At 40.1% G+C, this 251,552-nt stretch overlaps 12 protein-coding genes and 1 long non-coding RNA gene across 35 annotated transcripts; 4 read left to right on the forward strand and 9 right to left on the reverse strand.

Annotated features, from left to right (window-relative positions):
* The first annotated feature begins 6,464 nt into the window (after nucleotides 1-6,464).
* Nucleotides 6,465-20,288, forward strand: LOC139630708 (fidgetin-like protein 2). The gene is made up of 2 exons (XM_071494375.1): nucleotides 6,465-6,600; nucleotides 16,214-20,288. Exons 1-2 carry the CDS (start codon nucleotides 6,576-6,578, stop codon nucleotides 17,377-17,379), a joined length of 1,191 nt encoding a protein of 396 aa, XP_071350476.1. The 5' UTR covers nucleotides 6,465-6,575; the 3' UTR covers nucleotides 17,380-20,288.
* Nucleotides 20,289-26,206: 5,918 nt separating this feature from the next.
* scn8ab (sodium channel, voltage gated, type VIII, alpha subunit b) lies at nucleotides 26,207-78,969 on the reverse strand. 5 transcript variants are annotated; one of them, XM_071495230.1, is made up of 28 exons: nucleotides 74,942-78,969; nucleotides 70,526-70,863; nucleotides 61,561-61,679; nucleotides 61,187-61,276; nucleotides 60,965-61,093; nucleotides 59,052-59,143; nucleotides 55,149-55,370; nucleotides 54,871-54,934; nucleotides 53,179-53,320; nucleotides 51,915-52,121; nucleotides 51,553-51,834; nucleotides 48,702-49,025; nucleotides 47,264-47,396; nucleotides 46,655-46,893; nucleotides 45,011-45,184; nucleotides 44,269-44,625; nucleotides 43,970-44,143; nucleotides 43,509-43,802; nucleotides 41,811-41,928; nucleotides 41,529-41,683; nucleotides 40,570-40,743; nucleotides 36,251-36,373; nucleotides 33,828-34,112; nucleotides 33,677-33,730; nucleotides 33,453-33,590; nucleotides 32,863-32,967; nucleotides 32,473-32,743; nucleotides 26,207-31,818 (listed from the first exon to the last, which is right to left on the reverse strand). In XM_071495230.1, exons 2-28 carry the CDS (start codon nucleotides 70,805-70,807, stop codon nucleotides 30,653-30,655), a joined length of 5,913 nt encoding a protein of 1,970 aa, XP_071351331.1. In that variant the 5' UTR covers nucleotides 70,808-70,863; nucleotides 74,942-78,969; the 3' UTR covers nucleotides 26,207-30,652. The 5 variants fall into 5 exon arrangements, with proteins under 5 accessions (XP_071351331.1, XP_071351329.1, XP_071351328.1 ...); XM_071495228.1 differs by having other exon boundaries at nucleotides 43,509-43,805; XM_071495227.1 differs by having other exon boundaries at nucleotides 48,669-49,025.
* Nucleotides 78,970-79,264: 295 nt separating this feature from the next.
* LOC139631217 (thiol S-methyltransferase TMT1A-like) lies at nucleotides 79,265-81,852 on the forward strand. Of its 2 annotated transcripts, XM_071495241.1 has the most exons (3): nucleotides 79,265-79,625; nucleotides 79,725-79,910; nucleotides 81,236-81,852. In XM_071495241.1, the coding sequence occupies exons 1-3, from the start codon at nucleotides 79,413-79,415 to the stop codon at nucleotides 81,467-81,469; spliced, it is 633 nt and encodes a 210-aa protein (XP_071351342.1). In that variant the 5' UTR covers nucleotides 79,265-79,412; the 3' UTR covers nucleotides 81,470-81,852. The 2 variants fall into 2 exon arrangements, with proteins under 2 accessions (XP_071351342.1, XP_071351341.1); XM_071495240.1 differs by having other exon boundaries at nucleotides 79,265-79,910.
* A 170-nt stretch (nucleotides 81,853-82,022) lies between these two features.
* On the forward strand, nucleotides 82,023-84,437 carry LOC139631216 (thiol S-methyltransferase TMT1A-like). Of its 2 annotated transcripts, none has more exons than XM_071495239.1 (2): nucleotides 82,023-82,520; nucleotides 83,778-84,437. In XM_071495239.1, exons 1-2 carry the CDS (start codon nucleotides 82,023-82,025, stop codon nucleotides 84,012-84,014), a joined length of 735 nt encoding a protein of 244 aa, XP_071351340.1. In that variant the 3' UTR covers nucleotides 84,015-84,437. The 2 variants fall into 2 exon arrangements, 1 of the variants encoding a protein (XP_071351340.1); XR_011693328.1 differs by having other exon boundaries at nucleotides 82,385-82,545; nucleotides 83,778-83,907.
* Nucleotides 84,438-84,593: 156 nt separating this feature from the next.
* Nucleotides 84,594-89,643, reverse strand: atf1 (activating transcription factor 1). Of its 4 annotated transcripts, none has more exons than XM_071495235.1 (8): nucleotides 89,351-89,643; nucleotides 88,423-88,526; nucleotides 87,202-87,324; nucleotides 86,997-87,094; nucleotides 86,752-86,885; nucleotides 86,222-86,404; nucleotides 85,630-85,783; nucleotides 84,594-85,156 (listed from the first exon to the last, which is right to left on the reverse strand). In XM_071495235.1, exons 2-8 carry the CDS (start codon nucleotides 88,519-88,521, stop codon nucleotides 85,012-85,014), a joined length of 936 nt encoding a protein of 311 aa, XP_071351336.1. In that variant the 5' UTR covers nucleotides 88,522-88,526; nucleotides 89,351-89,643; the 3' UTR covers nucleotides 84,594-85,011. The 4 variants fall into 4 exon arrangements, with proteins under 4 accessions (XP_071351336.1, XP_071351337.1, XP_071351338.1 ...); XM_071495236.1 differs by lacking the exon at nucleotides 89,351-89,643 and adding an exon at nucleotides 89,001-89,308; XM_071495237.1 differs by lacking the exon at nucleotides 89,351-89,643 and adding an exon at nucleotides 88,624-89,308.
* Nucleotides 89,644-90,244: 601 nt separating this feature from the next.
* Nucleotides 90,245-129,488, reverse strand: dip2bb (disco-interacting protein 2 homolog Bb). 2 transcript variants are annotated; one of them, XM_071495233.1, is made up of 39 exons: nucleotides 128,889-129,488; nucleotides 113,136-113,207; nucleotides 111,572-111,724; nucleotides 108,329-108,454; nucleotides 107,864-108,211; nucleotides 107,399-107,545; nucleotides 106,650-106,769; nucleotides 105,427-105,624; nucleotides 105,051-105,142; nucleotides 104,515-104,625; nucleotides 104,285-104,408; nucleotides 103,973-104,082; nucleotides 103,500-103,602; nucleotides 103,331-103,395; nucleotides 103,051-103,144; nucleotides 102,848-102,967; nucleotides 102,633-102,747; nucleotides 102,158-102,297; nucleotides 101,207-101,343; nucleotides 101,009-101,089; nucleotides 100,750-100,877; nucleotides 100,341-100,455; nucleotides 99,875-100,076; nucleotides 99,409-99,521; nucleotides 99,081-99,104; nucleotides 98,468-98,548; nucleotides 98,173-98,296; nucleotides 97,931-98,052; nucleotides 97,260-97,371; nucleotides 96,269-96,378; nucleotides 95,862-95,992; nucleotides 95,601-95,769; nucleotides 95,310-95,480; nucleotides 95,161-95,222; nucleotides 94,636-94,693; nucleotides 94,451-94,525; nucleotides 94,181-94,355; nucleotides 93,869-93,992; nucleotides 90,245-93,420 (listed from the first exon to the last, which is right to left on the reverse strand). In XM_071495233.1, exons 1-39 carry the CDS (start codon nucleotides 128,971-128,973, stop codon nucleotides 93,168-93,170), a joined length of 4,890 nt encoding a protein of 1,629 aa, XP_071351334.1. In that variant the 5' UTR covers nucleotides 128,974-129,488; the 3' UTR covers nucleotides 90,245-93,167. The 2 variants fall into 2 exon arrangements, with proteins under 2 accessions (XP_071351334.1, XP_071351335.1); XM_071495234.1 differs by lacking the exon at nucleotides 99,081-99,104 and having other exon boundaries at nucleotides 128,889-129,486.
* Nucleotides 129,489-130,152: 664 nt separating this feature from the next.
* atf7b (activating transcription factor 7b) lies at nucleotides 130,153-136,960 on the reverse strand. Of its 11 annotated transcripts, none has more exons than XR_011693226.1 (13): nucleotides 136,865-136,960; nucleotides 135,731-135,792; nucleotides 135,364-135,460; nucleotides 135,090-135,223; nucleotides 134,812-134,949; nucleotides 134,461-134,612; nucleotides 133,942-134,038; nucleotides 133,697-133,816; nucleotides 133,338-133,487; nucleotides 132,506-132,694; nucleotides 132,279-132,384; nucleotides 131,882-132,157; nucleotides 130,153-131,768 (listed from the first exon to the last, which is right to left on the reverse strand). XR_011693226.1 is itself a non-coding variant. In XM_071494547.1 (13 exons), exons 2-12 carry the CDS (start codon nucleotides 135,776-135,778, stop codon nucleotides 131,895-131,897), a joined length of 1,455 nt encoding a protein of 484 aa, XP_071350648.1. In that variant the 5' UTR covers nucleotides 135,779-135,792; nucleotides 136,865-136,960; the 3' UTR covers nucleotides 130,153-131,768; nucleotides 131,882-131,894. The 11 variants fall into 11 exon arrangements, 10 of the variants coding, with proteins under 10 accessions (XP_071350648.1, XP_071350647.1, XP_071350652.1 ...); XM_071494547.1 differs by having other exon boundaries at nucleotides 131,882-132,130; nucleotides 134,824-134,949; XM_071494545.1 differs by having other exon boundaries at nucleotides 131,632-131,768; nucleotides 131,882-132,130.
* Nucleotides 136,961-138,783: 1,823 nt separating this feature from the next.
* On the reverse strand, nucleotides 138,784-152,089 carry larp4ab (La ribonucleoprotein 4Ab). 2 transcript variants are annotated; one of them, XM_071493688.1, is made up of 15 exons: nucleotides 151,329-152,089; nucleotides 148,862-149,000; nucleotides 148,267-148,513; nucleotides 147,446-147,582; nucleotides 146,835-146,938; nucleotides 146,467-146,577; nucleotides 145,999-146,052; nucleotides 144,950-145,162; nucleotides 144,577-144,680; nucleotides 143,279-143,521; nucleotides 142,982-143,033; nucleotides 142,606-142,770; nucleotides 142,367-142,497; nucleotides 142,109-142,286; nucleotides 138,784-141,617 (listed from the first exon to the last, which is right to left on the reverse strand). In XM_071493688.1, the coding sequence occupies exons 1-15, from the start codon at nucleotides 151,329-151,331 to the stop codon at nucleotides 141,240-141,242; spliced, it is 2,259 nt and encodes a 752-aa protein (XP_071349789.1). In that variant the 5' UTR covers nucleotides 151,332-152,089; the 3' UTR covers nucleotides 138,784-141,239. The 2 variants fall into 2 exon arrangements, with proteins under 2 accessions (XP_071349789.1, XP_071349788.1); XM_071493687.1 differs by lacking the exon at nucleotides 151,329-152,089 and having other exon boundaries at nucleotides 148,862-149,006.
* A 1,418-nt stretch (nucleotides 152,090-153,507) lies between these two features.
* pfdn5 (prefoldin 5) lies at nucleotides 153,508-156,739 on the reverse strand. The gene is made up of 6 exons (XM_071493689.1): nucleotides 156,585-156,739; nucleotides 155,366-155,468; nucleotides 154,956-154,987; nucleotides 154,772-154,846; nucleotides 154,532-154,637; nucleotides 153,508-153,890 (listed from the first exon to the last, which is right to left on the reverse strand). The coding sequence occupies exons 1-6, from the start codon at nucleotides 156,648-156,650 to the stop codon at nucleotides 153,814-153,816; spliced, it is 459 nt and encodes a 152-aa protein (XP_071349790.1). The 5' UTR covers nucleotides 156,651-156,739; the 3' UTR covers nucleotides 153,508-153,813.
* Nucleotides 156,740-158,225: 1,486 nt separating this feature from the next.
* espl1 (extra spindle pole bodies like 1, separase) lies at nucleotides 158,226-177,075 on the reverse strand. 2 transcript variants are annotated; one of them, XM_071494763.1, is made up of 32 exons: nucleotides 176,739-177,075; nucleotides 172,194-172,282; nucleotides 171,680-171,982; nucleotides 170,801-171,553; nucleotides 170,612-170,713; nucleotides 170,350-170,461; nucleotides 170,077-170,204; nucleotides 169,672-169,865; nucleotides 169,275-169,517; nucleotides 168,668-168,812; nucleotides 168,141-168,300; nucleotides 167,806-167,945; nucleotides 167,378-167,512; nucleotides 167,098-167,214; nucleotides 166,800-166,971; nucleotides 166,543-166,671; nucleotides 166,270-166,426; nucleotides 165,572-165,681; nucleotides 164,081-165,222; nucleotides 163,571-163,976; nucleotides 163,120-163,251; nucleotides 162,386-162,599; nucleotides 161,999-162,204; nucleotides 161,631-161,758; nucleotides 160,803-160,925; nucleotides 160,435-160,584; nucleotides 160,130-160,297; nucleotides 159,857-159,961; nucleotides 159,631-159,746; nucleotides 159,449-159,532; nucleotides 159,143-159,307; nucleotides 158,226-158,704 (listed from the first exon to the last, which is right to left on the reverse strand). In XM_071494763.1, the coding sequence occupies exons 2-32, from the start codon at nucleotides 172,272-172,274 to the stop codon at nucleotides 158,503-158,505; spliced, it is 6,522 nt and encodes a 2,173-aa protein (XP_071350864.1). In that variant the 5' UTR covers nucleotides 172,275-172,282; nucleotides 176,739-177,075; the 3' UTR covers nucleotides 158,226-158,502. The 2 variants fall into 2 exon arrangements, with proteins under 2 accessions (XP_071350864.1, XP_071350863.1); XM_071494762.1 differs by lacking the exon at nucleotides 176,739-177,075 and adding an exon at nucleotides 172,439-172,900.
* Nucleotides 177,076-183,073: 5,998 nt separating this feature from the next.
* On the reverse strand, nucleotides 183,074-190,889 carry pfkmb (phosphofructokinase, muscle b). Its single transcript, XM_071494718.1, has 22 exons — nucleotides 190,693-190,889; nucleotides 188,987-189,060; nucleotides 188,456-188,533; nucleotides 187,993-188,182; nucleotides 187,662-187,827; nucleotides 187,535-187,579; nucleotides 186,736-186,844; nucleotides 186,535-186,630; nucleotides 186,352-186,444; nucleotides 186,100-186,225; nucleotides 185,903-185,967; nucleotides 185,745-185,808; nucleotides 185,497-185,643; nucleotides 185,292-185,362; nucleotides 185,066-185,153; nucleotides 184,787-184,939; nucleotides 184,500-184,664; nucleotides 184,339-184,400; nucleotides 184,144-184,255; nucleotides 183,948-184,047; nucleotides 183,746-183,851; nucleotides 183,074-183,456 (listed from the first exon to the last, which is right to left on the reverse strand). The coding sequence occupies exons 1-22, from the start codon at nucleotides 190,775-190,777 to the stop codon at nucleotides 183,315-183,317; spliced, it is 2,337 nt and encodes a 778-aa protein (XP_071350819.1). The 5' UTR covers nucleotides 190,778-190,889; the 3' UTR covers nucleotides 183,074-183,314.
* A 29,645-nt stretch (nucleotides 190,890-220,534) lies between these two features.
* Nucleotides 220,535-222,317, reverse strand: LOC139631325 (uncharacterized). The gene is made up of 3 exons (XR_011693352.1): nucleotides 222,101-222,317; nucleotides 221,116-221,222; nucleotides 220,535-220,916 (listed from the first exon to the last, which is right to left on the reverse strand). It is a non-coding gene; the product is annotated as an uncharacterized lncRNA (long non-coding RNA).
* A 5,911-nt stretch (nucleotides 222,318-228,228) lies between these two features.
* Nucleotides 228,229-245,506, forward strand: c1ql4b (complement component 1, q subcomponent-like 4b). Its single transcript, XM_071495149.1, has 2 exons — nucleotides 228,229-228,889; nucleotides 243,144-245,506. Exons 1-2 carry the CDS (start codon nucleotides 228,359-228,361, stop codon nucleotides 243,321-243,323), a joined length of 711 nt encoding a protein of 236 aa, XP_071351250.1. The 5' UTR covers nucleotides 228,229-228,358; the 3' UTR covers nucleotides 243,324-245,506.
* The last annotated feature ends 6,046 nt before the right edge of the window (nucleotides 245,507-251,552 follow it).

Consider the following 251,552-nt stretch of genomic DNA (forward strand, 5'->3'; position numbering starts at 1 on the left):
GGTTAAAGATGCACTGCACTCTCTGCATGTATACATCTATGTGTGCAAGTGTGCCTTGAGGGTGTCATGTGATCCTCACTCCAAAATACTCCTGATTACAAACAGCTGGCGGGCTGTGGAGTCAACCAATCAGGCAAGCTGTTGGCTGTGACATCAATTGGAAGGAGGGAGTTGGACAGGACATTTTAGGTGGTTTTTACCTCATGAATTGAATCAAAGATAAACACCAACAGACTGGTGCATTAAAGCAGCGCTGGATTTCCCACATAGCATTGCATGTTTCCGCTAGTCAAAATATAGACTATATTTACCCAGTTTATAATTTCAACTTTGTTTGTGTATGGTATTGATTGTTATCATGTGGGTCCAGTATCATTGTGGCTAATGGCCAACACAGGACCAATCAGCTGAAGAGGGACCCTGGCCCTAATGTCTCTGTGAAGCATTCAAAGAAGTCCTTTGTGCTCATGTGAAGGTCCTGTGGTTTTTGTGATGAACCAATGAAGAACCACCTGGAGCTGGAATACCCTTTTTTTTTTTTTTTGCCATTTTTTTCCATTAAAAAAATAGCTGTCATTGGGTGTATTAATGATTTGTTCAATAGTTTGGATTCACTGTCATTGTTTTACCATCTGAGCTGATTCCAGGATCACATGACATGAGTTAGTATGTGCAGTAGGAGATTTTCATGGCAGGAAAAGCAACGATATAACTAATAATATTAATGACATGCTCTGTGTCATGTTGGTTTGCCACTATGCCCTGGGAGTTAGCTTCATATGCACAACACCTGGAAGTGACACGCCTGAATGGAATGCAGTCATTACTAATGTTATTAGTTACAGCTGTGCTCAACAATGAAAATACCTGTATTTTCCCTATTTTTTGGGAATATGTTTATCTGCTTATCTGAGTCAGATGAGAAGATTGACACCACTCACATGTCAGTACAGAAAATATAAAGCCACCGCTAGCAGCTGGTTAGCTTAGCTTAGTACAAAAACTGAAAACAGCTGGAAACAGCAACCCTCCCCTCACTCTCTACAAAGCTGAGCAGATCTGCCTTCCAACACCTCTAACGTTCACAATTAAACACATTATATTTTGTTTTTTTTTTAAACCATTCAGAAACCAACCAACAGTTAATAGGAGAATTCAACATTTCTCAGGGAATTATGTCTACAACTATTTTTTGGGTATAACTCCAAGGCTAGGCTAGCTGTTTCCCCCTTTTTCTAGTCTTTGTGCTAAGCTAAGCTAACTGGCTGCTGACTTGCTCCTGCTTGTGGTTTCCATTTGGTCAGCATTGACTCAATATTATTTCAAACGGTTGACTAAATTGTAAACTAAATTGTAAACTAAACAAGCACAGGTATAAATATGAAATTTTAATGATGACTTAATTCCATTTAGCTGCTTCAGTTTCAGGTTCCTGGTGTTGATGATGCAGGCTCACTGTCATGGCTTATTGTGGCACTATAATCCAACTATAATGAGTCAAAATGTCTGCTGTGAAAAAAGCATATTCCTCATGGCACTCAAGGTAAGATTTTATCATTTATCTCTTATCTATCTCATCTATCTTTATTCTTAACATTATTAGTATCATTTTAGATATGTTAAAAATTACAGTTGTTTTATGTACAAAGTGTAAGTGGTATAAAATGATAAGAAAGATTCTTTGGAGGTAATCATTGTGGTTAGAACAGCAAAACAAGCTCAAAGACAAAATTGTTGGGCATGTGTAAGATCCAACCAAAACAATCCTGTTCGACTTTTTGTTTTGTTTTGTTTTGTTTTTTGTTTTTTTTTTTTGTTCCTTTTCTCTGTTTCTCTTTGACTCTCTGAGCTGTTGTCCTCTTTTCTCAGTGAACAGAGACGGCTCTCGGCTCGTCCCTCCCCTCCATCTATCTCTGTCATAAATCTGTCAAGCAGGGAGAAAGGGAACTGCTGAATACAGATTTGTCAGCAATTAATCTAACCTCTATTACTAGACTTGGATATTGTGTCCCCTATACCAGAGAACAAGAAGCCACTCTAACATGGAGCACTATATGCTGCATGTGTGTGTGTTGTGCAGTCATGTGTTTGTTAGGGGGAGAGGGCATGCGTGTGCAGAGAGCTTCCTTGTGTGGTGTCTCTATATAAAATAATGTCTTTTGTCCAGCTTTTCCTGATCAGAGTGACTGTGCTCGGTGTTATTCTTAATACTTTATTGTTAGACTTTTTGTATTTTCAACACGTAAAGCTTCTTCTGAACATTCGGTGTCTCTAGTGCTGTGATTGGAAATCACTGGGACAGAATTGTGCCATTTAACCTTGAAGACACATACTGTATTCTGAACGTGAGGCTGGCTAATTGACTTTCTGCACTTGATGAGATGAAAGGACACACAAGGAGTTAGTGTGTGGGCATACATACACATGTACTTCACCTTTTTATTGATTGTCTAAAGGAGGTAGATTAGAGTTAATGTCATGTTTCCCAGATAATATGACCATAAAAATGAACATTAAAAATATTAAAAGTATAATGAGTATATACCGTCCAGTTTCTGTGTTTAAAACAGCTGCTATATAGCACATGAATGCATTGTAACAACACTTGGAAAGACCAAAATCAACAATGCATGAGTCCGTCTCTGTCCTGCCCTGTCTATGACATTCAGCCACAAGCCTATTAGTCGTTAATGAAGAAGTAAATCTTTACATAGGGCCCAAAGATATGGTTTAGTTTTTTTTAAGGCTTCAGTAATTTCCTCAAACAGCTGGACACTATAGTTGTAAGCAAGTGCTCAGAAAACAAGATCAATACACATTTGGTGTCCTAGTCAGTATTTATAACAGCAGGATGGTGTTAATGGGATTGACTCAAAATAAACTACAGTAGCCATGTTAATTGTAATATTCATTGTATGGCTCATTTCTGTGTTTTTAGACAACAGTGAAGCTCTATGGCTCACATTATAAAAATAAACTATATCAGGCTTTGGATATACAGGAAGTGCTTGTTAGTTGGATCAATTTATTGTTATTTTATTTGTCTTTTCATGGGATTCCTTGACAGTAAGAAAAAATAGAGGACACCGCCAGCTTTATCCTTCAAATACAAACACAGTAGCACGCTAACACTGACATTGCCTGTGGGAGACAATACCCTCAATATACACATTTCCTGTGCTTTTTCCAAAGATTTCCTGTTCCTGTTTTGCTCCCTCTCTCTCGCTCTCTCTGTGTGTTGCTCTCTCTGTCTCATAATTCATCCCTCATCATTTGTAAACATGCTTAGGCTTGTGGGAATGAAATTTGTATTCCAAGTTTTTCACTCTGTGGCTGTAACAGCTGTCTGCTTTTTTTTTTTTTTAAAGATATGGACTTATTTTCATCATTAACCCCATTCCCTGCTCAGAAACACTTACACACACACACACGCATACACACACACACGCATACACACGCACACACACACACACACACACACACACACATACACATACACATTTACTGGGACAGTTCAGTGGAGCAGCGAGCCAGTGCTCAGCTGCTTGAGACAGAATTAGAGTGACAAACAGCTGAGCTTCTCTGGGGTGCTATCATGTGACCTATCCCACCCACAGGGCCAAAGGGACCCAGGGTTAGAGTTACCATGTCCAATTTCCAGTATAGCCATTATATGTGTGTAGGTGTGTGTAGAAATCTGCTACATCTTTTCCAGTAGTTGAGTTGCAAAGGAAATGTCTCTCTTCTTGTCTCTGCCTGTAAACTTGTTCTCCAACCTGCTTATACAGTAGCTGCAGCTTACAGTTAGACTGTCATTAACACACACCCTGCCCTTTGTCCCTCGGCTTGTCCCACTGACCTGCTTAGTGCCACACGGCTACATGCAGAGGTGCTTCGGACATAACGAGAAACCACATCTGGAGGCTTCAACTGAGCAGTGAGAACATATCAAACAGCCTAGTTTTTCAATGATGAAAAGAACAGCCCCCGCAGCACATTTGGGATTGTTTAGATGTATTGTTTCCTAGCCTGCAAAATAACAGCGCGGCCTTTTTTTCAGTGTCTGTCAGCAAAGCAGGTAAGGGAGAAAGAGCTGAGCATTGCAGTAGCCATTACTCCTCTGAGTCACCTGATAAAAGCTCTTGTACCAAGGCTTCACCTCCATCACCTCCACCACTATTATTGGCAACAATTTAGCTCATAGTCCTCTCAAATAATGGTCCACTGGTGGCTGTAAGGAGAGAGGTGATCATTTTTTGTTAAATAATAATAATCATATTCAATCAATCATGATTTATTTATGGTCTAATTATGTTAAATTACAGGGGAAAGTTAAGTTTGTCCAGTGAAAAGCCACTTTCTGAAACATGGCTCACACATGTCAAACATATGCTGTGTGTGTGTGTGGGGGGGGGGGGGGGGGGGACAAGGCCTGGTGTTGAGAGCAACCAAAGCAAAAGGAGTGTGTCCTGCAGAGCCTTGAGTGTTTACAGCAGAGTAACATGAGGAGTGGTCCGGCTTGTCCCGCCTACGCCATAACTCTAAATGCAGAACCACAGCTGTGTTTCTGTATGAGGGTTAGAGAGAAAATAGAAGCTTGAGGGGAGAAGTTAAATAAGCCCCACAAATTAAAATGAAATGAAAGCAGCATGGGGATATATTTTAATGATACTGATAAATTACAGGTGAAGAAATTAACCCACTACTTAGACAAAGGTTTGAGGCCAATGTGGAGGTCATTTGCTGCTGCTGCCCATGCATTTGTGCAGGCTGGTGTGTGTGTGTGTGTGTGTAGGGGGGGATGGGGTACCACAGGAATTAGGTAATATTGACATGGTTGTTTCAACCCCACCCTCCCAAAAATACTAAGATCAATGTACCAGATCAATAGAAGTCATTGACAATAACTGATCTTCTCATGTGATCAGTGAAGGAGAAAATTCACTGTTTTTCATAAGTGTGTGTCCCACATGCTCATTCATCAAACTGAGGATCCACAATTAAAAACATGCATACACTCATGCAAATAAGATCATACACAAATACACACAAGAACATGCATGCAAAAGTTCATGCACACATACATACACACACACACACACACACACACACACACACACACAGCAGGGGGAAACAGGCTCTTCTCTGACACTGCATGATAAGTCACTTTTTCCCTCTCTCTCTCTCTCTCTCCCTTCCTGCTGAAATAGTTTTAACAAAAGAGAGGGAGAAGGAGGGGGAGGGGTGGCGTGGTTGGGGGAGGGGATGTATGTGCTGCTCTGTTGTCACTAGGCGAGGGAGAGCGAGAGGGGGAGGGAGAAGGGAGCTGGAGGGTGAGCAAGTGAGCGAGTGAGGGAGAGTAGGAGAGAAGGATAGGGTCCCAGAAGAGAGTACAAGCCTCACACACGCACACACACTCACTCACTCAGTCACACACACATTTATGTCGGCTCCCTCTGTTTTACTTTGTGGAATAGTGGATTACTTTCTAAATTGAGCCACTCATCAAGGAGATCCAGGCATGACCAGGTCAGTAACCATTTACCCACTTAATGAAAAAGACTGTTTTCGTCTCCTTTCAACAGGAACGACAATGAATCTGCTGTTTCTTGTGCATTCCTGTCCTTTTCAGTGCTCTCTGTTCTCTCTTTCTTGTGTGATACGACCTCTTCCATGTATTTTCCTTTTGCTTACCCCATTGTACATGCTATACTTTCTTTTCTTTACACATGTGCAGGGCATTTTCATCAGTTTGTCCTCTACACGTCAACCCAGAATGCTGTTATAAACCCTCCTTCATTTTTTTCCCTCATGTGTTCCCCCATGTTAGACAGGACAGCTTCCTTGCTCCACAGAGAGTACAAAGTTCTCTCTGCTGTTGTGGTGTGTGGTGTTTGTGTTGAAACATGGGTGGCTTCAAAGAATTAGAAATTCGTCTCCGCTGGCCGTGCGGTTTTGTGGTCAGAGAGTAAAAGCCCCCTCTCTGTCAGGGCATTCAGCATTCAAACTCTCTTGATCAGTTGCCTGCACACATGCATGTGTATGTGCACACACATATACACATGCAAAGACTGAGACTGAGATCATTCAGAGTGCATGAGAAACTCATTATGAGTCAATATTGGTTGCTTTCTGCAAGTTTTCTCAAAGGTTTCTGTCACAATTGTCTTTTTGATCGGAATATTGAATTTAAAATGCATTTAAATGCGAAAAAAGTGAGCGCATCTTTCATTATTTGTACATTACACATTTCTCAATTTCTTGAAAATGTCCTAGAATCTGGCTTTTAGTGACATCAAACAAAATATACAACCTAGTCATACTCACGGTGTCTGTTGCCTATGCCACTGGCATGTGTGCGTTCTTCAGGTGGCAGTGTGTCGGAGCAGCGTCCAAGTGTGAGATGAACCATGGAGGGGTGCAGGAGGCCAGTCACTAGCCGAGCCAGCAGCCGCACAACCACCAGCAGCAGGAGAAGCAGTAGCCCAGGGAGGCCCCGGAGCATGCAGCTGGGCCCTCACTAGCACCAAGTGGACCCGGTCTTCTCCTCTTCACCTGGGGGCCAGGGCTGCAGAATGCTCAGTCCTGTCACCCCATACAGTAAGTCTGCACTGATTTAATTTTCACATGTGTGTACACTGCCTGTGCTTGGATGATTAGGATTATGTTTGGTCACATCCAATGCTGTGTGTGAATACTGTGTCCCAGTTTGTCTCGAGTTTGTTTTCCTGTACACGTTCTTCTTTTGGCTCCTCTTTTGTCCAGGTCTCATCTCCTGTGGTTGTGTAGAGGGAAGCGAGGGACTGGGGGGGGGGTCTCTGAGAAGTCATGTTGAGAAGGCAGATATGGTAATGGCTTTAACAGCTGAGTCTCTCGGCTTTGCATTGAGGAATTTCACAGAAAGTGTCCAGTGTCTGTTTTTCCAGCTCTTCCATGTGAATATTTTATAGTAACAGCTTGTTTGAACAGACAGCACCTAACGCACCACTGTCTCTCCTTTCAGAGCAATGTGGACATACTGAAGGAATACAGTGGAGCAGTCTGTGTATCTAGACTGTATTCAGAGCTTTTCTTTAAGAAGGGAGGATACATAACATGTTATATATTATTATAACAACAAATACACCATCATACCCTAGGATTCTAGGAATAGCTTTACTATGTAATTATGTAAGATGAAAAACAACTTGTGTTTCAGTATAAGAGTATGTATATATTTTATGATTCATAAAAAGTAAATAGTGTAGATGAACTGTCTGCGTCAGTATGAACCTAACAAATTTTTGTTGTCAATATGTAAAAACAGATTAAATCACATAAATCTCACTGACACATCACAGAATAGTCACAGTTAGTATATATGCTAATGATGAGAGGTCGCTAGCCAGGCTGATGAATATGCTTATATTGATTGAGCGGGCTATTGATTAGGCCAAGCTTTAACAGGATTACGACGCTAACCTGATTAGAATATTGCAACAGGGATTTACTTCTACGTAGCGTTTTGTATTTCAAAGAGCAACACAAAGGTAATGACACATATAACGAACATCAAAAAAAATTCCTGAGGTTTCAAGGGAGAACGAGGGACTTTTCTTAGCAGACAGAAGTTTTAGTAACGTGCGTGTGTCACATTCCGTCCTCAAAAAGACTCACAGCGTCATGTTAGGTTTCTTCCCACAGAAACTTGTGCACAATCCTATGCTGGCATTTTTTCACAGCTACAACTATTTTAATCAGACCTCACGGACTGACAAATTTCTTGCCACACACAAACACAAGTAAACATGCAATCACAGTCACCTCATAATGGTCTCTGTCCATAATGATGATAATGTGTGACGTGAAGACGGGGATGAGCTGTTGCTGCCATTTCTTAGTTGCCAGTTACCAGGGTGAAGCCATTCTGTGACTAAAAGCCAAATCCTTAGTGGTGTCAACAGCCTCTCATTAGTCCCATATAGAGGGACATATAAACATCGCCCTCTGCCTTCACACACACACACTAGACCTCCTCAGTAATCATGACAGCTCGTTAAGCAAAGCACACCTTAGATCCTCATTAGGTGTTATAATAAAGACATGTGCTGCTGGCGGTGAAATGACAGAGAAAGAGCAAAGTGAAGGGCAGATGGAGAGGACAGGACATGAGGAGGGACTGGTCAGCTGCAGCCTGATATATGAGTGGACACAATAAGCAAAGAGGGGCCAGGCCTGCCTTGGCCACATGTGTGTGTGTGTGTGTGTGTGTGTGTGTGTGTGTGTGTGAGTGAGCTAAAGGAGTGGGGGAGGGGGAAACTGACCACACAGGATCGGACACACAGTCTTGTCTTTACTACAGCACAGAGGGGGCATCAAAAGAGGAAGACTCTGGGGCAAAATAAGAGTGAAAGAAAAGTGAAAAATAAAATGAGAGGAAAGGGATTAGCAAAATTATATAAAGTAAACTTGTTTCTCAGTAACGCTTAAAAATAAATCTATGTGATTGGATTTCTGTGTTTGAGTGGAAAATCCATGTTCAGACTGTAATTGTCATGTGATTTGGAGCTGGGAATGATTTGTATGTTAGGGATGTGTAGAGGTTTATTCAGATATGGTACAGTAGTTGTTGGCTGACAGCATTGTGGCCTGGTGGACATGCAAGCCTGTGGAAAAGGGGGAAGGGGTAAGAGGAGGGAGAGGGAGGGTTTTCTCCTCAGCAGATCCTCCTTCATGCACAGCATTTTGGACTATGGTCACTGCTTACATAACAATGTAACCCTCATTTACTCTGTAAGCAAAGAGGACAGAGGCAGCTGGGTGATATGTGTGTGTCGTCCATTGACCATTGCAACAGGAATCCTGACACACTTAATGCATATTCATATCCCACTTTTTCCCTGCTGTGTTCTGTATTGATCTTCCAAGCAGTGATGTGAATCAACTCTAACTAATACAAATCACCTAATAATGTGCAAACAGCTGATAGGGTCATTTATCAGCACTGTAAGTAAGCATGTTCTCTCTGTCTCTCTCTACTTTCTCCCTCCCTCCCTCCAGCCTGGGAGTGGACAGTGTGTGTTGAGCGTATGGAGAAGATATGTGCTTTGTAAATAGATCTCAGGTTAGATTCCTGGCATTCCAGCAGCCTGACTCATCCGATAGATGACCAAGAGTCCCTCTGCCTGTTGGCCAGCTGAAGCTTAACACTGTTCCAAGACCACCATATAGGAGTGTGTGCATCTTGGTGTGTGTCTGTCCGTCCTCAGGAAATGCATGTCTTTGTTTATTGTTAGTGGAGTAAAAGCACTAACAGAGGGCCCTTCAGAAGGGTGATTTTTGTCTCCACTCCCTATCCAGCCAACCACTTCTGATGCTTCACAACCCCCAAATCCCATTCCAGGCAGCCCCTTCCCCCACATGTACTTTCATCTAATTAACCTCTAATTACTCATACTGACCATGCAGTGGACCACAAGTCAAACTGGTCTCCACAGGAAACATATATAACTTACATAATCGTGTTTTCCAGTTCCCAAACAGCAGAGTTTTCTGAATATACCATTGATGATATCACTCATTAAAAAGGAAAGGTCAGAGCACTGAAACTGGTTTTAGTGGAGGCTGTTGACGGCTGGACAGAGAGCGGGAGGGTCAAATTTAGTCCATCTCTTTATTGGATTGATCAGACTGCTGTTTACAAGCACTGCACTCCCTGCTTTACACAGTGATGTGCACACACACACACACACACACACACACACACACACACACACACACACACACACACACACACACACACACATACTGCATATTTGGCTGTTTGGTGAACCCTTAGGCCATGTAGCATCCATGTTTAGCTCTTGATGTGGACAGGAGGAGAAAAAGGGGAGTGTTCATCACAGTAATTTTACCTCACCTCCTGCTCTGGTCAGATTGCTGGAGATATGTTACACTCACATACAACACACAACGCTGATTTATACCTCTATATGTAAGTGTCACTGGAGCTACACTATAGGTGAATGTGGTGTTTCTTCCCAGAGAGGACTGTAGTTCACATGTGCCTCATCAAATATGTAACTACATGTATGTAACTGTATGTAACAGCAACATTTTATGGATTATCATAGGTGTGTCTGCAACATTGAACATATCCTTCCCCTCTTCTTGCCTCAACACTTGCTCTCACAGGCCATTTCCTCTTCTTATGTAATCTTGTTGTTTTGACCAATGCTACACAAATTAGCCTTTTCATCAAGTGCTCTCATTCTCTTGACCACAATTGTTATTGGTCTGCATAAAGAAATGACTGTAAAAGTACCATACATGAACATGACCTCAATGGCTGTCCAGAGCTGTAAATGTTACAATATCACAGTGACAACTAAACACAGGCTGCTCAGATGACCAATCACAACTGCTGCTGTGGACTAAAGTTCCTTATTTTAGTTTGTAAGTTTTGGGTATTGAACAAAGTTGAAAGAGAAAAAATCTGAACAGAGACTTGATTTATATTACTGATTTATAAGTGTCACCTTACCTACACTAAGCATCTGCAGTGTTTACATAGGCACAACTGCTTAGTCCATTTTCAGATCGACATTTGAACTGTATCAAAAATTCATGTCAATGTGAAAAAGATCCCACTGCAGAGAAATCATCATCCAAGTGCAATAGGGCTCACTCAAAATGCAATATGCAAGTGTAAACATATTTTAACCAGATAGTGGTTGTTTGGAACATGCTGAGCATAAGAGTGAATGGTACCTACTAATGACTCTTCTTTTCCTGTAACATTCACTACTGAAAATATTCATAACTGACAGGAGTTAAACCAAACCACAACCCAAGTTTCCCTCTCAATGAAAATACAAACTATTTCCAGCTGCCTAATAAAGCCTGCACGGGAAATTTTCATGCTCAAAAGATAGTTTTTAGGTGGATAATAACTTTAAGTCAAGCTTGTTAAGCAGCATAAAACTGTGTGATCTTTAGTGAGCAGTAGTTTGGAAAAGAAAGTAAATGTATATTCACAAGCAGGTGCTCTATCTAATATTATTTTTTATTATTACTCATTTTCACTTTGAATGAATTTTTTTAATGCAGAAATCATTCCTTTCTTTCACTATGGTATTTAAGTACAGAAATTCTTTATTAAGATACTAACAACTTATGAGAATAACTCTACAACCAGTCTCTGCAAAAGCAGTGTAAACTACCTGGGGTATGCATGAATTAAATAAACATGAACACATACTGGATTTACAAAATCCTAAGTGCCAGTGTAAAAGGAGGAAGATAACAGGGAGCAAAGCTGGACCCCAGAGAAACCTCTGGAAGGAAATGGGTATCCAAATGCAGAAATAATAATAAATTGAAGCTTGGTTGAAGTTTGAGTGGTGTATGTGAGAAATGTGAGTTTTAACTACTTTCATGCTGGTCTGGACTACAATGAAAGTTTGTTATATGAAGCTACTGCATGTTGCACTATATCACAGTCACATCTCTGTACACCATGAACAGTTAGAGCCTACACAGGATTATACATACCTCAGGCACACATGGGAACATGTGTAGCAACAGTACAGCGTATAACCAAAATGTGCACAGCTGCTGATATAAACTGACTGGTCTAAAAGATTTGGCCTCCTTTCATGTTCCTGCTCCTGTGGTTTTCTCTTTGCTTTGCATTCATCCAGTAGCCAAACTGCTGGAGGACAAACCTACAGGCAACACTGGTGCTGGTCGACAGTATGATAATCACAATGATTAAGGAAAGCTGTCATAGTACCAAGCCGGCTTAGTGCTCATCTTTGTCTCTTGATAAGCCAAGCATGGCCAAGAATGGAGGGGTGTTTCCAAGCCCCAAGCCAACATGAGATGCTAGATTAGGGTTTGGGGCTCCCTCACTCATCCCTCCTAATACCCAAACCCTGCTCCCGAATATCCTCACTTTAACACAGATGTCTGATGCTATAGCACTCAGGAACAGGAAGAGGTTTTAATCAATCCCAGAAATCCACATTTGCTGGAAAATGTCAAAATGTCAATCTTTTCATAAATTAAATGTCATAAACATGTCTTACTAAGAAGCAGTCTCAGTGAAAAAAGAACTAAGACTGTGTACAGATCATGAAAACATGACACAACTTCTGCTATAGGAAATGTAACATGAAGTACCTGAATGTAGAAATTTGATCTTGAAGAGAATAACGATGTCAGGAAACAAACTGTAGATTTTTGCTTTTAAGTTATCATTAATTTTATTATTTTGTGCTTTATCATGAGATGTATGAACATCATGAGGTGGATCTATGTACTTGTTTCTACTGGTGTCTACCTATATGTAAAAAATAGTTTTTTTCAATCAAAAAGAGAGAAATAGATGGAAGTTTGACACCAGAATGGTTACCAGCATTAGTGCACAAGTCACTATTGCCTTTAAACTGTCTAGCCATGTATTTGTAATGTATATTTATATTAAAGAAACATCATTACTTTGTGTTATTGCACAGTAATTATCAAGTAAGGTTACTGGAAGGATAAGGAGTAAGAAGCTCTAGTGATGCTTCTTTAATTCTTCTCCATGACTTTCAGATTGTCACCAAGCACTGACACTTCCATAAGCCTTGTGTGCTCTAATCCTTCATTAGTCTGGTTTCCTCAGTCTGGCCCTTAACCCATTCAGACCCTCCGGTTCACTCTTCCATCGTCTGATCTCCGAGTGATCCTGTTCAGTTTTCACATTCCTTTGCTGAATTTTGATGAGGATTCCAGACGCAGCAGATTACAGCACTCAAATATGTCTTGGATAGATTATAGACCATCTGGTGAAGACGGGGTGCGAGGAGGAGTAGATTAAAGGCAAAGCGGCAAACGATTGGCTCATGCCTGCAATCAGCATGACCAGTGAGTATCAGTCTGATGAGCCCGAATGTGCATCTGTGTGGCTGTATGCATGTACGATGCCCAGATTTGAATGAATATGTAAATACTGCCCCAGAATTTTAGACAAAGTTTTTGATTCTTCATACACTGCTGGACTTTGTTCACATGAATGTTCAAATATTTCAGTTTTGTTATTGCAACAAGCCAGATGGCGTCAGGGAAGTCTTATGTTTGTATGTTTGATAAAAAGGACAAAATGCATTTAGTAGTGAGTCGAAAACTTTGTAGAGCTGCAGAATGATCTCAGTGGGATTGACAGGAAAAAAACAACCCTTTCAAATTAAAGTCATTTGATTCCATATCAGAAACAGAAATTAAACAAGCTTTTATAATTAAGTCAAAGGAGGATTTACATTCTGATGTAGTTCTCTGTGAACACGGCTGTTTTCTATGGCTCATCTATCTTCTATCAATGTTATAGTGTAAACTTCAGAAAATATTTATAAATAATATTTATTTTTTTCACAATTTGAAATTTTTTTTAATGAACAAGTGTAACTCGAAACTGATAATCTAATTCAGTGCTTGGACTTGGAATGATACTCTCAGATACGCTAAGATGAAAGAGATGAAGCTTCCCATTCATTAACAGTGATTTACAGCCAGATTACCTAAAGCTGAATTTTGCATTTTTTAAAATGTAGATTGTGCACTCCTCTTCAGAATGAAACTGGAGATCTAATGAAGAAGAGCTAATGAAGGTGCAGTTCATCTGTGTTTCTCCAGTTAAATTAATAGTATGTAGTATAATGTGTTATCTTACAGGAAATTCAAGTGAAATTTACCCATATACCCCCAAATCACAGATGCAAACATGTAACATCCTCTATCTTTGGAGCAAAAATTGAGAGAAAAAAATGAATAGTTTTATTCACCAGGTGCTTTATCCAAAAACTAAAACATTATAAGTCCAATCAGCTAATATTTCTATGTCAAAAAAAATAAAGACAAATAAAGTATATATCTATCTATCTATCTATCTATCTATCTATCTATCTATCTATCTATCTATCTATCTATCTATCTATCTATCTATCTATCTATCTCAACAGAAAATGGCTTGAGTGATATCCATCAAGCTCTGATGGTCAATACTGCATTATTCTGTACTTTTGTGAGTATCCATAGCAACCAATTTACCAAAGAACCTTTTGTCACCTGCATACAGTAGGTAGGTATATAGTGTATATATAGGTGATGAAATATAACATCAGAATTTGTTTGTGAGTCCATAATTTCACATCTGCTGACACTGACATTGGGGCCCTGGGCACAGATGCCCTCATACATCATCTTATACGTTTTTGGAGGCTCTTATGTTGACATGAACCATTGAGCCTTTTACATCTGTAATGAGAAATGTTAATAATGGCCCCTTCACAGCAGACACTGTGGTTTAAGGCCCCTTTAACCCTTTGGGCCCCTGGGTCTATGCCCAGTAGATCCATAATCCAGCAGTGATCTGTAGACTTACTGTGAAGTACAATCAATCAACACCCTCTTGTCAGGGTTAAGTAAGATATAATTTTGATTCTAACCTTAGTGTAAAGGGACATGATGTGTGGAGTATGGTGGGAGTAAAAGCCATTTCTTCAGTCTGTGCTAGTAATGTTTTTTGGTTAGCATGATCTGTGAGAATTCCCTGGAGCTTAGGGATTTCTCAGATCCAGGTTGGAGCCTGTGCCAGTTAGGAGTGCTGCGATCCCTGGATTGGATGAGTGGGATTATTGGTCTGAGGGATCATTTCATTTAGGGATCAACATGTGGACCGTTTAGAGGCCCATCTGGTGGTCCTAGTGGACATGTGACACAACCTGACATAATCCACATGTAGACAGTTTCAGACTAGACATGTGAGCAAGTGTGTGTATGTGTGATAATGAATAAACCCCCAACACCTACCACTGCTATTTGTTTCTGCTTTGCTCCTGGCCAGATAAGTGTAAGTAAACTGTTATGATAACTGATTAATCATTTAAGAAGTCATTCTCTGGCTGCACCCCTGTGAGGATTTCCTGGTTTGCATTATTTTATATCACTGTAAATTCAGTGTCTTTAGGCTTTGAACTGTTGGTTGGATAAAACAAGACTTTTAAAGTCAACCTGGGCTCCAGGAAGATTTCTGTTCTTTTATTGAGGCAATTATTAATTAAACAAATACTGGCAGGTTAATCGATAATGAAAATAATTGTTGTAACATTTGTTAAATCATAGCTTAACCAACGAAGCCACCACAACCCATGATTGCAAGACAGACATCAATGATACGTTTTATTTAATCGAGTAATCATGATATAGGCCACTTTTAATTTTAAACAACTGAGATTAAACTTACCCACAAAATGTATTGAGAGAACATATTGTTATATTGGTGCAACTGTATGAGTGGCACGTCCTATAATAATCTGCCATAAGAATTATTTGTCCACCACTATTGGTGAAATCAAGGTCTTGGTTTCTTCCTCTGTCCAGTTTCTGTTGCAGGGAAGCCCCTCTGGCCCAGGCCTGGGGTCAGGACAGTTTAATAATACTCTGCAATGCCTGGAATGTCAGCCTAATGCCAGTTCAAAAAGACAAGCCCAGAACCACTAAACCAGCAGATTACTCTGTTTGTGTAAATGTGCATGTATAATCACACATGGCACATGAAAATCAGACTTTTTCTGACTGCTCAGTCAGTACACTCGTAATAGTGTTCCTCGATGTGTTTGCTGAATGTGTAGTATGCTGAAAACTACTCTGATCCCCCTCTACATAGTGACCCTGCCTTCTATACCCCGTGTCCAGCAGACCCCTGAGGTTTTGGCCGAATTAGATCACACGCTCTGTGGGGGTGGTTTTGTGGGCTAAGAGACTCACAGAGAGACAACAATGGCCCCAGTGTGAGAGAGGCAAAGGAAGAGGGCAGCATGCAGGCTGATAGAGGCTTATCGCCGTGGAGACCAGGCTGGGGGCTATGTTGGCAGCTTCACATAAAGATTAGAACAGTTGTCCCCCGTGTAGATGAGACTGTGCAGAGAGCATTGGCTCAGCATTGGCTAAGCACTGACATGATTCTGGACAAGGGTCAGCTTGCCAAGGTGATTACGAGGACAAATATTCATTAAGCTGGACTTTTAGCCTGCTTGTGAGTTTTGGAAGAAAACAGTGCAAATATATTTCATATCGGGTATAAAACCTTTATCTGGTCTAAACAAAAGGCTGCAAATATGTCATTTAAAACATGTGATACATCACGTCATGGTTGTGTGGACTAATTTAGTTTTGGTTTTGTTTCTTATAGGTCTGTTGAAGATGCACTGGTCTCCCGAGCACGCTGCCCCCTTAACTCAGTGGCCTGAGCAGCACCTAGATGTCACCTCTACCACCTCGCCCCCATCTGCCCACAAACATGACCCCTATGCTACAACTGCTCGCCGCAGCTATGCCCCTGCAGGTTATCCTTGGGCCAGTGATGACATATCGGCCCTTACTGCCTCTTCTCTTCTTAAACGCTATGCTGAGAAGTACTCCGGCCTGGAGCTGCCCTATGAACGCCCCGCTACAGGGGCCTACTCAGAGCCTGGAACTTTCCTGAAAACTGAATCTGAGCCCTGGGCTCTGGGTCAGGGCATGGAGTGTTACCCTGGACTAGAGGCATTAACTGGCACCAAGGTGGGTTCTGCCTCTGTGGGTATCCCAGCCACAGGAAGTGTAACAGTAGTGAGCAGTAACTTGGCCTCTGAGCCAAGTTACAGTGGTGCTGGCTCCTGCAGTGCCCCATCATCTCAGGAATACCCTCCTGCCTACAACAGCACCTACCTGTCCTCAGGATACTGCCCTCAGCCCAGTGCAGCACTTCCCCCTGCCACCCTACACTCTTTGCAGGCCACACCCACTCTAGTGCCCAGCTATAGCGCCAGCACTCCTGTCTACAACTACCCTCCTGGGTGCTACCCCCAAACCAGCCTGTCTTCTGGATACAGCCACCCCAGTGCCTCCTACCTGCCCTCTGGGATTAGTGCCCCAACTCCTCTGGCCCCTAGGCCCACCATGGTGGGGGGGGGCTACAGCTATGCATCTCACAGCCTTGGAGGGAGCACTGAAGCAGGGGTGCCACTGAAACGCAAGGCCTTTGAGATGGCAGAGGAAGGACAGGAGGGAGCGGAGGTGGAGGGTTCACGCTACAGAAAGTACAGCAACGGCCATGGAAACAGTCACAGCAAAGGCCACGGCAACGGCCACGGCAATGGCTACGATATGAGCGGCTCGGCCTCAGATCCACAGGCCTACAAACCTGGAAAGCCCCTGATGTCGCCACCATATGGCGGGGCAGGGGACTACAGCCCACCATCAGGCCTAGCAGGAGAGAGCGTATCAGGGGAGCACAACTTTCCTCAGCAGCAAAGAATGTCTCTGAAGATACCTGCATCGCACACACGATCTGAGGACCCCGCTGGAGGCCGCTGACAGCATTTGAGAGGATTCCCTCAGTCTGCAACCAACCAGATTTCTTAACGCAGACAGATTTGGAGGAATAATATTGGATTTGCCAATGAAACGTTTAATTTCACTAGAAAACATGAGAGGGCACAAGAGTGTCATGTATTTCTTGTGCATTTTTAACATTTTCTTTATTCATGTTTTTTCCAAAGACTCACAGGGGCCTTTTGCCCTGTAAGCTTGAGGTAAGTATTTTTAAGGGGTTATTTTGAGGCATCCTCTACATAGATAGCATTAAGACAGTCTAAATGTATGAGTGTCTGTTTCTCTCAGGATCCTATTTATTTCCTTTCTGCTACTATGGCAACAGCACTGCAATGTTGCTGATTTTGAAGTCGGTGTAATTATTTGTGGCCACTATGCTTGTAAAAGGCCTTTGACTGCAATTTGTTCTACCATGCCACAAAAATCATTACTGACCAAAAAAGTAAGGAGAGCAATAACTGAAATGGTGAGATTGCCATACTACTCCAGCACAATCACTGCTACTTTACACAGCTCACTCCAAGGCTTGGTGTGTCACTAAGCCTTGAGAAATGAATGTTTCCCTGCTTTCCATATTCCCTTATTCATATTCTTGACTTCTTTTCAGTTTCCTTAACCCTTTCCTTCCCACTCTCATTTGTTATCTAATCTCTGTCTTGGAGCTCTGCCTCCTGCTCTCAACCTTTTCAGTGCTGAACAACTTCTGTCTTTGTCCAGTTTATACAAACCAAGCTGCTTATCAAATGATCCCATGAAAGTATACAGCCCTTTTTAATGTTTTGGCGTAAAGAAAGAGTGGGGAAATAACTGAAGATTTTATGTTCATTTTAAAATATATTTAGCATTCACACAATGACCGTACACAGAGTATATGCAGATCATCTTCAAAGCGTGTTGTTTACATGCAGATTTCTGCTAATCCTAAAACAAACAGGTATATTTTCTAAAGAATCTGTGAATAATAATATCTGGTTCTGCTAATACCTTGCCTTTAATATCCAGTATCAATATTACAAGAAATGATGAGTATACAAGCCTAAAAAAAAGAAAGAAATAACCATGCTAAAGTCTGCATACTGCTTAAATTCACTCACAAAGCAAACTGCATAAACCTGTTTGGATGACAGAGAGGATACAGGTTTAAGTAGAGGCTATTTGCTTGTGAGTGAGTGCCTCTAACCATTTTTGCTCAGTATTACATTCTTTATGAAGATGTACCTGCTTGTCCTCTTGGATTTCTTTTCTTTTTTTTTTTTTTAATATATATGCATTCTCTTTATCTTTGCCTCTCAAAAGGATGATTTATAGTCGTGTTATTGAATACTCAGGAAGATTATTGTTACCTCAGAATGATAAAATAAGAATGTATGTTATTACCTTAGGGTGTTTGTAAGGAGTTTTATGGAGCATGATCAAAGCGGAGCCACGGCTTTGTCAAAGAGCAAAGATACTCTGAAGACTTCAGGGAAACAATGAACTTACAAGGCCTTTGATACTAGCAGTAGAAAATTACATATACACACACGCGTGCACACACACACACACACACACACACATACACACAAACACACACACACACACATAAACACACACACACACACACACACATACACAAACACACTGCTTCTTAGCTCTGGGGAAATTAAACTTGAGGTTTTTGTACCAAGGCCTGAAATGTTGAATGTAATTCAGATATTTTTTTTAAAAGGACAATACATGCCATAATGTACATGGATGATGTTTTTAGATATATGAAACATATTTTCTTCATGTATAGATGTAATTCTCTTATAGGTTTTGGTGGAGAAAAGAATGACATGTTAAGTGTTAGTGTAGTTAGCAGTGGGGAAATGGTTTTGTGGACAAAAAGTCAAAACAAAGCACTCCTGATAGACAAGATTTGACATATCAAGACATACACATTCTACAGCATATGCTCTATAATAGGCATGTTTATTAAATGTCTTAATAAAGTGTCCATTTTCCATTTCCCTTGTCAGCATTTTAAAACAGCTTGACAGTGTGTCACCAGTCAATCAGCTTGAATTTAGCTTTAACATGAACTGACACCATGAAGAAGGGAGAAGTTAATTGTGACGAGCATTGAACATTAACAAAGGGTGTGCACTGTCAAAAAATATGTACAGTCACAAACTTTTTTTTTACCAAGTTGTAGCTTTGCTGCTCCACTATTTCACCCCTTCATAAATTGTGCCATACAATTATTTAGTGGAAAATTAAGGGCGCTGTAACAAAACCAAACTCCTGCCTAAAGCATGCCCAGAGAGTGAATCCCCCTTAATAGTGAGATTTAGGCTGATATGCAACTTCAGATTTAGTCTGAGATTCAGTGTGAATGAAAAGCATTTTAATGCCTCTTTTGGAAATATAAGCACATTCATAAAATTAAACTTACTCATATGTGGTTGATTGTGAAAGAGATTTTACTTCAAATTGTGCTAAAGAAAAAAATACAGATTAACAAAAAGGTGTTAAGCATATGGCTATAATAATGTATTCTTACCCCCAGATTTTAAAAGTATTTAAGCGCTTAGCTACAACAATGCTCTTCAATACCACACAAAGAATGTGCTCTACATTAACCTTCACACTGCGACAGACAACAGTATTTGCTGGTGTTACTGTTATTCATTAATGTAAGTGGAGCTGAATTTGTCCAACTGATCAAAAATGGGATTTCAGTGTTATCTTTGTAATTCAGTTGTACTTTTGTTGTATCTTGTACATTCTCTGTAACCATTTCTACCTCATTTTGAAGACGTTGTACATGGAAATATTTATTTCATGTCATTTCACATGCCAGTTTAAAGAGCAATGTTTCTAATTCTTGACCTGTTATAGTCTACCTCAGTAAAGACTGTTGTGTCATGGAGATGAAGATATCATACCAAAAAAAGCAAAAAAATTGACTTTGTCGTTTTGTTTGTGATATTTGAGGTTTGAGGTTGAACGGCCTCATCTTTCACTGACATATATTATGATGAGACCCTTAGCATTCCTTGGCATTTTCACCTCACAAATAAGTCCAAACTCATTCTGCAACTTTACTACTGCTCTAGGAGAAATTATAGTGCTTCAACTCCAAGAAATTTACAGATCTTCCCTCCACTTCACCTAATATTGCAACAACAACAACACAATGCTGTTTCCCACAGTTCCTGTTAACAGAGACAATATTTTTGTGTCTGTACTATTTGTATTTATTCCAGTCCTCTCAATGAAATTCCTCTGGAAAAATTGAACTGCCTTTAAATTCAGCTAAGTGAACTTATTTAAATCCCCCTATACTTTATTCCATATTACATAGTTCTTTCCAGAAAACTTTTTTATAAATCATAAAGAAATAATGTACCTCCAAAATTACCACTTCATCATGTGAATAAACTTATTTTGTTAAGCTGATATTTTTGCTTGTAAAGCTGAGGAACCACAGGTCTATTTCTGTTATGTAAAGAGCCCATAAGCTCATGAGAGCACAGAATAAAAGGATGGCAAGAGTGGAGAAGATCCCAGCCCTCTTCCCCTGGACTTCCCCTATTCACAGCTTTATTGTCTGGAGGGCGGAGGGCATGCGCTGGCGTGTGACAGATGTCTGAAACTTTTGTGTTGTCAGTCACACTGACTATAACCCTGCAGCGACAACAAAACATTTCACAGCAAAATCCAGTTTCACGAGAACTGTTTAACATTAACCCTGTAATGCCTGACCCCAGAAATAATGGACAGAAAATTCTGATTTCTTGAATCTGGAACCTTTATTTGGCCCTTTCACAAAATTTGAAAAAAAAAATTACAAAAAATTATTTGCATATAGGTTTTTCCAAATTTTATACACGATTTTACTACATACTAAAATGCAAAAAAAAATGTAATTATAACTTGCTTCAACAGATTAAGTGTTCATGTTAGAAAATAACTAAAAATTTCAAAGAAAATGTCACTGGAAAATTGTAAAAATCGCAATTTTCTTTACCTTGATCCAGTGAGTTGGGAACTATCTGAAGGTGGCCAACTTGGATTGTCCCATGTACTGTGTTTGAATTGTTGCAGTGATAAAGGTATCCACCAGGGGTTGGAAGACAAGTATCAGATTGGATACAAGAGGGTTTTGAGTGAAGTTTTTACCATAAGGTGATGCAATAGGTCTCAGAAATGCTTGTATCAAATTTGATGCATTTGGCATTATAGGGTTAAACTATACCGGTATAGTCATCAACTCCCTGAACTGAACTTTATATTTTAAACACACCTCAAACCATATTCAAACCACAAATCAGCCATCCTCATTAAAAAGTTGTCTTTTGCTAAGGCTCTGTTCCCATCTACTGACCTCGCGTCAGCAGCCTCTCAGGCCCAAGTCTAGTCCTTAGCATTAAGGCCTAGATTAAACTCAACCTGGGCATTTAATTACCTTTAAATAACTGTTTTAACCTCTGAAATGCCCATGTCTCTGGCCGGTGTAACAATCAATTCTTCTCCAGCTCACACAAGCAGCATGAACTGCAGCAGCATCAGATACCAAATATAACAGTGACACCTAGAGGGTCATCATAAGAAGTACAAGGTCATATTCAATAACTGAGAATAATTGTGTTGGTGGTGAACAACTAATAAAAACCAATGCCACAAAGTAATTTGAAATGTGTAACAAAACATAAATAAATAAAAAAGTTAAAAAGAAACAATGACGAGAATACATGAGCATAAATCATGGACCTTCTGATGTCATATAAATGCATGTCTTTAAATGTAAACAGAGATGATTAAAACACATTAAAGTAACTGAACACATGGGCATAGGGAGACTTAAATATATCAGGCATAGAGGCTCAGTTTTTGTCTTTAATTTTTAGTTTTCTTCTTGTCAATTCTGAGCTGGGTTTAGGTCCTCTTTTAAAAAACTTAACTTGGTATCTTGTGAGTATTTCTGCTCATTACTATGGCGCCACCTTGGTTTTTCAGGTTCCTGCCCAGTGTTTCAACTGCTGCTAAATTGTCTGCAGGGCTCCTCCCTCAGGCTGAGCTGAGGAAAGCTGCACTGGAGTTGATGGGACTGCAAAGTCTGTAAAATGTCATTTTGTTTCCATGTGTTCTTGAGTCAGAGATGGACAAACTTTCTGCATGGTTCAGACTTTCCAGGGTTGAAAGGCAGTGGTGAAACAGGCACTGAGATGTTTTGATGAAGTAAAATTACTTAATGAAACTTAGGACTAGCACTCTTTAAAAATGATTATTCAGCTAATGATTATTTTCATTATTGATTAATCTGCTGCTTGTTTTTTTGCAATTACTCAATTTATCCCTTGATCTAAAATGTCAGAAAATAGCTGAAAATCACCATTGCAGTTTCTCACAGTCCAAATTAACAGCTACAAATGTCTCATTTTGCCAATGTCCTATACCTTAAAATATTCAATTTTCCATTGCAAAAGACAAAGACAAAAATAAATAAATAAATATCACAATTAAGAAGCTGGAAACATAAAATGTAATTTATTAATCTAATTCAATTTGATCTCGGCTACTTTAGAATATTTTGGGTAGTTCAACTTATAATAACTTATCATATAAAATCTGTGAAGTCACTAGTAGTGAAAATAGTTAAACTGTTAATGTAGTGGAGTAGGACAATGTACTTGGGTGAATACTCAAGTAAAGTACCTCAAAGCTGATATCAAGTACAAGTTTATGCAAAAGTACTTGAGTACATTCCTCTTTGTTTCACCTCTGGAGGGAGCAACATTGTCCCAGTCAATATCAGGAAAAAGATGACCAATGACCTCTTTCTTGTGTATTTGCCAATGCTTTTTAGATATGCTGCAACACATTCTGTGATTGGTTTTAGTGACGAACTACTGTTTAAAAATCTATTAGTCAAGTTTGTATTAGCTAAAATTTCCCTCTGGACTTGACTAACCGTACAGTTAAGCAGGCAAATGCCTCCCTGTATCTAAACAGTACTTCTTGTCCTTACCCTAAGCAAATCTCAACAGGCTACCAATTTTTAGGCCGCTAGTCGACAAAGAGCAGCCATCATCAGACTGACCTCAGAGAAGGAAGCTCTCCAAACGGCAACAGCCAAAGTTTTGGTGAAAAATTAGGTCTGATGTAACAAATAAATTATTAGCTCATCACAAATTTAAACTGCATGAAGTTTTTACCTGTTGACATGGTCGTTTCAAACCATTGGAGTCCAGTGTTGGGATCTGTTACACCGGGCACCTGAAGATTGGAACACGGCAGAGGATGAGTTGTCTGTGTAAAGTAATAAAACTTAGTCTGACTGTATTACTAAATATGTATTAATTAAATCTCTCTTCAGGAAGCTTATTGTGTTTTGGTCAGCATCACTTCTCTTGAATGTTTGACCTTGACATGATGTATGATGAGAGTTTGACACTGAAAAGCTGTTTTCACATTCATCTCCTAAATGTCTGGAGGGGATCTTTTGGTAGAGCTAAATGAAACATTGTGGGTTTCTTGAAGAAGACTTTCCTTTCCCAGGACTGATCAATCTTCTATCTGTGTCCATGATGAAGCACTTTGCTTGTAAAATAAGGTTTGCAGAGGAGAGATGTTGATTAATTTGGGTTCACTTTTGAGGAACCCTGCATCATGACAACCCAGTAAATTTCCACAGAAACACAGGGGTGGGGTCCCACTAGTTGACAAAATGTTGCACCCTTAAAAAAGATGATAAGAATAAAAACAATTATATGTCTGTGAAGCCATTTTGATAAATTTTGGTAAAATCTGCTGCTGTTCAGTTCTGTCTGATATGGCTGCTGGCTTGAGGGGATGACTACAACCACAGGATTAACAGACTGAGAGCTAATATCCATCCACACACCATGCCACCACCACACCCAAGCTACCCTATGTAAGAAATAACAATGCAGCTGTCCCTTTAACCTGTGGAAGTGGTTCAGTTTTCTCGAGTTATTTCCTTCAGGCCCACTAGAGGGTGTTAGATAGCTGTAAGAAGTCATTTGAGGCACTTCACTGAAGCCTGAGAGGTTACAGTAATGTAACTTCCCAGCTTTGATATCTGCAGACACTTTCATGGGCAGCAATGAAAAAAAAACCCCACCCCAACAGAGGAGACAGGGCTATGCTCTCTGAACGGCACAGAAGGCAAAACCCAGGATGAAAAGGGCACGAAATGTATGAATCTGTCACATCTTTTATCATACCCTCTTCAGCCAGGTGATGGAAACTATGTGAAAATAGGGAAAGGGTTGTTTCCTGAAACCTCTTGAACCCCAGACAGGCACGTCAGGCCCTTGCCCTCATGCTCCTCCTTTGAGCACAGTAATTGAACTGAATGAAACTGCACCGTCTGCCTTTCTATATGTTTTCTGCATGATGGAACAGACTTGACACAGAGATAGAAAAACCATGTGTGAACAAAGAAAACCACCTCCTCACCCAGATACTTGGTCACAACAATATTGCAGATTACATGTTATTGATTTCTTAAAGGCATACAATGTCCCACTATATCCCTCACACAGACACACACACAGACACAGACACACACACACACACACACACACACACACACACACACACACACTTCCTTCCCTCACTCTCTGTCTCTCCTTCACACAAACCTGCTCCCACCTCAAACAGCCCGGAAGATCACACCAACGTCCTACTTAATCCACGTCCCACCTCTGCAACTAAGTCCTGCTATTCAGATGGATGCAAGGAGGACAGAAATCAAAAAGGGGGAAAAACATACAAAGCACACCCACATTCTGATGGTATTTACATAGGAAAACATTTAGAGATACAGTATGGAAATGAACAAAATCTACACACATTGTCTTTGAAATAATCTAATCCTGTCATGTTTTTTCAGTAGCTCAACCTGAGTCTAGTGTTAGCTGCAGCCTCAGACTGTACACAGTAAGTGATGCACTCCAAACACATGCAGCACTGCAGGTAGGAGGCGAAGGATAAATCCATAGCAACAGACGAGCTTTTTACTGCATGCCTCTGTTTATTGTTCTCATTTACTTTTCATCTTCTGGCTGTAGCTCCTTCTCTCCCTCTGCTTGCTTGCTTGTTGTGGGTAAGGAGGTGCTATACAGTGCACTGTACAGTCTGAGCCTATTGGGAGCATGCTGCTGACTCAGCCCAGGCCACTGCATTCATCTATCTGCACTGCAGTGCTGTCTCTGCTAACACCCCCCCACCCCCTCCCCTCCCCTCCCCTCCCCCCTTTCCCTCTTTCAGTGCGCCACCATACACACACACTCAGAGGGGGGAAAGAAAGACACACATGCGTGCGCACACACACACACACACACACACACCTGCTTTTAAAGTCGTCTCAGTGCAGTTGCACCATGACACACCCAAACACATTAACTCAATCTTATTTGAGTGTTATTAAACCAATGCAATGCAAATATAATGAATATAAAACAATACAATTATGGTATTTTCTGAAGTATAGTGTGATGTTGTTTCCAAGCCTTGACAAACTGTATTTTTCTCCTGCTGCTCTGCCTCTTTCCCTCCCTGTCATGTGAGGCTTTCAAACATTTTCTCTGCTATGTTTGCAACCAAAACAAGCAATTTTGGTGATTATAAGCTTGAAGCACAAACTTAGTCACCATCTTTGGAACATCAAAGTGTGCTATATCAGTTAAACTTGTTAACATTTCAAATGCTTACATTTTGTCACAGCAAATGACAAACAACCCAACAAGCATATTCTGTAAGATAAAGTGGCAGTCATTCAGTTAATAATACCCAAAAACGACACCAGCCAGAGGTGTAACTGGAAGGCTGCTTTATTGTTTGGAAATAGATTCGTGCTCAAATGAAGACATTCTTTCACTGATTCTCATTTAATTGTCCCATGTGGTTGTGCAACACACGTCCTCTCTCTGACTGTATTAGTGGCAAGAGATAATGACAGTCAAAAGGTTGTTTTTTTTTTGTTTTTTTTTTTCAGTTAGCCTATTTTCAGCAAAGAAAAGAAATTTATCTCAGTCATGCTACAAAAGAATGGCCTCATATACCGATTGGTAAACCAACATTTGGAAATGAACACAAGTGTAAAACAGAAGGCAAGCTGTTCTCTTACTGGCCCAAGAAGCCAGTAAACAGAACACACAGAGAGAGCACTTGTACTACATGACTCTACAAGATGTTAGTCCAGACAGTCTAATCTAGGTGGTGAGTTTTCAGTTTACAAGTTAATTTTGAACTCAATACATCATTTCTATCGTGCTCCATTTTGATTCACTCCCATGGGTTTTGAGATCCTCATTGCTGATTTTATTGACAGACTAAATAGGAAGCTAAAAAGGCACGTGCCGTTAAGAGATATTGCACCATAAACAAATACACAGACAGTTAAGACAACTAACCCTTAAATCATTAGATATATCATATTGAAAGTGACAGCAAAATTAAAGATCAACTCCAAACTGCAGCAGTGTGTTAAGTGGAAACATGGATCAGGGACCGAGCTGAAACAAGCAAAAAGTTGTCACACAAAGTGAGCTGTGGCTCATACTGGGGCACGCTGGTTAACCAGCAGTTGCCTGCAAAATGCTATGAGCACGTGTGTGTTTGTGTGTGTATGTGTGTGTGTGTGTGCTTGTGTGTGTTTGTCTGTCTGCATCTTTATATCTTTGTGTGTACAATATAGGAAACTAGGGGCAAGACATCTTCACACATGTACAAAAGGGTTTGCTGGTAGTGCAATCCTCTCACCAAAGCAGGCTCCACAATTCTCAGAAGCAGCCAGTACAAGTACAACACCATGCATTGTACACTGGTACCTGGTATGCAGAAATCCTGGGCAGGCCAGAGTTTTGGTTATTCTCTGAACATACCACACAAAGAAAGAAGCATGATCAGTTACACTCTGTGGTTCTGGTTTCATCTCAATGCAAGGAGTGGACAGGAGAGTTGAGTGACAGACATTGTTCTAATATATATATATACTATATATATATATGAAAGAATATATATATAATATATATGTAATATAGCTCTGTATACGTACGTATTGATTTATACAGTTTTAAATACAATTTCTGCTTTTTAACATAGATTCTTTTAACTTACTCCCCTCTTTTTTGTGAAAAGTGACTCAAAAAATCTACTCCATCTAACAAATGTGTCACAGCCTAACAAGTGTGACAAGGGGTGTCAGCTGGAAGCCATTCTATTTATGGTTATTAATATTTAGTGTTAGATTAATAGCTGTAGTTTTTTAAGTAATCCTGTATTTACAAAAAAACTACACATGCCGTTAAAATAAAATAATATATTACATTATTTATAGTTTCTTAAAAAGTCCATTCTTAGCTTTTGCAGTTTGTGCCGTATAGAACATAGCCTGAACTGTATTTATTTTATTTTTTATTTTTCCCCGAATGGATGTATGTGTGTCTATTTTTTTAGGCTTCTTTCTGTAAATCTGTATATCCATGGTGATCTTGGAGAAAATGGACGGCAGTAGCTTTTATGCGTTATCATTCAGAGTTTTATTTGGTTCAAGTTAACACCCACACTGATTTTGGAGATCTCATGCAGCAACTGGACCGTAGAACTCGAGAATGGATGAGGGAGTTATTCATAAACAGGTAGTGACATCACTGCACAACAGGAAGTGCAAAAGCTCTGGTGTGGTGCTTAGGCTCACAGTACCATAAGAATGCATCCAGTGCTCTGTTCGTTATTTGGTATTTGTTATGCAATAGAGCAATATGAAGAAAAATGGCAAATGAGATGCTCAGAGCACTTGTTGTTAAATACTGAAATGTGGGGCCTATCCACTGGGCATGACACTTCTGCTTCAGAAAGAAGTGAAAAGTGTGCTGCTCAAACCAACATATCCCAATTCACTTTCATGACATCTCCTCACAGTGTTTCCTGTACCTGTGATTGCTATCGGGGTGAACATTATTATTATTTTGTTTTCTGACATTAATTGAGACCAGACTACAGTCCATAATGACTTAACCACAAATGTAATCCACTATCAATATAAACGCCACCATTACAAGCGAGCGAAATGTTGCTGTTTCACTGAGATGCTTCTAGCCCTATAATTCTAAGCGTCATAAGCAGGAAGCGCTAAACTGGCCCCTGACCGGGCGGCTGCCAAAACAAGGCAGCCAGCCGAGATCATTGTCCATCAACATGGCAAAGAACACAAAAGAGTCAAACATGATTTCATAAATACTCCCATCACATTCACTTGCATTTTGTTGCAGAGCTCATAATAGTACATCTATAATATCTCCTGAGAAAAAGGGATGAATTTTTCAAGCATTGCATACATTTCTAGGGTCTCTCTGTCTAATAATGACAGCGAAAAAACAGAATGGGCAGGGCATACTTCACCCAATCCCACTCCATGGACAAAGGGCAACAAGGGATAACAAGGCAGATCTCTTTGGCTTCTCCACACACAATGTTCTCATCACCCCTTCATCATTTTCTGCTTCTTGTTAAAATGGGATACAGCTAACAACCGACTAATATGTTCCAACACACGACCATTTCCCTCAGCATCATCTCAGATGTGACTTATAAATCTGTGTAAAATAAGACCCATCACCCACCAAAACATGAAAATTACATCAGGGGGAAAAAAGCAAATAAAGAAAGAAACACACACACATGTAAATGCACTGCATCAAATGATGTAAACTAAACAATAATCAAACTCTTCTCAGCCTTTTCAGAAAGGTCTAACCACCCATAGAGAAACATCAGAAATAGAAAGGAGTTTGCCATACCTGTGAAATCCCCAAAAACCACTCACAACCAACAGTAGGACTCCCAAAATGCCCGCTCACACAAAACTAAAGGCAGATGGTATGGAACATTACATAGATGCATACAAATTATAAATATAAGCTTTTCAGTTTCAAAGAGTTTGCGCCCTTGAAAACATTTCAGTCCAAATTAACAAACATTTCAATCCCATGATACATACAGACATCCATTTCTACATCTTACACACTCAAAATCTCCAGAGCAGCAATTAGTTGTTTGGATTTCACCCACTGATCCACTATGTTGGTATTATCTACCAACATGTTCCATTCTTCTGTCTATAGAGGCAACAATTTAAACATAGTCATTTGAAATGTGTTGAGTCATGAGATAAAAATTCGGATCCATTTTAGATTACCAACCCTCATATCACTTATCATTATTAAACAAATTACTCTGAACTCTCAACTCTCCAATTTTGACAATGTCTCGATCTTACAGTCGAGCCACTGGTGTGGTCTGAGTATTAGTGTCTTGTGGACTATGATAATTCATGCAAGATTTCTGATCAAAACATGCCATCATGCAAGTCATTTCTATGCATTGAACAAGCACAATTATTTATGTATTTGTTTGGAAATCTTTCTGAGTAAATGTAAGCCCTTGGCCCGAGTTGACCCCATAATAAACAGACCCTTAACCAATTGGTGTGAAAGCCCATGTAAAAAAAAGCATTTTTGATGTGGGTATAACAAAGATAAAATGAGTAGAAGAGTTAAGTGACATGGGCAAAATGTTGAATATTGTTCTTTTTTTATCTGTTTGCATTTTTGCTGCTCAAATTAACAATTTCTAGCTTTTAATAAAACAAAAAAGTACTTCCAACGCTCTCTGTCATTTGTGTCTTTCACTCACCAGTCATCCTTCTGTTTGTTCTGTTGTTTAGAGTGAGTGTGTCATTTTCTCCTCCACACATTTCAGTACTAAATGACACAGAACTAAGAGGACAGTCCTTCAGCATCAAGTGGCATCCTTGTTCTTCCATCACAACACTGTCTTCCATAGGAATCCATTACTTGCATCCAGGCGCCGGGTTCCTGTAGTGTTTTTTTTCATTCCACCTCTTGGTGTAGAGTTTCTTATCTATAGACCAGTGGCAAGTGAGCAACAGACATTTCCATGTCTGTTTTTCATTCCCTTTTGTTAAGATCAGTAGTCTAGATACAACAATGTCACACAGTATGCTGATTATGTTTGGTTTGACTGAAGTTCAAGAGTCTTCAAGCTGTAACAGACCAAGCGGCTTCCCTCTGCATCAATATAAGAATGAAGTCTGTAAACAAAATTACTGAATATTATTTTTTTCTGACTTGCAAATGAAATAATCTGTACATCTGTGTGGGTGAGTTTCCTCTCGCTTTGCTTGAAGTTACATTATTATAATTTTTATTGTTATTACTGTGATTATTAATCCAACGTTCTAACATTTAGATTCCCTGATGTCTTTTTGGTTTCTTCCTTTCTCTTTCCTCCCTCCCTTGCCCTCATTGTTGTCATCCTGTTTCTCCTTGTCAGGTTTGGTTACACTGTCATAAGAGGGCAGGGAGGCAGTTGAGGGAGTGCCCTCCTTTTTTTCTTGTTCCTGATTGTTCCCGCCATTCTCCACTTTGTTATTGGCTGGTTTGCGCTTACAGACAAAGCCCCGCCTAGCCAGGTAGGAGCGGTACGCCCTTTGAATGATTCTGGCTGACACATCCTCCTGCTTGCGCCTCAAAGTGGTGGTGATTGGCTCGTAAGAGACCTTGGAAGGATTGGCTGCCACAAAACGCTCCTCCATTTGTTGCCTCAACATGTCCAGCTCGCCACTGTCACCCAGCACACGCTTGGTGAAGGCAAACAGGATGTCCAGGCAGTGGATGCGGTCACCACTCACCATAGGCATGTCCATGGCGATCAGTTCAATGGTGTTGGGCTTGGGAACTCGGAGTGGGTGTTCAAGTGCATCAGCAAAGTCAGAAAGCTTGGCATAGGTGATGAACTGGGAGGCGTCAGGGTCAAACTTCTCCCAAATCTCATAAAAGGTTTCAAAGTCATCCTCACTGAGTGGGTCGGCACTCTCCTCTGTGGCCACACTGAAGTTCTCCAGGATGATGGCGATGTACATGTTGACCACAATTAGGAAAGAAATGATGATGTACATAACAAAGAAGAAGATGCCCACAGAGGGGTTGCCACAGTCTCCCGTTGCTGGGGTGCCAGCATTCTCCAACAAGGGGTCACAGTCTGGAGGGTAGTTCAGAATGGGCAGCAGCAGGCCGTCCCAGCCAGCTGACGTGGTGATCATAAACAGGATGATCATACTGTTACCGAAGGTCTCAAAATTGTACATGTCATCAATTCCAGCCCCGTGTTTCACATAACCAAAGTTGGACATGCCAAAGATGGAGAAAATGAACATAACCAGGAAAAGTAGCAGGCCAATGTTGAACAAGGCAGGAAGGGACATCATAAGGGCAAACAGCAGAGTTCTGATTCCTTTGGCGCCCTTGATGAGACGCAGGATTCTGCCAATACGAGCCAGACGAATCACCCTGAAGAGTGTCGGTGACACAAAGTACTTCTCAATCAGGTCAGCCAGGAACATTCCTGAAATTAAAAGAGAACAAAAGAGATACAACATATGTTTGGTTACGCTATAGGAGATGTTATTACTGAAACACTGCCCAATGCCTAGAAACCAGGAGGACCAAAGAACACAGTTACTGTTTTCATGGATAATTGTTTTTCTGTACAAAGTAGGTGCAATGAAAACTGTTCATGGTCTTACTCTGTAGATTATTCAGAGAAATAGAACACAAAAAAAGAGAAAAGCATTTATTTTTTTCCTTTACCTCCAATCATTGATAACAAAGTGTAAAATTCATTTATGTTACACTTCTATACAACTTTCACCAGCTCATTTTTTTTCTTGCTCTATTTTCTATTTTTTGGCCTTAGCACAAAGTTAAATGGTTGTCTTTTTTTATTGTATAGATATGTTCAGTTATATTTTTAACTGGTCCAGCCACCGATATTGAGTTGTACAAATGTAATTGTGCAATGCTGTGAGAAACACAGTTGAAATTACAGTCACCTACATTGTACAGGGGTAGCAGCGGAAATTCAGAGACAGATGTGTCAAAACCAAAGTAATTGTGTGGCTTCATACCCCTTGTTTAAATGGGCAGGATTTGAGCTATTTCCAGTCAAGCTTCTCCACATTTCCTTCCCCATGCATAAATAACCCTTTTGAATACTTGCCCACAATAGAGAGGATGACCACAACCACATCGAAGATGTTCCAGCCGTTGGTGAAGTAGTAGTGACGCAGTGCAAAGAGCTTCAGTAAAAACTCGCCAGTGAAGATCACAATGAAGATGAAGTTGACCCAATAAAGCACAACCTCCGTCTCCTCTGACTGATCATCTGTCTCCACCATCATGGTGACCATGTTGAGGCAGATGAGGATCATGATGGAGATGTCGAACACCTGCTGCGTCACAAAGTCAAACACCATGCCTTGGATGTTGTTCTGAGGAGAAAGGGGAGAAACGGAGCAGGGGGTACTTAGTTGTTTTATTTATTTCTTTTTTAGAAATTCATAATTAAAATCCTGCTTGGTGGTGGTGAAGAATGCAAAACAATGTGTACCTGAGGCCTGGGTATTGGTTTTTGTGGTTTCTTTGACCCTAGTTTCTTCATAGCATTGTAATATTTCTTCTGCTCTTCAGTCATGAAGATATCCTGACCTCCAAAGTAAAGGGACAAAAACAATTTGGTTACAATCTGCAAGGAGTTTGACCTTTCGTTTAAATCCTAATCCAAATACAGTTTAGCACAAGGGCTCATTTGACTGTGTTTTGACAGGGTCAACACAAACAATTTCTTGCTTTCTTGCTCTCTCATGTCTGTACGGTAAATATGAAGATACTCCTAGCAGCTAGGTAGCTTAGCTTAGCACAAACACTGGGAGGAAACAGCAAGCCTGATTCTGTGTAAAAATTACAAAATCCCCCTACCAGTTCCTCTAAAATTCATTAACACTTCCTTCCTTCCTTGCTACCAGTATGATACGCTAACAGGCTGTTGGCTATAGCTTCATATTTAATGGACAGAGATGAGAGTGGTATTAATCTTTTCATCTAACTAAAATCTAGGAAGCAAATAAGTACATTTCCCAAAATGTTAAATTATAAGGCAGGGTGTTCTAATAAGGTGAAAGTGAGAAAAATAAATCTTATCTTTTTCTTTTGTTGGTTGAAGTTATCAATGATGACACCAATGAAGAGATTTAGGGTGAAGAAGGAGCCGAAGATGATAAAGATGACAAAGTAGATGTACATGTATAAGTTGTCCTCGTAGAGAGGCTGGTCCTCCACCTGTGAAGTGTTAAAAGTGAAAATATGTACAAATGTCTACTACACATTGATCTGGAAGTCAGACTTAAAAACTGCGAAACCCTTACCTTTCTAGAATCTATTGCTGCGTACATAATGTCCATCCAGCCTTTGAATGTTGCCTGTTAAATGGACAGGCAGAGTGTGTGAGAAAACTGGTTAAGTACTCGACATCGGAAGAGAAAAACAAATTAAAGGCAACAGCAAAAAGTTTCTCACCACTTGCAGAAGTGCCAGGTATCCGGCACCCACGTTGTCAAAATTGATCTTGACGTTTCTCCATCTGACTTCACTGAAGTTTGCGTTAATGAGTGCAAAACACTCTGTTTTGTTGTTGACCTCATCAGGGAGGAAGTTCTCCTCGGACGTACTATTGTAACAGTAGTAATACTTTCCAGCAAACAGGTTGACCCCCATGATGCTGAAGATGAGCCAGAAGATCAGACACACCAGCAGCACATTCATGATGGAGGGGATTGCACCCACCAAGGCGTTCACCACAACCTGAAGAGAACAGCATGGAAACAGAACCAGTGTAACTTAGCAATCACACACCATGTGTGCTGCATGAAGATGTTCACACATAAAAACACATAAATATACAGAAATGCACATTCTTTTCCTCCATTAAAGTCCCTAGCTGTGCTGATTTCTTGGTACAAATTAAGCCCATAACAGTAAAATACTTGGGGGTGTAACAATACTGTCAATACTGGAGTGGACTGAAATTGTGATATTGTGTCCAACTGTGATTCACTTTCTTTTTTATTCTTAACAATAAGCCATTCTCAAAACATAGTTTTAATGATCTGTGTGCACAATGTGCTCTGGCAGATGTCTACGTAAATGACTGAACTTGGTTACAGTAACATTTTCCACCTTTGTTTGTAATACGCTGCAATTGAAACAGATTCATTTTGGAGGTCTGGTGTATGACAAGGACATATTTAAGGCAGTAAGCTTGTCACGGCTCTGACAGCATGAATGACATTTAATTGCGCCCTCTGGCATTCAGTTATAATTGATTACATCACAAACCATTTTCAGCTCCACATCCATATTGTCACATTTTTGTATTGTGCAATGATATATTGTTACACCCCAATAAAATGCAAATATTCTTTACCTAGAGATCCAGATATTGTACTTAGGACTGTATGGATGTATGAATTGCACACTATTACATATACTATGTGTTAATAGCTAACTGTAGCAGACATTCACTTTTTGTGTATTTACGATGAGTTAGGATAATATAACTACTTATTTAACGTAAAGAAAGCACATTTAGCTGAGCAAACCCAAACAGTGGCTGTGGTATAACTGCTACAGGATTACACTGTGCACTGTGTGAGTGTGACTGTATAGCTGCGCTGCACTGAAGTAGTGTGGGCATGTTGGAGGAGATAGAGGCATTAGCTTCAAGAGGACACCATATGAATGTGCATTTACAAACAAAGAGGTGCAATGATAACAGAAAGCCAAATAAACCAAAACTATATAGGCAAACATCAAATGTTAAAACTTTCTAGGCTTTTTTAAAAAATTGAACTTTCTGCCTTACATTATAATATAGAGACAACACATCCACATAAACTACTGCAAAATGGTGATCATGAAAATCATGGTGAGGAATTTCACTGAGGAATGGTGAGCAAGGATGGCTGGGGGAGGGGGGGTATGCAACCAGAAGTTTGTTGATCTTCCAGTGTGACAATGCCAAAGCCAAACTGTGATAAGATCAGATAACAGGACACTTGTGGCAGAGCGACAGAAGATGCTGAGCCTAGACACTGACAAGATTTTCTTTTTTTTTTTCTTTTTTTTTCTTTCTTTTTTTTTTTTTGCCCAGTAACAACCAGAGGCTGATCCAACCCATCACACATTAAAAATAGAAAATACAGCTCTCTCAACAAAACTCCACACAGAGCCGTCCAGGGTCACATGGTATCAAAACTACTGACATGGAAACTGTATATATAGCTAAGGACAGATTCAATTCAATTGCATAAACACTGTAAAACTATAAAATACATTACTATGCACCGTTTAATTGACCTTGTGCACTAATCACTTTATTTGCCTATCATACAAGGCAGCGCTGAAGCTCAGAAACACTTCGATGGGTGTTGGTTTTCTCTTTCAGACTGCATAACTTCAGTCTACATTAACCTCATCCTGTGGTTCAGTTTGAAGAGGTTTTGTGTGATGGTTCATACCAACCTTTTGTTGTTCTCTCGGCTGATACTGAATACTTCAGAGCTGAGTTATTATTATAATGTGTTGCATCATTCAGGTCAAAATCCTTGTTATGGTCTAGTCTTTCATAAGGATAGAGATAGATTTTTACGTTGTATTGTTGTTACTTTTAATGGATAACTCATTGAAAACTGTCTTAACATTGCACTAACTTTATAATATATGAAATGAAATATGATAAATCAAATCAGATGTATTAATGACCATCTGAGATGATCTGTATCCATGCAAAAAAGCTTTTCTTTGATAAAAGGGGTTACCTGAAAAATTTCCCCTTAGAGACATTTTAAAAAGATTTCTATATTGCCATCTCTAGCATGCGTTGATGTTATTATTTAACCAGCATGCAGAAAGGACCAGCTGCCTGGTATTTTAGGTCTTACCCTCATCCCTTCAAAACGTGACAGGGCCCTGAGGGGTCTCAAGGCCCTCAGTGTCCTGAGTGATTTAATCGGGCCTAGATCGGAGAAGCCCAACGCATTTGCTATAAGGCTGACTATAGACACCTACACAGATAGGGACAGAAGGAGAGGGAAAGACAGAGGCAAAGGAAGAGAGGACCCACATAGTTAGAGGGGATATAGAGAGAAAGATGGACCCTATATATACTGTAAGGATGGCTGGTTATATACAGATATATATAAGTACATATATAGGTTCTATATATGTAAATATATGTATCTATATAACATGAGGTTAAACAGGGGTTGTTACAATATGCAAAGGTCAATAAAGTGTACATGACCCAAGTTTTCTTTTTTTCTTTTTTATGTGTTTGTTTGCTTATGTTTGTGTTTGGTTTAGTTTGGCAAGCCAGTCTAGCGTGATAACCAGCTTTACAGCACAGTGAGCACACCTGGAAAGAAACTTGTGGTTGACACAGTGAGAGGGAGAGAAGATAAAGAGTCAAACAAAGGGAAAAAATTAGAGGAGAGATGTATTCACAAACACTAAATCAATGTGACACAATAATATACACACAGTACACAGTACAAAACAGTACAGCTTCCACACCAGAGAGCATCTTACTTAAAGAGGGGAGAGAAAACGCAGAAGGTTGAGGACAACTTTCAGGGTTAGAAGAGAGAGGATAACCTGTGAAAGTAGGAGTCCCAACACAGCACACAAACCTTACCCTGGACCCTTAAACACCGACCCCTCAGTCCCTCTCGACAGCTGCACAATGTCTCTCTTAGCTTAAAGAGAGACACAGTTATAGGCACCTGCTGTGAGAGAGAGGACAGGTCAATATTAGGGTAGATGTCCGGATGGAAACTTAGAATAAATTATCTTCACAACACATGGGCCACTTTAGAATATACTGAGATTTATCAGAGGTTTTCTACTGGAGAACAGGAGAGGGGTTTGACAAGCACTGGATACATACTACACATAACCTGGAGAATCTGACTCTTCTCTCCTCTATTGGAAGTTATATCCATAAATTATGCAATGAACCTGAGTCCATCCCTGCTCAATATCACTTAAATGTTCACTTAAATCGTGTCCATTTTAGCTTTATTTGTTTTTAGCCAATTAATTAGAAAAACAGAAATGTTTGTCTAAACTATAAAAAGGTTCATATTTAAGAACCAACTGCAGTAAAAGTCAGTACACCCTTTAACAGTGGGACTCCATAACATTCAGTGCCATCTACGAATGTCATCTCCCCTACACCTTTTGCCCTCATGCAGTCCCATATCAGCACAAGTCCACTTCCATGTTTCACTGTCAGCACTGCATCTTCTGTTATTGATACTATGGCTCTTCAATACTGCATTACACCCAACCCAGGCCAAAACTGAGCCTGTGGTGCTCACAGGTTATTTTATAACCTTGTTCTTGCAGTTAACCTTAAATAGAAATCACAGGTGTACTCACTCTGTTGGATTGGGGTTGGACTTAAGAGCCCATACTTTCAGTGCAGTCTATCTAACCTGTTTGTTTTTTGATTACACATACGATCCAATACCCTAAACTTCAACTTAAAAATAATAAAGTTATTTTGCAAATTTTGATCATTTAACATTTTGGTGATATTTCACAGAGCTGTACCCACATTTGTTGTATAATGTACAGTGGATGGAAAAATAATCAGAAGCACCATACAATATAATGCATTCCAACACAACAAAGGGAGTACAGAAAAGGAATTACCCTGGGTCGTCACTGCTATTGTGCAGTTTCAACAACTACACACTCACAGTAGTTCTGATTGTAGGGTTACTGCACTGTTGCATTATATTTGTCACCTGTTTGTTCTTCCCAGGCCATGTATATTTATATATACCCAGACACAGGCATGGTAAATGTCAAGAATCTCACTCATTATCGCAGTGACAAATAAAAACACTCGTATATACATTTTTGCCCTGCTAGTAGCAGTGTTCAAGGATAGCATTGGTCTCTTCCTTTGTCCATCCAATTCCTTCATCCACAGTGCCCTCTCGGGACTAATTCTCTTCATATTGTGTAATCAACATTTTAACCATTATGCACAACACGTGAGGGTTGATGCTTTTAGTCATACATGAGAATGCAGTCCACTGTTTGATACCAAATTAGCTGACTCAGTAAGCACAAACTGACTTAGCGTGAAGCACATTCACAATTCACACACTCACAGGTAGTAGAAGTCATGGACAAAAAGGAGATTATAGGTCTGCCTCAATACCCACACTTGCAGTCTGAGGCACACAAGTGTGTGCCATGTTTGAAAAATCACAATCTACTGAACAACACCAGCCAAAATAAAATAAAATCTTCAAAGCATCTGAGCTCAATTGTGCCATGTATTTGTGTGAGCCACAGTTTGTGTGGGTCTTCATTAATCAAGCATGTCCCTGTGAGCTCTGATAAGCTTCCACACACTTATGGTTTCAATAAACTCTTGGGGACTGTGGCAGTTGTGGAAATTCATGACACCAGTGGACACTTGACTACTCCCAAATACCACAGGTGTGGGTACTGGGACAAAACCAAAGACAAGTTTAAAAAACCCGCAGGAACACAACATATGTTAGTGCATCCTTATCATGTGACATCACGTGACATTGTCTCATGGTAAGAATGTTAATATTGAATCATGGACAGATTGGCACCTGACAGTCAAGGACAGTGGAGAACTGGTGGTTAAGGGACAAAGGATGACTTACCAACCAATACATGACTTAGCACAACATTAAACACATCATCAGATACATGTATGTGAAGAAGATAGTAGACAGTTAGGACAAAAAGAAAAAGTTCTTGAATTATTTTAATTTCAATATTCACAAACAAAAACTTCAGAATTCAAAGAAAAAAAAAGTCAGGAGCTTTGTCTAAAACTGTCCAGCCCGCATTTATTTACTGTACAGTTCTGTGTTAGACAATGTCCATTTTTGGACATTTTTAGGTCATGCATGATAGTAGATATTATTTAGTTGCAGACCATCACTCAGCATAATTTGAGTCCACTATATAGTGCAATAATTTTCACTTTGGAACTCAGACAACACTATAAAATGGGAGAAACACTAAATAGTGGACTATACCCTATTCTTCTTCATTGTATGACAATACCATAATATATTAAGACAACATAAAAAGAGGACTTTAAGTTCTCAGAAAAGTGTCACTTTTTGGAAAGTGGTGAATATTTCATGGTGACTTTGTCTTGTTCTAGTAGGCATGACATCAAACACCGCCATGTGCCTATGAAATAGAACTGTCTTTTCCGTCTTAACTGGCTTAGGTTAACAGTGATCTTACGCCGTTTTATGTCCCACCTCAACTCTCAACTTCCTAACACCTCACACTATCAGCTGCTTGTTCAAAGATCAATCATGATGTCGATTCAAATGCAGATCAGTCCTTGCTGATGTGAGTGTCACAGTTAAGTTTCACACATGACACAACTCAGTACAGAAGCTACGTCTGCAAAATAATAAGCTTTATTTAATGAATATGAGTGGTTAGCACATCATGATTTTCCACCCCTTCAAAGTCATTTATTTGAACTTTACTCTGCCACATGGCTGGCCTATTCCTCTCTGCCTTTTATCCCATTGTGCTTCTCACATGCAATTACAAAAACAAATGTGAGGCAGCAGCTTCGCCTAGCTTGCCATGTTCAGTCTGGTTGTATTTCAACTAAGGATCCCACTTCATAGGGGCCTTTAAGTATGTCATTTATATTTTACTTTTTCAAATACAGACGCAGGGAGAAATTCAAGTGAGAAACTCATCATGCACAAACGGCAGAAAAGGGCAAACCATATGTGAGTAATAGTAATTGTCGGGTTGGGAAGCAATGAATGACTCAGCAGTTCAGAGCTAGACTAGAGCAGCTTATAGATATTTACTATGTCAGGGCTGCTGCTCTGCTGCTGTCTCGGGGCCCAAAAGTGGCACCTTGGTAAAGGTAGACTATGACACTGACGCAGAGCGCTGTGAGGAATACATAGCCCTTTATCTGTAATATCACAATACATGTCCACTTTTGTAGATGGTCCACTATTTTCGAATTAAATCTTTTCTAATTAAACACAGAATCTGTGTTTGAACTAAAATGTTTTGCACAATCCTGCTAAATGGTTCAGTTGACTAATGAGGTAATCTCTCAAAGCCGTCATATCATCATGAGAAGCTGAACCAAATGAAATGATATTGTTGCACTATTAGGAAGGTATAAAACAAAATAGTACGCAAATGTACTTACATCCACAATGAAGAAGTCTAACCAACACCAGGCATTAGTGAAGTACTTGACAAAGCCATAGGCCACCCATTTCAGCAACATCTCCAGAATGAAGATATAGGTGAAAACCCGATCAGCGTACTCCAGAATGATGCGGACTGTCTTCCTCTGTTCAATGTACACATCCTCAAAGGCCTAAAGAGCAGCAAGCAAACATCACACAGACAGTGGCTTCAGTGATTTCTTTCAGCAGCATTAACCAGTGATACATTACACATGTATCTTACCTTGCAGATTTTTTGTTAAATGTTTGATTTCTATGAAGCTAATAAAAATGGCATAGATTTTTATCAACCAACAGTAGGTATTTTTAATGCACATAAAGAACAATGCACTTTTTGAACGTTCATTGTTCTAAATCATCTTGTGTCATATTTTTTTCACAGAATGAGTTGTTTACATAGTGAAGTGGTTGATAAAGGCAACCTTTCGTCGAGCCAAACTAGACTGATTATTCCTCAGCTTGTCGTTTCCCCGTTGCCTGTATCCGTTCCTTCAGCACATAAGTGTTTTGATTTGGCCACATGCCTCCCCCCTCCAGAAAGCTGCAAACCTAAGCTGGATTCTGTTGGTTGAAAGGTTGGTGCATTACAGCACTTTGCTGTCCATTAGCAACAATCATATCAAGAGCAGCTGCAGAAGAAAAGCAGGAGATGATCTTGCCTGCACAACCTTATAAGGAAATGAAACTTAGTTTCTCTAAATGAATATCTCACTGATGTTTTAATTATTCTCTTAATTTTTGCTCTCAATTGTTGTTGTGTCTTAAATTCATTGTTGTGGTGTACATCACTGTGTAACTTTATTTTAATATGTGCTTCATAATAACAATTAGGAGTACTAGTAGTCACATTATTATGATGTTTGAGAGAATAGATAAGTGAGAACACCCACACCTAAGTGTGTGCACGTGCACTTACCAGGGCTCCGCTGCTGAGCAGGATCATGAAGATGATGAGGGTTTCAAACCAGTTGTGTTCTACTATCAGGTAGCAGGTCTTCCTCAGGAACCACCAGTGTTTCCCCCAGCCAAAAGTGATGGGAACATCACAGCACTTGTATTTGGCCACACATTCTGTATGACAAATAAAAACACAACTGTTGATGTACACTGATGAATACTACCATGGACACAATGTATGATGCTGCCATTTATGTTAATAATAATTTGTGTCTGTTGGTTGATATTGTCTACCACCTACCATCTGTCCAGCAGGGGTCTGGGTCAAGGTACTCCTCCACTACCTCCACCACTGCCACCTCCTCCACATCAGGCTTGATGTCTATTGTGCTGCCCTCAGATGAACTGGTGTCATCCAGCTAGGACAAACAAGGGGAGCAAAGAAATCATTTCAACCTCTGAATTTTCTCAGAACATTATAGGCTCAGCAATGAGATGCTGAATCCATATAGATAGGGCAAAAAGCCAGTACAGCCATTACATTAATTCCCCTTTGGGTATATATGTATGGCATGATTTATTGCTAGAGGTATACATGTTGTATCCATGTAGTGTAGCTAATTCTCCCTCTGCCTCTGCCTATTCTGCACAGCTATTAATAGATTTAAAGGGAAGTCATGAAACTTGACCAGTGATTGATTGCATTGGTAATGCTGATCATTGTTATACATGTATGAATATAAAGATTCTTTATTCATTTGTGATGAAAGAATAAAACAAATGCTTCATGCTTGTACATACACATTCAAACAAAAGACTTATGCCAAGTATATTTTTGGATACCTATTATAATTTAACTAACACATTAGACTATGAATTGCTCTGAATACGAGGACTATTTCAGAGTTATGAGCTCCAGTAAAAAGGAATGTGAAAATCTCTCATTGTAAGACATTAAAACCACGCTTGTACCATTAATCATGTCAAATCTTAACAATAGATCAAGGTGAGGCAGGGCAAACTAGTGAAACACCAGCAAAACAGTAGCCTTATTGCAATAAAGTATATACACACTTGCGCACATGCAGACACTCAGCCAATTCAATTCACTAGAGAATGATACTGCACTTTATAATCTTAAGTCGTCAGCACAAGGCCGCATTCGCTCTCTCTTCCTCTCCCCCTCTTTTCTCTGTCTCTCGACCAAACAGCCAGATGGATCCCTGCTTTTCTGATTGGCTGCTAGCAGCTCTGTCTGTATCTACTCCCTGCAGTGAACCCTGTGGCTGGCTGTGGTGCAGGATGAAACTGTTGTGTGGTTGGTTGAGGGAGCCCAGTGGAATATGAACTTGGTGCAGGTACAGTAGTGAGGCTGCTGCGTTATCTCCTTTCTTCTTATTATAAACCAGGTCAAGGTGACCTATGCATTAGACTTTTCTACGAGCTTTTGGGTTTGGCTTACCCTTCTCCCACACTCATACTATACAGTAAACAGTATGTTCCTCTATCTGTTTTCTCATCAGGACTTCCTTTGTGTCTGTCTGTCTGTCTGCAGAGTCAGCACTCAGGCTCAGTGTTAGAGCTGGCACATCTAAATGGATGTTCTGAGATGTCAGGTAAACTAAATGTCTTCCATGTGGCAGCTCGGACAAGCTCTGCTTAATGGATCAAAGGATGTCACATAGGCACACACAAACACACATTTACACACATGCACTCTGACTTATTACATGATTTAACTCACCTTTTTGGTAAACATAACTGTATCCTGGTATTAGTTTTGTCCATGCCAAAATTTTTATGCTGATTTAGAAGCTACATTTGTGAACTTCTAAATGCTGTATCTCTGATCTCCAATAAACAACATCCAAAATAAAACCAACACATAATCTCCTTCCATCAAGCTAGAATTTACCCAAATTATAATCTAAAAATGCAAAGACATCATCGCTGCCATATCTCTTCCATTCTTACATGCTTACTAGACCTCCCTACTCACATCTTTGCTGTTCTCCACATCCGACTCACTGCTGAAGTCTTCCGTATTAAGGTTTTCAAAGTCCGACTCGCCAACAGCAATAGGAACACAGACAGTGAGGTTGGGGTTGTGGATGAAGGACATGTAGTCCTCATCAATCATATACTTTCCCACACTGCTCCCAATGCCGCTGGTGGTGCCATTGCCATTTTTAGCATAGTCCAGTTCACGGTTGATGTCCACAGTGTGGTTTGCAATGCAGTTGAGCTTCTTCTCGTACATTTCATCCAAAGGCTTCTGTTCATCCTCTACAGGCTGCTTGTCAGAGTGATAAAACAGTCGGAACAAAAAAATAGCTTTTAGAAAACACCGACGCCATCACAGAGAACTATGTGACCAAGGCAGACATTCATTTCACAACAATTACAGTTCAAGTTATTTAACAACCAAATCATTCATATAGATGTTTAATTATATAGTACCTTCTTGAGCACTGTGGCCACAAAGACCCGCATGTTGGCCTTGAACCAGGCAATCCCTCTCTTAATGCGGGCAACCGCAAGCTGGAGATTGTTGGGCTCCCCATCGTCATCTGTGGCAGCGAGGTTGTCTGCACTGAATGAGCTCAGCAGCAAGGCCAGGAACAGGTTCAAGACCTCAGAAAAAAAAACAAACACCACAAAAGCTGGAACACCCATGTACTCACAGTTAATGGATGGTTCTCTGTTGGGAAACTATCGTTCAGTGGCATCTACACTTTGTAATCTTTGTCTTTTCTTACCACCAGGTTTCCGATGACCATGACCATCATGAAGACGATGAGACACATGCTCTGTCCTGCCACCTCCATACAATCCCACATGGTCTCAATCCACTCCCCACACAACACTCTGAACACAATCAGGAAGGAGTGGAAGAAGTCATTCATGTGCCAGCGAGGTAGCTCACAGTCCTGCGCGATCTTACACACACAGTCCTTGTAGCTTTTGCCAAACAGCTGCATGCCCACCACGGCAAAGATGAAGACAATGATGGCCAGCACCAGGGTCAGATTACCCAGAGCTCCCACTGAGTTACCAATGATTTTGATCAGCATGTTGAGGGTGGGCCACGATTTGGCCAGTTTGAACACTCTTAACTACAAGAGAAACAGGAAACATGATTATTCCACAGTTATTCATATGAGAACAGTGATTTAATGGGTATGGCTTTGAACTGACTCAGACAGATACAGACGTCAAGAGGGTTTATAGTTTAGTCAAATAACCAACACACAATTCTATGATAGTTTACTAGTTATGGAAGCTCTTTGCAGCTTTCAAGCACTGAACTATGATATGATGATAATAATGATGATGATAATAAAGAGAAATCAGCATTTTGCAAAAAATAATAATAATAAGATGATGATTTTTTTTCTTTTAAGCCTGACACATTCATCTCTCATTAATAACATGACCTGTACATAATGGCGAGAAGGTAAACAGATGTTGACATCCCTGTTTCTATTCTTTTCCACTTACCAATCGGAAAGACCTGAGCACTGACAGGCCTTCCACATCAGCCAGTCCCAGCTCAACTAAACTAAGAGTCACGATGAAGCCATCAAAGCAGTTCCAGCCTTCCTGAAAGTAGTAGTAGGGATCCATGGCTATCAGCTTGGCAAACATCTCCCCAGCAAAGATTCCTGTGAAAACCTGTAGATCCACACAGAATATCACATAAAGTTTATTATATCTAAAATATAAATATACAATTTAATTAATTTATTTATTTATTATTTATTGATGCACATAACAATTAATCCACAAATTTGGAATTGCATTTACAGTGTTCCCACAAAATGAAATGTAATTAAACATCATAAAATTGTGTGAAATTGTGTGTGTGATGAATTTCATGGTGAAAAAGAATAAACAGAGGGGAGTTGTACACAGTGAGTGATGAATCTGAAGTGTAAAACAATGGGGTTTCAGTGGGATTTCTGATTGCTTTATTGGTTGGACTTTTTAGTTGCACCTACTAAAGCAGCATGAAATCATGATACACTGCTTTCCAGGAAGTAACAGTACCAGTAACAGGTGTCAGTTTCATGTCCACGGACTGTGACTTTAAATAAATCTGACAAAAAGCTGTAAATCCTTAGAATAATATTCTAAAAATGTCAATAATAATGGATTATTATTCTAGAAGTCTTCGGGAAATTTTGAGAATCAAAAAGGGGTTTGCCTGCATTGCATTTCATTTGATGTAGTGCTGATTAAAAATGTATTGGAATTTGCTTAGAGTGAGAGCTTTTCTGACAGGGCAAGGTCATAGAGCAATGGCACTGTGTTCCAGCAGAACTTGTGAAGAGCTGTAGTCCTTGGAGCCTTTCCCATATTGTCCACCCAACAGCTAATCATGTGCTCAATCAGTGCTGCAGAGAACATCCAATGATTCATACTGCACCATCCATTACGCCAAGCTGATTCCTCTGACTTCAGTTCCTGTTTCACTCCTGACTGAATGCCAAACCCTGTGACCTCACTTCCTGTCTTAGTACTGGCCCTGTGCCGATACTGCTGCCCGAAGACAGCTGTGCTACAGTGCTATGAGACAGCAAGGGCAGAGCACAATGTCTGCTGTACATCTGGTTAAGATATACTCTGCCAAAACAGTCCTGGACAGATCAGTGACAAGCCTTATTATCATGACTGCTATGTTGTGTGTGTGTGTGTGTGTGTGTGTGTGTGTGTGTGTGTGAGAGAGAGAGAGAGAGAGAGGGAGAGAGAGAGAGAGAGTTTGCTTAACAGGAGAGTGAGAGAGAGTGAGTTGGACAGAGTTCAATAGAGTTGAGGTAAGCTGGATGCAACGGAAGCAGGAGAGTGACCTGAGTGGGGGTGATGAGAGTTTGGGGAGCAGGCTGGCTGGCTGCATTAAAATGGAACTAAATCTTTAATGAGACCCCATCAGAGTCCTATATACACTCTCTGTGTGTGTATTCTTAAGTGCATATAGCAAATGATGCATTGATGTATTGGTTTGATGTTATGTAGGTGGGACATACTGAACCTGCAATGCTTCTGTAACTCCTGAGAGAGATAATGAGGTTCAAGGCATAAAAAGTTACAAAGACAAATGGCGGCAATACAGGAACGGACAAAAGAAGAGCTTCAGATTCTCACCAGGTTGCCAACAGAGAGAACTTCCTGAAAATGATCAGTCATAGGGTAGTGCTCCATGGCCATGAAGAGGGTGTTGAGGACAATACAGATGGTGATGGCCAGGTCAACAAACGGGTCCATGACAATCAAGTAGACTATGTGCTTGAGCTTCAGCCACATGGGACAGCACTCCCAGATAAGGAAGATGTTTGCAAACTTGTACCAACAGGGAGGACACTTCCTCTGAGACTCCTCCAACTCTGCAGGAAAAGATGAAGAAGTTTTTTGTGTGGACCATAAGTTTCCTGGCCAATAACAAATACTATCTGCATTTGGATGTCTTGTCTGCACAAGGAAAATGTCCATTTGATTCTCTAGACCTCAGCTGGATTGAATTCTGATCATAACTCAATCAGGTAAACAATAAAGGTAACTTGTATAAATTGCTCATTTTTATAAGACAGAATCTGCCCACAAGTTGCAGACAACAGCTGACAGCTTGACATCAAACGGCTGATGATTGAAACTGAATGTTTTAATCTGAATAATGTTGATCATATTTCAACCTTCAATAGCATGGGATTAAAGCACTTTGAAAAGGAAAAAGGAAAACATGAGAACCATCTGTACCCTCTAACAGTGTGTTGGTGACCACGCTCATCTGACTGTTAGCCCGGTCCTTTCCTTTGAAGGAAGAGTTGAGCTGATCCACAGATACCATAAGAGAGCCAGAGTGCTTCTTCTTAATCTCCACGTCTGTAGTCTGTACTCAGAGAAAGACATAATGTCAGTCAGAGATAGTACTCACATGATTGCATACTTGCCAAACACATTAAAACTCTAAATGATGCTCTGTGCCTGCTCAGACGATGAAAAATCTAATGTAATCAATGCAGCTCTACACATCAGATTATCAAATCAGTTCTACAATTCCCCCAAATTACCTGTTTTGTTCTGTTTAAAAATGCCATACATCATTCAAATTCACACTGCAAATTCTCAAACTTCTTATTTACCAAACTGAGGTCTGTACAGCTGGGTCTGTACTAATCCATTTAGCCTTTATTTCAAATTTCAAAAGGTTTTTTTTAATACTTGTTATATTTTTGTAAAAGGCCATTATTAAAATTCTGGCTGTTATTTGAGAATTTACTGTACATTTTTCAAACCCTCCCTTATGTACTGTGCACAACAGAGCTACAACCCCTAAGTGAGTAACATTAAATTGCATGCATATCATGCATGTCAAGAACAGAGGCAACTTCAAGACATCATTTGCTGCTACACCATGCTACATTTTATGAGAGGTAAAAAGATAAAAGCAGGTAGATTGAGAATAAAAGAAGGGTCTACCATGCTAGCTAGAATGAGGATAAATATTGTTAAAGGAAAAAAGTTTCAGATTTGTTGTTGCACCATCCAGTGGCTTAAGAGCAGAGGATAAATTAGGACATGAAGGAAAGAGAGGAGGGCAGAAAAGAGTGAAAGTGAAAGAACAAGACAGAAAGAAATTGAGGAGTAGTTAAAAGTAGAGAGACTAAGAATGGAAAAAGTAGAAGTATTTTTTTCCTGTACAATGTTGTGATAGTCTTTGTTTTTATCAATGACAGTATCTGTATAAGTGTATGCTTTGCAACAGAATTGTAAGGGTAACACAGGGAATGGAGGGGTGGGGGGGTATGGGGAGCTGATATCATATTGCATTATTGTTAGATATTAATCAATGAAATGAAAATCGTGATGCTAGTGAGGCAGTGAGTTTGTGGATACTGCTTCAGCTGGTTAGTGCCTTCTAAAGCTGTTATAAAAGGAGCAGCAGAAAAGGGGGATTAGATTCAGGGTGGAAGTGGAAGTGGCAGTGTAAGATGAAATAATAAGACAGAATCTAGATATTCAGGGGAGCAAAAGGGAGCTATTGAGTTTAGGGAAAAGAGGAACAAGAGCCAAGGGGAAGAGGTTGTGAAGGAGAAGCTGCAGAGACCGGGGCCACCACCATCATGCCTAAACTGTATTGGTGTCCCATGGACGTCCTTACACTGTCATCAGTGGCTGCCTTATCTATTTTCACCTCAGGCAGAAGCCGTCTGCCGGGCCCAGGGCCGATGAGAGACACCACGCCATTGCAGTCAACTGTGCTGTTCCTCTTCCCTCCAGAGTGGGGTGCCAGTGGGTGGATGCGTGATGAGCCTTGGCTGTAGCCACTGTAGCTATTGCGGCGGTAAGGGATAAACAGGGAGCCCCGACGGTCTTCACTCTCCTCAACTGTACTGTGCTCATCGTCTGCAAACTCGTTCTCTGAGCCCATGTCCTTGGAACGGCCTTTGAAGCTGAAGATGCTGCTGCGGCTGTTGTGACGTGACATGAAGGGCGAGCCTGGGATGCTGAGTAGTGACTGAAGAGGGACAGACACGTGCAGAGAGGGAGATTTGAGGAGTTATTAAAAACACAAGGAGTTAGTCAATGTGTAAATAAAAGGGGACAACAAGGTGAAAAGTGCAAGTGAAGCACTGAGTTACCAAGAATAAACCAGAGAATAGACAAAAAAGAAATGAGCAATCTCAAGAAAATGGGAAAGTATGAGCATAAAGGTAAAGAACATGACAATGTAGGTTTCATTCTTTCTGATAATTTATCATAAAATTTTTGTCTCCTCCTACTGTCACTCAATATATGAATCAGATACAGTATATTTTAATATATTGTAAAATGACAATGGAATTCTGCAGTTCTGTTGATTTCATTCATTTATTGTCTGTCTTATCATATATGCTATTTTCACCTTTTATCTGTAAAGATGATCACAAGAACCATAGGACAAGAGAAGATTATTTTCTCCTCTTTTAAGTTTAGTATTTTAGCATATTGGAGCATAAATGCAAGAACAGAAAACAGTCCAACCTTAAACAGAGGACAGGCAATGCATGCTTTGATGATATTTTGATCTGGATAGCCAGTTGTTTTGCTCTATCTTCTAAGTTCCAGTGCAGTTTAGTTTTGAGTAAAAAATTCTTCTTCGTCTTATTTGGATATGCAAAAATATAAATTGTCATATAATTAAATTAATTGTCTTTAAAGTTTATGACGTTTCTTTGAGTACCACTGTTTCCCAGTCTGAAAACACAGAACACATCATCTTGCTATAGCAAGTTTACTCTTGCAAAGTTCTAGGGGCTGGTCAGTGAGAGCAGTCAAGGCAGTTGAACAGCAAGGTGTCACAAGGTGCAACCCAATCCCTGGCCATAGGGTACAGTATACAGTGCATTGAGTGAGAGAGGAGTAGAAGAGTCATCCACAACACCACAGAAACAGAAAGCAGCAGAAACAGCCTCAAGATGGCTGTGGCTCAAGTAAAGTCAACCATGGGGATGCAATAGCAAACTTGCCATCTGGAATCAAACTGAGGCCTGAGCATCCACACCTTGGTCAAATGGAGGGAGCTGTATGTCGCTGAAAGACACCCAATGATTCCAGGAACATCAGCTCACACTGATAAACAACATGTTCCCAACAGAACCAAAGACCTCATTTCTGACTACAGCTTTAGGATAAGCATCTCCTCTGGAATTGTGACATGGTGGTGATGAACATGCTTGTAAAGTGAGGACTTTTATGGAAGACCTGACAGTCACCATGGATCCCGTACCAGGCTGTAGCTTGAGTCTGCAGGGCCTTGAGAAGCTGATAAGGTGATCCAAGATGAGCTTCAAATAGCCAAGTCCAAATCTCTGGTGCTGAAGAAAGTCAAGACTGATGATTTGATCAGGTGGGCTTCAGCAATGTAAGCACCATGATTAAAGCCATCACCAAGAAGCCAGTGGGTTCCACAACCCTAGGACCTCAACATCTATCCAATCATGTGGCAATTCCTGGCAGGCAGAGCCAGACTTGAATCCTTCCCAACTTTCAATGTCAACGACATGTCAAGCATCTCCAAGTCCAGAAAGGTGAAGGCAGCAGTGGAAAAGAGAGAACCTGGAGAGGGGTGTCAATTATACAACATGGATCTTTTCGAGATGGAAGTACATTCTGGAGAGAAATGATCTGGGATAAGCTGTGGAAGCCCAACCGAGTCAAATACCTTGTCCAGGCAATGTATGATGGGCCTCCAAATCCATTAAACCTTCCCACATGGGGCAAGGTGGAGTCACCAACATGTCCACTGTCAATAGAAAGTGGAACCCTGGAATACATCTTGAGTTGCTGCTCTAAAGTCCTGGCAGAGGGACGATACCGCTGGCACCTTGACCTCGTCATTGCCAAAGCTATCACCATAGGAATAGAGTGGAGCAAGAAGGCCTGCCCTTCCAAGAATAACATCATCTTCATCAGAGCTGGGGAAAGGCCAAAATCTGCTAAGAAAAACTGTTAGTAGACCTAGAGAGGTAGGTTAATGTCCCCCTGCACATTGTGACCACCACTTTGAGACCAGATATTATTCTCTGGTCTGATGCCATCAAACAAATCAGCTTGCTGGAGCTGACAGTCTCTTGGAAAGACCATTTTGAGAGGAAATTCTCAAGGAACTAGGCAGCAAGTGTAGGCATAGGGGTTGGGATTAAAGTGTCTGCCTGTTGAAGCACATTCTCTAGCTTTTACAACACGCTAATCATGGAGAGAGAGAAGAGGAGCCATTATTGGCACCACTGAAGCAGCAGAAAGACCCTCAAGAAGGCTGTGGCTCAAGAGAGGAGAGGAGGATGTAGCCAATTTGCCTTCTGAACGAGGCAATGACTGAACAAGCTACTCTACCTCAGCTGGATCACCTGGACAAGGTTTATCATGCTGACAGACAGGAAACACCTAATGATTCTAGGAACATTTCTATTCAAGTGTCAAGGAGCATCAATAGATGTATTTGCACATGCTAAGTCAAACTTCTTTCTGCATTTACTGTTTACTGTTTTTCTTGCTAACTTTACCTGGTTCATGATGGATGTCTTCCTCCCCAGGCGGCTTCCGGGGAAACGTATAGTGCTTTTTTTACTGCCATCATCTGACTCAGACTTAACAACCTTTTCACTGTCTCCCTTCTCTTTCTCCTGCTCTTTCTGACGCCATTTCTTCTTGCGATTGCGACGTTCCTTGGCACTCTTAGAACTCAGCTTGGAGACCTCAGAGGAACTGCGGGACAAGTGCCCCCCTCCTTCATCCTCTAACGCAGCCTCAGAGACTGTGCCTGCAGATGTTGCCATGGCAGCAGCCTAAGAAAAAAAAGGCACATGTTAACCATAAACTATGAAAAATGGGTAAATATTTATGTTTGAGATAGAATGAGGCCAACCTGTGTCTCCTCCTGCTGCTTCTTCAGCTGCTCCAACATGGCCTTGAACTCAGCCTCTTTCTGCTCTGCCTCCTCAATAGTAGCCTGGTTCTGCTCCTCATAAGCCATGGCAACCACAGCCAAGATGAGATTCACCAGGTAGAAGGAGCCCACGAAGATGACAAGTACAAAGAAGATCATGTAGGTCTTCCCTGCGGCTCGAAGAGTCTGACAGAAAACAAAGACAATGAGAAAGTACCAGAGATTTAGAGTGACTCAAAATAGTGGATTATGTTTTTAAACAGACATATTGTCCTTTTTTTCTACAGTTCTTTCTTATTTGGTCAGAGAGACTCTATGTAGGCTATATGTGTTGTGTCAGCATTGCTGGTGTTTCTTTATCTGGTTCATGGTTTTCTCCAGGAAAACCTACAGGCAGGAAAGAAGCCTTAGAGTGCAGGAATTCCTAGTTTTAACACACACACACACACACACACACACACACACACACACACACACTAAAACAGTGTCTGGCCTATTTGCCAAATGAAGTGAATCTATTATGGCTGTGGTGGTGCAGGTCTGTAGGAGGAGGAAAGAAATGCTAGTGCAGTGTCATGGTAGTGCAGTTTACAGATATCTGTGCACATGTTATATATTTTGTTAATACATTTGTGTCCCTGAGAGCAACACTAAGTGAGAGGACTAAAGAAAGCAGAGATACCATCATGGATCAGTGGTCTCTTAAAAATACATTTGGCAGAGAATATGACTTCTAAAGTTTATTTAAGATAAATTCACTTTTGTTAATTGCTTCAATACACACAACCACACCTTTCAAAATTCAAAAATTATTTTTCCTAAACATAAAAGAAGAACAAAACTCTAGTGTCTAGTGACACACTTCTAGCCACAGTGTTTCTGATCAGCTGTCCTTGCTTCGCTTTTATTCAGAGGGCAAATGAACTGAGGGGGAGAGCTGCTGGAAGGAACTTTTGCTGATTCATTCAGGTATTAAAATGACGATGTGTACATTTTTTATGATGAACTGAGGACAAAATCATTAGTACTGCTCAGGGAGTGTTTTACTTCCCTGGGTAGTTGCAGAGGACTGGAGATGTTTTAATATAGTTCTCTAAAACAGGTGTAACAAGGGTCAAAGACTTCATCCATAGGTCACCCTGGACAAAATATACAGCCCTGCTTTTTGCTTCCTCTGGATATTTATGTGTTAATTTGAGACTAAGGAGAAGAGACAGAAGAATTCCGGAAAACACTGTTTTACCAGCATATAAAGATTTTCCCAGAAGTCTTGGGTCATGAGGCGAAAGAGGGTGAGGAACGCCCATCCAAAGCTGTCAAAGCTGGTGTAACCATAGTTGGGGTTCCTTCCGGCTTTCATGCACATATAACCCTCTGGACATCGTCTGAAAGGAACAGACAGCAATGTGAAAACTGTAACTTAACAAATGACTGAAATGTATCATTGTAGCATTAACACAGTTGGACTTACAGATACAGTATATGCATTGCTAGAATACAACAGGAGCATGAAAATGAACTTGCAAAAATTGTGTGGTAAGTTTTTGTAGATATTTGCTTGGACATGCATGCTTCTGGATATTGGTATTGCTTACCTTATCATATTTATTATATTTCATAATCTTTAATCTCTATAATCTCTAAGAATCAGTATCACTAGATCATTAGATGCTAATTTAGTTTTTTTTTTGTTGTTGTTTATGTGGTTAAGTTTGCAAAAACCATCATTGGCCTGAAGATTGACCAGGCCAAAATGAGATGCTTGAGGAGGGCACGAGTGGTGGAACATATAGCATCATCACCCTGTGATATGCAGCAGGAACCAGACCCCGTGCCCAGAACCTCTACACACCACAAGCACCTATCCAAGGCAGATCTCAAGATCAATGAGTCAAGTGGCTGGCAGGTGTCAGTTTGATGAGGATGTGGAAAGGATCTTTGAAACCATAGCCAGGGGTGATGCAGATCAGAAGCACCAGCTAATGTCAACCATCAGTGTCAACATTACTGCTGAGAAGTTTGGTGTTACGAAGCAGTGGGTGACAAGAAACCCTGGGGGAAAAACTGGTGAAAGACAATCAGCCAGCTAAGATAGAGGCTGTAATCTCTGAGGAGGCAGCAGTAGGAAGAGAGGGAGGAGGATTTACCAGATCTTCGGAAACATTGAGAGGAAGAAGGTCATCACCCTGTGCAGAGTGGCATAAAAGGAGGGACAGAGAAAGAGCCAGAATTGAAGGAGTTGAAGAAGCTAAAACAAGCTTGGACCCAGGCCCAAGTGGAATGCCTTACAAGGTCCACAACAAGTGCCCCAGGCTCCTGCGATTACGGTGGAGGATCCTCAACGTGATCTGGAGGTGGGGAGGGCAGTTCAGATGTGGAGATTTGCAGGGCGTGTAAGGATTCCAAAAGAGAAGAAAGCAAGTGCCATCAAGCAATACAGGACCATCACACCCGCCAGCACTGACAGGAAGAGGGTCTCCTGTATCACTGCTTGATAATGAAAGAAGAAGAACTCATACATCGACAGCTCGGTTCAACAAAGAGCAGTCTCGATGGCCCAAAGGTGCACTGAGCACACAGGTCTGACAGGACTGATCACTCAGTTCATCAGAGGTTTGCAGGACGGTTGCAGAGACCTGGCTGAGACATTACTGAGGCTGAAGAAAAGGCATCAAGATGGCTGCAGATCAAGAGGGGAGATCCATTGCCCCTACATGCTACTTGGGCACAAGCTAGGTAACCCTGATCCACCCTAGCTGGGTCACGTGGGGCTGAAAGACCCGAAACACCCAATGACCCCGGTTACATCTCTAACAACATGTGTAAGTGCATTGCAAGACGTGTGAAGGAACAACAGAAAAACAAGGGACACCTGCAGAAAGCAGTAGAGCATAAAAATGGAGGCATGCATATAGTGAGAGATGCATTGACTTACCCTGAGTCAGAACTGTTTCCACATAGTAGAGCATCGAGCTGACCAGGGAGGAAGTAGAAATTAGCTGTGCAAAAAAAAGAAAGGAAAAAAACAGAAAACAGCCACTTGCATTAGCCACTGGGCACCTTCATTATTCAATGTTTCTATAAATTTTTTATATCAGCGAGGTAGAACAAAAACAAAACAAGACAAACAGAAAAGAATTACCAAGATGCACAAACATATCTTCTCCCATTTATGTGCAACTAGTTAAATCAAATGTAAAGGTCATCACTCACAATTATTCATGATGTATGAGCTCCATTCAAAGCCCTTGCTGCCATTTGCCATGTACTGATCAGTCATGTTGACTGGCCAGATTACACACTTATTGCGCAGGTTCCCCATGAAGAGCTGCAGTCCAATCAGAGCAAAGACGCTGAGACAGAAGACGGTGAGGATCATCACATCCGACAGCTTCTTCACAGACTGGATCAGAGCACCCACAATGGTCTTCAGGCCTGTCAATTAATATACAACACACACACACACACGCAAATGCGCACAAATGCAAATGTGCACAAATGCACATACACAAAAACATGCAAACTCATATACAGACGCACACCATTCAAATGTACAAAGACAGTCACACACACACACACACACACACACACACACACACACAGAGACACACACACACAGATAGACAAATAAAAAGACTTGCAACTTCTGGCACTGCAAGAGTGCACAAGCTGAGTTTGGTTTTACAGCTGCAATTCAGAGCTGACTCAAGTCACGTAGGAAAAAAGTTTGGTTAGGTAATGTATATCTAATCCTGTATTTAACCCTGTGTTGTGCAGGCAGTTACATAAATCTAAACTTGGCAAGCATCACAAGTATTTCACAAGCACCTACACCCAGCAATGCTAGAGCCTCAACACCAGAAATGGACCTTGTGTGTCTTGTGTATTTTCTTAGAGTATAAAAAACGTTGTTTCTATCATTCCTGCCTGGAGGGAAATCTGTAGTTCAGTCTGTAATCTCTTTTTAATTCATTATCAGAGAGTTGCCATGCTGTAGGTATTTGCTACTTCGTGTATGATTTAAGCATATGCACAGACTTCAATTTAACATCTTAAAGTCATGCACAAATCATCACTCCTGGAAAATGTCATAAAATGAGAGTGCGTTATAACAAATATCACATTTTCTGATATGAAAATAATAAAGAATTATAATAATCTTTTTCACTCAAGTAAAGATATCTGAGGAGTTTGTATAAATGTAATAAGTTTAGCATATTATCCTACAAATGTAAGAAGTTAATTGCTAAAGAATTAATGAATTGCTACAGAAAACACTACTGCACAGTAGCAACACAGTAGAGCCTACAGTAGAGAGAAAAAAGCTGGGAACCTACTTTGAGTGTGAAAGATATTTAGCGTAGAAATTGGAATTCTCTGATATCCAGACATAAATAATGTAAGCAGAGTGCAATAATGGCACAGGTATTCCCATACGGTAATAAAAAAATGAGGCCTGTGCGTACGTGCATGCATGTGTGTGTGTGTGTGTGTTGGCTGGGGGGCTTAATATCTCCAGTCATTGACTGCGGGCACAACTCTGCAGCTGAGAAGCAGAGGAACATGTTGTCCTGCATCTCCACATCTCCTGGGAGGAGAAACCCTGTCTCCTTTCCTTTGCTAGTTTTTTTTCTGTTGACTTCAATTGTTTCATTTCCTGCTCATTTTGATAGGATTTACACTAATATTACTTATTATGAGAACGACTTATTTCAAACAAAGAGAACAATCCGATATCATGAAATTGGATGTCTTCTGTCTTCAAGTTTTAATAATTGATCTAAGAAATGTGGGTGTATAGAAAGTCAAGAGTCTCTCTGTGGATAACAATAAAGTTTATAAATTATCATCAGTGGATTGAAAAGGATAAATTATTGGTAGCTTTTAGAAGCTACAAAATTGCACTCACGCTTTTACTCTTGTCCAACTTTGCTGGATCTTATATCACTTACTTCCTTTATAAGCACCACAAGGCTGTTTACAGTCAGTTGCTATGAATGATGGAGTCCTACATGAACACATATTTTTCTGCAAAGATTGTTTTGTTTATTTCATTTCAGAAATTTATATGTGTTTGGTTTTTTTTTCACTGGTTTGACGTGGGTGGGGCTCAGCTGGAAAAATGTGAATCTCATCTGAATCTAATGACAGCAGTGGGGTAGTTTGCTTATGTTTCCAGGCCACTGCCCGTCAAGTTTAAGTTTTTTTGGCTGTTAAACAGTAAATAATACCTAATGATGTTTTTTTTCATATCTTTAATTTTGATTATTGGTTGTTTAGCCATGACTCAAGAAAAATATTTTAAAGTTGCATTTTAAGCCAAGTTTTCAAGAGGTTTCAAGAGGACAGAATACTTAAGTCTATAACACTGATGACACTAAAACTCAACACAAAAAGTGATCCAATCTCAGCTCACGGCAAATTCAGGCAGCTTGTTTTCACCTGAGCAGATCCTCAAATTTAACCAATTTGTGGAACTGATCTATTGTGAAGCTTTCTATATATATGGTAATCAAAAACTTTTTTTGAAACATTCAGGAAAAGCGAATACATGACTATTTAGTATGTAATAACAGCAGACTATGATAGTGCATTCAAGTTAAACCACAGATAAAGAGGTCACATTCAGTTTTTTTTTTTCTCATAAAACACGTAACGCAACAACAAACACTGCAACTATTTGGGATGTTTCCATCAGAAAGACACATTTTTAAGTGCACATGTTACATTGACTACAAGACCGTTCTATAGAAATGTGGTTTTTTTCTGCTGAGAAAGAACAGACAGCACTACAGATGGATTTGGGATCCACCTGGTTAAGAGCTCATGGGATTATGATTTCCCTTTACTTCTTGTGTTCATCTATGGGAACATCCCTGATTAACTGCAGTTATGAATTATACCGCATCCATCGAATCAACTGAACACGGCAGCAGCACAAACAGCGAGCAGCCAGAACCAGGCTCAGTCAAGGAAGCAGGAAGTGGAGAAAGAGAGGACAGGCAAGGAAGAGTAGGTGGTTGGAAGAAGGAGGGGCAATGAGAGGTGGCATGCAGGTCATTTAAACGCCAAGGCTGAAGGAATTGACTCTGTGTCAGCATCATAAACCGTGATGGTGACCTTGCTTTAACTGAAGAACCGTTCCCATCCCAGGCACCCCTTTCTCCCACTCTTTTGGTGCTGGGCGAGCCCTCAGGCTGGTTTAGCCCAGAGCACAACGCAGCGCTACATGCCAGAGGGTGCTTTTATTGTACTGTACTGAGTGTGTTTGTGCGCAGTGACTTCATAGTGTCTGCATAATTGTTTTACGAGCATTTGAAGTGGCTCTATTGTAGAAGTAAATGTATAAACTTATGTTACCGTGTGTTATCAAATTTGACAAATATGCACAGAATTTTGCTTATGTGTGGCATGTATCTATGATATTTATCTATTATTTATGTTTCCCTTACACTCCCAGGATGGACAAAGATCTTCAAAAAAAGAAAAAAAGAAAAAAAAGAAAAGAAGAGATAAAAAAAAAAAAAATCTGAATAAAGTGACTCTTATAACTAAAAGAAAACAAAATCAGGAAGAAAAGCCCCTTAAAGCCAAACTTGTAAAAGCATGTGTCTCAAAGCTTCATGCAGCATCAGTGTGTTGTCAAATTAGGCTTGGCAGTCTTAGGGAATTAAAGTCTTAAGAAATAAGAAGGCAGTGTCATAGACTCTGAGAATTTGCATCAATGTATGATCATGTTTTTCCCTAAAAAAGTCTGTTCATTTAACCACTCTAGATACAGTCAACTCCTTGGAAATAATATCTAAACTCTTGCCCTGTGTTACGACATTGTTTTGGAAATTTAATTATATTTCATTTGGGGTAGAAATGTACAGAAAGATAGTTGTTGCATATCACACCTGCTGTCCATATGGGACATGTGAGCTCACAAGACTGCCAGTAGACTGCTAAGCCTATCAAAAATGTATTGCTACCATTTTTGATTGTCATAAAACAAAAGTTAAAAAAAATCTTAAACATCCTCTCCTTAAAAAGAAAAAAATACCAATGTACTGGAAATAAAGACAGCTAATATGTAAATTATGCTCAGCCTTAGTGTTTAAATGGGAATCTCACCTGGAATGACAGAAATAGTTTTCAATGCTCGGAGAACCCTGAACGTTCTCAGCGCCGAGACATTCCCAAGGTCCACAAACTCTGTTATATATCTGTAATAAGGTAGGATGACACACAGAACAGAACCCCATGACACACAACACACACAATAACAACACACACGCACACGCATGTACGCGCAAGAGCACGACACCAGCACCACCATCGAAGACCAGGAGGGGACACCACGGTGAGAGAGAGAGCGCCTGTCCGACCAGTGGGAAGAGAACGAAGGAGGAAGAGGAGAGGAGAGGGACTGAAACAAAACCACACCTAACATCAACCCCGTGACTCGCCCACCCGCAAACACAAACACCTGGACTGTCTTACCTGGGATAACTGAAATTGTTTTCAAAGCCCTCAGAACCCTGAACGTACGCAGAGCTGACACATTGCCTAGGTTTACAAACTCTGTTATATACCTGCAAGGTGGATCAGATACAGTTACTCAGCAGCCATTCCAAACAGAGGAAAGATAGAATAGATAGTTACATAATACTGTTTAATAAGCATTATCAAGGTGGTATTATGGACTGGTGTGGATTAAAGGTGCTGTAGACAATTTTTGTTTAGAATAGTAAAAAATCATTGTCTGATTGAGAGTTTTCAGCCACTCTAAAAATTCAAAAGTTGTTAATAACCATTTAGCACATGAACATCTCAGCCGAGTCTTTACACGGAGGAGAACAAATCGATATACATGCACAGAGAAGATGGCATGAAACACAACTGACACTCAAATGAATTTGGATAAGAAACTTGACAGTTTAGTTTAGTTATGTTTAGGGGTGATAACTTTATCAGTAACGACTAGATTGAGCTGACAAAGTTGTGACAAATGTAAAAAGTGTGAATTTAATAACAATTGCCTAATAGTTGTCCTCCACTGTTGAGTGTAGCCTGGACAGAGAGTTGCCACATACACACTTACAGTGTGTATCTGTTGGTGTAAATGACATTTACTGTATGTGTTGATAAAACCTAGATTTTCAGGTTGGCGGAGATTTTGCTCTCAGAGATTCTTTCTGATTTCTCCAAAGTTGCCCACAGCAGCTTTCAGATGAGGGAGTGCTGTGTTTGTCAGTGATGATGTTTCAGTTTTAAAACCACCCCAGCAGACAGCAAAAACAGCAGTGTGTTGTTAAAAGGTTCAATCAAAGACCAACGTTTGACGGATGTGTTCTGACACCCACATCACGATGGAATATATGGGTTTGTAATGAAACTATCACAACTGTTACTACAATGTTTATCTTAGCTTGGTTTCTAACATTTTTGTACTAAAATCTCAAATGACTCAGGCTGTGTCTGAAATCACTCTGCCCTTTTATTTGAGGGTTCAATTTGAGTGCCCTCAAAAATTCTCCAAAAGAAACAAAATAAGTAGAATCTAATGTATGTACGCTCATTTTCCCACAAGGCAACATAGCACCTTTTCACAGATGCAAAAATACTTCTCACTCTAAAGAATTTAGCGTTTATTGTTAAGGGCGAAGTGAATGAGCTAATCAGGGAGTGATTTTGGACACAGCTTCTCACAGCCGATATTTGAACCCCTCATAGAAGAAAAAGCACAGATGGCTCTGTTCCACTGTTATGTATCATGAGCCATTAGATGTTAGCACACTTGAGTGGAATTCATGTGTTATTACACCTGTATTTAGATAGACAGTGAGGAAGATCTGTCTATTTGTTCTTATGTAACTATGCTTATAAATAAGTCTAAATGAATTGATAAATATCGTACAATTTTTATGTGTCATGTTGAGATCTTTTTTGGTTGATTTCTTTGATTGCAGTGCTTTACACACATAACCATAGTCATTTGATGTAACTCTTAATCATTTACATATTGAATGAGTTTAAATACTTACGCCATTGAGATGACCATGAAATCCAGCCAGTTCCATGGGTCTCTGAGAAAGGTGAACCCATCTATACAGAAGCCTCGGGCAACAATTTTTGTGAGTGACTCAAACGTATAGATACCTGTGAAGGTATACCTTTGGGGAAAAAAAGAAAGGAGACAGTGAAAAGGTGACAGATGCATGAATCAGGGACATAATTGCTCAGGAGAAATATGGATGTATACTTACTCTACTTGTTTGGACCACTCTGGGGGGTCACTAAATGTCATGAATATACAGTTGGTCAAAATCGTACACATGATGATCATGCTGAATAACGTGAGGAGACAAGTTAAGGAAACTTTGAACAGACATTAAACGATAATGTAAAAACAGCAACAACTGAAATCAAATCTTAATACTGAAGTAAAGCTTAAGGATGAGGCCAGAGAGGAGAAACAGTGAAAAACAGTGATTTACAGTACAGTGCATTAGCTTCAATCACAGTTCACTGACCATTGTGATATAAGCAGAAAGATAAAAACACTAGCCATGTTTAAAATACTGCACCATCTGTTTTTATTCACAGCAAAGCATAGAAAAAGAATCACTTGAAAGGATATGAATGTATCAAAATCTTAATAGCTATTCGCCTAAGTAGATTAAAAGGGCTTAAGATGTACAAGGAGGGCGTGGCACTGAAGCGGAAGATTGTTTTCCCTTTGTTTAGGACTATAAATGTCTGTGGGGAGAGAGAGAGGGGGAGAGAGAGCAAGACAGTTAGATAAACTGCAGAATTAATTATATGGCACGTATGGTTCAGTACATGGTGTGCAAACCTTATTTAAACGAAAGGAAGAGATGACTGTAGCTTGACTGTTGATTAGCTGATGTGAGTCCTGAGCTAACCTCTGAGTCATAGGGCACTACTGCATTGGTTTCCACTATAGCCGCAGGGCTGGTTCTCACAATACAGGTGATACTGAAATCCATTTGAACGTGACTTTTTTTGATTTCAGTCCTCACATTGTTGTCACTTTACCCATTATGCAATTTCTAACCACTCCAGGATAGAGACAACAGTGAGTGAGGTACTTCATACTGTAACAACCTTACACTATACAAAGCACACAGGATGAAAACAGTGTGTTAAAAACATGAAGGCACTGTTTGAGACTGTTTTACTCGACTGATATTACTCCCTCTGTGGTCACCCGACAACCAAGAGAACAGTTAACACCTCTGTCCTGGTTGCATCAGACAGAGCCTCAGTCCTGGCGAGCTTTTCACCACAACGGTAGCTTTTTGAGCTGCCTTAGAAGCAGCAGACAGGCGCATAGGAAGCTCTCCCCTCTTCATGGCCAAATGACTCTCTTCTCCCCAAGTTTAAAGCTCTTACTGGAAGAGAACCGCAAATGCTGTCATCGATCAGGGGCAGATCTGCTGACTCCAGGCTCTCAACAACCATTCCCCACCCATAAACAGTACTGGGCCAAGTGGGGCTGGGCACTGGGGTGAGGCAGCAGTGTGTGTTTGTTTGTTTGAGCATACCTGTGTGTAGTTTGTCGATGTCTGTGTCCAATTTTGAACAAAAACAATATGGGGCAATGAGCATCATTTACAAACAAACATTCACAACTACTGCTGGTACCAGCGCTTCCAGTTTCATCTTATACCTATAGGCATTACAGTTTAGAGTTGGTTCACGGGCAATTTATAAATGTGTGGTTTGGATGAGAAACTGGGAGTGAGTTATGAATGTGTACACTGCAGAGTGTTTTTCCTCCTTCAGTGCATCCTCTCGTGTATTTATGACACAACTGACAATTCTGGCTGCTAGTATTTACAGAACACATATCATATATCCTGTATGTGACCAATATTGAACAAACAATGTTGAGATCAACTCGTATCAGAAGTTGTAATAATTTTAAACAAAAGTGACAAAGTTAAGTGATAAACAATTCTTGTATTGGGTTGATATGAATGCAACTTCTGTGAACTGGAAAAATATATATTGAATAATATACATGTAATAATATATATTTTACTCGTTCGGTCTCAATTTAAGTTATAATAATAATAATAATAACAATCGCTGCACTCACAAATGTTAACCTGCTGGTGAAGAGAACACACTTATAATAGAGGTAATTGGTCTTTAGTATGCATATGACTAGAAAAATACACACCACGGATTTGTGGTTCATACCACGGGAAACACTAGAAAGAATGGTGGAGGCGACCAGAAGTGTCCAGAGACGAGTGGTGTCCTGAAATCTAATTAAGGTAAAAATAGCGTCCACAACGTGGGGAGAGACAAAATGTATTCTCTCCATCAGAGGACTCCTCTCTCTCCTCCCTTTCACACCCCCTGTTCCTTTTTACATATAGAGAATCCACCTGAAATGTCCTCTCAGTATTTTTCCTGTCACACAGTGAGACAAATTATCTGTAGTCCATCGACACTATGAAGACAGGACAACACAGGATCTACAGTCATGTTCTCTCAGAGGTCAAGTGAAGTGTTTTGCTGACCAGGCACATACATAATGCAGAGAGAAGGAGAGATTGTAAAATGAGAAGTATATCACTAGCAGGTTACAGATGCCCAGCGTACATAACAACCTTCCATTTGTTAATCAATGTTAAGCACATTGCCACAGATAAAGCCCATGAATTTGTAGAGGTTTTTGAAAACCTCAGAGATGCAAACACTATCTTACAGAGAACACTCTTCTCTGTCCTTTCTGAGTCTGAGTTTCAATGTAGTTCATCCTCTACAGCAAATAGAAGTTCAGATTCACAATTCAACTACTAAGAGGACTCGGTTAGTCAATGAACTGTGTCCATTTGGAGACAGAAAATTTGTTGACACAAACTTGGCAACCTGGCAGAATTGCAACAAGGGATGCAAATGTCAGGCAATTTCCTTAATTGATTGTCTGCCACACTGATCGATTTCAATCAATGATTTAAGCTTATAAAATACTAATGCAGGATTTTTCTCAATAAAAGCTTCATTGTCACGTGCTATTTTCACAGCATACTATAAATCATAAACACAAATTAATTATTTTAATCAAAAACGTAATAATGCTAAAAATTCTAATGACTAACCAAAATAATTCTGTGCAACATAAAGCCTGTACCAGAGGACTAAACATGCAGACTAAACCATTCTTGTGTCACTTAAAAAAAGATTGTAGCCTGCTAATGCCTACATCAAGCAGAAAAATAATATGGGCTGCTCCTATCTTCTGACAACAGACTGAAGTCTCACTTATTTCAGTTTAAGAATATGAGCAAAACTGTGTGGTCAGAGATTAATCATATGAGCAGTCTGTTAACAAACACAATCATCTTGGTCTGTTCTAGAAGAAGCTACAGTGAGCTGGATAAATGTAGAGCTGCAGGCATTAAGTGCTTATTGCAATTTGGAAGAACTCCGAACTCCGTCAATGTAAGCAGCACCTCTGCCGCTGTAGAGAAAACCAGTCACTGATCACAGTCAGACGCAGTACACATGGCACTGAGCATAAATCCAACCACTGAAAACACCCACACGATGCAAACACAATACTGTTCTGAACAATGATTAATTGATTTATTAATCACTCATTTCCCCAGCTTAATTAAATTTCCAGACAAACTCTGGAAGTAGGTTGACAGGCAGTGAATCGGAGACCCATCATCTGTGAATTGAACGTTTTGCTTTTCGCAGCACATTTCAATGGGATCAACATACCATCCAGGAAGAGCACTGCTAGGTTTGAGAAGCTCACAATGAATTGGATAAACATACAGTCACACCACAAAACACTCTACATGTAACACATTGTAAGTGTGTTTAAGCCCTTCACACAGGGCATTGCATGAAGGTACATACACATATCAACATAACACTGATCTACCTGCCTACATACATAGTTAAATACATATATACTTATGTATACACTAATGCATAAATACACAACTCAGCAGAGTAAGCTTCACTGTGAGGAAGCCTTATTTGCTGCAAAGCTGGAGAAATGTTCCTAATTCTCCACAGAGCTTTAAAGAAAAAGGCCCATATGCAAGAATCTGGAGGCAGAATGCAGCTGCAAGGACTGTGTGTGTGTGTGTGTGTGTGTGTGAAGAGGAGGAACAGTGGAGCAGGGATATGGAGAGGGGCTTGCAGGGGTATGGGACAGCAGCAGAGAGAGCCGAAGAGAGAGAAAGAGAGCGAGATGAGGGGGTGGAGGGGGAGTGATGCAGAACAGAAAGCCAGAGAGCTGCAGAGGGGAGAGAGCCAAACCTGAGATGGATGGGTAGACGGAGGGAGGAGGAGGAGGAGGACTGGGTAGGCTTGCAGCACAGACAGAAACTGAGAATGAGATGATGAGTGAGATCTAAGCGGAGAAACAATAGACAGTAAATCATGGGGAGGGGGATGTTGTACTTCTCTTTATCGTCCCAGGACCCTGGCCTGACACAGACCGGTCTATTACCTCACAAAACTGACTCTAGATTTGTCTAATCTGTAGACCTATTAGAAGATTACAATAATGAATAGTAAAAATAATTGGTCGATTAATCAATAAGGCAACTACAACTATTTTGATTATTGATTAATGATAGATATTTATCAATACAAAAGGGCCAAACATCTGCTGCTTCCAGCTTCTTTGCGTAGATTTGCTTCTTCTCCATGTTTTTATATCATTGCAAATCAAACACCTTCGGATTTTGAAGTGTTGTTGGTTAAACAATGAATCAATTCATTGTAAAAAATAATTAAAACTGTTGTTCACTGGGAGCTTTAAATGACCTTCATAAACAGTAACATACTCAGAGTCAGAAGCAGTTTCAGTTTACAGAGAAGCAAAAATATCATAAATCGACTTCCACATTGTTGACTTTTAAACTTTGATGTTTTGTGACAAAATAACAAATATCTCAGTCGGAGCTTTGATTTAATATCTAATAAGTATTATAGCCTGAGAAATAACTCTTGTTCGCCTGTTTAAGCTCACTGCAGTGCAAACTTTGCCAGTAATGTCTCACCTAAATGACTGCAAACTAATTTCCCTGCAAATTATACCATACTATATGAAAAAGAAAATGCGTCATCCCATCTTTTTTTTTTTTTTTTTTTACCTGTATGTTGTGCTGCAAAACCCCATTTTCCCACCCTTACCCCACCCTCCTTCTTTATACCAACGTGGTTAGCAGTGAAAGCACACTCAGCCCCCCCCTCCCCACCCCATCGTTTCCTCACTCAGCCCAGTACAGGAGGATGCTGTGTCATCAGAGACTGAGGACTCAGACAGAGCACTAAAGCCTGGCCCTCGCTCTAATTTACTACACCCTGAAAAAAAGAACGCCGGAGAGGAGGGAGAGGGAAAAGCAGAGTAATGGACAGAGACACACACAGAGACAGAGATGGTGGGATAGGGACATAATGCAATGGTGTGTACAGTGCTACACGCTGAGATTCAGATTCGACTGCTGCTTTAGCCGTGAGCTCCCATGGTGCACTCACTAGTTGTTGCTGCTCTGCAGAAGCCTGAAAAGAAATGTCTGGTCCACTGCACACTCCTCTGTTATAAGATGGTCACCAAAATACCAGAGTCAGGAAGAGAAAGAAGCTTTTGCATCAACAAAACCTGAACGCTGTTCAAACTTTGCTTTGCCCACACTGTTGTACAGCAGCCTATTCAAGCTGAATCATCTTTACTATATTTCCATGTATATCAAAATCCCCCTTTCACAAGCAAACACAGACGTGTGCACGTTACCAGAGCCAGCTAAAACGCTAGTATGCCCTCCATCCATCCCATCCTGCTCTTCCTGTATGAGTACAGCAGCTTTAACATTGCCTAATCACATCAGACATTTGAAAAGCCCAGGCAGTCCTCTCCCCATCACAGGGGAAAACGAGAACTGCAACGCTGCATTTCTCTTCCTCACCACTGCCCCCTCTTCCTCTCTTTGATGCATGAGTGCTGTGATCAGGTTTCCTGCAGCTGACGGTAACACACACACACACACACACGCACACACACACACACACACACTTAGACACACTCACTGACATACAGTGGAATGGTGAGCGATAGGATGACTGTCGGTCGAGTAGAGGAGGCGAGCAGCCTGGAAAGGTGAGGACACAAACAGCAGAGGAGGAATGGATGCTAACCATGAAGGTACTTCCTCATGTGTGGTAAAGGGCAAAGGCATTAGTGGATTAAGAGAATGACTGATATGAATGATAGTATGATGGATACGGAAGATGAGGTCTTAGTCTGTGACTTGTAATGAACTGATAAAACACATGGGTGTTTATGATGAAGTTAGTGGATTTTGACTAAGCAGAATGAAGGGAAATCAGAACCAGTACAAGCAGAAATGTGCTGTATGTAATATGGTATGATAAGCAGTAGCCTAATAGTTAGATAAGCTATTTAGCTGGGAGTCTAAAAGCCCAGTATCCCATCCTGCCATTTTGAAATACCCTTAAAACGTGCTGTTGAGAAAGGCACCACAGCCACATCTACACCAGTGGAGCTGCTCAGAGGCCACAAAATAAAGGACTGTGGCTGTGGTGGGATTCTTCAGATTTGGTCTATGTGTACACTGCAACTAGCTTCCCAGGTCATGGATTTATCTCTTCAAGGTTAACAACAATTTGATAATATTTTGGTAAACTGTCAAATGCCAATGAAGCAATGAATTTATATTTCTAATGTATCTAACCCTAAAACTCATTATATAGGCAACATCTGAGTTTACCTGTAGCAATTATCAATTATAAAACAATTATTCCATTGGCAATTATTAGCAATTATTCTTTTGCACTTTAGTACCAGCTAATGGACTATTCACTAATCTATAAATGTGTGGCACACACACATATCATTCAGAAATAGTATATTTACACTGATATTCATACCGATAATGTTGCTGTTATCATTTTTCACAACTCTTGCCAATAACAATTAGAAAAAAGAATTGCTTTGTGTTATATATTCAATGTTCTAGATACCTATGTCATACAAATGTACATGTTTATATAAATTATATATTTGTTTCATCATTTGAATCTGAACTATCCAATTCAATTATTTTAGCAAACTGCAGACCAGTACCATTTTTGTAAAAAGGCTTCAAACATCTGTTAACATCTAATCCAAAAAAGGATTTTAAGCTCTTAGCATAACTCTAGGTCCATGCAGATAACCAGTGCATGAAAGAGTTAAAGAACAGAAATGGTGTTATTTAAAAGACAGTCATCAGTACAGTAAATGAGGAGGAGAGGCACATTCAGAAAGTCTGAGGGCTGAATATTTACTCAGTGTTCATGTCCGGTTTATGTTCATTGCATTGTTTCTTACATAAACTATAAAACACTGTTTGTGCACAAAGGTAAACTTTGCACTGTAACATACTGCACTGAAGTGTTGGAAAACTTGGCGACTTTATCATTGTTAAATGTGTCTCCTCATCTAGGTGAGCTTTCATCTAGGTTTGTACACAAAGCCTAATTTGCCATTATGTTATGCTCTATTCCCATTTTTCATATACAAAATGTATTGACTTTTGCATAATGTGTTTAAGAAGCTCCAGTGTGGTTATGTATGAAACGTCCTGTAGATACAGTTATTCTATGGTAACTGTAAGGAAATGGAGATATTGTCTGAGCTACATCATGTCTTCAGGAACTTCAGTAATAAAACTACTCCACACACCAAATTGCCTTTAGAGACAGAATCACAGGATTTTTTTTTGTTTTACTTCAAAACCCTTAGAGATCATGACAGGACTGGTCCACAACACTATGACTGTTCAGGTCTCATAGTCAGCAGGCCATTCAACTAGCAGATATGCACCAACTATCCAAAAACATTATTTCAAAATCATCCTGCTTTGTTATGTATCATTTTCAAAATGTAGTCTCTGTGCAAGAAGCTTATGCACACATACCATCACACAGACATTTAAACACATGGCTGAGACAAAAATGTCTGCAGCAACTTTCCTTCAGTCGCCAAAGAGTTTAAGAAGACGTAAAGAGGTATGCATTGGGCAGTAAGCAAATTATGGAAAGGTAATAAGACAAGAATGCAACCCTTCCTGTGGCCACCACTGAACTAGGGCTGTGGATCAATAGATCACAAAAGGCACATACACTTGATAGTTTCATCCACCCTATGGGGGAGTGCTGCTCTGAAACGACCAGTCCTGCTGACGGGGCTTCTTGCTCCTGTACTGACCGCAGATTCTCTTACACATCATCACTGCCACCGCACAGGAGACTGGCTCCTTCTACACCTATACACAGCCGGACGTACTACAGCATGCTGCCTTTTTCTCTCCACTTCCTGCCCTCTCCTGCCATCTTCTGCCCTCACCCCTCATTCCCCTTTGGTAGTGCAGAGCTACAGTAAGAATAAAGCCAGGCTAGAGTTGAAATGGTGTGGCACTGAAGCCTAAAATGCCTTGCAGTCTTGTCTCTAATAAATAAAGAAATGCATCATTATTTGTGTCATCTGCACCTTTATCACATTCATTCAGGAGGTGATTTTACTTAGATGCAGAAATTATGTGACTGTGTAGCATGTCTAAGGTTAAAAAAAAGAAAATCACATTATGACCTTAAATAACAGTACGATTGAAGTAACACAGATATGACCTTCAATTTTTTACATTAAAAAAAATAGAAAAGGAAAATGTTTGTTCTCTAATGAAAATACAAAAACTTTTTTAAAAAGTGAGGAGAAATAATACTGTCAGATCCCCATGTTACTAAACCTTTGTCACCACATGCATGCACACAAACCACAGCTTAAATTACTGCTCTACTACCCTGATGAAAATGCCATCCTCTCAGACAATTTGTTGGATGGAGCACTTGCAATCAGAAAGTGTGTTTTGTCACAAAATAATTCAATTAGCAAAAGCATTGAATAACTTCTAAACCTAAAGGCAAATTTATCTTCCCCTCCAGCTGTTGCATCACTTTAACCATACATTAACTCAGATGATTAATCAAAACTGCAGAAACTATATACGAGGCTAACCCCTACCCAACAACTGCGCTCCACAGCAGCCCTGCAGTGTTGCAGGAGCAGAACGGCTACGTGACTCTTCCTCAGCGGTGATTTGATTTTACAGGTGTAGCCTACTAAAAAAAAAAAAAAAAAACCTCACAGGCCTTGCATGATCTCCCCGTGCACCCGAATAAAGCAGTGACTGTCTTTACGGTAAAAACTACTGAAAAGCCCTTAAATGCTTCAAGGTCATCTTTGCTGTTATGAATACAATAACTTCCATTTTGACTGAATTCATATGAGACTGGAATCTGTTATGACAGTGAATTTTATATTACCTGTCTGCATTGTGTGGTTAGTTTGCAGTGCTGCCAGTTTCACGTGACAAATAGGTAAAGACTTGGCCCATTTGACAACAGCTGAATAATACATCTGTAAAGATTTGAAGGAATTTCAAGATTCTAACTACCTATAAATCTCTCACCGACATTTAGCAAATGCAAATGCAAAGTCGAAGGGAAACTGGGTGGTGCATTGGGCCTGTGGGACAACTCACTTTCTTGTTCAAATAATATGGGTCCAAATCCTCCAGTGGTGTGCCCCCCAGTCCATCAGGTATATCACCGTAGATGAAGGGTAGGCTCTTCCCAGCCTCCAGGTCACTGTTGGGCTTGGGTTCATTGTCGTCAGATGTGTCGCGGTGACTACTGTCCGATCTTGGCTTGGGTGGCTTCTTGTTCTTCTCTTCTTTGATGCGCTTCTCGATGTTAGCGAGCGTCTCTGGGGTGAATTTCTTGAAGCTGTCAGGTCCTGGGGGTGCAAGAAGGGGTGCGGCCATGTTTTCATCCTGCAGCTATTTCCTCTTTATTTGTTTTCCATCCCAGACATCCAGCTCTGAGAGGAAGAGAGGGACACAGAGTGAGAAAGGAAGAGTGAGCACAAGATACTGAGCAAGGACAAAGTGATAGATGAAACGAAATGAAAAAAGAAGAATAACAGAAGATTAACTTTTTTTTTTTTTTTTTTGGTTGTTGTTATTTTATCCAGTGTTGTTTTATTAATAACACTGACTGGACAACAAAGGGTTATGATTAAAATAGTTGACATATCCATATTGCAGTCCACTTGGTTTTGCATCTGTTTTCAGTTTCAGTGTTGCTGAAAGCCCCACAGACTGAATTTACTAGTTTTGCCAGAGAAAGCAAACAAAGCAAAATAAAGCTGAAAAAGCGCAAACATTTGGAACATGGGCCAGTCGGCACTAATTCTGCTCTCCATCAACCTGAATGACCAAAGTACTGAACCTGTATCCCCAGAAGCTAAACTTCAATACCCAGCACATAAGACAGCACTGAATTCCCTTTTTCTCTCACCTCTGTGATCCCAACATGGAGAAAGTGTCAAGTTGTCTCTTCTAGCATTTATGCTCATAAATGACTCTTTAACTCAACAGACACTCATCTGACTGACTTCTTCACAGGTATCTGACATGGCATTTTTGTCTCAGGGATATTTCTTTTGTATCTATGACACTTTATGATGTGAATGTGTTGGTGGCACCGCTGGTCTCAATGAGAAACAGATATTCATCCATAGAGCTGCAAAAAGTCTTATGCAGCTTTCAGCCCTTTGTTTTGGTTTGGAGGTCTCTAAGATTGATTCCAAACGTCTCTCACTGACTATAGAATAAGGGGAAAGCAGGTCACAGCACACGGGCTAACACAAGCATCTTTTATGCTATGGTGCAAAAATGACAAGGAGCCAAACAATCTTAAGCCAAGCAAAAGAGACCCAGATTTTAGAGCTTGATATGAAAGTAAATTTAGAAGAGTTTAGTGCTACATGTTCACTGTAAGAACTTACTTAAAAGTTAATATCGTATATCAAGGCACATTGTTGTAAATTCGTCTTGGACTTTACGTCTCCCATCCACCTTTCACATCCATTATCATATAAATTATCATATAAATTGAATATGAAGCAGAGAAATTAATGTGACTGGGGTTTGTGGTGGAGTGGATTGGGTGGGGCTTGCTGCATGACAATAATACAGATGTTGACAGTGCTGAGCTGGAATTGAAATACACTCACTGTAATCATAACGTGTTGTTTTCTGTTTTCTCAGCAGTTTCTTACAGTGTTTTGGTTTGACATAATTTAAAACCTTTACAAATGTCATCTGGCCGACATCCTAACTGTACTGACCAAAAACAATGACTCTACACAGAACAATGTATTAATGATTATTAGTGATGATAAACTAAACTATGGAAGTGAAGAAGAAATAATTGCTGAGCTTTTAAATGGAAGTTATTTAACCTCAGGGGCTCAGACTCATTGTTTAAACAGTAAGGTTATAACAACATCATCAACATCTCCCCAGCCTCCTACAACAGGTGAATTTCACTCCTCAGCTGGCTGATGGCCATGCTGTTTGACACAACGTATTTGACAGTCAAGTCACAGCTCAGGCAACCAAAAATTAGACAGTGTGAGCAACATTCAAGGAAACAATGTCCTAGGTTACAGACCTGGAAATGAATCAGAAAGAAGTCAGGAGAAATCCACAGGCAAAGAGAGATCCAACAACCCCGTATCTTCGAGAAAAAGCACAGCCAACCAGATTCGAGTAACCCAACCTCGGCACAACCTCCAAGTCTCCTTCCACCAATGCCACATCAATTGATCTACTGTGAAGGTGATTCAAACCAGGATGCAATACCATGGCCAGCAGTGCATGTACACTTCACACATAACGCTGGAACAACCCTAAAAACAGGCAGCAAAAGTAAGAGGCGAGCAGGGGAGACTGCCTGAAATTTTGCAGATGCTGCTTTATGTCCACTAACTTACTAGGTCATATGAGAAACACTGCATGAAACCTAACAACCTGACTTGCACATTTTCATTGAAAGAGACTGCTGAGATCACTCAGACAATTACACTGAGTCTTATTAGCACATGTAAGCCACAGGCCAAAACCGCTCTGGGTTCAGTTCAATCCGAGCCAAGTAAGTCCAGAGATATACATACATATATATATATATATATATATATATATATATATATATATATAAAAGAAAACTGAAGGATCTCAGAAGAACTAACAACTCCAACAGCTTCAATTGCCTCCCAGTGAAAAAAAAAAAAAAAAAAAAAAGATAAGCTTGTCACTGTCCGGTTCGGCAGCAGCGTTAAGCAAAACGCTCTGACGCTGCGTCCTCTGCGCGGAGCAAAGACATCCGAAAGCCTCCGTCCCGTCACCTGGAAAAATCCTCTGCTCTGCTCTGTGCACCCTGATGATGACCTGACATCTGACGGAGCGGACCGGACACCGCGGAAACGCGGTGGCTATGTGAGGAGGAGGTGTAGGGCACTTGCATCAGAGTCACATGGGCCGGCAAAGAACTTACACATCCTCCATTCCCTGCAGTGATATTCTGATGCTGCCTGTCGCTAAATATAAGATGTCAGCTCAGTCCACATCCACAGACCACTGAGAATAGGTGAGCCCTGCAGGCCCGAGTCCAGCATTACTGAGGGAATAACTTGGCTGCCAGATTTTTAAAGAGGCCTCACATAACCTCTCATGTCCTAAATGAGTGGATGCCACCGCTTCCTCCATGCCGGAGCCGAGCCGGTTCAGGTAAAGTTAAGTTATGACGACCTGACTGGAAATTTTGATGAGCTATGATAATTCAGATTTACCCGTTTTTTGTTTTTTTTTTTTTTGTTTGTTTTTAGTCAGGGAGCAAACAAGGAAAGAGGAATTAAGACATCAGACATTATGGAGCATATAGGACATTAGTCCACTGTAGAGATAAACACATATAAAGAACTTTCTCCCCGTGTGGGATGAAGACCACCCGCTCCCCTTCACATTATTGTATGTTGCATCATGTAAATGGCATTCATTGACTGAGAGTGATTTGTAGTTTGATACCGAGGCGCGCCGCTGTCCTATAGGGCCAAAGCCTAAAATACTGCAGTGTGGTTTATTGCTGCTATAGGCTCTAACTAACTAACTCATAGTAGGTCAGCATCATAGACAAGACGTGTCCTGACAGCTCGTCCCTCTGCCCGAACTCAAAGCAATCTACAGCACATCTGCACAACCCAGTTTCACCCCCCCCCCCAAAAAAAGTGAAAATATTACACCAAAAAAAAAAAAAAAAAAAAAAAAAGAGCAACTACAACGGCCTTAAGGCTACACCACACCCGTATAGATAATGTCTAGATCCAGAGACTCCATATGATCCAGCTTTTTACAGTGGCAACATAACGGGGGAATCTGTTTTTAAATGGGGGGGGGGGCACTGCATGAAAAGAGCAGAAAAGGGTGCCGCGGCCCCTTAGAGGACTGCCAAACTAAAGACGCACCTACCTCCTCACGCAATACAGTCTCCAAAGAGATTGCAAGAGGGAAGGGGGGGCAGAGGTGGGATGTGGGGGTGGGGGGTGGGGGGGTAAAACTATCATAGTCATAAAATAATGGTGGCGAGGAAAAAAAAAAAAAAAAACTGCTACGTAAAACGCTTTTGCAGGCGACGCATTACACATGTTCTTGGAGCAGACATGGTAGTTACAGTCGCCGCTCAGAGAAGTTTGGCGTGATCTCCCCGAAATATCCCATATGCGTATGTTTCACATCCTGACACAGTGAGATGTTATTCCATCCAGCGGCAGGCCAACACCCCAAATAACCAGCCGTCTCCCTCCTTTCTACCACGTCGCATTACAGGTCCGTGTTTCCCCCCTTGAAAAGCTCATCTTCCCCACCTCTAAATGATGCCTCGCATGTACATATCTGTCCATGTACTGGCCAGGAGCCCTCCACAGACGCGAGGAAAAGATGCTGAGAGAGAGGGACCGCTCTGCGGCACTGGGATGCAGTCAGTCGACAAAGTAGCACTGCGATCCATCCCGCGACAAACAAATATCACACAAAGCAGAAAACAGATTGTCTACTTACTTTTTCTCGCATTAACAGAAATCCAGACAGCTGCCACTGAATTGCAGATGTAGGAAAGAGTCGGGAGTAACTGCGGCTGTCGCCATATTGTTGCTGCTATCTTCCTTCCCAGTGCGTGCGGCTACCCTGCATAATTGATGACTCTCAGCAAATTGTTAGGGAGTGTCGGTAAATGCCTTTAGTTTCAATAACGGACAAGAGACCGCAGCATCGTAAGCAGAAAAAAAAAAAAAAAAAAAAAAAAAAAAACCCTGTTCACTCTCCATGCAATAACAGTAATTGATTGATATTTTGGTTTGGATTGTTATAAGCAACTTATTTTCATCTGGATCTGCTATGAAAATGAATAAGTGTGAAATTCCATATTATTTTTCGAACCTGGAAGTTGTAAGACACATTTCAGACAAGTCTGAGCTTATAATGAGTGTTTATATAACCTTTAAAACACTAGCTGATGGTAGGCAACCGAAACTATAATGGCTATGTTTTTACACAGATTTTCAAGTTTTAAATGTGTGTGTATATATTAATATATATAGTGTTGAAGAAAATTCACTGAAGTCCTTAGTTCATAGTTTTCTGTAGTGGTGTGAGTTTATTGTTATTGTGAGCCCTCTGACATAGAGCAGATCTGAGGCAATAGACTGATCCAGAGTGAAGGGTAGGGGACACTTATATACAGCTGAGCAAAAGGCCAGTGGTCAACTGTATGTAAATACAGTTGATCAATGGTTAGAAACATTGTGATCGGGCAGGATGCAATTGGGATCAAAAGAAACTAAGAACAAAGGTATTTGCATTTAGAGATGTTACAGTGTTAAACCTGGGGTCATCTTACAGAGGGCTGGAAGGGCTCCCAGACTTAATCAGTTAGCAAGGTAAGGAGATTGTAAGACTCAAAATGGGTATTTTCTTCTATTTTCTTTTCCGTCTTTTCCACAGCTTATATTTTGACTTGTCACAGTGGGAAAGCACAGGCACAGGTACAGCAGTGGTTCCCTTCTATTCAAGTGTCCCAGCAGGCCATGACAAGACCAGGACCCTGGAACCACTGTGGCACTAATAGGGCTCTTGAGTTTTTTGGTTATAACAGTTCTCAAGTCAAAGCCAAGGGAAAATCTACTTGCACATTTTAGTGCTGAGGATGTAAAAGCAGTACCTGACACTGGAACAAGTTCACGCTACACCATGCTGTCTTAAATAGACAAACAATAAAGAAGTGTACATGGGTCATTCAAGTGGCTGGGTTTGTAACTGTATGCAAATTATCACACTGTTTTTGCTGTACCATAAATGGCCTCTAATGTCTGTAGCAATGTCTGTTTGTTTGTTTGTGCAGATTTGAGAGTGCCAATACAAGCACACCACTGCTCCCAATGAGTCACTGAAATAAATCGCTTTTTATATATTATGGCCCCTCGTCTATAGCCTTCACCCTTCAAAATACATGGTTGGAGGATTTTATACAGGAAGTGTTTTGAATCTGACCCAACAATGTCTCTATCTGGTGGAGTTTTGAAGAATTGCACCTTAATGTCCACAGGAAATCAAATGCTTGGCATGCATTTTCATTCGTTAAGCCGCTTTTCAGTTCAGCAGTGCATTTCAATATTGTAAGAATGGGAAATACTTAAATTAAATCCTGTACCTACTCAGACTTGAGGTCAGACTTAGGTCACAAACTATACAGGAGGAGCTATACGGAGAGGGGCCTCTAGGTTATGTTGGATAGCACTGCAGCACAGGGATCTGTGCCCTGATAGGTGGCTGAAAATGGATGGTTAAAACAAAGTATTGTGTCAAAATATGTTTTACAACACTGAGGGACTTCAAGGATGTGGATTAACTGTTAAATTTGACAAATGCCTCTAAAATAATCTTCCCCATTCTCAGTAAAGAGCAGTTCACAGCCACTATATAAAACTCATGGCAACATCCAGGGTTGCTCCCAAAAAGGACCACACTGAGGTATAATTACCTCTTTGTCATGGGAAATTATAATCTATAATTTATTGTCAGATGAGCAAACTTTATCTACTGATGAGAACTGTGTGACATAGTCGAAAGCCTCAGAACAAGAGAGTAAGTGGACCTTGAGTTGAGATGGCTATGTCAAATGACTATGAGGTTTAAGTTTCACCTTTAAACTTCATTTAAAGGGGTTCTCAGTCTGGTCTCAAGCAAGTTAACATAAAACACAAGGATATGGTAGACAACCTAAACACTAATGACTTTGTTTTGACACTGATTTAAATGTATATAGACTTACTGGCCACTTTATTAGGTACACCTTGCTAGTATCGGGTTGGACCCCCTTTTGCCTTCAGAACTGCCTTAATTCTTCGTGGCATAGATTCAACAAGGTGCTGGAAACATTCCCCAGGGATTTTGGTCCATACTGACATGATAGCATCGCGCAGTTGTTGCAGGTTTGTCGGCTGCACATCCATGATGCAGATCTCTCGTTCCACCACATCCCAAAGGTGCTCTGTTAGATTGAGATCTGGTGACTGTGGAGGCCATTTGAGTACAGTGAACTCATTGTCATGTTCAAGAAACCAGTTTGAGATGATTTGAGCTTTGTGTCATGGTGTGTTATCCTGCTGGAAGCAGCCATCAGGAGATGGGTACACTGTGGTCATGAAGGGATGGACATGATTAGTAACTATACTCAGGTAAGCTGTGCCATTTAAACGATGCTCAATTGGTACCAAGGGGCCCAAAGTATGCCAAGACAAAATCCCCCACACCATCACACCACCACCACCATCCTGAACCACTGATACACAGCAGGATGGATCCATGCTTTCATGTTGTTGATGCAAAACTCTGACCTTACCATCCGAATGTCGCAGCAGAATTCACCAGACTCATCAGAACTCATCAGACCTGGCAACGTTTTTCCAATCTTCTATTGTCCAATTTTGGTGAGCCCGTGTGAATTGTAGCCTCAGTTTCCTGTTCTTAGCTGACAGGAGTGGCACCCAGTGTGGTCTTCTGCTGCCGTAGCCCATCTGCTTCAAGGTTTGATGTGCTAGTTACTGTTGCCTTCCTATCAGCTAAAAGCAGTGTTGCCTTTCTCCTCTGACCTCTGGCACCAACAAGGCATTTTCCCCCGGAGACCTGCCGCTCACTGGATATTTTCTCTTTTTCTGACCATTCTCTGTAAACCCAAGAGATGGTTGTGTGCGATAATCCCAGTAGATCAGCAGTTTCTGAAATACTCAGACCAGCCTGTCTGGCACCAACAACCATGCCACGTTCAAAGTCGCTTAAATCACCTTTCTTCCCCATTCTGACGCTCAGTTTGAACTTCAGCAGGTCTTCTTGACCATGTCTACATGCCTAAATGCATTGAGTTGTTGCCATGTGATTAGATTTGCATTAACAAGCAGTTGAACAGGTATACCTGCCAGTATATATCGTAGTCCTTGGTTAAAAGTTTGCTCCAGTGGTGTGGGTTGATCTGTATCCAATATACAACTGGAATCAAAAGAAACTTTTGGAACAACGATACTTTACACTGTAACACCTAGGGTCAACGTACCAGGGGGCAGGAAGGGCTCCTAGATTAAATCAGTTAGCAAGATAATGGTACTGTAGGACAGTGATGGAAATGACAAGATAAAGGAAGGGCACACTGTGAAGCAGCACTTTTGTCACTGTCCGGCTTGAGGCTGTTCCTTGTGCCACAAAAGAACATAACGGTAAACAAGACTAGTTGAAAACCTAGTATATGGCTGGACCGATGGTCAAATCCTGATTTTACAACCGCAAAGTTGTCTGACAACATCACCAATTACTTAAATTAAAGACATGGACTATGCTGTGATTTTAGCTATACTTCTTATGAAATGATCACTCAGAGAGAAAGATAGAAGCTACAGAATATCTCGATTTTGTCTCTCACACAGCACACAGCTTTGTGAAGGAGCCACAAGTTTAGCCCCTATTAACCTCAACCTCTGAACACAACAGACTTTTATTTGAGGCAGACTTGCACTATTACAGGCAGGTCTTTATTTCTAATTCCCTCTGACTGATATGTATGATTGATCATAGCAGCATTTTAGTACTCACCTCATTTTCTTCATTCGCTTCTCAGTGAGCAGAAACCCTGTTTATTTTCATTAAGGAGTATTTATTGTCTAACTATTGTAAGGTTATAAATAAAGTTAAAATAAAGTTTAAACCGAAAACATCAAAGGGTAAGTGCAGTCGGTTGATTTCTCCTTCTCATCTTTCTCCTGAAGTTTTTCATCGAGGTCAAAGGACAAGTGGTTAGGAAAGGAGATTGTTTTAACTTTTCGGCCGCAGCCCTAATTTGTCATAGGTCACGTGTTTTTCTGCAAAAGGATAAAAGCGCGTTTCCCCCCAGTCCGGCCCCTAATGCCCGGTGCACCCTTCAGAGTTGAGGCTACTTGTTTTGAGAGTCTGTTGTCGCTGCTGGTCGCCATCAAGGTCCTTGAAAATGGCTCTTGTAATGACATCTCTCACATTGCTTGTCAGTGTGTTGTGCCTTCCCCTCCATGTGATGCACGCCGTCGGCCTGCATGAAATATACAAACGCGTCTTCCCATTTTGCTGGTCCCGGATTTCCAAGACATACTACAACAAGAAAATGCACGACGAGAAGAAGGAGCTGTTTCGCAGCCTGCTGGAGTTCATCAGACCCGACGGACAGGTCACACTTTTGGAAATCGGCTGCGGCAGCGGCACAAATTTTCAGTATTACCCCCCCGGTTGCAAGGTGATCTGCACTGACCCGAATCCCCATTTTCAGAAATACCTGGAGAAAAGCATCAACGAGAACAACCACCTGGCATGTGAGAGGTTTGTGGTGGCGTCGGGAGAGGACATGCGGTCAGTCGGGGACGGATCTGTGGACGTTGTTGTCTGCACCTTGGTGCTCTGCTCCGTGCGCGACGCACCGCAAACTCTGCGAGAGGTCCACCGCATCCTGCGGCCCGTAAGTTCACCATGGTGGTGAAATGATGGTTAAGATTAAAATTATTCCCAAATAAAAAAAAAAAATGGTTGATTTGCAACTGGTTAGCTACTGTTAATGACTGCAGCGCAGCTTGTGGACAGAGGGGAGTGGTTAGAGACAAAGTGTCAGAGCCCAGTATAAGGCGGACTGTCCATGGTCAAACCCTGATTTTACAACCCTAACATCGTCTGACTACGTGAGCAAACACGTACATTAACGACCAAGACCATGCTGTGATTTCGGCTATATTTTCTTATGAAATTATAACTCGCAGAGAAAGTTAGAAGCTGCAGAATATCTTTCCTTTTTTATCTTTCACTCAGCACACAGCCTCCATGTGGGATCCACAATAGTTTAGCCTTTACTACCCTCAACTACAGAGCGAAACAGACTTTTATTAGAGGCAGGTCTTTGTTACTTATTCCCTCTGATATGTATAATTGGACATAGTAGTATTCTGAGCAGAAGCCTCTTTTCAGTCGCCTGCCTGTTAAAGTTACTGCATTATGTCTTAATACAAACTCAACACGTCCTGTAAGCGCTTCAAGTTTAAAGCCCTCTAACTTTGTGTTGGGCAGAAACCCTTTATTTCCTATCAGGGCTTTTATTGCTGTGCTGCAGTAAGTCTGTTGTCTCACTTCCATGGTGCTGGCGTTTCTGTTGAAGTATGAAAAGACAACTTGACTTCACTTTCACTAAGCTTTTTTTTTTTTTTTGTAAAACAAACTTTATTAATAACACACGGATGATGCCTTTGCCTATCCTAGCCCTAAGCCTCCGGTTGGCATCCATACACGGTCTAGACATATAGGGAAAAAAAGTCTCTATATTTAGCAACTATGCACTAAGTTGGAAACTCTAAACAGCCCTCTAATAGAACCTGTATTCGCCAGAGACTTCAACGCAGTGATGTGGCATTCGGTTGACAAATAGTGGAAATATGATCACTCACTCAGTCAGTCTGTCAGACAGGGACATTCAGATTATCGGGTTGGCCCTGCTGTTTTGGTCCAGCCAAAAAATATCAGCTGCCATATCAAAATCAGATTTCCCTCAAATATCAATATTGGCACTGACCTAAAAAACAAACAAACAAAAAAAAAACCACAAGTTTTTGGATATGAAGTTGGCTACAGGGTAGGCTAATCAGAAAACCTTACAAAACACTCATTATAAATTAAAATATAAGGAAAGTATGAAAACCCATTTCTGTCTGAAAGGAAAATAGTCAATCTGCATCAGGCGGACTTGATATATATTTTTTTTAATTTGCATGGTGTAAAAGACAAACTTTTGCTTTGCAGGGTGGAGCCTTCTTGTTCTTAGAGCACGTCATTGCAGACCCCTCAACTTGGACATACTTCTTCCAGCACGTTCTTCAGCCTGCATGGTACTACTTCGGTGATGGGTGCGAGGTCACCCGTGACACATGGAAACATCTGGAGGCAGCTGGATTCTCTGAACTGAAACTGAGACACATTGAAGCTCCACTCCTGTTCTTAATCAAACCGCACATCGTAGGCTATGCTGTAAAATAGATAGTCTAATGAGATTTGTAGTAAATCTCCCTCACAACTAATGTGTGAAAACGCCGATCACTTTATTTTTTCTGGACTGAAAGAAACTCTCTGTGTGTTTATAAAGACAAATGATGTTAATACATTGAATAAACACCTTCCATAGACAGCAGTTCTTGTTTTATATAAGGTTTTAGGTTAAAAAAAATAAATCTTGATGTTTGTTTGATCTTCTGTCTGCCATTACTCAGTATCCCCAATGATGCTGTCATTTTGTTGTGATTATGTTTTGTCAGAATGTAAATGACTGAATAGTTTAATCATTTTGATATTATTTTTTTTATTTATTTACTCAATGTTAAACATTGCGATAAAAATAAACTTGGACTTGTTACATTACCCCCATATGCAGACTACACTTGTCTTTTTGCGCCACCCTGTGGTGAAGGTGCAGCACACACATTGTTGGTCAGGCATTACTTACGGGTATTACAGTGTAATCTGTTGATCTTCTGAGGTCGCCTGTCTGAAAATGCTCTCAGGTAGACTCAGTTGAACATCACCACAGAGGAAAATGAAGACTTGCCTCATGAGATTCTGCAGACTACTTTGTTTTGCGTTGACTTTGCCTCTACATCTAATGGAGGTGACGGGGCTGTGCGGTGCGTACAAACGTTTGTTTCCCCTGCTTGCCTACAACATCACCTTTTCGTACAACGATAAAATGCACAAGATCAAGAGAGACCTTTTCCGAAACGTGGGCAAATTTGCAAACAGCAACGGGACGCTTCGCTTGCTGGAGATCGGCTGCGGCAGCGGCGCAAACTTCCCGTTCTACCCGCACGGCTGCACGGTGATCTGCACCGACCCCAACCCGCACTTCCACAGGTACCTGCGAAGGAGCATGGAGGCTAATAAGCATCTGACTTATGACAAGTTTATAGTTGCGTCTGGAGAGGACATGAAGGAAGTGCAAGACGAGTCGGTGGACGTCGTTGTCTGCACCTTGGTCCTCTGTTCCGTCCGCGATGTGCAGCAGGTGATCGCGGAGATCCGCCGCGTCCTCAGAGCAGTGAGTCTCTAAATGCTGCCTTCAGGTGCTGATTGAAATATCTTTTGTTTCGCTTCACATGAATGAGAAGGGACCCAGGGGCCTTTCATATGTTTACTGATGTTTTATTTTTATTTTTTTTCTGTTATAAAATCAACTCCCACAGTGTACGTTTGTGTAGTGTTGCCTTCAAGTGTCCATTAAGGACAGTGCACTATTACCACTGAAGGTTTATCTTTTTTTACATAGAGGCCCAGAAACAAAGCACTACTCCTACAGAATAATACCAAATGTGTATCACTGGAAAATTGATTGAGCATGTCTATTTGAAAATAGATACAATATAAATAGCACAGTATAAACTAACATAATAAAGGAATTAATACCAGATTTTAGTACACGGCCCCTCAACAAGTTAGGGATACAATATGAGCTAATAATACAGAGCCCACCATTGTTGACTTTGCACTGTAGCAGTAAAAAATCGTAACAAATTTTCGCTCAACCAATTTCCAAAAAGCACATGTTGCTTGGGCCCTTGGGGTCTCTGAGGCTCTGGCCTGGTAGCTGGGCTAGCTCTTATGAGTGCCTGTTCTACATAGGTAATTTGAATGATATATTAACATATTTGTTTCCTTGTCTTAGTTGTCACACATTGAACCACTTTGGCAAATGATTTAAAAGTGAAATAAGAGTGTTGTTGTCCCGTCACAGCAAAAATGTATGTGTTTCTGAGACGAGCTGGCTGGGTTGCTGTTGTTAGTGATGATTTAAAGCCAGAAAACACTGGCTGTCTGAAAAGGATGGGGTTGGGTTGTCCTCCTGACTGAAACATGACACTAGATCTGTCCCACTATAATTATAACATTGCAGAACTTGGTCCTTTTAAGGAGGCAGAAGGATGCAGTGTTTTTGTTCATCATTTGTGGTGGACTCTCTGAAGGTGATATTTCACATCAAGAGATTAAAATATGTATTTGACTGTTTACATTGATGGCATTTGGTCTTGGGTTTCTCTGCTTTATACTGCTTAAGGTATTTTCCAGTCACTTTTAATTATTGTAAGAAGATTTGAATCATTTGAATGAAATTTGATGACATTTACTTCAACATGTACCCACTCATGGCACTAATCCTCCTCTGCCACTTGTTATGCTTGAAAGATCTAACCAACAACAGCCAGGAAGTCAAGCTCAGCCACTGTACACAGTAACAAAGTAACAGAACCAGATTTGATTGGAAATTCAATAATCCGGTTTTGCTGGCTCTCTCTTACAGGGTGGAGCCTTCTACTTTTTGGAACACGTCGTCTCAGATCCGTCCTCGTGGATATACTTCTTTCAGCATGTGCTTGAGCCTCTGTGGTACTACATTGGGGATGGATGCATGATTACCAGGGCAACATGGAAAGATCTAGAGACCGCTGGTTTTTCTGAACTTCATCTAAAACAAATCAAGGCTCCAGACGTTACTTCAGTCATAAGACCACATATCATGGGATATTCCATTAAATGATGGCAAGGCAGAATGGACATGTTATTTTTCCCTGTGCACACCATTTAGTGGGTATATATTATTTTCACTCTAAACCCAGTCTCTAGTAAGAGAATATTTTACTTCCTGCTAAATTCAAAATTCAGTGTACAGGTTTCACGTTATCCATTGCATTCAATCAATGAAAGAAAAATCATATACAGTGGCCAAAGGTAAAAGAAAACATTGCACAGGACAATAGTGTGCACACCCCCATAGATGTGTTAGATCTGTTTTCATTGACAGTGAACAGAAATACTTCAGCCACGACATATTTTGAATGAAAATAAATTTATTTTCATACAGAATCAGCAACTTTTCATACACAGTTTGTTCTTCTTCCCCACCCCTCCCAAGATGTACATAATAAATATTACCTGGACACTGTGCTTTTTCCCTGATTGTCTAAGTAACTGCCAAGAAACAACCAAACAAACCACCCTCAATGTCATCTTTTCTGTTACCCTTTATATTCCATTGCACAAAAATAAGGAATGACAATTGTAATGGAGAATAGAGGGGAACTGCTGGTTCACAAAATAAACAGGAATTATGTCTGTGTAGTAAATATACAGTCAAAATTCTGTAGATGCTGTTAGAAAAAAAACAAAAAACATTCCAACAGCAACATTTTTAAAAACACAAGAGAAAAGGAAGGGATACATTTAGAAACTGAGACTCAAAGATAAAGCTCACAATTTCAAACCTCCCAGTATTAAAAATGTACACAACTATAAATGTTATAGCATTAGCAAATTTTAAAAAAACATCAGGTGGAAAAATGGCCATTTTTTTTTTTTTATTTGTTGAGTAAATCTCATTGCGATCATAAGTCACTTTTGTATCAAACAGAGTAAAAATAAAAAACTGGAGGATATCAGCCTAAAACAAAGTGTTCCCAGAAACCCCAACATGTCCAGGCAGCTGAGCTGCGCCGCTGCCACACTGTGTCTCAATCCTCGACCTGTATTCAAACAGGTTATCCTGTTTTAACACAATAAAGGTCCTTTAATGTTTTGAGTTCTTCAATCAGGGTCTTGTTTTGGTTCTCAAGAACAGCTACACGGTTTTCCAGGCATTTAACATATTCCTTTTTTTTCCGTCGACATTCACGGGCTGCCTCTCTGAAAGAGGGGAAAAAAGTGTGCAATTAGTCCAAGTGAGGGATAAAGCAATGCCTGTATTTTGAAACAATAAGTAACAAATATACTTCACATTATATTATTCACCATATTTTTCTAACCATGTCATGTCTGTTTCTGGTGTAATAGTCCCCCTTCTCCCTTCAGTCCTTTAACACTACAGAGAGGTCAGCAATCGGCCACTCTAACAACCCACTTAATGACCTCTCAATGAAAAATCAAAGGCAGCACCTAGCGTGCAGCACTGTTCTATATTTGGATTTACAAATATTTGAATCAGGAATTAAAAATGATAAATTTATTTGTTATTTCTCAAGTGAGAAGCAGAACATACATCACTCAATACTACAATGTTGAGATGAGATTATAATCAACACAGTACTCTCCTTTACTGCATCTATCTGACAATTCATGATTATTTAAAATTTTCCAAAACCCAAAAACTGTACACTTACCTGTTTTTTGCAAGCCTGATTTCTCTCTTAAGTGTTGGATCATCAGTCTTGCCCTGAGATAGTCCCACAGGAGAGGTCATAACTACAGTCTGAGGCAGGGAGCTGGATGTGGGCGCTGCACGGATCTGGTACGTTTGCACCTCACCACCTGCACCTGAGATAAACATAACAGTCAAGGGATGACAACAGGGGTCATATGAGTTCTGCCACACAGCATGCACCACTTGAGAGATCTTAGTTTAGACAGTAATTTAATTCATTCATTAGCCATACTGTTCATCAATCGTGATCCTTGCAAAGTAAACCATAGAATTAGCACAAAGCTGCACAGTACACAATAGCAGGTATTCTACCTGATACAATATCCACTTGCACAAATTTAATTAGCCATTGCATGCTGGTGTGTTGCAAGTGAAGCTAAACCAGGACAGACTGTATTTTTGATACAGTGCTGTTGTCTATCTGAAAACACATTTTTGGCATCTGCCCACCAGCCAAACTGACCTCCCCAAACAAATTGACTACATTAATAGGTAAAACTGACTTAGAAATTCAGGTAAAGTTTGTTAGACTATGCTAATGTTTTGCTCACCTTGTACAACAACCTGGTTGCTAGGCACCAGTATCTGCTGACCATCAGGTGTCTGGGCATACTGTAGGATGGTGGTGCCTTGCTGGGCTCCACCAGAGTTGGCCATGGTGACAGCCTGTAGACCCTGAAGGCCTTCAGAGCCTGGAGTTGCCAGCTGGATTGTGCCATTAGCGGCTATAGTAACTAGAAAAACCACACAGATGGCAATAGAATTGAACAAAGCACAAGTAAAACTCACATTCCAGCAGGCTAGGCTATCAATCTATTACTCTTTTCTAATAGTTTAAAAGGCCATACAGGCTTTCTGAGAATTTGGCCAATTAGTTACTTTGGCTAATGTCTCAGTAGACAGCTTTATATGGTGAGCATACTAAAACGAAAGCATACAGTAATAATACATAACAATCATAATCATTGCAGATTTCCCTTTAATAAAATCAAAAACTTGCCTTTTTTAGTATGTCTGTGGCCTATAGGTACATAACATTTAAAAACAAATTACAAAGCAAGTAGAAGGGAGAAGTTCATACTGTACTGGCCGCTGCTGGTCTGGTAGATTGGGGTGGTGGGTACTGTAACACCTGTCACTCCTGTGGATGCTGGGCTGTTATCCTTTCCCTCAATGTGTGTCACTTCTTCAGATGAAAGCTCATTTAGGATTTTTCTAGAAGGTGAGAAGAGGAAGGTTCCTTAAATTACTATTCAAACAAGACTGTTCCTGTGTAAATTTCTGTCTTTAGGGTTTTTTTTGTTTGTTTGTTTGTTTGTTTTTAACCTGTATGACGGCCGCCTTGCCAGTATTTCTCTGGTCTTTTGGGTTGTCACTTCACTGTCTGATGAGTCTTGTGAATCTTCACTATCTGTTCCCTGGGTCTTGAAAGGTGGATTGACAAGTGCATATGCATAATTGTATGAAATCGCATACTGATTGTTTATATAAAGAAATTAAGCAGATGAGTTAAGCAGATCCTAGCTTTTACCTGTGCACTTTGCACCTGAGGGGACTGAATGACTGACGACTGTGCAGACTGGATCACTCCTTGAACCTGAAACTGACCCCCTGGCAGTTGGACAACAGCCACAGACGAACCACCCAGTGACATCTACAAAAATCAAAAAACCATTTTAAGTACACAAAACACATTACACTTGTCATGGTAATTGTCTTCTGCATGAACAAAAAGTTAGTTCAGAAGCACATTGAAAATTCATTTGCATTTGAAAACATTGCTTAAAAGGCTCATTTCACCATAAACATTTAATTCTCCACCTTTACAGTGGGTTTATGGCTGCAATTTTCATATAAAGCCAAAACTATCTGTATGACTAGATATCACAAGGGATACATTTACATTTTTTATTTGGGTGAACTGATCATTGTAAATCTATTTTAAAAAACCTACTAATAACATCATTATATCTAAGTAAACGCATAATGGGTCTTGTCACAACATGATCAAGTATGTGCTCATTCAGAGTAGTCAACTATCATGTGTTTACAGTTTTACAGAGTGTACACTTTGAATCTATAAACGTTGAGAACTACTGTCAGACACAATGCACTGCAACAAGAACTTGAAGTCCTTCAGGTGCAGACTGTTTTCTGCTGCCAAGATAGAAATTAGAACAGCTTCTAGTACACCAACAAGGCTTAGGTAAAGACATGAACTCAGGAGTTTGACTCCATCAATCAAGCCATTCATACTTAACCCCAGATTCAGTAATCTCTCCAGATTACAAATTAGGCAGGAATGTATTTTATTTAAAACTTAATTTATACTGTATTGTGGGAAAAAGTAATATGTACTACTATTATTTCACTTGTCATTGTAAAAAATACTTTATATCATTTTTATGCAATACAAATTTGAAAGATATACGTTTTAGTTCAGGTTATTCTTCTCTTTGCAGATAAAGGCTAAACAAAATAAGAGCTATGTGGAAGCCTCTTAGTAGTCTTCTTGAAACCATCATAAATTTTGAGATATATGACATCAAGAGTTTAAGTAAACCTGCTACATATATCAATCTGAAAATAACCTGTTTTAATAAGACATTTTTAGACCTTAAATTGTGCTTTCACCATAAAATAAATGAACAAAGTGGACTAGAGCTATTAGCCAATTCAGTGCTACTGTGGCACTGTATGGTAGTGTTTGAGATAGTTTTTAATGGTGTTATGAAAGGGATCTATTAGTTACCTGTTGGGCTATCTGTGAGAACTGAGCGGATGTGATGGTAGTGGGAATGGTGGCAGTCTGTGACTCAGTGCCATTGCTGCCCTGTTGTACTTCTTCCATAGTAACTGGGAACAAATAAATCAATATTACTCTTTTACAATGGCTCTAATCTGACACAACAAATGTCCGCGGCGGGGCTGCCTGTATTCTGCTGTAACTTACTCCGCTGTGGCCTGTGCGCTTGTTCTGCCACATTTAAAATAATTATTCCCGACCAGTGTGGGGCAGATCGGTGGTTATATCAAATCACAGTTTCTTATTTTAGATAGCCAGTGTTTTTTAACGTTAAACATGTCAATCTAAGCTAAACAAAACTCGACTTCCTTTTTGGTTCAATCGTGTTAGCCAATGCAACTAACGTTAACATGGAGTTACGGAACATAGCTAGGCCCGACGGTCTGTTACTAACTCTTTTCGCCCAATATTTAACATTTGATACTAAATAATAAACAAGTGGCCGACTCCATCCGCGGACACCGTCTACAGCTGAAATGTAAAGTTATCTTGGGAGCCATAACTGCTAGAATGTTCGACCTTACCAACGTTACCGTTGCTAGTTAACGGCAGCTAACATTCTGTTAAACGGACGTTAACCAGTTTAAACCGTTAAAAACAACCGTTTTGGAACTGCGAGTGGCGTCAGTTTCGCCGCTCCGGAGCACAGGATGGATGAGCTTTTGTCTCAATGAGCAAATATGTGTAACTCTGTCACTGGCACGCAAGTTACCGCGTCAATAGACGTCAGCGATACGGGGAGCCATTAAGCTAACTACACCTTCCCTTTTCGTAAAACGGCGAGGAGTTGACGAAGCAACAGCCGCCATTACCGCCACAGCGCAGCAAACAGCCAGGCGAGCACGAAAGTGCTGCGGGACCAGCCCAAATTTACCTTTTCAACAGCCGCGTAACCGCTCTTGTTCACAGCGTGGACTTCGTCCAATTCGCGTGTATACTTTGACACAAGAAATACCTTAAAAAGTTACTTAGCAGCAACTGCTAACAGCTAAAAATACAAAGATGTCAGCTAAAAAAATAGCTGACCACTTTTTTCCCAAAGGAAATGGGCGGTGCTGTTAGCAAAGCCGCATTATGTAATAGTGTCTGCAGGCTTTGTGATTGGTGAAAGGAGTTTGAGCAACTGGTGGACACACACACTGAAGAGGCATGAGATCCATTTCTTACTTTCTATAAACTACTTTACTTGAGTTTTAATTATCTGCTGCTTTGTTCTTCTATTTTAAGACGTTTCATTGGGAAACATTGTGCTTTTTTACTCTTATTTGACAGCTGTAATTACACTCACAACATATGGTTACCCCATGAAATATAATGCTTAAGCACTGAAAATTAGCTTTGCATCAACCAGCTGCAACATTTCAATGGTGTGCACACATTAATCCATTGGTTATAATAATACATTCATATATCACACTAGTAGGGACCATGCTGCACAGTTAGTATTTTTACTTCTGATGCTTGAAGAACATTTTGTTATTAATACTTCTGCACTTCTACTTTTCAAATTGATATATTTCTATTTTCACTCAAGCAAAATATCTCAAAATGTTTTCCACCACCATGACTTCGAGTTCCAGATTGCCTTTAACTATCTGTTTATCGTAAGGGTCTTTCATTCCTCATTAATTTCTGTGTAAAATGAAAATTAATTTGCAGAGAATTGAAACATTTGAAGACTTGAGGTCTTCAAAGAGGCTATAGAAGACATTAAGGTCAGTCTCAATCCCTGTTAGGCAATTACTAAACTCATGAACATTCAGACACCTTAAACGATTAAATGTTTTTGTTTATTATGTATTACTTTTACATAAAGTATAAAACAAAGTACAACAAACCAAAATAGAAAATAAGTGACAAAAGTGGGAAGGGGTGTACCACCTTGATTTCTAAACTATACGAGTTAAAACACCTCTCTAGCGTTAAAGATTCATCAGTGGATCGCACCCTAATGGAGCATTTTAGAATTTACCAAATAATCAATATACAACATATCAAGAGTGCATACACAAAATATTGATAGAACAACTCAAGAGAGATGAATACAGTCTTAAGTACACTACTGGTTAAATTTCATCAGTCCTCTGCTCTTTGTTATTACAAAATGTATAAGCATGTATATTTAACCAGACTGTGCAAGCTATGAAATTAAATTGCACTGTCTTTGGGATTGCATAGTGTGTAAGAACTCTGACGGAGAAAAAGAGTGGAAACCAAAGGAAGCCCTTTTTGACTTCCCAGCGAAGCAGGTAGATGGTAGATGGACACTGGTTTCCAGTAACCCCTCTTTTTGCTCATTAGGTTTGCAAGATCCGCAATGATTACAAGGAAATTTGTTTTGACAAACATCTACATTTTATGGGTATTATTCACAGATTGCACCAAGGGACCACCTGGTCCATCCCTGTTTTATGAGTTTTGTTCCCTGAATGTACAGTTTCATACATATATATCTCCCCCACCTGTGCCTCCAGATGAGATGTGCCTCAAGCTGATTTCTTTGTGTGCTTGGCTGTGTCATGCAAACACTCGGCTGCGAACGTAGGGTGCAATGTTAAAGCTAAGATGAAGTGCTATTAGTCTTTTTTCTAGCTGGACTTAAAACTGGGTAAAATCAAATGTAAAGCATTACATTTCTAAAATTATTAGCACATCAATCACTCAAATCTGGAGTCCGCACAGTAGAAACCTACCATAAGTACCGCCAGTGCAAAGTGCAGTAATTCAATGGATCATACTCCTGTTTACCATGACATAATTAAACATCTTCCTAATATTGTGTTTGGCATGGTTGAATGTTAAAATGGGACAACTGCTAAATTCCAAAAATAACAAAAAACTATTTACATGTTGACATTAAGGGTTCATCACTGAAATACGGTACTATCCAGTACAAAGAACCTATAAATTATGGCAAGGAGCACAGGGAAAGCACAAGATTGCAGAAAACCAAACACATTTTTGCAAATACATCTTAATGCAAATATTTTTTTTTACCCTTTTCTTTTTTATACAATTACTTTACTTGCCAATCAAGAATGTTTCAGATGTGGCTCAGCTTTGCAACTGCATTCACAAGTGCTTATAAATCCAGTGACTGAACACAGAAAACAATCCAGATACATGATGACTTGCCTCTATTGACTACAGACTTACAGTACCAACAACAATCCTGTTAGAATTCAAAGTAATTCTTTACAGAGTTGCACAAACACAAAACACAGATCTAATGAACCTTGAGTGTAGAGAGGAAAAGGAAAAGGGCCAAACTCTCAAACACTTGCACTTCTACAATGCAGTACAAAACTGAGAGGGTGTGAATCTTCTGCAATACAAAGTACAATGGCAATGGATATTAGATGAACAGTTGGGGGCTTTTTTTCTTCACGTTGAGATAACCTGGTAGCCTGAAAACAGTCTTGATATTGGTTTTAGCTTTCTCCTCACACCATTTTTTTTTTTTTTTTTTGTTGTGGCCAACAGGAAAGGTTCCTGGTATTAACAGTGATAGCCCTCCTGGTAAACGCTCAAATCCCCTCAAGCAAGATTCCTCAGAATAATATACGCTCCTGTACCATTAGTTATAATGCCTCATTGTTATAATAAAATAGACATTTTTTTGAGAAAGTGCAATGTTATATCTATCCTGACTAACAATGATTTTAAGTTATTATTTTTACCCTCCATTATACAACTTATATTTCACTTCAAAAGTACTGTTCGATCTTATTTACAATCTTCCTGCTACTATTATCATCTCCCAGCTTAACCTTCCAGAAACCATCGACTGAGAGAGTCAGGCATTTATACATTTATACAACTAAAAATATCTATACAGTAGCATACAGTATCTAAAATACAAAGAGGCCTTAATAGATACAGTACAGAATATGGCCTCTTTCCTCTTTTACTTTAAACCCTTTGGGTATCTGTCAGGATTTCCACTACTAGTCAAACCAAAGGAGAATAAACAGGCATTGATAACGGATTCATTAAAAATTAAGATAGGAATGTATGGCTGAAGTTTTATAAGGCAGGAAATATATATAAGGGCAGGAAAATCTATTTGGCTTCATTATCATGGGACAAAATAAGCGTTCTAAATAATGTACACCAACTGAGATTAACTACCACTCTCAAGGTTTGCTTTCATCTGCGCTACTGAGTTCATACAAGTTAGTGAGAAATGACAAGGGCTCAGCACATGCAATTGTGTGCGTTAGTGTGAAAGCTGCATGTGGAAATATTTCAAGTTGTTGATTTAAGTTTAGTAGCTCTTGGAATCTGTGTAGACACATAAGGGAAAGCGTTTTAAAAGGTTTGTGGTAAGTACAGAATAAGAAGATGGATTTCCACAAAGACATTAATATATTTATATTAAAAGTGGTCCTGTTGTATGTGTCGTTTGCCCCTTTCCCCTAAAAAAGTGCAACAGGGACTTTTTTTTCTTTGCCATATGCAACACATGTCGCTTCAATCCCATTTGCAAAATACTATCTATAAAACACAGTGAACAACTCCAGTCATGGCAGATCCAATCACAGACATGCAGTGGCAAAGATATGCTGGTGTCACACAGGGCTGGGTAGCAGTAGATGTTCATGCTTTTCCATCATCTGCTAAGCTATAGTCAAATGTTTGGATGATGGTGCAGAAGCATCCCGACTGTGGATGATGGCTAAACAAGCCCATCACATGTTGTAAGCAACATAGATGGGATCCAGCTGGTCAGCAAGGAAAGAGTCGCGCAGGTGCATGCGTTGCTTCTCTCCCCTGGAGTTGATGGGTATAACGCCGGGGTCCACAATAACCACCACACCCACAATGAGGTGGTGCTCCTCCAAGACCACATTGGTTATCAGAGGCACCAGGTCCAGTGCATCCTGCTCCGAACCACACAGCTCCGACACCACCACCAGCAGGTTGGTCCATGTAAACACAGCACTGTGAGAAACAAGAACAGAGTGACTGAGGGTAGGGTTCTAACCCAAACGGGATGTTAATGGAGTAATTCAGCATTTTAGGAATTATTATGAAATACACTAAATATGAAGCTACTGGCAGGAGTAGATAGTTAGCTTAGCTTAGCACAAAGACTGAAAACAGGTAGAAAGAACATGGCAGGTTCTGTTGTAAGGCAAAAAGCGTCTCATAAAAGCCCATCTTTGTGTTCTTAAATATCCATTTTGAAAATAACATAAGTTCTGTGCATAATCCAACACTACACATAAAATGTATGTTTCACAATATGCTTTCTTTTGCTTTTGGACCAGTTTGCATTTTAGTGGCAGATTTCAACCGGTCAATATATAGTTTCCTAAAATATATTAACACGTGAAGTGTGCGTGTGTCAGATAATGTACATCATTATCATGTACATTAGCAGCCTCACCTCTCAGCAATACTGCGGTGAGCCCTGGACACTGAGGTTTCAATGTCAATGGGGTGGTAACGCAGCCCTCGTAGCTCCAAGGTCTCATCCAATGAGCCCACCACAAAGAGAGCATCATGCCGATCTGAGCACAGAGATACAGGCAACATAGTAAACCCAGACTCCAGTTTGATAGGTTTCATTCAATAAAAGGTCTTGAATAAGGTTGTGTTTATCATCTATGATCTATCTCATAATAAATTCATTAAGATTAAACTGATTCAATCTATTTTGTTTGGAATGTAGATTTTAGCTCCGTCAGGGACTATTTACCCCCACTGGCATCCAACAGCTCAGTCCTCTTCACAAAACCCAAGTATCCAGTTCTGGCCCATAAGGTCTGCGGGTCTCCGAAGCTGAGTTTGGTGTTGAAGTGGTCGGCCTGAAGACCCTCCTCCCCATAGATGGTGTAGTAGCCACTGGCATTGTGAGGGCTGTTCACCCAGATCTAAGAGAGAGAAACAGGTTTGAAGGGAAGAATATTTTTGGTTTTGCAGAGATGTCATTACAAAAGCAGAGTGTGTGTTCAGAACTCCCTCTCACCTCTCCTAGATGAGAATCACCAAGCGGGCCTCTGGTCTCAGGATTTACGATTATCACCCGCACACCTGGCAGTATCTGAAAATCAAAAGAAATGTAAAGGTGCTGTGGAATACACTGTCATCATTGCTTTAACTTCGCTTCACAAACTGTATCTGCACCACTTGAATGCATACGGAACATCTCACCTTGCCAGACTCCATTAGAGGAAGACTTTGAGGTGCTCCTCTCTCCACCAGCCTCACTCTGATATGGCCAACAACACATACGCACATAAGCAGACAAAGGCAGTTATTAAAACTAAAACTGTTCAATGTTCTTGCAAATATTCTTTTTTCCTAACAAGGTTCCAAACATCTTCTATATCCACGTTTGCTGTTCAAGGTTGCAGGGTTTAACAGCTTCATAATGTGAAACTTTTTGAATGATTGTTGTATAGACACAGGTTGTAATGCTGTTTAGAAAAAAATAAAGATGAATAGTATAAAAAAAAACAAAAAAACACCCAATCCCCCTGGTACAGTTTGCCACAAAGTGGACTTCAGACATAACAGACACATTAATTTTCAGAGCTCCTACAGTCCTAAAGTCCATATATACAGTGTGGGCCTGACTTCCAAAAACCACTCTCTGAATTTAAGTGTCAATTCAGGTCACTGAAGACTTGTTAAAGGTGTTACGGTAATCCCCTGACTGAATCCACATGATCTCACCTGTCATGGCGGAGGGACTTCATGTCCACATACACTGTACAGGGATCAGGACCGGTAGTGCCCTGTGACACACAGAGAATAGACACATAACATGTGAGACTAAAGGTTTATTTCAGTGTGTGTCTATGTAATGTAAGGTTATGCTGTACCTGCAGGCAGATGGCCAGGTTCACCCTGGAGCCAAAAGCAGTACTGACAGCTCTGGACGACAGCCCCACGTCCTTAAACAGCTTGGAGAAGGAGTGTGAGAGGGCCAGGCGGGGGCGTTCCTCCGCTATCACCACACAGCTCCGCACGCAGGACAGGTTCACACCACGAGCCTGAAACAAACACACACACACACACACACACACACACAGACACACAGTGATTATCAAATCAAATAAACATGACTCTTTATTTTGTCATGATTAATGCCTCTTTTTGTGAGCAGTTCTTACTTTGAGTAACTCAGTCTGAGTGCCCAGTCCTTTAATGCAGAGCTCCATGACAGAGTAGGAGCAGAAGGTGTCTCTGATGCGGTACTGACTGAGTGTGCTCAGCCACAGAGACGAGCAGCTCTCCAACTCAAAGGGAGGAATCAGAATGGACTGATGACCTGAGTAAACACTGTGAGACAGGAAATGCAGCAGTGAATAAAGGAGAAACACAGCAGAGAGAAAACATCAAGCATGGGCTTTGTGGGTGAAGGTTTACTGTACCTTGCGAGGCACCACAAGACAAAGCCCAGACCACAGTAAGGATCCAGGCAGATGGCTATTTGGCGAGAGGAGTACAGTTCACACTGCAGCTTTATAGAGCGACACAGTGCACTGACTGCTGCATGAGAGATCTGTTACAAACAGAAAGACAGGTTAGAAAATCAAAGGAAAACTTAACTCTGACCCTGACGCTGTTGTATTTCACACACGTGAAGTTTGATACTTTCTGGGAGCAATTTCATGATTTATTTTTTATTTTTTTTGTAATTTAATCTCCTGGGCCGCTAATTTTCCATCAACCTGACTTATCTACCATGTCCTTTTCTATGATGGATTTCCCACTTCTTGTTGTTGTTGCTAGTTTCATGCTCACAACTATATTTGACAGTGAATCTCATGTGTCTCACCTTGACCCCAGTGAGCATGCCTGTGGTGGACACACTGAAGTCCAGATAAGCTATCATCTCTGCTGTGGGCGGCTTATAGATCTGTGGAGGACGACGCCGAGGAAGGTCATCTGTGAACAGGAACAGTGAGCGTTTTACTGAGAGCAAAGTAAACGTGGAATTATTTTAATCAGTGATGACAACTGTAATCATTACCAGGTGTGTCTTATACCGTCAATTATTTACTGGTTGTACATCTCATTCAAATTCAATTTTTTTTCAAGAAAAGCTTCACGCAACACACACAAAACAATAAATACTGAGAGGAATAAAAAATAGAAACACAGTAGACATGTAGCCGTGGGCAGCAAGTAACCAAAAGTACACCGAGCACACCACAAAGCTACCCAGTTTCATAACAACACTACAGAAAGTGTTGCAGAGAAACGTCCCACTTCCTGTTTGGATTATTGCTGCTTGCTACTCACGACTGATGAGCCTCTCAAACTTTTAATAATGAGAAAATCAGTTACTGTAAAGAATACAGTCATGTTTTAATAGAAATATTTGTCATAAATAGTATAAACAAGAGAGACACATTAAAAACATTTACACCATTTCTTTTTTTTTCTAGCTATCATGAAACTTTCCACACCTAAAGAGGCATTGTTATTCACTTGCAACACTGGATAAACCCATGATAAGAGGCATCCTGTATCTTTATGCAGTATTCACATATGGTGAGTGCATGAGAATAGGCCTGTTTCCCTGAAGACATGTCGACATGTCACAGTAGGAAAAGTACAGGTGTAAATAATAAAATGAATGAAGGCTGAATTCCATTTAGCGGCCTCAGGTTCAGGGTCCCAGTATTGTGCATTCTTGCTCACTGTCATGTCTCACTGGGACACTTGAACAGAACAGAGCCATTGTTAATGTTATTAGCAACACCTTTCCATTTCCTAATATAATGAGTCAAAATGTCTGCTGTGCTGATGTTTTGGTATCTTACCCGTGTCGATGATTGTTGGCCATGTTTTAATGTTTACAGAGGCAGCAGCCTCTTTGGAGCGCAGAATCCTCATGAGGTTTTGAGTGGTAAGGATACACGCAGCTTTACTGACCTGGTAACAAAACATAAGCATGGTTCATTTGAAAAGGAGAAGCTGTCAAAAACTGTCAAAAATTAAGTGAGTGACAAACAGCCCTAAGCACATAAAAAAATGCACACTTTCCCACAACATGATTTATCTTCCTATAGCCTGACTGATGGTGATTTTTGAAAGGTTAAAAAATCCAGTCACAGCAATTCAGCTGAATAAATTAAAAGAAAAAAAAAAGAAAAAAAGATTTTAAAGATTCAATTCAATTTCAATTCTATTTTATTTGTATAGCGCCAAATCATAATATACATCATCTCGAGGCACTTTACAGGGTAAGGTCGAGACCTTACTTTGTTATAGAGAAAAACCCAACAGTTCCCACAAGGAGCAAGCGCTTGGCGACAGGGGGGAGGAAAAACTCCCTTTTAACAGGAAGAAACCTCCAACAGAACCGGGCTCAGGGTGGGCGGCCATCTGCCTCGACCGCTTGGGTTTAGGAGGATGAAAAACATTTTGGGGAAATTGTATGACCTTATGTGAGTGTGTTACGGCGTGTTCAAAAGTGCACACATACACTTACATCAATAATCATGCGAACAGTAGGCAACGTGGCTGCCAGGTTCTGAGGGTGAGGAGGTCTGACGTTTACAGGAACACATCCAGCGTAGAGACAGCCGTAGAAGGCAGCTATCAAATCAATGCCTGAGAGGAAGGTGGAGCACAAAGGTAAGGTAAAAAAAAGAGAGGGAAATTATCCATGAGTCACAATAATTAATCTCAGTGGGACTAACACTTGAACAGGGAGACGGAGGAAGAACCTACCAGGAGGGTAGAGCAGCACTACGTTCTCTCCAGTGTTGATGCTGCCTTTCTCGGTGAGCGCTGCAGCTATCTTCTCAGCTCGCTTATGAAGTTGGACGCAGGATGCGGTGCTCACTGTAACACCCTGCAGGACAGGAAGAAATAATGAGAGACAGAGATACAGGGTCAGAAACTCAAGGTGCCATTTGTGTAGCAGTATCTTTACATTATTCTTGAGCACTGAAGTTAAAGTAACTTAAAAACTGCATTGATGATATACTGTATTTCTCAGTGTGTGAGGAGATCAGCATGGTACCTTCGCATTAAGAAGAACATAGAGGACATGGTCTGGGTCTGTCTGCGCCCTCCAATGTAGAGCCTCTGTCAAATACTGATGCTGCAGTAAGAAGTAAGAAGAAAAGGTCATTAGATGTGTATACTGTCCACCGAGGGTGTGCTTGCATAAACTGTATACATTATATTATTATATTACAGCCATGAAGGGCTCATACAGAGATGGGTTTTATGCTGATGGAAGAACTTAATTCAACACACCTAAATAAAATAAAATAAAGTGGTGCTTGGAGACTGCATATCTCAGCGGACAGCTGTCTGGCATAAATTGTCTCTTGCCAACATGCAAACAATTTATAATCACATACTCTGAGCCAATCCAGCTTTTAACATAATGAACAATGATTTAGGATGTGAAAGGTACGTCTGCAGTAAAACAAGGGATAGTTACAGTGGGTGCATACCTTATAACACAAATACGAAATGAAAAAAAAAAAAAAAAAACATGCAAAATTTTGCTTGTGTCACATTTTAACACGAGCACACAAAATAAAACCACAATACACTATAGATTAGAGCATGATGAGAATAAACAAGGGTGTGGAAAGGATGCCAAAAGGGGCCGTAATTCTTACCATCACAGTGGGCCACATACAGAGCTACATCCAGAGGGAGACGAGAGCAGAAAAAGAGAAGAGTCCAGATTTTTTTTTTTTTTTTACATCTATAGAACTAAGCTCCGGCTGAGCTTGGGCCATTGTTACACTGACAGTGGAAAGTCTTCAGACCTCAATATTTTTTTATCATAAAACACTTTGAGCATTGATACTGATCATGGTCACGTTTCCTGCTGCTTCTGACGGACATGCACGTGGCTCTTTTGAAAATGGGAACGTGGTTAAAAAGTTGTCAGATTCAAGAGTTAGTGGTTGGTTTAAATTACAATGTTCATGGTCACACTACCTTCCGGACGAGATCCTGGTCTTCGATCATGCCGAGGTCCCTGCCTGCAGCCTGGGCAATCCTCTTCCCTGCCACCAGGTTGCCCACCATGACAGACGCAGGACCAACACCAACTACAAGAGAAAAGAGTGTGTGAGAGAGACAGAGAAAGGAAAGGGCAGAACATTTCCCAAATTTAGAAACTGTTTTGTGTGCGTTATGTAACACCACTGACCATGCTCTTATTTTACAAAACACTTTATAGCCCAACTGACTCTCAAATGTAGGACGGAGTCTGCAGTTTCTCTCATCTTTTTGGATACAGTCAGTAATTCAAGCATTAGGTTAAGAGGAAGGCTAATTCAGGCAGAAAGCTCAGCATAATAAGTTAAAACTCCTACATGCAGAATCTCCTCTTGACAACATATCCCACCAGAACTGTGCTTAATAATACACATTTTAAAACCATGTTTTATCACATATGTACCTGGCTGCTTCTGACGGGGCTTGGGCAGGTTAGTGACACATGTGTGGGGACACATGAGGATGTTACAGGGGTGCAGGTTGCCATCCAAGAAGAACTGCTTGGTGTCAGAGATGTGGATCCCACCCAGAGGTGTTTTAGGTAAGGTGTTGGCTGGTACCAGAGCCAGACAGTAGAGGCCCACCTGGTGGATGCTATCAATAGCCTACAGAGGAAACCAAACAGGAAGACGACAACTTAAGACCCTGCTTGTCAAAACAGTGAGTTTGTCACTATATCATAGACACACTGAAAAGAGATCTTCGGTTCAACATTGTAGTGTAGCAGCATTCAGGAAGGAGGAAACAAACTACCACTTGAATTAACTGAGTATTTGTATATTTTTACACAAAAGAATCATTTTACACTTTTGTGCAGAAACGCTGCTTCATAATAAAAGCATTTAAAAGAAGATGATGGGGTGATTTACCTGAAGCACTCGACTCATCCACTGGAAGCTGTCCTCCTCGCTGGCATCTGGCCTCTGCTCTGCCACAATCACTACCCTCTCATCATAGAACACTGTGACTGAAAACACAGCGATCCTGACACACACAAACACCGAAACACACACAAATGCATTGAAGGTTATTCAGAAGGTGTGGAAGTCAGGCATCTATACAAAAACAGTTTAAATGCAGCATAAATTGTCCTCTAAGATATAAAGAAATGTTGCAGTTTATAAATCAACAACACACCCAGTTGTGACTTGTTTGGGCCTGCTGTGCTCTCTTTGTACCACCAGATGTCAGCAGTGACAAAGTAGGATTTACTCTTGACCCACAGAGGAGCTCATCACCTCTGTGCACATATTTGTAGAAAGAAGAATTTCTCCTCACCTCCCACGGTACACAGTCTTCACTGGCTCCACAGCCAGAGCGGTGGCCACCAGGTCATCAGCGTTGTGTCTCCGCCCGCTCACCATCAGCAGACCCTCTATCTTCCCCACCACAAAGATCAGACTGCCCTGTACACAGTGGGGGACACACATTATACTGTAAGTATACAGACCCATTCAAGGACAGAGAGAGAAGGATGGTTTCCAGGAAGGTTTGAGTTCCCACAGATGTTGTACTCTAATGAAACAGTCCTACTCACTGGGCCAACAAACCCCAGGAGTCCCGAGCGCACAAATGGAATCTCTCCAATGGGAACTCCATTTGCGTTAACTGGTATCACCTGAACGCAACGACACACAAAAGACAGAAAGGAGGGCGGGATAACACAGAAAGAAATGAAACGCTTTTCTTATTTTATGAGCGCAGGCAGGTTTGTGTTGTAATTCTGCTCTCATACCTCAAAGGTGTTTTTTGTGACTCCAGGCAGGCCGTAGTACATGGTGCCTCCAGCACGAGAGTTGATTATTATCTCTCCTATCTCATCTGTTTTACACAGCTGAGGGGGCCCGTCAGGCCTAACAATGCACATCAGAGCTGGAGAAACACAAAGACAACATTTAGAAAACAAAGACTTCTCAACTCAGATGTAGGGTATTTACCTGTGGCTTTGTATGGTTCAGCACAGTTTTCAATGCACATCATCTTCCTCTTCACAGCAAATAAATTTACATAATGCAGCAATTATCTAGAGGGCAAAGATCTTAAGGTGCACATGTTGAAAAGCATTCTGGAAGAAAATAGATGCGCCAGCTCTGTGGATGATTTGACAATGCTGTGAAATATTCTGGGATACAGACAATCACAAAACAAGGGGAGGATAGACTATTTAATTAGTCATATTTCTCCAGCACATTTACACAGTTTTATCAGTAATCTACTTATTTTGTTGTAAACACAAACGCCTGGAAATCTAACCTCTTTGAAAATGTGTGCTCATCATTTCTGATCTGATTTATATTTATTTGTGGTGTCTTGTGAGCCCCTGCAGGCTGGGCATATGAGACAGCATTAAAACAGCACAGTAATACAGTTGTACAGTTCACAGTTGATTTTGAATTATTCACAAAGTATATCATTTTTTTTCCTGCTGGTTTACGTCCATGTCATTATGAACTGAAAATTAACTTGCGGAGATCTGAAATTTGTTTGAGATACTGTAGATATTCCATCGCAGGGAACATTTACCATGTTTTTTTAATCCCAAATTTATCTCATCATCTTGTATTAATGTTTAGGTGCTTGCAGAAAGCGCCAACGTCTTAGTTTAGGTTGCACTCCTTCCTGTGTAGGAAACAAAATTTTATTGGGCTTAAATTTCTGACTCATGTATCTTTCCTTCTCTCCTCACCTCCGGGCATGACATGCCCCACATCTTGTACAGTCAGGGCGGAGTTCTTGTCCTCTGTGTTGACCCTGATGACACCGTGGCTCAAGCCGCCCATTGAAAGAATGGCACGGGCGGGGAGGGGTGCACCCTGTACTCCTGGTCTACACAGTGGAGAGAGCTTAATTTAAACATCAACATTTCCATCCCTCCTGTTCTCACAGTTAGCCACAAAACAGCCTACAACTTCATCTGTCCTGCTGAGTCAGAAGCAATGAAAATCAACCAAAGAAAGAACATGTGTCATGTTATTTCTTTGTCATATTTTATTAATTATCAGCTAATTTCCTTTTATAAAACTTGGATTGAAATGGAGGATCTGAGCCTACGTGGGAAGATAGTAGGAGGCAGAAGGGAAAGGTTGCAATTGTTTTTTTTGTGTTTGACTTTTTCATCCTGTATAATTGAATAAAAAAGGAAATATGGGTCAGTGACATACCTGCGTATAGCTACTGTCATGGCCTCAGGGGAGGCGGCACAGGGACAGATGACCTCAGGCTTCAGCCCGTGAGACTGGAACACGTTCAAGAAGGCATCGCAGGAAGACACTGACCCTGAAGAGCAAGAGACAGGGGATTCAATGTGTTACACTGTATCTGTGCAGTTTGAAAAGGTCTTGTTTTACAAAACTGTAAGGTCATGTGATGTACTCACAGGGGTTAGCACCATCAGCAACAATGAGCATACGTAATGAGGCTAGGCTGGTGTCTCTCTGGTCACGATGAGCCATCATGGCCCAGTGTAGATCACGGCACTTCACCAAAGCTAAACGAGCTGCATGAAAGTGACAAGTTGACATGTTATACATCAAGTTCTTCACCTGCCAGTATTCAAGCTGAGAAATAAGTGTAATTTACCTTTGTGGATGTGGACCCTCTGTACCCAGGAGAGTGGACAGGCCTTCATGACTGCATAGGGAACACTGATAGTGTGTATCCTGTTCATCACAGCCTGGGAACAAACAAAACCAAATTAAGCAGCTAATACAGTATTTTCTCATCATGATGAAACCCCCCCATTATTACAGTCTACTAAATTACACTCTCAAATAAGTAAAATGACAGTTTATTGTCTTAATGGCTAAAAGTGTACTGTCTGGCAGGCAATACACCTATAAAAATGTCAACACAGGCTCACCGTGAGAACACCATGCCATAGGCCAATATCCTTCTTAAAGTCCAGGACATTCACAAGAGTTTCCCCTTCAAGTGAAGACAGATAGAACAGACTTTAGACTCATAACAACTTTGCTGATGGAGAAACCTTCAGATGATGGCTAATGACGACACTGCAGGTCTTAACTTACCCTCGCAGTAGTTGCAGGCCTGGGTCAGTGCTTGGCAGTGGGTCAACATGGCTACTTTAGACACAGCCACACCCACCACAGTGCCTTCTTTACTCGCCTTGTACTACACAGGAAGGAAACACAAGAGGACCATATTAATACCTGTGCAAACCACAACATGTTTGTCTTTTTACATGTCACACCAGGAGGCAGGAATGGTCAGGTTTTAATGCACCCATATCAAATTTAGCTTATATTGTGATTTATTTGTGAATTTATTTACACATAGAAATATATGAAAGAATTTAATGAATTCCTATTCACTAAAAGATAAAACAGACTTACTAACTGATTTAAATTTTACTAATGGCTAACTATAGTTGGAAACACAATAGGAAAAACAATCAGAAACATGACAAAAAGCATGTAGTTAAATTTAATTTGGTTCTACAATACAGTCTCCTTAAAACGGCAACAACAAACAGCTCTGTTACCTCTATGTATGCAGGGTCAGTGTTGGCGGTGGGGATGTGCGGCTGCCAGTCTTTGGAGGGCTTGGTCAGGTATTTTGAGTCTGTCACCACCCACTTTAGTCGAGGCCAGCCTATTAGAGAAATGCATATGTCAAAGTAAAGGAAACTGTTTCAAAATTTGAGTCTGAAATTCAACCTGTAACTTTAACACTAAGCCATTATACACATTCTTAACCTTCACACCTGCAGTATTTCATAAAAAGATACTTATACATCTCATTATTGAATGCATTGTGGTAATTCAGCAGGAACTTCCACATTTAGGTTGCTGACCTTTGAATTGCAGTATTTCCCCTGTGGGTGTCTTGGGTAGACCCTTCAAACAGATCTCACTGGTCAGAGCCAGACCAACACCACAGCTGCCCAGTAGAAACCCCACCTGGCTGATACCTGCATCCTAAAGACACCACACACAGAAAAACACAATTATATATTTAATAGTGTCAGATTGAAAGGAACAAAACTATATCAATACTCAGAAAATGTTCTGATGATGTTCTTACCTTGCGAGACAGTGGTACCTCAATAGGTACAGGAATGACCTCAGCCAGGAGGCAGCCATAGAAGGCCACCCAGAACATCCCAGGGTCACTGTTGGGGTACACCAGCGCCACCTACCAAGACATTAAACTTCACATTTAGCTTTGTTAAATTATAAAGAGGAAAATGTCTTTATGTGAGGTAAATGTTAGAAATTTAACAATCTTAGTATTCTTAAAAACACCTCTACAAGTCTACAGCTACACTACCAGGAGTGTGAATCTGTACTTAGGCAAGCAGTGCTTTGAGCTAAATGCTAACATCAGCATGCTAACATGCTCACAATGACAAGGTTAATATGCTAATGTTTAACCGGTGTAATGTTTACCATGCTCACTATATTAGTTTACCACATTAAAATGCTGAAATTCTGTTAATTTGTTTGTTCATCTTGTTGCCCACAAACAAAACTACACAATATATTCCTCTGTCTAAATGACTTTGCCAGGATGACACTATATTTGCTCGTTGTGTATGTGTGTGGATCTCCCTGTCTCACCCTGTCTCCAGGTTTGAGAATTTGCTCGTTCTTGGTGCCCAGTTTGTTCAGCAGGGTGTACGCCAGCTTCACACTGCGACTCCACAGCTTCCCTGACAGACAGAGGGTGGAGATCGAATCTAAACACTGCTGACACAAAAAATCTCATGGCAAAAAGCATAAACACATTCCTAATATCAAAAAGCATAAACAGCTTCCTAATGTTGAGATTATGAGAAATAACTCACAACATAGCAATATTAGTGCTCTTTTCAGTACAAAATGATTGACTCCCAGTAGATACAGTTAATGCACAGGCTGCATTTTGATTTAACACCGTAAACATCCTTCCATGGCTTCTGCATATTGCGTAGTACAGCCCAGTCGTGTGTCTCACCATAAGTCAGTGTATAGAGCGGTCTGCCTGTGATGTCAAGAGCAGTAAGGGCGGGGGTCTTCCCCTGAGTGGCCCCCCAACGGGCCAATGCTGCCTGCAGGGCGGGGGGCCAGTTACTGACCACTCCCAAAGGCTCTCCTTTCACTGGGATGATCTGACGGCCCTCGGGCTTGGGCGTGTTTGGGTCCGGCTGGGGCACTGTGAGAGAGGCGACAGAACACTTCTGAGTATGTTACAGATGAATGGGGTCCATGATGGATGCCAGCAGGATATGATGCAGTCCATACATCATTGTTGACCTATACTGTGCAACATGGTTTCACTGATTCTACCTTTCAACTGACTTTCCTTTTCCTGTTTCATCCCTACACCGTCTCTCTCTCTCTTGCTATTTTAACTGTCTAAATACGAAAAAAAAAAACAGAACATTTTAGAGAAAACAGACCACCCCGATCCTTTCAGAAATGTGCAAATAAAAACTCAAACACAAAGAATTTTATTTTATAGTGTTAGATCACGTGGTACCAAATATGTAACCAAAAACTGGGATTTCTTTCGAATAAGGCACCTTTTATGAGTTGTTGTTGAACTGCTTTATTGATTCATTAAGTCATATTTTACAGTTCAGTTAAGCCATTAATAAGAAGAAGTTTGCCAGGTTGTGAAAATCCACTCAAACTGGCTTGACTTTTTTTCTCCCAACAACTCACTAACATTTACAACTGCTAACTTCATAAAGTAATACCCTTTATCAAAGACTGATTGGCATTTATAACTTCAGACCTGATTGAGAAAGCCATACAAATAAGCATAAATATAAATATAAGTATTTATTAATGAGTTACCAATGCGTAGAACTGCACTGTTTCCAAATGGAAAGGGTAAACACTGATCAGAAACACTTTAGGGTGACTAATATAATACATGTGGTACCTAAGATGTATCTTTAAAATACAGAGCAATGTGTTTAGTCCGCACAAGTCAGTCAAAGTGTTTGTTTTTTTTCCCATTTGTTTTGTTTTGTTTGATTTATTGATGCCACCATGAACGATTACAAATGTTTCATTTGAGCGTTTCACCTCACGGAGCATATAAACTCAGAGTGTCATATTGTACTGAGTGGGACAGATGTGGAAAAAAAACCAAAACATTTGAAACAGCTTAAGTAAGTTAAGGGGAATATTGGTAACACAGCGGTCGAAGTGTTTCATGAAGCATCGTACCTTCTACAATCTCCTCCGAGTCGTCGGTGAAGAACTCGCTGAGCGGGGGCCTCTTCGGCCTCTTCAGGGTGTTGAGAAGCTGCTGGATTTTAGTGGACACTCTGCTGCTCACAGGAACCCCTACAAGCAGGGTGAAGGTGGTCAGTCACACACACCGTGGTTCATTCACACAGAGACAAAACACAAACTGCTGACACTTCTTCACATCTCACGGTCTGCTGCTCTTCATCCCGCAACACAAGAGGCCGGAATTATTTGTTGACATTAAATTGTTTGTCTTGAATTGATTGTAGTCACTTTCAGGAATGAAAAGCAGCACACGCACTGTAGGTGGCAACAACGGGAGGAAAACACGGTGAGAAGTGGGGTAGGTTTGTTTTTTTTTTTTTCTGATTTGGGGTCACACGTGAGGATTCATTTTGTGTGTGGATGTTGTGTTTGTGCCATCTATTTCTATAATCACTCATTACAAACAGGAGGGAGAGTGAGGGTCGAACAGCAAACACAGAAGGCTACGGACATTATACATGAAATGTTTCCTTACTCTGGATATTACCTCTTCCTATCAGCCAGTCAAATAAACATGTGACAGGGTGGAAAAAGATCAAGAAGAAAAGAAAGCAGTTAAGTCTGATTAAAGATATGTCAGGGTTGAAGGCCAACACTTATTTTGAAGAGAGAAGAGTCAGACACCGGCTCCAGCAAAGACACACAAACAAATCAAAAGTTTGGTGTAGTGCGGCTGTTACCGTCCGCAGTCTCCATCATGCTTGAGCGGCTCTGCCCGCGGCTCATACCCCGAACCACGGCGTTGGAGGGCAGGTCCACTCGTGGGCCTCTGGCTGGAGGTGCCCCAGCTGTAACATCTGGAGGGGGGGCGCTGTTCTGTGAGGGGGCTGCAGGGGAAGCAATGGAGGAGAGGCTGAACAAAGCCATCCTCCTTTCTGATCATAACACTATGCACTAGAATATTTAAAGGTGTTATAAAACTTGCACTAGGATTAATTTGCACATAAATATAAATAGTTTTTCATCTTTTTTTTAATCCTGCGTCATGCTTCAGTTTTAATTATTTTGTGTTGTGGACTATTTGTAGTTCATTGTTTTACTGTCTTTACTGTTAAAACATCAAGGAGGCAAAATTCTCTAATAAATGATTTTCTAATTTTGCACCGGAAACTGCTGAACTTATACAGCTAATAGTGACGTCTCACCAATGCGACTGTGAGCCAGCATGTCTGTCAAAGCTGCGGTGTGGGGCTGCTCATGTGGCTGGTGCTGAGGCTGGTGCTGAGGCTGGTGCTGAGGCTGGTAGTGAGGCTGATACAGAGGTTGGTACTGCGGTTTGTACTGCGGCTGAGGCTGAGCTTGGCTCTGAGGCTGCGGTTTGGCCTCTCCGTGGGACAGCGTGGAAGAGGCCGAGGAGGAGGTGGAGGAGCCCTGGACGGAGCGGTTGATCCAAGAGTCTGGGCTCTGCAGGTTGGGATTGACCACGGGCGGGGGAGCGACCACAGATGACTGCCTGCGCGCAGATGTCTCATCTTCAGAGCCTGATGAAGAGTCTAAATGAGAGAGAGCAAAGTATGAATTTCCACCCCTGTGTTCCCCTGGATAAAGGTCAAATCTGTCTGAAAAAGTGTCTTGACAGGACAAGAGGGTTGTCCTTCTTCCTGTCCTACCTGGTGGTGTGCGGGTTTCAATAGGAGACTGGACGTAAGTGGACCGTCGTTTGGTTGGCATGGGCAGTGCCATCTTCTCCTCCTTATGTTTAGCCAGGGCAGCTTGTACTGCCTCAGTGTGGATATCTGCATAGACAGAGAACAATACACACTCTGAGTTTGAGTCTGAGGGAAAGCTTTGCACTAGTGGCTTTGGATCTGATTTAAAAAAAAAAAAAAAAAAAAAAAGAAACACGAAACCAATGAAGGGCAAAAAAATGATATGAAAGATTTTTGCAAAGTGGTTTTTGTGATGTTGAATCAAAGCAGTTTTTTTTCTTCTTTGTATACTGTCCTTTGCAGAAATTTGATTTCCTAACTGCTGTATGAATATTGCTTTTATTTCTTTTGAATATTTCACTGAGCTGTGAGTCCTCTAGTTCAGTGGATCCCAACCTGAAGGACCCTGAGGAAGCCTATAATCTAAAACAGGAACCATGGCCTGGGAACTAAGTTTAGATCCTGGCTCCTCCGGTCAAAAGCCAGATGAAGAATCCAGCTTCCCTACAATAGTTCTGGGTTTCTGGAAAAGTTCCTCCATTCAAAAAAGGCAAAAGGTGCCAGGTATAATAATAATAATAGTTAATGCAGTGATGTGCAGAAGAATTTATCTTTACAATGATTTCTTTCTATTTATCCATTAGAAAAGATCAGACCAGTGACGATGTGTCGAAGGTTAACATTGCTTTATCTGAAGGTAAATGATTACAAGACCATTTTTTTTCAATAATTTTGGACAGCAGCATTTTAGTTTTGTGTCAGTAAGCTTTTATTTCAGAAGATGAAGCACATTCAATTGCAAAGGAAAATTGTAAGTGAATAAGTCAGAAGAAAATCCTGAGAAGATGACTGTGTTTTCCCACTGAAACAGGAAACCGCGACGGGAGCAGAAATCAAAGCTGTGTATTAGCCCACACACATGCCTACACACACAAATGCGCATAATAATAAATGCAGAAATACTTACCCACAGGCATATCTTAAAAAATGACCACACATTCAAGCTGCGTAACAAAACATGTGCAACAAAAGCCCACTCACTGACAAATCACATCTATTAACTCAGGGGGACATTATTTCCATTCAAACAACAACACATTTAAATAAATCATCAAGCACAGCTCATTACACAGCAGCAGTGGGGACCATAATTACATAACTGGCACTCTGCTGAACAGACTGCTCCGGGATAAATCATCCTCCCTCGTAATGTGGCGTTGTCCACCCTCAAACAGGAGAGACAGGAGAGGCTGACTCCTTACGCATGTCTGGGAGGACGACAGCTGACGAGGGAGGCGATAAGCAGAGTGGGGTGTGTTTTACATCAGTTCCAATTAACAGTGAGATTTGCTGGCAGCTGAAGGCCATAATCTAGTATTATCCTTCCTACATGCCTCTTTGGTTTGCTATTGTGAATTTGAATCAGTGGAATTGTTTCCAGAACGTACATGTGGAGGCGCAGAAACAGGAGCATCGTAAAAATCAGTCAACGCTGCATCTTAGCAAACACAGCGCTAACAGGTTGTTAAATAGGAGTAATAACCGGAGGAAGCTAGAGGGGATGAGAGGCAATTAAGGTTGTTCTCTATTTTCTCCACAGCCCATAAAATCATAAGCACTTTCATTTCTTCTGTTCCTTATTGCTGCAGTGTTTTGTCATCATCATGTTGTATCTCTTTTAAAACTCCACTTTTTTGCCATGTTAGCAATGTGATATCAGTCTTACAGTCGGTCTATCACTTTGGTGAACTGAAAACTGATGTATCTCCTCAACTTGTGGAAGAATGCCATTAAATTTTGTATAGATATTTATGATTCCCGGAGGATGAATACTCATGACTTTGGTGACATTTTTGGTTGTTTGTAAAACACCTTGTGTTTTATATATATATATATATATATATATATATGTATATGTATATGCAACATTAGCATTACTACACTTGATGTACCAAAAATGATTATTGTGTATGATCTCTTTATTTACTTCTCCTTACAGAGTAAACTTCTTATTGTGACATGTAGAAAATGGTGAATGAATGAACAAGGGATGGATTTCAAAAACTGGACTGATGATGACAAGCTTTCCAGTTCGTTTTGGAAATAGCCCGGTTGAAATGTGCTGTATCAGTGCAATTTCACTGTACTTGACCTGCACTACACAGTGAACAGAGTAAAATGGAGGGCACACTCTTTATATGGCAAACAGCTCATCCTCTCTCCTGCCCGTGCTCTATGCTCTTCTCCTCCAGGCCATTTCTTTCAACCCATCAGTCCTACAAAACTTTTATACTGCGCAGTGAAAGCCCAAAACAATGCTGCACTAAGATCCCTCACAACATTTCAGCACGGCCCTTCATTCCTCCTTTATTTCTTGATATATTGTGCCAATTTCAATTTTTGCGTCTACTCTATTTTCCCAGCGGTAATGCTCCCTGTGTTTCCTCCCATCAGATAAAAAATATTCCGGTGCTGGTAAGATTTTTAATACAACTGAAACATCTTCAGACAAACCTCTGCCAAGCTCCAGCTTAACAGACTAACTCTAGTCAGCCTGGTATTTAGCACGTTGTAGTGCGAGGGTGTTTCACACGAGAGGAAAGAATTGTTTAAAAAAGGAAAGCAGGAAGAGAGGATTAAGAAATGACACAGTGGGGTGTGGGCCGATCTGGAGGGAGGAGGCTTTTACAGTCTGCACCTTGGCTAACAGACACACCAGTATCCTCTTCACAGGCTCTGTGCTCTTTCACCTCTACTCCACTGCTGTGTTTTCCTTTAACTTCACCAGCGTCAGGTTTTCCCCACCGGATCAGTATCCCTCTGTTCTCCACACAGCCTCCTCACACATAGTCAGGCAGTGACATCACTCTGCTTTCACAGAGTGGGGGTCCTCGCTGAGGAGCTCCCCAGCTGCAGGGTTGCACTGCTGGCTGCCTTTCTCAGCCCTTCTTAAACACACACACACACACACACACACACACACACACACACACACACACACACACAGACTCTTTTTTGATTGATCGCTTTGAAACAGCCCAGTGTGTCTGAGCACAAAAACAGGCTGGCTCAACAAGTGGAGCTGATGTCAGATAATTTGAACACTGCAAATGTATCAGAGGAAACTATTTCCTCAGTGACTGACACGTCAGAGGCGTTTTATGACATCTGGGTTTTTTATTGGTTGTATGACTTCTTGCTGACCTGATCTGTAGCGGTCATCCCTGGTTCCTCCGCCGCGATGTGTTCTACGGGAGCGACGTTCCCGATATCGTGATGAGCTGGATGGGGGAGGGGCATGGCTGGAGGAGGAACTGGGAGCAGGAGGCTGCACGTCATTCTGAGGGGGCGGCTCAACTGTAAAAGAAATGCAACAATGATGTGTTAAAAAATAAATTAACGCACAGGAATCTTAGTATCTGTGCTTCTCCAGCAGCGTAATCTCAGTCGCACCAGCTGCCATTCCTTTCAACACAATCTCCATGTTTCCGGTAAAAAATATCTGTTAGACCTTAAGAAGCCAAAGATCTTCACTTAACTTTTGCCTTTTAGTGTGTCCATGGAAAAAAGCAGAAAGCTGAGTTGAATGACTTCTTGCTCTGCTTTAAAAACAACTAACTATGATTTCGCTTGTTTTCTTTCTACCATCATGATTTATTTTATTATTTAAAGTATCATTCTCTTTCTCTGTTTTATCACATATTTATTTCAAGGAGAAGGAAATGAAGAAACTGGAATATTGTAATGGCAGTTGGGACATTTTCGCCATTGTCTATACTTGTGCGTTGATTACCTTGTTCCTTCCGAAACTGACAATAAATATATGAAAATATATTAAATATAAACTACATATAACAATAAATAATAAAATAATGCATATTTAGATAAAGTTCTCTGAAACATTTATAGGCCTGCATTGACACTGCTATTACATCAGGTCATAGATACCTAGAAGGCCACAATGTCTTTGTATGTTATTATTATTATCATAATTATATGTAATTGCCACGTGGTAATAACTGAGAATCATGCAAACCAGTTCCCCTTTAAAAAAAGCACAGTAAAGCAAATTGCATTAAATTTCTCATAAGGACATTGGCTACATTCTCTTTACTGGACGTTAGTTCGATGTTAAAGCACCAGGGACCGTTGTCAAACCAACAGCCTCAGTGTTTAGTGGAGTCCACCTGCTCCTGGTTAAACAACAATCTGATTATACAAGTAGAGAAGGAGCCTCCAAAAATAAGCCAGAGATGGGAGATTAGCAGAGTGACTGTATCACCAGGAGGTAGCGGTGAGCACTATCAGGTCCTTAATGTGTATTACCGGTGTTATTTACAGAAACAGCCATTTACAGAACTACTGTAGTCTACATCTATTTCCCACAGTTATTCTACAATGCAGTTAGGTTAACATTTTTTTTTTTTGGTTTGTAAAATATTTAGTACAAAATACAGGATGTCAACATGCTGGATTACAGCAAAAAAGCGCATGCGTATTCCCTTGGCAGGTAACAGAAGACAGAAAACATTAAAAGTCATAATACACAAAAAATACATTAAGAGTGTGAGGCCCAGGCTGAGATAACACCTTCTTGTAGAAAGACACTGATGTGACAACAAAGTTATAGGGCAACTTAACTGACAGCAAGCAGACCACTGATTTTATGTGACTGAGTCATAGAAATAAGACACTGAAAATTAATTAGAGAAGATGAATCAGAGAAGATGGAGGAATCACAGAAAAAACAGGGATGATGGGTTTTTACCTGGAGTGTGGATGATGTAGGGAGCCAGGAGTTTGGTCCTTTTCTTTTCATAGCCCTTCTGTGTAATGTCACCTGTAAAACAAAGCCCACATATAATGTTTTTTTTTTATTTTATTTTGTTCAAGATGTTCATGGAAAGACAACAAATTCTATCTTAGATCTGTCAGGATTAGAATAAAAATCAGTATATTCACACTTTCAACAGCCCTGATCTAAAAGAAATGATTTTTACATACTACTTCCAAGAGCAAGATTTTTGGTGGCAGCATTACATGGCATTATTTTACATAGTTTTAAAATGTTTATTTTCTTGATAAAACACAGATCAACCCCAGTTTAATAGTGAAGTATTGTCTCCATAGTTTATTGATAGACTTAACACTTGTAGACTGATCTACTTTCTCTGACACGTCTGAATATAGTCAATCACCACTTGTTGAGGAGAGGGCAACAGAGAGGTAAAAAAACTAGTATCAGAGAAGATGGAAACACAGATGGATGCAGGCTGTGTTGCAGTAATCTCCAGAGATGGCTGAGGGCGTCAAAGATGTGGCTTGGTTCCAGCCTCATCTATGACATGAAGGGAAAAACAAAACAGGACTAAATTTGGAAACTTACGGAAGCGTGGGCTGGAGATGGGATGATTCAGAGACACCAAGAGAAAACAGAGAGGCATGAAAACGGAGTATGAGAAATGTGGGAGACACACAGAGATAAAATGGGAATGACAAGAGCACAGGGGAGGAAGAGACGAAGACGAGGAGAGGGAGAGATGACAGAGGTGAGTGAGAGTGGAGGAGGAATCCCGAGTCACAAGCGAGAGGTGGGCAAAATGTCCCTTCGACACCCCCCCTCCCGCTGATAGCCCATCTGCAACTTCCTCCTCCCCACCAGACCCAACACAGGCTGACTGAGCTCTCTGCTGGCTGCTAGCAATGCAGTGACTCTGCCAAACTCCTCTGTGAGCAAAGCTGTCAGATTTTCAGACATGTACTAAAAATCCATCTGGAGAGCCTGCGCTCACTTTTCTAGTAACTGTGTTGAACAGCAATGATTCATTCAGTATGTCTGCCAATGGCTGCTCTGGCCGCTCTCAAACCTCGTCTTCATCACGAAGACAGTCTCGGTCAGAGGGGAAAACCTTGACATTTCCATCCACAGACTTAATCAGTCTGCCTCTGTGTGTGTAATAACCCTGGGTTGTTTCCGCTCTGTGTAATATTGGCCGGTCTGACATTTGATCCTATTTTGTGAACAGCAGTGACTCTTCTGTAGTCGTATCATCTCCCAGAGCTCTGAGCTTTAATCCCCGATTAAAAATTAGGCTGCTGAGATGCACAACGATGAAGGGCTGAAGCTGTCAGCTACTGATGTTGTCTCTTCCCAGTTACACCGCAGAGGACAATAGAGATTAGATAAGGATTTCCTGGCACACTGACACAGGTGTACACCTGCCAGGCACACAGCTACATAGAGTACGGACGTAATGCCAGGTGATACAGTTGAATTCAGGCAAAATACTGAAGGAGAGGGCTCATTACAACTTAGTTTTTTCATTGCTTTAGCCGTTGTTTACAACCAATTATGATAACATTGTACTGTTATCATGATAAGTGATTCAAAGTAAATCACCATAAAGAAGTTCAACCAGGCAACAAACAACAAAAAACTAAAAAGAAACCACACATACAACAATTCAAAATATTATCCAGGCACTATATTGATTCATTACATGAACTGTAGAACAGTAAAGCAATAAAAACAGTAGAAACTTATAAAGCCTTAAATATTTTTTATTAGTATCTTTGTTTGTTTCACGGTACCTCTATGTATATAGTTTGGTTTTGTCCTTTTGAAAAACTTTGAATATTTTTGTTTTATTATCCTTGTTTATGTGCTCCTTCAATTCATTTTATTTTCACGTATTGTCCATATCACTCCACTATCTTATTTATATGATTGATTGTTTCCTCCATTTTCCATGTTTAATTTTCAATGAGATGAAATGGAAAATAAAACAAAAACAGACAATCAGACACAGTGTTGTCAGTTGTATGATAATCATCATATTTGTGCAATCATTTCACACTTTTCTATAATGACTCACTACACTTTTGAGGCACTTGACAAACTTTCCTGGGGAGTGGGCCAGGTCTTGCTTTGTAACCACATGCGTGCGCGCACACACACACACACACACACACACACACACACACACACACACACACACACACACACACACTTGTACTTCTATCTTTGTGAGGACACTCATTGACATAATGCATTCCCTAGCCCCTTACCCTAACCTTAACCATCACAACTGAGTGCCTAGCCTTAACCTAAACCTAATTCTAACCAGAACTCTAAAACCAAGTCTTAACCCTCAAAACGTGATTTGAAGGTGTCACAAAAAGTGAGGACCGGCCAAAATGTCCTCACTTTCCCAAAATGTCCTCACTCTGTTAGTAAAATACTTTTTTGGTCCTTACTATGTAGCAAGTACAAGTACACACACACACACACACACACACACACACACACACACACACTTTGGAAAAGTGTGTTTTTAGTTGGATAGGTGTTAGGAAGTTCAGTTAGACTGTGTGTTAGGATCCGTATATGTTGTAAACTCAGTGCAGATCTCAGATCAGACAAAAACCAAAAGTGAGTGCACACAAAATGTCAGTAATAATCTCTCATTGTAAAGTGGATGTATTTGGTTTCTCCTCCAAATAAGTTTGTCTAACTTTTGGATTTGTGAAAAACCTGTACTGTGACCTCTTGTGTTTCTGACCCTGTTGTAACTCTTTTCAGCACTGTTGTCTTTCCAGATCTCAGCAATTAACTTGGTGAGTGCAATTTTATTGTTACTAATACAAATGATAGCCAGATTACAAAATAATGCCCAAGCTGTAATGAACCTGAATCATCCTTTATCATGAATATGGATATACCCATATGGAAAATATATGGCATCAAAATAATCAAACCACATGAGACAAAACTCTTCACACATGTAACACAAAAAACGTGTTAATTATTAATACGCTTTGCTTGGAATCATTACTTCAGCCCAAAAAAAAAATTATAAACCAATAAGACAATATGATCATGTCACTTCGATGCAACTCCTCTGAAAGACAATACACACACCCAGTTGTACATTTAACCACTGATTAATTATCTAAACCTGAAATACATGAGTATCATAGTTCTTCAGCAGAGCAGACAACAAAGCAGTGTTTCAGACATCTACACATTTAAACCACCACAGAGAACCTGACAAAATGAAGGGCTCATGTTTGGAGGATATCGCCTGAGAGCCCACTCCAACACAATAACTGCTCTTTTTTTTCCTGAGGAAAAATGGAAGAAAAGCAAACACTTCCATAAGTAATGCATGAACGGTACAGTTGGCCTCGCTCAGTCACATGATTTATTTTTAGCTCATGTGAACAGGCAGTTTCTCTGCAGATAGACAGAGAGAGAGAGAGAGAGAGAGAGAGAGAGAGACAGAGAGAGAGAGGGATGGAGCTGAGAGTCAGAGATGGGGGAGGGGCTGACATGGCATTAAATGAATCTAAAAGTAATCACTCTTCCATCTGGATGATTTGAAATTTATCTGTTTTTATTTTGTGCTTGTATCATTAGATGGAGGCTCCAGCAGTGGGAGCTGAAGAGTTAAACTTCTTTAAAGGGCACATGAACTACAGGTGAAGTCCCTCTATCTAATATGTTTATTTTGCTTTTTTCACTTTGAGCAGCCAGAGCTTTAGCTTCTCCATGAAAAGTGCTGCACAAAAAAGACCTATTTATTTTCTGTGATTTATTTTAAATCTAAGACATGATTCTGTTCCTGTCTGTTCACAATTTACACTCTAACAAATGGTCAAGCAGATCTGCTTAAGAAGCAAAGCACAGCTCTGCCGAGGTGATGAGGGCCTCGCTTGTTAACCCACTTTCTCACAGTGACCCAGTCGTGTCTGTCCTAATGGTGGAGGTCACAATCAAACCATTTCAGTGAGGACTGCCTCGGCTCTCCTCTTCGTCTTGCAGTTGCACTGCTGAGATGCATTCACTTCCTCGGAGCATACGTTTTCTTTTTCCACTAGAAGGAGAAACATCAAAGCCGTGTCTCCTCCCCAGCCCCGTACACTCTCACACTTCCTCGCCTCTGATTATTTGAATTGCAGCGAGACTGCTCTCTCCTTCTACCCCACAGGCGCTCAGTCTGAATAGTAATTAGCCAACGACCTCTATTCTCTTTCCCTGCTTTTTCCCTCTCCCTCATCACATCTCACTCTGTTGCTTTCTTATGAAAACAATTTAGACACATGTCAACACCTGTTTAATGAAAATGATACAAACACATGTTAAAATATTACAGGGAGAAACCAGGACTTCCAGCTGTTATCTCAGAGAAAACAGGCAATTTCAACAAGGTTTGAAGATAAGACTCTGGAATGTAGCCCACTGCAACAACACAACATTTAGCTTCAAGTCAGATGCTCCTACACGTAAAATACCGAGTCAGTTAAAATCTAGACGTTGACTATAGGACAGACTGAAATACTAAGGTCCAAAATAAAGGATGACATATGGACCCCTTTGTTTGGGCTTGTGCCCGCTCTACATTTGTTGATATGAGCTCAACTGTGTTATTTCCAGGGGGAGGGGGGGGTGGGAGGGGGGATGTTTATCTGCCAAACCAACCTTCCTGAGGCCTAAAGAGTCGTCACATTTTTATCTGTAGAACAAACATCCTACTGAGACCTCCCAGCGGCCTCTTCTTACCAGCAGGCCATGCATCTCACCGAGCCAAGAGATCATCCCCTCACTGCATCCACGCACTCACACACGACAGCCACAGGTCACACACATCCTGGACATGTTAGCAACAGTTTGACTTGATTTATTGTTTAAAATAAAAATGAGGTAGACAGTATGCATAACGGATCTCTCTCTCTTCCACACACATACACGTTTCCTGTCGGGGAGGACGACGTTATGTTCTCCAGTATTCAATCTTAAGTCCCCTGAAAGGGTTTTCCCACAGATCTGGCAGACCATATCCAGCAATGTTTTTTTGTTAGGAAAATAGGAGAATGTCTACCACCATAAATTTTACCTGCAGTACAGTTTGTTGTTTAGCATACAGTCCATATGAAAAGTGGTTTGGCATTTAAATGTAGGAACATATCTGATCACAGCTACATATGTGGAATGACAGGTGTGTGTCTATGCATGTGTACACTTGTATATAACGAGCAAAAATCTCAGTGAAGGAGCCAACAGGTCTGAGTGCATGTCAATACGTGACTCGGGACTAGAAGTGTGTCGACAAGAACATTTAGGCTGATAGTGCCACTTTTGTACACCACAGTCAAAACTGAATTAACTTTTATTAAAGCCTTCATCTATGTTTTACATTTTTATTTTTCCGATTTAAGTATAGCTTTAAGGTTGGAAAAATCAATCATCTCATTCAAAACACTGTCTGGCAAAACTTTTTTGCATCTGGAATCAGGCTGTTCCAGAGTGAAGCATTCAAACCCGAACTCACTGCAGTTTTATGGTTACATCATTACATCAAATGGAAAAATTCAAGATGCGTTGAAAATCATTTTATAAACAATTTCCACACTTACGACTCGTCAGGAAGAAAGTGAGTTGTATATTATTCAAACACACATAATTCTTTACCATGCATCACAGTTTATGGGAAGAGGTTGTGAATATGAACTCAACGCAATAAAACTGGTCTTACAGGCCCTGGTGAGCAAAAGAAAAGAAGTGCTTTAAAAGAGCATAAAGCCCCAGCACACACACACACACACACACGCACACACACACACACACACACACACACACACATTTTCTCTGTGGGTCTCAGTTGATTCTCTTCTCTCTCTCTGAAATAGCAGGCAGGGTGTGGCCAACTCAGGTAATGGAGTGAATCATATTTCACTCCATTACAGCGACAACACACACACACACACACACACACACACACACACACACACACACACACACACACAGGCCCCTGAGGGCCAGCTGAAGTAATAACAGGGCTTACAAACTAGAGGAGCAAAGAAGTGCATAGAGTTAACCGAAAAGAAGGCGTGAGTCCCTTCTACCTCCTGTCATTGACTTTTCCTCTACTCTCTGACTGAAAGAAGAAGGAGTGGCTCACACACCTGACACACTACACTTCACACACTTCAACACTTAGCAGCAAAGCTATTTCAAAGTGCTACATAACTCCTAGAGTAGAGCATATCCTCCTGTGGGATTTACACAACAGTGTAAAGGGATTTACACAACAGTGTAAGACACTGACAGTGATATAAACCAAGTGACACGGATGTCTCTGAAGCAAGATCTTAACCCAGCAAAAAATTCTGTGGATATGTTTTGTTTCTTGCCATTACTATCAACAAAAAGTCTGCGGGGAGAAAAATAAATAAAAAATCCCACGGTATATATGAAAATTTTGAGAATCCTCCTACAGAGAAATATCACTTCAACAGGAGCTATGGGGGGCATTTATAATCTTGAATTACCAACTCATGGTTGTGTGCCTCCACTAACCAGTTGCAGTTTACATCCATGTCTGTCCAGGCATTACGAACAGATGGATGGACGGACCAACAATCCAAAAACATAATGCCTGAGGTAATGGTAATTTTTAACAGTTAGTAGAAAAACTAATACAAAACCTAGATTATAATCCAACAAAAGGTTACAGTAGGAATTAATATAATAGGTCCAGTAGTAATGCAGTAAACCCAATATTGGAAGTCGGATGAATGCAGCAGAAGTACTTAATATTAATATTAGGACTTGTTCCAGGTTCGAGGTGTCAGGTAGCGTGGCTTGGGGTTAAGGTCAGAGGATGACGTACCATCGTGGCTGATGAGGTCAAGACAGGCAGACTGGTGAGGCCCTACTGTCATAGAAAATAACTTAATTTTTTTATTGTTACAATCTATTTTTGAATTGAGAACATTTTACTGAACTTGTTTGCTGTGACCTGGGAATTCTATCCCAACGCTTGAAACCTAATTATTTAGGTTTAGATAGTTGGATTAAACTGGTTTGTTTTTTGTACAACCTGTGTGATCTTCTGACAGCATGTGTTGCTTAGCTAACTCTACACTAACCTTGTCTCTAGAAATCAGCTATTAATGTAATACGTAAAATGGTCCAATAATTGACAGAAATATTTGTCAAAACAATGAAAAAAGAAATACATTGATGACACTTGTAATTCAAAATAAAGAACATCCCTCATGTTCTGTCAGCAAAAATAGAGCCTGAGAAGCTTACTTTTTGTCAAACTCTCTTCCAATAACTTTTTTTCCACAGCACATTTACACCTTCCTTTAGTAGTAACCACTAATTGTAGGAGTAATTTCTATTAAATTCAAGAACTGAATCCTGACCTAGTAGACGCACTTTTTAAAAACTGAGGTGGGTCTGCCCTACTGCTCTACTCTTAAAGTCAGATATTTACAATGTTATCAAAGGGTGGTTTCTCTCAATTAGCTGACAAAAATATGTGAATACTACACTAAGAGACACGGCCAAGTTCCTCAAAACCCAACTCCATGGTAACACCTACAATGTCACACCTCATCATATTATGGACACCTGGCAAATACTGCAGCAGCTTTTGGAGGATATATACATCCAGATAACCGCTATTTATTTAAAAGCTGTGGAGTTTATGCTTGGCCTCGACTGTTTGTACCTTAAGTGCGTTTTATTATGACCAGTTCAAGTAGTGACCACCCCAGCGCTTGAATTATGGGATAGTAAGAGCTACACACACACTGGCTGTATCCTACAAATTCAGGCAAGAAAAGACTTTGTTCACAAGCTATGACTGGGTGGCAGAAACCTCATGTTTCCTTTTGTAATGGTTTTAACAGCTTAGCAGAACATTAAATTGTGTTACTCTATGTGTGGCTACAACATATGGCCTTTCTAATCTGGAAAGGGTTTATGGAAAATTCACAAAGTAAAAGTGTGTGTGTAAGCGGATGGGTGGGGGGCAGGGCATGGGAGCACCACATGGGCCATGTCCATAGCAACCAAGCCCATGTGGTGCTGCATGAGGGAACATGAGATGCAAAACCATGGTGATGATTCAGGCCAGGACCATTCGATGACAGCTGCTGCCGCTGACACATAAAACACCTTTGGAAACATTTGAGAAATGAAGAGTGAGGTGAAATGCAGTGCAAATTGTTGTGCATTTGTCCATTTTGGTGCTGAACTTTATCGGTCAACTCACAGAGAATTTATCATCAACAAATCAATAAGTCATTTATCAAGCAAATGTGAGGATTTAGTCATCTTGCGCTGTAGAAAGTATTATTTTTTTAATCGTTGATTCAGAAGAAGTCCAGAAAAAATGTGGGAAAAAATGATCCCTCACAGCATCCCAGAGCCAACAATGATGTCTTCAAATTTATTGTCTGACCAGCAGTCTAAAACCCAGAGATAGTCTGTTTCCAATAATATAAACATAGAAAAGCAGAAAAGCCTCATGTTGGAGAAGCTGGAAATGGACATTTTTTACAATTTTACATGTAAATTGACTTAAATGATTAATCAATCATGGATATAGTTGGTGATTAATTTGGTTTGGTTGGTTATTAATTTGAATTTTAATTCATTTTCATTTTCTATAAAAAACTTGGTTAGGGTAAATCACCAAAAGGTTGAGTGATCATTGTTCCACCATTGTTCAGCTAAATGCCACGTGACTGAGTTGGACGTTCTCCATTAGCCATTGCTCTTACATAATGATTTGCCACAAACAGTTTCTATTCGGGGTGCGTTTACAGCCTGCAGTGTTGCCAATTTAGTACATTTGGCGCTAAACCTATAGCCTTTTTTTCAAACAACTAGGTATAGCCCTAGTATATGGTTGCCATGTGTATGGGTGCCAACCGTGCGCTTAGGGTTATGCCTCTTGTTACGGGCAGTCACCTTGCCACCCTAGTTTCCTGGCTGCTTGGGAGCTGCATAGAAATAGAGTATCACTTTGAATTCACTGAACCTCACCTCTATTACAGCAAATAGACTACTTTCATTAAATGTACCATTATTAGTAAAGTAGGCAGAGGAATGACTAAAAATAAGACACATCAAGAAGAGAGAGCAGGAGAGTGGAAGGCAGAGGGAGAAGCCAGAAGCCAGAAGCCAAAGAAGCAAGCAGATCTGAATACAAAAACGCCAGCAGACGGAAATGAGACAATACCATTACTGCAGCACATCAGAAATAAAAGCCCTGTTAAGTAATAAAAGGTTTCTGTCCACTGAAATGCTAGAGGGCTTTTAATTTGAAACAGTTACAGGAGTTTGTATTAACATGTAATGCAGTAAATGGGAGCAACTGAAAACAAGGCTTCATACTAAAATCCGGTATGACCAATTATACATATCAAATACAGGGAATCAGAAATAATGACGTACAATAAAAGTCTGCCTTTAAGTAAAGACCCTGATCATTTATTGAGGAAATACTGTAGTTGAAAAGTATGGATCCCTGACAGAGTGCCATGTGAGAGACAAAATAAGAAACATATTCTGTCGCTTCTAACTTTCTCTCTGAGTGATCATTTTACAAGTAAATATAGCCAAAATCACAGCAGAGTTTTTGACATTAACTTATGTGTTTGGTGATTTGGTCAGACAACATCGTGGTGTAAAATCAGGATTTTAGCAGTGCAGAGCAGCAGCTTGGAAATGGCTTGGAAGTTGAGTGTAGTATAAATAAAATAAATTAATTCATTGGTTAACAATAGAAAGAAACTTGGATTAAATGGCACTTTGCAGAGACTGAGGCACGTGCTGCTGACTGCAGCTACTTCACTTGGCACTTTTTAATAATTCAGTGAGCAACACAGTGACCTGACCACTACTTACTCTTCTCCCACCACCACTGTCAGCCTCACTGTCATTTCTTTGCTTTGTTATGTTTAGTTATAACCTGCAGAAATGACAAAGCAAGCAGATCATGGAAGGTCGATTCTAATTATCAAAGGATTTGGAGACACACATCTTTAAAGAGGAGGTTTGAGAGCCCACCTGCAGTTCACTGTGGACTTAAAAGTGAGATGGTTCAGCTACCAGGCTGACAGTGTGTGTCTGTGTGGAGGTGTGCACTCGAGTCGCATCTAAATTATTCAGTCTTTTTTGTACACAGAGCTTCAATGCATTTTTAGTGTTTATGTGTGTGTGGGTGTGTGTGAATGGTGAAATTAGACACATAAGGTGTTATATAATAATCATGATTCATTTCCAAAAACATAAAAAAACCAAACATGAATCCTGCTGTTGCGTTCCTGTGACACGGGTGGCCGAAGAGTCCCTCTTTTCATGGTGTAAAACCAAGTCTGTGGCCGTGAGCTCGGGCCAGCAATCAGAGGACAGCTCCTCTGCAACAGTTAATGAGCTTTTAAATAGATATGCTAAATCAGCCTCCTTTCTGTCCGGGTACACACTCACACGAATGAAGGCCCATGTAAGCACATTGATACATGTGGCATAACACATAGCCAGTGTTACTCAACCCACCGGCTTTAAAGGATAAGACTGAAAATATTCTATTTCTCTTAATGTCACTGAATCCTGTGAAACAAACAAAACCAACGAGGAATTCATTTTATTGAAGTATGATCTGTGCAGCCAGGAGCTGAAGTATCTTATTCCTGTGTGCTATAGAGCTCCATATGTTATTCAAAATCTATTAAAAACATATAAATGATCCTCACCATTACACATGTTAACATGTTCCTTTACAGTCTGGAACAAATGCACGTTAACTTCTGTTTGAGTGACATCTGATAAACAGCTGTTTTAGGAAATCATTTAGCCTTTTATGAAATAAAACTATGTATTTGTGACCCACTTTTAAATATTTATGTTTTCGGCAGGAACCGGAGGGCTTTGGAATGAGTGCCACACACCTGGTAGGGAAGTTGGACAGTACGTAATAAGAAAGATGGAATAACATAATGTTGGTTTTGGTCTTTCCATGGGATTTTTAGAAAGTAAGAAAAACACAGAATAACACCAGCCTTGCCCTTTAAGAATGCATCTTATCTATCTTCAAGGGGAGGAAAACTAAAATAATACAGCAGTGGCGGAAACTGACAGAGAGAAGGCAGCGGTGATGTCAGGACGGGTGGGTGGGGGAGAGGAAGAGATCCCCAGCAGCAGTCCTGGCCCAATGTGACTCTCAGGCTAAATGAGCCAGGCGTGTTGCCCCCTGATGCTCTGTGACCTAAATTGAGAGACGCAGGCAGGACCGTAATCTCTCTCTCTCTCTCTCTCTCTCTCTCTCTCTCTCAGTATGGAACAGGCTGCTGAGATGAAATCCTGCCTCTCCTCCGCAGCATCGCAGACAGGCAGCTGGATGGACGGCAATCACTAAGAAATCCACACATCCACTTCTAAGGCTGGACATTTACAACAGGGACTGAGATGGTGTGTGGCTCTGTCGGCTTTACTGGGCATGTGATGCAGTTACAGCACCAGGCGCACAGGCACACGTATGCAGTGGCACAGATGGCATGCATCATAGTTTATGAGTAGGGCTGGGTCTTTTGAAATGTATCCATGCTAGCACTTACATGATATTTGAGTTTCAACACCAAAACATCCCTCAGGATGAATTATAATAACTTTGGTGATCATCTGACTTTCTCTGTAGCACCACCAATGGGTCAAAATTTTAATTTGTCCAACACTAAACAAAACTGAGGACATTTCATTTCTAAGATAGCGACTATGATAAACATTATACCTACTAAACATCAACATGTTATCACTGTTTTTTCAATTTTATAAAAGAAACCAAACTTTTTAATTGTTATGTAAACACAAGTAGCTATACTTAAGTCTAAAAACAGGATAATTTATCATTCTAATCAGTAAATAGCTTATTTAAGAATAACTAAAACAATAACTAAACCAGACAACGACTCTAACCAGGCGTCTGATGCCAACTTTTGGTAGTTTACAGTTTTCAATACTGTGTGCGACAGACACATTTCTGAGATCAATGCCATTCATTTCCTGTCCGCCTGTGTGAAGAGCATCTGTTCAAAGCAATTTGTTCTTGTCATTTTCACTCTCTGTCTCTGTCACTTTCACACACTCACATATAACCAAATACAGGAGCTGCAGCCACTACAATGCCCACACACACTGCCAAGCTGAGCAGCTTAAACAGTTGTGGTTCAGTGCTCCAAATTCCAGTCCGGCTCAATCACCAAGTCTTTGATCCCCTCAATGGCTTTCTTTGTGACCTTACAGTCGTGGAGGATATAGAAGGTGGAGTCGCTCTCTGTCTCTCTGTCTCTTCATCACACACCAAGTACACACACCACATCAAGTACACACACACACACACACACACACACACACACACACACTACTGCTCACTACTATTGCTGTGGAAAAAAACTGCTGATGCATATTTTCCTCTGTTTGTTGCTAAGGGAGACCCATCTATGGGGACAACAATGGGGTGATTGTTGCCATGTAAAAGATATCCATGAGAAAGTTCAGACTCGTTGGGCGGCCAGCTGCCGCTCGCCTTGTGCCATCAGCCTTGTACGGGCTGAGTGCCGCTGAGCAGACGGCGAATGCACTTCATCACACTATGAGATGTGGATACAGGAGCAGGGCATCTGGACAGTGCCGAGCCTTTTTATTAGCAAAAGAGCTGTCTCTGAGTTCAAGTTACAAATAACAGAGGCATGGTCCTTTGAGGCTAAGTCCTCAGCAGACGGACGGTCACGCTGCGGGTATCATCTTACTACTAACTCACACTTCACCTTTGAAATACTAAAACCATCACAGGTGACGCAAAGATTTCTGATTGTTCTGACAATAGATGAGCTACGACTCCTCTGGTAGGAGCATCTGACCAGCTGTTTCCAAACTGTGTCTTCAGCAGGTCTGGTCTTCTAGTCTGATCTTCAGCGAGTGGAATGCAGCTCAATCAGAGATCAGGTGATTAAACCCAGTCGGGGATATTCCACCACTTCACCCTGAAAAACTCTTTGTTGTTTTGGCTGCATCTTAAGGATCATTGACCTGCTGAGTGAGGAAATATTGTCCAGTGAGCTTTGATGCATTTGGCTGAATCTGAGCACAGAGAATGCAAACAAGTGCATTAGTTCACAAACAGTAAAGCTCATGTGGCTCAGAGTTGAGAGCTGTCATTAAGATTTAGGTGGAGCTGTCTGTCAATATAACGACTAAAGAGGTAGCCATGCAAGTGAAAAAAATAATAATAAGGCTCAAAGATAATTGGTTTGCCAAAATCAATAGATGGGTACACTCTGGGTATAGCAGCAGATGCTAACAGGAAAACTAGAAAATGGTGAACAACCCATATCGACCAAGGAGCATAAGTCTTTTGGATGAACAGAAAATCATTTGCATGGTGAAGAAAAACCCCTTTATGACTGTACAACAAGTCAAGAATGCTCTCAAGGATGTAGGCGGACATGTTTCCTGGTTAATTATCAAGAGAAGACTTCATGACCATAACCACAAAAGATTCAGCACAAGACACAAACCCCTGGTGAACCTCAAAAACAGAAAGGCCTGGTTGACGTTTGCAAAAACATACAAAAAGAAACGGGTATATTTCTGGAACAAATATGAACTGATGAAACGAAACAAACAACAAGGTGATGGATAGAGAAAAGTGTGGAGAAAAAAGGAACAGCTCATGACCTAAAGCCACCACCTCATCTGTCAAACATAGCGGTGGTGCTATTATGGCTCGGGCATGTATGTCTGCCAAAGGTACTGGTACAATGGCATTTATTGATGATTTCACTGCTGATGGAAGCAATAGAGTGAATGCAGAGGTACACAGGAGCGTTATGGGCACACATTCAGCCATAGGCATCAAAACCCATACAGTTAATACAGTTAAAACTGATATTAGTCTTTTCAAATTATATTCAGCTGACAAAGTACACTTGTTTTGTTCCAGTTAATGGCACAAATCTGTTTCTGACAAATATCTTTCTGACACGGCCTGTTGTTTCAATGTTTTACTCAAGGACTAACTTTAATTTGTATCTCAAGTCTGTGGCGTTTACAGTAAGCTGTGGAAGAGAGGAGACGTTTGCAATCATAACACAAACCTCAAACATCAATCCACACCATCCTAATTACAACACTAAACCTGCATCCATCCATTGTCATTTAACGAAGAGAAGCGTTGTCTTATATTATAACAATAATAATGGATAGCAATAATATTGTCATAAATGTGCAATTACTGTTTTCCATTCCATATTGCACACTTGATTACACAGTGATTTCCCGTCACCCACTGTCTCTCACCCATTAAGTGAGTTGAATATACAGTGAGTGTCCCCTCCTCCATTATCCACCCTCATTATCACATGGTTAATTGCAGTCTATTAATAACCAGAGCATATTCTCAACTCTACAGTAGCTCAGGTCGAAGTTGCTACAGCCACACTCTGTGACACTGTGGGAATTTAACTAATGAAGAAGATAGTGTGTAGTGTAAAGGTGAACTGATAGAAGCACTGCTACATGAAGCTGAGGAGGAAGACGGGAAGGTTTAAGGTTGTTTTTTTTTAATGAGTAAAAATAAACACAGTGAACATTAACACAGAAAAGGAGAGTTCAAAACAAGGCCCAAGCTTGGTTGTTTCATCAAGCTACTAAAGTCACCCGGAACAAATGAAAAGGGAAAAAATCGCTGAGATCTACATTTGGTTGTGTGGTAGAAACCGCCACCTGGTTTTTCTGTTAAAATCTTCTCCACCTCCTCTGGGATTTTTTGCCTTTTCATGAATGGAAGAGAAAACACGTTTCCATTCCTAAAAGAATGAAACTGGCTGAACATGTGCTCAGTGATGGTGGTTAAACTGTTTCCACTTAGGTTCTCTCTCAAGTTTCACCTGTCCTCCCACACAGGCAGTTGTAGGTATCTGTGTGCATCTGTCTGTGGTGCAAGAGCGACGGAGGCATCATCAGTGGCCCATACATTCCCCTGCTCGGCCCTCCACGTGAAACATAACATTACTCATCCACCCCCGGGCACCTGAGAACTGCACAGCACCAATCAAGCTGCTGCACTGTGATTCACAGTGTGAGGAAGAGACTTGCATAACAGCCAGCACCATATTCCCCTTTTCCTACAGCAGTTCTTATTAAACAAATAACCCTCCTATGTCTGCTGCTGTTTCAGGGTTCAGGCTCTGAGAGCAGCACAGCTGAGTGTCATTTAGTGTCCACTGGCTGAACACACACACAAGGCCTCTGGGATGACAAACGTGACCCATTTTCCTCTTCAGGAGTGTATACGGCCAAGAGCTCAGATGATAAGCAATGCATGACATACAGTATATGAAGGAAGATAATGTGGATCAAAACAAGAACATTGAGGGGGGAAATACTGAGACGTACCACATTACAAATATAAACTTACATCTGTTTAAAAATAATCAGCCCTATGTGGGATAAAAGCGGCAACAACACTTGATAAAGAAATGACAGCTTGAAAAGGAGGTCAGTGTGTTTTTTTTTTTTTTTTTTTATGATGTGTTGTAGTCGTGTCCGGATCCTCCGCAGCAGCTGACACGGGACGCGGCTGCTTTCACAGAAACATGCTCCACATCCACACTTAACTCAGCGTTTGCAGCCAACTCTTTCACCCCGCTGCAGGGACCTTACCTTCGGATAGCTCCAGATCCAACTCCGCCAGCTGGTCCCTGACCTCTTTAGGCAGAGCCGACACATCAACGCCACGGTCGGCCATCGTCGGGAGCACAGCAGCCTGCGGGATGTTTGCGATATCTCGGATGGCAGCAGGTAGAGTCCAGCATGAAGCAAAGGGTAATATAAAAAAAAAAAAAAAAAAAAAAAAAAAAAATCAAGATGCTGTAGCGGTGGTGTTTACTCCATCTCCACGACTCCCCGACACCGCCATGACTGTGGGAGATGAGAACAACTCGCCAGGGGAGTCTATCAGTCACATGACCAGGGCTGATGGTAATTGTTGTGGCAGGATGGTGGGATAGAGCAGACTCTCTGCTCCCTCTGCTGTTTGTTTTTACAGCTGGGAGGCAGAACAGCAGTCCTCCAGATCCAGCTCACCTGACCCCCTCCCCTCAGGTGGGCACTAGTGAAACACTGCTTACCTGTAGCGTCAACTATAAACTTAGTTCTTACTAAATTAATTAATCTTATCTACTTCCAAATGTTACTTAAGGAGCAGTATGTATTATATTTGTAGGCTACTGTCTCTGTACTGTAGTTACCATCACTTACCATTACCAGAATTATCGCAATTCTCTGAGGAAAAATAAGATAATGTACAAAATAAATCTTCACAAAAACAAATTTCATCTTATGCTAGTTTCACTTTATGCGTCTGTATATTACTAAAGTTTCTATAGGGTTCACTTTTCAACATTGTTTTATATGCAATTTGACCTAAGTATTACATCATGATGGTGAAAGACAAGGGAAGGGCCTATGGACCAGAATTATTATAATATCACAAATATCACTTTTGCAATAATATAATTAGAAAAAAATGATGTAACCTGGACTCAACTAAACCACATAAAATTGATTTAAAATTTAAGTTTTTGCTAAATTCAAAAATGAAATCATTCAGCAGATATGAATCAACATTCATTTGAAGTTCTGTTTCTAGTCATCTTATAAATATAAATTCATTATTTATCTATAGCTCTGTTTTTGGTCTCCGCCAGCTCCTGAGAGGAGCTGTTTAATGCTCAACTGTTTTCTAGGCTCGAACTTTCCCCGTTTGTTGTCTGGTGCTGAGTGTGGAAGTATACAGTAGGTTTTCAGACTGAAAACAACTCTCTGCTGAGGCTGAAAAGGATGCCATGAGAGAAAAACCAAAACACAGATGCTTAGCTCTGTGACTGAAATATGATGGTAACACAAGAGAAGCACAAACTGGGGCTTGGTGGAAACATGCTGATGACTGTTTCTTTTTCATTAATTTATTTTATTATTTGCCCGAGACAACTTATTCATTAGTTGAGACTATACACAAGTTATTTTCCCATCTTGAGGCCTGAGTATTTGACACCCTCCATACAGATATCTTCAAGACATATTTTTCATGTGGTTCAACCTCTGTTAAACACATAAAAGACATCTATGTTCTTAAACAAAATAAGGGAACATATTATCACATGAGGGAAAAAGCCTAACATGCCCACAGAGAAAAATAAACATCTTGAAACAATGACATGTTAAAAAAAACAACACAGAGTGATAAGGGGAAAAGCAATATGATACTCTTGGAAGTACAATGCGGTATAAAACAATCTGCATCTTAAAACTTTGAATTCAAAAGAAGCACCTTGCACAAGTATGAAGTCTACTTCATGATATAAGACGGCTTTTCAAATGTTGGAAAGCACCCAGGTCTAGGATATCTGTAGTTCCCTACAGATGTGCACTTTTCACCAATCTCATTCATTCAAGAATACTCAATCTTCACATTTTCTCCGCTCACCTCGTAACTTTAGCTTTCAACCGAAATAGACCAAACCCCTCTTGATAGCTGGGCTACACGCGTCAGCTAAATACAAGAACATTGATATTCGATAGAAAAATATATTGCACTACTCTTTCCTCAACTGAAATGCCAGGATAAATGATTTAAAATCTATCAGGTTTGATTATCATTTAAGGGCCTTCTAAAGCTAACCATTTCAAGGACTGAGGATGGAATTCTAACATAACAAGGACAGGATGCAAGGATTTTTGCATCGATTATTTGATGTGATAAAACAGAAATAAAGCAGATCAATAACCAGTGATAGCACAATAAAGCGCATACAAATAGTGGTATTCCTCATCCTTGAATAAACCATGCAGCCTGTAGGGTTTGATACATACATGATTTATGTAATGGCACCCATTCCAAATGGGTTAAAACTAATGCTACAAACGTCAGGCAGACATTCACAGGGTAAACATCTATAATTTGGTTTGTTATGCACTTGACTGACTAAACCGTTGTGTATTTAATGAGAATTAACTGAAAAGGAAAACAGGCTGTAAACTAACAAAGTGAAAAATAAACAAAAAAAGAGCAATAGAAACATTCTCCAGGCTGCCTTTTACTGCGATCAGCCAGCCAATCTCTCACCGTACTTTCACTGCATCAGCAAAACTTTATGTGAATGCCCAGTATCGGGCATAAAAATCCTTTCTTACAGGAACAATACAAGACATCTTACAGTAAAACTGTCAGCCTGGGAAGCAACCAACCTCATCACAGCCAGCGTGTAGGATAGAATTGGACTGAAGCTGCATTTTTAAGTGAAACGAAAATAAACAATGATTTTCACAGAGATATTTCATTCATACATTTTCATCCCAATCTTAAACCTTTTCAACCATCATAACTGAACAAGAAATTACCCAAAACCCTGCAGAGTGAGTGTCCAACATGTTATTCATATTTACATACAAAGAAAGACAAAGTTTCTCTGAACAGGGAGCCAGCTGGGGGTGGAGGGTTGACAGAGGCACTGTGCCGTGTCTTTGTGTGATTATCATTGGCTGTGAGGGGAGAAGAGAATCTTAGTCTGGGGTGAGAGAGGGGGGCAGATATCCTTTTCAAACATTTTGCATCAGTCCGGCCTCCAAATGCCACTCGAGTTCATTCTGGCTACCTGCATCAGCACATCATCTTGGAGCTGACTGTGACTGCGTTGCCATGACGACCCCTCCCGGCTGGCCCGATCCCATGCCAGCCAAGACTGACATAGCAACAGCCTCTGCAGCGCGGACGCTGAGCCCGTTGATGGTGGCCCCTGGGCTGGGGGCCGAGGCGGGCGGTGAAGGCCCGTGTTGGATAACTGCTGCTGGGGAGCCGATGGGTTCAGTAGAAGTGTCCCTGGAGGTTTCCTCTCCTCCTGCAGCTACAGACAGAGAAAGAAACATTCACCCTTAGAGAGGTGAGTGGGTAAAAAGAACACATTAGATGGATGAGATGATAGATGGATCCTGACAAAAGAAGTGATACAGTGGTGGAAGCTCATTGGCCAGTTTGTGACCTTAGGTGGTTACCTAAGAAAGCTGCCTTCTTCTGCATAACAGTGACTGGGCAGTCTTTGTGGGCCAAAAGGAGCTGCTTCAGCTGTGCCACCTCATTCCTTAGTAGGGTTACTTCATTCTGATTGCAACACAACACATACAGCACACAAATCATTCCCAACATGCCCCTTCTTGTCATATTATCACAGACGCTTATCTGTGAGCATTTGGTGTACACGCTGGAAACATCAAAGACTCACTGTCAGAGAGACATTCATGTTGGCAAGATCCTCTGCCTTCTTCTCCAGAGAGTTAACCCAAATCTTTCGTTTCTGCCTGCAGCGGGAGGCAGCCGCTCGGTTCCTCTCAAGAAAACGCTGCCTCCTCTCGTCAGGATCCATCTCTGAAGCTCGCCGCCGCCGGCCCCCTGTTGGCTGAGCGGGGGACACCTGTGGAATGAGGAGTGGGCGAAAGTAATGAAATCAATTCAAAATTCATGTCCTGAATTTGGGAAAGGGGTACGTTGAATTACAGAAACATTCTATGACAAGGAGGAAGATTTCCTTAAAGGCGCAAAAATGCTGTAACATGACAATTAAGTATGTAATTTAGTATGCAGTAAATATCAATATAGTTTTATCTATATATACAGTGTGACACAAGACATTTTGGAAGTAGTTCATTCGTGCTAAATGTCATTCCTGTGAAATGGCTACTTGCAGACACAAATGCGATGTAGAGGAACTAGGATGTAGTTTTGAACATGTTAAGGCCCTCATTTCATTATATGTCATGTGAAAAGTCCAAATGCATCACAATAGCACATTTGCTGCTTGATACCATTAAATCTCCTGTGCGTGAAAGCTAGACTTGTAACAGAGACTAATAAACAACCCAAGTGAATGAAGGGCTGGCTTTACCTGTGCAAATAATCATCAAATAAATCATTTGAGACAAATTTTGGTTGTAGTATTACAATATTATCCATGTCATTGTACACATCCACTTAAAAAGGTTTCCCATACACTGCAGGCATTTTGGTCTGTGGTCCTATGTTTGATTTAAATCAAGCTTATACAGCATGCATATTACCTGCGGCTGAGCAGGTGATGGTGCATCTGAGTTTTGAGTGGGCTGTTGGCTCTGTTCCTGCCGCTGTGGGACGGCAGGAATGGATCCTGCCCCCTCACCAGCCCCATCTTGTGCTCCTGGAGCCTGATGAGTTAGAGCTGCCTTCAGTCGCTACAAAAACACACAGGCAACACTCTATGTAGGTCAATTAATGTTAAGCTCACAAAAAGCTTTTAAAAAAAAAAAAAATAAGGTATCAATTTTTTTCACATGAAATATAACAACAGCATTTAAGTGTTAAAGCAATTTTACATGTGATACACATTGCTATTCAGAGCCTGAGGTTGACAAAATGATGCCAAAAAGACTGCTCATCTCACCATCTTGGTCTCAGAATGCAGACTATACCCAGAGGGGGAGGATGAACCACTACTTGCTCCACCAACTGGAGGCCCTGGTATCCCGGGGATGTTAGGCACTGTGTTCACTGTCCTCGCAAGCTCCACATTCCAACAAATGGCCATACAGAGAGAAAGAGAGAGAAACAGAAGCGATATGGTAAAGTGCAAAAAAAAAAAATCAAGTATCATTTGTTATCTTTTAAAGAGTTTTGAAATTTACTTACAGATATAACTGAGGTCATCTGCACAGGACTGGGCAGGAGAGGGACATTATGCCCATTAGGGAAGTGCCTCACCAATGGATAAGAACTTGTTGGGGAGCTGTGGACAAAACCAGATACTTGTAAACTGCAGCTCCTCCACTCTTCACACACTGACTAAATTCAGATTGAGGGCCAGGTAGACAAATATTTTCTAGTTCACACGGGAGGCTCTCTCAAACTGCTATATGTACCTAGTCTTGCAAGTCCCAGTGAAATGGTAGTTAGACCATCTCCAGCTTCTGTAATGTGACAAATGTCTGAATGACGCCAGTATGTGGGCGAAGTATAATTTCGAATGGACTGGATTTGAGCCTTCAGAAGTAGGTGTGACTCTGCGAACTTGAGTCTCTCAAGATCTGCAGTTTTACAAAGCTATAGAGAACCATCTGATGCTGCCCTTTGGTACATTTTCCAAGACATTATTCAGTTTTAAGGCATTCCACAAATACCAGATAACAACAAGAACACAATGCAGTTTACCTTAGCTGTCTGTTGGAGGGTGGAGCTTGCGTGATGACAGATGTTGGAGATGGTAGAGTTGGGTGCAGTGGGTCATTACTCAGGTGAAGTGGAAGAGAACCTGGACGCACAATGGTTGGAATAGGGGCAGAGCTGGGTTTTGTGAGAATCTCCTGTTGATACAAAAAAAAAATAACATTTATTTTCTGTTGACAGTCCAGAGGCAAATTATTTTGTCTTTGGGAACAGAGATATAATCATTAATCTTCAAGTTATTTTTTTCTTGTGCATACTATGATATGAATTTTTTTAAGTCAGTCTATAAACCATTGTGCTGGCCACATAAAAACTGTTTGTGGCAATGCCTTGTACCTTGCCTCTCACCCTTGAGTCTCTGCTGTTGTCTGACATGCTGGAGGAGGAATCTGGACTTTCAGGAGGGGAAGAATCAACTTGTAAAGGACCCTCATCCTCATCTTTTACTTCAGATGGTGGTTGTGAAGGTGCAGCCTTGGATGCAGAAAGCAGATAACGGAGGATCAATAAAGACTTTTAGATAATCTAAATATAATAAAACCATGATATCATTTTACCATATAACTTGAGGGAAAACGGTGTGCAATTCAATCAGTATGTAGATTCATTCTTACTCTCAACGGGTGTTTTGTCCTCTGCTCATCTTCCTGTGCTTTGCAAAATTCCTGTTCAAAGGAACTGGCCAGCTCATTGAACAGCCCAACCTCCTCGCAGTTCTTCAGGAAACGTGTGGGTGTGGGGGTCTGGTCTGCAAAAAAATAAAGGGAAAAAAAGAGCACATATTATGTTAGTCAAGAGGGTTAGCAGACAGAAATATCCCAACAGACAGCAGAGTAGCATATCGGTACAGCCAACAACAAACACTATTGTAAATGATAATGTCATTACCTGCAATGATAACAGAGTCTGTTCTGGCAGGACCAAATTTTAATGTCATTTCATGCTTGTGTTTGTGGACTGACAGGTGGTCTTCATTGGTGAATCTCTGCAAACAATAACACAGCAGATAAGAAAAATATAGTTGAGTCATATTAATATAAAGAATATAAGACATATCATCAGTGCGTCTACTGTGCCACTGACAAATCTGATTTGAGAGGAATAATAGCATCTGCTGTCATTGCAGAAGGTCCACAGTGATGTCAGGCACTGTAAAAAATGTCTAACTTGTGCCTGATCATAGCTCATTAATTTATCATTTGTACACTACTTTAACCTTAAAATTAGCTCTAATTAATATGTTCAGGAATCATACCTGCCCACATCCGGGGGCAGTGCATACAAAAGGTCGATCGTCCCCCATCTCAGATAAATGTTCTGCAAAAGAGAGCAAATGAGAGCAAAATGTTATGTACCTCATTCATTAATGTATGGAGGCTATCAAACGGCTGACGCCCTATTTATCAAAACGCAATATACTACCTGACAAGTTGAATGCAAATGAATGTTTCAATCGTGAAACTACAGGATTCGTCTATACCGGCATTAGAGCGTTGACAAAGTTTATCTAGAAGCAAGTGGCAGACCACAAAATACTTTCCTGTAACTGCATCTTGCTAATGTGTTAACCTGCAGCATCGGTCTACCTGACATGAATGACATGCACCTGTTCAGACCTACAATCTGTGTTTGCGCCATTAAATGCATGAGCTCAACGGACACCACCAACAAAAGCACACATATCGTAATGACAACTCATCAGGAGGTAAACAGGCCGACAATCTTCGGCCTGTTTGAGGCATCTGCTTTAGGCTCAATCGAGGATAATCGGGGACTAGCGTTCAACGATACAGCAGAGCCAGAGCAAGCTACAACACAATCTGCCCTCCACTGTCATCAAGTCAGTGGCGTTAGCTGGCGATCACTGTCGAGGTCGTTCGGCTATTTGGCTAGCTAGGTGTCTTAGGTTACGGACTAAAGGATAGGCTAACCTAAAGTGCCAATTCTTTGGCCAACTCTGACTTTATGAGAGATGGGCCTCAAGCTAGCATAACCTTATCGCTAGCCACGCCAAAACATTGTGTTTCCGTAATCCGACAGCGGTGTCATTATAACGGACGTGGAGGCTAACATGCTGCAAACTAATTACAGACAACGGTCGGTCGGATACGCCAGGAAAAGCGATTTTTTTGTTTATCTGCCAGTAACAACACAGGTAGCTAAGCTAATGCTAACTGCTAGTCGAAGCTTCGTTAGCTTACCTGGTGAGTTCACACTAACGGGTCCGCCAAGTTAGCAGCTCAACGTTAGCTCGCTAATGCTAAAGAAGCTGTGCTCGTAGACTTAGCTAAGGGTGTATTATAAATCACATGTCTCATGAATATTGCCTGTATATATTTCGCAAATATCAAATTTTACGTTAGGTGATCCCAAGAGCGTCCTAACTCACCCGACGTTAAAGCCGCCTCTACACTCCCCCCTCCCTGCTCCGGACAGCGCCGCTGTGCTGCTGCTGCCTACCCGTTGTTGACACTCTGACACTTCCATTAGTCAAATATCGCGATAACTGCAAGTTGGCAGAATATTACGTAACAAGAACGTTAGCATGATGCAGAGACTTGATGTTTTTTTTTTTCCTTAAATATTTTATTATTCAAAACATTTTCCATTTCATCTTGTTAAAAGTATAAACATTGAAAATGGAAGAAACAATCAACTAACACTTCTGAAATAAGATACATAGTACAGAGGATATGGGCAAGTATTTCGAAGTATTATACATAGTCCAGTTCATGGATGATCCAGATGTTGCATTGATGACGTATTTGTGTAGGACAACCCCGAGGTTAGCGTCACTCTGTTTCCCTTGACAAAAACCTCATGGGATTTTTCCATTGGCTTTTGAATTATTGCAGAAAATAAGCTTTGTGATAAACAAAAGTTTATGATACTTACACATTTTGCTCAGCAAGAGAATCTTGACAATATATACAGACACATATGTGACATTTAAGTCTTTTATTTTGCCAAAAATGCTTTCAAATAAATGAACTGTATATTTATGATTGGAATTTATTATCAACTTGAACTTCATGCTCAGCTGCTGTTGGTCTTTTACCTTCACTTTTGGCTACAGTTTATGGATTTTTGCTGCCTTTTATGAATTTGTAATTTTCCTTCTCTCGCAGCTGAAGTTTACAGATTTTGTTTTATTTAAATACAAACACAAAACCCATTATGGCCCTAGTGAACTAAAAATGCATGGATCTGTGTACAGTCCGCCATCAGTGAGTAAAATACTGGATCGCCTTTGGCAGTTGGGCTTTGTTGTGGCCATACTCGGTCCCTCACATGCCTGCACAAATTTCAAATAAAAAGTAAATGAAAATTGTATCGTGAATGGCTGCTTCAAATGTACGTGTTTGCCCTGCAGTGGAAAGTCATTTTGTCTGGTATAATTATACTTGTGTTTTCATAGGGATGCCAGAATCACCTCAGGCCAGTACCACATCTTATGGGACCCCACAACCAGCAAGAAATGGTAAGTCATGGGCATGACTGCACCCCGATAAATCAGCATGAGAAGTTTGTGCATGTGAAAAAATGTGATTGTGTTGAAGAGATTTGTATTAATTCAAATCTGGACAAATGGTATCAGTGGTGAGGCTATATAAAGACACTGTGAAAGAAGCTTTTGTTAATGTCTGTGTACAGATACAAAGTAGAAAAACTTGGCCCTCAAAATTAGCCAAAATTCATGTTTGGGGAACGTTTGCTAAAAGTTATTATTGTGGAACATTTTGGGGAATGTTCTGGGAAACATAGCGGAAAATGTAAAAATGCTTGGAGTATAAAACTGTAAAATAAAGATGGCTCTTTATGGGTAAATATTGTCATTATTGCTTCCTGTTGAGCTTGGTGGAATTAGAGGTCTGTAACAGTATATTACAGAAATGCTCCAAATCTGTCTCAGTCTGCTTTATTAGGTAGGATTGTTTTAACGCAATCCTACAATGTTTTTCTCAAGTTCAAAAGTATTTTATTATTCTACAATTTCTTGATTCATATTTCCTTCCAGACCAGTTTTTGTGTTCGGCGTTATGACGTTTTACGTCTCGGCAGATGTTATGTAAAACTTTGTTAAGTCCTTTCCATTGAATTGCAGGACACTGACACTGCTCATGTCTGTCACTGTCCCACTGTCCTGTCAGTTTTGCTAAATAGAGCAAATTCCGTGCTTGCATAGAAGAAAATCAACAGATCACACATCTGAAGTCTGTGCTGAACATATTATTGTACCAACGTATGTGAAACTACAGTTTCAATGTCATTATGCTGTGTAAACATACACACGAATATTAGACAGGACTGTTTAAAAATAAATCTTTATTTTCATAAATCAGGCTCAGTTATAAAATATTAACTTGATAAACCAGTGTGTACTTTATATGAATTGAAAATTGCAATCACGTTTGATTGTGAGAGTTATAAGCAGTATTTCTGATACAATAATGACATTGCATTGACAAGCTGGTATAATAAACTGTATCATACACACATAGCAATGGACAAACAAGCATGCACGTACACATTTAGCTCAACTCCAACCAGCTGCTGCTACAATAAACTGAGATTTACATTGGACAGGATCCAGTGTCTCCAAGTGTCATAAACTGACCATGTTGGATTTTGACAACCAACTAACCAGCCCTGATCAGTGTAACTGATGTGCTCAAAATTCTTGCACTTTTTATATCAAAATGAAACACTGTTAAGGCACTGGAGGTTTGGTTTGAGATAATAGTTCCATGTAGTCTGAAGCAGAAGCAATCTCTCTCTCACCCAAGTTTACACTGTCAGATACAGACAAATATATACACACAAGGAGACAGCTGAATTACTCATTACAAAAAAAAAAAGAACAAAATACTGTACACTGCAGTAAATTCCCTAGAAGCAGGCAACTAAAATCACTTATCTAAGGCAATTTTTAAAAGTTTCCCTAAACCTTGAAACCTTTAATACTTTACTGTCAATCATCTTTTGTTAATTTCCATTTGCAACACTGCAGACTATTCAGATGGAATGAAAACACATTGAAGTATCAGTTGAGCATTTCTGTGCAACATCTTTCCATTTGTTACTTCTGTAATGATTAAAAGCCTTGAGATCAAAGGATGGTGCATTTTTCCATTCACACCACTGCAGGTATGTTCTGCTCATTGTTGAGCCACGAGCCCTGACTCAACAATTCAACTCATCTGTAAATAACTACGTATATTTTCTCAGGTCAGTCTACACAACAATTTACAAATATTATAGAAACACAGAATAACATGAAAAGAAAAAGATTAAAATTAGATAGAAAATGAAAGTTGATGACAGCTTCTACAGCAGGGGAACAAATACATTAACAATCCAAAAATAACCAAGTATATATACACACACACTCAAGAAAGCTAATACATATAGTCATTTACAAAATCAAGCTCAAATATGGGTTTACATCAACAAACTACATTCACCTGAAGCCTTATGTGTCCAATCAAAACAGATGATGCAGGAAATGTAACTAAATCAAGGGGCGACACTGCCCAGAGCATCAACCATCAAAAGGCTACTTAAATCAAGAGGTGACAAACATTTATTAAGGGAAAAAGGTCCCACAGACCATCATCACAATGTTAGTCACCAATGTCACTCGAACATCTACTTTCCTTCTCTACAAAATTAACTGAAACTGCAAAATACACAACTATCCATATCTTATGTTACCATGATTAGCAGAGGATCCTCTGAACCTCACCTAGTCTGGACCAGATTTGTTGTGTACCATAAGTTACCATGGTTAACTACTTTACTGCACCAGTTTTAACTGGTCCCAGTTAAAAGTGTTTGGAAAAAGCAAGGGCTGAAATCAAAGTTGGCAGGCTAACACATTAATCTTGCTTTGTGAGAGACACCGCTGCCATCTGATGGAGACAAAACATGGAGACAGTCTTACTGTTCCTACTTACATGGAATATCCTTAAGCAATTTATACTAATTTACACAAGAGTTAAGTCACTGATTGAATCATGCAAAAACAAAATCTACTCCAGATATACCATATTGCTTATTCCAAATGTTAGCAGTAGTGATCTAATGTCTGCACCAATGACAACTACTGCATAAAACATTCAAGGACTACAATCAATACATGACACAATGTTTTGAATCAATTTCACCAGGATCATATATAGCATATTTTTCACAATCATCAGACTCTCTTCAAACACTGCTACTCATCAAAATTAAAACCCTCTGGAGTGAATCACACACCCTACTGTTTCTACTATTCTACCATTGACTCACATCTTCCATTTCATAAATACCCATATATTCAAAACAAATTTGATGAAAAGCTGAAGATAAATCACATGGAAACGATAACCACTCAAAGATAGATATAACATGTTGCCTTTCTGTCATTTTGCACGTCAACAAAACGTGGCAAATGTTAGAACACCATACATTTAAAAGATTAAAGATCACTCTTTCTCCTACACACACACGGTTTAGCCCGTTTATGGTGATATTACTTTAAGTATGTTTTATCACCCAAAGAGTCTGCATTCCTGTCAGCAGACTATATGCATTTTCCTAAAAGTAATATCTACTTAGAGTCTTTTTAAATAATTTCAGGTCTGCAACAATGCTAAGAGATTCTTTGACAGTCTTGTCAAATGAAATATATTCATCTCTCTATTTACATATATTATATATTTACATATATATTTGTTTTATTTCTGCTTTAGTACATGTTAAAAAAGGTTTTTCTTCAGTTAATTTGGTGACCTTGGGGGAATGTTCTGTTCCTTGCCACTGCGTCTGGCGCCCCGCTGTGGAGAAAACTGTTTGCCAGTATTAAGGCCTCTCTGATGCTCCCGAATCTTCAGCCCTGCACCCCCAACTCTGGCTTGGCTGTTTGCCCCTCTGAAGGAGCGTAATGGTTGACGAGGTGGCCGGCTGTCTCCAGCTTTCTCTGGTTTGTCTGTCGTGCGCCTGGAGTGGGGTGAAGGCTCTTCAACCCTGTTGACCTTGAGCTCTTGCAGGGGCTGGCTAGCTGAGGAGGCAGGAGGGGAGGGAGAGGGCGTCTGTGCTGGTGGCGGGTCCTTGGCCAGTTTCTGGCACACCTCTGCATAGCTGAGCTTTCTTGGCCCCTGGTTAGAGAAAAATGGATGTAAAATTTCACACTAAATCATAAACATTCAAGACAAATATGTTTGACAAACTCAAAAGGTAAAAGCCCACTTGTTACAAAATATTAAAATACCCTGTAAATACTCATCATTAACAAGCTGTGACCAGAGAGATCGATTGGTAAAGAAGTATATTAAGCTGCAATGGTAAATTAGCAAGGAAGTAGCACAGAAGTTTCTATAGGTCTGTCATTATCCATTATCCACAGAGGAACAAGCTACACACTTTTCAGTGTGTCACTGGTTTAACCCACAGGCATTGCACATATGATACCTTGATTCAATAGAATATTCTATCAATTTTATACAAGTTTCATGCTGATACTAAGGTAGTTGTAATTAGCGACAACACACAAAATGCAGTCTATAAGGGGGGTTCATAAATTCTCTTTTTTAAGCTGATGTTTCAGGGAGCTAATGCAGTATTACAGAGAAAGAAAGCAAGATCTTACCAGATCTGATGTTGGAGTTGGGGGAGATGGAGAAGGTGCTTCTGCAGAAACAGACTGGCTGCAGGTGGAGGGGGCATGTTCTGATGCTGCGAGAGAAACAGCCTGTCTGGGCAAGGAGCTTGTTCCTTCTGGAATGGTACGTTCAGCTTTATCCTCTTCCTTTACTGAAGAAGAAACACTGAATCGACAAAGTAAAAGATGTTATTTTTCACGTCTATGTTGTTGTTATTAATTTTATTAGTTCTGAGTAAACTGTACCTTGAGGTGGGTGCCACTGTTTGTGGTGTCACAGGAGTAGGTTTAGCAGCAGGGGCCACAGAAGCTGGTATGCTCACAGGATCTTCTGAGACAGCTGTGCTTTGGGTCTCATTAACTTCTTGGCTCACAGACTGAAATAATAAAGAATTCAAAATGTAACGTGTATTTATATAAATATAACTTAAATGCTGCTTTCAAGAGTTCCAAGAGTCGAACATATTAAAGAGGGCAAGACTTACCTTGTTGGTCACCTTAAGGCCACGTACAACATCAGAGAGGCGCATCTCTGGTGTGGTTTCTCCCCGCACATTGACCACAGATCCCGGTAAAGGAGGAAAATTGGAGGCTGCCAGATCAAACTTTGGTGGAGGTGATACCTTGGCCTCCATCAAAGGGATAGGACGCTGCAAATTTGTATTTTCATTTCAGTAGAAGTCAAACTTAAGATAAGAGAGGATCCTAAACACTATTTGAAGTTTGTCACAAAACATTAAACTGACAACTATTTGATAAAGAGATACCCCCAGGACCTCTGGCCTACAATAACATGTAGAAACAATTGTTTTGTGGGCAATTGCGTTTAATTGAAGAAAAATAGAAAGGAAATATGCTGACCGTGGTATGTTCATCTTCCCTTTTCCTCCTCAAGCCTCTGTGGCCACCTCTCCTATAATGAAGACAGATCATTTAGATTAGAATTTAGAAAGTTACACTTGCATGTAAAAAAAACCAACACAAAGAAAAGCAACTGAACTGACTCTGAAACAAAAAACAATATAGGTGAAAAAAATGTGACAGGACAAAAAAAATATTCATAGTGCCCACACACATGCTTCAATGTGCATAAGCCGGTCACATTTTAGTTGTAAAGCTTCATCTGTCGTGTTAATAAGCAGGATATTATTAACTCACCTGCCCCGTCCACCCACGCTCAGATCTCCACTGGATATGGTGGCCTGTAGAGAAGCTTCTTTCAGGTTGAAGGAGGGCAGAGAGACTAGCTCTGAAGTGGTGCCAATTGATGTCCCTGATATCTGGAGTGGGTGTGGACTCAAGGGACCAGACAGGCCATCCATCATGGCCCCCAGAGCCAAAGAAGAAGGAGGAGAATGAGGGGGCACATCAGCTGGCCTGTGGTGACCCTTCACGTGATTTCTAGACATTAAAAAAAAAAAAAATTAAATGTCAGTTCTACAATGATGGAGTACATTTTGATATTTTAGAATTGTGTAAGTTTCAATTACTCAAACAAAAAGAGAGGGTGAACACATTAAGATGGTGGGTGCTGACCAGGGTTTCCTCCCAAAAAGTTGTTATGCTTGGCTGCTGGACAGGCTTGGAATACACTGGTGGAAACCCTGGTTAAAGCATGCAAGGGTTTCTTCAGAACGTTGTTTTTTTATGCTTGTACTATAATTACCGCCTTGTGGTTGTATGCGTCCACCATTCAGACTAGCTTCAGGTTACATCATTGTTTATCAAGAGTCAAGGTTGGACGGTTTCATTGATTTGTAGCCTGAATCTCTTTGGTTGATTTGTAGCTCTGTTCTGATTGGTTGATATAAATTGCTACAAACCGACCAATCAGAACACACCTACAAATTAACCAGAATAGAAAATCAGAATAAGGCTACAAACAATCACTGTGATCTTAACCTTTGTTCTTTAACCACCAAAATCTAATCACTTTGTTTGTAGTGAATGTTTGTAGAAATTCCCTGAAGGTGTTACTAAGGTTTTGCCTTCACAAGGCTAAAACCGTGTTTGTGAGGTCACCGTGACCTTGACCTTTGACCACCAAAATTGAATTAGTTAATCCTTGAGTTCATGTGAATGTTTGTGCCAATAATTAATTCCCTCACAGCATTACTGAGATATTGCGTTCAACATAAATGGCTTGCATTTCTTTGCTTCTTTTTTGGATGGAAAATAATCTGTAGACACATTTCCACCAAATATGTGGCCCAACACCTCAAAAGGTAATACTGATACAAATTTTCAGAGAATTTTAACTTTACCGACTTTTTATGTGCTAAATATTATGGCAAGAGTATTTGTGGTTTAAATTACGTGACAGCCTTTCATACAAGTACATTAAGGTAGACACTTTGAGAGAGAATGAGGCAAATGAATATCCGATGTGGACACATGTGATATAAATTTCATCACAGAAAAAGTTAAGAAAGAGTTATGTCATGACTTGCACTTACCGGTTCCCTCTCATGGGTCGATGGGTGTTGATGGAGCTTGAGTTTGCTTTGTAGTTCCCAGGACTGTTGTAACCATTCATGAATCCACCATTAGGGAAAGGTGCCTAAATATCACAACAGCAGTAGGAAATCCAATTATACAATGTTCTCCAGAAGAAAAAAAATCTCTCATACTCTAAACAATACATCTTTATATGGACAGAAGAACTGTCCAGACATGAGCTAGCAGACTTTAACATTAGGTAACATTATGATGACCTTAATATATTTCAATTGTTACATCAATGTTAAATTTTACTTTAGAAGCCTCTGAACAATCATAAATTTCATGTATTTACATATTCATGAGCCATATTGTGATCGAAACTCTCACCAGTGGTGTTTCAAAGTAAGGCATGACTGAAGGGTTCCAGGAGGGAGACACCACAGGATAAACTGGGTACTGCTGCTGAGGGCTGTACATCTGCTGCATGTAGACGGGGGAGCCATACTGGCCCTGTGGTTGGGCTTGCTGACTGTACACACTTGAGTCCACACTACGGAAGCTATTCTTTCCAAAGAATGTGTTAATGGCCTTAATTCGAGCCTGTGCGGGAGGGAAGAGGAAGGAAAGGAGTGAGTTAGGTGTGTTTGTTATGGTTAAATATGTGAAGTCGCCACTGCACCTGCGATGAGGTACACTGTAGCTCTGGATACTGTCAATTAGTCCCCTCAGATCTCATAATCTCACGGTCATTAGGCCATAAAACACTGCTCTGCCTAGGGTGGGGGTGGGGTGGGGTGGGGGTGGGGGTGGGGGTGAAGGAGGATGAAGGAGAGTAGAGGCAAAGAGTAGAAGCAGCAGCAGAGATACAGCAGATTTATAGAGAGTTACAGATGAAAAGGTCCTCCCAGCCAGCTGCAGTGCATATGGGTCCTTCCAAGCGCGATACTGATCATCACTGGGGTTCAGACAGGACGATTAATATGTCATGGCCTCATTTGTTTTATCAGGAAAAAAAACATATGGCACACAAGGACAAATCAGAGTCCAGCTGAAAAAGGATCCATTAGATACCTGAAATACAAAGGTAAATGTCATGTTGTGATAAGAAGAGCAATCAAACTGTCTGGAGATATGGGAGTACAACAGTTCTAACAAACAAGGAGCAGAGACCACTGGATTTCCTCCTTGCTTATCAAGTCCCTGTACACACAAATCCCAAGGTTGCTCTTGAGGCCACAGCTTAGCCAAACAACCTATCCTAGAGAGTAGTGATGTCACAGCTTACAACACAACTACTCTTGTACAACACAAGGCATCCTGGGCTCCATACTAGTCTCTAAATTAGAACCAATAACAAGCAATAATCAAGCCTGATATTAAAACTTCATATACAGAATTAAGTCAACAACATTATGCATTTCACTGACAAAACTCACCATGATTGGTTTTCCCTGGAACATTTTCACTTCCTCTCTTAGGTATCTGTAAGCCTGTGGACAAAAAAATGAACCAACCATTCACAATACTGTAATTTGCATTTCCCACTTTTAAATCTATTAAGTAAAAACTTTCCTGCCCTCACTCCCAGAGTATTGTTTGGTATTCAGTGCTTTATAAACGTAAACGTGTCACTTGCACATAACAAGATTAAGCTTGGAGACAACATTTAACAAAGTGAACAGACGATTGTAATCACCTTTGGCTTAAAAAATATTGGAACCAGAGCAAATAATAGTCACATCTAATGACTAATCATACTGTACATATTTTATGTGAATAAAAAAAAAAGATGTGTCATACTAATATATAATAAGCATTCCACTAAAAATGTAACTGTATTTAACTTCATAGAGAATCATACAGCAAGCACAGTTGGTCAAAGGTAAGCTGATGAGAAGACATACCTGTAGTGCATCCATATCCGACTGAAATGTTATGTACCAACTGCTGTTGTGTGCAAATTCAGCACATAACACTTTTGGACAGTTTTCACTTTTAAAAAGAGCTTCCACCTCCTGCAAGAGAGATGCAAGACACATTATTATGCAGTTCTGCTTCCGACACTGAACTCACACAACATCTCCCCTCAGGCCCCCCTGCATGCTCTATGATAAACTGTAAATAAGCCATGATATGATCACAAAATAAACCAAAGTAAGGCAAGCACTGCGAGTCACTGTCTATAACTGACTACATGTCAGCAACTATGTCTGATCATGGTGTAAGTAGGTACAGTCATGTTGCAACATCTCATTTGTAGGATTTACTGTACCTCCACTGGTGTAGTCTCTGGCACCTCTCTCAGAATAATGATACAGCGACTGTGATTTGGTCGAACCTTCTCTCCAGTCTCATCAACTTGCACCATGGGAGAGGCTGTAACAAAGACGCAACCTAAATATTAGTGTTTTCACCATCAAGAAGTAACTTGAAAGCCCCTAACACAACTACACAGTATGCTGTTGGAAAATATTCCTCTCTGGCAGACATCTGCAGAATTTTATCTTTTGTTTATATCTGGAGTCTTTAATAACTATAAAATACTGAGTGTGGGTGGATATTCTACAAATTCTTTCTTGAGATCAGTTGACTAGGTGACTGTTCTAAACAATAGCCTCACATAGTATATGCTCAGCTTTTGCAGTTTCAAATAATTGCAAAAAGACACCATCAGTTTCTTAAGCTGTTAGTGAAGGTTGCCCCTTTGTGGAACAGTTTCATAACTTAAGACATGCGTTGTTCACACAAACCCCATTCCATGCACTTTATTAAACAGTTAATACATTTTAAAATTTCATATGGATTCTGTTGGTAACCTCAGCAGTCAGTGAATCTGCAAGCATTTCTCACGAATACAGAAAGAATATAATATAAAAATAGTACCTCGCAGTACATCAAGAATGAGGTCCATGTCAGTGGTGAGGGCTTTGATGTCCTCCATGCAAGCAATGGTCCAGATTGGAACAAACTGATCACTGTCCATCTGGGATATCAGGTACAGGTCCTTGGAGAGGTTCTCCCTGAAAACATCCAAAACAAAATAGGTCCAGAAAAGGAATAATTTAAAATGTTGTACCCGTATATACCCTTTATACCCATACTACCAGGACTGCCACAAAAGAATCATTTTGAAGATAACCCATTTCAAAACATGAGAACTCTGATGGAAAACTACATCGAGAATAAACCCCTCAAGACATCATTCATGAATTGCTTCTTGCTCTTCCACTTAAATTCACCGGCCTCCCACCATATAGAGTAATAATCAATGTAGTAAGTGTAGGGGGTTACTGATTCATTTGGTGTACTGATTATAAATTCTGCCAGTTTGACGCACACATTAGTGTCTTCTTGTAAGATAATGTTCAAAATACAAAATACCAATAGCCTAAGACAGACAAGTTTAAGAGTCCGTGGATTAGGCAAATTTTTTATTGAACCCAATCATGGTTTGCACAATCGAAAAAGAAAAAATGGAAGAAAAAAAAAAAACACTCCCAAATGCAAAGAATTAAATGCATATACATACAGTATGCTCTAGTTAGTGCAATACAATATATAAGGAAAAATATCAGTATTAAAAAAATCCATGCACAATCATTGCATTTCAAGTCAGAAGAACAAGAATTAACAATGCAAAGAATTAAAATTTGTGACATAAATAAAAAAACATTTTGTAGATTGGAACTCTACTCATTACTCACCTAGAAAAGCAGAACTCCAGCTGTTTCTTCAAAGATTCTCTTAGGCTCTCCTCCGACATCGGTTGATCCTTAGAAACATCATCATCTATGGCTGATTCGCTTTGTGGGTCAAAGACTGGATACCCCAAGTCAGGGTGGTTGATGCCATTCACAATGCCCTCTGTGGGTTCAGGGGCATAGTCAGCAGCACTGTCAGGATATTCAGTGTTGTATCCTTTACACCCTGCAGCAGGAACATCTGAGTAACCTAAGAGAGAAGGCAGGCGATAGCAAAATGGTTGTGAAATGTGTTTAGACAACGACACGCAACACTCTAAACAAGCTTTGTCATGCTTTGTATTTACTGCGTAACCCTGAGGACAGACTTACAATTTCCTCATATACCATGTCTATCTATAATTATCTTGGTGAGGTTTAAGAAATGCTTTCTATGTCTGTACGTGTCAAACACGGTCTATCACCACACTTCAGTGCTGCACCAGTGCAGAAGAGACAGGGATTTGGTTTATGTCAATGACAAGTTTATGTGAGGAGAAGATTGGGACAAATTTAGTTAGAAAATTATTTCTTATCACAGAACTGAATATGCTCATACCATTGGTCATCGCAGTGGGAGGAGGGTAGGTCTGCAGCCAAGGAGAATCCTCTGTCCCCGCTGGGATGTCATTCTGGTCGGCAGGGACCTCTTGCCACACTTTAGCATTGGGATTCAGACCTGCTCCCTTTGTGGTAACCTGCATGATTATAATATACAGTACTGTGAGTTATATAAAATATGTTTAGGTTTACATCTTTCACTGTATGTTACAGGAAACAACAGTGTAGTTAGAGCAGGAAGGCAGTGTATCGATTATCTTGATTATTACCAGCTGCAACGAGGCTTGTTTTCACCTTGTTTGTTTGTTTGTATGTGTGTGTCACAAAATGTGGTCCTGGAGACACCTACTGTGGCAGGAACTACAACGAGAGGCGGTTTTGAGTCATTTCACAGATGTCTATCTGTGGGCACATTTGGCTACTGCAATAGTGTCACAACTGTGCAAGATACACACACAAAACAATTACAGATGTGTAGTTGAGATCAAAATACAGGCCATATTCAAAGATGGATGTCGTTTGACCAAGGGCACTTGCATCAAGGCAAAATGTGGTCCTAGAGACATTCACTATAGCGGGAACTACAACAGTTGAGTACTTTGGCAGGTGCTTATCCATCTGTCTGTCTGTCTGTCTGTGGACAGACTTTTGTCAGCGTGATAGCGTTACAACCTGCAAGCTACATTAACAGAACTTTGCAGGTGTGTAGGTGAAATCACAATGAAGGCAGAGTTTGAAGATGGGTGTGGTCCTACCCATAAGTACTGAGTACTTATGTAATAATGTAGTAATGACTACTGAGCAATCCTAAATCGGAACACCAACATGTTGACGGGTGTTGCTGCTGGTGTGATCCCATCTCAAGATGGTCCCTAGTTATATCAGTCATGATAAGAAATTGGTATTCAAAAACAATTTTTGATTTCTAAAAGTGGAACCAAGTACACAGCCTATTGGAATAATGAGGGAGAATAATATGGATTAAACATGATAATCCGTACTTTAAGATATGTATTATCATGTGTGCAGAGTTGTGTAGTGTGAAATTACCAAGTGTTGTAGAGTACCAACTACTATTTGGCAGTTTTTACATATTGCAAGCTATTCACGCATGACTTTAAAATGCTACTACACGGTATTGTAATACAAAATAACAGTATCAACCACCCACAACCTTCAGAACTGACTTTCTTACTCAATTTTTTTTTTATAGCCAGTCCAATGAATTGAGTTCATTAATAGAGCCTGTAATCCAGTCTTGCTCTCTGCAAGGCCTGGCCGCCTCGCCTCTTCTCACACACACACACACACACACACACACACACACACACACACACACACACACACACACACACACACACACACACACACACACACACACACACACACACACACACACACACACACACACGTCTTCTCAATGAGTTTTCATTGGATTCCTTATCACTCATGCCCCGCCTCTCAAACGATCACATGCAACCATACATGGCGCAGGTCCGCCTGTGCGCTTCAGCGTAACTTGAACAATACATTTTGACTTGTCATTCAATGCTACATCCCGAGTGTACTTAAGTAATTGATGCAAAACTTGCAAATAGCTCCAAGCCTCACAACCTTCCTGTTCAACTTGTCTGTTATCCAAATCTGGTTTCAATTCAGCGGCTCTGAGCTAAAAGTGAAGCAAGGCAGCGTTACTGTGACGATCAGGAAGAAAGCACATGGCGCCGACGTGCCCATGCAACTTAAAACATGCGACGATATTCAAAACGCTATCGTTTCTCTTTAAATGTGTTGATAGAGCTGGTTCTCGACACAGGCCATTTGAGTTAACTAAGTATTAAATCATCCCCACATTCATGTTCTTCCAAGGTTAACGTCTCCGCGGCGCAGTGCCATGACCTTTATCACGGAACCCTTTGATTGCTATTTAGCTATGTTGTGTAACAGCTAACATTTAACACTATTTAGTAGTTGGTACACATGCAAAGCATAGCAAAGAATTAATTTATACTTTTGGTGCAACCTGTTATGGAGACATGTCATATTCTCCAATTCAACATGTTATTAAACACGTGTTAGCAGGGTACGCTGGATGTGTTTGATAGTTGTCTAGCCGTGTACCATATGGTAACTAGCAACACCACAGTCACCTCTAGCTAACTAGCTTAAGTTTACGAGCAGACCAGACCAGTGAGAACCGGCCTTACTTTACACTGCTATCCTTAGCCAATTTGTTTGATATTTGTTTGATATTGACAGTAACACATGATTAACTGATACTGTGAATAAATAAAAGCCGTAGTTCGGGGCATGAACGCAAACTGACGCTGGCTGAAGTCTAAAGTTGCCGCTACAGAGTAAAGCAGTTTAGACGAGCTTCACCCAGCACAAGTCAAACGGGAGAAAAGACGCAAACAGGTTGTCGCATGTTAGCTAGCGTGCCAGCGTCCAGGCCCAAAACTCACCATGCTGCTCTGATCCTCGCCTTCTTCCTGTGTCCTCTTCGGCTCCGAGGGATTTAATTGCCCTGTTGAATTTATTCTCCCGCGACGGTTTAAAAATTAATGGCCGCACTTACTTACAGTGGCCCGTCGTCGCTTTCACAGCTTAACTACCGTCTCCCCGGCAACTGGAAACGTTACTTAAACGGCCGAACGCGTTCCAGTCCAAACGGTGCCTTCGCAAAACCCTAAACTTTAAGAGCTTTTCAACTTCTAACACAAATGACTGTTGTTGTTTTTTTTTTTCAGGAAAAAGCGGCTTCCATATTTCGAAATATGTTCCTCTGCTCAATTCCTTATGCCACAGGTCAGCTTCGAAGCGCCGCTCATCCAGCATGTGACAGCTGCGTCCTCTGTCTGCCACCGTCCGTCCCAACAGGCTGCACTCCGCCTCCGCCGCTGCCTCCCCGGCAACAGCAACGCTAACACCGCAGCGTAGCAACCGCTGACTGTGACCTCTGGGTGGGGACAGTGCGGCTGGAGGAGCGGGGTCCATGCGCTTGAGAGACCCGCCTTTCAATAACCACATGAGGCACCGAGCCATTTGGTGACCGATTTGTACATCTGACAAGCACACACCATCGCTGGAGGACGGCGGTGGAAGAAGTCGCCTATTCAGATACCTTGGTTCAGTTCAAGGTACTAATACCACACTATAAAAAATTACAAATGACACTGTAAGTGTAAGAAAAAATGCTTATTAAATCATTGGATTATTATTACTGATGTATTAATATGTAATTTACATTTTGCTGTTGTTTTAAATAGTTTTACATAAGGCTCCATCTGATGATTATTTTCATTATGGATTCATCTACTGATACAGACGCCTGGAGTAAAGTGACAAATTCATAATGTTTGTTTTGCTCAACCAATAGCTCAAACCTTAAAAAGCTAAATTCATTAAAAAGGAAAGCAGCAAAACATCTAATTAGAGAGGCTGGAGCCATGAAATGTTTTTTTTTTTTTTTTTTTTTGTTAGGTAGTATTTTGTAAACTGCTCTGTTTTATTTTCAAAAAATCTTAATTTGTGAACTAGTAACTTATTAAGTAAATTTACTGAGGAAAACGTACAATATTTTCCTCTGAATGTTAGTGGAATATAGGTGTAAAGTAACATGAAAAGAAAATACTCAAGTAAAGTACAAGGACCTCGATGCTGTACTTAAATTGGACTGTGCTTGTGCAATAGTACTCAGTTACTTTCCACCACTGCTGGCTGCACACTGTTAGGTAACACTGAAGACTCCTGAGCTGAGTGGAAAGAACATGATGAAACTTTGTTTCTTTAAATTTTCTCTGTTCACTTTCTATTTAAAAAGTTTGAAGTAATACTAATTAGAATTTGAGATCTGAAATTGGCATGTATTATTAGCTCTTCAAAATATCACAAGGTGCAGAATATGATCAGTTTTATCAATCATACTTTGACTAAATATAATGTTTTTAAAAACACTGGGTTTTGTTAAGAGAGGCAAAAGAGCTTAAGTAGAGCAGTTCGGGGCTGATGACATACAACAAACTGCAGTTTAAAAGTTCACATCAAGTTGCTGGTTATGTGGCAGTGTACCCGATAAAACAAAAGTTGAATGCCATTATATCCATATAAAACCCATTTTAATATGGGTATATAAAATATCAAATATTTTAATATATATTAATATTATATATTAATTCACTGTTAAGAATGGAATGAAGTCTTGTCTTAAGATGCATCAAGATTTGGTTTCAATCTTGGAACTTACACAAGTTAACAGCTGTATGAGAGGTAAATGTTACTGTCCATTAAAGTGTAGTGTACAGTGAACTTTGTTAGAAACACGATGATCTTGGATAATGACTTTATGTTTGTGCTGGAAAAAATTTGCACAGGGTCTTCTGTACTCTGAACAACTGCAGCTGTGATCTGCAGTCATGTCATCACTTCTTGTTTTAAAGCCCCACACATCCATGGTTCACCCTCACAGTGATGTTTAAAATTGTATATGACCAACTACATTTTATAAAGTCACTGTGACCTTGACCTTCGACCATCAGAATTTAATGTTCATCTTTCATCAATATCATCAATTTTGAAGATGTTGTGTTCATGAGAATGGAGCGGATGGACAACCTGAAAACATAATGCCTCCGACCCTGGCTGTACTCGCACAGACGTTCAAAAACTTTAATGTTCCTTGAATGCACAGTGACAGTTTCAATTATCCAATCCCAGCTAGATGAATTAAAATTAAGTACATGCTTGTTTTACTGTGACAATAAGCTACTTCACTGGTCTCAGGCTTTGTGCACTTACTTCAGATAGAAACAAAAACAGTAATTTTTTTTTATTCCTCAGTATTAAGCATGATTTCGTTAGGTTAGTGAAGGGCCTTTTATTGTCTTATATCAACAGATTTAAGCTTTTTTGCACACAAACATAAAAAATCATGAAGAACAGGTATTCTCATTAAGCCTTGGTGGGCCCAACCGTCTGTTGGCTCTGTTGTAGTTGCTGGATCTTCACGTTCATTACTTCGATCACAGCTGCAAGAAAAAATACAGTGTATGTAATAAATAGGCGTGCCACCTTTGTCCTGAACTGAAGGATGAGGTTGTGGTTGAAGTCATGACAAATTAAATATTTACAAGCTCAGATCTTCTCATTTTGGTCTATAGTTTCTGTAGAATCTAAGCCACCATGTTTTGTCAAATCATACCCAGTAAACTAGTCAACTGATTGCATTTTTCTGTAAAATATTGTCTGGGTAGTTCTAATAACTAAAGTCAATACTATTTTAACATTTTTGTATCAATATCAAACTTTGTGAACATTTGTTGTTTTTTTTAATCATTACCTCCATAATACATAAAGAAGGTGACTGGAAAAAGACAAAATTATTTCTCATTTGGTTTCTGACAATGCACTGACACTTTAATTTCTAATCTAGCGAACAGGGTTACATAGACAAAACCAAAACTACACTGTCTGTATGCAAACCCCTATGTAAAATGGCTGAATATGTTAGCATTTCGTCGTGCTTTCTTTGTCATATCAAATATATTAGTGAAAGCTAAGGGAGAACTGCAGCAATAAACATCTTTGTTATATGAAATTGTGATTATTGGTAATATATATATATATATATATATATATATATATATATATAAAATGTAGTTAGACTTACCTTGTTTCATGGCATGTTTTTCCTGAAGGGCTGGCTGAATTTTCTCTATCTGCTTTGTGAGGAAGTCTATTTTGCGCTTGAAGAATGCCTTCGAGCCTTCCACATTCTACAGAGATGGACAAACAGAGCAGTATGAATAAAATTCACATAACAATTACCTCGTCTGCATTATGCGAATAAATGTAAATAAATGATTAAATAATGTGCTTTAAAATTGAAAATATATATATATTTTTTTACCTTTTCAACATAGTATCCTGTCCCCACGTCCACCAAAACATGTTCCACATCATTTAATGTTCCAGGGACGTACATCTAAGAAGAAGCCATGTCAAGGACAAGAACAGACACAATTTCATTTAAAGCACATTTCACATAACAGCAAAGTATGAACTGCTGTCAGCCCCACTGCAATGAAGGATACCGAACTGGTGAGAGGCACGAGCAATTCTTTTCCTGCACAAGAAAGAAGAGAAAGGGGAAAAGATGAACAAATAATCAATTTCAGATGTAGAATCAAAAATGTGATGGACAATGCATAAGACTTAATGCATATTTCTTTACACATTACTTTGCCCAGCACACTGATGTGCAGCGAGCTCTTTGAAGAGAATACTTTTTACATTACTATGTTTAACGTGCTGATTTTTCTGGATGTATTCATTATGTGGAGGCTGAACTTCTGTGATACAGTTCATCACTCCAACATGTAGAGGATTTATTACAGGAGCTGAAGAACCACTGCTGAGCTACACGTTTTTAACAATCCTTCCAGCAACTGATAAAAACATATGGCTTAGTGGTGCATAAAATAATAAAACATATTCAACTCACCTTTATTGTTTTTGTTCAGAACATTCAAACTATCTTTTGCTTCAACATACTTGGTCTGCACAACTTTGAGCTGACCTATTGAAGATGTCAAGAACTCAATCTCCTGTAAAATTTACAAAATAACCAAGGTCAGAGTCAATACACCAAGCGATAAAATAACTCCACACAAAACAACACCTGTCACACCAAGCAAGGCTGGATCACCAGCTGGGCAAAGTGGGAAATCACCCAGCAGCACAAAAAGCCCCAGGCTTATTTGAGTCTACATAATTTGATTAATTGCAAATCTGTCAGAAAGTTGCACATCATAAGTACAATATCGGTTTTGAACGGTCCTTCATCTTGGGGCTCACTCTCATTTAGGGGCTTTGTGAAATTCTAGTTCCAAGTGTTTTATCAAATTGCTTCATATTCTTTCTGTTTGTCTAATTATTAACACAGAAATTCTGGGGAAAGGTAGTATTATTATACAATAATGATGAAGCCAACAATTATTTTCATGATTAGTATGTCTGACAATTTTTGTTGTGTTAAATCACAGATCATTCAATGTATCAAATGTCGGAAAATAGTGAAAACCAAAAATATTTACATATTCAAACTGCCTGTTTAGTCTGACCAACAATCAAAAATGCAAACATGCTGAGTTTTCTATCATAGAAAACAGGGGGATCTGGCAAATATGGCAAACCCCTGAGAAGCTGGCAGGAGTGAACTGTATGGCATATTTGCTTAGAAAGTGTTGCTAGTTGATTTTTTTGTTTAAAAATTTTATTTGATCAAACTAATTATTTCAGCTCTGGAGTGCTGGTTGTTTTTTTCGGTGCCTAGGTAAATAATGAAACTACCATGTACAGTGGGGGCCAGTAGGAGCCCGACAACTCATTTTGTCCCGGGGTCCCTCAGAAGGAATATCCATGCATGCCGGCGTTGATTTACCGTAGGAAAAACCAAATACACCCACATCTAATACTTCAAATCATTATTTTTTTTTCTCTTAAGTGGAGCTCCATAACGTTATATGTTAATATACGTCGCGTAAACACAACATTAATGTTACACAGGGACACACACCGGGTATTTAACTCACGTCTTTACCGTTAGCTTCTGGTGCTAGTTAGTTACCCCACCTCCCGTTTTCACCCAGATTACCGCCCTCAAATAGCTGATATCTAAGAACATATTCCGGAATAAAATGTAGTTAACCTTTCCACGTTACCTGGTCTAGCTGGGTTTTGAGTCCCTCTAGCTGAGGCAGGGAGAGGTCTGTGAGGTTCACCGCCATGTTGGAAGCGCGATGCCAAATGACCCTTTGTGAATGTGTTTCCGGGTGAAGGAGTATGAACGGTCGCCCCCCTGTGGAAACGAGCCACAGCGTCGTAACGGTCCTGATCAATACCTTTTTTTTTTTTTTTTTTTTTCACTAAATGTCAGTCATGTACTTTGAAAGTGAAAAATTGGCATGTAAAAAAATGCAATTAAATAATTAAAAACTATTAATAGTTTTATTTATCAAGCTATTTCAGTGCAGTAAACTGAAAAAAAACCTAAGCTAATATTCGGTGTGGCTATCCACTGTCTTAAAAATAGCACCAGTTTTTTAAGGTACTTGGCAGGTAGGTTGTTGAACTGCCCGCAGCTCTGTGGATTTAGGCTGTCTCGGCGTTTTCTGTCTCTCCATGTGATCCCACACTGATCTGGGCTCTGTGCGGACTAGACCGTCTCCTGCAGGACTCCTCCTTCTTCTCGTCTTTAAAAATAGTTGGTTATGGCTCTGGCTGTGTTTTGCTCGTTGTCCCGCTGCAGACTGAGTTCAGGACCGACCAACCCGGTGTTGGGTAATGGATAAAAATCAGAGCTTCTAAAGTGTCTAAAAGTTTTGCACAGTACTATTCATGCCTAAAGGCCATATTGTAGAATCAGAATCAGAATCAGTTTTATTGCCAAGTATGTTTTCACATACAAGGAATTTTTTCTGGTGATTGGTGCAATAGGGAGCTGAGTGCTCAAAATATTCATTGTTACCACCAACAGTAAAACGTAAATGAAACATTTCATTTTTTCAGTGCACTGCTAAATATGTCTGTCATAACTGCATACGCAAAATCCTTGTTACACTTCAAATTCAGAAGGTCAGTGTGCATTTTCAAGTTTAAGTAACGTGGGATGTCCATTTCACATTCGTGATAATAATCGTTGAGGAATTACACATGGTGATTATTTTGTCCTTTAATTTTAGCAGTGATGTCTTTTCAATTGCAAATCTGTTTTATTATTTCTTTCATTTTAATTTGTCATATACATATGTAAGTTCAACTAAAACTTTAAATATTATTTAATGATTGTATGATCCTTTAATATCGACATTGGTAGCTCTGATATTCCTCAGTATGTATCCTCCAGGGTCTTTGTTTCTGACCTGCTCATTACACCCTTTAATTACAGCAGACTCTGCATTTTAATTTCCATATATTATTCACATCCAAAATAATAAAGCCAAACAGAATGAGCTCTGTATCAAGTGCTTACAGAACAAATTCTGTACAGGAAAAAAAATAAGTAGTGAGAAATTTCTTCAAATGTTGATATTTATGAAGAATTATAGCTTTTAGCTGAAATGAGAACACAGCGTCACAAGGAAAGATTCAGTATACTAGTATTGTAAGGACACAATCTATGTGTTGTCTAAGATCTGATTTGTGAACAAATTAGATCTTATTTGTTTTCTATTTACAATATTATCTAGGAATAAGAAATTCCTAGATAATATTGTAAATAGCCTTGTTCAGGCTTTAACTCCATCTCTTGGCATACATGTAATAATACTAATTACAAAGAAATGTCTACAACAGACACCGTATGTCAGAAAACATTTATTTAAAAAAAAAAAAAAATCTATTCAATCAACACATTAACTTAAAAGTTAGGGGGGTATTTAAAAACATTGGTTTCAAAATTGAAGCATTGGTTTAAATTAGAAAAATGCAGTACAATAATCTTGCTAAAACTTGAAAAAACAAAACAGAATTTCGAGTTAAAGTCACATCCTTCAGCTTGTGTGCTGGAAAAATAATGTTTAAATACTGCGCAGATTGTTTACATCCTGCTTTTACCAGAGTTTTGGCTTACCAGCCCACCTACTGCAGGTGGACAGGTAAGCCATAGACCACAGGTGCAGCTCCTATGAGGTGTTTCAGGTGTGTAGCCTGACGTGATGGGCCCATATAATCCAGGAGGGGAGCGCCAGACCCAGCAGACAACCAGGACTCCAACAAGGCTTTAGTGAAACGATCAATATCCCGATCTGTCACATCCCACAGATTTCCCAACACAAAGGGGCTAAGGAGGGAAAAGGAAAGTCATAGTCAACACACGCACATGAAATGATGAGTGTTCCGCATAATAAGCCATTAATATTACTAGTACAGTTATAATGGTTTCCACTGAAAGACAGATTGGTCAAAATATTGATTAGTATGGTATTAGCTGGGAACACAATATCATTAGATGGACTCCTGTTCCGAGCACTTGATACATCTACTATACAAAGTTCTGTTGTGTTGCTGTTGAGTTGATAATTTAAGTGATTCATTTATTCAGTGGCTGGTTTTAACCTGGCCAAAGCATAACTGAAAAAGTCACTTAATTCAGTTTTGTGGATCTGCAAGAAAAAACAAACAAAAACTTGAAGCCTATTGTATTGAACTTTTAGAGATATGTATTAATAGGACAGTATTAAATGAACCTTATTCGAGTGCATGTACAACAGAAACTCACCAGCCTGCTATGAGGTAGCTGAGGATGATGCCTTGTCCTTCCTGATCCCCGCGCACTGCCAGAGCAGCGCTACTGCAGCCAAAGAGTAGAGAGGCTGCTCTCATCTGCTGTTTCAGGACTGCCTGACTGTCTAGGAACCGGGCGCCTGCACCGTGACCCACGTAACTAAAGGACCCCAGAGAAAGAAGCACGTGAACAAAGTTAAACAGGTTAAAAACAAAAAACACCTAAGGTCTTCATGTATTGTTAAACATTTGATTTGTATTCCCCTCCCTTTCAGGATGCTTAAGATCATTACAAACTCACATGTATAGATCCTTTGTCGCCACAGCTTCTTGCAGCTGACCTGGGTCAGGAGCAACACCACATACACCTTCCCAATCCAGTTTACTTTAAGGAGAATAGTGATGTAGTTAATGAGAAAGAAATGGAGCAGTGACACAGACGAATCTGTTGCTCTAGCCTAGTTCTCTGAGTATTGCTCTTACCTGCTAAACCATTCCTTGAATCGGTCCTGAGAGTTTCCTAAATTGGCATCAGGGTCCAACACATAAAACACCTTCCTTGTATCCACACCTTGCTTCAGGATGGAGTGAGAGTCAGTCTAAAGGGAAAGATTTAAGTAATAAGACCTCTATCCACCACTGAACTTAAGCATCAGTAAGTAAATTACATCTGCACCACTGTGCATTGTAGTTATGGGTTTAATCGAACCTCTTTCTGAATGCTCAGTCCAATCAGTGAGTGCAGAGAAGGCATCCGACTGACTGAGCGAGACTTTAAGATGGAGATGCTCTCCCATGGCAACTTCTGAAGGTACTGCAAAGGAAACAGGACAGATGGAGATACTTCTACGCTTAAGTATTATTGCACCCCACAAAGGACATATTGTGACAGTATATCTGTCTTTTGATTCTCAAAAAGCTTTTCTATCTACAAGTCAGACTACAGGAGAATACAGTATTTGATTGAGACAATGAAACCAACCCTGTCCAGAATGAGAACCACATGACCGTGAGGCTCATCTCTCTCTGAAAGCTGGGACACAGCTTTCTGGAGAAGCTGGTCACACTCCATATCCCACTGTGGAGAAAGTCCAAGAGCAAATCTTTGGAGGTCTTCTTGGGAGAGCACAGGAAATGCGGACAGCACAGCCTGAAACAGAAGTCAGAGCTCAAGTGGTTGTTGTTTACAGCTGCTTTTCAGATCAAAAGATATTCCCAATTCCCAAGGATACATTTACTCTAAAAAAACAACAACAAAAAAAAACAAAACAAAACACACACACACACCTTCAACATCTCCTCACTGCATGTTACTCCTCTGGCAGACAAGGCCTTGCAAAGGCGCTGGGCCTGATTGGAGAGCTCTGGATCTGATGAAAGGGGAAGAAGAAAGCTCTTCCAGCATCCAAGCAAACCCTCCATGTCGTTCAACAGTCGCTGGAAGAAAGAGGTGAAGGTGTTTGGACGGAATAATCACTGTCAACTTTTCACATTTCTTAAATCAGAACATAGGTATTCAAAAAGCATTATTTCAGGTTGCCTGGTTGGTTCTTGCTCTACATGTCTGAATGGAAGTATATAACATTAAGTCAAAGTAAGTGAGTAAAACAGGCATTGTGAAGCCGTCCACAGCAGTGCCCTTTCTCATAACTCACCTCAACTCGAGAGTCAAGTGCCCTGCGGCCCTCCCACCACTTGGCTTTCTCAGACACACAGCTCACAACCTTCTGTTCCACCTGAATACTGTCCATCTCCTGCACAAGCCAACTAATGGGGTGCTGCACAACACAAAGAGAGAAAGAAAGTTAAAGTGATAGTTCAGGTTATTTGACATGAGGTTCTCTTAGGTACCTATACTACCACTGTGGTGTGCCGCAGACCAGCTATTTAGTCAGAAAGAGCTAAGGGAAAGTGTGCTTGCGCGTAGGAATAAAGTAGTTCAATGGTTGAGAAAATGTAATTCCAAAGGAAAGAGCTGTTTGATGGCAAGATAAATCAGTGAAAACATTCTAAATGAAGCATACACTTTTTTAAATGGCTATTTATAAACGGCAATTTTCTGCTGACCCTGTCCACAGTAGTATGTTGCTAAGTTTCTGTGCCAGTGCTCTTCTGTTTCTCCAAACTGAGAGTTCACCGATCTGAATCTACTTCACTATGTATAGTCACACAACTCCATATCAAATAGCCCAAAGTAATTGGATTTTTTTTCTAAATAATAATATTATAAATAAAACTCATTGTTTTCATTTCACTTAGATTCAACTAGAGCTTCAGTTGAGATTTTCTCATTTCACTTGACTACTTGTTACTGCTAATAAGAGATCGGAAAACTGTCAGCATGGCAAGATTTTAAAGTCACCAGTATCTCCATATTTCTTAAGTTATAATCATTTACACTATAATAATCTGTTTTGCATGAAGTTTCAACTGTGGAGGAGAAAATACCCCCCCCCATCTAAAATGATATGAACCATCATCACCTGCTGCCTAGATGTGGGAATATGAACGGTGACAGGGATAGATCCTTTCTCAAGACGTGACAGTATGATGCTGTTGCCCATTTCCCCAGGCTTTACTCCAAGCACAGACATCACACACACTGTTACCCCTGTGCAGAGAGAAAGAATATAATGCAATTCACACTCTGCTCATCAAGCATGAAAGCATCAAGGAATCTGATTCAAGTTATGGAAAAATTAGCCCCACTAAGTATTGTTACAGTGGCAAATTGAATGACATACTAGCCTCTCATAATGCTTTACTCTAATGCAAAGCAGTTTTTGACAAACTCAAACACAAACATGTACCCACTTAGCTACTGAGATCAGAGCAGTTTTTATTACATTACCTGGGGGGAGGTGTTGAAGTTGTTGGATAAACTCTTGGCAGTGGTTCTGAGGAAAAGATGAGGAGTCAGCAGTAGGGAAGGAAAAGATGTTCTCCAACTGAGCCAACCTCTGTTCGGTAGAAGTCTTCGAATTGGTCGAACTGAGCTCATTTAGACTCAGAGCATCCATCTTGTCTGTCAAATCATTCGACGACTTTCTCAGCTTTCTATTAGAATGATACAAAGCAATGCAAGAGTTCAGTAATTTTAAAACAATTTGTGATCATGTAAATAAATTCAATGCTGGACTTGAGCTATCAGATGTCTTTGAGATATCTTGTCATAAGCCAAAGTGTGGATATGTGAGAAGTTATAAATTAGCATTATACATATTACACATGTGCTTACTTGAGACAACTGGCTAAATGCCTGATTGTGTGATGGCGGCTTGTGATGCCCAAGGACTGGGCATGTAGCATGGTTGTAGTTATGGGGTCTTGCTGTCCCAGTGTCAAAGCCAGAAGAGTAGAGAGGGTTGGGTAAATGGTGGGAGAAGGGAAATGCTGAAGGGCCAGACAGGCTGAGCGCAGCAACAACTGAACATCCTCCAGGGAAAGATTGTCTTGGGGGGAAAAAATAAAATAAAAAAATAATTTTAAAAAAAATGAGGAAAGTGGAGCTGGTGCTCAACTGTACATTACAAACTTGCTATGTATAAAGGCAGGAAAGAAAGGGCTGATACATTCAAATTTGATCCGTTACATTACATATTCACCAATATCACAATAGATTTTCATGTAAAACTGGAGCATAAATCTGGAGTCTACACATTTGGACAGTGACACATTTTATATTGTTTTGGCTCTACTCCAAAACATTGGAAGAAAAAAAAAAAAAAAAAAGAGAAAAAAAAAAAAGAAAAGCTAAACTGATTTGTAGACTTAAGGTACCATAGCCCTTCATGGTACATTTCCTTTTTCTGGTACACATGTATTACGAGGTATTGATGTACTGATGATTCCACTTTTGTAATACCATTGTATTGTATTTTATTGTATCGTAGCCACTACATATTGGATTACTACTTCCATAAAATGACATATTATACCATAAAGATACAGTATCATTGCAGAGCAGTTCACCTGGCCTGGTGTCTGGATGAGAGAGGTGGGTTTGTGGACCTTCTCTCAGATGGCCTCTGCTCCTCAGTTCCGACAAGTCATCTCTCTCCAAGCCACAACACATATCCCTCCGCAGGACCTCGAAATCTATGTCTACACAGAGATAAAGGAAGAGATTAGAGCTCTAACAGCTAACCAGATTTAGATGGATACTGTAATGACTATTGTGTGTCTTGCTATTTCCTAGCATTCTTCACATATCACATACAGTTTCTAATTTAGTTATACAGCCCAATAGCTGCTTCAAATCAACAAATGCCCTGGTAGCTTGTTGATATTCTGAATCATAACTAAGAACAGCTCTGAGTTTTAAAACAGTAGCAGTGAGCTGGGGAGAAATTTGGGATTATGGTGTGATTAAGGGTAAGAATTTTACATTTTAGGCATACAAAAAACACACTGATATATTTACTTGAAGCAGGAATGTCTTCAGTCTCAGTGTCTGAAGTCCTAAGCTGCTCAATGCTTATGTCCAGAACTTCATTAGTTTCCTCTTCAATGGTCCTCATTTTGTCAGGCTCCTCCAAAGTTTCTGCTTCTGCCCTGGACAACTCCCTTCTGGTTCTTCCTCGCTTTGTTGGGGCAGTCTGACAGACCAAACTCTTGTCATTATCAGAGGACCTGGTCAGAGGCACTGCAGTGCTTTTTTTACCCTTGGCCTGCCTCTTAGGTAAGACCTTCTCTGCTGGTGGATCTGGGGCTGTTTTAGCATTGTGGGCAGCTCTTCTCGTGGCTGGTGGCTTTTTAGGGACACGTGTTTTTTCTGTGGGCTCTGTTTGGGTATCAGCCTCTGAGTCACTCTCATCGCTAAACTCCACCTGTATTAAAAATGGAAAAAATTCATTTTTAAATTAAAAAGTATTTTTCATAAAAACACATATTTTTTGTAACAACAAAACCTCCACTCTGATTAGATGCTTACCTTGAAACGTGATTTCTTTGTGCGTCTGGGGGCAGCAGGCACATGTTGGGCTTTGTCTTGAACTGGTGACAACTCTTCATACACATGAAACTGTAGCTTAGAGGCAGTTCTCGGTGCTTTCTGCACTGAAGCAGGAGCTTTCACCTTCTGAACAGGAGTACAAGCCAAAGTAGGTACCACTGTGTTGAAGTCAAAAGCGCCAAGCTCCTTAACAGAGGGCTTTGACTTTACCATTACTGGTGTAATGGGAACTAGTCCTTTTCCTCTGGATGAGGTTGTCACTTCAATCTTGGGCTTGACAGCCTTGACCTTTTTTGCCTCCTTTGTTCTGTCAGGAACATCAAGCTTTTTTATAGAGTCTTTAGATTTTTTAAGCAAGGATGAGGGAGGCAGTGTTTTCTGTTCTGATTTCAGTTCCTTATCTCCTTTTGGTGCATTCCAAGTCCAAGCATTTGAGAAGAGCTCCTCTGGGTTGCATCCCTGTTTGGAAGCCAAGGTGATCAATGATACTATGGCTTTAGTTGCCATTAGGCCTGCTCTCACTGGTCTTAACACAGGAGAGGGACTGGAATCAACAAATGCTAAGCCAGCTTCCAGTACTTTCCATATACCACAGACCTTGTTAAGCCTTGGTTCCAGCCCAGACAGGGCCATGCAAAGGTACACACGGCCCACCAGGTCCTGCATCAGGGAGGGTTTAGAGGAGCCTTTGGTGGGGCCACAGGGAGGGAAGAGTTTAGCCAATTTTGCCCCCAGTTTGGCAGAGACACTCTTACAGCGGGCTAATGTTGCCCACTGAAGCTTCAAACTGACCTTGGCTTCGTTGGGATCCAGCTGGAGAACCAGATCAGCCTGTGTAGCAGCCCAGCGAGCAGTGGCACGGCCCAGACAGGGCTCAGAGCAGCAGGGGCACTGGCAGTCAGATTCATGTGCTAGGGAGGAGAGCCAGCGGCGAGGCTGGGCTTTGAGAGGCGGGGAGCTGGCCAGATCCCTAACTATAGGTTCCGTAGCAATCCACCTAGTGCTCAGAATGCCCTTAATATCGTCCTCAACAGTAGGTAGGGGAGACTGAGATTTCTGCACTGGGCGGCCTTTCCTTGGCTTGATTTTCACCTCCGTCTTCTGTACCTGATCAGAAAAATCTGAGGAAAAGAAACAAAAGTCCAAAATGCAGCTCAAGGAACGTGGCACCAATAAATAAATATTTAATATTTCAAATTGAGTGTGAGTGATATGGATGAAGTCTGATGTAATGCCAGTACATTACATTAGACAAAATTCCAAACACATGAAACACAATTTCAATATCTAATTTTTGAAGTTTTAAACTGCATTTTACTTGGAATCATTAAAAGAGACGACATAAAGTAACAGTAATAGTAACATTAACATGACCACATCAACACTGTACAATTTCACTGAAGTTCACATAACGATACATTGAATAAATGCCGAGCGGGATTTGAATGGGTAGCTGTGTATTTAACTGACCTGTGCAGAGCTCCAAAAGGTTTCTGACTTTGTCTAAATCAATTCTACTTTCTTCTCTCTCCCCTTGCATCAGCTCCAACTCAGCTTTCATCACAAGCAGCTCAGCACATCTGGGGGAAAATAATAATAAAAAAAAATATAAAAAATAAATTGTAAATAAAAGTGAATTCCAAAAAAAGCATAATTTGCTGTGTTCTGGGCCAATTTAAGTACATTATAAGAATTAATGAGCATATACTAATAGAACAAGTTTGGTTATTATGCCAGTTTTAAAAGTAACACCTCTACAATTCAATGCTGTAAAATGAACAGCATTAAAACATAGCAGTCCAGAAACACCATCACAAACTAAAGCCTCAGAAACCAGTTCACACAGTCTAAAAGAACTGTGACTCATCATGTAACCGTTTTAATCAGTAGGTACAATTAGAGCTCACTGCATACATACTTTGTGAATTGTGCATCTACTAATCAAGTATGATCCCTTTAAAATCTACAGGTTCAATAAATATGCTTAAATACTGTAAGTAAAAGGAGAAACACATTGACTTCCAGTATTTTTAGCATTGTACACTACAGAAAACAACCATTTTAAGAATGGTCAGTATGAATTGATGCACCAGTGCTCAGTGATCTCAATCTATTGGGCTCTGCTTCACCATTTACATTTTAACCCACCAACATGTACATATACATACTGGCTGAGTGCTTGTAGCTTGATGGCCAGTTTCAGGGCTTCCAGACATTGGAGCCTAGCATCATTGATGGCCCCACAGCTGCTCCTCACAGTCACCATCTTCATAGAGCAGTTTAACAGCTCTGAGAGCAGCTGCCATTTCAGCACCAGGTTATCTCCTACAAGGGAGAGAGACAGAGGAATTGGCTGAGCTGAGGTCATTAAATAAAAAGCACACAAGTAAAGTATCATCCGATTTTTAATGACCTGTCAGTACATGTGTGAGACAATGTACCTTGGTTGATGAAGCGCACATCCGAGCTGCTGCTATTAGTCCCGTATAGGCCTTTCCCCACTAAAGTCACCAGCAGGCTGCAGAGAAGCTTCAGACTTTCATACAGGGCAGTGTCTGGGCTATTTATACCTGAGACGCACAAACATAGGTCCATACTTGGTTATAGCTGCAAACCTCTCCTCTAGATTCTCACAATGCAAAATAAAAATAAAAAAGAAGCCATCTAATTATATGATGTAATCAATGCTTCTGCTAACCATGCTGTGTGATGCAGCTGCGCTTGGCTTGTGGCAGTGCAGCTGTGTCCAAACTCAGGTAGGAGCTGCAGGTCTGCAGCGCCTGAGCACGCAGCAGGTACCAGCTTTTCGACTGTCTCTGCTCATTCACTTCTTTAAGCACCTCACACAGATAAGGCACTCCACGATCCACCTGAAATATGGCCAAAGAGGAGAGGGGCAATTGAAAAAATAAAAAATTTTAAAAAATAATAAAAAATCCATCTGTTCCTACAAAAACAGTAATATGAGAAATATTGCTAGAAGGCATGTAACCTACCTGCCCTGTGTTGTAGTAGTACTGAGCTTTCAGCAGAATGGCCAGCATAGAGAGGGAAGAAGGCCCCTCACCAGTGGTATCTGAGGTAAGATTCTTTTCTGCTCGCTCCAACTGGGCCTAAAAACCGTAAGTTACATTAGAAAATAATTTCTCATACAATTATTTAAAAAAAAAAAAAAAAAAAAAAAAAAAAAAAGGCACAATAAATATCCACCAGTTCTATTATTGATATGAACAAGATGCTCTCTGTTTGCCAAGAATAATTACAAAACTACATTACCAAAGCCAGATCAGGAGCACCAATTTCCAGAAGGAGGCTGGCTGACTGACAGAGGGACCTGGCACAACTATGGGCATCAGCAAGGTGACGTGAAAGTCCAATAGCAAGTTGGTAAGCTTCCAAAGCCTTTAGTGGCTGCAAAAGAGAATCAGGAGATTGATTAATACACACTTGTTAAAACAACCTGATCCAAGGATACACCATAAAATACCTCTTACACACCTACGTCTTTCTCACAGTACAACTACAAATTACAGTATTTGCTTCTTGACATCTGACTAGTAAATCCATTAAAATTCTCTTCCTACACTGAGAGAAACTTAAAGTACATATCCGTGACTTATGAAATCGTAATAATAATAATAATAATAATAATAATAATAAAATAAATAATCTAGAATCATTTTGCCCACATCTTGTGTTATTACCTTTCCCATCAGTCGGAAGAGAGCTGCAGTCAAAGCAATGGAGCTACAGGTCTGTTTGGGATTCCTGACAGAAGGCAGAACTTTACTCTGCAGAAGAGCAGACCACTCATCCAGGGCTCTCTCCAAAGGTTTGCACAATTCTTAAAAGGAAAAACAATGTGTAATAATCGCACACAGAGACAGCAAATGATAAGCAATTATTTATTTTGGATTAGACCTCCCCATAGGTACATGGCCGAAATGCATTCTGGAGCAGATCAACAGGTATAACTGATATCATGATACTGGCATCTAGTTAAAGACAATGGATGATATGAAAAGAAAGGGGTTCCTACTGTTCTCTGCAGCCAGGTTGAAATGCAGGCCTTCATAGACCTGAATACTGTCTTGTGTCTTCTGCTTGTCTTCAAAATCAAAATCATTGGTTCCTATGGGATTGGCCACACACGGTGTCTGTTCACGCAACTCTTGCAGCCTTTTGTCCTTCTCAATGGTCTGGCCAAAAACACAGAGTTATGTCAATTAAATGACAGCATACTTTGTCAGTGTATTAACCACTTTGATAATTCTATTTCAACGTTTAAAAACCCTAATCCTGTTATACAGTCCAAATTGATTTTAGGACACAAAAGTGTTTTTTGTGTCCCAATCTGGACTTCAACTCTAACTTCTAAGATACTTAAAATACTGAGAAAAAAGCTATTGTATACATGACTTTGAACATATGCAGAAATACACAAAACAACACAGAAAACCTAAACAGGCATAACTAAAATAAATAAATACTATTAGTCTAACAAAACAAAAACAGTGATTCATAAATATATGCACATAATATCCTAACAGATCCAGCAGTGCTCACCTCCTGAAGATTCTTCTCAAGAGTACAGATGTAGAGCCAAAGTAAAGCATGGGCTTTGTCATCCTTCAGTCTGTCAGCATTCTCTGCAGTCACTGCTTCTTCTTCCAGTAGCCGTAAAGCTTCATGGGTAAAATCAACTGCCAAGCTGTGTAGTGACAGAGAAACAGAATAAACATCAGTGTCGGCCCCAAATTAATCCCTATTGCTCAGGTTGCAGGTCTGACCCATCTTCCTTGCCATCACATTTGCCATGTATACCCAATTCACACAAGACTCATATCTGCAGTTGCAGTTTCGTACACATTGTGGTTGAACCAGTGCATTATAAATTATGAGTACCAAATAAAATTATGGTTTAGCCAGGTTTCTATCCCTTTCACTAAATTAGTCTCTTGCTCACTCTCTTTTTAAAGTAGTTGGTAGTACATACATGTTTGCAAATGCCACAAAATTCACCAGAACTAGGTAGTTAACATATACTCAACCCTGGTCATAAAGCCCGACTGATATTCAGACTGACTGCTGACAAACCAAGTTCATTTGTGCCTAACAAGTGCACTTTTTTATATTTTTCATTATGAAAGATGATGAAAATAAAAGCTCCTACCAGTCAGTCTGTTCACTGAAATCCTGGAAACACACAACTTGGGCCATTTCACAGAGGTAGACAGCACGCAGGTGAGTGTGGGAACTCTCCTCGTGGCAGATGTCCAACAGATCGCAGAGTGTGTTGTAACGCTCCTGGGCAGTGTCCCCTGCCACCTCCTTATAGGCATGCAGCTCTTCCTCCAAAAGGCAAAGCATTACTCCTTCATCAGGCACGTCAGGACCAAAACCGTCACGTAATGTCCTGTTCCAGGACAAGCAACAGTTTTAAGTTTAAATAAAACACCAACTCAAAACCTCAGCGATACAGACTATAGAAGACCTAGCTGTTACATATCTAGGCAAAAATCATTTATGGATATTATTACTGTAAGTCACTTTAGTAGATTTGTCTGTACCTAAGTCGGATGTCCTCCTCAGAGTTACGTGCTGCATCCGTTTTCGTTTTCACCCACAGAGAGACTGGTTCAGCCATATGTGTAGGAATTTTGTCTCCGAGAGCTTTCAGCCACAGAATCACCCAGTCTAGTGCTCGCTCCAGGTGTCCAGCACGCCGAGAGGTCTGAACAGCCAGCATGAAGGGTCTGCTCATCTAGGTGATGATAATATAACGTCATGGTCAAATCAAATGGTGAAGGCCATGATAATAATACAGATGAGTAGAAACATGAAATATAAATGTAAAGCATATTCCCCCCATGACCTTTCAGGTTTGCTTTTCTCCAAGCCCATTCTACACAAAGGCGTGATATGTAGTGAAATGTGATGCATAATAAAAGAAAACATGTTAAAGAAGAGCTTACCCTATCAACAGAGAGTGAGACGGGGCAATTCTTGCATAGATCCCTGCAGAGGATCTCAACTAGCGTAAAGGCCTGGTCATAGAGACGCCGGTTGTACAACCCACAAACTAAGTTGCTCACAGCGATCACTACGAGACATACAGTGAACACAAAATGAAAAAATATTATAATAGTCTGATACCATGAAGTGTCTATATCAAATGGCAATTTAAGATAGCCGTTCAGAAACATTCAAAGTGACCTGTCAACATTAATAAAGTAGAATATAATCACCTGCTTTGACAAGAAGACTTTCATTAGACAGCTTATGCAGTTCAGTCATCATCTGTCCAGCTGTGGCTTGGCAGTACAGCAACACTCTGTCCAGTGTGTCACTGTTCTCCAGCTAAGAATGAAAAATCACAATCAGAACTTAAGTCTAAATCCAAGAACATTTAGAACTGTTGAAACATGACGCAAGTGTATGCTCATCCATGTAATTTTCCGTTTCAGCATAACTATCATTATCATTAGATGTGACAGATGTGATCCTCACCTGTGATGCTAGCATGCTCTCATAAGCAAATACAAAGCCCTGGTAAATATTGAAACAAAGGACCTGTTGCAGTCTACTGCTCTCAGCCTGACATGTCAAATTCTGTAAACAAAAGAAGCCACAGATCAGCAATGTATGCAAGCACACACACACGCACACAAATTTTCCCCGGTCAATAACTACACTCACCTTTTTAAGCATTTTTAAAATCAGCTCTTGGTGCTCCTCAAGGAAAGAAAACCAGGCCAGGAGTACAGGACCACTCAATCCCTTGTTGTGGCCATCCTCGACAGCCCACACCACTAGTTTGCACCCTTCCAGAACTGCATGAGCTTCCCTTTCCCCCAGGTCCTCTGGGAGAGACCTCAAGGCTCTGGCACACTCTGTCAAAGCCTGGGCATTCTCTTCCCCAGCCTTCATTGTTGAATGAACTTTTACTACCCACTTGCCAAGCAACAGAGCTGTACACTGACAGTCAGCACAGTCCCTGACCTTGCTCTCAATTTCATTCATGAAGATGGAGGCCAGATCGTAGTGTCCGGCCTTACACAGCACCTTTACAACAATTAGCAGCATTTCGGAAAGCACATATTCACTTGATTTCTCAATACCCTGCTTGGACCTGTCGCCCTCGCAGCCTTGACCATCAGTCTGGCACCTGTTGAAAAGCGAGCGCAGTTCCTGGAGAAGAAAGGAAGCATCCTCGTTGGTCACCGCTGCAGAGCTACTCTCAAATTCAGCAATGGCATCCTCTGTGTAAATGGGAGCTTTGGAGGAGGAGGAAGTTGGACTTTCTGTGTCCAACAAGAGGAGAAAACTCAGAGCTTGCATCTGGCAGTGGAATTTATCCTTGGGACTCAGGATTTTCCTGTCTTTGGCACCAGATAGTCCAGTCCAGAGCACTGAGAAGCAGCTCCGCAAAAGAACATAGTAGTCCTCAGCCTATGAACCATACAAATTTTGTTAATACCGACAGTAATGAAGCAACCATGCAGTGTGTATGTGGGAGATACTGTTCACTGTGCACAGTTTATGTTCATGAATGTTTCTGTTAAAAGTGACACATACCTGTTGTGCTGGGGTAAGTCTGCTGTAAAGCAGCCCAGCTACATAGCTGCACAGACTGTGAGCTTCTAGGCAGCTCAGCTTCTTGACAATATGGAAAATAATCTTTTCCATGTACAGTGGACTGCTCTGAGGAACAAGCGCTGCAGAAATATCATAGCCCTGAAGGGAAAGCTCCACTAGCTTTACCAATTGACTGACATGGTTAAAGTCAAGAGATCCAACTCCAAGTTGATGGTTACAGGCTCTGATGACCCTGTCACACAGCGTGCGACCCTGAAGGCCTGGTTGACTCTTCACATAATTCTGCAAAATGTAAACCAAACAGGTTTAGGTTCTCTCCTCACCATGATACATTTATTTTATAGTTAACTGAGAGGTTTCTAGTATTTTATACACAAAACACGTCTAATATATAACACAGCTTATGGAGCTCAGTGATTTAAAGGGCTTCTTTTAGACATTAAAATAAAGGTAACTTGGAATATGACAGATGCGTGATTAACGCTATGCTAACCTCTAGTTCTTGCAGTAAATGCTCCGTCTCTTCCACAGAAGCAGTCCGCTTTATGTACTCGTCCACTTTCAGACATTTCATGCCGGCAGCTGCAGAGGACACATTAGTTAAGGGTTAGTTGATTTAAGTTTTAATCTTCGACTAAGCGAGTTAGCTTAGCCGTCAGCTAACGTTAGATTCAACGTCCACCACAACATGACACTGCTCAACTAACGTTAACATTTCCTTAAGTAACTGTGACTTACCTGAAGCGGGAAAACCTTTGTGACAAGGTCTTTATTTAGAGAAGATAAAATGTAGAGTTAACATACTTTTAAACAGCGGTGCGGAACTTATCTAAGATTAAAAGATTCAAACCTCCAACTATCACGGAACTATCGCGCACTGTTTTTGAAAGGTGTTCACTAACCAATCAGAAAGCACGTCCGGTTTTACCCGCAAATAAAAGGGCTTCTTCTTCTTCTTCGGGTTTTTACGGCAGTTTGCATCGAGTACGTTGCGTCAATGCCTCCTTCTGGTTTTACGTGTCAATTACAATCTGGTGATTACTCCGGTTGCTTCATGGATGTATTATAAGACCTGGACACGGCGCCGCTCAGCCTCGCAGCCAGTTGTTTCCAGTGGCCACTCGTGTTATTGCAGCGAAAAATCCCCCTGCGGCCCAAAAAGCATTTTTCCCATAGACCGCAATAGTAAAAGAGAGGCCTGTAAAACTTTTAACAGGAAACCTCCAGCTGTGCACACAGCCCAATATCAATCTTTCTATTCTACATTTTTAAGCCATGGGGGTTTAATCTTTGTAAAAGTTTTTCAAAGCTCAGAAAAGTCTTTTTTCTCTAAGTGACGTCACCACTGTGTACGTGCACTCTATCCGCGGTCCCGCTGTGTCTCGGGAACGAGCATGGTTGCTAGGTTACTGCTAGCGTCGTCAGGACGACAAGTTAGTGTGAAAAGTGAATAAACAAACAAAGGCGAGTTTTCTTCTACACAAACCAAGTTCATTCATTTTGTGATTTATTGTCGCATTTATTCGTCACTTCTTACACTTTTTTTCAGGAATGTAATTGTTTTTAATCGATATATTCGCCGCATAACTGGATTCACTAAGACGCCGCCATGATTTTTCATAACTTCCTCCGTCACAGTTTCTTCAGGTATTTTAATTTAAGTCATTGAGCTTCTGTGTGATAGTTTCTGTGATGTGTGAGCAGCAGTGTCTCCTCCTGACTGCAGGTCACCACCTGTCATCAGTCACAACAACCGCCTTATTATTTCATAGATTAATGGCCTTCACTGTGTCAGCGGGTTAAACTATAACTGAGTCCGGCCTGGATGCAGCGTCCTCTGGGTCAGCAGCGGGGACCTGAGCCGCTGCAGCCTGCTCCCCCTCTCTGTCCCTGAAGGGAAGAACCGTCCTGGACGTCCTCATCATCGCCTCTCTAACTCCCCACGTCCTCAGTGTGTGCTCAGTATACAGTTTGCTAAATGTTCAGTGGCATTCATCATTTAAATTAAATCTTTATAAAAAATAATTGATATATTTTTCATTTTCAAATCAAATATCTGTGAAACAGAACAGTGAAAAATAGAAAAAGCAATGATAGGACATAAAGCATAACTACAGCACTGCACAGTTTTGGTTGTTTTTTTTGTTTTGTTTTTTTTTTAAAGAAGGCATGCCGTATAAATATGCTTTTCAATGAGAGAAAGTAAACGTAATAACTTTATCTGATGAGTTGTAGTTATCTGTCACATTCAGCATCAACAAAATCCATAAACTTCAGCAGAGAGTGAAGGAATGTTCAATGTTCATAGGCTGCAGCAGTAGGTGAAGGTAAACTGCAAGTAAAGTCCAACTATGCTCAAAGTTGAAGTTAGTCATAAACAATATTCATAAAGGTACAGTTCATTCATTTGAAACATTTTGATTAAATAAATGTCTTAAATGTAACTTATATTATTCCTGTGCCTAAGGACAGTTAATTCTGTATAATCCTAAAGCTAGAAATCACATACAGTGCATCCGGAAAGTATTCACAGCGCTTCACTTTTTCCACATTTTGTTATGTTACAGCCTTATTCCAGACTGGATTCATTTTTACCTCAAAATTCTACACAAATACCCCATAATGACAAAGTGAAAAGAGTTTGCTTGAAACTTTTGCAAATTTATTAAAAAATAAGAAACAAAAATATAACATGTACAGAAGTATTCACAGCCTTTGCTCAGTACTTTGTTGAAGCACCTTTGGCAGCAATTACAGCCTCAAGTCTTTTTGAGTGTGATGCTACAAGCTTGGCACACCTATGTTTGGGCAGTTTCTCCCATTCTTCTCTGCAGAACCTCTCAAGCTCCATCAGGTTGGATGGGGAGTGTCGGTGCACGGCCATTTTTAGATCTCTCCAGAGATGTTCAATCGGGTTCAAGTCTGGGCTCTGGCTGGGCCACTCTAGGACATTCACAGAGTTGTCCCGAAGCCACTCCTTTGTTATCTTGGCTGTGTGCTTAGAGTCGTTGTCCTGTTGGAAGATGAACCTTCACCCCAGTCCGAGGTCCAGAGCGCTCTGGAGCAGGTTATCATCAAGGATGTCTCTGTGCATTGCTGCATTCATCTTTCTCTCCACCCTGACTAGTCTCCCAGTTCCTGCTGCTGAAAACCATCCCCACAGCATGATGCTGCCACCACCATGCTTCACTGTAGGGATGGTATTGACCAGGTGATGAGCGGTGCCTGGTTTCCTCCAGACATGACGCTTGGCATTCAGGCCAAAGAGTCCAAGCTTTGTTTCATCAGACCAGAGAATTTTGTTCTCATGGTCTGAGAGGCCTTCAGGTGCCTTTTGGCAAACTCTTGGTGGGCTGTCATGTGCCTTTTACTGAGGAGTAGCTTCCATGTGGCCACTCTACCACACAGGCCTGATTGGTGGAGTGCTGCAGAAATGGTTGTCCTTCTGGAAGGTTCTCCTCTCTCCACAGAGCAACGCTGGAGCACTGTCAGAGTGACCATCGGGTTCTTGGTCACTTCCCTGACTGAGGCCCTTCTGCCCCGATCGCTCAGATTGACCCGGCGGCCAGCTCTAGGAAGAGTCCTGGTGGTTCCAAACTTCTTCCATTTACAGTTGATGGAGGCCACTGTGCTCACTGGGACCTTCAATGCTGCAGAAATATTTCTGTACCCTTCCCCAGAGCTGTGCCTTGTTACAATCCTGTCTCGGAGGTCTACAGACAGTTCCTTGGACTTCAGGGCTTGGTTTGTGCTCTGACATGCACTGTCAACTATGGGACCTTATATAGACAGGTGTGTGCCTTTCCAAATCATGTATAATCAACTGAATCTACCACAGGTGGACTCCAATCAAGTTGTAGAAACATCTGAACGATGATCAGTGGAAACAAGATGCACCTGAGCTCCATTTTGAGTGTCATGGCAAAGGCTGTGAATACTTATGTACATGTGATGTTTTTTGTTTTTTTATTTAATATATTTGCAAGAATTTCAAGCAAACTTTTTTCACTTTGTCATTATGGGATATTGTGTGTAGAACTTTGTGGTAAAAAATGAACTTAATCCATTTTGGAATAAGGCTGTAACATAAAATGTGGAAAAAGTGAAGTGCTGTGAATACTTTCCGGATGCACCGTAGAACCTTTAAATGGGGCCACCCCACAGACAAATCAAGAGGCACTGACTTGAAGTATCAGGGATTCTGCATTTCATTAAGATATCAATTAAATGTCCTCAGTGAGGAATGGAGAAATTGTATTACTCTTTGACCCCGCCCCCACATAAGGAGCTATTGAGTACAAATGAACTAAATAAAAACAAAAACATAGTCTGGCAGTATAGACTTGCTTGCAAATTTCATTCTCAAAAAGTTGAATGCTTCCTTTCCTCAGTCAGGCTACTCAAGTTGAAAGTAGTTTGAGTTGTAATTTACAATAGCTGTGTGGTTTATGCTGTAACAGGTCTCATCCAGATTTTATATTGGATATAAAGTTTAAGATCTGAAACATTCATCTGGGTGTAAGAAATTACACAAACATTTAATGGCCTCACAGCATCCCACTCACTGTTCAACATTTTTAACCTTTGGTTTCTGGAGCACAGGAATAAGAAATGTGAATAGTTAAAAAGAGTTGGGTCCTCTTTTAAATACACAACCCATGATTATAATATAGTGTTTCATCTGCTGCAGAAAAATAACAGACTAAAACTATAAATGCTAAAGTAATTACAGAAGCTTACACGGGACTTTACTAAAACAATCATGTAAACTTGAAAATGTCATTTTTCACACATGCATGTGTTCTGGGATTATACTGGACCTGACTACATGAATATGAGCAAAGGATGAGAAGCAGTCCACAGGTTCCATTTGAAAGTATTTAATCTTTTGCTTAGAGTCAGTCAGGTGTGAGTAGTTAGTTAACTGGTTATATTTCTACAGATTAAGAAAGTGTAGGATACATACAGGAGATTAGATTAACTACTTAACAACAAAATAAACATGACTCCAGGAAACATAATGAACTGAACTACTTACTTGACACACTCAGGAACAAAGGTGAAATGATGGAGAGAAGCAGCTCAACTTAAGACAGAAAACAGAGAATGAACTCAGGACACAGAACAAAGAAAACTCAAGGCACCCGTGTGAGCTGCCCAGTCAGTACACCTGTGCTGCTCTTCGGCCCAGTGGTCATGTGACCTCACTTCCCACAGTGTGTGTCATTTAAGTAAAAGAATTTAAATTTAGTCCTTCTTGTGACTGGTGACCTGTCCAAGGTGTAGCCCCCCCTAAAAGGATAAATGGTATAGCTAATGAATGAATAATTTAATCCTGGTCACGCTTAATAAAATATTTACACATTCATACATGTTCAAAGACAAAAATATTTTGCTTAGAATCATAGTTTGTGTCAGATCTTATGTTTTCCGACCAAAAGGTTTTGTATAATTAATAATCGCATTAATTTAATAATTAACATTTAATAAAATACTGTGTCATAACTTGACAGAGGTGAGACAGTTTGACTAAGAGCTGGAAAGTTAGTCAACTTTATTTCTAGAGCTCATTTAAACACAGCCTGAGCTGAAACCAAAGTGCTGTACAAAGGACAATTAAAATAAATAAAGCAGTAAAACAAATGTATAAAATTAGTAAAACACAAGAAAATCAAAGTAAATATACTGTTTACAGAAACATACACATATTAACAAGACCAAGAAAATAACAAGGAGCAAATACACAGTCATAATTATGTAAATGAAAGGATGTCGAGCAGCTCTGCAGTCTCAGATCTTTGACTAAACATTTGAACCTGTACAACAGTGAATCAAACCACCTCAGATATTCAGCCATGTTTATTGTCTCCTCATTCAACAGCAACATTTACTTTGTACTGAGTCTGCTGCCCCAGTTCTGACAGTCACTTGTATTTAAGTGTGTTTTCAGTGTGGAGAGATGGTGACGGAGGTGTGGGTGGAGGTCTACAGGTCAGTGGTTGGCTCCTGTGCAGAAGAGAGGAGAGAGGTTTAGATTAACTTGACTGGACGATTCATACCAACAGGAAACTGACATCTTTGATTTCAAATGATAAAAAGAAGCGGGAAGGTTAGTGGATGGAGAGAAAAAGAGGTGTAGTTTAATTTTAAATTAGAGGAAATACTAAGAGTGAATCATTTGTTTCTGAATCACTAAACTTTAGCTGTGATAAGTTCAACAAGCTTTTTGTTTAAGTTGACTGATTTTTAGGCAGACAGGAGTTTGTCCACTTCATCGACCACATCTGTCCAGGTTTTTACAGTATTTTACACAGGGTCATGAGGGTCAAAACCTCATTCAACATGGACACTACACAGGTAAAATTATCCAGCAGTTAAATGTTGGTTGGATTATTGTTATGAATCTGATAATAAGGTTATTTTTCTCAACCTGATGTTCACACAGTGAAAAGGGAGCAGGATCAGGAGGAGTCCTCTTTACAGTGTGTGTTTGTGTGTAGGAGGGAGGGAAACATTTTAACAGTGACCATGCTGGACAGTTTCTTCCCGCCTTTTGTTTCCCCCCCACTTCTTAAATATATTTTCTTCTTCTATGATGGAGGCTACAGTATCTGTCTTTTTCAGGTAAAGAAAGTATATTTACTCATGTACTATACTTAGGTACAAATTTGAGGTACTTCACTTGAGTATTTCCATTTCCTGCTTTTATATACTTCCATAGTAAGGGCTTACTTCAAAGATTAAGATGACCAGTATATACTGAAAACATATACATTATGATACATACAAAGATTAGACAAAAAACTAAAAATATTCCAAGTACAAGTAAAGTCTTTCATTCAAAAAAACCTGAGAAATATAATCAACAAAATGTACTGACAGTGTGAGTAGTAAATGTCACTCTGCAGTACAAGGATATTTTATTTAACTGGATTGTTAATACTGATGCACCAGTGTTTCAGGTGGAGCTGGTTCAGCCCGACCCCCAGGGGGCCCTGTGCCCAGCCATCGGGCTCGTTCAGCCTCGCGCGAGACTTACTCCCCCCCGACACCTATATAGGCTCAAATTAGGGTCCAAATGATTTTGAATTTGGGAAGTAATGTTTACAAATAATTCCAAAAGTTGTAGTTGTAAATCAAACTTTGTAAACCTGTAAAATAAATCCGCAGGAGAAATGGAAGTTTGTGCATGTGAAAAAAAAATATTATCCTTTGACAAAGACATTTGTATTTGCTACAAAGACAGACTCTCTGAATAAAACTACACAAATGGTCAGTGGTGAGGGTTTAACACATAAAAGAAATGCTTTTGTAAATGTCTGTGTGCAGATAAAAAGCTGAAAACTGTAAAACTCAGCGGGTCACACACAGCAGAGTTTCACAGTTTCCTGCTCTGTATCAGCACAGTTGTTGACAAAACCATTTATTTATTTAGTGTTTTTATTTAACCTCAACACTGATCATTTGTTCATAGTTTTGAGTCACAAAGTCTTTTTTTTTGTAACAAATACAAATGTCTTTGTCAAAAGGAAAAAATTATTTTCCCATGCACAGACTTGACTTTCTCATACAGATTCATTTCACAGGTTTCGAAGGTTGATTTACAACTACAAACGTTGGAATTATTTGTGAACATCACATCACAAGTTCAAAATCACAAGTTGGACCCTAATTTGAGCCTATATCGGTATGGGGTGGAGTCATGAATATGACTTACCATTTTTGCTGGTTGTGGAGGACGACATGGTGTGGTATTGGCCCGAGTTGGATTCCGGCATCCCTATGAAAACGTACAATGGTACTGTATTAAATAAAATGACTTTCCATTGCAGGGCAAAGTTGTAGATAAAGTGATATTTTACACCTTGTAGAGTCTTGGTCAGTAAAGTGATAAATCAAACAGAGTTGTTACTGAGCAGTTCCTCATTAATTCATCATTATATCATCAAATAAGTTCCTTAACAACCAATCAGAGACAGCAAGTTTCCAAACAAGTATATTAATTGTCATCACCAATTTATCAAAAAAACCAACATGGATGTGATTACAAATATGAATACTTGTGTTGACACTTGCCGTCTCTATTCGTTGTGAAGTAATTCATTGTGATATAATGACGAAATAATGAGGAGCTACTCTGTAACAACTCTGTTTGATACATCACTTTGCTCACCAAAACTATGCAAGCTGTAAAAAAAAAAAAAAAAAGAAAAAGAAAAAGTTCCCTTTAGTTTACAACATAGTTCTGTTCTAATGTGTTGTAAATTGCCCTCTAAGGACATAATTCTAGTTTTGTCTAATTTGATACCAAGTACAGCTTGTTATATCTTATTAGTGTACAGTGAAAAGTGCAAATAAGATTTGCATTTGTAAAAAGAAAAACTGAACTGAAAAATAAAAACTGAGCAACTGATATCATTGGTGAGGTAACGCAAAGACACTGTGGAAGACGGTGCTTTTGCCAAATCTGTGAACAGATACAGAGCAGCAAACTGTAGAACTTGATGCTCAAAATTCCTACACAGTGTACAACCCTGAGGTTACAAGTACAATTTTGACTCCATCCTTACACTTTAAAAATGATTAGACAAAGACAGTCCAATCACAAAGCAGATTCCACTCAGAGGGCAGGTGGTTCTGTTGCCTTCATCTGCCGCAGATCCTGAACGGTGTAGTAGATATTAAAGCCAGTGCTTGTCGTCCATCTTGAAAATCTACCACATCTTTCAGGATGTGCGATAGAGATGAAGATACCAGAACCACCTGCCCTCTAATTGGACTCTGCTTTGTGATTGGACCATCTTTGTCCAATCATTTTAAGGTGTAAGGATGGCGTCAAAATTGTGCCCAGTTTGCTCACCTGTGCTCCTCAGCCCAGCAGTCATGTGACCCCACTTCCCACAGGATGCTTTAAGTATAATTTAAAAAGAAAATGCAGTACTCCATTTTGCATTTTCATTTTCACATACTCATGTGTGTACTCATCTACGAACATATTAAAATGATGATTTTCAAAGACTTAACCTGCTCTGCAGTGACAGTATTTAAACATAATGAACAAACAGCCCTCAGGCCATTACATTTACATTTACATGTCACTGCGCTCTTTAGGGGTCAAAATGAAAATGCACTCAGTCCTCTCATTGAGGCAGGTCATCAGTGAGGATGTCATTTCCTTGTCAATTGTCATTTTTCTGTCACTGGGGCAGTGGTTGTAGCTTGTTCCCTGTAAGGAAATGACCAGAGATGAGATTTAAAGATTTTTAAATGTATTACAATAAGTGATAAGATGCTGAGAGACAGTCTCATCTCATCAGTTAGGACGTCACTTCCTTGTCTCTCATCACTTTGTCTGTCTGGGGCAGTGACAACAGCTTGTTTTACCCGTCTGTGTCTTATATCAATACAACTCAATGGAAATTACCAGACGTATGATTTAAAGAATTTATCTGCGGGCATGAATCTCCATCAGCTGAGTCTGCTCCCTCTGCAGCTTCACCTTGATCCCTCACCTAAATACACTCTTCTTCTCAGTCAGCAAGATCTTGAATTCATTTCAGATATAAAGCCTGTAAAATTATATGAGGTTGATGAGTATTTGATCACTTCCAGTGGTGATGGCACACACAGTAAACTCAGAATAACAAACCTAAATAAATGCAGGTGAAAGACCTTGTAAATGTTTGTTGTCTCCATTTTGCAGCACTGAGAGTCACTCAGCAACAGTTTTTTGACTGATAAATCAAAGTTTAGGAGGATGTGCACACAATGAACGCACTCGTGAACGCGCAGCTCCAAATCAAGAACGTTTTTCGCTCGTTCTCATTGCCCAAAGGCTTTATGGGAGTTACACTACTGCGCAGTCTCTATGGGCCGCATAACGCGGAAGTAACCTGGAGGCCAGAAACTTTTTCAGCGTATGCGCCAGGCGAGCAACTTGTATTGAACTGAATGGGCGCCATTTTTAGATCCGTCATCCAGGTCTTATAATACATCCATGGGTTGCTTTCAGGGTTGCTTTCAAAAACCTATTTCTTTCTGTCCGTTGTGTCCCCACACTCAAGTACAGCTTTAACCCTGGTCTCCATTGCCCGTCTTTCCCCTTCATACTTCCTACATGAAATCAGGAAATGCTCGACCAGTTGGATGTCTCCCTATGAGAAAAAAAGTACAATTGAAGTTGCTGTCACCAACTCTTAATCTACTCATAATTACTTGCTCTTTTCTTACTCCTCCTACTTTCTTTTGAATTTGTAGGCTACATGCCTACCTTTTGTCACAATACTGCTGCCACTGTTTAATTATATCCCTCCAGACTATTTTTCACCTCTGATTTTGAAAGCTTAGTATCAATTTTAACATTTCCCTTCCTGACCACCTCTTTTGCTAACTTGTCAGCTTCCCTTTCCTGGGATTCCTGAGTGTGCCAGTACCTACATGAAGGTTATGTTATGGTTTAACCTTGAATTAGTAAACAGTAGCTCATATATTAGGTCTTGATGATTTCTGGCTGATGTTGTTTTAATGCTGACACTACAGATAAGTATTTTACTTGCTACCACATCCTCCACCCACTCTAATGCTAAGAGAATTGCTAATTATTCAACAGCAGATACACTCAAATGAATTTTCTCCTACTGACCCCACTTTAGTGACTGGGAGTCACCACTGCTGCCCTTGTTGGCTCTTTTGGAGTTGGATATTTTCATCCATCAGCAAAAGCTGCAAATAGTCACTGTAATTCCTATCCATGTAACCGTAATATTCCTGGACTAGATCTGCTGTTTTATTTCTGTGCCTGATATTCAGTAACTCCATGTCCACACGGGCATTTTGCAGCATCCATTATGGTCTCAAAGGCCACAACACAGTTGAGCAAAGTATCACCTCATGAACTTTCATTTGTTCTGCTGTGTTCTTGCCTACCCATCCAAACCTAGTTTTCTGTGCTTGTCCACTCTCCCATAACATGCCTCCAAGACCGTCTTAGTTGGATGACTTGCTTTGTGTCCCCTTCTATTATCAAGTAATTGGCCATCAACTGTTTCCGATGGAGCCACAGTGGCATCTCTCCTGCCTCAGCTTGCAGAGCACAGACTCAGCTTCTGTGCTGGTGCTTCCAGCTGCTTCTCTACGCTGGGAATGTGCTAATCCAAATCTACTGCAGGTAATAATCTGACTATAGATAAGTACCTCACGCAACTAATAACCAGTTTAAGATGTTTTCTTAGCAGGTGAATTTTGGTTTTATTTTTTAATTTTGGAATTATTTTCACTGCTAGAGAAAGGCAATGTAAGACACATTGTGTGAAGTGAACTTAGATTTCTCTTTAAAAGTGGGTATAGCTGACAGACTAATATGGGACAAGAGTGCACAAGACAGACCAAAACCACAATTTTAATGGGAAAAGAGCTTCTGTGATGGGAGACAGCTCTAACATAGCGAATACAAATACTTGTGTGACTTTTAAGTCTTTATTGTCAGACTTTCTGAGTTGGTGATTACTGTCTTTATTGATATTGCACTTTTCAGCGACAGAGTTTACAAAGAGCTTCAAAAAGAAGACAGTCAGGTCATTCAGGAGTTGATGGCAAGAATAATTACATGGAGAGGCTACTGATGAACTAAGCCTCTCTTCTTGATGACATGTTCCATCGCAGCCTTTTCAGAGGTGTCCAGGTCGATCTTGTACTTGGCCAGGATTTTCAGGATGGGCCTCAGTCTTAACCACCACTGTGTCTTTGGAATACGATGTCTACAGGGAAAAAACACATGTCAGAGTGAGGAGGAAAGTAGAAACAACAAGAGCAAAATTCTAAAGACATACAGTATGTCAAATGACTTAAAAATATTTTAAATAAAGTAATTTTTGACTATTGTGTGAACAGAAAAACTCCAAGCAAGCAGCGTAAAGCTTTACAGCTAACATGTTGATGGTTCATGGTTCAGATTCATTAGGTTTAATTTTGATGTAAAAAAAATATTGGTGTAGACGAGAATACATGACATGAAAACAAACTGAAGGGATAGAAACTAAGTCTTACTCAAAGTCAGTCTCTTCTTTAAGTTCTTCAAGAGGCTGGAAGACCATAGCTCTCTTCCTCATGCCCAGCACACAGGCTGTATCCGGAGAGTTGGCAAAGATGCGACCTGGAGGTTCAGATGAAAAACAAAACTATACATCAGTTCAAGGATCACACCACATGTGTACAACATTTTGTGTTTTTAGTTAGGTCATGTCCTCACCATGTCTGTAGCATTCCTTCAGCTTGTCAGTCAACCAAAGGACAGACTTGATACCCATCTTTGTGCCAAAATTCCTGTCAAAAGGACTGGGTGTTCCACCCTAATAACAAAAGAGAAGATTTCATATGTTTTTGGTATTGAATTGGGTGGCAAGTAATGAGTCTGTGACACAAAAAAACAGAAGATCTGTACACACCTGTTGCATATGTCCAAGTACATTCTTCCTGCAGTCAAACACTCCCTTGCCCTCCTCTGAGTACAGGTTGAAGATAAAATCTGTAGTATAGTTTGCATTGCATTTCTCATTTCTGAAACACAAGAAGAATATTGGATGGGATACGGAGCCACAAGGAGCTAAACTAAAGTTGAAATTATGCAAATTCCCACGAACCTCAGAATCATTCCTCTCTTCACTGTGGTCTTCATCTTCTCCACCAAATGTTCCACATTCACCTACAAACAAATAAGCTTTCAGACCACTTATCCATCTATCACTCACTGATGTACATAATAATTCAGCCTCTTGTCTTTAGTGCATTCATAAGCTCAGACCTCAAGGTCATGGATGTTGAAATTCTCCTCATAGATGTAGGCAGCATCAGCTCCAGATGCCAAGCCGGCCATGGTTGCCAGGTAACCACAGTATCCTCCCATAGTCTCAACAATAAACACTCTCCTCTTGGTGCCAGCAGCTGATTGTTTGATCCTGTCACATGTCTGAAAAAGAGAAAGAGAAAAGGGGAAAAAGGAAAAGAGAGAATAATAATATACTGTAGTGAGTAGGACTTTGATTTTGGATTACCCATGGTTAGATGTTTTTGTGTACTATAAGATTTTACCATGGTTATGGTGTTGAGGGCAGTGTCAGTGCCAACACTGAAGTCAGATCCAGGAATATTGTTGGAGACAGTAGCAGGAATAACGACAAGGGGAATGCACAATTCCTCATACTTCTCTCTAGAATGAACCATCTCCAGGCCTCCAACAAATGCCTGATGAAGACATGAAGGATGAAATAAGTAAAAGTGACTTTCATCACTGACCACATGTTGCAATTTGTGCTTAGATGAGGGTACGATGTCAATACACCAGCAAAACCTCTATATTTAATTGCTCACCTCAAAGCCTCCAATAATGACTAAAGCATGAATATTGAACTTAGTGATGGTCAGACTGATCTCTTCCATGAACTCATGTGGCAGGGATCTTTGTAAAAGATTAAAAAAATAAATAAATTATAGTAGATTAAAAACAATGCTACCAGTAAACCTCAAGTACAACTCAAAGTAAATTTAAAAGCACTGAAACACATAATTACTGTACCAAGTGGTTGAAATATCTCACCTCTTAGTTCCCAGTAGGGACCCCCCCTTTCCAGTCCATCCTGCCACTCCAGACCAACCAATGGGCTCAATCTGTGCAGAGACAGAGTATATGCTATATCAGGCTCTTTTATTTGTGTAGGCTACACATTGACAAGGGTAAAGTTGATTAATTGCCATTATAGTAAAAGATTTCTTGTCTCTTTTTGTGTGTAACTAGAATTTACCAGTCCATGAGCCAAGCCGTCGAAGCCGTCGTGCACTGCCAACATCTGGTGGCCCTGGAGAAGCCCGATCCTGACAGCTGAACGGACCGCAGCATTCATCCCAGCACACGGAGCTCCCACATTCAATATGGCAATGTTGATATTACTCTGGCATGGGCAAGAGACATTTGTCAGAACAAATGTATTTTCCACAGAGACTTATTAACTGATAGTTAGTTAATGTACACGCTACAACTGTAGTTCCTGACCTTTGTATCTGGGGGGCGCACATGAGCCAGCATTTTGTAAGTGTTCCAGTTGTTCTCAAAGCTCCTGTTGTCAAAAATTAGCAGAAATGTACAGACATTTGAAATTCAAAACAACACTTGAGAATTTTGAATGGATTACACAAAAGTGCATGCCTCACTTTCCCCTGAGCTTCACGGCATCGTCAAACCTCCTCTCAGCCATGGCTGTGGTGACGTCTTTAGTCTGATGTGAAAGAAGATGAAAAGACAAAGAGGAAACTTGGAATTTAATCAGAAAATTAGGCAAAATTTTGAACATATAGCTGCTTAGCATTCATTTCATTCACTATGTGTAAACCAAACAATTATGACTCACCACTTGTACACACTCCATGAGAGGAAGCCTAACAGCCATGTTACCAGACAAGCTGACCACACATGCAGGAGTGTCTGGTGTTGCCTCCAGCAGAGCCATCACTGCCTCTACACCCATCCTGCTCGCCTGAATCATGATAAGACAGAACAGACAGGCATATTCAGAGAAGCTGACAAATGTGTGTTTAGTTACATTGATGAACAGAGATGAGAACAACTGGTGGATATTTAAACGAGGAAAACGAGGTATTACCAGGATCCTGTCAAAGGCGGAGGGGGTTCCACCTCTCTGTACATGGCCCAAGATGGTGGTGCGAGTGTCGAAGCCTAGCTTCTTTGATACCAACTGGACAGATAGATAATTTATGAGCAGTCTGTCTAACATTACTAGAGCCTATCTTATAAGCTGGTATGTTGGAACACTGTCATTACTGACCTGTTTGACACTTTCACAGGTGATAGGTTTACCAGTGCGGTCAATCGCTCCCTCTGCAACAATGAGAATATTCAGACGGGAGCCGCGACCTCTTTGCTGAGAAGGACAGGGAAAAGTTTTAAGATCAACAAGCAGACTTTTTTAAAAGCCAGATTCAAATCTAAATTAGACATGGGAGATGATGCAGGACAAGGCATGTACCTCTGTCAGTCTTCTGCACAGATGCTCCTCCCATCCATCTTCTGGGGGCATCTCTGGGATGAACACCCAGTCAGCACCGCAGGCCAGAGCTGTCACTAAAGCCAGGTAACTGTAGGTAAAAGGTCATTAGCTGGGGTTCAACTTTATATTGAAAACCTGACTTTGAGTAAGAACCTTTTAAACTATTACTACACTATATGAATTCTTTGTTTCATAAATTTTCAATTTTTTTCATTAAATTTGACTCAAGTCAATAAATAAGTCCTTGGTGGGCTAGAAATGCATCATATTAGAGATATTTTTTGTTGTGAGGCCAGTTTATCCAACAAACTACCAAATCCAGATCAAAACCGTAATTTGTCCAATATTTTGGTTCATGATATCAAAACCTGCTAAAATGATGATGTTCCAATTAACCCTTGCTGTACTTGTACCAGCATGCTAACACACTAAACTAAAATGCTAAACATGGTAAACACAATAGCCGCTAAACATCAGAATGTTAGCATTGTGTTTATTAGCATTTTGATGTTAGCATTTAGCTCAAAGCATTGCTGTGTCCAACAGCCTCACAGAGCTGCAAGCATGACTGTAGACTGGTTGGTTTTTTACTTCAGATTTCAGCTTGTTTAAGGGGAACATTTATCATAACATCCAAAGTGCACATTTTTTGTACGCAGTGTATCACCAGCAGTGCAGCAACTGCACTATAGGTCCAACTGTTCAGTTATTGTGCCATATTTTGTGACTCCACATAAATTAATGGAGCTTCGTGGCCACTGTAGCCCCATGTACTCACCCACAGTGCCTGCCCATTACTTCCAGGATGAAAGTCCTCTGGTGACTGCAGAAAGACACATTTTAAGTTAACAGTCTTCAAATAACCGAGCAGTTCTGTCCTTCATATGAATGTGGTAAATGTATACCTCTGTGCTGTGGTGGTGATGGCATCCACTATCTCTATGATGCGATGCAGGGCAGAGTCCGTGCCAATGGTCATGTCAGTGCCACAGAAGTCATTGTCAATGGAGCCCACCATGCCAACGATATTGAGGTGAGAGGAAGACTTGGCCTCGTTGGGTGTGATTTTACCTGGGAAAAGATTAAAATGGCAGCACTCCCAGACACACCACTTCACCAAAATAGTTGAATGAGTGCAGTAAATTGTAAATTGTGGAACAGCAGGTGTATTAAAGAGTCATTTCACATGTAGGTTGTGTTATTTAGAGCAGTGTGTTTTATGGCCATGACTCGTACCAGCTTTGATCAGGTCTGCCAGCAGCTCACTCCACTCTGTTCTGAACTGGTTAGCACCAGTCAGACTGCCATCACCTCCAATCACACACAGATTGGTGATGCCCAACTTCACTAAGTTATGGGCAGCCTTAGTGCGCCCCTCCTTGGTGCGGAAGTCCTGGCAGCGGGCACTACCAATCACAGTCCCACCCTGATGTCAGGGGGAAGGGAAACAAGAATCAGAAGGCAAATGAGGTGCAGGGGTAAGATCATCTGAAACCTTAGCGCTCATGTCCAAGGTCCAGCAAGTCTTGCTATTTAATGAACCTTGGCATTTAAATGACCATTTGACCTACAGAACTGTCCAGTAGAGGCGAAAGAGTTGCCAGAGTTACACACATCATCCATGCCACTCACAAAAAAAGGTTGGGCTGTAACAAACATGCAGATGAATATACTTTTGCATTCTCATGCTTATTCTCACCAGCTGCAGCATCATTGACACACTCTCCCAAGTAGCAGGGCGGATATGGTCTCCTCCATCCACCAGACCCTGGTAACCCTGTCAACAAACAAACACACAGCACAATATCACCTTCTTGGAAAGGGCTCATTGCTGGGACAAAGGCATATTTTTTCTCTGGCATGTGCTGCTATTTAGGTCCAGCAAGTGTTTTGTTTATTATAATGGGATTGGCTGGTGTTAGGCAATTGAATAGCACTAAAACTTCAATCAAAAGCAAATAAACTGTTAAAGTCATTTCTCAACATTCACTGGTACCAGGTTCTAAGTTCTGATCATTTGTGATTCATATCATTGTAAATTAAATAATAATAATGATAAATATTTTTTGCTTTGGACTGATGAAAAGACAAATGTGAACAATTTGAAAATAGCACTTCAGCACCTCAGTAAATAATATTTTTCACAACCTTGTTCTATTTGTTTTGATATTGTATACATTGAAAGCCTAATAAAATAATAAAAATAATAATAATTAAAAGCGGTGTTTACCTCATAGACAAAAAACACCTTGGCTCCTGTGTAAATTCCAACTCGAACTGTGGCCCTTACAGCTGCATTCATACCTGTGGGAACAATGTGTGTATATTATTCCTTATGAGAACATTGTGATAGCTTTCACACACAGGTGGAAACAATGACTGAATGGACTAATTGGAAAATGATGTTCAGAAAAAAATAAAGTTGTTATTGTGACTGTAATTTAGTAGTTGCTCAATGCTCTAATGCTCTATATTTGTCCAAAAATATGTTTTTTTAGTTGTTGTCAAATGTATATTTTATATATCTTAATAAATGTATATAGTTAAAACATGTTAGCATGCTAGTTTGAGTGGGACATTTTTAATTTGCTTAATGACATGTGGCATGGATGTTGCATGACTCATGCTCATTGACATACTGTGGAATTTGCATGTCTTTCTTTAGACTTTACCTTAACCTGCTGCTGCAGCTGCTGAACACCAGATGGGTGCAACAACAACACAAGCTTAAAGCAAAGACAGATGATAAAACCATATTATAGTACCATTTTATTTGACTGTGATGTCATTGTTAGTAACAGTTAAATTGTCTGGGATAGTACCAAGCTTGTACTGCAGAAAAGGCCTCTACCATTTTTCTGAACACTCTGGGGGGTTGCTTAAAGGACAAGATGTGGGTAGATTAACTTGAGAGGCGCCAACAGCATCTCCACTTACAGTGTAAAGGAGGAGAGGAGAGTAAGGCAGAGTAGGATGGCCCTCTGACTCACTATCTCACCACTTTACAAACACATGACAGAAAGGTCATGCCTCCAAAATTAGCTCTCACAACAGTTACAGTGTTAGAGAGACATGAGGAAGGAAAGGAGGTAGAAAGTTGGACTAAAGGAAATCAAGATGACTAAGGAGGAAGGCTGTTATAAGGATTGTGAGGGAGAAAGAAGAATGGTGAAGTTTAGGGCCCTTTTTTCAGTGTTGCATTTAGACACTTCTGCTTAGCTCTCATAAAGTCCAGAAGGGGTAAAATAGGTTGCTGGATAGTCTCACACACTCACACTACAGCGTTGTGTGGGGTCACTGACACACTTCCTAAAGGTCACAGTGGAGATATTCCTCGTCAAGTTAAAGGTCAGAGGAGCATCTGTCTCACTCAGTGGTCCTAGCAGCTTTGAACGAAGGAGTTCAGGCTGCCCTTTTCCATAAGTTATACTATAAGGAAAACTATGAAGGACATAGCTAGAACATTGATTGATTCTTATCAGCAATAAAATATTATGAGATGGTATAAAAGGGAGATGCTGTTATGAATGTGGCAAGAAGGGTCACTTTAAAAAAAATCAAACAACTGTTATTTCTGGTATTATAGCTACATAAAGAATGTTTGTACAGATTGCGTAATACTTAAAACAAGTTTTACTCTGTTAATAATGTCAAAAAGCAAATGATACACCCACAGTATACAGCTTTGTGTGTTGTAGTGTGTGTTTAAGACAACCACTGACTATTCAAGAGGCATCAAAATTTGGACTCTTGATAGGTGTTTGACTTATTTTACAACTGAAATGCTTCTTTATTTGTCTTTAAACCCTGTCATTTGTTTACTAATTACTGACTCCCCACTCAGCAGATCCTCTCTACCACCTGCTGAGGCAAACAAACAGCAGCCATGCCCAGCCTTGGCACCCAACATTCACATACCACCCTGGAAAACCTTACCCTGGGCATCACCACCCGAGGTCAGCACAGCAATCGCCCGACCCTCTCCCATCTTGGTGTGGTCGATGGTGGCCTTTTGTGCCATGGTCCTGGAACTGAAGCCGCCTGAAGGGAAGAGGGCTTAGATGAAAAATCCCTGCTAGCCTACTTCACTGTGTGGCATACAAGTAGCCTCTCACCTCTAACTCGGCCTGCCTGTTATGGAAAGTAATAGCAGTTGCACGGGTGCACAGTTGAACTCCCCTCTTGGCAGACAGCAAGGCACACATAGTTGTCCAAACACATTTAGATACACACACACAGACACGTACTCAGTGCCTATTAAAAGTATTCAGCTCCCTTCATCTTCCACCCAGTTTGTAATTCTGTACATTTTATGCTTTTACAACACTGAATCACAGTGGATGTAATTTTGTTCACATTTAATCTAAAGTTATTTCAATACGCTAAGTAACTGAATACATCAGCTTTGCACACCTAGGCAACTTTTTAGCAAAACTGCTCATGGAGACCGAGTGAACTACATTTTTTAACTTCTGTCATAAATTATAGATTGGGTCCAGATTGAATTCTGGACTCTGACCACTCTGAGACATGAATATGGTTGTTTTATGCTGTCCTTGTTTATCTTAACCTTTACTGCATGTTTGGAGTATTTGTCTTGCTGAAAAAAACATTTTACAGGGCTTCTCTTGTGGACTGCAGCAGGTATCCCTCCATGATCACACTGCTTTTAGATGCATTCATTTTAGAAAAGTGTCCTGCTCTACACAGTTTAAAGGTGTGCCAAATTCTTTCATATTTTTTTTAATTAATCTCTAATTCACTACCCTTTCTTTTCAATAACTTAACCTCAGTTTGTTTGTAATTTTTCTCTGTTGTTATTCATTTTGTAGTTTAGGCTGAAAATCTGACTACACAGTTGTTGAACCTTACAGATAAATTTGTCTTACAAGTGGCCTTAATTCAAAGTGGTGTATCTGTGAACGTGGTGGACCCATGGGAGCCCTGGCTCCACTGGAGTTTATGTAAAAAAAAAAACAAAAAAAAAACACTGATTACACCAGTGGTATAGATGTGTTTAGTCAAGTGTGCAATTACTTGCATTGCTACATCATTCAATGCAATTCAGTGCATGTTTTATACCTCCACTTAATTAAGTTCCATTTTTAAAAAAAACATTTTTCAATATCAACGTTTTTTGTTGTTGATGAGCATCAGAAATTCTGTTAACATTCGCTGTGATTCAGTGTTGTGGCTGTCATGTCCCTATTTACTATATATTAGCAAAATGGCACCTACAGGTACACATAAAGTCTTTACAGCAGCAAATATACATGTGCTTTTTATCACCTTTATTTATTACATAATGATAAGGATAATCTGTGAAAAGTTGTAGATCTTCATTTACCGCAGCCTTATTAGAAGCACTCTACATATTCAGACTCATAGTGATAGTCCTGTAATTGTGGATTGGCTTACCAGCATCCCCTGTTGGGTCAGAGCCTGAAGATGTTTTGCTGTCACATTCAGATGCTGAGAGTTCATCACCAGCTGAGGAGGGAGAATGATACCACATTACCCAAACTGCAATCTCATCTTAGCTCCACTGTGTTTTGTACTGTGTTTTACTGTACAGCTGAATCATCAGCTCTTGTGGTAGCAAACAAGCTCCATAACTCACTCCAGTGTACAAGGCAGCTTCTCACTCACATGATAGACCCTTTCTGCAGAAGACAAGCTGCTCAAGCATTATTCCTCAGCCTTTTCCCTCCTCCATTTTTCTCTCCTATCCATTTTGTTAGTGAAAGCGTTTGCCATACAACATCATTTATCTGTACATGGCAGCTTAGTTTACTCCCTCTGGCCTTACCTTGTCTTTTGCTATGAGCTGCAGCTGATAGGCCGGTGACTGAGGAAAAAACACATACATATACATTGCACAAATTCCTGTATCATGAAAAAGAAATAGTGTCCTCCAAATTCAGCAAATCTAATATGTACATTTCAGTAAAGACTGATGTTATACTGCTTGCAAGTAGATAAAACTACTTGCACACTAACAAGACCATTGTAAATTGATGCCCCCCATTCATAAAGCCTATAATTCACACTTTGTATGGCAGAAATTTAAACCCAACATGCTGACATGACACAACTGCAAGTTATTTCCTCCTCTTCCACTTGCAAACACATTATATCTTGTTAGTCTGCTATTCATGTCTGGAATTACGAATGAGATGAGTAATTAGATACAACAGAGTACTACACCTAGATGTGGCTATAGGCCCGTGTGTGTGTCCGGAGGGGTTAGCAGACAATGCAGACATGCTTGTATTTTCTTTGTATATTAAGTGAGAATTACAAAAGGTATATGAACCAATAAAACATCTAAAGCTCAATATTAATACTGTAGCCAATGTGACATAAAATAATAATAAAAGCAGCAAATTCATTAGAGAGGAAAGAATCAGTGTGACAGCAGCTTGTTTCTTGAAGGCCACTCATTGGAGTTGTCTTTAAATAGATTCAGGATGTCTGAATGCAGAAACAGACCTGCTATCTATAAAACACACAGAAACCCCTCCCCTACTTCCCCGCCATTACTGTGAAACTGCACAGTCATCCCTACAAGTGAACAGGTCAAAACATGTCATACTTGTGTATTTATTACCCGCAAAATATTTGCTTATGACAATTTACAAAATATGACATGTCAAAAGTTTCCAAAAGCAATGCTCAGGAAAATGCAATGCGTGGACCAGTCCTCTATTAACATTTAACATTTAAAAAAAAGTGCACTGACTGAAACAGAGACAGAAAGAATAGGCCCATCACAAACAGACAAAGACACAAATACCCACACTGTTTGCATACCTTGACCTTTCTTCCTGAGCCAGAACAGCAGACAGGCCAGCAGCAGTGTGACAGTGAGAAAACACTGGGGTGAAAGGACGGCCGGGTACCACATCCTCATGCTCTTCTCGGGAAACTATCCTACATCTCATCTGTATTAATAGCTTTGATATCACTCCTTCATTGTGGAGCAATGACTGTCATTGCTAATACATGGCGGGTAATCAGATACTAGCTTCCAGTGTCTTTAATAATCAGAGACTGTAGTGCTGGGCAGTTTTCCAAGCATCATGTTTTTGTGCATTGTTAGGTGGACAAAAGGAATAATTTAGTTTTCAAAAGGGTAGGTATCAATCACATCAATGCCCCCCCAAAAATTTGAAAATACAAGGTCCTTACAAGTGAATATCAATTAAACTGGCCCCTAAGCTACATCTTGAAAATAATGCATATTAAAAAATGCTACTCAAAAATATACTCAAACCATCTTGGCTGTTTAGTTCATAAAAATTTACTATAACTGAACATAAACATTAAAGTGAAAAAAGAAAACTATGAGACAAATATTAGTTACATAAAGTACTGGCTCATTCTTTATGACCATGGTGAATCTTATTATTGTTATTTTAATGAATAAATGTTTGATGTTAAATTCAAGTTCTCTGTAGTCTTTTATTACAGGGATTTCTAACAGGGCTTACAACAGAAAACCTACATATGTCTGACTGAGTAAAGATGAATCAGTTTGACTTGACAAAATTTAATTCAAAAATGGGCAAACTCCCCTACTGTATATTTTCAGGTAGAGTGTATTGGACAGTAAAGCTGTGCTGTGAGATTAAATGGAGACAATTTTTAGAAACCACACTTGATGAGCAATGCAGCCACTCAGCAGACAGTGAGCTATGCCACAACACGGCCGTGACACTGGACTGACATTCATGCCAGAGCAGATTGAGATTTTAATAGTGACACACATGCAGCCTGACAATGTGAGAGTTGACACACAGACACAGACACAGACACACACACACACATACACACACAACCTTGCACACCTATCTTTGGGGGGGCATATTGTTGATATAATACTGTCCCTAACCCTTACACTGACCCTAACCTAAACATAATTGTATCTCTAACCCCAAAACCAAGTCTTAACCCTCAAACAGCCATTTAAACTTGTAGGATCCAGCATTTTGGTCCCCACAAAGCTATTGGACCCCAAACCAAATCCACACCCTAACCTTAACCTAAGCCCAACTCTTAAACCAACCTTCAAACCACACCAAAAAAGGTTCCACCACCAAAATATCCTCGCTTTCCAAAGGTTTTCTCACTTTTAAGGTCTAAAACTCAACAGAAGCAGGAGTACAAGAGCACAAAAATACACAAACAAGCACATCATGATAGGTAAAGAGGCCTTAAATAAAATACTTTCCCACTGATTTGATTCTTTAGCTCATGTCCTCTGTGAAGGTCATGACTCCACAGCCACTCCTTTAACACCAGCAAAATGATCTCTTAAGCTGATACATCTCTGTGGACAAAAGGCAGCTTGTCATGAACACACGTCTCAGGTGGTGTTTGTGCTCTGATTCTTTGTGCTGATTCTTTCCAGCACTGTGCATCCGTGGTGGGTTGAGCGACCAGTCGCTCTCTCCTGAGGCAAACCCCAATCAATAGCACCATTTCCAGGTAATCCCCCCTCCTGTCTTCCCGGACAGTGCTAACACTCGCACAGCCTGTAATAAACCATATGGATCAATACGACACCAGTTCAACACAAAACACTTCCACCTCAGCTAATGCAGTGAAATGTGGACTGGATATTGTTCTGACCCCTCACCTTCTCCAATTATGTGAAATATACAGTCAGTAATTAGATCGCACTATGTAAAGGAGAATGGGATTGTTGGATAATGACTTGTAGTGCAGTTACACAGTTCTCACTGATTGCAAAACGGTGTTCATATGAGTATATGTAATTTCAATCTGCATCCAGAAACTGCCCTGACATTTAGAAATATGGAGCTGCATGTTTAACAATAGATTACAAAACCTTTTTCTAATAATTACAACAACAGTTTTTTCCTGTTCTTTCTTTCCTTCTTTCTTTTCAACACTCTCTCTCTTGTCTGTATTTCTCTTTCAACCTATAGATCCATTTGTTACAACTGCAGTCAATATGCTCACCAAGCGTTGTTAATATGTGTTTATTACAAATATTCTCATACCTCAGTGGAGCAACAGACTGTAGATGCAACACATAGCTGTGACTGAGCAACTTGGTCACTGCAACAAACCAACAAGGAATAAGAGTGATCATACTTGTGTGTCCCAAATTCAGTCTGGTTCCTCTGTGTTTCAACTGAAATCATTATTGATTAATGGATCAGTGGAGTCGATTGTTTCTAGTAATCAATATCTTGCTTAAAAAAAAACCCAACTCAAACATGAATATTTACCAGATTTTTTTTTCTTCTACGATACTGAAAACTTGCAGTTTTAGACAATTTGTAGGACAAAACAAGCAGTTTCAATGTTAATGTCTGACTGGGTCTAGTGACAGGAGTTTTTCACTATTTTCTGACATTGTAGATGTAATGATTAATGAATTACAGGAGAAAATAATTACCAGATTAATAAGCACTGAAAATAATCTTTAGTCGCAGCTCTTGCAAAAATATCATAAATATAATCTATATTCCATATTACCAAACCATGCTAGGCAAAATAAAATGATTTGAGATGGTATGTGAACTTGGTCTGTAGCAACACTTGCCTTGAATTACAGATGTGAAATAAAGTTTTGGCTGAAAATCTACGATGCAAGTACAAAACGCAGTTTTATATACTGACCTGGCAATGTTAACAAGAGCATTAATCCGCTGTGTAAAAAGCAACCAATCAAAAACAATTAGTTATTTTTAATGCCAATACTTTTCTTTTTTTTTGGATATAAATTCTGTTTCCTGCTCTCTATGTACTTCAAAAACAGATTGAAACTTCTGACTGAGCTCTCTTCAGTTCACTGTCAGCCAACAGGTGGCAGCAGCATCTGATCTTTTCCATCCCTGTGTTTATCAGAGCTGGAGAGGCACATGCAAAGCCTTGGCCTAATAAATCATGCACTGAAAGTGTCAGTGCAAATTTTGTTAGATTTTATTGCAGTTTAATCAGCTCAATGAATGTTTTAATAGGCTGATATTTCAGAGAGCGAATGGCAACGCAGTGATAAATTGTGTGGGGTGAGCCGGGCCCCCTCCCTTACCTCTCCCCCTTTCTCTCTTGCCTTTTCACTGCAGAGAATCACTAATGTAGATCTGCACAACTATTTGTCCACTTATTGGTGCAAGGGTATTGGCCCTGTGTTATATATTTCGATTAGTCATATTCATTTTAGAACAGACTAATCTATAATTGGTCTCCAAAGCAATAAGTGTGTGTTTGGCTGATTGGTAAACTAGATTTTTCTCTTTATTAACTCTCAAATTTCCCCTCTTTTCTGCATTTTCTTAATGTTTTGTTTTCCTCCCTTTAGGATATTTTATGAATTCATCAGATTGGAGCAGTGGGCTCCACCTTACTCTCAGGCCTCCTATACCATTTAACATGTATTTACCCCTCCTCCTCTCTCAGAGGATTGCTCTATTTCTCCATTTGTCATCCCCTATTCCTCTTTCCTATTATGTACATATCTTAATCGGCCCGTTTTCCTCCTCTCCTCGATTTCATCCTTACCTTGTTTTTTTTTCTTGTTCCTCCTTTGACCTTCAGTTCCCTGGCTTCATTACTCTCACCCATTTCTGTATGTCTTACCTGTTTTCCTGACCATAAAGTGGTAATGGAATGCAAAATCAACATGGCTGTGACATTTTGGGCCACCAGTTTTCTCCCCTCAGGCTCTGTCTCATGTATACTGTTGTCCTCTGCCAGCATGGATGTATGATGCGTGGTATGACTCTTCTAATAAGGACATGGTTGAGAGAATGGACGAGGCTGGGGGCTGTAATTAAAGACCGAAGGGTTTCGGTGAATAAGTAGAGAGGGAGGGGAGGTAAAACGGTGGCTATCTGCTGCTGGAACAATAAATCAACCTGCCCCTTTAGCCGCCCTCAACACAATATCACGATACAGCATTCAGCCCCCCCTCTTTGCAAAAGCAATTCCGTCATGTCTTGTTAGCTCATTCGTCTTCATCAGCACCAGGGGGAGGTTCAGACCCCCTTCCTCACCCCCCCACCTCACCTCTAGCCCCCCCAGCCCCCCTCTCCCTCCTCCCAATGCCAGGCACCATTGATCAAAGCAGAACTAGCCTGTGCATCAGCATGGGCATGGGTGTCATATCATTCTCAGACACTTAACAAAACACACACACACACACACACACACAACTGAAGTGGCAGCAACAGTTTAACTAATCTTAGCTCCGCCATGCAGATCTGGGCCGTACAGTAATGCTATTAATGAACACATGGTTAACAAACGCAGCTCGCTAATGGCATTCAGGGCCAATTAAGGGATGACTAATTAATGAGACATTTCCTATAAGGCTTATTGATATGTTAATTTGCAGTCATATAAATCACAGTCTTAATTTTACTGCCTTCAGATAATAGGATTTTAATCACATACTGTATAATGATGAATTGTTAAGCCTGCTGATTTGATTCAATAGAAATGTTTAGTTTTGAGGAAACATGGCAACATTATCACATGATGATACTGAAAACATTTTACCAGAAGCTGTAGAGAGGAGGGAGGGTATTATTTTTCCCCATCCTCATTTTCTAAGATGATCCAGGGACTCAAACCGGGAACTTTCCCATTACGTTTTCTACTTTTCAAGTCGGGGGCTGCCGTACAGTTACAGGTTTGATATCAGGATTGTGTGGAATAGCTTATGGGCGATAGCTGTGTGTCGGTAATGCATGCATCAAGCATACAAACACTTGATATGTGCTGTATCTAACTTTCTTTTACTACAGTAATACTATACTTTTTACTCAACTGCATTTATTTCATAGTTATTGTTATAAGTTGTAAGTGTCTGTTGAATATTTATACACAAAACATTCTTCATAATCAATTTACAAAACATGAATTATAGACAGATTAAACTAGCAGTATGTAATGTTGCTATATTTAGTTTCACCTTGGCAATATTAAATTGCTGCTTACATCCCAATGTATCAGTACAAGTTTATTTATTTATTTATTTATTTAATTAGGTCGACTCATTGAGATATCTTTTTCAAGAGAGAACAGGAAAACATTCATAATCAAACAAACACACCATCAGCAAACACAAATGATACAGCTAAGACACAGCCAATGAAAACAAGTGTGATAATAAAACATCAGATAATAAAGTTTCAAAATCTCCAAGGGCTATGAAAGACTATACTTTGAGGGTAGTTTGCAGTCATTCCTCTTAAAAAGTGCCAGACACTGCCAAGGTTTACCCAGGCACTGTATAAAATTTAAATGTGAGAAAAGATGTGAGGTATAGTTCAGTAGCGTTTTTTTTTAGATAAGTATCATGAGATTATCATTTCTTCTTGTCTGTAAGGGGACCATCTAACCTTGTGATACAGAAAAAAACAATGAGTATGAAATTTGTCAATAGTGATGAAGCTTAAACTGTTATGATAAACAGGATTTATCAGCTGAAGTAATGACGGGGGGACATGACAATACAGCATGTTCCCATGATAAATTACAAACATTAAAGTCAGACAGCCTTACACTGAGTTTTATTTTCAGTTTTTGAGTCCAATAATGAATGTGTTTCTTAAATGACAGTCAAATTCCTAAGTATTTGTGTGACTCAGCTAGAGTGATGTGGGTAGTACTTAAAGTTTTAATGAGGGGGGATAATCAGAGTCACTGGTGGAGGTGGAGAATACCATGTGCTTTTCTGCATTTAAAACAAGTCTGATATTAAGAAGTCATGATTGGAAAGCATCAAAGACAGGCTGGAGATGGGTCAGAGCCTGGACTGGGGTAGAACAGGGCACATAAAGTTTTGCTATCTTCAAAAAATTGGCATTGAAGTAGGAAGAATAATGTTATTTATGTATACTCCTACTCCAGTAATGTATGTTTGTGACAAATATAACACTCATTTTGTGTAACACTTATTATGCAAAGTACCTTTATTTACTTTACTGAGATCTGCTTGTATAGTATGGCAAGTAAGAATTTGAATGCTGGGCTTTTACTTCTAATTAAATATTTTACACTATTGTTATATTGACACTTCTACTTACTGTATGTCAGAACTATCAATACTTCCACTGCATTTTTCCTTAGACTAAGGGCAACTTTTACACTGTAATTTAAACAGAGACCTAAAGCTCATGTCAAGTGAAGCTTTAATATTAAATTAAGACCCAAACTACAATTATTTTCAAGCTGTGATCCTCTAGCACAGAAATATTGTTATAAGTTTGGGTCTGTTTTTTCCTGCCATACATGACAGAGTCACACAGTTCAGCCATTAGGTTTGGTGGCATTTGGTGGCAATGGAGAATAATAATACAGATAAACAATGGATGTGTCTGCTCCCACACAACAAAGAGAGGCAAGCTGAGAAATGCTCGCTGCTCTGCTCTTTTGCCACCGGCTACAAAGCATTCAAACCTCTGGACATGTTTGCTTTACTCAATAACACAACACAGGAGGCATGTTTTAAATGAACAGAGCTACTGAGATAAATATCTCCTGACTAACTTTAATGATAGTTCTGTCATTAGTATTTCAGTCAAATAATTCAGTTGGGTAGTTCTTTGTTTTTAAGCTGTGCATTTGAGAGTAATAAAAAATAGTGAATATTTCAATAAGTCCTCCAACCTGAACGACCATATGGATGGTTTGTCCCTACTGTCTGATACGACCCATATGAGCATCTCCTGAAAAACAAGAGAGACTTACCTGATTCTGCTACTGTCATACTTACTTCACACTAATAATAAATCTTTACTATGTGTTCCACAGATGACCTATGGGCTCATTTTTCCTTAACAAGAGCACAGTCTTGAATATCTAGTTTATTTTAACAAACCTCTCAAGCTGCTGAATCTCTACAAGCTCCAATACTGAGCCCAAGAATCACTCTTGAGCTCGACAGACAATTGTTAGTTGGGATATTAACAAATGCTGAGCATATTATTGAAATGCACACATACAAACATAGCAGCTGTCCATCAATGCTCCCCCCTGTCGCACTGCAGCCCTGACAATTTGATCGACAGCTGTCAATCCAGCTGATGAGAGCTGACTGAAGGGGTCAGTCATGGAACCAGGGGGCCGCCTCTGTCGTCAGAGAAGGACAGGGTGAGAGTGAGACAGAAATAGACAAGGTCCGCCATGGTCCACTGGGCACTCCTCCGCCCCATCCCAGAAGGACAGGCTGCTCAGAGAACGAGAGAGATAGAAAAACACATGGAGAGACAGAGAGAGAGAGTGAATAAGAAAGCTCTAGGGTTAGTACATGTTAAGTTGTTCGACAAGAGACCACCTTGTTTGATTTGGTGACAGCAGAGTGTCGCAGCTGTAGAGATACTTGAATGTAGACACACTCGGCTCATGAGCATGGTATAAGAAAATTCAGACTTACATGTGTCTAAAGTATCAATCTGTCCATCAATTTGATGGATAGAAGATAGATAGGAGAAGAAGATTATGGGAAGAGACAAATAAATTAATATGTTAGGAGGGGTATGCGCCTCACGTCCCTGCTCTCAGAGGCTGGATACAAACGAGTAAAAGAAAGGGAGAGAAATGAAAGGAGACACGAGACGAAAGAAAAGCTAAATGGCTGGAGGGAGGCATACAAGTGTGCTTTTTTAAATAAGACTATATTTTGGTCACCATCACTGCGGAGGTGAGAGGAAGAGAGACAAGAGAGGAGAAAGGGTTTATGAAGCACTGGGAGAAAGTGTCAAAAACAGACAGCTACATAGACAAAAGCAGGATGCTGAGAGTATTTTTTATCTTTTAAAGGTAAGAGGAAAAAACAGACAGACAGTCAGAGAAAAGACCAACGGTGTTGACAGAGGCTATTAACAGTCGGGCAGTACACTAGAAGGCTAAAAGGAGAAATGGAAGGATCAGGCTGTATTCACAACGAAGACGGAGAGCGACAAAGAGGAGCTGGAGTGCAAAGAGTGTGGAGGAAACGTAATGGAGGAGAAGCTGTCAGTGGTCTTCGGTCCTTTGGTCCATGCTAAACTAAACCTTCCAACATGGCTGCTGGTCACACACACACACACACACACACACACACACACACACACACACACACACACACACACACACACTGATTCATTCCTCTTGCAGACTGTCTGATCCTCTCTCCTCAGGGAGGTGTTAGTCTGGAGGAATCTAAGGGGCTTCGTTTGGACACCAAAGTGAGGAAAGTAATAATTCTCTCTCTCTGCCCCCCACACACTCACCCAGCCAACACACACACACACACACACATACTTGTACTTCTATCTTTGTGAGGACACTCATTGACATAATTCATTAACCATCACAACTGAGTGCCTAATCCTAACCCTGACCTTAACCTTAACCTAAATCTAATTCTAACCATGACTCTAAAACCAAGTCTTAACCCTCAAAATGTGATTTGAAGGTGTCTCAAAAAGTGAGGACCGGCCAAAATGTCCTCACTTTCCTAAAATGTCCTCACTCTGTTAGTAAAATACTTTTTTTGGTCCTTACTATGTAGCAAGTACAAGTACACACACACACACACACATACACTGACTCACACAGCTAGCCACCCACATGCAGAGGTGACTGTTTATATAGCACAGGTGAGTGTGTAACAGTGAGTGTTGTTACCACAGTGGTCAGCTCTCATATCAGATACAGCCCAAATCCCTGAGCTCCTCACTGTAGCCCACAGCTGACAAACAACATTGCCATGTGGAGGAAAACAGCAATTTTGTTTCTATGTGCAAAATAGGAAAAAGTTTAACAAAAAGTTTTAGTCATAAGACCACCATCAGTATAAGTTACAGAGCATGTAATTCTAGAGACATAGGTTATCAGACAAACTGCACTTTCCAATCGGGAGAGGAAGGTAAAAGGCAGAGGGTGTTTCACATGAACTCGCCAGCAACCTGGATGTGATCATACAACCTACCTGGAAACCCCATCACACCAAGCTGAAAAAGCACATTTTAATCGCTCCCCTAATAAATACAGTTCAGGGGTTAAACCATCCACCTCAGAGAGTTGGACATGGATGGGCAAAAGTAAAAAAAAAAAAATTGCAGCACATTGTTCTGTTAAAAAAAAGGACATTTCCAAAAGCAAGTCAATAAAAAAGGTGAATCAGAGCACAGTTGAATTGGACACAGATACAAAGCTACAAGGTTGAGTTGGGAAAAAAAGGAGATAGTGAGAAAAAAATGTGTGTGTGTGTGCGTGCGCGCGTGCACGCGTGTGTGTGTGTGTGTGTGTGGCCAGATCAATATCAAACAGTGCTGTGATACCATATTCAGCCTGGGGGCCTATCAGAGAGAATGTCAACACTCTCTGGTGAGATGACCCCACTAACCATCTCCAACACACACACACACACACACAGTCCCTGCGTCACCTTTTTCCCAATTCATTATTAACAAGCTCGCAGGGCCTCATTAGCAGCAGGCCACACAATGCTGCTTCCACAAACAAAACAAAATGCTCCACAACAGTAATTGCCTTCTTCCTCCATGTCTCTGCCTCTGAGCCTCCTTCTTCAGCTGACACCTGCTGTGTAGAAGTTTAACAGGAAACAAATTGACACACACACACACACACACTGACTGGAGCTGATTTTCTGGCCATTCTGTCTGTCTCCCTTTACAATTTAGTCCAGTTATCACTTTTAAACAATAACAAACAAATCAATATTCAATTGAATAATAGCTTTTCATGTCATGTGTTTTAGAGGAGAGGGCGTGTTAAACAGAAAACTCTAGACTGTCAGTTGCCACATCCTTCACCGTAAATTCTTATCAGGACACGTACAGTATTTCCACCTTCTGCCATTTGCCTCAACCTATCTCTGTACGCCTTGGCCTTCATCTTATCTATAATCTTCTTCTGGACCACCCTTACCAAAAAAAATGCTTAAAATGGATAAAGTGAAATACAAAATGAGAAGGGATAAAAAAAAAAAAAAAAAAAAAGACTGCAGGAGAAACAATAAAAATAGGTAAAATAGAGAGAAGAGATGCTCCACTGCTTGGCTGACACACATGGGGTCTCTGCAGACTGAGAGGATGCTAGGAGAGGAAGGGAAGGAGAGAAAGAGAGTTGTGTGGTGTGGTGAGCAGTATCCATCCCCTCCTCCCTCACTTCAAGCCTCCACCTCCCCCCAGCCCGCACAGTGGAACTATATGCTTGGCTTCTCCTGGTTTCTTTAGCATTCCTCCCCATCCTCTCCCAAAGCCTGGGAGAGGACCAAGGCAGACAGCAGGGCTTGTCATAGTCACAGGCCTAGGTGGAAGCAGAGTGGGTGTGTGTGTTTCTCTCTCTCTCTCTTTATGTAGAATCTGCATATGAATCTGTACTGTATAAGAATGTATGTGAGCATATGTATTTGCGCTTAATTTGTATCAGCATGCGTAACATTAATACTTTGTTTATGCATGTCCGCATGTAGGAAAGTCTCAGGAGGAATTCTTAATTTATTGTATGGAAAGGAATGTCTGTTTTCCACATGAAATTAACAAAAAATCACATGACCTTAACCAAAATAATTAAAAAGCAACCTTAACATGAGCCAAAACACCAACAAAAGGCAAACAATCAAATAAAATACTGAGTCACAACTCAAACCTGCAGCAACTGATTTTTTTTACTTACTTTGGGCCAGCAGATACGAGCTGTGGACACAACACTGACATATTGTCACCCTTCATATAGTACAACGAAACTGAGTACACTCCTGGTCAATATCACTAACATTTTCTGTCCATTTAATACAGTTTTATTTGTTTTTAGCCAAAGCCAAAGAAGAATGAAGTCAATTAATCTAATCGACAGAGATGTTTGAATAAACGATGAAAAGGTCCATATTTAAGAACCAACTGCAAAGAGACCAACCAATTACAATAATAGTCAGTACACCCTTCAATAGTGAAATTCCATTATTTAAAAAAATTTTTTTGTATGTTTGCCTATATTTTTAATGGCAGATTTAATCCTCCAAGGCATGGATGATACCTTTCTAAGACAAATCTGTGGAGAGTGGTTTTACCATTCGTCACAGATGATTCTTTTCAGCTGCTCTTTTCTGGAGGGGCTTTGTTGCTCTACCTTCCACTTTAAAATACTTCAAAGGTTCAATTGGATTCAAGTCAGGGAACATACTTTGACATATATATATATATATATATATATATATATATATGTGTGTGTGTGTATGTGTGTGTGTGTGTGTGTGTGTGTGTGTGTGTGTGTTTATCTGCATGCCCCAGTGTGTGTGGGTGTGTGCCATTACGTAAACAATATTTGTGTGTGTGTGTGGCCTGTCAGTGTGAATGAACAGGAGATCTTAACAGGCAGACAGTATTGGCAGAAAGACCCCCATGATTTGTGGAAGCTTAAAAACTCACAACAGGGACTTCGGCTGGACGCACACATCCTTTGCCAACTATCTTCTCTCCAATATCTATAAATTATTCACCAAGTCTCGATTGACGGGACAGAGATCCTAATGAGAAAAATGTTGCGGAGAGACACTCAGCCGTGTCAGTGCGTGCACATGAGCGTGGGTAAAGTGTAAATAGGCACCATGTCATTGCATATGTAAAGGGTGTGTGCCTGCTTGTATGTGTTTGTGTGTGCAGGGTGTGTACACAGAAACTAATTAGCATCAGTGCCGCTGGACAAGAGGAATGATTAAGTCTCTCTGTGTAATTAAGTCATGGTGGAATAGGAGAAATTTACTCAGCTCTTAAACACTGACAGTCTTCAACAGGGTAGATCACACTGATGCACGAGACGAGGCAACCTTCTTTCTATTGCTCTGATACAAGCAAAATTATGGCAAATTTTACATTTTTTCATGCACTTAGAAGGAGATGAGAAAATTGATATCAGTCTCATGTCAAATTGGTGAGAGGTCTCAGAGAGGTTGCGAGGTTCAGTATCCTCGTGCATGTACAGAGACCTATTCCACAATCTGTGCACACTTAATGTGTCTGGCAGCCTCGACCTGCATTAAAAGAAGAAGAGAAAAGAAGTAGTTACAGTAAATCATCCCCTCTTAAATCTGCTATGTGTTAGAAAGTGAAGCAATTTATATGTATTAATCACTTTTTTTATTGCTAATGTGCAAACAAATTGATTGATGAATGGATTGATTTACATAATGTAAAAAACGAAACCTTACGGACTTTTCTGGTTGCCTCGCTGGTGGACAGAGTTCAATGTAAAAACCTTGGGAAGAATCCAAATAATGTGACGTTTATGTTCCCTCCTGAGTGTCTTGCCTCAATGCCTCTCCTCCACTCACCTACAGTGCCAACATAAGCGTGGAAAGAGCGGTGGTATCCAGGCTAAGCTAAAAGCTAACCTGTGTCTTCCTGGCGAATGTGGATAAACAAATGGATAATTTGAGACTACAGAAGTCTATATGGTGTGAGAGAGACTGCTGTGTCTTTGTGTTTACGGAGACATGGCTGAACAGAAACATCCCAGACGCTGCTGTTCAGCTAGACAGATTCTTTCTCCACCGAGTGGACAGAATCACAACACTGTCTTCTAAGGGGGCCTGTGTGTTCAGATCAACGAAGCGTGGTGTCAGGATGCAGTAGTTCTCTCTAAACACTGAACAGCACTGGTGGAGCTCATGATCTGCCTTCCATACTATCTGCTGAGGGAGTTCACAGGCATTATCGTTGTGACCGTGTACGTCCCTCAAAAAGCTAATGCTAAGGAACTACACAATGCCACCAGCAAGCGGCAAACAGCCTACTCTAATGCATTTTTTATTGTATATTATTATTACAATATAATATATTTTTTACATTAACCATGTCAACTTGGAGACAGTTCTGCCAAAGTTTTACTAACACATAAACTTTATAACTAGGGGAAATAATGTACTGGACAAGGCCCACGTCAGCTCAAAGAATGCATAGAAGGCCTGCCCATAACCTTGGCTCCTCAAGCTACATCCCTGTCATGTTAAAGCCTGCATACAGACCCAGGGTGAAACTGGTCAAACTAGCAAGAAAGAAAATCAGTGTGGCCTGAGGGGAGCACCTCAGCAATACAGGATTGTTTTGAGACCACAGACTGGAGGCATCTTCAGAGAAGCAGCAACCTACAACCACCTTACCAACCTACAGGAGTACACAGAGTCTGTGTTGGGGTACATCAACAAGTGCATTGATGATACAACAGTTATAAAGACAATCACTGTGCACCCCAACCAGAAACCGTGGATGATGGGGGAGGTCTGCTCCCTGCTGAGGTCTTGAGAAGCTGCCTTCAGGGCAGATGACAGTGCAGCCCTCAGGATGACAATACAGCCCTCTGTCTGGTAGTAATGGTGATGGTAGTAATATCAACAGAAACTTCTCGGAAAACAGAGACGTGGCACCAGCGACTAGGAATCCAGGCCATCCCAGACTACAAAGCCCATCCCCAGGTCTGACAGTGACCCCTCCTTCCCGAACCAGCTAAATGACCTCTATGCATGCTTTGAAACCCTGAATAGCTCACCTGCTCTGAACAACCTCTATGCCCCACCTCAGCCAGCTTGAGAAGAGCCCTGTCCAGGACCAACAGAAAGAACAAGTTGGTCAAGACAGGTAACCTCGAGCACTACCACTCTGAGCACCAGGTCTCCCCGGGGATGTGTGCTAAGCCCTCTTCTGTTCACCCTGCTGACACATGATTCTCATTGTCTCAACACACTGCTAGACCCATACAGTACAGTAACGTTATGACAATATAAAAAGTATTTTCTGTTATACTGAAACATTAGCACATTAACTTGAAACCAAAATGATAGTTGTGATGGAAACTATCAAATCAATAATGAAGTGTGGAAACCCGTCTTTTTCTTAATATTCCACCTGGTTCACTAACCGTTAGCATTACATCATTTATATTAGGATTATACTGTTTATTTCAGGATATATTATTTATTTTAGTGATTATAACTATTTATTATTTTAGGACATTATTAAATTTAGGATGCTGCTATATGGAGTGCTGCTGAACTAAGTTTCGTTGTATTGTTTTATCAGTGCAATGACAATAAAGTATCTATCTCTCTTATCATCCAGCAAAAGCCTGTTGGTTAAAGCTAGACAAACAACAATTGTAAAAACTGGCTCAAATAGATGTATCATAATGTTTCATTAAACAAGAATGGATTAGTTTCACATCACTAGCCTATACTGTGCTAGCTACCAAGCTGATAATGGTCTTATAAATCATACCAAAACATAACATCAATCAAACTGTACTGTCACACAGCTAGTGCTGTAGAGTCAAATACTTATAATATATTCTAATGCTAATATATTCTATAGTCTCGGACAGTTCATTGTCAAACTATGATGACTTTAACTTTAGTGACCTCATCTATCAACATGATGTTGGTAAATCATCAGTATAGTCTATGTCACATCATTGTTTTGGCCAATGCCCAGGATGTTTACTTGTGCCTACCTGCAGACTGCGAGTATGTGCGACGGTCAACAGGATGCTGACTGCAGTTCATTTAACATTTTTAATTAAACAGACTGATTGGACTGCTCAGTTTGCTTTGGTTGAAGTGGGGGTGGGGGCTATGGAGGAATATCAACATCATCAGGTGCAGTTAGACAGAGAGAGGGAAGTGTCAATCTAGCACATTTTGGTCACACTGCCACTGTCCTGAAATGAGATCTAATTCGGCAAATAAGTGAAAAAACAGTACGAGTGGACCATGGGTGTGCAGGGACTTTAATTTACAGATGAAAAAACAAGATGCTGACTTTATATAATTCTCACATACCATATATACATTGAGAGAGTTACAGATCACTGTAATCATTCTTTCTGTCCGTACTGGAGGTCAAGTCTGTATGAAGAAAAAGAATCATTACAGTGACCATTAACTCCGTCAGAAGATGTGACTGTTGTATTTTATTGCAAGACAGACTTGAAAAAAATCTATCTTGTGTGTCATATCACTCTCAGAAGATAAATAAAATAAGCGTGTTTTCTGAATTGTTGCACTTTTTCTTTTTTTTTATGTAACCTCTTGCCTGCTAGGAGTTTTGCAGTGGGACACAGCAAAACAAACAGACAGAAGAGAAGATGACACAAATACATTGAAGTTTCTATCTCCCCTACCTGTCGACTTTCTCCTTCTCCTCCCAACAACCCCCGCACACCTCTCGCTGTCTCTCTCTCTGTTACCTTGGAGTCTGGCCGTCATGCTCCTGTGGCTCCACTCTAAAGGTTACGCTGTGTACCCACCGTCACTGCCTGTCACTCCCCCTCCACCACAACCAGCCACACATGCACACAAAGACACACACACACACACACACACACACGCTCCATCAGTCCCAGGGCCTGTCAACGATATACTGTCCATAGAATCACCAACCTACCAACCGTTTGCCTTTGCAAAGAAGATGTTGCGGTGAATAGTTAGAAAGCCCGGACAGGTTACAGGTTAACAGCTCTGGTGATATAGCAGATGGAGTGTTTGTTAGTGTATTAAGATTGTAAGACTGACTGTACAGCAAGTCAGAGGGAATGTGCATATAAAAATATGAGTGTGGTTGTGTGTGCATGTCCGTCTGCAGTCTGCTGGCCTTGGCACATGGAATTAAAATGCTGCTCACTTGACAGAAATCAACAGGGTCCTCAGAGGCCTCATCTCTTCCCCGCCTCCTTCTTCCAACATCATTCCCTCCTTTTTTTCTCAAAGATAACTCCTCTGCAAAATGAGCTGAAGGGAGTGTATAGAGAGGGAAGAGGGTAAGATGAGAGGAGAGAGAGCATCACATCTTCCAAACTGTTACATGATAAGTAATAATCTGAAGGTATGTTTGAATACAGTTCAGTGCTCTAATCAAAGAGCATCTTTGTAGCCGCTCTTGGTCCCGCCTTGTGTCCTGGCAGGTCGCACTTAGTTCCTCTAAGCTTCACTCTTTTCTTCACTGTCAGATGTTATGTACTTTAAAGCTGCATTCAGGATATGTGATTAGAAGAAAATGTTTAGTATTCACACATTATTCTACAATGGTAAATTACACAGGTAGCCTTGTACTGACAACAATAGCCTACTTTAGCTACTTTTGCAGATCAGATACAGGCAAACAATGTATAGCTACTTTTAAATTAGTTGAGCCAGTTTTGTGAGTGTTTATAATGGATTTTATTATTTCTATTTGCAACCATTTTGCTCACAGTTTTTCGGTATCTCCCATCAGAAATTCCTGATATCTCTGACTCTAAAATTAGAAACAGGAGGATGACATGAACATTTTTTTTCCTGACTCAGTTTCTTGTAATTAATGTCTAAATGTGAACACCGCATTAAAGTCAACATCTGAGGGATATCTGAGCAGCTACTTGTAACAACATAACAATATCATTTATATTTTGAAGTTCATCCCTTTGGAGGCTTTCAGTGTCTTTTTGACAGACCATTTCATTTTAACAAAATATGGGAACATTTTTGATAGATATTGTGATGCAGACACTGAAGTAGTGACTTCTAAAAAACATTTATTGACAACTAGTGATACCATTTTCATATTTATCACATATACTGTTTTGACACCAATGCGTACAAACTCCTTAATAAAAAATAGAAAAAGAAAAGGAATGACTGTGTTAATTTAGAAACCTGCCATCTCCCTTTTCGTGCAGTCCATCTTTGTCAAAACCTTGCCTTCACTGGTATATTTCAGTTACGAAACATCTTATGTCAGAAACTGGAGGAGACAGATGAATTAAAGAGTGGATTCACAAGCAAATTAATACATCTGAATCTGAATACAGATTCCAGTAAATGCACACATTGCACAAATACACACACCGATACAGAGAAATGAGCAGTTTGTGTTTTTTAATTAGCCAGTGAATGACATTTTGAACCAGGTGCAATGAAACTAATCTGACCTCAGTCCTGACACACACACACACACACACACACCCAACATCACAGCTGCTCCCTCTGATATGTCGGTGAAGTTCTCTGTTGTTTAAACAATAAACATTGTTTATTCATTTATCCCTCTCTTTTCCTCTCATCCCTCTACCCCCTTCTGTCTCTCCTTCATTCCTCCTCTCTGTGGGCCCTCCGCAGAGCGTTCAAGCGCTCTGACGACATGCACCGCTGAGTTCTCAACATCTTGTCTCGTCACGGCAATTACACACACACTCACACATACAGACACACATACACACATTTAACATTTAACATACTCAGTACACTCTAAACATGTTGCAAAGCATTGTTTATACTGAACAATACAGTATACTCTTGGAAGTCATATCAATTAAATAAAAAAAATTTTTTTGGCATAAAACCCTTTTTATCTTTACCTTGACCTTATTCAAGAGAAGACAAACAATCACACACTGCCTCAGACAGATAGCTGAATTCAGGAGTGACAGAATAAGGGAATGAGCAGGTGGTCTGAGAGGTCAGGGCAGGGACCAGTCACTGACCCCCTCCATACTACTGTGAAAGGATAAGGGTTAATTAACAGCAGACTTAAATCGCCTCTGATGAATGATTCATAGCTTCCTGGTCTATAACCAGTATTTAAAACACATGGAAGGAGCCAGATCAACATGAATTATTCAGGACCTACGGTACCCAGTGCTGCATTTCACTCACACTGAGCAAAGACAAAGCTGAGTTTCAGCCTGTGAGCACCTAGCTAGCCTATTGATAAAGAGTAAACAATTAATGTGTTGCAGCGCTGCAATGGATAGCAAAACCTAACAAACACAGAGAGAGGGGTTAAATGGATAATAATAAGGCAATCTCCTGAGCTGAAACAAACACAAAGACAAAGAGAGACACGAGAGACAAAGAGAAATGTTGGAAGACTGCTGCTGAAAAAGACAGATGAACAGTAAAAAAGAGAGGGAGTAAGTTTGGTCAGCTGAGATTTACTGTGTTGGCTGTGAAAGCAGCAAATAATAAGTCACCAGCTAAGCAGCTTCGATATATCTTTAAAATCCATGGCCGTCTTGTCTGGGCTTTTTCAACACATCATTCAACCCCCTGTTTACTTCTCAGATAAACAGAGCTTCAGCTGCAGAAAGATATAGGTCTTCAATGAAAATATAGGCTTTATATAAAAGCATGGTAAAGTACAACATTGACAAAGAGGCTGCAGGGTGGATGATTAAGAAAAACATAGTACAATGATGCAGAATAGAGAGTCAGTTCATTTGACAGATAAAACCAGGGATCTAGCAAACAGACTTTAACCATACAGTAGATAAAAAAAGATGCTGTAAGCTCAGCTTGGTTACCTGGAACACCTGCACAGGGTCCAGGTAAGGCAACGTGACGATAACCAGTCAGTTTGTTGTTATAGTACATGTTTCTGATAAGAATAATACACTGTAAGAAATTACGTATTTATACATATACAGGGCCCACTGCTTTCATTAAGCCCCAAAATGGATGTCAAATATGTTACCTGGCATTGCAGTACAGGAGTCCAGCCCAGCCTCACATTACAGACCAATTCATGTATTTCTGCATGATGTATATTTTGTCATCTGCCCAAGTTTCTAAGGGTCTACACAAACCCTGTGCAGATGTCCGTGGGCAGACCGCCATCTTGGTTTTTTGAAACCAGAAGAAACAATATTTGGACAAGAAGGTGAAGCTGAGGGGGAGTGAGGGGTGGATCTTACCTCCTCTGTACTCTATCCTGATTGTCAGGCTGATCGCCCTGTGTGGTACAGTCTGTCAATCCCACGGTGGCCACGCCCTAATGCAAACCCTGCTTTATCACCTATTTAACTCTAAATGGGAACAGAGTTAGATTCTTTTGGTAAAAGCTAACTGCCTCCCCACATCTCAAGCACCTGTGTCAAGCTAACATGTCCTGAACTGATCTGATCTCTGAATGCACACTGATTAAATTATTAAAACCCTTCAGATAAATATCTACCCTTTAACCACTGTTATCATTTTTATTCACAGTTTATCAAGTGTCGAAGAATATTGGTGTCAGAAAAAAATGAAAAACACCTAAAAAATGTACAAAGTAACCAAACTGTAGATAAAATGGAAGAAAGCTAATGTGCCTTACTACATATATTATGCTAGGATTAACAGGGGGCAGGTATACAAGCAGGTTGCTAATCAGGTGTTGGGCAGGAGCAGAAAAGGGTAGAGTGATTAGCAGAGAAGTGAGGCATGACAGAGTCTGGAAAATTCTGCAATAGACACTGAAACTGGGAAAACACAGTCAGATGCTGAAGAGGAATTTGTAAATCGGATTTAGGTTAGACTTGAAGAGAGGCCACCTTCCCGTCTAGACAATCACAATAGTGACTCAAAGAGACTCATTTCTTGTTTTTTCCTTTTGGTCTTCTCCTGTGCCGCCACATCCTGGTCTTTAGACGGCTTCTGTTCTGATGGGCTCGGTGGATATTCAGTGATGAAACACTGGCATCATTTGTCCAGTGTTTTCAATAAGAGCATCACTCAGCCCATTAAAGCATTATCTACAGTAAAATGCTCCATTAGACAGTCAATAAAAATGTCTGATGAATGGTGGGCGCTATCCACTGATCAGCAGCAAAGATCAATAATCATAATCAAAACAAAGTTTTGACCTGAAGAAACACAATTAAGCTGAGAGTACTGAAAAAAACACACAAAACAATTAAATCTGAATGACTAAAGCTGCAGCTACGATCATTTTCTGCACAATTATGGCTCAAGTTTTTTCTCCATCAACAGAGAGCGACAGAGAGCGAGAGAGAGAGTTTTGGTTTATCATCCCACCCAAGCACAGGCTAAATGAAATGTCATTATCTACAAGATAAAAACAAATGAGCCCACTGCACTCGTGGTTTGTGGAGAGAGCAAGGGTAAGAGAGCGAGAGCTAGAGGTAAAGCTTGAAAAGAGGAGGAACGGGTGAAACTGTGTGTGGGAGTGTGTGTTTACATGAAGTCATATACAGCTTAATGAGAATCACAAAATGTGAGAAAAATGTCTCCATTTTAATTAACAGTATCTAGCTCATGGCGATATTCTGCTATCAAATATTTTTGTATTTCACTTACTGTTGGTTTATAATATTCTTTGTGTCCTTTGCTGTTCATACATTTTGTACTGTGTCTACCTTCATCCGCCTTATTCACTGCACAGTTTCAGTCACAGTTTAGGGTGATAATATGGCACATTTAGCACTTGAAATGTGTTGTAATTTAAACAGTGGATCTTTGATTTTACACAGAAGTAAACAAAAGCAGGCATCTCATTTCTAGCCATTTCTTGTCTGAAATAACAACTGTTGTTACCAGACTGTATCAGTGCACTGAAAACTCCATCCCCGGCTGACTGCTTAATGTTTCCAGCTGACTTGTTTGAAAACAAAGACCTGCTAACAGTTTCCAAAATATATACTTAATGGCTACATATATATCTTGCCAAAAGATGTGCTAAAGCTAACAGGTACCAGGCAAAAATTCAACATCCTTACAAGTTGATGGTCTGTGTAGAGGACATGGGAATAAAGAAACAGCATTGTTCTTAATTGCATTTAGTCCTGGTATCATAGTACAGTATTAAATAAATTAAAAATCTAATTGAAATGTTATTTTGCTCTAACATAAACCTGTTTGACTGCTTATAATAGACAAACAGTTGGACAAGCAACAAAGACGGTTAGATGCATGCTCTATTGTTCGGCTTTTCAAAACACACAAGAGAAAAGACTTGAGGTCTAGAAAATTAAATTATATACTCAATAATATTGAACCCCAGAACTCTCCTAGATAATGTAATGATGCTATAGGTTTATGTTATCTTTCCCTTTGTTAATTATTTCAACACTGTTTCTGAGAAATCTTGTATTTTCTGTAATTTTGACACGGCAGATATATTACACATGAGCCTTAGCCACCGTTGCCATGGAGAGGAGGCATTATAGTTGAAAACAAGTAGACATTGCAGAAATAGTAGTTAATGCTCACGTACATTTACATAGGCCTTTACATAGGCCTGTACCTCTGACTTTTAATCAGAGAACACTTTCTAACAGAGGTGTTGATAACTTCATTGTTGCGTTTTATAAATATCTTTTTTCTTTTTTTCTTAACTAACTTTCAGACAGTATTTCAAAGGGCTATTGAGCTCTCTTGCAAAATTTAAAATAATGGGAAAAAAAGCACAAGGTTACTGAAGTGTTGGTTCATGGACTGAAATACCTGACACCATGAAGGAGCTGCATCCATTTAAAAAAATAAAGAAATATTGAATTGAGTATTATATGGAAAAGTAATCAATTGATTGTTTAGATTTATTCTCACATATTCATTCTTTGACCTGATTGTGTTTTGTGTGTCTGACACTGTAGATCCCAAACCTGAACATGTATAACTTATCCAGCTGATACACAGCCTGCAGGTGTTTTTGTATTATAGGTGCTGAAAATGTAGAGGCCAATTAAAGCCAAATAAGCCAATATGTGTAGCATGGTTTTTCTGAGTCTCTATACCATATGTTGCAGCATGCATGAACCTGTTCTAATGAGGCCAGTCATTTGAGATATACATGAAAATCTGATGCTTTACTGTAGATGTAATCACACAAAGCCTCAGAGGGAAAATTGTGTGTGTGGGTGTGTGTGTGTGTGTATTAGAGAGCATTGTCCAGTATATCAGACAGCGCCTGTCATGTTCATGTCGCAGCAGCAGGGTATAGGAGGTGTTCTTGTCTCTGAGTGATGCGATGGCATGAACAGCATGGTTTAAGAGCTAAAAGAAGGTCATCGATGTCTCGCTTCACTATCTCTCCCTCCTTTTCTCTCTTCTCTCTGTTGCCCCTGTCATCCCTACTGGATGATCCCTCGCTCTCTCTTCCACCCCGGCTGTCTTTCTGTCCTTCGTCATGGGTTGCTGTGTCCATTTCTTTTTCTTGTTTTTTTTTTCCTGCATCCTGCTCTGTGTTGAACTCCAATCCTCTGGACTGATTTTATTTGTGCTGGATTCACGGTCCACAGAAAAAAGGTATTTGTAATCTGTGAAAGTAAGAACTGTGAGATATCTACAGTACAGAGGAAGTGAAGGGTCCCAGTCCAGTCCAGGTTTGTCACTCAGTCCCAGGGTATAAGATATGCCTTGAGCCGCCGGACAGGGTTGCCAGATCTGTCTCCTGTCATCATTTAGCGAGGCCGTGACCTCTGAGCAGTGAGAGGAACACCGCTGCTTAATTATTCACAACTTTTTTTTGTGGGCATGGAAGGGTGTGGGGTAGGTGTCTGGACAATTTGCTGGGTTTAAATGAACTGTTGACTGGTTTCACAGCCTCTATCTTAGGTGACAGAAGGCTGAATCTCCTGACAGGCTCTCGCAAATGAATATCAGATTCAATTCCACCATATCACTTCTGGACATCTCATTACAAATATCTATATCTATTTACTGTAGCTGGGTGTAATACAGTGCGAGATTGGGTGTACAGCCAACTTATCTTAAATGATTTGGGAAGTCTATGTACTGAACATGAATGTGATTCTTGTAAACAGTAACGATAGCAACTCTGTGAGGCTGTAACCTTGTCCCCTAATAATTATTCTATACCACTAATTTGTAACATCAAATATTTCTCGAAGAAAACATAATTGTGAACAGATTATATTTTCTATCTATCCAGTAAAATGTTCGCAGACAATGTAGTAATGCAATCTGTTTTCTCTCAAAACATCCAATCTTGAAGTAAAATATCCACTTGAGGTAACTACAGCAATATTACACATTTTTATTGTAATGTTTAGGTACTCACTGCACTTAGTTTAAGTTAGGGAAAGATCGTAGTCTGGTTTAATACAGAAATACTTCACAGTGATTTCAGACACAACATATATAACAAAAACCACAACCTTTCCCTGACATTAAGTAAAGTCCTTATGTTACCTAAACCTAGCCACACACAGGAATCTCCTCCAAGTTTAGTAATATAGGAGAGTAAATTCTAGGCGACAGGTTTAGCACTCAGTCACACTGGTGCGCTCAGCTAAATGCTAATGCTGGCATGGAGACATGTTAGCATTGTCACGAGTACATGTACTAGTACGCAGTAGTACATCTAGGGTTTATGGGATGACATCCTCATCCATGCAGGTATTTGTCAATAAACAAACAAACAAAATGGACAAATTATAATTTTCAAGATGATGATAGTGGAGGCACTGGATGAACTAGAATTACCACCTCGCGGATTTATGCCTCCGCCTCTCAGACTGTTTCAGATTACATCCTTCTTTATCCAGAGTTATATAAAATATTAACCATTTTTGTTAAACTGCTGTGTGAAGTCTTGACTTATAGCCTTGACCTTTAACCTTTGACTGCCAAAATCTAATCAGTTTGTCCTTGAGTCCAAGTGAATGTTTGTGCCAAATTTGAAGAAATTCCCTTGAGGAGTTCTTGAGATATTGCGTTGACAAGGCCCAAATCATGTTTTGTGAGGTCATCGTAACCTTGAACTTTGACCTTTCACCACCAAAAATCTAATCATGCCATCCCTGAGTCCTAGTGAATATTTGAGCCAATTTTGAATTGTAACCATAAGAATGGGTGTATGTATATTCGGATGGACTGATGGACACTCAAAACCAATATGCCTCTGGCCACCTGTTACCAGCACAGAGTCATAAACTTAAGGGATCATCACTGTTATTATTAATTCTGAGTGGGACATAATATCTGTACCAAATGTCATGGCAATCTATCAAATAGCTATCTCAAAACCACAAATGTTGCCTCATGTTGGTTTTGTTAGAGGAAAAATCATCATCAAAGTCAAAAATTTGTGCTAAACCATCTAAAAGACGTTGAGATATCTCACAGTAAGTGAAAACTTTGAACTCCTGGTGGTGCTGAAGGTCAGAGAGATTCAACCTCTCGGCACCATGGAAGTCTGCACTGAGTTGTTGAGATATTGCCATTCATAGAGACATACTGCTATCATGGCTCACATCATGGATTACACTGATACCTTGTCTCATTGTTTCCTTTTATTATAAGTTTCTGCAAAAGGCATTAGTTTGTTGCTGCCCTGTGTTGGCTTTGCACAAATCATCACATTACAATCAGATGTTAGTTCTGTGGTGTCATTTGTCATAAATCATTATCTTAATTTGCTGATGGAGGTTTTCATACTATAACAAAGGCTTCACTCAAATATGAATATGTCTTACATATCATACATGTCATAAAGACCTCTATCATGCTGTAATATTTTCAGATATTTGTTGACAGAAAACCCTGTGACAGCATTTGCATTATAGTTTTTTATAATTGTCTACATGTGTTAAACCTGCTGACACATAGTTCACCCACCCAAAATATTGCTTTGTTGAATAGTTTCAACATTTTATTTTATTTTATTTTCAAAATTCACATTTCCATTACTCATTTTTAACTTCACAATTTCAAATAAGCTTTTTACTGTCTTTTTAATTTGATCTGCTGAATCAACAGTGGTTACTGTACTGTCAGATTAATGACTATAATACAACAATGAATTTCATAACTATTCCATCAGGTGTTACCTAACTTCTTATCTGTTTTACCAATTTATATTTCAAAGAAAGGAATAAAAACATTTTTTTTTTTAGAAAATGAGAGAATTGGTGCCAGTCAGTCTACTTCAGGGCTTTTAAAAACATAACACCACGTAAATGAGGAGTAATGCTGGGAAATCCTGAGGATTTCTTAAATCTCCAGTGTTCTTCCTATAAAGCAGAGGTCTTAGCCAACAAACAGCTGGGTTATTTCAGTTTAATTTGAGTTTGTTTTAAATAAAGATCTCACAATATTACTTTTAATATCTGACATTTACACTATTGTTTCACATCTGTTCCAGACTTTTGTGTGTGTGCGTGTGTGTCTGGTTCACCTCGGCACAGTCTTTCCCATGTTGGAGAGATTCTGAACACAGATTTCCTGGCGGGAGCAGCAGGTTATTGGGACAGACAAGAGCTTTAATTAATGTTCAGTGTGGGGTGGAGGATTTCTGACACAGTTCCCCAGTAGGGATCCAGTAGCTACTCTTGATCCACGAGTAATGAACTGCACATGGTACAGTTCTCCTCTCTCTGTCCACGTGTCACTTAACAGTACTGCAGCTCATGTTTTTACACACTGTGTTGCTGATGCTTTTAAATCTATAATACCAATCAAACTACAAACTTTTGACAACTTATACAGACATAACTGATGTGTCTAAAGAAGAGGAAGACGAGGGAAGTGAAGATGAGATGTAAGATAAGCTGTAGTATTTTTTAATTTTGATAAACAAGCCATATGGCTGTAACAAAATATCTAATTACAGAGTACCAATAAGGATATGAATTGGGGTGATAAATCATTATTTACTGATGTGAGAGTGCTTACTTAACCTTGGAGTGTTGGCAGAATTAAAATGTGGATTTCAGGGGGAAAATCACTCAGTATGCTTGACCATGCTGTGGAAGGAGAGCAAGACATGAGTGCAAGGGGGAGAAAAAAAAAGGAGTCCAAGAGCTGAAGATGCAAGAAAAAAACGGCAGGAAAGGGAACAGGTGCAGAGAACAGAACATCGCACAGAAAGACAGAACAATTTAGAGCCGAGTATTGTACGGAGAATCTATGGAGAAGTCAGGAGGAGATAAAGGGATGAGATGGAATCAGGAGCTAGGAGGGAAGGGACAGGTAGAGGAGGGATAGTGTGGTTTGGACGGGAGGAGGAGAGGGGAGGGGGGTGGTGGGGGGGTGGAGAGCACAAGACAGATGACAAATTGTGATTAATAGATGGGGTCCGGGGCAGCAGTGTGGAGCGCAACTCATTAATAGAGAGAATTAGAGAGGCTGTGCAACTCAATCTGTGCACTGTCACTCGCAATCAAGGACCATAATCAGATCTGCACACACAAACACACACACACTCACAGAGCAAGGTTCGAATCGGGGCCTGACCCCCTCAATTAACACTTGGAACCCCTCCCCCAAAGAGAGGTAAAAAGAGTAAGTAAACAGTTCAGGGGGGATGTAACATTTATATATCCTTCTTACCTGTAATTGTAAATATTACAATATATTTCCCATATTCATGCCTGGAAGAACATTGTAATACAATTTCACACACCCCTAAAATGGACTGTACCATTCCTTAGCCTAGACATTAGTCACTCGTCTGCCTGCCTCACTCCCATCACTGTCTCCTGTCTTCAATTGTATGCTTTCCTGCATCATGCAAGCAAATTGAGACACTTTAGGTAAGTGTAAGCAGCAGTGGCTAACTATCTAGCTTGTTTAAAACACTTCATTTTCTTGTCTTTAGACTTCCTGAATTAGTTGTTTGTAAAGTGTCTAATGATAATGTTAGTGATAATTTTTGCCATAAGCTAACTAATGTTAGCTGATAGTGCACCTTTTCACTTCCAATGTTGGCTTAGCATCTCATGAGCAATATAAAATGTCATATATTGTCAAATTTTAATAAACTATGGCAAAGGCCAACTGGTAAAATTGGTAGGATTTCTGACTGTTCTGCAAAATACAGAATTATCTTGTAATTGGAAACTAAAAGATGTGTTCCGTATTGAGCTGATATGGGACACATTTGTCCCGTATTTTTGAGACTTAATTCAGCATAAATCTCTGGAAGGTAACTATAACAAGTTAGACTCTTAAAACAGGGTGATATGAATGAGATAGAAGGGAACTCTCCTGCTCTCCCTCAGCTTGACCTCATATGTTCCACTACCCAAACAGAGGATGCACTTCTCATTGTGGTCCGGACACACGACAAATGTATCTTGGCCAACAATTTTGTTGTTTTTTCTATATTTTTTTTATAGTTTAAACAGAGGGAGTAAAAAAATACAACTAAGGACGCTGAATCAAAGTTCAAAACTTGAGCAAAACAGCATAGCAACACATGTAAAGCTATGTTAAAACTTTTGTCAATACCGACATGCTACACATCATTAGCTCAGATCGAGTCTCCATAAATTCAACTGTTCATTTCCATGCTTTTCCATCCATCCATTTTCTTCCGCTTATTCAGGGTTGGGGCGCAGTGGCAGGAGGCTAAACAGGGTATTCAAGATGTCCCTCTCTCCAGTTGGATGTACCTGGAGAACAACTGAAGGAAAGCGCCCAGGAAGCGTCCTAGTCAGATGCCTGAAACAACTCATCCGGCTCCTTTCGATGTAAAGGAGCAGAGTGTCTCTACTTTACACTCCCTTCAGAAGTCTAAGCTTCTCAGTCAAAACCCATTTTGGCGGCTTGTACCCACAATCTCATTCTTTTGTGTGGTTGCCGTGTTTTAGTTAATCTGTTACCTTTTTATGCCTTCATGCAGGCGACAGATCGGGGCATTGTCCATTTGCCTTCCCATTCATCCATCCATCTGGTCCATTTTTGTGAATGCAATAGCTCAGTAGGCAACCTGAGGGAATTTCTTCGAATTTAGTACAAATGTTCACCTGGACTCAAGGAAGAAGTGATTACATTTTCTTGGTGTTCAAAGGTTAAGGTCATGGTGACCTCACAAAACACAGTTTTGGCCTCATGAATGCAATATCTCAGGAACTCTTCAAGGGAATCCCTTCACATTTAGCAAAATGTCCACTGGGGCTCTGATTAGATTTTGGTCATCAAAGGTCAAGGTCACTGTGACTGCATAAAACACATCTTTTAGCCATAAGACAAGAATTCACACAGCAATTATGACAAAATTTCACACAAATGATTAAAATTTTATATGATTCTGGATAAACAGGGATGTAACATAAAATTAGTCTGAGTGGCAGAGGCATTAGATAATTTTAGCTATTATAATAGGCACCATCCTTTGTTTTCCCCTAGGAATCCAAGTCAAGTTCGAGTTTTACCTGGTTGGGTAACTGAACAATATAAGTAAGTTACGTAGTTGAATTAGCAGAGGTGGAAAGTAATTGAGTACATTTACTCTAAGTTACAAAAGCCTCAAAAGGCAAGTGAATTTATTTATTCATTTATTTTATTCATTTATTTATACATTTTTGCCAGGATCATTTTTCTAATTTCTTTTCTTTAATCTGTAAAAACAACCTCCGAGAGGCAAATGATAGAAAAACTTTTTTTTTTTTTTTTTAAACCCTAGTCTAAATAAAAACTTTCATGTTTCCTTCTAGGTGATTTTTAATTAAACATTTCGCCCAGAAAGCCTTGACAACACACTTCTTCCATGTACAGGAGCCTCAAGCTCTAATGCCCACCCTGAATGACAGGCACACAGAGAGGTCTGGCAAAGAGACAGACTGAGTTGGTAAACACTTTACTTACGGCTTGAATCTCTCTCTCTCTGTAAGTTCTCTGTCACCTTCTGGCTGTGGATTGATACTTTGTAGAAATGGAATTGAGGCCAAAAGTTCTTTTTACAGCTATGTAAATAATGCAAGTAAACTAGGAAGTGGTGCACTTCAGCCTCTTGTGGCCAAAACGAGTATTACAAAAACTCCTGGTTTATTTTTTTTCACCTCAAAAATGAGCATGGAAAAACCCACCCACCCGTTTTCATGTTTGACAAAAAACATTCTCAGAGGTGAAAAAAACAAACTTAGAAAATGTTCCTGGAAAAAAAAAAAAAAAAGAAAGAAACCGCTTGCCTTTCAGGGTTTCCATACTAAGTGCTGTACTTAAGTACTTAAGTACAATTTTGAGGTACTCATACTTAACTTATTTAGTATTTTCCATCTTTAGCCACTTTATATTTCTACTCCACCGCATTTCAGAGAGAAATATTATACTTTCTAATTTTGACAGCTTTAGTTTAACAAGCAAGATACTGAAAGGATTGTAACACTCCAGTTCACTGAAGCTGGTGCCTGTACTGTACTGGCTTCCCTTTCACCCTGGAGAAAAAGCTGAGCCCCTCGATAAGTACTTATTCTGTGTACTGTGTCATTGAAGAATAGGTACCCATTAATTAAAAATGATCCACAGTTTAAATAGTTTTCATGTTCACAGATTGTAACCACCACTTCACATCTTGTACACCTACAAGTAGTGATGATACATTTTGAAAGTTATTGTTTTGTTAATATTGACATTATTAAGATTTTTTCTAATTATATTTAAGCTATCTGACTTGCAGTACTTGCTTTGTTTCATCTTCCTTTCTATTTTTTCTTCTTACTATGTCTAATATTATGCACCAAAACACCAAAGCAAATTCCTTGTATGTAAAAAGCTGCTTGGCAACAAACCTGATTCTGATTCTGATTCAGAAACAGGCATTTGATGATGAGATTAAATGATCAATTGTAAGCAAATTTGAAAAAAAGTCCTCAAAACTGAAGAACACAGCAAAATAGGTCATTGACAAAACAGAAAAGAGACTACTGTTTCTAACATGTCAACTTTAAATCTTTAAATAAAGCTTTTAACCCAGTGTGGAGAATACCACAAGTTGCTTGTTGACACGCCCACGTCCCTTTACGTCTGCCTCTTTCCTGACACACAAGAGCTATAATTTGCATGGCCACAAGAGTTTGTTGTTAGGTAAATGTAAACATAGGTCAAATCATCATCATCAATCTTATCATTTCTCTGGTGAGGACAGTTTTGCCATGCCATGCAGAAAAGTTAAAATTACACTTTCCATTGTATAGAAACACAACAAAATGGTCACACTAAACAATAGCATGTTACACACTGCCAATGTGATGCTGTGACCCCTACATTTCCATTACCCTCACTGTCTCTCCGTTCTATGTCCCTCTCAGGCTCTTGCGCTCTCCTCCTGGCTCGCTCTCTGACCTGTGAGATTGCAGGTCAGGTTAAGCCCTTTCCACAGCCACTTACTTGGCTTGTATTAGTGTCTCGCTGTGTTGAAAACACCTCCACCCTGATTGAGCTGGCTAATACCATAGTAACCTCTCTGATCACATGCTAGCTCTGTGCTCATGCCCTCATTGGTTTTACAGATTGTTCTAAACAGAGTCAGTGACTGTCCTGCTGGTAAATAAGCCCAGCCTTATCTATCTTGTCTCTGGAAAACCAGAGCGCATCAGCAGGAATGAGTCATTCCAACACGTAGAACTTGTTTCTAATGACCCTAAATCCAAAGTAACACTAGAAACCTGAGTTCAAGCTGTTGTGCTGGGAGGCTTCAGCAAGATGCAGAATTCCCACTAGCTCAAGAAGTGCTGTTACATAACCAGAGACAGTTCACTTCGAGAGGTGACGTGATAAGTTGTGACTTTTAGGATTCATATTTTTTTATATTCTTATGATTATTAATATAACAAGCATGTGAACAAGAACAAACATAATCATGCATCATGTTTAGAAAAATGTTTAACTGTGATAAATAACCATAATTTAGTGGTCACATCCATTCATTGTACGTCCATCTGTTATCGTGCTACCAAAGTTGCATACGTGTTTCATGATGATAACTGAACTATCTCCATCTGCTGAGGAAGAAACATAAATATGTACAAAAGCACGCATTTTACTCACTTAGACATATCTTCCTTTAGACCAAGCAGCTAACACGTGCTCTGGCATTTGACTTCAGTTTTTCTCTGGACTTGCTCTTGACGGGGTTGGGTCAGCAGACCTTTGTGTTAACAAACAACAGCCATGTCCCACCTGAGGCTTAACCCTGCCACCCTCTGGGCTTCAGTCCTCCCAGCCTGATGTTACTCTAAAGCTTTTATATTAATCATAACTCCACAGCTCAGACACCTGAAGGTCAGAAAAGAGAAAGACAGAAATCAGAGTCAAGAGCAAGAAAAGAGGTGTAACATGTGGGTTAAAAACCAATGATGAAATAATATTTTTCAGATAAAATCCTGTATTGTACATTTAAAAAAAAAGGATCTGGCATTTTCTTCCTGTAAACCTGAGCTTTAATTAAACACAGGAGAGGACGATACTGTACAGACAAGAACATGATATCATATATGAGGAAGAAAAAGAGTCAGAGACAGATATTATCGCTTCATAGCTTATATATTCATCGGCTTAGTTAATATTTCATAGGGCTCTAAAAACCTCCTTCTCTCTAAATTGTCCTCCCTTCTTGGCAATAATAATTTAAATGCATGGAGCCTCTGAGTGTTTCACCAGTGTGTCAGAGCCCACATGTAAATTATATGTGCCTGTGTGCACATATGTATGCATGCAGGCACTCACACACATGCCATAAAGGCACATAAAAAAGCACCGCCAGAGATGCACATAGAACACATATGCACATAGCACATAGAAGTGGATACAAGCAGAGGGTATACTGTAAAACCACACATTTACAAAATACAGAAAATTTTCTAGCCCCTATAGTTTTGGTTTGCCAATTCTGAAAAAAATGTAGAGACCACACCATTTCCCACTTCCTGACATGCAGTAGTTATTTTCTATCTCCAAATGCAAATGTGACTAGAGGCTTGGCATCTGCCTGAGGGCTCAGTTGGCTGACAGTATGCATCCTGGGGAGTGATCTATTGATCCATATTCAATATCTGCTACACTCTCCTGCTCAGTAAAGTTGGGAGATGAATAAATGAGAGGCAGAACTGACAGTACATACAAGTACACTTGTGCCTTAGAGGACTGGCTGCTGCCTAAATGGTTCACTCACCTGTTTCTTGCGTAAATGTCCCCACACCGACATTTTTGGATAAAAAGTGAGCAACATTAGCCACGACAGATGTGTTTTACAGACTTTAATGTTACAGACAAAAAAACATGTGAAAAGAATCCCTCATTTCGGATAACCTCTGCCCAATAACAGACATACACACTCCCATAAATGACAACATAAAAACAATGTCCAATTTGAGAATCCATTAATTTAGGAGTGCTATAAATATAAAGCCAGAGAGACAGAAAGGAAAAGAAAGAGACCAGTAGTAGGAGGAGGAGGGGGACTGTCAGCAGTGATACATCTTTCATCTCTAACGAGGTCTGAAAGCTACAGAAATACAGACATTGACAACAAACCCTGAGAACACCACTCTCCTCCTTTCACCTTATCCTTTTCACTCCACTATTTGGCATGATGTGTGTCAGTCTCACATCTGTAGCTCACGTTTTGTGCTCACACTTCAGGGTCTTCACACCTGTTGTTCTCCCAAACACGGCTCCACAGGTAGCTGTTCATTCATACTTGAAAATCTTTATTTGGTGCAGCAAAGCTATAGTAGCAACACAGTCCTACAAATGATCTGCTGTCTGGAGCTTTGCCCTTACGAGGAAATGCTGAGGCAATCACAGTTTACATTTTACAAGAAAATTATGAAAAAGAGAAAAAAGAAAGTTGAAGTTATACCTACATTACAGTAATTGAAAGGTGTAATGTCAAATATGGACACTGTAAATCCACCAAAGAGCAGACAGCCACACTATGAATATTATCACAGTAATTTTTTGGTTGTATAGCCTAACAGTGGTGCAAATAAATCTTCAACATTTGAAGGGAAAACGACATCCTTTGATTAAACTATTAAACAGATGTAGTCATTTGATTTGTGAAAAGGTCACATGCAGGATGGGATGGTGGATCTGAGTGTGTGTGTGTGTGTGTGTGTGTGTGTGTGTGTGTGTGTGTGTGTGTGTTACGGAGAGAGGGCGGGGGAGCAGTAGTAGGCAGACAGTGAGGAAAGAGAAGCAGGACGGAAAATACAACAAGTGAGTGAACTGTTGCTCTGCAAATAAAGTCGCTCTGCGCCGGGATGTCCGCACGTCGGAAGTCCGCAAAAGTAATTCGTCAGAATATGTAATTCCACGTGAAGGAGCGCTACGAGACTTTGAATCGTGTTATTTTTTGGTCCTCTTTAAAAGAAGAAGAAGAAGAAGAAAAAAAAACCCTCCGTGTCTGCTCGGTGCTCAGTGCTCCTGAGTGACATGCTGCAAGTTCAGATATCAGTGGGACCCTGAGTTTGCACCGCGGCGCAACTTCACCCGATGGTGGAGGCGCTCAGTCAGTGTGTGCAGGATTTCAGTCCAGTCCTGAGCCAGTTTTCCTGCGGCGTTTCCGTCCGAACCCTCAGCATGAGAGGACACTGAACACCGGAGAAACAAAGACGGAGAGGAGGAGAAAAAAAAAAATAAAATAAAATCTTGGTAAGTTGATGTATTTTTGCCTGAATTTCTTAAATGCTTGCTTGTGAGATCATTATTTCCTCTTGTTCTGGTTAAATCTGCACTCGTGCTTAAATATAAGTGACCATTTTAATTAAAGGGAAATTACTCGGGATACTTCTGTATATTATGTTGTATTTGTGCTGTTAAAAAACTGGCTGAGTTTGTAGACCATAATGAATATTGGCCTGTAATAATATCCGCATGTAGCAATGAACTCAGTCCATCTGATTATTAAATCACTGAGGTTTCCCATTTGTTGCCTTTATAAATAATAACACAGATGTTTAAATAGACTTAAGGCATGTCTGTCACATCTTTGTCTATATTTTAAATTACTAAGAACAAATTTAAATATTCATATTATACAAATTCCAGTGCTTTGTTTGTTAAATTTCTTTACGTTCAAATGTAACACAGGTTATGGCGAGGACATTTGGTTTGTTTTGTTTGTTCATGACTGCTCATTTTATCGTATGCCTGTGTATATGTGCTGTGTTTTCTTTTCCTTCTAGATTGCAAGAGATTCAGTGATTTGCTCTGATGCTGTGATAAAATGTTTTCTGCTTCATCCAAGCTGCTTTTAAATCAAGAGTTTCCACACCCGACGCAGTTCGGCCTGCCCTTTCTTCAGAATTTGCCTTTTTATGACCTGTAACAAAAGTGTACTTTGAATGGAGGAGTAGACTGCTGAGCTAAAGCAAATCCAAGCTCCTTTAACAACACATATACAGAGAGGTGTGATCCCATCAACAAAAACACAAGCAGAGAGGAAGGAAGAAAAGAGCAGAGATTTAGCAGTTTCCTTGTTCTTCTCTCCTCATTGCTGGACAGACAAGTAAAGCGCTCTTCCCCGCATGTGGTGGGTGAGATGAACTCCAGTGGGAATACTGTAGACCCCACCTGACAGCTCTCTGCCTGAGCAACTGAAAGCTTTTCACTGGAGCTTCCACAACCACAGAGCTGGATTTAAGAAAACAGCGGTTGCCTAAAATCCTAACATTTCATTGGTGATGCTCATTTTTGACAAAGACATTTAAAGTATTTGTTATTTTTGCCTTGCAAAGTGATGTATCATCTTTAGATAGGTTGAAAGCCTGCAGGCACGGCGAGCCAGAGGAAACTGAAAAATAAAAGGATACAAAACAAATGTTGTGAACATCAAGAAATGGAAAAATCTATTTGTCATTCTCCCCCAGACTGCTGATTTTTTCCTGCTCCTGTCTGAGACCTGCCTGTCCTGCTCCTAGAGTAGCCCCCATTTCTTTTCTCTGTCCCACACAGTCACAGATTTTTGCCCTCCACCTTCTCGATCCAGTGGTTGCTCTCTACCCAGAGTTCAGCCTGGCCGGCACAACCATTCCAGCTAAGGGGGAGGAGGACTTCCTCACGCTGGCCGCCTCCCGTCTCAGCCGCAAAAAACGTGTCATCGGGGCTGGAGTCGGCGTGGCCATGGTCCTGGTCCTGTTAGTGGCCATTCCCCTATTGGTCCACACCACCAAAGGGGGAGGGTCCGGAGGAGGGGGCACCCATTATGAAATGCTTGGGAGCTGCAAGATGGTGTGTGACACTTTCACCCCCCCACAGGGAGAGCTGACAGCCGTTTCCCCTCAGCCCCCAGACTTCCCAAACCGCAGGGGAAAGCAAGGGTTTAAAGGGATCCCTGGTCCTCAAGGTCCTCAAGGGCCCCCTGGAGAGCCTGGCAAGCCTGGCCCACCTGGTCCACCAGGGCCTGGACCCGGTGGCTATGGCCCCTCTTTCTATAGCCCCAAAATCGCCTTCTACGCCGGCCTCCGGAAACAACACGAAGGAAGTGAAATACTAAAGTTTGATGATGTGGTGACCAACGTAGGGAACTACTATGAACCGGGTACCGGCAAGTTCACCTGCCCTCTGCCAGGTATCTACTACTTCACCTACCATGTCCTGATGAGAGGTGGTGATGGGACGAGTATGTGGGCTGACCTGAAGAAGAACGGACAGGTGAGTGTGGGTTTAGGTGGGTGTGATTGTGTGTCTGAAGTCTCACTCTGGACTTGTTATCTGAGTGTTTCGCCTTTTGACACAAACCCACAATTATTAATCAACCAAAAATATATTTGTGAAAATATTTTGCACAGTTTATGTTGACCTACAGAGTTTGATCCAGTATCACTCTGTGTCAACAACAGTCGACACAATAAAAGCTGCAATTTTATAATTCCATCTAATACAATTTACAGCATACAGGAGAACAAGAAGTTGACCAAATTAAATGACAAAATACACACATTGTAAAAAGGGGCGCAGCACAAAGATCTGGCCCCTTTTTCCGTTCAATAATCCACTGCCTTTCCTGTAAGACGAACTTAATCAACAAGCTCATGCATTTGTAGTGGTTATCATGAAAATCAGTAATAAAGTGTTTTAATAATTCAAGAAAGTGTATAAAATCTAAAATGTCTGCATATTTCTCATTATAATATAATGACGATGTGAAGCCCACCGTGAGATTATTACAAAAGTCTTTTACATTGTAGGGTCCATCTTCCTCTGGCCCCTACAGGATTACTCTTCTATTGCTTTTCACAATAAAAAATATCATCGTTACCATAATAATTAAGGCCTCACATCATAAAACCTTAGAAAACCTAAATATAAAACCTTTACCCTGAGTACAAAAACTGAATTCAGCTATCATTTTCAAAGCGACTGACGAAAACACTTGTAGTAAACTAATTATGCTTCAAAAGTTTCCACTTCAGGAACATTATGTATTACAAACAACTTAAAATCATAATAATTTTAATTATATTGTACACTATGCATAATGTGCAATGATACAGACTACTTTCTGAAAATGCTGTAAATCTCCTCTTAGTGTAAACTGCTGAAAATGACTGTTTGAAATGACTTAGTCTGCACATAATGAGCTCAGCTTGTCTGACATCCACAGTAACGTGGGAAGATGGTGATGATGGAGCTGCAGCATATTCATTCTCTGTAGCTGTTTGCCAAACTGAGGACAATGCTGTTTCATTCATCAGCAAGCTGCCTATTATAACATTAAACCAGTCTGACACACTGCCACCCATGATATTTTTCTTTCTTCCCTATTTTTTAGTTTATTTTTACTTTTTCATTGACGTGATTGCTTCACAGTTCTTCATCAGTATCAGCACATTTACAGCATTTGGAGACAAATTACTGCTGTCCACCCGAGTGGAGGAGTGGACTAAACCATAAGCACCTTTTTTTGGTTGAGTGGGGGTTCTGATATTGTTAACAAATAGTAATAGTAGACAACAGTAATAGTAATAACAGCTTACTTATCACGCTAACAATGTCAAATTTGTCAAATTACTGATAAACTAAAAGCTCAACACCAAGCATTGAGCTGGTCTTGAGTTTTTGTTTTGGTAACGAGAGATTGGCTGTCCACCATCTTTACAGATCCCATGTGAAATTGAAGAAACGTAGCAAATGCAGGTGCAAACGTTTCACCAATGAACATGGCTCCATTCTTGCCATGTTCTAAGATGCAGTGTTCTTGGCAACTGACACACCTGATTGTAACAGCTCTTTAGACTTACGCCTGTAATGCCTCTCTTCTGTTGCCATTATCACTACAATGACACCATTTGTCCGTGGTTTCCAAGAACCTTTGCAAATCACTGTTGTGAAAATAAAACAGTTTTCTGATGTAACACCATTATGGTTAAGGTCATGGTTGTTTGCTCAGAGACAGATCAAGATTTGAGTTAAAATAATAATTCGTTGGTGTGGGAAACATTATGGTTTGGATCTTAATTACAATGTCAACCATTGTAGTCATTGTTAAAAGAAACACTGTAACAATGCTTCTCTATTAACGTCTTCACGTTTGCTGAAATAACCAAATTGATGATGCTATTCTTCTTGGGATGATAGGTTCTTTAAGTGAATGTACATCCTTAAAAAATACCATCAGCAAATGTTTTCATCCTCTCTGACACAAGGTCAACAAAAACTCATTATTAAAAATTTAATTTAAATCACAAAGATAGTATTTCTGTGGGTCTAGTGAACTGGACTGCATTGCATTGCCCAGGTGTTGCTGTTTGACTACTGCTCAGTTTCTTAGCATGATGAAAAAGTGGGTTCTTAACAATAGAGCTCTGAGAACATAATGATGAAATTTTAGAAAAAGAAACATCAAAAGCAAAGGTTTTGTAAAATATACCAGAAACAATCAAAATGCTGTCTCTCAACTCTCGTAGAGAGAAGAAGTATCAACCGTCTCTTTAATAATACAGTTTATTCAGAAAATGTAAGGACCTGGAGGAAGAAATATCAGCAGGATGAAAGTAAAAAAACAACAAAAAAAAAAACAAAACTGTAATTAATTGTATAACTTGTAAACAAAGGGAGAGGGAGCGAGAGAGAGATTGACAGCCAAGCGATCAAGAGGATAACAGTCCTCCACGTCTCGGTGGAACAAAGCCAAAATGCAACAGCTGGCTACTGTCCTCTGAGGAACTCTGGCTTTAACACTAATAAATAAACAAGTATAAATGCCTGGAAAAAGCCTTGAATGCTTCCATCTGGAGATCCGTGACAAGCTTGAAGTGCTAAGCCCTCACTCTGTTGAGGAGCTCTGATTCTGACATGTGTGCTGCAGAACAGAAGAGTGACATCCTGGGGATTACCAGAGAAGAAGAAATGCTTTGTGTTGTTACAAGCCAAGTCGAACTGAATTGAGAGTTTGAGGGTACAAGGGTGGTTTCTCTGCATTATCTACACACTATTTAAACGGCACATGAACTGACAGCGATATCCAGCTGAGCAGACTATCACCCCGCTATAGGCAGCTGTCCACTGAGTCTTTGCTAAATCTCCATCTTAAAAGACTTTATATACAGTAAGTCAACCAGTAAGAATATGGCAGGGCAGTAGCTTAGCTGTTAGCATGGCAACCTTTTTCCTAATTCTATGTGAAAAACCCTGTTACTTCAGTATGTGTAATAGCCATCATGCATCTGTCTCTTTTTTTGGTATTTTGTTTTTATTTGACAGTGTAGAGATAGAAAATATTTGACAAGTCCCCATCTAGAACTCGGATGTTGAGGTTACGCAGCATGAGTCTTAATAATCAGACTTCATGTTACTTCAAGACTTTTGAGTGGTTCATTCTAACCAGTGGGAGTCCCTAGTACACTTGGCCTTATTGACTTTCCCGCCATTCATTGCAATGCAACAATGCTAAGATGTCACCAACAACAATATACAGTTCACCACTGGGCCTGCTGCTGGGAACTAGACTGGAGATTTATTCCTTCATCATCCATGCTCACTAGGTCTATTTGTTTATTAGTTATGTTTTAGCTAATTAGCTTGATATGTCAAAGACCCATCAACAGATGTTTTTCATGGGTCAAGAAAGAACCCATTAATTTTTGGTGCTGATTTATTAGCACTGCCAGATTTCTATTAGTATTTACACAATTTATTATGAACTTGTAAATTTATGAAAAAATCTGGCATACAGTATGATTTTTACCATGATTATATCATGATTGGCCATCGCAGTGTGTATTTTGTGCAGAGTTGGATCCAGATGCAAATTTCAAATTAGGGTTGCAACTAATAACTATTTTCATAATTGATTAATCTACCAATTACTTTTCTGATGAATTGATTAACCTTTTAGTCTGTGAAACGTAAAAAAAAATTTGAAAAAATGCTAATCAGGGTCCATGGCAACATCTTCTAATTGCTTGTTTTACTTGACCAACACTCCAAAACCCGACAATAATATAACACGGAGAAATGCTGCAAATCCTCACATTTGAGAAGATGGAAACAGAGAAAGTTTGGCCTTGTGGCTTGAAAAAAGATGGAGGTGATTAACCTATTTTTAAAATAGTTAATACATTTAGACAGCACCGTGCAATCCACCAAATAAATAAATAAAATGATGCATGATTTTTACATTGGAAAATGTGCCATAGTTCATGAGGAAACAAGGAAAATGTCTTATCTTGATATTAAATGCCTATCTATCTGCACCAGCTAGATAGGCATCTGTTTTTTTCACTGGCATCTGTTCTAATGTTTTTGAGGCGCAGATCTATGCTCCAAATACTTACATCATTATAGAGCTTTCATGTGACTGATCAAGTCCATAAAAGTAGTTATACCTCATTTTATTGATTTGACAGGATGTGCGTAAAATGCAGAGTAAAGAGGACAGACAGTTAAATGCCAGATATAATTGGGGGACTTGGTTTGTTGCGTGTCTTCACAGACATTGTCATTCCTGTCTTCTCCTGCTGTTAAATCTTTCATAGCCTTTAGATGAGATCTTCTCCCCCAACCTGTGCCCCTCCTTTACACACACACACACACACACACACACACACATACTTTACACTTTTACTGTCCACACTGGCTATGACTCCTTCCTCATTAATTATCTTTTCCATCAACTAAATTATTTAACCCAATTCAGTGCTGATCTTGCCCTCGCAGTTTCATTGCGCTCGCTGTTTTTTTCTGTGAATAGACAAGTGCTCTGGGAGCAAAGTCAACCTGCTAGGTCAATGAGAAAAACCTTCAGGATAATATTGAAAAAGTTTGTCAATTGAGAGACATTCAACAGCAAATTACTCCTTCATTATTATTACTGTAACAATCTTTCTGAATGGTTATTCTGTTCACTCTGTTCAGCTTTTTGGGAGATGATATTCACTGTGAGTGAGAACCTTTATTAAAGGAATACACTTACATTTTGGAAAGTATGATTATTTTCTTACTTGCTAAAAGTTAAACAAAAAATTTGATTCCACTCTCATGCCTGTGTGGAAAATATTAGCAGTTTAGCTTAGCATAAACACTGACAGCTACTCTATCCAAATGTAACGAAATCGACCTCCCACGAATTAACATTGTTGAAAAATTTACAATTATTCACTGAAAGGACGTATCACTGTCTTACTGCCTGTTATACCTTGTTTAATCTCTACAAAAACCAAAGTGTTAAGACAACAATTTGTGGTTTTGGTTTTAGGTAGGGGTATGTACTGAATTGTTACACTAAGATAAGTTAACAGGCTGCTGACTCCACCTACATATTTATTTCAAGATTGGCATTGAAAGTGATTTTTTTTTCCTTTTCCCAAATGTCGATGTGGTCCTTTAAAGTTTGCCTGTCTACAGTGTATCTCACAGCATGGTTAGATGCGTGTGTTCGTGTGTGTGTGTGTGTGTATTGTCAGACTGATATGCATGGTGTTGATCAACATCTTGTCAAAGGGAGCTGAGAATAAGACACATCCTGGGGAGAGATCACTGCAGAGACAGGCAGGATGCAGACAAGTGGGCTGACAGAGAGAGAGAGAGAGAGAGATGGATGGATATTCACAGGAGAAAGGACAGAGGAGGATGAGAAAAAAGGCAACATATAGCGTCCTCTGTCCTCCTTGGAGGGAGGTGCTGTGGAGAGGGGATAAAGCTATGTAATCGGACATATGACTGACATATATGAAACAAATCAGACATCTCAGGCTCTCATGTTGCCAGATGATTGTCTCAACTTGTAGCGGATGAGCAACTTTAAACCAAGTTTGCAGAGCTGAATCGCTCAATTCAAAAAATCCCCTTCACTCCTAGTGTCCCATAAATCATCAAAAGATTGGTGTTGAGGTAGGTGACCTTTTCAATAGATATATAATTCACCACCAATATGTACTTTGCCCTTTACAGTGATGAGCATGGAGTGGGAGTATGAATATTTATAGCTGGTCCAATATAGGTGAATCTGGGTTGGTCAGTTAGTTGGTCTGTAGTGTACACGCACGCACACACACACACACACACACTGTAGTTTTGAAGTCATCAGTGTCATAGTAGCATTTCAGCATCTCATCTATTGACACTGGGTAACCTCATTATGTGGCAGTGGCATTAGGTTGGATCTGACCTATGCTGGTGGATGAGACTGGTAGACAAAGCGGTGCCTTATTAAAGCCCAACAAAATGCTCTGACATGTTGCTCAGCCTGAACAATGTAAGGTGTGAAGGTTGGAAGGTAAGATGAATTGAAAGTGGAGAATGAATCTTTGAATTAAAGGTACATTAAAGGTGCACAGGTTAGAAAAACAGAACTGCAGGTTAAAGGTGCATAAAAGTGTATTGTTACATAATTAAAGATGAGCAAGCAAGATTATAAGCAGCAAACACTAAAGACAATGTTGTGCAAATGAATCATTTTCAATATGATTGTCCTAAAAGCGTGACAAATCATTGTTTGTTTTTTTATGTAACTCCAACTGAAACCCCAGGTTTATGTGTCAACATAACAGAATAACTAATAAGATCTATGAGCTAATTAGATAATTAAATATACCACTTAAAAGCTGTGGTGATGACAAGCTGGGACTGAACTAGAAGGAAAAAAATGTCTTGCTTCCAGAAGGTAGGTGTGATGTGGCTACTGTAAGAGGTGGAAGCTGCTAATTACAGTATGTCAGACAAGGTGTCAGTGTGGGCCTTATGTGACACTTCATTAGACGGTTTCAAGTTTGTTTTATTTTGGCTCTTTCAGATCACTTTTTTCCCTCCCCAACAGTTGTGTGTGTTGGTAGAACAATTCATGCTCACAAAATTTTTTGTGCGTTGCATTGCTTCAGGGTCAGACACAATGATAATGGGGAACATTTTTGTGATCAAGGATAAAGTCAGCATTTCATGTCGAGCAAATAGAGCAAATAGAAAGAATCCTCTTCCATACCCTGCAGCTTGCCCTTGTTTTTTCTGCTTGTCTTTTTCTCCAAAAGCACACACATTTATGTGTATGTTCATGCACACAGCCATTATTTAACTATGTTTCTGTTATAATGGTCTGAGCCATTATATTCTCCAGACTAAAGGGTTTGGGCTGGTTGTTACGGTGTTTTGTTGTGCCTTTGTTGTGCTTTCCTTTCCTTTCCTTTTGCCCCCCCCCCCCCCCCCCCCCCCCCCCATTATATCATTATTTCTCCTCATCAAGGAAACAGGGTTTTGTCTCTTTTATAAACAGCAGTGTTTCACAGTGTGCAGCTGAACTAAGATGAATACTAAGATGTATTCTGGATTAGTAACATTTTTAAGAGTAGATATATCAGAATTAGATGGATATTAACTTCTGGCCTGTGACACATTTTTGTGATGAATGATGAGTGTTAGGTGGATAGCTGCTTTTGAGAATTGCTGCTTGTGGTGTTGCATACTGTGCATCCACAGCAGGTAAAACACACTCTAATTTATTAGAGTCAACAATATGTCATATGAAGGAATAGTATAATTTAACTTAAGAGCCGCAGCTTCGCTCTAGCTGATGCTCTGCAGGTAGACTGTCCACAGAAGCCATTTATATCCAATTAAGGCATCTCCTCTACCCTCAAAGGTTTCAGGGTAAAGCCAATTAGAGACTTTCTAATCAACATCTTGACACCTTAGGTCTTGAGTGTCATGGCAAAATATTAGCATTTAGTATGCCAATTAGAGTGTGAGTCTGCAGTGCAGGAGAAGGGTTACATTTCGACCAGGGTATAGATTCAGGATACCTCAGGCTGGTACACATGGATGGAGCAGAGCGAGCACAGCCGCTTTTACAAAAAGGGCCATTTCAATTGCCCTCCCTCTCTCTCTCTCTCTCTCAGTTCACCCTTAGAGGTCCCTCAGGTAAGTTTAAGACGCCCCGTCTCAATCGCCTCGCTCCGCTCTGAGAGGTCTGTACATCACAGTGAATGAATCCTGTCAGTTTTATTACCAGAGGATCAAGGCACCACTGTGAAACAAAACAAAACAGAAAAAACAACACACTGCATGGACAACACCACCTCCCCAACCTCATTCATACTCCTCCCCCTCTCCTGTGAAATAGGCGTGCTTGATCAGTTTGTTATTCAACAGGCTCCCTCCCCATTACTCAAAGCCCCTCTAAACTTTGGCTTCCTTTACTCGAATCCTGTGCTTAGACTGTTAAAGTGCATGCAGCTGCTCACCCGTCTGTGTCCTCATCCAAATTTCTGCTTCCACACCCTCCTTTTCACTACTTTTCCTTCTTTTTTCCTAACCCCATGCCCTCCTTCCTTCAGTTTTCTTTGAGACGAAGTTGGATATTGGCTCGATACACATAAAAATGATGAAGATCTTTGGCGGAATACATTTGAAATACAGCATGTCAGCCCTTAAATATGTCACACAAATCAGTGGAACACAACTGAACATGTAGATTTTATTGAGCATTTAACACTTTCAGTGAATTATTCCTGTCCTGTCAATTCCCCCACTCTCTCTCTCCCACCTTTCTCTGTCTCTCTCTCCCCATTTAATGTCGCCCCCCTAATGAAAAGTGGAGGCAGTGTAATCTTCTCTATTGTCCCGTGGGTCTTCCTTCTCCCCAACAGCAGCAGATCAAGTCAGAACAGCATCGGGCCAGCAGACAGAAATTCACTCCCTTGTCGCTATCAATCTCCGCCACTGTTGACAATAATCCTGATTTGCCTTTCCCTCTTGTTTTCACTCCCAAAGCTCCAGTGCCTCCTGCCCACTTTAAGAAAACAAGGTTTCCCAGAGATTGTTACTGACAGCAGCTGAACCTGCAGATTCCTCTGTGCTGGTTTCAGTGTCACAGCACTCTTCAATGTGAGCAGCTCAGCCTGGTCCAAGAAATACAGTGTTTTTCATAGAGGTATTCAGATCCTGAGAGAATTAAAAGAACCAAAAAACAGTAAAAGCCTTACTTAAGTGAAAGGATATATGTGTAATCAGCACACATAGGAAGAAAAAGTGAGGTTCACATGCTATTTATCTGTTTCATCAACTTAAATAATTAAATAAATACCTTGAGAGTAAAAATTACATTTGCTTACTTTTCCCATTTTAAAAATAAGATCAAGTTGTCTGATTTTACAGTGGATGTACTTAAAGTATCATCATGGGCCCTGTTAATGATATATTATTACATCTTGGATTGTAAGATAATTAATACTGACGCATCAATGAAATAGAAGCATACTGGTGGTCGAGGCAGAACAAATTTTATTTCAACATTTTATTTATTTTTTTTATTTTTTTGCTTTATTGTAAAATTTTAATCTGACAAGTTATTCATAATTACAGTTGTTAGATGAATGTAGTACAGTATAAAGTGCAATATTTCCCTATGACATGCAGTGGAGTAGAAATAGAACTAAAATTGAAATTCTGAATTCTGAACATTTAAGGACACTTAAGGATTACATAATAATAATAATAATGATAATAATAATAATACAATTAAAATAATAATGAGCTGGTGGAACTATTTTATTTCATTATATGTATACAGCTGCCATGAAACATTTAATATGAACAAATAGTTTAACCTCAACATTCACACTTACTGTAAATTGTGTTTTTCTCTTAACTTTTGTTTTACTGCAGATTCCTCAGATGATATTTAATTCATTATACTTCATAATATGGATGATGGCTATGATAATATTGAAAATGTCACACTCTTAAAGAACATGTGAATAAGATGTATAAAATATCAAACTTATCCACTGGGTTTCTGTATATATAGGAGGAGAATGTAAGCAAGAATTAATCATAAATACAAGACATTAAATGTCAGCATCTCCACAGTGTCTGAGACGAGGCAAAGTAAACCTGTGTGTCTCATAAGGAAGTCAACCATAAAAAGCCATAAATAACATTGTGTCCTTTTGGCTGGCAAATATAATTAGCTGATGTTCATGTTTAAAAGGCCATTTCAATGACACGGTGTGAATATCACTGCTGCAAGTTTTGTTCTGACCCTTAAATGTGGGCGATACAGGTAGGAAGAACCCAGCTACGTGATGAGCTATTATAAAATGAAGGCTTGCGATATTGTCATCCCTGCACATATAGAGAGGTAAACCAGTTTTAATTGTAATCCTATACTGTACTTGCAGCAAGTTACAGCAGCCTGTCAGCTTCTAACTCAGCTGAAAACATTGTCAGGGGAATCATGCCGTTCAACCATGTAGACAGATGTTGGATGTACAAGATGTCAGAATCTCTTTGCTGTTACATTTTTCCGAAAACCTATTAGGTCTCCTCAGGGGAGCTGTTCAGTCCCTTCAGTGCAAAGCAGTCGAACAGTATGAAATAACAAAATGTCTTATATGCTGCGTGGTTTTTCTCAGGTGTTCACTTGAGATTCTTAATAAAAAAATAAAAAAAATAAAAAAAGAGGAATGCTCTTATCGAGATGTGGAAAGAGCTGGAGGGTTTGTTCTCTTTCCTCTTTGTGTGTGTTTGTGTGTGTGTGTTTGTGTAGGATCTTATCCTGACCTCCTGCTAGTATTTCATGGGCCCATTTGACCACTGTAGCCTATCCTGTGCCCCTATTTATTGTGATTGTATGGAGTTATTGAGGAGTTGGACCTATTAGGCGGGGAGCTGCCATGGCTGTCCGACTACCAATTACCGTAGCCTGCAGCCATGTATAGCCTGCCCTGACGCTTCTGGAGGCAGGGAGGGGTGAGGGATGCTGGGAGGAGGGGATGAGGAAAGAGGCAATGGGGGGGAGGGGTCGGGGGTTGAAGGGGGGTCCTCAGGAGACCTGCCACAGCAGCACGCCGTTAATCAATCCGATTTAGGCCGGACAGGGACACACTTAGTTGCTGCTCCCGCCAACACTGCCATGGTGGGAGAGAGAAAATGTGTGCGTGACCTGCATCTCATTGGAGTGTAAGGACACAAAAAGATGGATAGATGGGTGCAGAATGAAGAGATAGAGATGGGGTGGCGAATGGGGGAGGGATGATGGAAGGGGCGTGAGGTGTGGAGGGAGAGACAACAATTAATGGAGTGATGTGAGTTGAATTAAAACAAAGGAAATGTATCGATTCATTTCTGTGTCAAGGAGGGGAATAAAAATGTTCACCTTTTTGTACATGGACGAAATTCTTTTATAGAGAAATGTAGTGAGTCAAATTGATAATTGAAATGTGTAACAAAAAAAAAAAAAAAATGGGTATTTTAGTCTTATTGTATTTGTCTTAGTGACATCACAAGGCAGTCAGGACTGGACTGATGACTGCTGGAGATGATGGACCATATCCTTAGTCAGACCCAGACCCAGAGCAGAAGACAAGGATGGAGTGAGGGTATTATATTTGCATTCATTAATATGTATGTGCTTGTGTACTTTATTTTCCACTATTAAATGGATCGTCTGCTTGAATAGTCGGTTACTTATCCAATGATGGTGCAATTTATTATGAGGAGATTTGCTTGCTGGCTGCAAAAACAACTTAGGACTTGGATCATAGAATGGCAGTGGACAAAATAACAGAGTTATCTAGCAGCATAATGAATGAAGATGCCCTACTCTCCGTCCAATCAGCTGTTTTCTCACCTTGAAATGTCTTAAATTAAATCCTGGGATACTGCACTGTTGATCTAGCAGGAAAGCTCCAATTACATGAGGAGGGAAGTAAGGTGACATTAAATCTGGTATTTGTGTAGGCTGCTGCAGGTGGTTGATTTCACTCTGGTCCTAATGAAATCTCTTCTTAACGCAACTTGTATTATTCTTGGATCAGCACTCGGCAGTATGATATTTGCTCTCTGGTATGTAAACATGTACAGTAATCATCACATGGAACGACTTCCTTTGAAATGGCTGGTCATACCATTACAGACCCAGCATCATGTTTAATCAGAGTGTGTTTCTCCGAAAATAAACCCGTCCAGATGCAGATAACAGGGTGAAGAATGACTCATCAGAGCACATCTCTTTTTTTTTAAATAGTACCAGGCTCCAGGTTCTGTAGTCCGCACACCAGATAATGCATCCTGCAGTGTCGGCTGTGAATACCAGCAATTGCAAGATGGCAGCCATTAATGCCAGTTTTATGAAGCATAATGTCAAGGCCTTGTTGTTACTGTGTTGTAGGAGTGTTGATTACATTGTTTGGTAATTTTGAGGCTACAGCATGGTGCTGTTCATCTTTTTCCATGTTTAGCATTTAATATATGTGGGGGTTTTTTTTTCCTGTGGTCTCTGTTTCTTTATAATTCTTCTCTCATGTTTGTTTGAAAACTCAAATGTTTGTTTTAAATGCTAATTAGAATTCAGCCTGACATGAGCCAACATGATCAATATTTTTATCATAACAATGGATCAAATGACTGTATGTAATTTGAAATGTGTAATGTGTGTAATGTGCGCAGCTTCCCTCAACACTGCAAAGTACCTAGGAGTTTTTCAGCTCAACATAGTGAACATAGTGGAGCATTTGGTAGCCAGGAGGTAGTTAAGACCAAAACCAGAAAATTCAAAATTCATCTGATGGACAGCAACATGACTCCAAATTAATAAATAATGTGTCACTAAATGGCAACTGTATGCTTACAATTTGCCATATCAGCTTAAAACATGATAAAATTCCAGCTTTAAGCTCACAGTTTGCAGATTTACCGGATGGTCTTTATCCATTGTATGCATATTACAATTTTAAACTGCAATATACATGTGATGGATTTCTTTTTATTCTCTTTTTTCGTTATCCCCTCATCTTAAGTTATTCTCTGTTCTTTGCTGTAACATTTCTTTTCTTGAGGGAGCAACTTTAATGTAATCTAATTTCCCCCTGGGGGTCAATAAAGTATTCAGATTCATATATACAATTATAACATGGCCCACTAATGTGGCTTTGAAAGGCTGAATGCCAGTGGAATGATAATAATAACCAAAAACTACCTGAAACAGTAAAAACTTTGGCTTTGTCAAAAGCTATAGGACCTAAGGATGGTGACGAGCAAAGAAATGTCCACTTATCAGTTGTCAATATGAGTATGTGTGTACATTCACTGTATTTGTTGTAATTGCTTGACAAGTGAACTGATGTCCTCCCTGATACCACCCTTGCAATAGCTATCAGACTCTTCTCTGCAACAGGTGGATCAGGTGTGAGAGCAACAATCCTCTGGAAAAATTGATAGCGACTAAGAAAGGTTGTGCCCACAAATGGAGGTTTGAGGCCAAAGATCACTGCACATCTCATCTATCTACTCAGTGGACAGGAAGGCATCTGTACTGATGACTTTACACCGAGATCACGGAATGAAACAGGAAACAAAATGGCACTGGTTACATCCAGATAAAGTGAACAGATGAAAAAGATAAACCTATTAGAATCATCAGCCTTTACGTACAAAACATGTCAGATAGTCGGTTATTATTAAGATTATTCTGATTAATTAATCTGGTGATAATTGGGATGCTACCATTGTGTGCGTTAAACATCACTAGATCGCATTATACTTGCTTTCTTCATGTGAAACATAAAGATGCATATTTCTGCCATCATTAACTTTGATCATGGTGAAATATGTCTCAAGCGCAGGTGATGATTAGTGTTTTGGGGTTATAATAGAGGACCAGTGGTTAAAATAAGAGAAGACGGGAATGTGGGAACAGAGATTTATAGATATACGTAGGTGAGACGAATAAATCAGTTTGCCTTTAATGAAATATAGGAAACTAGCGAGTGAAAATCATTCATGTCCAATACACAGTTATGGATGTAGATACTGTATATTCATGATCACAGATACAAGAAAGCTATTTGAAAAACCTGTAATTATTTTTTTCGTGTTATGTTTATTTATATTAGTTGGATTTTTATTGCTAAATTCAAAACCATCTCAAGAAAAAGAAAAACTATTTACATTAAATATAAAAAATACTAAATTAATATAAATATATGAAAAGTCAATTTACCACCACATATTTCAAAATCAAGTTTGATACCCATTCCTCCTCTCTCCAGCCTTATCCAACTCTCAGTCTCTTCCTCTGTCTCTCATTTTTGTAAAATCTGAAGACGGCGTATACCTATAACATCGAACTAATTACACAGTATTTGTCTGAGAGTTGCATTTTCTCATCAAATTCTGTAATCCTGTACTCGGTCTAGACTAAAACAGAAGAATCAAATCTTTATCTAACATGGTGTGAAATTGTCAGTATTAAATATTCATTATCAGCACAATGCCTCTGGGATGCCTCTGTGGCTTAGGGGTTAAGGTGCCAGGTTAAGGCCATAAGCCTCAGTGCTGCAGCAGCTTCAACACAGACCACAAAAACTTTGCAAAACACATGACTCCTGACATCGTTTCTCTGCTTTCACGGGGGCTATTACTTAAATGTGTCCATCTTTGAAGTCTATAAACATATTTCTTGTCTTTATCTCAGGTGAGGGCCAGTGCAATCGCTCAAGACGCAGATCAGAACTACGACTATGCCTCCAACAGCGTCATCCTGCACCTAGACGTCGGGGACGAAGTGTGTGTACAGCTGGACGGTGGCAAAGTTCATGGGGGAAACACCAACAAATACAGCACCTTCTCTGGCTTCCTCATCTACCCAGACTGACAGTATACTCACGTTTATATACTCTCTCTCTCTCTGTAATCAAGCAAAAAGTTTCCTCTCCATACTGCATCTAACACACCATGCCTCCATGATGTAATTTGTCATTTCAATGCTGTTCAGTACACAAAACATAAAATAACATGATCACAGTTAACAAATAGAGTTTGAACTGAATTTGTGTAAAAATGAATATAGTATTGTATATACTACCAGTTAACATTTATTTCCGATACACACACGTGTGTAATCTGTGCCATGTACAGTATGTGTAAGCATGGCAAAAACACATGAATAACATCTGTTTTACATGCACACATTAGCTTGTACTCGCACACACACAGGCGTGCACACACGAACTGAACTTCTCCTACCAGTTGTTACACTGACACAAGATGAGCATCTCAGCCACCGGTCTGACATCGACTGAAACGATCTCTGAATGTCGACTGTAAATCGAAGTGTGTGTATTTGGCTGCAGCCTCTCGCCTTCACTGAGAGATGGATTTTCAATATGGCCGTAGACACCAAACGAGAAAAGTCATGAATATATTGATTGCAACTGATGATACAGCCAACACCACGATCATAATCCAGTGTGCTGTATGTCTGTGTTCATGCCTGTGTGCAAGCATATTTGTGTGTGTGTGTGTGTGTGTGTGTGAGTGTGTTTACTCTTCAGTTTGTGTTGAGGCGTAAAAAGGCATCATGTTGGTGTTAGTTTTACTTGCACAATCTCTGACTCCTGTTAAGGGGAGGGGGGGCGTCAAGTTGTTGGTAACAGTCCCTTAACACACACAGTATATCGATATTGAGGTCTAGCTTTGAGATTTTCCCTGAGCCAGAGCTTATGACAGAGCCTCATCATGTCCTGCTAATGAGGCTTTGTCTACAGCCTCACCCGCTCAGTCACACTCAAACCCAACATCCATATAGTGGGTAGTATGGTGAATATGACTTTAAAAAACTGTGAGACATTTTGGGAAATAATTTGTGATTTTGCTGACAGGCAGGTTTTCTTACCTCGTGACAGAACCAGGCTACTCGTTTCTAGCCTTTATGCTAAGCTAAGCTAACTGACTGCTAGCTTCAGTTTCAGCTGCAAACATGAAAGTGATATCAATCTTCTCATCTAGCTGTCTGCAAGAAAATGATTTAGCCTGTTTCCCAAAATGCCAAACTATTCCCTTGATTTTACTGTGATTTTAATGTGAAGTTTTTGAAATGCAGGTAGCCGTTGTTGATGTTTTACTGCCATATGCCATACCTATAGATTTTCTGTGCCTTACACTTTCTATTTTATTTTTTATTGTTTATGCATGAGACAGTATCCCTTGTTGAATCCAGGCTGTATGAATAAACTGGTCCATGTAATACAACCAGCAATCTGATGAGGATTTCTGATCAAAATGCAGGAAGTCCATGCAAATGTTGTTCCTCACCAAATGAAATTGCAGATGCTAACCGAGGACACTGACTGTGAGTCTGTGTATGTAGCTGGAGGTAACTCATTGCTGTAAATAAAAGCCCCCAAAAAGGAGACTTAGGTTCATTCTGTATGGTGGGAAACACCGGTGGGAATGAACAACAGAAGCATGTCACTGTGTAATTCCAAAATTAGCATTCAGAAAAATGATAAAAATGTTAATGTAACCAAATTATTATATTTAACAATTCTATTTTTTTCATGATATTATGCTTAGACGGGTAAAATGTAGAGCTCCTTTTACCACATCTATTGTAGTTTTAGAAGAAGAGAGCTTCATGTCGGTCCAATTATACAACTTGTTAAAATGTGTGGCAGAGACTTTGTTGTCCTGAGTGACACAGATCCGACCCTGAGGCCTGATAGCATGACTGTACCCTGATGAGATTTGGATGTGAACTTTCTGTTCAACTTGTCATTCTTGTACTGTGAAAAAAAAAAAAAAGAAAAAAAGAAACATCCTGACGTTGTGTATTATACACAGACATTCCTGTTGAGTGGCTTTACATAACCTCTGTGCCATGCTGCATCCTACTGTGTGTGTTTTCTGGCGCTGTTACCTTTGTTCACGAGCAGTGAGGATTCATTGTTGTCACTGTACTTTGCAAGCTGAGTTGTGTGTATTTGTTATGTATGAAATCAGCATAAATTTCTCTCTGCCCTTGAAGACCATGAAACACAATAAAAAAAGAAAATTCAGGATTATTTTGATGTCACTGAGTGAGAGAAAAACCTGCACTTTCTTTATCCTTTATTCCTATTGTTCTTTACTCTGTCCTTATACGTTACAGTAAATCAAGGACTCAGCAGGTGTTGACGTCTGTTGTGATAAGTTTTCAAGGGTGTTTTTTGATTACGAAAATATTTTAGCAGCAGGTTCAGAGATTCTTTAAAATACAGCTGAAAAAAAGCTGCAGTGAGATCCACAAATCACAAACAAGAGCCAAGAATAACCTACCTGCTATACCCTGGCGTTGCTCCACTGGTAAAGAATAATACACTCAGGAGCCACTTTATTAGATACACCTATACATTGCAATCCAATACAAGTCTTATTCAGAGGTATTTCTAATACATTATCCCCTCCTACAAGTGCCTTTAACTATGACCTTGATTTAAAAAAATTGAATTGACACATTTCTGACAATGTCAACAAAAACTGAACATCATGAGTTTCTTGAATACACAATTTATGGTAGAGCTGCTGTATTGGGTTTCACTGTACAAGTGCACAGTGGTCACTCTGTGGACATTTTTAAAGAACTGTCATGTGATTATAGACACAAAAAAGGTAGGAAAAGGGAAAAGAAAGGAAAGAAGCAACTTCCCAATTCTGTCAGAGATTTCCATGCTATATGGATAAGATTAGTCTGACAGATAGGAAACATAATGCATAAACAACATAGGAGGAGGATGTCAGGTTTCTGGTTGCTTTGGTGTGCATTCAGAAAGTTTTTTCCTTTGTTTTTTTATGTTACTAAAATCGTTAAAAAAGAAATAATTTATTCCCTCATCAGTTTACACTTTACTGCAAAAACAGAATTTGGGGATTTCCTTCAAATGCATTTAAAAGGAAGAACTGAAACATTGCACTGACATAGGTATTCAGACACTTGACTCGGTACTTAGTTATTCAGACCCTCTACTCAGTACTTGAAGCACCATTGGCAGCAATTACAGCCTTGAGTCTTCTTGGGTGTGATGCAACAAGCTTTGCACATCTGAATTTGGGGATTTTCTGACATTCTTCTCTGCAGATCCTCTCAAGATATGTCAGGTTGGATGGGGACTGTCAGTGGGCAGTCATTTCCAGGTCTCTCCAGAGATGTTTGACTGTAAGTAATGGCTTGGTGTTTGCTCTGATATGCATTGGCAGCTGTGACAACTTACATAGCCAGCTGTGTGCCTTTCCAAATCTTGTCTATGTAATTCACTTTGCCACAGGTGGTAAATCCCAAAGTAAGTGTTGGGTAATCTTATCCTAAATCAGTCACAGTCATACACTATACTGATATACAGGTGTCTCTTGAGCTGAATGCTGACATTAGGATGCTAACATGCTCACAATGGCAAAACGCAGATATCAAGCAAATGTAATGTTTACCATGTTCATCTGAAATAGCATGATAACATTGATTAGCAAACACAAACCACAGTCATTAGCTGGTTATTAAAAAAAGGTTGCAATCCATCCCACAGTTGATAAGATATTCAAATCTGTGCCAGAGTGGTGGAAAAACCAGCAGACGGATACCCACCCACAGAGGCACACTGCTAGTGTGGCTAATAATTAAAAAAGATCTGCTGGGGTTGTGAGAGTCTGTGAAGTTCCTGAAATACATTAACAATAATTGTTGACAGTCTTGTTTTTATCAATGTAAGATCTCAGACACAAAAACCTCAGCACTCTGGGGTGTAGCACGTCCTCATGCTACTTCCCAAATATTGGAGTATGTGACTTTGTGGACACCATGTCTATGTTTCAGGTTTATTATCAGTTTTATGAAAAAAAAAAGGTTTGTCTGTCTAAATTTAGCTTCGGGGGAGAGTTGAACCCAAATGCTCATTGAACAAATACAAATTACAATATCTGAGATCAAGCAGAATTACAGCTACAACAACCTGTTTCAAAGTAGCGTTGCTATAATAAGACTTGTTTCTGCACCTGATGCTGCTTCTACACTCTGCGAAGCCACCCTGTGAAAATGAAACACTGGCTGATGGGAGTTCTCACCTCACCAGCATAAAAACATGGAGATGGATCTCTAATTAAAGGTGAGAGGTAATACTATTCTGGATGAGGACGTTCTTGTTGAATGTGGTGCAAAAGAGAGGTTTGGGAGACTGAGGGGAGCCAGCGGGGATGTAGCTCAGCAGTGCCCCCCCCCCCCCTCTCCCAGGTCCCAGTGCTCCCCCCTTGCAGATTCCAGCATTAAGTTAATTGGACAGGGAGAGAGGGCTGAGGAGGGAAGCGTTCAGCCCCATTAGCAATCCCCCTGTGGAAGACTGAGCCGAGAGGATCACAGACTCACAAATAGGAGGATTAAAATAATCAATAGGCTTCTCTCCTTCAGCACAGACGGGTGCACCACACACACTGTTACTCAGATATGCACACACATGCTCATGAGCAAACACAAACACACAGACAGTCTGAGGAATACTAGTTCAAGGAGCACTGCTCTATTCAGTGTTGTCTCTGGACTTTCACAAATTAGCCTGGGTCATGTAAGATTCACACACACACACACACACACACACACACCTATTCTCTGTTAATGAAGGTTAATTTGAGCCTCTGACTAAATGAGGACGAGTAAAAAGGTCACAGACATGAAAACAATCTGACGTGTCAATATTCTGTCTATATTTTGCTCGGTTATTTCTGTACTTTCATGTCTGCTGAATTGTGGAACTTTTATATCTCTGTGTTTATTCAAAGGGGCATGGATAACAAAACATGCTGTAGTACTGGGATATTTTAATTTATGGAATACAATTCTGACAGGCCAGTGACTGTTTACATTTAGATTTTCCTATGTACAATTTTGTCACATACAGTCGTCCTCAAAATTATTCATACCCTTGCTGATTCTTGTGATTTTTTTCATTTAGTGATGAAATAAATGCTTGTTTTCAAATTTGTGTTTTAGCTTCATGTGACCAACAATTGAAAGAATGACAACAATATAAAATAATTTTAAAAAATCATTTCTGGGGTATTTTATTAACGGAGTCCAAAAAAAATGCCATGTTCAAAATTATTCATACCCTAGTCCATCGTCTTTATTTGATAGTCAATGGCATAGCCTTTATTCTTTATGACTGCTTCCAGACGATTCTTGTACGTGTCCACAAGCTTCTTGCACGTCTCCTGTGGGATGTTGGCCCACTCTTCCTTGGCGAATGCCTCAAGCTGGGTCAGGTTGGTTGGTTTCCTCGCCATCACTCTGGTCTTCAAGTGATGCCACAAATTCTCAATTGGATTGAGGTCAGGACTTTGACTTGGCCATTCCAGGACACTGATGTCATTGTCCTTGAACCATTTCTTGACTACCTTGGCGGTGTGTTTAGGATCATTGTCTTGCTGGTACATCCAGTTTTGGCCAAGCTTGAGTTTTTCAGCAGATTCCTTGACATTTTCATCAAGTATCCTGATATAATCCTCCTTTTTCATGATACCTTGGACCTTGACGAGATTGCCTGTGCCACTGGAAGAGAAACATCCCCACAGCATTATGCTTCCACCACCATACTTGACAGTGGGCACAGTGTTCTTTGGTCTATAGGCTTCTCCTTTCTTCCTCCAGACATACTGGGTATCCATATGGCCAAATAACTCCAGTTTTGTCTCATCAGACCACAGGATGGTTGACCAAAAGCTGGGATCTTGCTTCAGATGACCTCTACAAAAGGCCAGGCGAGCTACCAGATGTTTTTTCCTGAGCAGCGGCGTCTTCCGAGGTTTACGTCCATGGAGACCTCCTCTGTGCAAAACTCGCTCAATGGTGGACCGTGACACCTTTGTCCCTGTCTGCTCAAGGGTTTGAATTAGGGCCTTGGTTGTGGTCCGTGGGTTGGTGTTGACCTCTCGGCAGATTCTCCTGGCAAGTTTGGGGGACACCTTACACTTTCGGCCACGCCCACTGAGGTTTTTGACAGTGTTGAACCTCTTGTGCTTGTTGATGATGCTCTGGACGGTTGAGACAGGGACACCATACTGCTTGGAAATGGCCTTGTAACCCTTTCCTTCACTGTGGGCCAGCACAAGACGCTGAAGCAGGTCCTCACTGAGCTCCTTCTTCTTTACCATGATGACCAGAGATTAACAATGACCTGAACACTTTCCCACTATTTATACTCTTCTGGAAAGATGCTATTTTTTTAACCTTGTTTAACATTTGGTCAACAAAAAAGGTATTCATTCCAATGAGACATCATGAAATAACTTTGGGACAAAGATGAACACATTTGGGACATTTTTGTTGAGATATTGCCAGGGGTATGAATAATTTTGAACATGGCATTTTTTGGTAATCCGACAATAAAATACCCATGAATTTAAGAGTTTCTTGAATTGTGTATTGTTGTCGTTCTTTCACTTGTTGGTCACATATAATTCATAAACAAACTTGACAAAAATGCATTAGTTTCATCGCAAAAATAAAAAATCACAAAATTAACAAGGGTATGAATAATTTTGAGGACGGCTGTATATTTGACAGATATTTACTCCATGGGAGCTTTGATTTTGAATGTGCTATTTATATAATATTACAGGATGCATTATATTATATAATAGTCATATAATACTAAATCTGTCAATCACTAATGGCTTAGATCTGTCATTTTCTTCATCTGTTGCGGTAACTAAATATATTTCATATACATCTTTAATAAAAAAGTGAAATCAAATGACGTCTGTAAGACAATATCAATATATTTAACATGATAAAGAAGAATAGGCAAACTATTGAACTGCAATCCTCACAACCATTCCTAAATTTTCCTCTTACAGACCTTTTAAATGAAGGATGTTACAATCCCTTAGAAACAAGCTGCACACATTAGGGAACTGTGTCCAGTTAGAGTTGATTCGATAAGTCAATTAACTAATAAGTGGGTTATTTTTATAATCGATTTCTTAATTATTTTTCAAGCTGGATGTGTTGATTTTGACTGTCAGAAATCATTGAAAGTGAATTTCTCTGTTTTGCTTTTGGTTTAACAAAACAAGACATTGGAAATGACACTGTTTTTGTAAAAAAATATGTGCATTTTTTTCACCATAGTTTGACATGCCATGGACTTAAACAGTGAATTTACTAATAAAAACAGCAAAAAAAACAGTTATTAGCAATAAAAATAATTGGTAATTGCAGCCTTAACAATTTCAGCAGTGATTTTTTTTCTATTTCAGATGTATGATTTGAATATTTTTGAAGGCCTGAGGAGAAAACCTTCCCAATATTTCACAAAAAATTTAATTTTAGATAAAAGTCATAAAAAATTATGTATTTTTTCTGTGTCATTTCATGACCCCTAAGATTTAACCTGTGACCCCTTGTGGGGTCCTGATCCCCAGGTTAAGAACCACCTCCTTAAACAGTTATGTGCACATAAGATGATCATCCCTACCCTTTTTTGATAAAATTCCCCTGTATTTATCACCAGGCCAAAGAAGGACTTTTTTTTTTTGCCAGAAATACAAACACAAACAGTGTCCTCCTGCTGTTCCACCCCAATTCTCTCGAGTGAACAGCACACAAACCAACTCTATATGTTTTAACAAGGGTGCCTTCATAGGTTTAGGTGTTATGCAATCAGGATAATTAATTTATAGTTGGCCCAGTAGGCACTAGATACCTGATTTAAATGAATGATTATCACATACTAAAGACACATTTTAATTAAATACAGTATGTGGACTCACTGTCACTGAATCAGAAAGTCTTTTAACTTGTGTAATTTACATATTCAAAAACCCCTCTTGCCTACCTTTCCTTGTCCTCTTTCTCTCTCGTCTCATCAGTACTCTTTACTCAGGTCCTGCTGCAGGAGGTCATTTAGTTGCTGCGGAGGTCATTTTTTTGCCAACTAAAAAAAATTGAATTACCTTTTACCTTTTCTCTCTTACTTTCCCCCCCCCAAGATTTACAGGTAAGTGCTTTATTTTGGTGACTTTAGATTTGGCCTCCTCATGTAACCTGTCCAAGGCTTTAGCAATTAATCAACCTCTAAATCAC

This window comes from Trachinotus anak, unplaced genomic scaffold, assembly GCF_046630095.1.
Source record: "Trachinotus anak isolate AG129_WGS33_773 ecotype Australia unplaced genomic scaffold, CSIRO_AGI_Tana_v1 ptg000013l, whole genome shotgun sequence".
Classification (NCBI taxonomy): Eukaryota; Metazoa; Chordata; class Actinopteri; order Carangiformes; family Carangidae; genus Trachinotus; species Trachinotus anak.

What these genes read in the sequence shown, in the direction of transcription:
- atf1 (XM_071495235.1), bottom strand. Translation starts at nt 88,521, where the DNA reads ATGGAAGAAGTACAACAGGGCAGCAATGGCACTGAGTCACAGACTGCC. An exon ending in GACCAGCAGCGGCCAGTACA is followed by an intron (nt 86,405 to 86,751) that starts GTATGAACTTCT and finishes TGGTTTTTCTAG; the next exon opens with TTACTATAGCCGCTAATGGC. An exon ending in CAACCAGGTTGTTGTACAAG is followed by an intron (nt 85,784 to 86,221) that starts GTGAGCAAAACA and finishes TGTTTATCTCAG; the next exon opens with GTGCAGGTGGTGAGGTGCAA.
- scn8ab (XM_071495227.1), bottom strand. Translation starts at nt 70,807, where the DNA reads ATGGCCGCACCCCTTCTTGCACCCCCAGGACCTGACAGCTTCAAGAAA. An exon ending in TGGTCATCGGAAACCTGGTG is followed by an intron (nt 44,144 to 44,268) that starts GTAAGAAAAGAC and finishes TTTTTTTCTGAG; the next exon opens with GTCTTGAACCTGTTCCTGGC. An exon ending in TAGACTTCTTCATTGTGGAT is followed by an intron (nt 36,374 to 40,569) that starts GTAAGTACATTT and finishes CTATCTGTGTAG; the next exon opens with GTGTCTATAGTCAGCCTTAT.
- larp4ab (XM_071493687.1), bottom strand. Translation starts at nt 149,006, where the DNA reads ATGCAGGTTACCACAAAGGGAGCAGGTCTGAATCCCAATGCTAAAGTG. An exon ending in CATTCTTGATGTACTGCGAG is followed by an intron (nt 146,939 to 147,445) that starts GTACTATTTTTA and finishes TCTTTGTTACAG; the next exon opens with CCTCTCCCATGGTGCAAGTT. An exon ending in CGACCCATGAGAGGGAACCG is followed by an intron (nt 143,522 to 144,576) that starts GTAAGTGCAAGT and finishes TTTAATGTCTAG; the next exon opens with AAATCACGTGAAGGGTCACC.
- LOC139630708 (XM_071494375.1), top strand. Translation starts at nt 6,576, where the DNA reads ATGCTCAGTCCTGTCACCCCATACA. An exon ending in CAGTCCTGTCACCCCATACA is followed by an intron (nt 6,601 to 16,213) that starts GTAAGTCTGCAC and finishes TGTTTCTTATAG; the next exon opens with GTCTGTTGAAGATGCACTGG.
- espl1 (XM_071494763.1), bottom strand. Translation starts at nt 172,274, where the DNA reads ATGAAATGTCTGAAAGTGGACGAGTACATAAAGCGGACTGCTTCTGTG. An exon ending in ACTACTACAACACAGGGCAG is followed by an intron (nt 166,972 to 167,097) that starts GTAGGTTACATG and finishes GCCATATTTCAG; the next exon opens with GTGGATCGTGGAGTGCCTTA. An exon ending in ACTTCAACACCTCCCCCCAG is followed by an intron (nt 161,759 to 161,998) that starts GTAATGTAATAA and finishes CTCTCTGCACAG; the next exon opens with GGGTAACAGTGTGTGTGATG.
- pfdn5 (XM_071493689.1), bottom strand. Translation starts at nt 156,650, where the DNA reads ATGGCGGTGAACCTCACAGACCTCTCCCTGCCTCAGCTAGAGGGACTC. An exon ending in TCTGAACAAAAACAATAAAG is followed by an intron (nt 154,988 to 155,365) that starts GTGAGTTGAATA and finishes TTTCTTGTGCAG; the next exon opens with GAAAAGAATTGCTCGTGCCT. An exon ending in TCGTGCCTCTCACCAGTTCG is followed by an intron (nt 154,847 to 154,955) that starts GTATCCTTCATT and finishes GCTTCTTCTTAG; the next exon opens with ATGTACGTCCCTGGAACATT.
- dip2bb (XM_071495233.1), bottom strand. Translation starts at nt 128,973, where the DNA reads ATGGCCGACCGTGGCGTTGATGTGTCGGCTCTGCCTAAAGAGGTCAGG. An exon ending in TGCTGATGGTGCTAACCCCT is followed by an intron (nt 102,748 to 102,847) that starts GTGAGTACATCA and finishes CTTGCTCTTCAG; the next exon opens with GGTCAGTGTCTTCCTGCGAT. An exon ending in GGGGCATGTCATGCCCGGAG is followed by an intron (nt 101,344 to 102,157) that starts GTGAGGAGAGAA and finishes GTGTTTCTCCAG; the next exon opens with CTCTGATGTGCATTGTTAGG.
- c1ql4b (XM_071495149.1), top strand. Translation starts at nt 228,359, where the DNA reads ATGGTCCTGGTCCTGTTAGTGGCCATTCCCCTATTGGTCCACACCACC. An exon ending in ACCTGAAGAAGAACGGACAG is followed by an intron (nt 228,890 to 243,143) that starts GTGAGTGTGGGT and finishes TCTTTATCTCAG; the next exon opens with GTGAGGGCCAGTGCAATCGC.
- atf7b (XM_071494542.1), bottom strand. Translation starts at nt 135,778, where the DNA reads ATGGGGGACGATCGACCTTTTGTATGCACTGCCCCCGGATGTGGGCAG. An exon ending in GGACAAAACACCCGTTGAGA is followed by an intron (nt 134,950 to 135,089) that starts GTAAGAATGAAT and finishes TCTGCATCCAAG; the next exon opens with GCTGCACCTTCACAACCACC. An exon ending in ACATGAATGTCTCTCTGACA is followed by an intron (nt 132,385 to 132,505) that starts GTGAGTCTTTGA and finishes TGTTGCAATCAG; the next exon opens with AATGAAGTAACCCTACTAAG.
- pfkmb (XM_071494718.1), bottom strand. Translation starts at nt 190,777, where the DNA reads ATGGCACAAAAGGCCACCATCGACCACACCAAGATGGGAGAGGGTCGG. An exon ending in CCTGTGAAAGTGTCAAACAG is followed by an intron (nt 186,445 to 186,534) that starts GTCAGTAATGAC and finishes CTATCTGTCCAG; the next exon opens with TTGGTATCAAAGAAGCTAGG. An exon ending in ACGGCTTGGCTCATGGACTG is followed by an intron (nt 185,363 to 185,496) that starts GTAAATTCTAGT and finishes GTCTCTGCACAG; the next exon opens with ATTGAGCCCATTGGTTGGTC.
- LOC139631216 (XM_071495239.1), top strand. Translation starts at nt 82,023, where the DNA reads ATGAAGACTTGCCTCATGAGATTCTGCAGACTACTTTGTTTTGCGTTG. An exon ending in TCCGCCGCGTCCTCAGAGCA is followed by an intron (nt 82,521 to 83,777) that starts GTGAGTCTCTAA and finishes TCTCTCTTACAG; the next exon opens with GGTGGAGCCTTCTACTTTTT.
- LOC139631217 (XM_071495240.1), top strand. Translation starts at nt 79,413, where the DNA reads ATGGCTCTTGTAATGACATCTCTCACATTGCTTGTCAGTGTGTTGTGC. An exon ending in TCCACCGCATCCTGCGGCCC is followed by an intron (nt 79,911 to 81,235) that starts GTAAGTTCACCA and finishes TTTGCTTTGCAG; the next exon opens with GGTGGAGCCTTCTTGTTCTT.